Genomic DNA, 283,365 nt, shown 5'->3' with positions numbered 1-283,365 from the left:
TACTTTACTGGGATCCCATCATGGGTAATTCTCCAAAGGTGGAACTTGAACTTGGGGTGCATCTGCAGTTTCCAAATGTAATTCCACCAACCAAATATAGGATGAGGATGGTTTCTGATGTTGGGTTAGGAGTTGGTGAGAAGGAATTTAGATGCCAATTTGGTGGAGAAACCACCTGATGATAATTTACACCACCAAAAATCATCATCATCATCAAAAAGAGGGATTCTCACATATGTATACCCAATGGCAATTCTGTAATTACATTATGCAATCTCCAATTGATGTGAAATCCGAATCAAAATACCCAATTTCATTCGGAATGGATCCATCCAAGTATGCAATAGGCAATAGCAAGAGATAATGGTAGAACTGTAATTTAAGTGAAAACCATATACATGCATAAAGTAAGGTCAAATTTATGGGAGCAGTGGCAATCTGATAATAAATCAGAATTTACAAAGGATCAATTTGATAATTAAAGAGGCAATGGGACATGATAGGAATTACCATTTATTATTTAGGGATGAACTTGAAATGATTTATAAAATAAGGACAAAAGTAGATAAGAGAAGATGATAAGGGTATAATGGAAAACTTAATGAATAAAATAAAATAATTAATAAAAGAATCAAGTCTCTTGAGTCACGCAACTAGAGAAAAATAAGAAACACATTCTTGATAAATCGTGGACCAAAGGATTGGGTGACACATGACATGGGAAACCAACTCATAAAAGAAAAGAATTGATCGCAAAAGTTAAGGAGACCTGACTGTCTTCTACCTAGGGATGTAAATGAATAGTCAAAATCCATTTTCGTATTTGTGTTCGTTTTCGTTTAGCACTATTTGAATTTATCTGAAAGTTAAACGGATGCGGATAGGTATAGCTATATTTACATGTAAACAGATAAAATATCTGATCCATATCCATATCCATATCCATATCCATATCCATATCCGTTTAGCATTATCCGAATTCGTTCGAAAGCTAATCAGATGCGGATGCGGATATAGCACTATCCGAGCCGAATCCAATCCGTTTACATCCCTACTAATTCTCCCTCTTGACGAGTTGACGGTCACGGTTTTGAACCAGCGGAAACAAAGGGGAAACCAATGTAAACCTTCTACTATCCTTCGATCAAGAGGAGAAAAACCGGCGGTAGAAAAACAAGAAAGGAGGGCGGAACTCCAACGATAAACTCACCGTCGCTGCTGGATTCATCGGAGCAGTTATGCATCTCTTCCTTAGCCCTTTTGAAGATGCTCAAACACAGCAGAACTGACAGCCATAGCTATTACGAATCTCAAGAATATACCAGCAATCAACAACTATTGATCGATCAACAACAAATAGCTCGAATCAGCAGAATCGATTAAGCAAATCAATGTAGTATAACAAAAGCAAATCAGAGGCACATGTAGCGAATCAGCAATAATAACTTCGAACCAGAAAACTCAAACGATAGCAGATATTGATACAGATCCGCAGCTATGAGAGAGAACACAAATCCAGGCCAACAAACTTCAACAAGATGGAAGAATTCATCACCTACCTCCAGCGTGAAACTCCACCGTGAACCAGAGACGAAAACCATAATAGAGATAAGGGAGGCGATAACCAAGGTGGAAAAAACTCCAAGAGAACCACAAGTTGAAGACCACCAAAGGGTAGCAGCAAATTAAACGACTACAATAACTCGATTCAGCAAACCCAACAATACCATCTGGGATCTTCTACATTGTTTGAAACCCAAGGTGGTTAGGTTAATCATAGAGTTTAAATTATTTTCTTATAATGTAAAATATTTATGAAAATACCCATTTGTCTAAATCACCTCCTACAACTTTTCTAATTGCAAACTACCCCTTACTTTCAAAACATTGTAGTATTTTAGTCCAGTCCGTTAATTTGGGATGTTAGACGGTAGTTTCAAAGAATCTAATGACCAAAAAGCCCTTGTGACAAAAACCCATCAAAATTAAAGAGTAAAGTGACCAAATTGCCTTCATCTTCCCCACATTGTTTAGGGTTTGAAATTGAATGAAACCCTAAACCATTGGTGACAAAAACCCATCAAAATTAAAGAGTAAAGTGACCAAATTGCCCTCATCTTCTCCAAATCGTTTAGGATTTGAAACTGAATGAAACCCTAAACCATTTGGGGAAGTTGAACCCTAAAATCAAACCTCCAAAATTGAAATTGCAATTTACTAGACCAATAAATAGGATCAGATTCTTGTCTTGTGCATGACCAGTGTGCTCTGATTTCGTGTTTGATTGTTGGAGTTCTAAGAAGTTTTTTCTGCTTCGATTGACCATCGTTTTCAATTTTGATGAAGACTGTGGAGCACCCTTGCGAGTTGCTCAATTTTTTTTTAATTCTTAGGTACTGTTTCTCATATTCTTTGTTTCACATTAGCATTTCGTTTATACTCTGGGAACAATCGGATTCAAAACCCTCATTTGGTTTTCTTTTCTGCTATTGCCACCAATTAGACTGTGTTTATTACTTGCATTGTTCAGTCTATGGTTGAATTTGGTGCTCGAATCAGTTGGTTGTTGTGTGTTCGATCTATTAACTCTTCAAGCTCTTTAAGTCAATCAGGCCTTGTGATTTTGAGGATTTCCCTTTGATAGCTGAAACTGGGTTATGGGCGACTTGGATCACCTAACCTGGTCGAGTTTTGTTGCTAGATTACTTAGTTCATTCGAGGAAGATAGGACATGGGTTTTAACATGTGGATGTGTTGTTTTCTGGTTCCTTTTTCAGTTGTATCCTGGGAATTTTTGTATTGACCAAGGCAATTAAATCGAATTCTTTTTGCAAGTATGAACTTTTATCGTAACCTCCTATGCTTGTGCTTAGTGGATTGACCCCATTGGTTGAAACATGTGAAGAACCCCACAGCTCGTGTTGAACATGAAGCTAGCACTTCCAAAATTGGTGAAGATCAGCTATTCTATTTTCAACAAAGGGGCATTGACCATGAAAGGGCCATGAGACTTATGAGAGCCATGATTTCTGGGATTTGGGGAAAAAAAATTTCACTTTCAAAACCTAAAATCAATGGTTTAGGGTTTATTATTTTTTTGGGGGGGGGGTAAAGATTTAGGGTTTGATTTTCAGTTTCAAACCCTAAACTAAACGATTTGGGGAAGATGAGGGCAATTTGATCATTTTATTCTTTAATTTTTATTTGTTTTTATCATAGGGGCATTTTGATCATTAGGTTCCCTAATACTAATGTTTAACATCCCAAGATAAATTAACAACTGGACCAAAGTGTTACAATGTTTTGAAAATATAAGGGAATTTATAATTTAGAAAAGTTGTAGAGAAGCATTTGGACAAATGGGCATTTTCGGGGGCATTTATCAAAAACCTAATATTTAATTGCTCTAAATCATTTAGTATTAGAATTAATTTTTTTAACTTTGATTGTCTTGATGCACTATTACCACTCCATTGATAGGACGATGTGGGACTTCCAGTGATTCTACAAAGGCTGTGTAAATTATGACCCTCCCATATAATGTCAGGAGCCTCGTGCATTGGGTACACCCTACTTAATAATTGCAGGCTTCCCCTTTCCATGGTGGTACCCACGCACTTTAACGATCAGTCATAGTTGGTAGGTAGGTGTCTGATACTTATCCTCTTGGAATCAAATTGGAGACCAAAGAGAGCTACCAAAGTCTAGTGGTATAGTTAGCCTCACGATTAGCACATTCAAGCAGGATATATCCAGCTATTGTGACTGTGACTCCATGGCGGAACTGACAGAGGCATCATCCTCCTCCTCTGCCTTTTCATCTGGATCTTCCAAGTTCAGTGTATTTCTCAGCTTTAGGGGTGAAGACACTCGCAAAAACTTCACCAGTTTCCTCCATAAAGCTCTCAAAAACAGTGGAATCAATAGCTTTATCGATAGTGAACAATTGTGGATTGGAGAAGCCATAGGCCCAGCTCTCCTTAGAGCGATCGAGAGGTCCAAAATCTCGATCCCTGTCTTCTCTAAAGGCTACGCCTCTAGTAAATGGTGCCTGCTGGAACTTTCTCATATACTTGATTGCCACAAATCCAAAGCTCAAATGGTCCTTCCCATATTCTTAGACGACGTCGGGCCATCACATGTTCGGAATCAAACTGGAAGTTTTGAGGAGCCGTTTCAGGAACATGAGAAGAATTTTGAGCCCCATATCGTAGAGAGTTGGAGGGAAGCTTTGAGAGTAGTAGGAAATCTAAAGGGATGGGTTCTCAAGGAAGACACAAATGGGTAACTCTCTCTCTCTCTCTCTGTCTCATATCTTAAACTGAGGGGATGTATATGTGTTTATATACTTCATTATAACTTGTTAGTTCACAAATTTGGTGACAAGAAGTTAATCACAATAGTTAAGAATATTGTTATTAGTTTGCTGAACACTATTGTTTAGAATGAATTTTGCTAATCAGTATTTGGGGTATTATGATCTTGGGGTCATCGATGATTGTTCTTTTCTATTTCAGAGCTTCATATTGTTTGAAGTCCAACGTGGTTTGGTTAATCAAAGAGATTCAACTTTCCTCTTATGATGTAGAATATTTAATAGCTCCAAGCCACTTGGTATTGGAATAAACTTGTAACTTAGATCGTCTGGATGTTTTGTTGTCATTCGAAAATGTTTTCTGTGGGGGGAGTGTACCCCCAACGATCGGACACATGGGAGGGCAAAATGACCCCCTGTTGAGGCTTCTGCGTATGCTCTTATTGGCCTGAGCCGCACTCCCAGACAGAGAACACATCCCCTGATAATATTTATGTTTATATTAAATGTGCAAATACATAGGACATAAATCGAAAACCACCATACCCCTCGTTTGTATACAAGGATGCATATTTCCAGTTTTCAATCATAATTAATTCTCCTTATTTTTTATTTCTTTTTATCTAATTAGTTCTTATTGTGATTTTACTTTCGATATGAAATGATTGTAGGGATCAAGCAGAGCTAGTTGAATTAGTTGTTAGAAGGGTTTTGGAAGAATTGATTACTAGCACCCACTTGGCTGTATGTAAATACCTTATTGGAATAGATTCCCATGTGAATCATCTATTATCTTTATTAAATATTGGTTCCAATAATGTTCTGTTCGTGGGAATCTGTGGTTACGGCGGCATTGGAAAGACAACTATTGCAAAAGCAGTCTACAATTGCATCCTTTCAACCTTCAATAGGCATAGTTTTCTTTCAGATGTTAGAGAACAAGCAACACAATGGATGGGTCTAGAGACTTTGCAAAAGCAGCTTCTTAAGGATATCATCAAAAGAGACATTGACGTAGGTGATCTTCATAGAGGAAAAATATTGATAGAACACAGTCTTTGTGAAGAAAAAGTTCTTGTTGTTCTTGATGATGTGGACAGTCAAGAACAGGTAGATGCTTTGGCTGGTGCATTCAATTGGTTTGGCCAAGGAAGTAGGGTCATTCTAACAACCAGAGACGAACATATTTTGAATGTGATTAAAATTGATAAAGATAAAATATATAGGCCTCAAGAGCTAAATCATAAACAATCTCTTCAACTATTTAGTTTGCACGCTTTTTCAAGGGACCTACCTCCTGAATATTATATAAAAATTTCACATGATGTGGTATGTTATTCGGGAGGGTTGCCTTTAACTCTAGAGGTGTTGGGGTCTTACCTATCGGACATAAGTGGCAAAGAAGAGTGGGAAAGTACATTACAAAAATTGAAAGAAATTCCTCTTGAAAAAGTCCAAAGAAGGTTGAAGATAAGTTATGATAATCTAGAAGATGATTATCAAAAGGCTATATTTCTTGATGCTGCATGTTTTTTCATTGGATGGCCGAAAAGAACCGTAATTTCCATATGGGAAGCTTGTGGCTATCATCCGAAATCAGCAATACATAGATTAATTAAAAGATCTCTTCTAAAATTTGAAGATTATGGCAAATGTTATCTGAAGATGCATGATCAGATTCGGGACATGGGAAGGAATATTGTCAAAGAAGAAAGCCCAATGGAGCCGGCTAAGCGTAGTAGGTTATGGTCTTATGACGACATCTTGGATGTGTTTCAAGAACACAAGGTATGTATATCTTATGCTAGCCCTAGTAATTTAAAGGCATCATAATAAAAGGTATATTGGAACCAAGCACAATATAAACATCGTGCATTGAGTATTGTTCTACATTTTATAATTCTTGTGGACAATGACTTGGACACTTTACTATCTTTACTATGACACTCAAAATGACTTGGGATGCGCCTTTTATCACTCCCTGTTCCTCTTTGGTTTTTTTCCCCTGTTTTGCTGGGGTTATGGCTGGTGTTCACCAATTTCCTTTACTTGAGTTATTTTCTTTTGTAGGGAACTGACATGATAAAAGGCATGCTCCTTCCCTCTGACTTACCGAGTGTTTACTTAACTAATGAACACTTTGAGATGATGCCCAATCTAAGATTTCTTAGAATTAAATCAGACATGTTCATGGGAGACATTTCGGACCTTCCTTCTGGACTAAGATGGTTCAGATTGAAGAACTGTCCTTGGGAAATTCTACCAACCAATTTTTATCATAAGAGACTAGTTCATCTCGACCTATCATGGAACTTCATGATTGAACAAGCTTGGCATATTGTGCCTCAAGATAAAAATAAGGTATAGTATTTTGCTTTTTCTATTTGTTCATTTGATTTTTAAGTCTTATTGATAGTACTATAATATATATTAATATGTGTCCTCTTCGTTTGACAGCGGTTCCAAAAGTTGAAAGTTCTCAACCTGAGTTATTGTAGACATCTTTCCAAGTCCCCAGATTTTTCATGGTTTCCTTTCTTGGAGAGTTTAAATCTTGGATACTGCAAGTCCTTGGACAAGTTAGACAACTCCATCGGACAGTTGAATAAGCTCAAAAGTCTTATTCTCAAATATTGTTACTCACTCAAGATGTTACCCGATGATGTTGGACTATTAGAGAAACTTGAGGTATTAGATGCTGAGAATTGCGTTGGACTAGTAACACTACCAACAGCAATGGGGAGAATGAAGTCTTTTCATAGCCTCAATCTCTTAGGAACCAGAATTTCCAATATTTCAAAATTACCAGATGATTTTTCAATGCTCTCGAATATAGTGGAGTTGAAGATGTCTAGGGATTGGCCTCAGGTAAGACTCTCTCCTACAGTCCGGAATCTTTTGTTGGAGAATGGGGAATCAGACCAGAACACGGAAAAAAAGAAACTTAAAAGAAGCTAGAAAACAAGACAGGAATTGTGCAGCTGCAGAGCTGAGGAGGAGAGGTGGTTTTGCTTTTGCAGAGGAAATTAGAAAGAGAAATTGATCACCTGAGTCCTGAACTGCTTCTGCTGCTGCTCTACTTTGCTTTTCTTGTCAATCTGAAATTGATCACCTGTGAATTTGAGTCTGAAATTTGACATTTTACTAATCCATTACGTGTACAAATACAACTTATCCAATCGTCAGTTGTCTACATGACTAAAAATGAAGGACCATCCTGATAAGCTTATCAAGACAGTCCTTCCTAATGAACTTTTACCATTTTAATTAGATAAGTAATATGGTTGAGACTTGAGAGATATAGAAAAATATTAAGTGTGCATGCACATCCACCTTTAATACTTAAACAAACAGTAAGATTTGAAATATATTACAACATAAAATTGTATATTTGTGATATCTTTGATCCGAGTCATTGATCCATGAGAATGTGTACATGTTAACATTAAGTTATGATGCAATGATGGAGCAAGAATCCTCAAGACCAGCTTGAGATGACATGCAATGTATCTCAGAGCCACCGGTAAACTGGAAGAAGCCCGAACCAGTCAACCTTCTTCTGATTCTGCAGATTTCAAGTTACGAATTGAAACATGACCAAGATTTAAAAATCATTTTCATTAAGTAGAAGGAACACATACCGTTTATGGCTTCCATGTTACCTTCCTTGTACACTCCAAGGGGCGAGCCATGCACAGATAAAATCATTTCACCATGCTTTGGTAGCCTTCGAGTTTTAGGGGTCATGCCAACAGACAACCTGTGGGTACTCACCTGTGATTACAGACACAGGGTAGGCCACTTAAGACGCATTGAGAGTAACATAATGGAACATTACAGGGAACCCACACAAAAAATAGAACAGGAAATAAGACTATCAGCTCCAAAATATTGAAAACCCCATAAGGGTCAAAAGGCATTCACAAGCTAACTGTATAATGCTATGAAGATATATTGAGGATGAACTTCTTCCTCAAAAATCGAAGTTGGCTTATCAAACATATGCTTACAAGTGCAGAATTTTATTTCCAGGGAATGTCTAGATAATTCTGTATGTAAAGAAATAGAACATTACAAGGACCAGCATATCAGACACATTTAACTTCTCAAAGCAAATAGATACAAAGAAACATGCAAAAGTTGTGTTCAGATGATGAAGCACTGATTTGAATAAAGGATGAAACATGCAGAATAGTCAAGAAGCTACAAACCCCAGGGGTTCGGAAGGCCTCTTGTAAACCAAGCATCTGAGTATCTGATTGCTCCTCCAAAACCTAGAAAACAAACATAAGTTTGAAAGGACAAGAAACTGAAGTTGCTGTAAGTTTTAAGAGTTGCAGCAACAATGGAAACAGAAGAGGTGAGTGGACATACATAGTCTGGAATCTGCAAGTTTGCAGAATCAAAAGGGTTTGTTTTCACTGCAGGCAATCAAATATAACTCCTATGAGGATACAATTGCCATAAGGTGGTCAAAATCTCTATGCACCTACCCTTTTAAGTTAATACATACCGGATTTACTTGAGAACTCGAATCCACCAAAATTTGGGATTACACCAGCAAAATCCGGATGATAAGACATGGACATCCGTTGTAAAATTGATGTGTGTATGTTTCTTTCATCCGTGTGACTCATGAACAAGTTCCCGTCTTCATCCTTCAATTCCACTTCAAATTGTCCATCCTTGTTATTTCTTACCAATGACAGGTTTGGTAAATTTTCCTTGAAGAACTGCAATACAGGGGTTTGCAGCTTTTCCTCACTGAAATTTGAGCGAAGCAATCTCAACCCAGTTAGGAGGCATTCAGTCTCCAAATCACGAATTGCCCTAGTAGCAGCGATTTGACGTTCAACTGTAACACGTGAAAAAGATTAGATAATAAATCTGGACCGTTGAAGAAAAAATAAAAGATACCCAAGAAATTAAATCATGCAAAGTACACTAAATTACAGGATTTCAACTCAGAAAAGGTAGCATTAGAATTCCAGATTGTACATGAAGAGAATATTTAGCTTTTCTGACAGCTTTGCATCTACCAATATCTCATTAAGGAGCTTTTGAGCCTAATTCTAGTTGTTTTCTCCTAAGCAAAGATATCCATGAAGTCTGAATCTTCTTATACAGATATTCACAACCAAACAGGAATCTTAGGAAATCCTATTTCCAGAAGACAAAGGAGGTTTCATAAACCAAGAAAAATAATAGGTGCAGAGATTCAAAAGTTGATGTCACAACACACATATGAACAGTTGAATCATAACCAGTAGGCAAATGCACACATGTACAAATTTCAGGAACACGTAGCTACACTAGAAGAAAGCCAAAACAAAATACAATTGAAACTTGTAAAGCTCTTTGTTAGGCATTTCTCCTCCCAAGGCATGATTGAATCTCAATAGAATAATTTAAGATGACTGTACAACAACACCAACAAGATTCAATCCTGCAAGATTGATTGATTGATAGAGTTTGTAACGTAGTTCAGCCCACAGCCCAGTGTCCAAGTCAAATTGTCGAGGAGAGAACCTTCAGTATAACAGGCAACAAATAACTTTTCCTCTCCACCAAAAGTGAACATACCACAACACTTTCAAACATTTAAAGAAGAGTCTGCACCCTATCTTAAAACAAAACACACAACAAAACCCTTCTCCTCTTCTCCTCTTCTCCAAAAGTCAGCACATCACAAGTGCTCCAAATGCTTACAGAAAAAGTTTCATCACTCAATTCTAGAAGGGGGGAGGGGGGGGGGGGGAATTAAATGGCTTGTATTCTGATATTCTATGCATTCCTGTAAGTGATGATACTTGAGCTATTCACACTTGACAGATTAATCCAGTTGCATATTAGCAACACCTAACAAAAAAGATGCCTCGTAAGTAACAGGGCTCACAATGATTTCTCCTAAAAGAGTCTCAAAGTTCAAAATAGCCCCAACCTGCCTCCTTTTCAAATTTAAATTAACCTCCATTAATAAGCAGGGCAGATCACCATCAGCCAAGTCTAGTAGTAGACTACAATTTATGGAACATTCCATGTAATTATCTCTGATAATAAATTTAACCCTCCACTCAGGGTTTTAAGTATTGGTAGCTATCATATCAGATCAGCCGACACGTATCAGTATTGGTAGGTATCAATATGATACTAACTGATACAATACTTACTTTTCAGAAAAAGTTTTTATTGATCAATATGGGGCCGATACCGTCCAATACAGATAAGATACACTTGATACGCCTCTTTTAAAGCTGCAAAACAGAAACCGTGAGTGAGATATGAAACTGAGAGCAACCGAAGGCCTTGGAAACTTGGTTTTCTCTTCGATATGAGTTGGAGGAGATCATCTAACAATAAAAAAGGGGGGGGGGGAAACTTAATCTTCACCATTTCAACAAATTTTGGGGACTTAGAGTGCTCACGGATCGACAAAGATTTGGGCGAAGAAGTTGTAAAGTTGTATCTTTTTTTATTATTTTATTTTGTAATGCATCACTAGCTTAGGTAAAAATGACTCAAATTATTATTTTATTTTGTAATGCATCACTAGATTGGGTAAAAACTACTCAAATCCTTGCATCATGCTGATATATATATTTAAATAGTGTATAAGAAGATGTTTTATGCTTCAAAACTGTATTTTATATGTACCACAAACACATTCATGCATTTCTTGACCATTTCCAAGCTTATCTTGCGTCTCTCCGATATGATACAATACGTCTTTTAAAATCACCCCTCTGATACTATACCCAATAGCGATACTTAAATCCTTGCCTCTACTCATAAAAACCCATGACCTGTATCCCTTTCCTTCTTATGAAACCTTTCGTAATTAGTGACAGCAGATGAGAGAACGCCAGAGTTTTCCTTAACAGATGTTAAATGAAATATTTTAGATTAAAAAAGGAAGGCGCTTGGGGTCATACTTCAAGGCAGCTTGAACAATGAAGAACCTCGCCAATGGGGCATCTCTTGTTAACTTTTCTTTTTTATTATCATATATACCTTTAGGTGTGGCAGATTCTTTGCATTAACCTTGAAACTTAACTGTCAGAACAAAAATAAAATTGCAACAGGTGGAAAAATTGCTTAAAAAGGTCACTATGTGTGATACATTGAGATCATAATGACCCTAATGCCCAAAAGCCTGATTGCTCACAGTTTGCTCGAAAAAATAATTTTGCACATGCCAGGCTTGATGATTGAATTCTACCATCACAAAAAAAGAAATAAAAAAAAGTGGAAGGAACTATGGCAAAATTGGAAATATCCATGTCGCTAATCCTAACAGCCCTCAATTTCAACCATCAAGGATGTTGATTGTATGATGCCCAAATGGAGAAGAACAAATGAAAATTGAAGAAAAGAAAGCACAATAAGGGTACAAAATGGAAGCTTACCTTCATGATCCCTTAATGCATCTTCTGGCATCTCAGCTTTAGGCTGTTCATGTGCATCATTTAAATTGCTGGCAAGTGTTGTAGATGCTTTTGGTACATTTTTCTTAGCTCTTCGCTTTGCCATTGCATAAACAATAATATCTTATGAAAACCAGATTTGGGTTTTCTACAATGTCTTGAATGTCACAGAGGTATAATTACCTGCAGTAAAATACACATTTAAAAGAAAAATTGGTATACTTGTACTTGTTGGGCAATTCTATTTGCAAACTATCCTTAGAAAAGAAAAAAAAAACAGAATCAATTCATTACATGTTATATCAAATTCCAATCGGCACATAACAGCTTTTAATCAGTGTTGTCACAGTGTTACTTTGAAAGCCTAAAAGGAAAAAAAGCAGCAGACCACAAAAAAAATTAGAGGATATTTGAAAAAATAAGAGTATGTGTGTGTTTTTTGTTTCTTTTCCCTTTTTTTTTCATTTGGGGGGGGGGGGGGGAGGGGGGAGGTAAAACTAAGTCACAGACCTATACCATTCATATGAACAGAGAAAAATTAAATTTAATACACAATATATAATTCATGGTGCAACAACATTCACACAGAAGTAGTTAATTTTCTTTTCCCATAAATAGGAGATAATCAAATATAATACACACAATAAAGTTTCTGCTGTGTTTTGGTTCACTGCTATTCTGTTTCTGTAGGTTTGTTAGTGTTGACCTGTTTCAGCCTACTATCTCATCAACTTCTCTATCATTCATTAATCAGCATACTGCTGAACATGGGATAGCAAGTGATCCTTCCTTATCTATTCTCAAAAGAATAGTTGATTGGCAATTATTTTTAATGGATCACCAATAACCTTTGACAAACAACATCAAGCATTGCCAAACCAATACAATCATCTTTCCATATCCTCACCTTCTCTCCATTGCCCACCTCCCTAGTTCCAAGGTTCAAGGTTTTGGTTTCGAGCCTAGTTTCAACTAGGCTCAAAACCGAAATATTTCATGAAACCGCAAAATTTCAGTCATTGTTGGTTTCGATTGATGGTTTCAAGGGCCAAATGACCAAATTAATTCCTAAAACTTCTAAGAAACCCTATTTTAGGTCCTTTAAACATAGTGGAACCATTAGATTGTAAAACACACCCACACACACACACAAACAAAATGGTAATTTGGCTTTGGACCCTAGGTTGGTAGTGTATGCAGCACAATATACAATGTTGTATACACAAAATTTAGTACTAAAACATACATAATTCAATTAAAACTAAAACACGCTTTAAAAGTGAATAAACATAAAGTTAGAAACCATTTCATAATTATCAAATATTAATCATGGTTCATTACAAAGATGTGGGAGTGATTTGGCCAAAATTCACAAAAAAAACTGGTTTTCTATGAAGTTTTCTCCCTTTGTAGTCAAAACTAGCGAAACAATACTGAAACTCGAAACATGATCGAAATTGCAAAATATTGATCAAAACCATACATTTTATAGAAAGGATTGGACTCAAACGAACCAAAATCCTAAAACATGGTCGAAATTTTGGTCGAAACGTTGTAATTATTCACAGGCTGTTTCGTTGAGACAACTTGCGAAACCGAAATATTTCGGTTGGTTTCACAAAATTTCGTCAAAATCTGGTACCATGCCGAGTTCTCCCAAGGTTTCATCTTGGATATTCATAACACTCGTCCTTACACAAGTCCTACACAAGGTATCAACCCTTCTTGCATCCCAACCTCTAACACATACTATAATTCTCACCAATTAGTTCTCTGCTATAGCTTTTTGTTAATTATTGAATCTGAAAACCATTTTCCTAGAAGAGCCTCATCAATTACTTTTACATTCCATATGCCAAGGCTCCAAACTTTCTAGGAAAGCATATCTTTTTGTACTTGCTCCATTATAGGATTCAAATACTTATAAATCAAGCCCCAAGGGTAGCAGAGATAAGCAACTGATACCTCCCCTTTTTCACAGCACAGGGCCTGCATCTATTAAAGAACCATTCTTCCAAAGCTACTACTCCCACAAAGGTGTTCTTTCCTAGATTTACATGAAGGATTGACTTTGGTAGAAAACTCTAAGAATGCTCCCTACATGCTCCATTTGGCTCGTTATAAGAACCAAGAAGATATTGACAACATCTGCATATTACACGTCTCAACTATTCCTTTAGGAAGAAGCATTCAATACATCCAAGATCTTGAATGTAGTGTTTGCTAAGGAGTGGTTGGATACAATCATTTGTTTTTTTTTTCCTGGGTTAAAGTTTCTGTTTTGAACAAAATAGCATCCAAACAGTTGTCTTAAAAAAAAAAGACTTCTGAAAAAGTAAATTTTTTTTCCTTCATAAGATTGCACATTTCATACAACAAAGCCAAGTATTTTAAAGAAGTCCAGTTTTATAAAGCTAATCCCAAACATCTATAGGTCATCAATGTTAACCCGTCAACATTTACAGTTTTTTGTAACTGAACCTAAATTACCAGAAATCATTAATTTAACAGCAAGAAATTTGGATTTTTTTCGACTCCCACTAAACTGAAATTCCATTTCAAGTCAAACCTACTGCACTGGAATCCCATAACCATAGGATCCAGTAGAGTTAAATCCATACAACACAAGGTTACACCTCTAACACATGCACTCGATCCACAATGGTAGCCACAACAACTATTAAAAAATCTATAAAAAAAAAGCTCACGGTTCCTTCACAGAAAGTTAGGAAGGGACCAAACACTCTTAAAGAAAGGGGATTATAATGTTAAGACATCTCCAAAAATTAGGAAACATGAGGGAGAAGAATAAAGTGAAGAAGACAAGTAGACATAAGAAGGGAAGAAATAATGGCGGAGAAGAATACCTGAAACTCCAAGCCTTAGTTCTCCTTCACATCTTTCAATCACGAGAGAGCAATCAGAATCGTAGGAGATCACTTAAGAGTTAGAGCCCTTAAATCTCCCTAACTAAGAATCAACCATTGGCTCAACACTCCATTTAGGTCTCATTTGGCCCCAGCATATGCCCCTTGATTAGTGCATTACCATTTCCCCCACCACTTCTTGCGGCCCAAAAGTCTGATGTTTGGTACTCTTTAGGTACTCAACATGAGAGTATGAGACTTATAGGCCTATAGAGGTAACATTTCTCCAACATTCCCATTCTATTGAACTCCTCAACCTCATCCAGTTTGTTAATGCAAACACCAAGAAACACGAAGTAACAAAACAGATTCAAGTAAGGATGACACAGAGATTTAACGTGGTTCACACACCAATTTGGTGTGCTACATCCACAAGTGAAGCGGAAGATGATTCCATAGTTATCAAGGCGACGCCATGGCGTCCAGGCTCCTTGGTCGCCTTGGGTGCCTAGGTGGGCGCCTTGCCTCCATGGCGGTGTCACCTTGATTTTTGACCCTCTTAAACCCCATGGTCGCCTTCCCGCCTTGATAACTATGGATGATTCACTATGTAATGGAAGAAAAATACAGTGGAGAAATCTCAAGAACACTATAAGTCGCAGTAAGAACTCGCCCCAGAAAACCCTAACATGAAAAATGACAAATCACACACTTCTCTCTCTTGCTTACACAACAAAACAATAAGACAAAGTAATACTCCTCCAAGTCGAGTCGATCCACTGGGCTCTTGAGCCTATCGGTCCAAGCCCTTTGCTACCATCACAGACCTCACAAATTTTGGGTCGCCACCAAAAAATATCGGAGCGAGCAAACTTCAAAACGGGTACAAGAATTCAAGACACACATAACAAAGTCGTCTTTTAACTCATCAAACACTTATGTGGATGCCCATTGTAAATATGTCTAGATCCATTGCCACAGCCAATTTGACAGCTTGATGGCATAGAAAACTCCACAACAACCTCATCTAGTCTACCAAATAGAAACCTTGAGAAAACAGACTAATAATACATCCACAAAGATAACAGATTTTTATATTAGGATTCCATGTCCTTTCTCTATTCTACAAGTCAACCCTATATGCATCCTAAAGAGACGAAGCAAGTTGGTGTCGCAACACCAATGCATTAGTTTCTAAAATTATTTATTTCCATCGATTTGAGTTAGGTTAAATGAAATAATTGTACATTTGTCCGGCTCCAAGGGTCTCTATGTCTTTCAACATTAAAAAAGCAGAGAAAGGAACGTTGAGAAAAAAAAAACAAATCAACTTTTCAATGAATCAGAACATCATACGCTGCATATATGCAGGACACATTCCAATAATGCTAATAACACTAAGAAAATACATGAATACAGAAAGTCAAAGTGTTATAGATTTTGAACAGATTGATATAAGACAAAGGCAACATTTAGCCATAATGTGTAAACTTTAAAACATCCTTACAAATTCGAATCCCTACCCCACCCCCGCCAAAAAAAAAAAAAAAAAAAAGAGAGAAGATTAAAAATGACACTCCATCACGGTGTCCCTCCCAAAAATCTAGGCTATCTGGATTGTTGACGCCAATTCACCAAGCCCACCGAATCGATGTTTCTTTGAGAAACTTTGCTTCCGTGGTAATGCCTCCCCTAGAAGAAATTTTAATCTTGGGTTGAGCTCGTCTATTATTGTCGATTCTTCTTTTGTGTTTTCCATTCCTCTCCCACTTTCTTCAGAAATTTCTGCTGTCAGATTTTTTTGTCTATCTTCTGATCAATTTAGGGGATGTTCATTTAAAAAAAAATGCATCACTATATCTTGATGATAAAAGAGTACCAATTCAGAACTTTTAAATTGAAGAAACAGGAGAAATGAACACCATAAAGCATAGATCTTTAGATGCAATTGTCTTAATTTGTCTGCTCAAATGAAAGAAGAAAAGAGACAGCTATGTTTACCAATAACCCTAGGTGAAAATTGGAAAAGCAGAGTGAGTATTCAAACAGAAGAGACATCAAAGAGCAGTGGAAACGCTACACGCTAGGAATCAAAGTATGAGAAAGTGAGAGAACTGACCTGGTTCCTGTAATAGCCGAAGTTATCACCGTCCCAACCATTCTGAATGACCTGCTGCTATGGTTTGCAATCGATTTCTCTGGGTCGAAGTTCGAAGTCGCGTACTGTGTCTGTGACTGCGAGCGTCTGAGCGAGGAGAGTAAAGAGTTGAAGGAAATATTTTGAAAATAAAAATGGTACGCCCGCCTAGTAGCGGCAATGGCGGGATTTGAAGTACGTTAGTGGGACCGGTCGCATTGGTGCCATACTTGCTAGGTTTCTCTAGCCTGCGTGTAAAGTTTGGCCCTATCAATCGGAACCCGAACAGGGTTTGGGTTGGATTTTTCACTTCTAAGGGCGGATTAGGGTTGAAATTTTTTGGCTTTGGATCAAGGTTGAGCCCAGCCTGGCCATGTGTTATAGGTTATGTTTTATAATTTATTGTTTATATTTTGCAGTTTTTGTTTAGTATCTAAGTATCTTTTAGTTTACCAAAAAAAAAATTTAATTTATCTATTGAACGAAAATATTTATAATTTTAAGATTAAGCTAATCTTTTTAACCGAAAGAAATGTCTAATAGTCAATTGAGTATGAACAAACCAATACGCAATCACATGTGTCTCATTTTTTTAATGCATAGGACACCATAAATGGCAAAAAAGCAGGGCAAGTCAAGGCCAACCAGGCCCTAGAAAAAACAAGGATTAATTAGGACCAACCCGACCCGATCAAGGCCATTCAGGGCTGGGCTGGACTGGGCTAAGCCTGAACAAGGTTGGGCCTGGGCTGAGATATCTTAGCCTGAGTTGAGCTAAGAGGACTCCGGGTTGGGCTAGGGAAACTTGGCCCAACCCAGCCCTGTTTCACCCCTACTCTAGCCCTAATACGTACCACCATATATGGCAATCGAATCCAACCGTTTAATCAGAATCAATGAACTACAGTAATTGTTTTGATTTTAATTTTTAACTTATATAGTGAAAAAGAATGCTACCTAGCATGGTTTGAGAGGTATTGGAATCGTATCGCCTGATAGTAATCAGTTTGATTTTAATTTTAATAACTTAAAGGGAAAAAGAACCCTACCTTTTATGATTTGAGGTATTGGTATCATATCGCTCATACGGATAGTACGTACTGAATTTGAAAGTAACTGGTCCCGTTACTTTATCCGTGACATGGTACGGCATTGTGGGTTGAACCCAAGCTTGAAATAATTATTAGTCTCTAATTTTCGTCCATCACTTCATTATTGTCTCCACATATTAGTGAAACCTCTCACTTGTATCAATGTTGTTTTAGGGTTCTCTCTTGTTAGGGGTGTAAGTTTGGCCCTATCAACCCGAGCCCGTCCTAAGCCTAAATAGGGCTGGGGCTGGTTTTTTCAACCCTGAGGGAGGGTTAGGGTTGAAGTTTTCAAGCCCTGGGTCAGGGTTGGGTTGGATCAGAGTTAAGGCTTCAGGCTAAGCCCAATCCGACCCGATCTTCTGTTAGTTATGCTTTACAATTTACAATTTTTGTTTAGTATCTAATTATTTGTTGGTTTACAAAAAAAAAAAAGAAGCTAATTACCTATTGAACAGAAATATTTACAATTTTAAGATTAGGTTAAGTTTTTAAACTCTAGAAAAAGTCTATTAGTTAGTTGAATATGAAACAAACTAATATTCAATCACATGTGTCTCATTTTTTTAATGTATAAGACAATGTAAAAAGCAAAAAAAAGGAGAAGGCCAACTAGGCCCTAGCAAAATCAAGGTCAACCCAGCCCTTGGCAAAAATCAGGGTCAATCATGGCCAATCGGCCCAGTCTGGCCTAATCAGGGTCAATCAGGGTTGGGCTGGCTGGACTGAGCCCGACAGGGTTTGGCCGGGGTTGAGATATCTCAACCTAACCTAGGACTGGGTTGGGCTTGGGTTGAGCTAAGAGGACTCAAGGTTGGGCTAGAGACCTCTTAGCCACTCCTGCCAACTAGATTATCCACTCTTCCACGTTTCAAACTTTAATGAGAATTACACAACAAGGCCTTGTATGCTTTTTCCTTCATTATCAATGCTTGTAGCTTTCATACAAGGCATATACAATAACATGAACCGTTACAAATTGCTATTAAGCACACATCAAATAAAAGAATAATGCTTCAATTAAGAGCTTAATTATTCAAGATAGAGAAAGAAAGGAGATCCAAAGTTAAAAAGACAGATCGAGAATAACAATTACTAGAGAGGTCCCAGTCACAGTCACAGTCACAGCTTTGGAGCTCTAGAAAGCTTAATTAAAACTTCACAAAATGTAATACAAGTTCGATCACATAGTTGTCACTATCTCTACTACATTAGACTTGAGTTGATGCCGGCAAGTGGGGCAGGAAGAGTGAGATAGAAGCCAAGTATCGATGCATGCGACGTGAAACCTGTGGTTGCACTTGGGTAGCACTCGCAACCGGTCTCCATCTGAGAAGTCCACCAAGCAAATAGCACAGCAACCAGAAGTGGTGGAGCTTGCAGGCGGCGAGCCGGACCCGGACGTTGCGTAAATTGAAGTAGGGAGTGCCACCATGTCCTTCTTCTTCAGTCCTGAGTTCTGGCGCCGAGAAGTAACCCATTCGACGGGTTGGGTTACTGCGCGATGGGTACCCCTAACCACACACTGGAGCATAGAATTAAGGCCAAGGGCACAGACTAGAGCACATATCAAGGCGGCCATGATGACGACGACATTGAAGTCAAGAGATAGCCCATCTGATTCTATGGAGGATATGCTGGGAGTGGGACTTTGAGTGGGTGGTGTGAGTTTATCCATGGAGACTGGAGGGGATCGAAGAAGGGAAAGAAGGGAAGATAAGAGGATAAAGAGATGGGAATGAGGGGAAGGGGAAGAGAAGGAAGGGCCACATCGTACGTACCATCAAAAGTAACACTTAGCCGTGGGGGGGCCTAACTAATTAAAACCCTCTTCTAGAGAGAGATGGTGCTGAATGCTGATGAAATGAGAGGAAAATGTTGGCATGGGATATGCTTACGTGATAACCCACTGCCTACCTTTTGTTTATGCGCTCAAAAGGAATAGGCATCTTGCTTCGAGGACCTCTCTCTCTCTCTCTCTCTCTCTCTTATTTGATCATTGAGTAAATGGATATGGGAGAGGTACGAGGAGAGAGTTCGCATTGTAACTCTGTTTCTACATTGCTAGTGAAGATATTCTTACTGGACATAAGAATTTTATCGAACCACCTATATCTTTGGGTTGTGATTATTTGTTGTTTCGTTTTTCTTGTTTCGTATTATTAGGGTTTTCAGTTTCAACCCAACCGTCAATGGAAAAAGTTATACGGATCTTTATCTCCTCCAGTTCTCTGTCCAGCCCAGTTTCTCAGTGCCTCTAACAAAGGAGGGGCACAATGAACACACTACATCTGCCCGAACACTCTGCCTGGATAGGATCCACCCCCATTATTAGAGGCACTGGAAAACTGGAACGGTCAGAGAACTGGAGGAGATAATTTGTACTAGTCGGATATGTAAAGGTTACAAAACATAGAGACTTAATTAAGAGGAGTTTAATTGCACCATAACTTCATTTGGATAGAGTTGTCATTAGGGATACATGAACCTTCTTTAACTGGATCTTTAAAAGCTAATGAGGATTTGCATCAGCCACATGGCAATTATGAGGATATGACAAGTGATCAATGGGCAATTTCTCCCTTGGTAACAAAAGGGTCATATATAACTAACTCATTGAGTAATTATGGAAATCATCTCAATTAGTAGAAAACTTGGAGGATATTAAAAGCAACTCAGGCTAATAGAAGTTAGTTCATTCTCTCTCTCTCTCTCTCTCACACACACACACACACAAACACACACAACAAGGACAAGTACTTCTTGGTCTGATGTGACTTGGTGTACTAGTTGTTTCTTTGGTGGACTCTTTGAGTTGAGTAGGGCTTGCTTAATGCTAGTATAATAGGGGTGTTTGGTTATAAGTTGGACTTGCTAGCAGACATTGTCAAGGAATGCTGATCCACTAGATGTCCATAGAGAAGAAAAGTGTGGCTTACCTGACAGTACTTGAGCTAGAGACAATTTAAGAGCAATCGAGATCTTCTACGGCGCGCCTGCGTGTAGCAGCGTGAGCGGTGCAAATCATGTCGTGCGCGCAATGATCGCCTTACTCCCTGCCCAGCGCCTTGCCCGAGCAGGGGTAAGGCGATCATTGTGTGCGTGACATGGTCTGCGCCGCTCTCACCGCTAAAGGGCAGCGTGCCGTAGGAGATCAGGGTCGAGAGCCAGTCACGTACAGCTGGAGTGAAACTACACACCATCAAAGAGTTTTGAGAGATAATAAATAATTCCAGCATATTCTCTTGTCTGAAAGCCACGCGGAAAACCACTAGTTGAGAGTATTTTTCATAAATTGGATTGTCCTATCTTGTGCCCTATAAAGGGGGAGACCCTATTGAGTAGGAAACCTTTATTTTCTAAGGAAAATGATCATACATGAACTCACAATGGCACAAAATTTATTAACTCACATTAATGCAGAAACTTATCTTTGAATCAAAGGGTTGCTTATGATTTACATTGTTTTTCATTTAGGACTCCATCTATAGTTGAACTTAAAGGTGTTCTAAAGTTAAAATCGAATTAAAACAACAACATATGTGATAGAAAATTTTCAGCTAATACTAACCATAATAGACTAACGAAACAAAGGATAAAAAGAGGTATATTGATGTTAGAAATAAAGCTAGGAAGATTGTGGGGATGGCTAGGGCAAAGAAATAGGAGGATCGATATATCAACCTAAATACAAAATGAGGTGTATCAAGAGTGATGATGGAAGAGTGTAGATAAGGGATGAGGACATTGTGAAGAGGTGAGATAAATATAATTTGTGACCTACTAAATGAAGATTACATTAGTCATCAAAACACCACACGTCATAGATATGTAAGAAAGGTTAGCGTGGTAAAAGTTAAATTAGCCTTAAGAAAGATAAAAGTAAGCAAGACACTAGACCCAAATGAGATCCCAATAAAAGTGTGGAAAATTCTAGAAAGTTGTGGGGTGTATTGGTTAACCAATCTTCAACAAGATTATAGACACAAAGAAGATGCCAGATGAATGGAGGAGAAGCATTATAGTCCCAATCTATAAAAATAAATGTGATATCCAAAGCTGAAATAACTATAGAAACATAAAGTTAATGAGTCACTCTATAAAACTTTGGGAAAGGGTTATTGAAGTCCGTTTGAGAAGAAAGACTCATATCTTGGTGAACCAATTTGGCTTTATGTCAAGTAGAGCTACAACAATAATTATTTATTTAGTGATAAAACTGACAGAAAAATATAGAGATAGCAAGAAGGACCTCCCTATGGTCTTTATTGACCTAAAAAAAAGGTTATGATCGAATCCCTAGAGATTTAATCCAGCATGTTCTAGTGAAGAGCGGGTGTCGAGTAAATATGTAGATGTAATTAAAGATAGCTATGAGGGCGTGATGACTAGTGTGAGATTTGTGGAAGATCAAGGCAAGGAATTCCCAATTATGGGGTAGCTTGAACTACTCTACCATCTACGTACATTGCCACTTATATGAATGATTCACATCATAAACAAGATGACGATGATAAAGAAATACTAGAGGTTGTGTTTGGTACGCATTCTATGTCGATTTCGCATTCTTGGGCAATAAAAACAACTATTTTTATCATCCGAGAATGCAAAATCGACTTAGAACGTGTTCCAAGATTGCATACCAAACACTACCTTAATTTGTTATTTCTTATTGCTTGGTTGGTTTCAAAATTTCTGTATATGTATCACCAATATTGCTACTCTTCTTCTTTTTCCTTTTTTTTTTTAATTTAATTCTTTAAATCCGATCTTTAATTTTGCATTATTATATTATTAGCTTAGGATATACACAAGTAAATTGAGAATCCCACCAATATGAAAAAGCAAAGAAAGCTACGTGATTCTCCCTGTGTGGAGGAGACATATCAGTCCAAACACTTTAAAAGTTGTGTTTGATATGCATTCTTGGAATACATTCTAGGTCGATTAATATTCACATTCTTGGATAATAAAAACAATTATTTTTATCATCCGAAATGCGACTTAGAATACATACCAAATGCTGTCAAAAAGAAAACATTTACCAACCATCACCCATTGTTATAAGACACCATGCATGAATTAATCTTGGTCTTAGGTCCTCTAAAAATCTCTAATCTTTAGCCTCAAAGGAAAGAATACATGATAACCTAAGTCCAACTTAAAACTATTGCAACAAGGGTTTTCTCCGACGCCCGTGTACTAATTGGGGCGAATAGGAGGGTCGAGTTACAAATTTTACAATAGAGGGCTTTGGAGAAGAGAGTGTAGGGTCTATTTTTTTTTTTTTTTTTTGTGAGAGAGCATGAAAAAGAATCCACACCATGCTTACAATATTTACCCGATGAAATTCTTCTCTCCTTTCACGGCATCTTGATCAACCACCACTGATACCACCCCATCAACCACCTTTCTACTCTTAACAATCACCACATTATTGGATATATTTGTGATGGCATGGGACATGAAACCCGATTTCCCTCGAGAGTAGAACGTGTACTGGAAATGATTTATCCTGTTCGGAAACACCAACATTGACGAGAAATCGGCCACCCATTCAGACCCCTTTCCGGCGACTGTCAATTTTCCGACTGTCGTCTTCAATCTCATGCCATTTACATTGTTCTGATCAATCACAACTTGATCTATGTCTGTGAATTTCCCATCCAATTTCACAATAGGGACCATATTTTTAGGGTCCCCAGTGAACATGTTATTCAATATATTTAATCCTGATATCTGTCCCTTGATGGACTTTAACACAATATTAGCATCTCCTAAGAAGAATCCATTAGTGACATGGACTTGAACTGGGTCTTCCATAACTATAGCATTGTAGTCTAAGTAACAATTGTCTATCCTAGTTTGGGACAACCCTCCCAATTTCACTAGAATGCCTATACCACCAAAGGCTGTGGCTTTATTGTAACAATGTACCCCGGTGAGAATGTTAGCCTGACCGCGTAAGATAATTCCGGTTGCCGCCGAGAAAATGGCAACATCAGTGACTGCATTATCATTGCTAGCAAGATCAATGGCGGTACCGGAGAAAAATTTCTCGCCTTTGTCGCCACCAACCGTCGAACGCTGACCAAGGAAAGATCTAGAGATGAAGGTCTCATGGCCATTATCTACTCGGATGCCTTGAGTAGTGAAATGGATGAAGAAACAATTGTCGATACGGATGCGAGCTGAATCGTTAATGTAGATTCCACCTCCTCGGAGACTTGAATCCAAGAGGAGGTCCCGGAAGGTGATATCCTCATAGTTGATGATTCCAACATTGTTTGGGTCAGTATTTTTTTCAGAATTGGGTGACCATAATTCAATGAGATGTCTGTTACCCGGAAAGGCCTCAGAAGCTCTTAGTGTCCCCCCTTGTACCTGAAAATTTTCCACCACCACAAATCACAATATATAGTAGCTTAGTAAAGCAATATTACTACTCTCCAACCCTTGGTGAATTGAAGCAATTTTAGAAGTTTGAATGCTTTGTTTCTCTTCTTAGGTTGTTATCAATAAGGGTCGATCATTATTAGGGTTACGGGAAATTCTTTGTACTCAAAGAGAAAGAGAGCTTGTAACCTGGCCTATTCTCCATTACTAGTGAAACTGCTCTTTATCTCACCTAGATACCTTGTCTAACCATGTATATTCTTGAGTTGTGATTTTACGGAAAAATTATGAACGGAATTTTGTTGCTACACCTGTAACTGTAACTGGAATGTTCCTACTACAAGGCTGACAGCCAAGGAAATGGGATTTTAAAGGGTATTTTAGAAAATACAAAACCTAAGAGGATATTTATGAACCCAAAGGGGAAGTTAATTATTCCATTTCCTTGGCTACAAGTGTAGCAGCAAAATTTTTTTCCAAACATTATCTCCTCCAGCTCCCTTCCTGGCCCAGTTCCCCATTCCCTCTAATAAGGGGGCGTGTGGACCCCAACTGGGCAGAGTGTTTGTGTAGGGGTAGGGTGGTTATTTTTTTTTATAACCCGGTAGGGTGGTGGAAAATTATCTCCTCCAGTTCCCTGCCCAGCCCAATTCCCCCAGTGCCTGTAATAAGGGGGGATGGACCCCATCTGGACAGAGTGTTCTGGCAGGGGTAGGGTGGTCATTGCCCCCCTCCCGATTACAGGCACTCGAGGGAACTAGGCCCGGCATAGAACTGGAGGGGACAAAGATCTGTGGGGTGGTCATTGCTTAGGGGGACTGGGGGGATCTTTATCCTCTCAATTACACTGCCCGTTCTTGACCAAGTACATCTAATAGAGGGAGGTGGACCCCACCTCGGGCAGTGTGTTCGGATAGGGGGTAGGATAGTCATTTCTACCTCCTCTGTAAGATGTAATTGACGTCAAGTACGGGCAGTGTAATTGAGAGGATAAAAATTCGGGACTGGGGGACTGGGGAACTGGGCCGGGCAGGTAAGTGGAGGGGTTAAAGATTCCAGAGAGAGAGAGAGAGAGAGAGAGATGTTTGAGTTGTTACCACAACATTGCCAATGCTGGGAGCAGGAAAACGAATGGGTTTGCTAATAGAGTAGTTGCCACCTTGGAAATCAATGACTACACCACCAAGATCACAGACCCCAGGAAGCAACACCGACCCACCCGCCCCAACCTGAAACGCATCCTTCATAGCATCCAAAATGGCATCACTGCTGTCCTTCTCCCCACTCGGGTCTGCTCCATACCCAATCGGATAGAACACCCTCCCATCCTGAGATTTCATCATAAAAAAGCACAACCATTCATCAACAAATTACCCTTAAAGAAATTTAAAAAACCAAAAAATAATTCCATGAGTTTGAAGACAGGAAAGCTCGATCACCACCATCTTCACACTGCTGATGCTTCCCGGAGCGACGCTGTTCACCTCCGCCTTCGACCGAACCGCAATGGTGTTCAAGAACTTGTCGTGTTGTTCTGTGAAAGTCCATTGCGGTGGTGGGATCTTCTTGCATTTAGCTTCTTGTATCAGAAGAAGAAATAGAAACACTAGGAGTAAAAACAGAGCTTTAATGGGTACTTCAGGTTTGGCATTTCTTGTTGAAGGGATCACCATTAGTGGGGGTTTTGTTGCTCCGTTTCAGGTGATTACTACCGGAGGAGAGAGACATGGGAAAAGAGATTCATGAGGACATTAATGATCAAGCGGATCTTGGTTTTTATTAGGAATGAAAGAGAGTGAGTTTCGTTTCAAGTCAACCGTTGTGGCCTATCTTTTGAAAAAAACTGGTAATTAGACTTGGTCTACCTACCTAAAAGTATAAGAGGCCAAAACTGAAAAACAAAAATTGAGATCGAATGTATGGCCTGTCATTTTAACTATAACGACTCACTTATAAGATGCTAATTGAAATTTATATATTAATTATAATTGTTAATTGAAATTTGGGAAAAGATTGCTAAACTAAACTATAGACTCTTTTATACCCTCTTCGCATTGACATTTCTTTCTCCTATTCTAACCATGTGACCCCTATACGGGGCTCCATATGGAAAACATTTTCCAACCCCCCCCCCCATTGGTTGTAATGTGCAAATTCCTTCTTATATTGCCCTTGTAGGAATTCCTCTCCCAATTTAATGTATATATTATTAATATTACATATGTTGCCCGGCCCGTGTATTGGCATCTCTCATATGCCAAGCCAATGGGCGGTTGGGAGGGACTACCTCACAATACATATACAGAGGGGCCCATATGATCAGGGAGGTGAGATTGTGTCAAGAGATTTTGAGAGGGTGTAGACTACCAACAATGTGTACATCAATTTCCTTGTTTTATGTATGATAATTGATAAGAAGAGATCAATACTCATAAACGATAAGAGATTAAAATCGACTGAACCGATAGTTTATCGATTTTCAATTTATGGACCGATAGTTTATCAATTTCGTTTCAACGAATGGTTGATCAAGAGTAGTATTTTTCACAATTTATTCTAATATTTATAAAACATTTTTAGGCAAAAAGATCTCTACTTGGTGGTGTTTCCTACGCCCTCTCACAGAGTATCATGAGATGACGCCTCTGCCCCCTAGGTAGATACCCAAGCGTGCCCATCCATCGGTCCAAACGCTTGTGTAGAGACCATGCGACTAAGTAGAGATCTCTTGCCCATTTTTTTATTTTATAAATTGGATTCATTAATCAATTGGGTCATCCGACAAAGGCATTTGAAAGGCTATAAAGTTTGGTGTAATAGGACCTTTGGCAAGGTGATTATGCAATTTGTCCTCGAGAGAAAGAATTTCATTAAAATCTCCAACTATAATAATAAATTTGTATGAAAGTGTAGTGAGGAAATTAGATAATTTATCCCAACAAGGAATTCGGAGATAGTAATGGGGTGGAGACCGTGGAGCATATAACTGTTCCATTTTCAACCCTAGAGTTATGAAAACAAAAAAAGGGGATCATGATCCTGGAATAGCATCGCTCATATGCTGCCAACTCAAATATAGTCTATAGACATGTGCGTAATGGACAACAAACTTTTTTTCTGGTCTGATCCCTGTATCAAATCCATCCCGGGGCATTTCCTAACTTCTGTGGCTATGCATAATTTTAAGGATGATCTGGTTTGTAATTTTTTTGATGATTCTGGTTTGGTTTCCCCTTCCGTGATAAGGATATGCCTACCAGTTATGCGTTAGCATGTTCTACTATAACTTTCCTCAATACTACTGACTCTTGAAGTTGCTCTATTTCCAAATCAGGTAATTTCACAACTAAGAAGGCTGCTAGTCATATTCTCAGTTCTTCTAGCTCTTTACATTATTCTAATCATGCCTGGTGGAATTTTTTTGGGAAACTCAACGTCCACCCAAAATTTAAATCATTCTTTTGACGTGTATTGAATACAGGCCTCCCTATCAAGAACACTCTTTCTAAATGGACCCAGATCGACTCTCGATGTGTATTTTGTGGGTCTAACCGAGAGTCCATCTAGCATCATTTGGTTTCATGTCCTTGGATTAAGCATATCTGGGTAGCAAGCCCTCTTGGATTACGTACTGAGTACATTATTCATCCTACCTTAATCCAAATGTGCAATGTTCTTTTACAAAACAAGCTCAAAGACAAGCATGGCAAAGTGGTTTTTTTCGGTTTTCATTAGCACATGTTACTTCATCTGGCAGCATAGGAATAGAGTCATTCACCTCTCTATTAAACATTTAAACCCAACCCTCGGTGGATTTTGTCTTTAGTTAACAAGTGGTTACTTGATCAAAAATATTACCCCACCCTCTTTACCCACCACTGCCTCGGGCCCATCCTCTATTCATCATCCCCCACTTTCACTTTGTTTATCTAATATGCCTCGACTTCACTTTCCTATTCTCATTTGTGCAGGAACCACAGGACCTAATTTAAATCGATCTGGCTAGATCTTTACCATTTTGCTGTAGGGTGAATTTAGATTCTTAGCTGCAGGTTTTTTGGGAACTACTGATCTTTTGGAAACAGAAGCGTATGGGGTCAGTCGGGGCTTGGAATATGCTTCACAGCATGGTTATTACATCAAAGAAATCTGGTGCACCAACAGAACCACGGTGGACATACTACAATCCCCTACTGCTACTCCGACTTCTCTGATCTTACTCCCCTCTTCTTGTAAAGGCTCTTTCCATAAACAATGTTTCTTTTCTTTGCACTACAGACAATATGGTCCTTGGTTTTCTTTCTGCTATCACAAAGTATGTAATTAACAACTATGAGCATCTGTTGCTCTCAGACAACATTGTACAAAACCTACTTTTTCAGTTCTAATATATTTTTCTTTTCTCATAAATAAATAAATAAAAAAAACACAAAAGGGAATTTATGCAGGACCTTCCAAGACTGAATAATCACCACTCCTGGGTGATTCAAATGGTGGAAGTCTACTAAACAAAGAATCTCCAAATGGTTCCCCTGCTCACTAAGGGAGGAGGAACAGAAAAACCTGAAATGACTCTCAAAACACTCCTGCTCTGTTACCAACTTAAGTTTTTGAGATTAACAAAGCAATAACACTTTTTCATCAAAAAAAACAAAGCAATAAGACTGATTAAAAGGGGAGGGGGGGGGGGTAGGAAAGAAGATTTCCAGAAGAGAAGTGAAGAGGAATACAAAAGGGGGGAAAGTATGGGGAGTCATACCTATTCAACTACTCTATCTCTTATTTTCAATTGCAAAGGGAAAAGTACAATACTGCCATTCACTGGCATCCACAGATATACAAACTAAACTGTGATTCCAAGATTACCACTACATCATGTATACCATAAGAACCTTTAGCTGTAAAGATGCTGCTGCCGTAGGGACACATGAAATGCACCACTTAGGATGACATGAATGATTCTTTAGTTAATCACATCGTAGAAAAACAAGAACTTACAAGATACAAATGCAAGGAAACAAAATATCATCAAGTTCACAGGTTTACATGGGCAATACCAATTCCCTTTTGAGTTTAACTCAATGTTATTCTAATAATGCAGCATACGAGCAATCATAACCTGAATAAAATAAATGTTCATTCCATCATCACCATTCAAAGAAGACCTCTCCGTCGCTTGTAATCACTCACTGTCAGTGTCAAAGCATGTCTCCTCCCATCGTTTTCTGGTACACGGCATCCGACCGTTGCCTCTATCCTCTGCTTCCTGGCTAGAAATCCTGCATGGGCTCCATGGGGTCCCCCAAACTTCTGAAGTCCTGCCAATGATATTGGCAACTCAAAGTCATGCAGCGAGTTTGATTCTGTCCCTAGATCAACAGGTGCATTTGTATCCACCAACTTTCCTGCATCAGCTGCTGCTTCTAAAGCTGCCACAGTTGCAGCCATTCCAGCTTCTGCCCTGGTTCTCTCTCTTCCATTGTTGTTTCCTCCCAAGACTGTTTCTGCTGAAACTGCATTTCCATTTGCAGATGCAACAGTCTCTTCTCCTCCACCAGGCTTTGAAACATAATAGTTCATTGACCTTGTCCATCTCCTTGAAAACGGATCATAACCTGCTTCCCCAGCTTTCAGACTTGTGTTCACTGGCTTCAATTCTGATGCATTCTTGAAGTTTTCAGCTCTGTTTTTCTTGTTCATCTCTGCCAATCTGACAGCCTTGGAATCTTTCTCCTTCACCTGCCGAGACATAGCCTCCAGCTCCTTCAGCCTCCCCTGTAACCTCTCCAGCTCTACCTCATCCCTCCGGCTTTCTGCCACATCCATCTCCCTCCTCAGCCGTTGCTTCTCAGCAGCGATATTCATTGGCCTTGAGGAGGCAGATTTCTTCTCCTGCAGCATCTGCTTCACAGTAGCTGCAGAGTAGACAAAAGTGTTGGTCATCTTCTGTATGGTCTCCCTCTTCTCCAGCACAACTTGCCGGGTGGGCATCCTTCCCCCACTACGCTCCACCTCACGGACCCACTCATTAAACTCCTCAAGGAGCGGAGAGGCATCTGATACTCTGGCCATCTGCCACCTGGCAGCTGAGCTCTCATTACCCCACACACAGTTGAGGTACTTGTATGTGGTTTTGTTCTCCAGCTTGTATTGGCGGTTTGGGTCTGTAGCATCGACATTACGGACAATACACAACCTATAGATACTCTTCCCAGACCTGGACATCCCAATCCCAACCCTCACAAAGCAACCTACAATCAACTCTTCAAAAAAGGGCTCCATGAGCCATTTGGCTAGTTTGGACCTTCTTATGGTGATGTTCTTGACATCCTCAAATGCTGGCCGGTCCCTCCCATCATCCGCCCTATCATCATCACTATCACCCAAGTCCCCATCCCCAGTTGATCCGTCGTCCCTGCTGTGGCTACCACTTTGACTTTCACTTTGGCTAGAGCTACTTGGACTTGCAGTCAGAATGCCTCTACGCTTGACAGGAGAGGAACCCCGGCCACTTGAACCTCCTCTGGCAGCATCCTTTGATCTCCAATGACCCTCTGGGTCCTGCTGTTTCTTCCGCTTTAATCGTAGCTCATTCAGTGCGTCATCCTTGGCAGCTGCCCTATCAGCGGATCTAGCTGATGAGCGCAAACGAGGGGGAGGTGTAGTCTCTTTTACAGGCTCAGACTTCTTTCCGCTCTGCTTTGCTCTCACTGTCTCTTTCAGTTTTAGATCATCTCTTCTAGTGGCCCGTTCGGAGAGAATATATTCTCGCTCCAATTCGGTCATCTGGGCAAGGTTTTCCCTATCTTCATCACCCTTGTAGAGATCACTACCAACATCAGATTCATCACTGCTGCCACCTCGGTGTTCATCATCTTCATAGTCATCATCTCCCTGGCTATCCCGATCATCATCCTTCTCGATGGGGTCCAACCTCTTCTTCAGAGGAACTTGAGAGCCAGAAGGTTTCCGGCTTTTGTAGCCTAGATCATCATCTGAGTCATCATCCTTTGAATCACTTCCATCATCAGAATACGAACCTTCTCTTCTCCTTCTTGAAGGCAGACGCCGGTTCCCCCCCGGGCCACTAGTTCTTCCTGCGGCCTGCAGAAGCAGGTTTTCCAACTCCGCCATGATCCTGTCACGCTAGACAAATGTGTAACTTGTATTAGTTGACATCAGCCATAATATTATCTGACAGGGATTTAGGAGAAGCATTTTTAAAAGCTGTTAATACTAACTAAATGACATCCTACAAGAGAATTTCATTTACTATCATCACAATATCCAGATATAATGAATCAGAAAGTAGCACAGACCAGCCCCAAATATAGAATTTGTATGAATTGCAGTTTATTTACCCCATCATGCTTCCATATCTTCTTAGAATATTGTCTGAAGGGTGAGACATTTGGCCAAAAATCGAAATTATTCAATAAATTTCAACAGAGTTAAATATATAAATCACCACTAATTGCATTCGTGTTTAATTCCCACCCCTTTTTTTTTTTTTTTGGGGGGGGGGGGGGGGGGGGGGGGGGCCATGGGGGGGAGTTTCACATCATGCTGTTCTAGTGATGACTGCAACTATGCACACAGATGCAGCAATACAAGTCAACCCCATGGCAAAACAAAGCAGATATCAATTCTATTTATTCCATGAATGTTAATCAGTATGTAAATACTTTGCTAAGCGCAGAGACATTGCAAAATTACTCAAAGTTAACAGAGTTATCTATATTCGGAAACCCAGATAAAACCAGAATCGCAGGTAAAGGATGAAACCCAAATTCAAAAGAAAATCAATAACTCAGCAAAGATGTCCACAAAATTCTGGTCGTGTACTGTTTCTAATTGTAGAACAGTTCAGCAGAAAATGAAAGAAATCTGATGGTCAGATTCTCAACAATGAAACAATTTTACTTGGAGTAGGAAAGTTGGGAAACTATAGAATTCCATGGGCAGGTCTATGGAGTTTCAGATCAGAATAGAGAGCATTAAAATGAAAAAACAAAAGCCAGAAAAAAGATATAAGAACCAGGTTTCAGAAATCAGAATTGAAGAATTTTAGTAAGAGAAGGATTTTTTAAATTGGTGGATAACGCAAGTCTAAAAACAGATCAGAAACTAAATTCAGATTCAGCAATAGGAGTAGAACAGCAATCTGAGACTAGATCTAAAGTACCAGTACAGAAAACTGAGATCTAGAAAAAGTATATCAACAGTAGGACCTCTAGTTTCGATTAGAAAATCAGATTTTAACCCAGTAAACAACCTAGAACTTGAAACCAGTGATCAGAATAGGAAAACTGAAAAGAAACAAAGCAGGAATCTAATTAATAGACACACAGATCAGCAAGCAAAACAAACAGAAATAAAAGGAAGAAATTAAGTATGCATAAGAAAGATCTGACCTGTTTAACTGATGGAGAAGAAGATGAATCAAGAATCTCACCTGATCCTCAGAGCTGGAATTCCCACCAAGTCTATCTACTGAATCTCACAGATCCAAAGGCAAAAGCAAATTCTGATTCAATTAAATCGCAGGGAGGGCTATGACCAGTACATCTATATATAATATGTCTTTAGACCATAGTCATTAAGTTCGGGAATGGCAATAATACGGGAACGGATACGAATGGACATTAAACGAACTACATGGCAATAGTACTTTTCAAAATCCGGCGCAATAAAGTGCGTACAGCAATGATACTACATGTTTAATATGTGTTTATTACAGTTGCTCAGTAAAAATTAGGGAGCAAAAATACAGGTTTAATCAGGTATTAAGAATGAACTAAAACTAATTGTTTGCAACTAAATTCTAATCTCCCTGCTTTCATGAACACTTAAATCTTATCCGGCTTTCCAACTAGAAATCATTTCTCATTCTATCATAACAAATGTTGATAGGTGAAATACCAGCCACTGTCTATCATAGCAAATAGTAGCATGTATCTGTCAAAATAATAATAATACTAATAATAGCATGTAGACAATCATTTAACGAATCAAAATATCAGTGACATTAACAATTCACTAGAGTTCTAAGACCACTGCTCCTCGTTCAAGCCGACTAGCCGTCTATTGAATCTCCTTCTACCCTATCCTCCGTGAAAGACTTGCCATTCCCAACACCAGAAAACTCTGGAAACAAGCAAGGGCCCGACCATACACAATGGCTAGCGCTCCAGAACCAACAAGCAACTCCTTCCGTGCACGTTAGGACGCAATTCTCTGTCTTCGTTCCTGAGAGCGAAAGGTATTTGTAGAGGGTGGACTGTGAAACGGCGATTCCCCCTTTTCTATTGAAGTAGGGAGGGCCTCCTTCCCCACACATCAGATTAATGAACAGAGGAATAACTGTATGCATATCAATCCATCAATAAAAGAAGCACTGCAAAATAAAGTTAGGTCAATTTCCTCTTATTTTAGTTTTCTCCACAAACTTCTATGAACATGTTGCCAGAGAACCAAACTAATTGCGCGAGTTATATAAAATCCAAGGCCTGTGATGTCAACTGCTGAAATTGATAAAATACTTGGAAGTTGATAAATTTCCAAGCCATGATGCTGCAATGCTGATAGGGTATATGAAGCCGCATAATAGGGCTCATTAATGGTTTTAATATTGTCAAGTACAAAAATAGGAGATAGTAATGATAAACCCCAAAAGACCCATTCTAATCAATGCACCAAATTACGCTGTCCACAAAATTAATGGTTAATGATCTCTTCGGCATCCTACTTTGACTTCATGAACTAAAAGATAGCAAAAACTCTCAGAATTAAGAATCAAACAGAAAGTGGCCATTGGTGAATAAAACCTGCAACAGATTTCGAACTAGGATTTTTTTTTTTCTTCAAAAATAACAATCTTTTGACAACAAAGTTGCCATCGAATCCAATGATCCCTCAATAGTTCATATTGACAGTGTAAGATCATTAGCAAAGAAACGCTATAAGCTCCTACCATAGTTGAAACAGGATGATAGGTCACCGGAATCCTAAAAAGATAGTAGGCTTTGAGGGAAAACTTACAGGGAAAACAGAGAGAGACTCACTGGCCGAACGGAAACGGAGAAGAAGAAGGGGACACTGGTGTAGGGGATCAACTCAATAGCCTCAGATGGAGATTACCGGAGAAGAGGAGCAGTTATTCGGCCTCCCACCGCTGCAATCGCTTTCAATGGAGTTTTCTGTGATCGATTGTGATTTGGGAAAATAACAGAGAAGAAGAAGAAGGGATCAGGGGGTATTGAGTCAAAAACCTCAGTCGCCGGAAGCCGCTGAACTTGTCCGGGAACGGAAACGCAGAAGGACTAGGGTTCCAACTGCCTAGTGCTGTAGTGCTGCTTGAAGTTCCTGGTTTGGTTGGTATTCGGGAACGAAACGAGTCGCGAGGGTTAGGAATTTGAGGAAAACCAGAAAATTCCAAACCACACGGTCTGGTCTAAACCAAAACATGCTACAAAAGTAAACCAGACCAACCGGATGACCAAAATCAAATATGAAGTTTTTTCAAAAATGTTGTTACCCTTAAAAATTGCTCTTTCTGATATATAAAAACAAAAAAAGGGAAAATAAACCCCCACACCAACCGGGATCAGGATTGTCTCTCGGGAACAGGGAGTTGGGCTGTGTCGCACACATCCCTAAGTGTTCGTCGAGATGTGTGCAACACAGCCCAACCGCTAGAAGCCCCCTGGCAACATCTTGGGCGCACACCTCTTTGGAGACGAGCTAAGTTCCACCAACTTAGTCATACACTCATCCACCCATTCACACTTTCTCTTCTCCCTAATTCACTATCAGGGATCTTTCACCAAAAAAAAACTCACTATCAGGGATCCTATTCTCATACGGAATGAACGAGAATAGGTGTGAGCCGCCCAGATGGCATCCACCATATAGGATCGTATCCTACCCTATCCCGCACGCCCATTGGCTGGGCGTGGGACTCTATCCCAAATGTAACTTGTCTGGTTTTGCCTTCTAAAACAAAAGAGCAATTCTTTTTTTCTTTTTATGTTTAGAGAAAAACAAAAGAGCGATTCACCTATGTTTCCAGTTCAACGAGCAAGAAATCAGAAAATAACATCAAGCAACAAAGAGATTAATCATAAAAAGACTCGTTCTTTTTTTTGGTAAACAAACGAACTAAAGGGGAAAAAAAATTCCTGTACCAGAAGAAACCATAAAACCATTGTATTCCATAACTCCTTGATGCAGATTGAAGACCTACAGCCGTAGGAAGAAGCCCAAGAGAGGCTCATGGCCTTGTTAGCTATATTTCACTTCTGTTTTAACTTATTAGTTCCTTTTAAGTGTCCTTTGGGTTAGTTTCAATGGAATCGATTTTATGTGGTTCAATTTTAATTGCAAGTTTTTTTTTTTTTTTTTTTGGATAAAAACAAAGTCTATTCAAAAAGGCTAGATACACTTCTGCTCTCAGAAAAGCAGGGATCGGATAAAAGTCACAGTGTCCTCCTCTCGCTAAAGACAAGGCTCTCCCAACAAGAGCATCAGTGATAGCATTACTAGCTCTTGAAATAAATTGAAAAATACAAGACCCAAAGCAACTTTGATGATACATGATGTCTTCTATAATTAATAGAGGAGAAGAAGAAGATGTCGACTGCAAGGTTAAGATTACTTCTTGGTTATTGCTCTTCACAATCAAATTATCAATCCCTCTAAAATAGCTTCTAACATACCCTACGTCATAGCTAATGTTTCGTTAAGAAGAACATCACACATAGAGGATGGCTTAGAGACTGCAAATATGCATCAACTTTGGAAATCTCTTATAACAAAACCTATACCTCTTGACCTTAACTGTTTATCTGAACATACCATTAGATCTAATACTTCCAAATGCCAAAGCTTAAGATTCTTGCTAGAATGAGCTTGAAATTCTTGGATTTTGGCTTAAAGCTTTGCCGCAACCTAAGGGTCATAATCTTAGAATGATCATGGATTAAAATTCTATACTTGCAACTCCAGTTACTCTCTTATCTTTTCAAGCTGTTACCAAATTGATTCTATTTGGCTAAACAGTCCAGTCATGAGAAGTAACACAAATTTGTTCTTTAATTTTAGAAGTCATTCGCCAAAATTGAGTTTTTTTTCGATACAATATCGGACATGGGCTTTATGGGTTTCCACTGATGACAAAACTGGTTGAAAAGACTTGGTAGTGCGAACATCCATCACCCATGGAAGGATTGATGACAGCTTTAAAGGTTTCAAAATCAATCCTCCATGGCCTTTCCCTAGGTGACCCAATGATGAAACATGGAGAAATCTCCTACAATGGAAGGGTGGAGATTAGATACAATATCAAGTTAAATATCAACTACCAACTATGAAGTAGGAAGCAGTCCAGGTGAGATCCTCAATTGGGTAAAGTACCACAATCTCATAACAATGGCAGACAAATATACCTTATTGGGACGTTCAATGCCATCAGAGAATAGCTGAAAATTTTACAACATGAAAACCTGTCATAAAACTCCAGAATTATTGCCTGGGTGGGCAGGTGTCTTACCTGAGTATGAGAGGCCAATAAACTGGGAGAAGTTTTGGAACATTATTATGTGAGCCATATAAATTAATTCCTCCTTGGAAATGTGTAACTCTTATAATTAAAAGAAAGAAAATAAGACATAAATTCCCTCGAAGGAAGCTAATACCTCATAATCAAAAAAAGGGGAAATTCCCTTCAATAAATTGTCTCCAAGACAATGCTGCTCTAGGACAGGTTGGCGGTCAATGCTCAGATCCACCACGCGGAGAGATCCTGGATGCTGACCATGTGGAGGGCCTCGAGCCACCACTCGAGTAACGACGGTCATCGCTACGCCACCTATCACTGGATTGGGGTGGACGATCATCCTGTTTGACCCACCGATCAGGTTCCGGAGGTGGAGCAGCTCCAGGGACCTCTTGTCTCTCCCTCATAAACCTGGGAACATATTTCCCAGTAGATGATGCAGCAGCAGGAGCAACAGCTATAGGTTCTGGCTGGCGGGCCCCAGCAGGATGTTCAGCAGGCCTTGTTGGTGGCTCAGCTACCCTTCCTTTCATCAGCCTCTCCTTCTCTTCCAATTCCTTCTCCCTCTTCCTCTGCTTTTCAGCAATTTCATTCAATTTTGCAAGACGTTCAGCTTCTTCCTTCTTTCGCCTCTCAACCTCTGCAAATTCATGAAATTCCAACCAAATACCAATTAGATGTTGTAGAAACAAGCCATTAACTAGTCAACCCATCCCCATGAATCTGCTCCCATATGTGCCAGAAGTGGAGGTGCAGATTGTCCTTAGATATTTCCCTGATTAATTATATTTTTTACCTTCCTAGGTAGGGAAAAAATTTAAGGTATAAAAAAAACGGCAAAATACCTTCACACTTCCGAGCAGCCTCCTCTTCCTCCAACTTTTTCAACCTCTCCTCCTCAGATTTCAAATAGAATATCAACTTCCTCTTAGCCTCCCTCTCCTGTTTCTTGGACTGCAGAAGTTGCCTGATTTGCTCCTCTCTCTCCCTCTTTAATTTATTAAATTCAGCTTCTCGATGATGGACGATCCTCTCCTGGAATATTTTCTGAAATAACAAAAGATTCAGAGAGAATTTATTGGATTGGAGTGGAAAATTTAAAAACAGATTATTCAATAAGTTAAATTTCTCATACTTTGCAAAATTCACTCGTCCATTAAACCCCTAACAGTCAATAAAATATCCGAAGAACAAAACTACACGAGACAGATATCTCCAGTTTGCAGGTTCTTAGCGCACTTACAAAACCACTAGTCTAACAACCCAAGGAGGTTGCTCCATCTTTCAAAAAATCTCCAAGCAAACCAATCCATTCATCTGGGCAGGCTCAGGTCTTAAGAAAGGTTGCCAATGGTAATTAACTAAACAAGAAATATACAATTAAATCTCCATTCTTTCACCGATGGCCAAATTTGACTGGGAAGCAGATTCCTACATTAATTGGATCTTGGCTACAAAAGTAACCTCATGGACCCAAGACTAACTCAACTAAATTTATACAATATGACAAGGAAAATATAATAGACTAACCTTCTGTTCCAAAATGTGAACCAGCCTGTTCTTCTCCTGTAAGTCTCCTGCATGCCGCTGTCTGCTCAGCTCAATCTCTTGCTGCAACACAGAATGGAGATTCCAATTAGTAGATTTAGGAAATAATTAGAGAATCAAAGTCATACTTGAGCACACGTGCGAGTATGCATGTGTGCATGTGGATAGAGGACAAAAATGTGGGGTGAAGGGGGGACCAAACGGCTGAGCTCAACTGATCTCAGTAAGATCTAATTCCTGTATCTCTTTTAGGGGGGGCATATTTACCGCTAAATCCTAATCTTAAGCATGTTAGTCACAAGTTCATATAGCTGTTCTCAAGGACAGCCCATATACCCAAACTCCACATTTTCCAACAAAATTCTCCTTTTGTTTGTATCGTCCACTTTGTAAATACATGTCCATCAATTTTAATCTTCACAAGTTTTCACACTCCATTGTTTTCCGTTTCCACCCTTTATATTTTAGTGTTTACTCCCCCCTCCCCTCCTTTAATATTTTACTCCCCCTCCCCTCGTAAATACATGGCCATATATTTCAGTATCTCCAGTCAAATTTTAGTGTTTACTCCCCTCCCCTCCCCTCCTTTAAGTTTTCACGCTCCATTGTTTTCCGTTTCCATGTTCATATAGGTTACTGTTGGCATTTGATTTAGGTACCAATACATAATAAAAGAACTCCAATTAAAGCTTCCTAGAAGCTTGGGACCGGGACCTGGACCTGAACTGATTATTCCCAAGGTTCTAAATCTCGGTTTCGGCCAGGCCCGAAATCAAGATGTGTAGTGCTGGATCTCGTTTCGAGATTTTGACCCTGGTCCTCCCCAAGTTGAAACCCAGCGAATTTTGATTTTCGACCATGGGTTTCGTTTCGGCCAGGCCCGAAACTGAGACAACAGAGATTTTGGTCAGTTTCGACCGAGATTTAGTTCCATGATTATTCCTGCGTCACAGAGACGCAGACGTATACTGACATACCAACAAAAAAAAAGTAGTTCTGGTTCAACATGGATACTGTTTCAGTCTTATGAAATTGACTGATCTCAGAGGTTTGAGCCTCTATTCTTTTTCTTTCCTTTGTTTCTCTCTCTTCTCAATAACTTAAGCTCAAATCTTTCTGCTTCTCCTTTAATTTCACTAGGCGACAATAGTCTGGGTTGGTAGGCTTGAATGCCTTCCCACATGAAGCTCTATGTATGGAGAGAGAGAGAGAGAGAGAGGTTTAATGACAAGTAAATTCACAACCCTTTTTGCTGATTATTTTTCAAGTTTTAGCTTTGACTTTTTCTTCCCTAGTCTGTTATATTTTCGCACAGGGTCCTCTAGACAAGCACCCCCCTAGATGATTGAGTATTTTTCTCATCAGTATTGATTTTTATTTCATGAAGAGTTGCTAAAAATTTGCATTTGCAACCAACCAACCAAATTTATGAGTTTACAAGAGACCTTTTTTTTTTTGGAGTGTGTGTTAGGAAATACACAGCAATGTTAACCAAACACTTCATGTGCCCATGGAGTACCCATGATGAGATGACATGTCCTCAGCATGGGTGTGGCCATATATGTCCAAGATACACCAAACAGAACACTCATATGGCTGTGAAGAATACAAAGCATAGTTGTCACAGCGTTTATGCAACATAAGGCTTTGGAGGGGGCATGTACGCAAGGTGACACCAACAAAGCGACCAAGTTGACTCCTTGATAACTATGATATGAAGACACATTGAGCCCCTCCACCCTTTTGGAAACATTAACCCCCTTTTCTTTGGCACATTTTAGCCAAGTCCAATACCCGTACTATTTTGGGCACATGTCCCCATCCTAATTGTTGAGGGCGAGGAAGATCTGACTCCTCAACATATTCCCATAATGAATTGTTGTAACCAAACCAAATAAAAATAGTTGCATCATAAAAGTAGGAGGAATTCAGAACATACCTGCTGCTCATGTTCATGAAGTATCTCTTCTTCCACCAATCGATTTTGATATGCAGCTTCTATCAGAGACGCCTCCTCTTCTCTTTTAGCTCTTTCCATATAATCCATTGTTTTGGCAAGTTTCTGTAATTTCTTTTCCATTTCCTGCCTCTCTTTGAGTTGCTCATTCAAAGCCAATTCAATCAATGTCTGTTTGGTCATTTTCTCCTGCAAGGAATACAATTCCCAAAAATGAGTTTGGAAAGAAAAGATTAGGCTGTATCATAGAACAAAGTACAACGAAGAATATATATATACACACACACACAAACAGGAAAACAGCAAATAGAATAAACTCACCCCTTCAATGACTGGCTTCTTTCCCTTCTTTTTACTACGTTTCTCTGCTTCCTGAAGCATAGCTTGAGCTTCTTCAAGTTCTCTCTCTTCGATTTCCCTGCGGATCCTTTGTTCCTCCCTTCGGGTAGACTCTGTTGCAAGTCTCTTTTGTTCAGCCTCTTCAGTAATTTTCTGTAATTTAAGTCTTTTTGACTCTTCCTCGCGTTCCTGAAGAATTAAAAGTACAATGTTTAAACAGAAATGATTTATTTACCTTCAGATCAGAAGGATCCACCAAACTGCAGGTTAACAATTCATACAGAAACGTAAAATGGAATTACCATTTCTAACATTTGTCGTTCTTGCTCTTCTTTGCGTTTCTCAATTATCGATTTCCGAGCAAGAAGCCTCCTGTGTTCTTTATCAACAATCTCTGCTAAACCAGGCAAAGTATCACCTAATTTGGATTCATTCTTCACCGGAGGATAAATCAGGGTCTTCACTTTATTAAGAGATTCAGCAAGAATGGTAAGATGATGTCGAAGCCTGTCTGATTCAAGGTCCTGAACAAAGCCCAATGCCAGTGACAACATGGGGGAAAATAAATGCATTAGCTAGAAGACATTTAAATCCAGGAAGAAGATTATCTGTAGATGTTATGTGTTTGTGCATGACATGATATACTGCAAGTTGAAGGCATTGAAAGGACAAAGAGTCAAAGATAAGATAAAAAAATGACTTAGGTTAAAGTGGCAAGAAAACAGACATTAGTACTTGATCATTAATGGAAGATATGGCCCTAGATAAAGTGGACTGGTGGAACAGGATTCAGGTGGATGACACCATATGCTTGGGGTAAGGCTAGATTGTTGTGAGTTGCATGCAAGTCTTCGATTAAAGTGAGTTTGAGTTGTATGTCATTGTGGATATAGCCAACAATAAAAACAGAGGGGACAGTTTGGAGGACATGAGTTGATATGAAGTTAACACCAGCAAGTTTAACAGTACAAGGTTCAAATTCAATATAGAAACATCTGAAGTCCTGCAAATCATTGGGAAATGCCAAAATTCCATTACAAAAGAAAAATGTTTTGGCAAACATCCAAGCACCCTACGGTCTATAATCCTAGTTGGTAAGGCAGAGAGGGGGGGGGGGGGGGGGAGAGCAGATTCGTATCAGAATAGCCACATAATACATGGTGGAGTCCTGGCAGTACAAACAGACTGCAGAGTTGAGAATGGTACCAATACAAGCAGTATTCTTAAAATCCCAAACCTGGAAGGCTTTGGTACCAATAAAAAAATATTCTTGAAATCCAAAACTTTCTTTTTGCAATCACCAAGTGACCAGAGCTCATGTAGCTGAATCCATTTAGTTGGTACAAGGCTATGTTGTTGTAGTTGTTGTTGTAACTGACAAGAGCTTATCTATTTCTAATTGCCATTAGAATTTTAACAACTGAATAAAAGGTGAAACTGAAGGGAGGGTACGAGAAATATACATTTCACACCCTAAATAGTTGGGAGTGCTTCCTAATGTTGATGCCTTGATGGGGATGATGACAATGACAATTATACTCAAACTTTATCCATTTTAACATGGTATTTTATCTTTCCAATGGTTCTGATGGTGTTCAAACTACAGAAGTCCGTGCAGCACAAGCATTTCGAATTCAAGATAGGAACTGATCTGCACTGATAAATCCCGATCCAGACTGGATCCAGAGGATCATCTGATCCTAAAATAAATAACCTTAAGCAGGGATTAGATCAGCCCTGGCCGATTCCAATCTGATCCAGCTGACTGTTGTATCCATTATCCAATGAATCCTTGAATAAGAAAGTCCAGCATACCAGATTGCAAGGCACATGTACGCAGGATGCTTGTTTGTCTCAAAGAATTTCACCTCATCACATCACAAATCCACATAAAATTTTGATTTTCAATCATCAAGGTGGAGGATCACCAACTAAAACATCAAGTTTTCTCATTAAAGGAACACATAAACTTACCAAATTACCAAATACAACAGCACCCTTCCTATGGTCAACTTTCATGGAGATGAAATTGTATTTAACGGCATCAACAGAAATCTTTTCCACAACAGAACTATCAAAAAAAGGGATCATCCTAGACAGCACCTCAATCTTCATCGTCTGATAAACCTTGGAAACCTGGAAAAGCAGAAAGCAACCTATCAACAAGGTAAATTTCCCTTCCACCAAAAAAATGTAATAATTGTTTGCAAGGAGAGTGAAATAACTAGGTTAATTAATTTAAATAAAGAATAATAACAGAATAGAATAGCTAACATAAACATGCACCTGTTGTAGCAATCTCAAAGTAGCAAGCTTTTCAAGGGCAGGAATATACTGTGATAGCTGTAATTCCGGAATAGAAGAAGCTGAAGCAAGCTTCCCTCCTACTTTGGAAATTTTGGTTAACAGTGGCTGTACTTTAGATGCAAGATCTAAGGGGAGAAACTCATGCTCTAAAAGATGGTAAAGATCTTTTACTTCCTGAGATACACAGGTCATTACGCCTTTTGAAACCTGTCGTTAATATCCAGGTTAACCAATATTCAGAAATAATAAAGTCATTCCACATTGCATGAAATAAAATGATCAGTCAGAAAGGGACAATGACGATAGATTAAATATGGGCATCAACATGGATAAGATTTTTAATTTCAGGAGGCATGGGTGGTAATTTCGCACGCTCCTTGTCTGGGAGCAGAGGCCACACGACCAGGCAGCATTATTTTTCCCTTAAATATAATATGCAGTCCTACTTTTGGCAGCACAGAAAAGCCAATTGGCTCTTCTGAAATTTTTTTTTTTAAAAAAAAAATCCCCTTCAGATCAGAGAGAATTTAGTGGTTTAAATTCAATCGAGACAAGTGACCCTTATTAGAAGAAAATTGGGACCCCATTAGTGAAAGCTGAGCAAGGACAATGAATCTAAACCTAATAGCCAATCGAAGCCTTTGGAAGGTTTCAAACAAAACCAAGCACATCCAGTCAAGACTCAAGATATGACCTGAACAAAATTTATCTGAATTGAGAGTTTTTTCTCAAGTTTCAATGACATTGACAAATTCACTAGCTTTACCACATGGATGCCATTGCCATTATTTTTTTTTTTCTTTCCTCTTTTTTTTTTTAGGGAAGGACAGAGTGGCAGAAATCCAATAAAATATGATGCAAGGAATATAGATTTCCAATCTTACCAGTTCCGCAAGAAGTGAAGACCTTGAGAGCTGGAGAAAAAGAACTCTGTCGGTAAGAAAACTATGCAATAAAAGAGGAAGCAAGAAAAAAATTAAACAGAACCAAAAAATATATATCACATTACCACTTCCCTGCTCTCGCGTTTAGGGTCAAGATTAAACCCTATAAGGCTAGCCATCCTCGAATTTCTATCCTTCTCATTTTCAAGCTCCAAATGAGACGCACCATATGTGTGAGCATAGGGGGTCACAGAAAGTGCAGCTAAAACAACTGAAGATGCTATCAATTGCAAATCCTTCTGGGTTAAATTCTTGTTATAAGATTTCTGAAATGTGAAAAGTTTGAACCATGCATAAGCATGATAAAGGTGGCTGTCTGAAACCCAAAATATCTCCGTTAGTTTAGCATAATAAATGACCATCAAGGATGGCTTGGGGGTTTTCTTAACCATGCACATCAACCCATGAATATCTTCAACTGAACGGAAAGCTTCCTGCAGACATCAGAGCAAACAGTAGTAAGAAACATAAGTAGCTATGACGGAGGAAAATACACTAATGAGTTCATCTACCCATCCTACAATAGGAGGCAAAGTAAGCAAGAGGAGGAGTAGAAACAGATACCTGCCAGAGTTTGAGTTCATTTGCAATCTTGAGCTGCTCGAACCTTGTATCAAGATAAAGCTGCAAGCTTTCTGGAGACGACAAGTCAGGACGGTCCCTCTGGTCTCTGTATTTGTTAAGATTTGCCAGATGATTCCTGATTATTTCACATAGCCTGCGAAACTCAGTTGTTCGTTTATATTGCTTACAGAACTGGAAAGCCCGGTGTGCCGTCATCTACACAAAATAAGTTGGGTTTAGCAATAATTTTTGTGCAACATAATAATCTGAAACTTCACAGGTCATTAAATAGATGGTACTTGTTCACACATGCCGGTATGCCACAACAGATTGCTTGTCATTTAGTTTCTAAGTTGGTTAGCTAAATTTACACAAATTACAATATTAAAAATAAAAGAAATTTACAAAGTCTATTATCAGGCAGACTACAAAATGAAATACAGTTTACATTGGATCAGACAGTGTAAATGGTGAATCATGGGAATTAGTTCTATTATCTTCCCAATTTAATTCCCGTGACCAACAGGGATTCAGACCTCCACGTTAAGTTGAAGCTTGAATTCCAATAAAGTATGGAAATTCCGTAAGGTAGTTTGAAGTCCAATGAGGTGGCTTGTGTTAAACTGATCTCAAACAATTAAGTAGATATCATAAACTGACAAGAGTTTCAACTCCAATCATTGAAAACGAAATTAATCAGTTTTTCCTTGTTAAGTTTTGGGCCTTTGGCCTTGTGGATCTGAAACCTGATTCAATTTTAGATTAAAGCAACCAGTAGATAGAAATGTGGAAAGATTCAAAGTTCTGGACCTCCAAGTTCCAGTCTGCAGTTACACAAACTGAAGAAACAAAACAAAAATCATGACCTGTGAAACAAGACAAAATTAAACTCCAAAAACCAACATTAACTATGAAACTGTAAACAAGACCAGACAACTCACCGCATAAAGTGTTTCCAATTTTGAGTTGTTACGTAAAATCTCAAGCACCGTTCTGTAGGTCTCCCACAAGAATTTGAACCATGGGGTTACAAGTTCACGATCGGACCTATCCTTTCCTTTCTCTCCACTGACATAGCTTAACATTAGGTCTTCTGGTCTTTTATCTGCTTCCAGATCATCAACATCCAGAGCTTCTTCCAGGGCCTGTGCCTGGCTTCGAGCTTGCTCTGCTTTCTCAGTGGACAGATGCATAAAGTGTTTGATCACTTCCTCTAATGAATTGACGTTCACTTGTTGGCATACAATACGATACTGAATCAGGCCATCCTTGGCAAATCTACCCTTTCGCATGTCCACACACAGCTCCACATACTTAAACATTATACGTTCAAGTGTCTTCTGCCATGCTCTGTACCGCTTCGAAGTGATCAGATCATGAAGTGCTTGCAGGGCTGCTTGCTTCTGTCCAACATTGATCAATTCTGTACCCATGCATGAGCAAAAAATTAGTCCTAGTTCCAAAAGATTATGACACTAGTCCATAGTTGTCAAGGCCACTAGGAGACCCAAGGCGGTTGGGGGGGGGGGGGGAATCAAGGTGACAACAAGAAGGCACCTAGGCGACCCCTTGACAACTATGCACCAATCAATTACATAAATGTTCAAAGATGATGGAGATGAGATATGCAAATGTAATAGACAAGAGTTACACCATCAAAGACTATTTCCATGGAAAAATCTTAATCCAGATCATGCAGCTACCTGGAAGCAGCATATAGGCCTGACATCCTAACTGGTGGAGAGTCAAACGTGAAAGGTTATTAATTTATATACAAATATATGATGGTCTCATGTTTCATTCCCACTCCATTAAGCATCACACATACAAGCTTTATTGGTTCTCAAATTTTGCAACATAGCAACATTCACAGCATCATCCATCCAATGTAAATACATTCTCCCACAAGGCAATGTAAAGCTCAAAGAAACAGTTGAAAAGACAACTTTGGCATCTTTGCTTTAAGAGCTACAAAAACAAGAGCAAGAAGTGGCCATATCATAGAGATGGGACCAAGGACTGAAGTATTGATATCGATTATCGAGTATCATATCGGAGGGGTGATTTTAAAGGCGTATTGTATCAGAGAGACGCAAGATACACATGAAAATGGTCAACAAATGCATGGATGTGTTTATGATACATATAAAATACAGTTTTGAAACACAAAAGACCTCATTATGCAACATATATATCAGGCTTCTTATCGCTTTCCCATCAGTGGCAGTTGATATATATATATAGGCAAGAATTTGAGCTATTTTTACCTAATCTAGTGATGCATAACCAAAAATAAGTAATAAAAAAAAGATCTGCAACTTAACCAATTTTTCGCCCAAATCTGTCTCGATCCACAATTTAAGCACTATAAATCCCCAAAACTTGTTAAAATCGTGAAGATCAGGGTCGTTTTTTATGTTAGATGAGATGATTCTCTCCAATTCATATCGAAAATAACAAGAAGTTTCCAAGGCTTTTGGTTGCGCTCAGTTTGTGTATCTCACTCACGGTTTCTGTTTTGCAGGTTTAAAAGAGGTGTATCAAGTGTATCTTACTTGTATCGGATTGTATCGACCCGTATCGGTCAATATATTTTTTCTAAAAAATAAGTACTGTGTCAGTAAATATTGTATTGATACCCACCGATAACTACGATACAATAACAACAACAACTCAGCCTCATCCCAACTAAATGGGGTCGGCTACGTGGATCCTTGCCCTCCAATCAGATCTATTCGAGCTCATATTTGATACAAGGCCTTAGCTATGCATGTCTTTCCTCACCACTTCTCCTAAGGTCATTTTAGATCTGCCCCTGCCTCTTTTAGTTCCTTCAATTTGAATCAAAATCACACCTCCGTACTGGAGCATCCAAACTCCAAAGACCTTCGTTGAACATGGTCATGCCACCTCAAACGACTTTCTCATAGCTTATCATGTATCAGGGCAACTCCCAAACTAGCTCTAATAAGATCATTCCTTACTTTATTCTTCCTAGTTTTTCCACTCATCCATCTCAACATCCTCATCTCCGCTACAGTGAGTTTATCTATATGATGCTTCTTAACTGCCCAGCATTCCGCACCATACATCATAGCCAATCGTACGATTGTCCTATAAATTCCTTTTAAGTTTTAAAGGAATACGCCGATCACACAACACTTTGGACGCACCTCCCCACTCTACCCATCCTATTTTAGTTCTCTGTGAAACACCATCCTCTATATCACCTTCTTTATTTATGATTGAGCAGAGATATCTAAAATAATCACTTTGGGGAATTTCCCACTCATCAAGTTTCACCACCTCATTATCCATCCTAGTGTAACCATAATTACACACCATATACTCCATCTTCTTTCTATTTATCTTACCTTTTGATTCCAAGGTTGATCTTCATAACTCTAATTTGGCATTAATCCCTGCTTTTGTCTAATCCACCAAAAAAATATCATTACCAAAAAGCATACACCAAGGAACCTCATCTTGGATGTCTCTGGTTAAATCATCCATGATAAGCGCAAACAAATAAGGGCTTAAAGCTGATCCTTGATATAACCCAATTGAGAATTCACTACTTTGTCCATCCACAGTTCTTACACTTGTCACTACTCCATCATACATATCTTTAATTATGTCCACATATTTTCTACGATACGATACTCCAAAAAAAAAAAAAACTGGATGGGAAGCCAAACTTGCCATCTGGTTAATCAAGGGGATAGACTACCCTCCGACAGTCTATTTGATATTTGAACTATGTTGATCAAATTGCCAACCATAGCATTGACATGATAGAGAGACTCCCCCATCCCCCCCCCCCCCCAAAAAAAAAAAAAAAAACCAAAGCAAGGAATTACCATCTAGATCATTAGAAAAATAACCACAAATTCATGCCAGCTAGATTTTTTTTTTTTAAAAAAAAACTATTCAATTAGGTAACTGATAGAAAGTTTAGAAAAGAAGAAAGAACTTAAAATGAACTTTTCTAACTGTAAGAAAAACATACAATATGACGACAGACATAATTTGGCAGGATTTAGGCAAGTACTAATGGTAGATATATTGACATAATTGAAAATAAATATAGTGGAGCTAAACTATTGGTATAACTATTGCAGTAGAGATGACCAAGTTCCTAACTACTGGAGGAGAAATGGCTGAGTCCCTAAACACAGCTGATTGCAATGGGTTTAATATTGAACCAGTACATCTTCTCATTAGCCATAGATCATTTATTAGACTATAGACAGTTTAATTACAGGACAAGATAAAATGCAGGACACAAACAGTAAAATTAGGTTTGGACTGGAAAAAACAAAGGTGAAAATGTATATTATAAATGTGAATGCGTCATAAGATTAAAAAAATAGGACAAAATGCAAGAAATAAATAGAAAAATATGAAACAATACAGGGGAAAATGAGGCCAAAGTACGAAAAATAGATGGGTAACATAAAAAATGTATTTCCTTGAATCTTTGGACTTAAAACATACAACAGATTTTTTTCCCTCCAAATATTTATTATACAAATTGAAAGTAAGTTTCCAATCAAATTTGGATGCAAATGGGTAAACACTGAGCTACATCTCTTTGCATTAGTTACAAATCAGTTAACCGACCATACCATAATAGGTTCAAGGATGGGGAAAACACAGAGTGAGGTATGGTAAGTAGGTAAGTTATAATTTAATTTGGACATTGGAAGAGAAAAAAAAAGAACTATACTTATAACTATACCAAAAATATCTAATAACAATAAAACAAAAAAATTAAATAGTAAACAAAAAAGACTACACCAAAAATATCTAATAACATTAAAGCAAAAAAAAGAAAAAGAAATAGTAAACAAAAAAGAATAATATCAGATAGCTAAGGTAAAAAAATACATTTTATTCACAGCCAGGGTTTAAAATATCAGTCTATATCGTATTGGTCCGTATCATAACGATACAAACCGATGCGTTTTTTTTTTAAAGTATATTGAATCGAATTGTATCGGCCGATACAAAGCGATACGATACAATGTATACTTACCGATACCATCGATACGATTGATAAATGGATGTGTGGGTGCGTTAATACGTATCGATATGTATCCACCGATACGGCTTGATACATACCGATACATACCCATACCATCGATATAGTCAATACATTCCATAAAAAAGCCCTTTTGACTCACAGCGTTGTTGACCATTTCCATGCATATCTGTAGTGTTCAAAACGTATCTCCGATACGATATAATGTCTCTTAAAATCACCCAACCGATACGATACACGATACTTTGAACCTTGTACACAGCTTTGAACCCCAACAAAATACAATTTTTTTCCTCAAAATTCATAAGCGCACATTCAACACATGTATTGTACAGAAATTTGCTAATTATAGGGTAGATAGAGATATAGATAGAGTAATCCCATGGTATATACTTTTGTTGATGACAGTTTTGGTTTCCAAGCCAAGAGAAAGGGTGAAAAAAAGTTAGCAATATTGAGGTATGCTGAAGAATCAAAAGGTTTTAAACTAAACAAACTAATGTAGCTCTGAAAGAGAAATTATGATTGTGACAGAGATTGTTTGCTGAGAGAATTTGAGCTGGGCAGATGAAGAGGACAGGATCATCTGGAGTTCTGTGATCAGCACAGTCATAATAAATTATGAAATAAGCATTGTTTTATGGAACTGAATGTTGATAGTAGAAAAAAATAATTAAAAGAAAGGGTACAGCTGAGCTGAGGATGTTGAGATGGATTAGTCAAGAAAATATAGAATCAAGATGAATACACTTGAGGAACTCAGCAACATCACCACCACTTGATGACAACTAATGAGATGAAAGAAGGCGAGTTGAGATTGTTTGGTCAAATGCAACAAATGCACCAGTGATGTAAGGTAATATTGTGCACATTGGAGGTCTTAAAATAACTATGGCCAGACAATTATGGATGCCTTTAACAGTGGAGATAACATGTTCTCATGAGTTAATAACAGCTTGGTTTCGAATAGAATGGAACAGCTGAATATAATTCCTGTAGCAGAACACAAGTAGTTGGTGTACTGGTTAGCGAGTTGAGTAGACATGCTAACTTGTGAACCTTGTAACAACCATAGGGGTTCATATACTAGACCCGGGTTTAAATTTTGAAACTTCCCTCCCCTCAAACAACTGACAACCGTCCTGCTTTCATATCGAAATGGTACACTCACACACACTAATATACCATCTGGAGCCCAATCCTAACTTTAGGCATGATAACTACTTCTGTTTGATAAGAATATGCATCATTGTATACCAGTACTTCCACATACTATTTATCATTTAATTAATTTTATCTGAACTTTTTACGGTTATACAGGTTATCACATGAACAAATTGATTGTCAATAAAACATGAATTATGTTTTACTACTTTTTTTTTTTTTTAAAGGGGGGGGAATAGACGGTCCAATACAATGAACTAAACAATGTCAGAAAGCAAGGCAGGAGAAGAGAAGGTGGGGAGAGAAAATCACTTGAGACTGACTCGTAGCCCAAGAAAACCATCCTTTTGACGACATTAATTAAAAAAAAGGCAGAAACGAATTTGAGTAACTGACCTTCGGCACGCTTCAGAGCATTCTCTGGTTTCGCAAAAGTCGCCATGACTATCGATCAATCAATTATTTCGCCTGCTCAGCACAAGCAGGCTAGGATGACCTAATCCATTAAAACCATATGTATCGTTATCTCAACCCAACAAGAGAAAAAACAGAAGAAAACTGTGTTTTACTAGAGACAAAATAGATCCTAAACTCCATCGATAAAATAACGGCCAAAAGTGCAAACATTAGGTTTTCAACTTCTGAATGCTCTATCCAAATTTCCATACTAAAATACTTACAGAGGTGGAGCTAGATCGGAAGGTATTATTTTGATCCTCGTTTCTTAGAGTCTTAATGCATGAAACGGAGACCACGTACGTCGGAATCTTCGAAGAAAACGAACTAGGGAAGTCGTATCTGAAGGGCTTTAGATCTCTAATCTTCTTGTTTGCGAGTTTTTCTATCACGGAAAGCTGTCGCCGTCGATTCGTCGACGAGACAAACGAAAAGTGAGAGGAGGAAACGAGAAAGATGAAGCAAAGGCGGAAACCGCGAAACCTTCGCTAAGTCAAATAGGGTAGCAACTTCGCGGTTTTTAGTTTGGGTTCCAAAAAACCCGGAACCGACCCATTCAGTTTGGTTCTAAAAAACCCATGACCGACCCATTCACCAACTTATGGCTCATTGCACGCAAAGCAAATAGGTAAAAAAGGGTGGGTAAATTTCATGGACCCCTTGTAGTTCAGTCGAATGACACAGACATCCCAAAAACTATCAAAATATCACAGACACCTTATAGTATGACTTTATTTGTACTTAGTCCACTCTGTTAGGTCAGTGCCACTTAAGTGATCATCGGAGTTGGCGTTGGCGTAGGTGATAGTCGCCCAAGATCGCAATGCCGCAGTTCTCGAACGGTATGAGAGGGAAGAAGATGGAATGAGAGGTTTTTATTTAAATAACTAAGGGGGTTAAAATGGATATTTCAACTTTTAAGCTAACGATGCTTAACGTCAAGAGGAAGGTTGATATTGTAATAAGTTTGTGGGTTGTCTATGCCATTCGACTAACCTATAAAGGGTGTCCATGAAATTTACCCTAAAAGTAAAGGAAGAATTCATTCACTGTGTGTAGGGTGAAGTGAACTGAAGAATGATGGACTCCTGGACCATCATTAAACTCACACCCCTTATTGATAAATATGAAACTACCCTCCTATATAGCCATTTGATGGTACCTATGTCATGGCAAAAGAGGAATTCCGTCACCATGGGATGAACGATTAAGGGAAACATGGTCTAAGGAAATAAGTTGAAAAAATACAAAAGGTTTTGTGCATGACCGTGTATGGTATACAATCTCTCACCTCCATCCAACGTTTGTTGTTTGACACAAAATCTCAATCCACATAAACCAAACCGATAAAAAAAATAAATACCATGGAAAAAGCCGAATGTGAATCGAATTAAAAGGAATAGATTAGACCAAAATTGTAAACCGTATAAGAACCGAATTAGGTTGAATACATGAAAACGAGTAAGAACCAATTTGGTTTTTGTTTTCATTTTTCTAAATCTATTCATTTCGATTTCTACATATTGTATTCTAAATTGAACCGATTAACATGCTTTACCATCAGTCGGGGTAGCATTGTCAATCAGTTCGGTTATTTGATTCTCCGATTTGTTCATCTCAAGATACAATATTTACAGGAAAAGATATCGTTGTCTGGGCCTCTAGAGCCTACAAGCATGCTAATCAATGGGAGCGCACACACAAACATTGCCGTAGACAAGATTTCCACCTTTTTAAGGTTTGGTTTTGTTCAATTTATACGGTTTATATTTTATTTTGTTCGATTCAAATCAACTTTTTTTTTTAATATTAAACTAGATGAATTTACATTTTTCAAAACCAAAACTGAACCGAAGCTTTTTAGTTCAATTTGTTTCGATTTTAATGGCCAAACTCAATTCCACTTCTAAATTGACACCCTTAGTCGGGAATACAAATGAAACTTTACCATGGAGAAGTATTAAAAGTTAACCCAAATCGAATCAGACCAAATGCCTTATCGAGTGGTTTCGAGTTTGGGTTTTTTTCAAAATCGAAACTAACTTGACCAACTTATTAAGACCGACCGAAACTGAAAAACTAACTGAAACCGACCAGACCAACTAAAAAACCAATCAAAAAAGAAAAAGGCAATAAAAAACATGAGTAGAATATTGCTGCCAGGCTGCATGGCCCCATGCACTAGCTCGGAAGCCAATGAGAGTACAAGCAGGGGCATCATCATGAAAAAAAAAAATTATTTCACAAGGCATGACACTAATTTTGCATGCTCCTATCTCCTATGTCTAGACACAAATTCCATAACCTGGCAAATATCTTTTTTCCCAAAAGACTTTTGTTTACATTATTTCCTTTACGGGAAAAAGAACGCTAACCTGATGTATGGTTAGCATGGTTCCTACGTCTAGATGCAAACCGATGCCTTTGTGCATGAAAAGACTGTCCAGCCCCCAGTAAAATAAAAAATGGCATCCAAATAAAATCAACTTTATTTTGGATAATTTTCTAGATAGAAACCCATTTCTGACTTTTTTATTTTAGTTAGATGCCTTTACATTGGGAACCCGGTAAAAGTTAAAACAAGGGAATTAAAGATCAACCGTCTTAGTGGACTCATGAAATGTTTGGGTCAGCTTCAAACCCAATATTAAAATGGAAAACACAAAATAGGACAAAGTTCCCTGATGGTCATCAAGGTATCCTTTCCTTCAAATTTCATTGTTTTCACAAGATCTCCAATTCTTGGATTCTATCATCACCTGTTAAAAGTCACAAACAAGAATCTGAGAATCACTTCAATGGCTGATTCCTCTCGGATTCAGAGTGATTCTCATGCTATATTCCTAAATTTAGCACTCGAATCCACTCAAAAATGGTGCTGATTCCACCATTCTGATTTTGCTCACAATTCAGAATTATAATCCCACCCAAATGTGGCTGTACCTTACCTTTTCTTCCCTGTGCTGGGTTCCTCAAGAGAAGCTCTTAACATCTATGATGTGTTTCCACCTGATGTTAGCTTGCACTCAAATAGTTGATACCCCTCATTTCAATTGCAATCTAGTTTTTAAATATTTTGCCTTCAGTAAATATTTGAACTTGCATGAAGGTTTACAACCAGTCTACAAATAAACATGTGACATATAACCCAAAACCGTAACGCATTAAGAAAATCATCAGAAAGGTAATCACAATCCAAAATTTGTAAGGATGGTTTCAGAATTGAATTGGGTGCCCCTCATAAATCAGCCACCAGTTGACAAATATTACTAGATTTGAACTCACACTTAAAGTTTGAGCTTCATATCCATCTCTGGGAGAAATACTTTGGCACGGTGGTTAAAGACCATGAAGTCTAGGTTGTCTGGTAATGAAACTATCCTGCATTGTAAAATTGCACAAATGCTTTGATTAGATACTAAAAACTCCAATCTGACATTCCGAAAGGACCAAATACTGCCATTAGAAATTCCAGCTACCAAAAACTATACTTGTGATGGATTGAATTCAATAGAAACTTTTTCCATGAAAATCTTTTACAAAATTAACATGCACAAATATTATTAACTAATGAAGACAATTCCTATTAAAGTTTGAAGACAGTTTAGATTCCTAAGGATGGCCTTTGTTGTCTGGACATAAGCCCTTCAGGAGTAATGTAGATGTTGCCTATAAACTGGTTGTTTCATGTCACAGGTATTATGTGCAAGGGATATATTATGCAATGGCTGCAGGCCTTAGTATATCAGCTCCACCTCCAAACCCCTCCCCCTCCCTCTTTCCCTACACTTTCATCCATGAGTCCCAGAACAATGGGGATCTAAAATATAAGAAGAGATGAATGATCAGATTGTAATCTTTTTTGGAATAAAGGCAATAATTCTCCTTTTGTCCCCCTTTTTGGTGCCCACACCCAACTACTTGATACCTCCCCCCCTTTCAGTACATAAACTGACTGATTTATTAAATAAAAGAATGATTGAAGATACATCAATCTGAGAGAGAAACAACGGAGGACTCTCACAGGCTCAAAATGTCGGAAGTTACAAGTTCAAGCGACCAGCTCATGGACTGGCCTATTGTACTCATTACTTGTTCAATTGTAATTGCTGTCTGGAAATCCATAAACCATTCCAAACAAAACTTTTAAAGTATTTCAAAGTGCCGTTAAATCCATTGCAGCCTTGTTTAGTAAAATGGGATCAGCTTCTGCTAGATAGGGTCTGGATGCTCATATCCAAGTAATCTCATTGATGGACACCTCCTTTACTGTATGTGAATTACTGAATTGTATGCCCATGCAACCATACACACTATATTCCAGTTTGCTTTCCTATTAACATTTCTTTTCTGATAAATATCAACCTCTATTGATAATGGATAGACAGTTTGTAAATAGCGAAATCATGGCAGGCCTCAGCCACCCAGGACTTAAACATTTAACAACATCAGAAGTATATGCACATAAGAATACAAATGGACACTAGTGTGGCAGAGGAAATGAGTTCCTAGAAGACCAAGTTTGTCTCCCAACTCCCTGCTTTGCCAGAAAATATGCCATATCATTCACTGTCCTCGGCTTCCACTAGAACAAGCAGTTCCCCCCAGGAAACTCTCCAAGAAGCTTCTTTGTCAGAAGACACCCAGGCAATGATTTTGTTTAATCACCATCCACCATGATATCATAAAATCCCTCTCTCATTCATTGTCTTCAATCCCCCCCCCCCCCTTCAACCATTTATATGACAAGGTGACCAACGAGTTAGATGCAATGGATTCATTTTAAATAGAATTAAAATTAAAAATCAATCAGATGCCACACACTCAAGAGCATCTGTCCAATTTATGTAGTTGGCATATCCTCTGATTCTCCATACGCCCCTGTATGTGTAGTTGGCATATCCTCTGATTCTCCATACACCCCTGTATATGTAGTTGACATATCCTCTGATTCCCCATACATCCCTGTATCCATCTCCTCAACATCCAAGTTTATGAGATATTAACTTCTTCAGATTGAAAGATTTCAATTGAACTAAAAAGACCCCTAGGGACACCAGTAGGACCCTGCATGGGCGTCTCACCTCCAACCATGCAACCCTGAAACTCCAATAAAATTACCCACAGGAGAATATAACTTATTCCTTTGGCCCTTGCTGAACAATGGAAACCAAAGGTAATCACGAGGTGGATTATGCTGTAATTGCAAAGGGGCAAGCTCTAATTACATTTCGAGAGAAGGATAGGAATAAAATCTGACAGCCTCAAATTCCCTTCAAGAAGAAGGCTACCAAAATAAAGTTACCCCAAATGGAGTATGCCAGCATTCATTTGAAGTGGGAAAAAATCCTTTGGCCAACTCTGGAGTGTCACACTTCCTTTTCTTCAAAAGTCTGAAGATTGCGCTTGTACCAAATGCACCAACATGCGGCAGAGGGGACCATCTACCATAAAATCTACATAATACATACAGAGTCTAGCACCCAAATTGACCACCCAAACATATGTTTCTTACAGGTTTGGGGCAAAGTCACTGTATTCCAAACAGGAGCAACACGAATAGCCATATCACTTTCTTAACTGAGGAACTTCTTATAACTAATCCAACTATGCAAGTCTAACCTATCAAAAACTCCCTCCATCTAAGCAAAAAATGCATTACAATAACTCCTAGAACTCCAGACACCTTTCTAGAAAATTATTAATAGAATTTCATAAAATAGTGAAACGGTATTTTTCAAATAATAACATAATATAATCGTAAAGGGGAAAAAAATCCTATATTGGCTGCCAATGCTCTCCCATATAAGTAGGTTAACTCTCTGAACTGGCCATATGCCAAGTTTCATGGCACATCTCAATTAGATGGCTGATCATGTATTAAACTTTCTCCAGTGTAGCTTCAGCCTTCAGGTGTCAGCTGCTCTCAAAGTTATTGACGTCTTCAAACTTTTCTCGAGCATCATGCCGTATGTGGCGATATACAGTTGGGCAAAAACTTAACACAGAAGTTTGGAGACCGTTCAAGAATGGATTATTTGACTGCCAATCGAGGATGCCCACTCCGAATCATAATTCACTACTAAAGAAAAGTGAATACTAAGAGTTGGTAAACTGCTGAAAAATTGACTACATTATCCTAGTCATTGAGCTTTTGATGCAGGACAGCCGGCAAATTGGAAATCCTGCAGGTTGCTAGCCAGGGAAATAAACCCTAGGTAAGTTAGGGTTAATAAATGGGGGCTGGAAGGAAAAAGTTATAAGACCAAGGGATTTTAAATATTATATAGACAAATAAATGATCGGGATGAGAGGGAGAGTTGCCAGAGGGGGAAAATCAAACATACTAGAATTGATGGAGGGAAAAAAAAAAAGAATGATAATTAAACAAGGTCCAAATGGAATGGAACTCAGTGTGGGGGGTGGATGTGGATCCCACAACCATAAAGCAAGGAATACCATGACAAAATGGAATTGCTCTTCACAAATTGCTTTGACGAAGGGTTGCATGGTTGAGGATTGATTTGTCAAAAGATATCAAATCTTGATGTAAAAAAAGATAAGGGAACAGCAAGATAATCAACACAAGATGATAGACATAGTAAACTAATACTAGAAATGAAGATTAATTCAAGAACAGATCTAGAATCAAAGAATTCTGATATAATTTAATAATAAGATCCAAGAATCAGTAATAACCTTAGTCAGTAACCAAGATCTTGAAACTTCAAAGAAATTAATCTCCCCCATCCCCCGAAAAAAATATAAAAATAAAAAGGGTTCAGATTCAGTATTCTTATCAAGGATAGGGAGAAGCTAAGGAAGAACTTGGACAGACTTAGATATCATCATCAAAAGCATGAAAAATCTTAAACAACCAGTACACATAACCAAGACCAATCAGGAATTGCACGAAACAGGCAAAAAACTTTAACAGCAGCCAGCCGAAGATATCCACAAGGAATGCACAATATTTTCACTTAAAATAAGAATGTTATATTTTCTAATACTAGTAGAACTCAAAACAATGAACAAAGCACTGTTAAATAAAGGGCACACTTTAAAACACCATCACTAAAAACTGCTGTTTGCTCTAATTTAATAAGGCTATTCGAAAGAAAGTAATGGGTTCCCAAATGTGGAAGTTATATAACTTCCCTGCAATTACAAAGATTTCATTTTGGCTCTGTAAACTAGGACCTACTACTACACTTGCAACTGTGGGCACTGCACTACTACAAGGGAGGGGCCCTTTTCTGGTGCAAGGTGATCAGGAAACCCAGACCTTGGTTTCCTGGTCCTCAAAACAACTTGCAGAGGATCACATACCAGCTGAACTAAACTAATCTGAGCACCTAAGGATCTGCACACAGCTGAACAATTTTAAATTAAACACCTTAACCTCAATCACTTAAAAATGGGCACACTGTTTCTCTGTAATAGTTGATTAATTCGTAGATGTTGATAAAAAAGTAGCATATAAGATTTGGTGCAGCAATCAAGTGATTAGAGATTTCTGTATACATCAAAATGTATTTGAGTAAACAGACAACATAGTGTCTTTTACCAATCTAAATCATGTATTTCCTTTCCCAAATCTTTCTGTATAAACTTCTAATATATTTGAAAGCACTCATTGAGTGCTGAACACCTAGATGCAGGAAAACTATAGCACAGAATGATATTTGGTGCAACTGGCACATGATCAGGATTGCTATAACCAATAAAAATGTATCTCACCGAAACAATACTAAAATGTCTCCTACCATGCTAAATCATATATTTTCTTCCTTAAGTTATTCCATTTAGATGCCTAAAAATATTTGGAATCGCTCATCTGTATTGTAAATGTATGCAGAGTTGGTACGCTCAGCTTTGTAATTGACGCAGAATTATAGTTGTTCGACTATCTTCTGAATATTTTACCTAATTAAGCCTCAGCATCATATGGGGAAATTGTTTCTCCTAATCTCCTTAGATTATTAATTTCAAGATCACTCTTAACACTCGAGACTAGAGGGTAGTACAATATTGGAGCCACCAACATGTGGAAATAAACATAATTAGACCAAATGGGTTCCACAAAAGAAAAGTCAACTCAAATGGCTCGTGTGAAGTATTGGAGTTTAGCTTACTAAAGAAAACAATAAAGCATGATTTACACATGGGGAAAAAAAATTAGTGTCAAAATTGAATTCATTGATTATGCAATTCCTTGAAAACAGAGATGGACATTCATACATGTTGATGCCCAAAATTGCATTCTTCCTTGAAGAGCTAAATAAAAGAGTACACATATAAATGATTAAGTCGGGTAACTCTCTGTTTCTAAGACAATCATCTATTGCTATCAGTGTTCTCCTTCTTCATGAAGATGATAAAATTAGTAATCAAATAGTATTGCTTAAAAACAATCAGAACCCACTACCACTGGTTTAGCAGCAAGGGTGTCTTTGCTTTTCCCATTCTCAAAAATTTGGCTTTGTATTATTCGCAAAGACTACTGCATTCAATTCGGAGATTGACGACTAAGTCTTCACACCTATTTACTCCAGAACCAGGGCCACGAGTAGCCCAAGAACGGACAGGGTTAGACCTGGATGAAAATCGGGCCGAAGGGCTAGAGCCGTGACTAGCCAGGACACGACCGAGTGAGACGGTCATTACCAGGGTTATAGCACCCTAACCACAGGCTGAGGTAGTTATAAAAGTGGGACCTACCACCACACCGTTATACAATGGAAAGTAGCAACCGTTTTGGGACACATGGCAGATGATTGGCGGCTAAGGGAGAAGTAGCCCTGAGGAAAAGGAGGAGTGTGGAAGTATTGCGCACAGAATCGTTGGGAGAAGGGTCTCTTCTATATAAGACAAAAGCCCAATTGAGAGAGGACACTCATCAACAGTCAAACACCTACAAATCAATTTTTATCTTTTTCTTTGTTTTGTACTTTCATTTCAAGCATGTACGGTTATGTCATTCACCGTGGAGAGGCATAACACATAGTTTGGGGTCCCTGTGTATGGTATGATTGAATGCAATTACCTTTCTTTTTCATTGTTGCTTTATTTTATTACTTTTGTTATTCCTTTGCTCTTCTCCCCATTTCGATCTGCTGCAGGAAGCTTTTTTTTTAGTTTGATCAGTGTTCTTGGCTTAACCCAAGAGACCTTAGAGCCAACTCAGGCAAGAGGGAGACAGACCTCCTGGTTGGAAGTCAGAATAGGCCATTTATAGCCTCGTTTGAGCCTGCGCAAAGGCTTTGGCATGCCCATGCTGTCTTCGCCGAGAAAGTGTGTACTAGTGTGTGAGTGTTGAATTTTTTCCTCCAACAACACCAAAAAGCTAGTTCGCATTTGATATTTACAGAAGATAAATAATGCAAGACCCGTTTATGCCACACAATAGCCTCATCATAAGTCAAGTAATACAGTTTTTCACCTCCTCTCTTTTTGTTTCCTTCTTCCCCCATTAATTGACTAATCAAGTAAAGCAAGGTACGACCAACTACAAAGAAATGAGTTCAAAACCAACCTGTTCTCATCCGAATCAGGAAGTATGGATAGGAATTTCCCCGGCACACTTAACGCTGCAAACATACAGAAAGCTAAACCTATAAGCAGTTCAACCACCACCTGCATTATTACAAAAATTCGAGTTCCATAAATACCACACCAAATAATAAACAAAAAAAGGAGGGAGGTATGATTTACATTCATAGGAGGTCCCGAAAATTCTTCCTCCAGGATCTTCAACAAACTTCTATCTGCAATAAAATCAAATTAATTTCAATCGGCAGAAGCATGTACAGAGACAGAAAGAATAGTCAGAGCAGATAAACAAATTTAATCGATTATGTAATGCTGCGTAAACCTAATTCACTGATTCAAGTCCCGATTGAAGAGGAAGAATCATGAAAGATAAGAATTTACACTGAATGGTAGAGTAAGCCGCGTGACCCAGAATTGCAAGCCCAATCATTCCGATCAGGAAACCAACCCCCATCTTGAGAATTCAAAATGCTCGGTCCTCACCCCAGTCCTCACTTCTTTTTAGTGCTCCACTGTTCTCTTCTCGCTCCTCAACTACTGTTTGGTTGCCAGGAAAATTAAAGGTAGAGGAAGGAAAGTGAAAATTGTCACTCTTAAAAGGAAACCATTTAATCATTACCTAAGATTTAGAATCTTTACCATTTTCAGTAACGATGCATTGATACTACTCGATATTTTTATTGAGAGTGGAATCATTGTCTGGATACGTGGCCCCTGCACCAACAAGACACCAATGAGAGCACGCATGGGGGTATCCGATAGGTGTGTTTTTGGAGAACAAAATTATGTTTAATCACTTGACTGCACTATTCGTATGGTCCACATGGTTTGTAATGCACACCTAATTGTCTCATGATGGGATGACGCGGCAAATCCAAGTATTGAATATTCCCCTTGTATTTTTCAATCTTTCATCCTTATCAAATTTATATTGCATTTATAACGTTTTATTTTACCATGTGGTTAATTCTTCTAATGCTTAAACTTGACATGTGAGTATGAGACCTTGGACCTAACTATTTACAAAATTTCAACCTAATCCAACCTACCACATAGTAGAACGACACATTACATCGAAGAACAAGGATGCCTCTTATGACTTGTTGTCTGAAAAAACATTCTTTTTTTTATTATTATTTTGTTTCTCCTATTTTAGATGGTATTATCCAATCTATAGATAGGCTAGGAGCTGACTATGAGGTTGCCTTAGGCATAGTTCCGAAGCTTCAATGCAAAGAAAACCCTAGTTTTTTTTCCTTTTTGGTTTGCTAGTTTCACGGGACAAAGCAATATAAAAGAAAAAAAAAATTGAAGTAAATCTCTCTTTTTTTTTTTTTATATCAATTTTACATGAAAATTTTCCTTTTATATGATTTTTACTTTTAAACTAACAACTGATATTATATACCATCATTTAGCTATTATGATTCTTTTGCTTATAACGGTTACATGTATATGGCAATTATGACATTGCTCATGACTCTTGAAAATTATTTTGAAGGCTAATAAGGGCCCATTCATAGGCCAAGCTCTGTCCCAATTGATTGAATCATAGGTATATGATTATTTACTTCATGAACAAAGTCTTTAGTGAAAATGCCTCAACTGCATCAGGAAATGAAAAATGGAGCCTTAACTCTTAAGGGATTTTTGTGTGTGTGTGTGTATTCATTTTTCATACATTGAAATGGTATCCTTCTTTTATTAGAAAAAATATTGTACAAAAAAAAAATGAAAGATTGTACAACGTCAATATGCAATTTCCCTCTCACATGAAATTTGTAATCATTTTCTCTCACTTGACTTGAAAATGTGGTTCCATGTGGGAAGTACGTTTTTTTAGAACACCCATTGGTGCGGCGTGCAGATTCCTCCCCACACTGTGAGTTATTGTTCTCAGATAAATATTGAGAAGAGATGATTTGATGATTTCTTCAACCATAATAATAGAAGAGAAATTCTAACATTACGAACTGAATCCCTGTATAAAACTTATGACCATTACAACCACTTAGTCATGATTTCCAAAAAAATTTAATCTTTTTGTTGAAGGTTTTCACTAGTGGTGCTAGCATCCTTCTATTTAAAAGTGTAGATGTATTTCAACATCTAGATTTAAAGAGATCAACAACTTCAATGGACTTACCTTTGCTTCTTATTCGTAAGGTGGCTTCTCAACCACATTGGATTGATTAGTGCTTCATTTACATTGACTAAGTTCAAGCTCAACATAAGAGCTTAGTTGTAAATTTCATCAAGATGAAATCAATTGATTTAGTGATTTTATTTTATTTTTTTGTTTTTCTCACTTTGGCTATTTCAGTCCATTTTGACTATTTATGTCGAAATACATATTAGGATTGAACTTGAAATCTTTTGGATCATATCGGGTTTCTTCAACAAGCCGATAGTGATCTCACTTTCGAAAGAGAGTCTCGACGTGGCGGTGCCAATCTCAATGATTCATTATTTTTTAATCTCAATTTTCTTTGTTATAAATTTGAGATTTGGGACATATTTCAATACTTGTGTTTTGTCCCACTCTCCAAGATCAATATGTATTCTTATTGAACTTGATCATTTAGATGTGATGTGGTATTATAAAAATGTAGTGTGTTAAAATTAAAGTGCTATAATTAAATATATCATCTCTATATTTTCTAAATATATGTAGGGAAAAAGAGCACTACTTGGTCGCAGTGCCCTTTGCACCTTGACAGATGAGTGTGCAATATTACCGCTTTCATCTCCTGTGTAATAAAAAACCCCCATGTAAGTTGATGCCATTATTCTCGTTCTCAGTAGCTCTACGTTGGTGTAGACACTACACGGCTAGACAACGATCTTTTACCTATATATTTATGTTGACCATAAATTTTTCTTAAATTACTGGAATCAAAAGGATAAGACTGCAAACGGCCAAATAAGTTGCCACATGGTAGATATAGTCAAGAGTACAATATCATTTTGATTTGTATCATTGCTCAAAATTCACTTAATTAAAGTTGAAACAAAAGTCCATTGTCATTTTCTTTTTGAGTATTGAAGCTCGGTTTTCAATTGGTTTTGCTTGGTCGGTGTAAGAATTTATTTTCTTGGAATAATTATTCTTAGGTAGAAGTTTTTGTGCACGGCCATACATGGTGCATGGGTGTGCACAAAACCATTAGATGGGGTAAGGGTGGTGTACCGTGTACCTTCATTCCTCAGTCAATGATTCTATGCATGACTGTGGTCCGTGGATGAAACTTTTCCCTTTATTCTTATGTATATTCTCAATTTTTTTTTAAAAAAATCTAGTCAGAATTAGCAACACTTTAAAAAGGGTAAGCATATGCTTTAATTCCCTTCAGATTCTCCCAAAACAAAACAACCAAGAATATGCTCCTATAATACCTTAATGGACCCTTTCTTATTTCTATTGTTGACTCTTGCTTATCTTACATTCTACAACATTTGGGTGGAAACTTAACATGTGGGTAGTGACCGATGGGGCTAAGTGCCCATAAAATTTGAGCCTAAGCTAACATGCCATGTGGTAGATATTCACCATTTAAAGGAAAAGACTAGATAAGCTTCGCATAGTAGATTTATTGGATATTTGTTTTAGAATCAATGTTCCCTATAGGTTCCCAAACCTTTTTCGAGTTACTAGTGCTTAAAACATGTTTTTTAACATGAATGTTTTTATGTGCCTTGTGTAGGTTTCGTTTGATTGGAAGTAAAGAGAAGTGAAGTGAAATGAAATAAATGTTAAAATAAAAGAGAAAGTCTTTGTTATCAAGATTGTGTAATTTACCTAAATTGTAATGTAAAATGAAATTTAATAATCTAATTTGATATGTTCTAGAGTTTTTTATATTATAATGTGTGATACTGATTATAAAATTTTCAATTTTCATATTGATTTTGATTTTACTTCCCTTCCCTTGATTTCCCTTGCAATCAAATGGGGACATAGTGTGATCGGTATTCACACATTGTACACAATTTGTTCATTGCATCTTTTGATCATATGTTTTATTTTAGTCTAGTTCAATGTCATTACATGTTAGGATAATGTTTTTATATTGTTTAATTTGTGCTTGAAGGAAAAATAATGAACTCATTAAATTTGAACCTTGAACTAGTCAATTCATCTGATCAATAAGCAAAATGTTAATTCTTGTGACAAAAAATAACTGTTGGTGAAGCTACAATCACCAATGTGCTTTGTTGATCCAAAAGAAGGTTTTTTTTTCTTACAATTCTGTTTGTTTTGGTGTAAAATTAATAAAATTTTAGATGTAAAATTTTAAATCTTGAAAAATGTTACAATGTTTTGTTTTTTTTTTTAATTTTCTTTTATATGGAAACATACATTAGAAATTTTTTCAACATGTAAAATTTTATATTTATGTATACAATTCACAAAATAGAGAAATTGTTTTTTATTTTTATTTTTGGTAATAATTGAGAAACAGTTTTATTAAAAAGGGAAAGCACTTGAACTCAGAGAGCCGTTCAAAGCCACCCATATAGAGTGAGAATCTCATTTGAACACAAAGCCACCTATCAGCTCCCCTTTCTACCTCTCCCTCTCTCTCTGCCATGAAAAGCTGACTCGAAAGCAGCTGTTGGAAATGGCGTTTCTTCTCTCAAATCTCTCTCCTTCTCTGCTCGTTCAAGCCAAATCCAAAGAAAATCTCATTCACCAAACTTCTCTGACAAAACCCACTCCTTCACCTCCTCTCCTCTCTTCCTCCCCTCTCACCAAACTCGAAACCCCACCCATTCGCCGTGCGCAGGATAAGGATCTCCCTATTGCACAGGATAAGCAGAAGGACGATTTCTACGTTAATCTCGGCCTTGCTGTGAGGACTCTCAGAGAAGACTTGCCTTTAATTTTCTCCAAGGACCTCAATTACGACATCTACAGGTTTTTTTTTTATCATTCCTTTTCTCCAAGGACCTCAATTCTAAGGTTAGGGCTCTTTGCCGATTTCTGAGAGATTGTATTTATTGGATTTTGTTGTTTCAGAGATGATATAACGTTCATGGACCCATTGAACACCTTCACCGGAATCGACAACTACAAATTGATCTTCTGGGCCTTGCGTTTCCATAGCCGAATTCTGTTTCGGGAAATTTCGCTTGAGGTTTATAGGATATGGCAGCCTTCTGAGAACGTTATACTAATCAGATGGAACTTGAGAGGTGTTCCCAGGGTTCCGTGGGAGGCAGAAGGGCAATTTCAGGGGACTTCGAGGTATAAATTGGACAGGAATGGGAAAATTTACGAGCACAAAGTCGACAATTTGGCTTTTAATTTCCCACAGCCATTGAGACCGGCTGCATCGGTATTGGATTTGGTTTCTGCCATCCCGGCTAGCCCCAATCCGACATTCTTATGGGGGCCAACAGAAGCATACTCGTCAGCATGGTTGGAGTTTTATCGGGCAGTGAGGAATACCTTGTGTAGTGAAGGGTATTTGCTTATGCAAGATGGGTTGGTTACGTGTTCATAACAGCAGCGGATTGTTAAGTATACTCGTTATCCTGTATTTTATGTCTGCTTCATACTTCATGTATCATATGCTCTTATACAGCTCATTAGTAGTTAGGAACCAAGCTAATGTACATAGGCAGGGATGTTGGAGCATTCATGTTCTTGTATTGTGGAGAATCTACAAGAAGTGGGTGCATATTTGTTGAGTTTTTACAGTTCGGATGTGCATCTATAGGCATATTTTGTTAGCACTCATTGAAAATCTTTTCTATATCCTCTAGTCATATATGTTGTCAAACTTAAAAATAAGCTTCTTCATGATTTCACACTGCTGCTTTGCTTTCAGTAGGGAGGTGAAAGGGATTCTACTTTATATATTTGAAGATTCAAGATGAATAAGAAAGCATAGATTTTCCAGGTCTACATGATTATCCTTTCGTGGTTATTTTGGAATTTGCAATGTTTATTGATATTGTGGTATCTGTTATGGTAATTAGGCACAAAAATGGCTTTTGACATATAATGTTGTTGAAACATTTCATTTGATTAATTTTCAGGACAGGCTCTGGGATAGATCTGGGACAATAACAAGTCTTTTTTGAGTTTGCAATCAATGTCTTTAATTTGTTTATGTAAAGAGAAGTGGGATATTTGAATTGAGTACATTTTCCATCTCAGAAACTTAGCTTTTGATGGTCTGCAGATCATTTTTCTATCAATCATTGCGCTCCTTGTAGAGATGCACATTTGCCCATGAATGATGTAAAAATAGCCCCTTGTTCATCAACCGAAAACAGGGACTAACTAAATTTTGTAATTAAACTAGGGTAGGATTTGTTGTACAACAGGTGCACATTCTAATTTGACCAAAATTCATAGTTGCTAATCTAGAAATCTAGCCGTTTCTTTCCTTTTGAAATTAGAAGTTGCAGTGAGAGAATTGCCAACAAATTGGATGTTCTATTGTAATCAAACTGGAGAATTGACAAATATGTGGATGTCCATTTTCTTGGGTAGTTGGTGCATTTTATATTTTTTAGATTTCAGAGTTGTCCAAAGGAAATTTAGTTAATACGCATTTTTTTCCTTTTTGTTGTGGTTGATTGGAACATCGCTTACCCTCTTAACCCATTGTTTTTGACATAGGATCATGGAATTTCTGATTTTGTAGCATGTTTCTGGATGTTTTATTATATGGGTGGGATTGTTCTTGGTGGCTTGCTTAGAGTCACTTGTATACTTCAAAATACTTATTACTTAATTTTGAGGGTGTGACTGTTATTTGGTGGGCTTGCTTAGAGTTGCTTGTATACTCCAACATAATTTTTTGTTCTATATCAGACTTGAATCTCCTGCTAATAATTTTAGTGACCTAGCAATATCACAGGATCAACAGAACTCAAAAGATTGATCCTAGTATTTGATAGTTGTTTTTGTTAACCTTCCACTGCAACACCCATTTCCTCTTCAATTGGCATCCAACTGTTAATGGAATAGCCTTCACTTTGTACAAGAAAAATCCAACTTTAGATTGAAGTAGGCTTATATTATTTTATATTTGAGTGGAGTAACTCCTGTTTGTGGAGAGGTTGGACGTAATTGGGAGGGAACTCGTGCAATAGTCTTGCAAACTCATCAACTTAATTGAGCATGTTGAAGACAGAATAATATTTTTCTCATTGATTTATAATTATATATCTCACAATATTATGTGTCAGAAAAAGTGAGTAGACATGGAGCAGGTCTGAAAGTTTGAAATTGCTAAGTGGATTAGGAGAGAGATAAGCTGCTGTTTTGCTGACTGTAGGAGTCCTAGTAGAATATGGTTGGAAAATGATGCAATTTTAGGTTCTGTTTAGGTTCAGATGAGAAGTGGGTTGATGGGTTTAATGGTGCTCATAAATGTTAATGGAGTTCTACAATGCCAACAGAACTCTGTGAATAGCATGCTGATATTAAGGTTGTGGGATGGTCTGATGGAAAAAGTGGCTGGTCAGTAGATGTGTATGCTGTGATTAAAAAAAAAAAGACGCTTTCAACAGAAAACAAAAGGAGAATATAGGAGTAATGACAGTATAAAATCCAAACTACCCCTTATGACTAGAAATAAGGGGTAAATGCCAGGGTTCTAGTCTTGAGAGTGGCCGCTTAGTGAAAAAATAACAGAGGATTAGGACCGTCTCTAAACTCATCCCTCTTAGGACTGGACCCCACATAGGCAGGACCCGCACTGGGTAATGGACCTTTTGATATGCAGCCGTAATTGACTAGTTACAAAAAGCAAAGGAATCTTCTAACTCGCTCCCTGATGACTCATCCACATTTAAAACTGTTTTACACTTTTACCCCCAACCCAAAAAAAAAAAAAAAAAGAAAAAAGAGGAACCCTACAACTTGACATTAAAGTGCCACAAGACGGTTCCAATGTAGGCACATAGACCAAAACATTTATGAAAAAGAAAAAGAAAAAGGAAAGAAAACACAAAACTGCTTGCAAGAAAGTGCAGTTTGGCACTTTATTTCTTCGCTCCATTTATTTGGTTGCTGCTTGCATTCTTCCATCAGGGGTTCTTCTCCAACATCATCTTGTATATTTGAGTCCATGTGTACTATTTCATTTAAGAATTCAAGGTGCAGATGTGATGGTCAGGGCAAAGGATTGAATTGGAATGATGATTGGCTAACACGCAGAAGAATACTTTGCATTGACAGGGAGGGTAGGATGAGAATTGGATGGGCTTGCAAGAAAGAAGAAGAGATGGAATACCTGACATAACTAGCGAAGCATATATGAGCTTAGCTGTTTAGGTATCTAATATAGGCTATTGCTTATGCTTGGGACTGTTCTTTCTGTGGCAATTAGGTAGTTTGGTGGTAGTAATTGACTTGTTCAGAGAGGTAACTGATGACTAATCCATGTATTATGTTTAGGATTTCTAGGTGCAAAGCTAACACTTTTATATTTATTGATGACCTTGTCTATGGTTAGATGATAGATTCCATTAAGTTGTCCTTTTTAGGGCTGTAAGGGAGCCTAGTTTTAAGGGTACATCTAAAACTGTGTTGAACCACCCTACCTTTGCTAGTGAGCTGGAAAATTGAAGTCTAAGATCATTGAGAGCCCTTCATTATTTTCCAACGTATATAATCTTATTGGGTATAAAAAATTTATTCATGTAGGAATTCATTGTCTAGTGGTGATTCACATGCATTAGCTTATTTCTTCTGAATGCTTATGAGAAGCCACCTCTTCCGTGTTCGTTTTTGATAGATATTGGTTTTTGTAAATGAAGTTCTTACCCTTTTCCTGATATTGACTTCTCTATCTCTTACCAATGCAAAACCTACCCGGGCCTCTTTCTGTAAACCATTGTTGTCAAATAAAGTTCTTGCAGTGGCCCATAACCTCCTTGAAGGAATAAATTTGGGTATCCACTTTGATTGAAGTTCCCCTATACTTCAAAATTCTGATTCTCCCACTCTGTGTTTGCAAACCATAATTGTATACATAGGATAACCTCCATGGTGTTTTTTCCTTCCACTAAATATGTTCAGTGGTAATCTGGATCATATCGGAAATATACTTACATATCTGACACTATTAAAGAGCTTCAATTCCAATGTTTTCCCTGATCAAATGCAAGATTGAATAAGAACCTGAAGGGGAATTTATCTTGTTCCCCCAAATCAGATGGATTAGGTTGAACTTTGATGGGTTCCAGGATGGACTAAAAATGCATATTTGTTCATTTATTATCATTTTTGTAATCTCATATGTGGATTTGGGACTATGATTTGTGATGGAGCTCAATTGTTTTTCCCTTTTAATGTGAATGGAGCTCAATTGTTAATCCTTGACTGTTGCAGATTTGAACCTTGTTTAAAGGTTCCAATTTATAATTTTCCTTCCTCCATACAAAAGATACTACTTATATCTCCTTAGCATGGTGTTAGACTGAACCCTATACCCTCCCTACCCAATATGTTTCAATGAGCCAGTTTTGAGCTCAGTTTCCTAGGTAGCCTCTTCTCTGCCGGCTGTGGTCTGTCTGATTATTTTGTATAATGTATGTCCTACTTTACAGAGTGACTATTGATCCAACTGCAGCTTGGTCTTTCAAAAATAGCAGATTTGAATATTGTATGACAGGTATCAGGAGTTTAAAGATGGAACTCTGCTGATTATTTTTCTGCATAGAAGTTTCTGTTCTTGTGTTTGTGATAACAAAAGAAAATTTTTAACTCCTTCCAAGCTGTATCTAGAGGAAGTCCAATGCTCTATCCTTCAGCCCTCTTATTCATGTAAACAGTTGTACCGTTTTTATCATCTCAGAATGTGAAATCGACCAAGAATGCATGCCTAACACAGCCATAATTCGCATTAACATATGCAACTTTATTTTTCCAGTTGAATGTGTTTCTCATGCATCTTTTTATCTCATTGAGTGTGGACTTGGATCTGGTTGACCAAGGCAGCAGTTTGAGAATGGTTTTGGTTTTTAGAAATTGCTGAAGACTAAAATCAACCGGACTACTGTTTGGATCAAAACCGGGTAAACTGATAAAAAAAGAAAATAAAAAACTCTAATAAAACTGATATAATCTGATAGTTTTTGTTACACTTATTATTACTATGAGAAATTGAGACAAGATTGTATAGGTTAGCAAAAATGGGAACGGCCAAAAAAATGAAAATGGATGGTAGGGGTTCTAAACGGTGTAAAACTCCTAATGGTACGGTCAAACAAATAGTACGAGTTTTAAACAATTTCAAAAAAAAATGGGACAAAAAAACAGCAGTATAATCATATAAATTGAGGAATTATTATTGTATCTAATGTTCCAAAACAACTATAACATCCAACATTAATGCATATGTACTTCAAAACCCATTATTAGTTCCAACTTCCAAGAAATATCATCTAGTATCATCAAAAAATAAAATTCCATATTTATATACCATTAAAAAAAAAAAAAAAAGTCCAAAGTCCTATAGAACAATGGGGTTTGGTTATGATGTTATTTATTGTTGTCAACACAACTAACACACTCTCATAATGATGCATGTTCAGATCGAGTTGGGAGTCATCGCTTTAGAAATCCTTTTCATCAGATGTATCGGTTTGTAGCTCACTTTTGGGGTCCATGCATTGCATACGAGTTAAAGGTGATAGTATGAGAAGCATAGCCCTTCAATTTAACATTAAGTTGACGAAAGAAACAGGAAGATCAGAGATTGGTAGAGAGAGATATGGTTAGTTAAGTAACCTATTGTTCAATAAGTCTAAGATCTTATAAACGTCAAAAAAGGAAAACATGTTTAAAACGAAATGTTTGTTGTTTGGAGTTTTTCCGTATGTTTAGAAACAAACGACAAAACACATTAAACACTCCCGCAATGATGCACGCTCGATCGAGTTGGGAGTCATCGCTTTAGAAATCCTTTTCATCAGATGTATCGGTTTGTAGCTCACTTTTGGGGTCCATGCATTGCACACGAGATAAAGGTAATAGTATGAGAAACATAGCCCTTCAATTTAGTGTTAAGTTGACGAAAGAAATAGGAAGATCAGAGATTGGTAGAGAGAGAGATATGGTTAGTTAAGTAACCCATTGTTCAACAAGTCTAAGATCTTATAAAACGTCAAAAAAAGGGAAACATTTTTAAAATGGAAATGCTTGTTGTTTGGAGTTTTTTCCCGTATGTTTAGGAAACAAACGACAAAACACATTTAACACTCTCTGAATGATGCATGTTCAGATTGAGTTGGGAGTCATCGCTTTAGAAATCCTTTTCGTCAGATGTTTCGGTTTGTAGCTCATATGTATAAAACGGAAATGTTTGTTGTTTGGAGTATTTTCCCGTATGTTTAGGAAACAAATGGCAAAATACATTTAAAACAGTAAAAACCGGAGACGTGTTTAAAACACATTTTTGCTAACTATGGTCTAGTTTCAATGACCCGGGATATGCAAAAAACTTGAAAATTGACTCAAACCGATCGTTTAACACCCCTATTTGATGGTCTTCTTTATGAACACACAGGAGCAAGGTTTTAGTAATTTGTATTGGGATTCGTATCGGTCTCGAGCTGATACGGATCTAGATAGGCATGTATCAGACAATTTTACCCTTAAATTTCAATAAAAATCGTTTTTGGGATTGGTATTATTTTATTTTTGTTTTTATCCTTGGCTAGTACCCCTAGATCGATATTGTATCGGTCAAGAATCGATATCAGTCTCTACTGATACCGATACAAATCAGCCTCTACAATCGCCGATTTGACCAATCCGATACTAATTCCTTGAACCATGCACATGATTTATCTCTAATCAAAATTATAATCGGTTGGTTCATCATTTTGTAACTATCAACAAATTCTCAAAGATTTATATTTCCATTACAGCATCCCTCCATTAGGAAAAAGAAATCCTCAATGGAATTGAAATTCATTGGAGATAGAGAACTTGCAAGAGAATGTTGACGTGTTCACAAAAACAAAAAATCTAAAAATCCGACCTGCCGGATTCGAACCAGCGACCTAAGGATAATCTGTTTAGCAACTACAGTCCTCCGCTCTACCAACTGAGCTAAGGTCGGATGTATGATGATGTAGAGATTATAATTGATATAATAGTAAGAAGCAGCGCCACACTACCAGTATGATTCACAAACAGGGGCAGCTCATATGTTAAAGAGGAGAATGTGAGAGGATGTATGACACGATGCGATCATCATTTTCCTCTTACAAGTTAATTGAGGGGGTGAAGCATCTCATCATCTGTGATGGTAGCTATGATTCAGCTTTTGGCACGGCTGGGTGGTGCCAAATTTTTTTTCTTTCTAGTTCGCTGTTTATTATGATAACTATGGATAACTTTGGTGTAGGGTCATCACAAGAAGCCGAGTTGCAAGGAATACTTCAAGGGGGTACGCCGAGCTAAGGAATTTGGATGGAGTGATCTAACAGTATGGACGGACTGCGAACAACCGGCTATTTCACTCTCTTAGGGTACTAAGGAAAATTGGCCTTGGGATAGACTTGATTACTTTGGGATGTTTCTTTTTTGATTAAAGCTTTTTGGGGCTGTTAATTTGATTAAATAAAGTAGAGAGATAATTTTAATAGCTCTTGTTTGTGCAATTAAAGCTCGACTAAGTAAACTGTCCATATCTATAGAAGATAATGTTTGTGAATACCTTTTCAATTAATGAAGTTTTTATTTCATTAAAAGAAACGACCTAGATTGCATACGTAACGTAGCCTTAATTTGCATAGGAAAATTACGTTTATATGCAACTAAAAGTTTTTCTAGTCGAATGTGTTTCTCATGAATCTTTTAATCTCATTGAGTATAGACTGTTGGGTTTGTGAAATAGTTTGATAGTGTTTAGTATGTTCGAGGTGTATGTGTTGGCATTGTTGGTAACAGTACATTGGTAATTATGTTGAGATTAGTTGGAGCATTAGAGATGAGCTGAAAATGTTTTCAGGATGATTTTGCATATGTTTAGTGGTTTTATGGTCCTTGGATATTTCTATAATTTTGTATAACCTTGGTATGGTACACGATGTGCTTTGGTAGTTAGTGATGTGTCTGATAGGCTTTTGGGTTTTCTTCAGCAAGTTTCCTTCATGAATCTATGCACGATGGCATCTTCCCTTTCTTTCATTTGTAAATCTTAGGTTATGTTATTGTATGGAATATACACCTAGTCGATCATTATGAGGATTGAAGATTTCCATTTTACATTGCTATTTTCATTGTAATAGTCTTTTGAGTTGTTGCTTATAAAGTGTTTGTAAAAAATCCTAGTAAACATTAGGTTACTTAAAATTGGAGTTATGAGTGATTGAGGTTGTTGCCCTTCGTCTTTGTACTATTAAAGACCGAAGTCATAACTGTAATTGTAGTGTTGGAGAATATTGTACAAATACGAAACCCAAAATGAGTATTACATCGTGGACTTAAACTTGAACCATATATATTTATCTGTCATGGATTGATTATTTGTATTCTTTGAAGTATTATGGTGTATGCAGAGTGGATGCGTTATTTTAGGTAGGTCTAACCAATCTTGATAGTAGGTAATACACACAAACTTTAACTGGCCAATGGGATACCCCCAACCAATGGTGTTTTGATTAATTCATTTTAGCTCTTGGCAGTATGAGACTATGTGATTGAGTTTGGTGGCCGTCAATAAAATTGTTTTGGGAAGAAATTTGACAACTATTGATTCACCTCTCTCTTAGTCATGAAGCCTAGTACAATTTAGATTTGGATATGGTTGACCAAGGCAACAGTTTTAGAATGGTTATGGGTTTAGAAATTGCTAACAGACCACAATCAACCCGATTGACCCCTACCATTTGGATCGAAACCGAGTAAACTAATAAATATGGGGAAAAAAAAAGCGATAGAATCTGATAGTTTTTGTTACACTTATTATTACTATGAAAAATTTGAGATCAGACCCATAATAGATTCTTAAAAGAAACCAACAACAATGTCCCTATTTTATGAGCCACACAAGAGCCGCCTCGAACCAGGGACCTCCAGGGACTTAACTACTTGGTTTCCAAGTATAGGCCTCCGGTTTACCAACTGACCAAAGGTCGTTCAGTAGAGACAAATATATTTATAACTATTATAAGAGTAAGGGGGAGCGCCACACTACACTCCCAACTTGGAATAGAAATGTTGAACAAATTGGAACAAGGCATGGGTGTGGACACAGCAATCAGCATGGTTTACATACAAGGAAAGCTTATATGCCAAGGAGGAGAGTGAGAGGATGTATGACACTTGACGGTACAACCATTATTTTTCCATGACAATATCTTTGACAAACTTAGTATACCAAGAGGTAATACTAAAAGGTGACGTGCATGTTTTCATGTGTTATTTGATATAAACTGTTTGGGGAATGGATTCATGTGCAACTGTGCATATACACAGCTTGCATTAAATACACCAATTGACTTATTATTATAGGGGACGGGGGTGTTTGCATTAGAGCATAGATCGTGTCCTTGTACAAGTACCATGCAAGGCTCTCCTGCGCCACTCACATGGAATCCACTGTGGAACCCACAGGAGGAGTAAATTCCATGTGAGTGGAATTGGAGGGCCCCCTTTTATTGTAAATCCTTCTTTGATGTTGGCCAAGAGTTTTTCCATGGCTTTCTATATATAAATAAATTTTTCCTTTTGATTAAAAAAAAAATTGGAGGGCCTTGGACGGTACTTGTACATGGACACGATCTAGTCTCCTTCCATTACTTGATTCAGTGTATTTATTGGTGGTTGTGCACATACACGGCCATACACGAAACTTTTGGCCAAACTATTTTATTGAATCATTTGATTCAATTGTAATTAAGAAACAATCTAGTGATGTTGTTAGCCCATCTAGGAGGGCTATGGCAGAAAAAATGAGGCTGATAAACTCTTAAAAGTGTTATGGATGCTATTTTTTTTCTTTCTCTTAATATAAAGGCACCATGAGGTTTTGTTGGAGAGAGAGAGAGAGAGAGAAATCATTGCTTAATTAAAGCCTGATCCATATATTTTTTTTTCTTGGTTTCTCTTCTCCAGGTACTAATAATCTCAAACCATATATTTGATTAATTTTCATGGAAGCCATATTGTGTTTTTTGCTACTCTTTCAATCTTTTAGCAGCATTATCTGTTTATGGATCATTTTTTTTTTTGGTGAAATGTTTATGGATCATATTAGTCTAATACTTGTCCTTGAGACATGTATTCATACTTTAATATCAAGCATTCACTCAATGTTGAGAGAGTGCACTGTATCATTTAGAGTATTAGTACACATGCATGGACATATATGGAATACCAATACAAGGTAGGTATTTGACTGAATTAAACACTAAAATTTAACAAGTGGTTAATCTAGACCATGTCCTTTTTATCCAACGGTCAAAATGTACATATTATCTATCCACATGGCATAATACATGTCTTGTGATGTTTGAAAAAATAATCCTATTAATATTATTATTGTTATTTTGATTATATGATAATGCTTTAGTTTTTTTTTTTTTTTTTTTTTTGTGGGTAGAATGATATAATGCTTTAGTTTGACAAGCTAGAAAAATGAGTCATTACTTGTCAATTAATAAATAGTTTTTTGGGTGGCCAACCTAGAAAGTCCACTTTACTATACTAATGTAATACCTACCATGCCTTTTGTTGGATGGGCCTTAATATTTTCTGGGTGATAGGGTCAAACCCCTCTGCTAATATGTCAAATTTCAGCCTAAATACAATTTACCGTATGATTAATTAATAAAATGCTGTAAGGAAAAGAGGAATGATAATTCTTTGGGTTGGATACTATAAGTATAGATTATTTTCCTTTTTTTTTTTTTTTCAGGGGGATGGGGGAGGGGAGAAGGGTTGGGTTAAATCTGCTCTTCATGCAAGTTAATGATATGAAACTCATTTTCCCAAGAGTCCATCATAGGATCACATAATGCTAATGAATATATTCTCTTTCCATAATGGGAGATGAAAAACTTTCTCTATTCATCTTTGTATATGATCTTTAATTTAAAAAAATCTCCTAACTTTGAAAGAAATAGCTCATGAAATTCCAGTCCTCTCAACCAGTTGGGCAAGGTGGTTTGCAGAGTTGAATTTTGACTTGCCGCTACAAAACCTTTCAAATAGGAGCCATTGGAGTCTTTGTATGTGTTGTCATTTTTGGCAACAGTGCATTGATGATGGTGTTGGGATGAGTTGGAGCGTTAGAAATAAGCTGGGAATGTTTCTGGATGCTTTCGGGATGATTTTGCATACGTTTAGCGGGTTTATAGCTGTTAGTGCTCGTGGCAATGTTGTCATTATTGGAAAGTATATATATTCGCTTAATATGACCGAAAACGCACTTTTTTAGAACCCTAGAGAAGAAGGAAATCGTAGAGAAGTAAAGTTCCATCGTTCTGGCGTGGTTCGAGAGCAAAGGCGCGAAAGAGATCATCTGAGAGCTTCGATCTGATGTTGGCGATGGATTCGAGTGCTTGATTCGTGCTATTGAAGATCTCACAACACTCACTTGTAGTTGGAGGTTTGCCTTTGAGAAGGTAAACGTGATCACAAACTTCTCTGTTCTAGGTTTAGTTCCTGTTCTTGAATGTATTGGGTAGAACCTAGAGTGTAATCTGTTGTGGGTGGGGTTTGTGATTGAATCTGTTTATTTGGGTTGATTGATTGTAAGGCTAAGGCCATTATCTTATTGGGATTGAGGTCCTTGCCCTCACTGAGGTGAGATGTTGAAGCAGGGTAAGGGGTATCTTGGCCGTAGGGGCGGCTTACTGTATTTTTGAGTTGAGTATTGGGCATATACGAAACCCCGAGGGGTATTGCTCTGTGGACGTAGCCTTCACATACTGTGAGGTGAACCACGTAAATCTTGTCTTGTTGTCTGCTGTATTTTTTGTTGGAGACTAATCCTTGTTTTGCAGAGTGGGTTTACAGTCTTGGTAGACCTGGCCACATTCTGGTGATGCGAGGTGAGACTGTAAGCGACCGAGTTGTTTACAAGAAACGAAAAAGGGGAAACTGATTCACCCCCCCTCTTAGTTTGATCCGATACTTACAATAGCCCATGGACGTTTCCTTAATTTTGTATGGCCTTTGTATGGTAGGTGATATGCTCCGGTGGTTATTGATGTGTCTGATACGCTTTTGGGTGAATTTGACATTTGTCCTTCATAAAACCATGCACGGTGGTATCTTTTCTTTCTTTCATTTGTAGATCTTAAGATAGGTAGAAGCATGATGTATATACCTAATTGATCAATGTGGGGATTTCCATTTTACATTGCTATCTTCATTTTAATAGCTTTTTGAGTTGTTGTTCATAAGATGTTTGTAAAAATCATAGTAGAAATTAGGTATTAATAATTGGGTCTGTGAGTGATTGGGGTGCTTGTCTTTCGTCTTTGTACTATCAAGGACCGAAGCCATAACTGTAGTTGTAGTGTTGGAGAGTTTTGTGCAAATACGAAACCTAATATGAGTATTGCACCATGGACTTAGGTTTATTGCCGAACGACATATATTTGTGCGTTATGGATTGGTTATTTGTATTTTTTGAAGTGTTGTGGTGTGTGCAGAGTGGGTATGTCACTTTATGTAGACCTAACTAATCTTGATGGTAAGTAGATGTACATACAAACTATAGCTGGCCAATGGAATGCCCCAACCAGTGGTGTTTTGATTGATTCATTTAAGCTCTTGGCAGTGTGTGTGTGTCTGTATGATTGAGTTTGGTGACCGTCAAGTGCGACTCTTTTGGGGAGAAATTTGACAACTATTGATTCACCCCCGCTCTTAGTAGTGAAACATAGTACAACTTAGACTTGGATTTGGTTGACCAAGGCAGCAGTTTGAGAATGGTTATGGTTTTTAGAAATTGCTAAGAGACCAAAAACAACCAGACTGACCCCCACCATTTGGATCGAAACCGAGTAAACTAATAAAAATTTGAAAAACCCCCAATAAAACCGAAAAAAAAAGAATCTAACAGTTTTTGTTACACTTTATTATTAATATGAAAAATTGAGACCAAACCCATAATAGACCAATAAGACATTCTTAAAAGAAACCAACAACAATGTAATCGATTTTAGTTTGATTTTTGTAGTCCGAATACATTAAAGGTTGGGTTTGAGTGACTCGGAATATGCAAAAATTGACTCAAACTGACCGTTTGACATCCCTATTTTATGAGCCTCACAAGTGGTGTCTATGATCAAAATTATAGTTCATTGGGTCATCATTTTGTAAATTTCAATAAATTCTCAAAGATTTTGCATCCTTCCATTAAAAGAGAAAAAAAAAAATTTCTCAATTGGATTGAAATTTATTGTAGAGAGGTTTTTTTTTTTTTGGGTTTCAGATGGAGGAGTGTCATCATTTGGGTAAGGCCTGGGGACCTGGGGACTCTAGTTTGATTATAAATTAAAAGAAAAAAAAATCCAACCTGCCGGATTCGAACCAGCGACCTAAGGATTCCTGTTTTCACCAAATCTCACTTTCTTTGAGTCAAGATAATCCTACTCCCCAGGATTTATCTACTTGGTTTACCAAGTACAGTCCTCCGCTCTACCAACTGAGCTAAGGTTGGATATATTATAAAATCGAGATAAATATTATTATAACTAATATAAGAGTAAGGGGGAGCGCCACACTCCCAACATGGAATAGAAACGTCGAACGAATTGGGGGCCACGGACAGGTGTGGCCAACAGTTAATAAGTTTGGGTATGACAATAATACGAGAACACATATGGACAGTAAGTAATCGGCCCACATGGTAATGGTTTGTTTTAAAAAATCTGGCAGTGTACGACAATGATATGGTATGTTTTTAATACGTGTTTTAATATGATTGCTCTGAAATAGTACTAGAGCAAAAATATGGGTATCCAAATAAAAAAAAATCTTGAAAGTTTCTTTAAAAACTATGATAATTCATTCTTTTGATACCTATTCATTAAGACTAACACTCAACTGGCCACCAAAACTATTAAACAATTGCACCACATAACCATTTATAATCAATAAACGAAGAAAACATTAGCATAGAATTTTATTACCTTAATAAAATACAAAAATATACCAATTTGGGTATAGATTTAGGAAAATCGAGGGATTAGTTTTCTTACAAGCTTTGTTATCATTGCTCCCTAAACCCTAACTGTAAAACCCTTTTCTTGAGATCCAATGGACTACAGATTTAATTTGTGGAGCCCGTGGAGGGCCACCATGACTTTGATCCCATACGGATCATTATATACCAAGACATTGCTTTATCACAATATAAGTTAAAAAATGAACTCACATCTTTATGGATTCTGACTCTTTGTAACTGTTAAAAAATATATAGAGAGAATCCAGGGCTTTATTTAGAACAATTATGTGCAAACACAAAGAACTCTCTAACAAAGTTGAGCAGCGGAAGCGGTTGAAGACAAATGGAATCCGTGTAAATTCTAGACTAATAAGGTCACAAGCGGTTGATAAGATTTATATAGATCTGCAATTCTTCACAAACTAGGGTTTTTTTTTTAAATTTGTATTAATTGTTTTCGATTCATGGTGCAGGGTAATTCCTTTCTTCTTCTTCTGTGTGTGTGTGTGTGTGTAAGAGAGAGAGAGAGAGAGAGAGAGAGAGATTAAAGATACCTGGAATTGATGGATATGAACTAGAGCCAGAGTACTTGAGAGTAGAAGGGTGTCAATTTGGGACCGGAACTGGGAACCATCCCAATACCATCCCGCTTAAACCCGGTACCAGACCGTCCCATTAGTAAATGGGACGGTACTGGTATCTGATTTTGGTACCGAATGATAAATGGGACAGGACGGTTTTGGGACAGGATTCCCAACGGTACCAGTACCAAAATACCAATTAGGTATCGGATGGTACCGAAACTACTAATACCGTCTAAAAATAAAGAGTATATAAGAACCTTTTTAAAAAAAAAGAAAAGAAAGAGAGGGTATAAGAATTACGACTCATTAGGGTTTCAGTAATTGCCTTTTGAATACGAAGAGGAACAACAGGTCAACAGTCATAGCTTGAAGTCTCTCCTCACATAACCTGCTATAGTGCTACTCCCTCTTCCCTCGATCAACTACATCTACCAGGTTCTTCCTTTTTGCACTTTGTACTTTGTACCATACTTCCATGTGACACGTGCGATAAATAGAGTTTTGTTTGGGATAATCAAAGAGGAAACACAACAGGATACTTCCATTTTGTTGGACTTCTCTAGATTTAAAAAAATGAGAAACTTATTACATGTGATCTTAGGGAGTTTGAAGAAGTAAAACTATGATTTCATAATTTAAGTTGCTTTATAAAAAGCAGTAGATAACTTAGATTTCATGATAGTGAAAAAATTCTACAACACTAATAAACCTGCCTTGTTAGAAACAATTAAACTTCTCTTTTTTTCTACAGTGCCTAGAACCGTTTAAGAACCGGTACCGTCCCGTCCCGCTAGTAATCGGGACTAGGATCTAGGTTTGGTCCTGTTAACTAAATGGGACGGTACTGAGATTGGCACTTTTGATACCGGTACCGATACCGTCCCGTCCCGTCCCAAATACCGGGAACCGTCCCAATTGACACCCTTAGAGTAAATGGTTTGCTAGAAGCCTAGAACGAGTCTTTTTTGTTTTTTTTTTATGCAATAGAATGAGAGTCTACGGGTGTTGGGAGTTTTCTCACCGATTTTTGGGTTTTTAGGTTTTAGATTTTAGTTTTTTTTTTTTTTTTAAAATTAATTTTAACACATAAATATGTATTAATACAACACTTAATATGGCTATTCTTAAGAGTCACGTACAAAATTAAGCTATCTCATAGAATACGGTAGGAGTCGGATTATTGAATTATATGGTCGGATACGACAATTAATACACGTGCTTACTAACTATGATGTGGAACAAGGTTCTAAAACTCGGGTTTCGACCAGCAAGAAATTGAGTTCGTCTCGATTTCGACCATATCTCGGTCGAAACCTGAAACTTTCTCCATGCTAACTCGAACATTGGTTTCGAGGCCCAGAAGTTTTTTTTTGCCCTGATTCTTGTTGTGCTACCTATTTTTGACATTTTAAATCTTATCTATGCATTAGTTTCACATAGAGAACACTAAAAATAATACTTATGGTTTTGATCTAAGTTTGATAATGTATATTGTTCTTGGACATGGTATTGAATAAGGTTTGACCGGAACATAACACCTTCAATATAAATCAGATATAAGCAATCTTGGATTTGTTAGAAAGTTTTGTTTTGATAGCTTTCCAACAAGTCCAAGATTGCTTAAATTTGGTTTATATCGAAGGAGTTACGTACCGGTCAAACTTAATTAGGTGTGCGCAAACGCTGTCAAAATCGTTCTGCATGAAATTTTTTTTTTAGACATCACCTCACTTTTGGGTTTTAAAAATGTTTTACTATATTAATATTTATGAAATTTTTAGATTTGAGAAAAACCCAGCGTTGGAAAGTTGAAAAGTGCACCTACCATCGAAAATCTAGTTTTTGTTCTTGAACTAGGGTTTGATTTTTTTTTTTCTTTTGGAATTTGAATTTTTAACTATTTTTATTGGATTCAAATAAAGGGTATTTGCTTATTTATGAATAATATCTTAAGTAAATGAAATACAAATACAAAACATTTACTTAAGTATCTATACTGGTTTCGAGTCAAGTTTTTCCAAGTTTCGATGGGCATGAGTGTTGAAACTTGCGAAATTACCAACATCTCGATCGAAACTGGTTGAAACCCTGGATTTTTTAAAATTATCCTTCAACTTGTCTCGAAAACCTGCGAAACCGAGTTAACTCGATGGTTTCGACAGGTTTCAACCGAATTCTTCTTCCATGGTGTGAACACAACAATCAACATGGTTCACATACACGGAAAACTTAAATGCCAAGGAGGAGAGTGTGAGAGGATGTATGACACTCGATGGTGCGGCCATTATTTTCCCATAACAATAAGTTTGACAAACTAGTGTACCAAGAGGTAATACTAAGGTGACATGCATGTTTTCATGTGTGGTTTGATATAAATTGTTTGGAGAATGGATTCATGTGCAACTGTGCATATACACGGCTTGCATTAAATACACCCATCGATCGACTTATTACTATAGGGGACGGGGGTGCTTTCATTACTTGTTTCAGTGTATTTAATGGTGGCCGTGCACATACACAGCCATACACGAAACTTTTGGCCAAACTATTTTATTGAACCATTTGGTTCAATTATAATTAAGAAACAATCTAGTGATGTTGTTAGCCTATAGTTTATCTAGGAGGGCTATGGGAACAAAACTGAGGCTGTTAAACTCTTAAAAACGTTATGGATTTTATTTCTTTCTTCTTCTTCTTCCTTTGTTTTTTTTTTTTTTCTCTTTAATTTTATTATTTATTTTCTTTTTCTTAAAAGAAAGCACCATGAGGTTTTGTTGGAGAGAGAGAGAGAGATCATTGCTTAATTAAAGCTTGATCCATATATATTTTTTTTCTTGGTTTCTCTTCACCAAGTACTAATAATATCAAACCATTTGATTAATTTTCATGGAAGCCATATTGTGTTTTTTGCTACTGTTTCAATCTTTTAGCAGCATTATATGTTTATGGATGATATTCGTCTAATACTTGTCCTTGAGACATATATTCATACTTTAATATCAAGCATTCACTCAAAGTTGGGAGAGTGTACAATATCATTTAAAGTATTAATACACTTGCATGGACATACAAGATAGGCATTTGCTATACTATTGTAATACCTACCCCTACCATGCCTTTTGTTGGATGGGGCTTAATATTTTTTGGCAGATAGGATCAAACCCCGCTGCTAATATGCCTTTTGTTATCAATTTCAGTTTGATTTTCGTAGTCCGAATACATTAAAGGTTTGGTTCGAGTGATCCGGGATATGCAAAAACTAACTCAAACTAACAGTTTGACATCCCGATTTAGATCCTCTACTGCTGAGCTGCCCGACAGGATCGTGTTGCTTAGACACGGCAAGACGTGCAATGACCGCCTTACCCAAGTGGAGGTAAGGCGGTTATTGCGTGCCTCGCAATGTCTAGGTAGCACGATCCTGCCGGATAGTTCGGCAGTAGAGAATCCAAATTATATTTTATGAGCCACACAAGAGGTGCCTATGATCAAAATTATAGTCCATTGGGTCATCATTTTGTAAATTTCAACAAAATCTCAAAGATTTACATTTCCATTACCGCATCCCTCCATTAAAAGAGAAAAAAAATAAATTCTCAATTGGATTGAAATTTATTGTAGAGAGTTTTTAGTTTTTTTGGATTTAAGATGGAGGAGTGTCATCATTTGGGTAAGGCCTCGGACCTGCGGAGACTAGTTTGAGTATAAATTAAAAAAAAAAAAATTCTGACCTGCCGGATTCGAACCAGCGACCTAAGGATTCCCGTTTTCACCAAATCTCACTTTCTTGAGTCAAGATAATCCTACCCCCAAGGATTTATCTACTTGGTTTACCAACTACCGTCCTCCGCTCTACCAACTGAGCTAAGGTCCGTTGTATGATAAAATTGAGACAAATATTTTTATAACTAATATAAGACTAAGTGGGGAGCGCCGCACTCCCAACATGGAATAGAAACGTTAAAACGAATTGAAGCACAGGAGGAGACGCAGCATGGTTAGCATGGGGGGAAAGGGAAACTCATATGTCAAGGAGGGGAGGGAGATGATGTATGACACTTGACGGTGCAGCCAGAAGACTTTGAATAACTAGTGTCCCAAAACACAACATTTAAAGAAAATTAAGGTGTGATACATATCTGACCTCCAAAGTTATGAACATATGTGTGGCGGACCCATAAGCTGACACCTAATCATAGCCTCACGCTTGAAGTATGCACAAGGAACTCTACACGTGACCTGTTAATAACACAATCACTGACAACACTGATAAATTCGGATTACGGTTCTCAATCGAATCCCCCGCTTAACTTGAAGAATACGTAACCCTAAGGAAGGAGAAGAGGGGCAATGCCATATAAAGGGAGGCGGAGGAGAGAGGAAGGTAAGATCCTTATACACCGCCTTTTTCTTCTTGTCTTGATCACGAGGCTTTTTGTCCGAAGGTCTTTTCCCTCCGACTTCAGAGCAAAGAAAAGGCATGGGAACTGCCTAGCTCCGGTTGCTCACAAGGCTCTTAACCTTGAGGTCACAGGTTCAAATCCTGTCTCCGCAACATTTTCTTTTGAAAAACCAAATGGAGGTCTGACTAACTATTCTATTGGTTGAGACCCAGAGGCTCTAAAACTAAACTTTCCGTCTCCGACCTTGTTAACTGTTGTATTGCTTTGAGATCTAACATAAGCATCAGAGAATCTTCTCTTGAAATCCATTCCGAGGCTCTCACCCGCTATGTCTTTTGATTCTATTGTGTGCAGAACCGAACCGGACCAAGGAAGGAAGATCTCAACAGCAACAAGGTGACATGCATGACCGTCAGAAAGTTTTCATATATTTGAGAAACTCTCTATTCATCTTTATATCAAATCTTTAATTAAAAAGAATTACTCCAATTTATAGCTAATCACCAAGTGATTGTGATATATATCACAGTCCAATTAAAACAAACACCTTCCAATACTCCAATTTTACAGGGTTTCTGATGCCAGGAAGTACTTGAATAGGACAGTTAGGCAGCTTGAAAGTCATTACTGTCAGGCTACCAAAACCCACCATACTTAGAAATATCCTACCACCAATTGACCAAATGCTTTAAAGACCCCAAGACACTGGGGAACTGCTACCATGTCATGCTGATCCTATCAAGCCAGCTAGTCCTTGTCTTACTAAGCCCCTCTACAGTCACCTTCCTTGTGGAAAACTCCCATGTTAATAGATTCTCTTTCAAATAAGTTGACAGTTCCAATTATTGGCTGTGATCGATTTCACAACCTTTTTATTGGATCCATATAGTCGATCACATTAAGTTGGGATAAGGTTGAGTTTATTGTTATTGTGACTAATTTCGCAATCTGATTAGAACCTGATAACTGTGAATCAAACTCAAATCAGGTTAGACCACTAAGTGAGAAACTGTTTCTTGTTACTTCTTCTTGAACTTTTTTTTTTCTTTCTTGGGTAATGCACTATTATCTCTTCTTGACTTAAAAGCTTAATAAAAGAAGATGCCACAATTCACATAGGATGAAATTATGTATAGTAGGGAGAAACCAAAGACATGGTTGGGAAGATTGTCCTTGTCGCACATTCATACGTCGATATATTCTGAAACCCAATTCTTCTTTATTTTCTTGCTTCATAATGCTTTTTAAACTCAGAATCTATTCCAAGAAATGCATACCAAATAGAACCTAATTATAAACATACTAGAACTTGAGAACGTGTGATGTATTCAAGATTCAACATAAAAACAACCTTTTTCTTCTTTGTATTATAAGCATACAAGTTGCTTTTCTTTGTTTTCCTTTGCATAGACCTTGAGTGTTTTTCTAAACGTTTGAACTTTGAAATACTCATTACTATTGAATCCCACATTTTCAATCGTTTGGGGGGTCAAGATTGGTACCAAGGTCATATTATGTCATTATAGGGGTTTAAAACATGTTTGAAGAATTTAGAGAAGAAAGTTCAATATTTAGAAAAATATACCTATAAAAAAAACCCTTTTAGAGAAATTTAATAAGAAAAATCATATACATAGTAGGTAATATGGTTTAATTAGATAAAAAAAAATAGACACACGCGGTAAAGAGGGTATTTCCCGCGTATCCAATGGTTAGACTATCAATTATCAGTATTGCGACATAAACATAATGCGTTTTAAACCCAGAATCTATTATGAAAATGCATAACTGATCGATAAATATTATGGACATTGGATCTCAATTTGCTCTAACCCTTTACCCAATTTCTCAAGATTTATGGACGCAGATCATTTAATGGAGTCGTGATTTCATTGTGTATATCTTCAATCACCAATACATGCTTCAGTACACCAAAAATTTGAAAAAATTTTCATTTCAAAGTTATACAGTATTTGAGTATTAATTTATTTCAATTTAATTTGAGCTGTGCTAGTATGACTTTGTGGAAAGACATAATTTTCCATCCTTCCTGTGCCTTCATTTCTTCCTTCTTCTGGATTCTCCAAATCAATTCATCCATTACTCATAGGACTTTGATTTACTGTAACAAAAACAGTAGCCTGCACAGTCCTATCTGATTCAACCACAACGCGATTCTCTGACACATTTCGCAAAGCATGGTTAGGGAAATAGCCTGAGACAGGGGTGCTCAAGGTGTAATGAACATGTTTGATGAGATTAGGGAATAGTAAAACATTGTTGAAATCAATAACCCATGAGCTTCCATTCCCTTCAGTCATTTCTCTTGCAACAGTTGCCCTTAATTTCATTTCGTTTACGTTGTTTCGATCGATCACAACTCCATCAATGGTCTTGAAAGGTCCATTTGATTGATCCAATTGGACTATATTCACCCCTGTTCCACTTCCTGAGAACATATTATCAACAATGTTGACACCTCTAATTACTCCTTTAATGGACTTCAATAAAATGAAACCATCACCAAGGAAGAATGTATTAGAGATAAGTAATTGAACTGGGTCTTCTGCAACGATTCCAGTGTAATCCATGTAACAATTCACAATCCGGGTTTGTGTCAAACCAGGTAGCCTGAGATAAATACCTGTTCCACCCCAACCAGTAGCTTTGTTATAGCAATGAACTCCAGTGAGTGTATTAGCCTCACCAGCCACCATTATTCCAATTGCTGCAGAAAAGATGACCACATCTGTGACAGCATTATCATTGCCTATTAGGCTGATTGCCGTGCCGGAGAAGCTCTTCTCTCCGGGGTCACCGCCGGCGGTGATGTGTTGCCCTAGGAAAGAGTTTCTAATGTAGGTCTCATGGCCACCTTGGACTAAGATTCCATTGGTTGTGAAATGAGTAATGTAACAATTGTCTATGGTAGTTCTAAGTGAGTTGATAACTGAAATCCCACCTCCTCTGTAATTAGAGTCTAATAGGAGATCTCTAAGGGTGATATATTCATAGGAGTAGGTTGATGAGGAAGATGCAGATAGCTCTATCAAATACCGATTTCCCGGAAAACTATTAGATGCTTTCAGTGATCCACCATGAATCTGTTCATGGAAATTATTAACACAATTAATAGGGTTCTTCTAATAGATGCTACAGAAGCTACAAATTAATGAAAAGCAAGTAAAATTAAAACAGATTTGTGGGAACCTACCAAAAGATTTCCACCTCCACTGGCTGGCAACCTCAATGGTCTACTTATCATGTAATAGCCTCCTTCAAGGTATACCTGTGCACCACCAAGATTGGTGATCCCCTGCATCAGATCTCCATTATTTGGAGATTCAAAAGCATCAGAAATAGCTTTGAGGAGTGCTTCTGTGCTATCTGTTTTTCCTGTTGGATCAGCACCATAGGCTGTTGCTCGATAAATTCGCGGACTTGATGTTGCTGTCTGCATAATATGCATTTAAATCAGAGAGAACCCATCAAAGAAAAGAAAAAAACAGAACAACCCAGAACCAAGAATTGCTGGGAAAGAGAATTTGCAATGAATTATATGAAGATTTCAGCTGAAGAAAAGACAGAACAGAACCAAGATCATTGATGTTTTTTTCTTTCCTAACACATAAGTTGGAGGTAGGAAACAAGTAGAGACAAGAAAGATTTAAGAGGAAGAAGAGTAAGGTAATCACCGGTGGTGGCGAAGGAGAGATCAAAGAAACCAGATTACGGCGAAGGATTGAAGCTTTAAGTTCCTGCATTTGATTCATTTGGAAATAATGAGGACTGTTTGGCAGCAAACCTACCTTCGGATAATCCCCATAAACATGAATTACAATGAAGCTAGCGAACCCAACAATTGTGAAAAACGCCACAGCTTTTCTTGCTATTGTAGCTTTCATTTCTCACTTATTATCCAATTCAGATAGAAATTAAAGAGAGACTTATCTACCTCAAAGAGAAATTGAAGAGAAAAGCAGAGAAGCTTTGTGTTTTTATATGAGAGAGAGAGAGAGAGAGCTGTGAACATGGAAAGAGAAGGGCTTAACAGATTTACTAAGAAATGGACAAGTTCTTTCTTATATTAGATCATGCACATATCACATCACAATTCTAAATACCTTCCAAGCAATGAAATCTCTTGTTAAGCAACAACCTCCAAGAAAATTCCTCTTCAATATTTTCTCTTTCTCTCTCTCTCTCTCTCTCATGGGTTTTCTACACGTGGCCAAACCCATTCACTTCTTTCCAACATGGGCACATTCTTTTCATCTGGTAACAACCTCTCCTATGACTCTTACGATGTGAGGTCATAGTCCTCTATGAATTTCTTCAGCTCTACCGAAACTTGCGGAAAGCACTTCTATTGGCTGAGCTTACATTTTTTTTCTTTATTTCAAAATTCCCAAAATGTCAATTGTCAATTATGAAGACTGTATTGACCTTGTGGCGGCACTGTCGAGGTTCCATAGGTTAACATTCCCCTCATGTGTTGTCCCTATGTGCATGTGTGACCCTTCTTTGAGTGATGTACATGGATATATCATTACTGATAGACATGATGCTCTGTTATCGATTCAAAGTATCTAATTCATAAACTGTTGTGTGTCTAATGAGGATCGATCTATTGTATGGGTAATATTAGATTGGGCAAGTCTAGAATGAGATAGGTGAAATGGTTGATTTAACGTGTTCCATCAGTTCTGAAGATTTTGGTGTATTGGTCAAATATCTAATATTTAGTATCAGAGCTAGACATCACGTTATGGTTTGAGTCACAGAAAGGGTTACCTGGAATAAAGTGAAATGATCAAGAAAAGATTACCTGCTGTCAAATAAAAACCATGGAGCAGAATGGAGCCGCTTGGAGATAGCCCGAGGATGACGGTTGCGAAAACATGGTGATCTGTTATGTATCTAATGGGGTTCGATCTAATGTATGAGCGCTAAGTTGGGTCAGCTTAATATGGGATAGGTTGAAGGATTTGATTTAACGGGTTCCATCAGCTTTGAACTTTTGGTGTGTCGATCATGTACCTAACATAAATGTAAGTTATTAAGTGGAAAAACCCAACTAGTATATGAAGACATAAGATCGCAACGTTAAATCGTAGGTTTATTAATCTCAACATAGATAATAAGAGATCTCATCAATAAGGTAATATTTTGCATAGAAAACCTAAGGAGCTGCCTCTTGATTTAATGGTTTGTTCAACATAAGTAATTTCTTGTTTTCCAAACTCCAAGTTTCTCTAACGTACAGTAGTCTTTCCTTTGACTTTGATGATTAGGAAAGACGAGAAATTACCATGAACTTTTCTTTGAATGCATTCCATGTGATGGAATTTAAAAGCCTTGGTCTAAGAGCCCTCATAGCCTCCATTCAACAATTATGCAACTGTTTAGCTATCATTATTCTTCAAAATCTTGCTAATTAAAGCATTTAATGTAAAAATTTTCAAGTTAAACATGAGTAATATTTGTTTTCTATGAGGCAAAGTGGTGGGACTCGGGTAGAACTCATTAAGAGAGGGCGTCTAATTGCTTAATTATAAGTTTTTACATTGAATTACTCACATTCAAAGTGAGATCGTTTTTTTCGTCTAAAATCCCAACAAAAAGAACTGTAGGGAAATGGAAAAATTTTTGGATTGATCGGACAAAGTCAAAAAGGAAAACGTGATAATTAAAACCAATGGTAAGGCCACATTTGTTTTCCAGTTAAATTCTGTCTAAAGAAAGCAAACATGGCTTAAAGAGTAGGACATTCTTCTTATTCTGTGACAGAAAAGTAAGCAGTTACCCACTTCTTACATTAAGAACCCCAGCATCACCAAGTTTGACATAATGTAAAAGGTACTTTCCCTCTTTTAGTATATTTTATTTTATTTTTTCTCATCCTTTGATAAAAAGATTCATTCTCTTCATAAAAAATATGAGATAGAACCAATATAGATTTCTTTTTCGAGATTCATTCTTGGAGTAGAATACCTCATTCAAAATATTTTTTTGATCCAATAGGCAAAGATCCATGGCCCACTTAATAATTTCTTTGTATATATTTCACAAAATTATGGATTGTCATTGAGGACTGCTTCAATTGGTATGTCTTGTGTGATAAATGAGACCATTTTGGAGCATAACTTGTTAATAATGAAAGATGGTAGAGTGGAGTAAATGATGGGATGAGGCTGTAATAAGAAGAGAAAGGAATATATGCCTTTGGAACTTAGATGGTTTTCTGTTGCTTCTACTGGTGCTACTCCTCCATGTTGAAGTAAGGAAAGAACACTCCTTGGAGCACAACTTGTTATAAATTTTTAAAATTTTTTTGGGGAAAGTTTTCATACACGGCTTACACGTGTAAGCCGTGTATGTGAGAGGGTGGGAGTTTCAAGACATTAATTAATGGATGGGGGTTTATAATTTTTCCAACTCTTTGTGAGAGGGGACATGCCCGTGCATGCTTACACGGCTGTGTATGAAAACTTCCCCCAATTTTTTTTTTTACCCATAAAATAGTTGATACAATGGTCAATCCCAAAAAATGGCTCAGACCGGCTATATTGGACTGGTACAGATCGATTCAACCATTACCTTAAATCAGGGTTGCTCAAGCATCGACCCAAATTGTGTATGTTTAGTATTCTGAATTTAGAAGTCTATGTTTTGTGCTAGAGCAAATAATTTAGGACCAAGTTTTCCTTAAGCCATGGTGAATAGGAATCCATTAACCACAAGACTTAAGATGCAGAGGGTATCAAGAGGGTATTTTGGGAAAAATACTAAAACCCTGTAGAGATTTGTGAACCTTCACCGAAATAACTAGGTTGGACTATTTTAGGGGCATGCACACTACATCGGTACATATTATATATTCCTCAAGTCCCTTCCATCAAAGAAGAAATAGATTGAGAAACGTCACTGCATCACAGATGACTGGTTTTATCACACACAGTTGTAGAAACCAGCCCAGATTGCTCCATTTACCCTCCTCAGGTTTAACTAATGGTTCATATAAAAACTTGAAATCAACCCGGAAAGTGTAACTGTGTGGTTTACTCTTGTTAAATCCATTTTGACCAGTTGGTCTGGTTCGATTTATAAAACTATATATGGTTCTGCCTCACAATAACCATATTGTTGCAGTAGTCTTGTTCTATTAGTACTTCCATCACATTACTTTCTATGGAACTGGACAGAAAAGTGTTCTTGGGTCGATTCTACACTAACTCTCTTGAGACTTGACTATTGCTCACATATACAATGCATCAGGGCGTCTTCAGAACTTTCTTCGCTGTGTAATTAATTAGTCATTGCTTGGCCTTGTGAGATCCGTGGCCGAATCTTGGCGGAGGTTTCCTTGCTGACATCATGCGTTGCCCGACACATGACATCAGTGTGACATCAAGACATGAAACATGTGTCTGGGTCAACTCACGATTTTCATGCAGTTTACTACTAAGATATTAAAACTCGGGTCTCAGTACCAATTCGATTCTTGGAAAAACCGAGACGAGTCGAGATCTCACCGAGTTGGTGCATTTTTTTTTTTCAACTCAAAGCCTCAACTTTGGCTCAACCCGAGATCTGGACCCGAGATCAGAGATCTCGCCAAGATATGTCGAGTTTTATCCAATTAGGTAAGGTATTTAAGTGGTAGGTGGATTAAAATAATGCGACGAAACCAAGATCCAAGATCTCGCCAAGATATTGCACTTTTGAGACTCGTAGGTAGTCTCGTCTCAATTTTTCCAAAAACCGAGAAACTTGACGAGATCTTGCGAGTTCTCGAACTATGCTTACTGCTCAACTTCAAGAAAACATGAGTTATGTATAGCTGAAGCATTGTTAACAATTGAAAGTGTGGAGCAAATACTAACTAAAGATGTTCCCAACTTGACCTTCAATGGCACAAACTTCTGGGAAGATCATAGTTCAACCTATCAATCTTGTTCTGAAATTTCTATATCCAAAAGAATAGGATTATCCCAGGGGTAGGTAATCAACTCCAAAACCTATAAATGGAACTAATAGAATAGTATATCTCAGCATACAGGATACACAATATTTATGATACTCAGGCCATAACTGTCGTTAACATGCAAAGAGCATTGGAATCAACTTCCCCTCAGTAACAGTAACAGAATATTATTCTAAGCTAAAAACATCAACTTATCCTGAGTCTTCAAATAGCTTAAAAAATTCTTCTGGCATTCAGGAATGGCCTATATTCTGCTCAAGGAATAATAATTCGAACAACCAACTTCCCCTTTTGGCCATGAATCACTTGCCAAGTGACAGACAGATCATCTAATATTTCAGGAATCGCTGGACAACGTCGAAAATAAGAGGGCTGAAACCATAAGCTTCAAAATTTTGGTTGATTTGGATTGTTAAATCCATGGATTGACGGAGTCCCCAGAGGATTTCTTAGATACTGAGACTCAATCATGCCCAATCAAAAACATTGTGTAGATGTATTGCCTGGAATAAAGGATTGAAGCTTTTCCTTTTCTGAAAACCACGCTCATATCAAAAAACCCCATATGAGTTGCAGAGCTTCAATCAATTCAGAATTACAGAGAAGTGAAGCATCGCCCAGTGAGAAAACATTAGCTGCCATCCATGCTCTTTTGTGTGGAAAGTGAAACAAAAGCACACATTCCTTGGTTGTTCACTTGTTTAGGTCTTTTTCCAACCACCTAGGGCCAATGTATTTGGTTAACACTCATCTCTTCAAGCTGCAAATTGGCTCTCATCCATTACAAAACACCAGTCCCTTCTACAGTTTTACTGGAAAAAAAAATTCAGAGTACCAAATCAGTTCATAGATATTAGAATTTAGGTTTCTTGAAAAAAGTTCGAAACAATTTTGTGCTTGGACTTTAAATACCTTAATTAATCATGGGTTCAGTTTATTTAATTCAAGCAATGTAAAGTTTTACTTGTTTAACTTTAGAGTTTCTGATTTACAGGTAAAAGATGTCTCCCCATTGCAGCTAGTAGCCAACAACCAAAAGGTAAGAACAAAACCTTTCACACAAAAAAGAAAGTTGCATCTCTTTGTCCTTCTGTTCTACCTCTTTCTTCTAGATCTAGGTTGGGGGGGGGGGGGGGTGAGGACTCTTTAATTGGGAATTGGGAATTGGGAATTGGTGACCTCTGTTCCAATGAAAAGCTCATCCAGGTCGCAATATATTCCAGCCAAAAGATTTCCATTGCAAGGCTTCAACATAGCCTTTCTTTTACTTATGAACAAACTCTCCCTAGTTTTGATATGAATTTTAGGGTTGGAAGAACTCAGAACTTCAACCCATCCAACCCACAGTCAGGCCAAGAGAAGCCTGGAATATGACTGATGCCTGCTGATTAGACTGTACTATGACTTTGTAGGAATTTTATTCACATTATTTAGCTGTTACTTGCAGTAGTATTGTTAACTTCTTGTGAATTTTTCTGTTTAGATTCTTTCTTCTTTTCTTTTTTTTTGGGGGGGGGAGGGGGGGGTTAGAATTCTCAATAATGCTTTTAGTTTCAGGTCTGGTAAGTATCTGCATCTACAGATGGGCAGGTTTTACAAGACTACTGCATTGACTGTATTTTGATGGGCCACTTCCTTGAAAAAACAGGAGCCAACCATCAACTAAACTCCAACCCACCCTTTTCTTAGAGTAGGCAACCATTGACTGAACTGAAAATGTAGAAAATGCTAGTCGTGATTATGTCTAATTGGGAGACATGTTCTCAACATCAAACACATCATTGCTAACCTACAGAATGGAAAGGGTCTTCCAAGCTTAGGTTGACTTTTTTCCTGATCCCAGTTGACAGATTCCAATCATCAGTTAATCTAAATAAAGATGCATAAGAGACACATCACATGCCTAGCAGCATAGATTGTAATTTCTATGCTGCCAAACCAGAAACCATTTTTATGGTCCATGAATAATGCTACCATGAGTGTGGGTAAATGATCATAGTGATCCAGCACAAGATCATTCTTTTTTCATGACGGGGCATAAAAAGGACAGTAACAGGCCATAAAATATGAAATCTGTTTTTTTTTCCTTCTTATTGACAGTTCTCAGGTAACTATTGGACTGACACATTTTTGCAAATGATTAGCACTAGCATCAACATCAGCATCAGCATCAGATGAGTTCATCGGTTCACGGTAAGGTTACTCCATTGCGACCTAGTGGTTGCGGGTTGGAGTGGGGGAACAGCCTCTCCGCGAAATGGGGTAAGACTACGTACATTATGACCCTCCCCAGACCCCACAGTGGTGGGAGCCTCGTGCACTGGGTACGCCCTTTTTTTATCAGCATCAGAATCAGATGGGTTCATCTCTAGCTTTACATCTATCCTTCTTGTTTTCTTCAAGATAAAGTATGGGATGACCGATGAACCCTGGTTCTGGGTGTTTTATCTTTTTTTCTAAATAATAACTAATTAAAAAGGAGTGGACAAGATTAATTTTTAATGAAAGAAGAAGTTATCATCTCAAATTAGATAGTAATTAACCCATCTTTGTGAAGAGATGGCTTCTCTTAATTTTCTAAAGTGTTTGGCTTTCCATTGCACCACTTGGTTGAACTCTGTTTTGTCAAGATGCTCCGTCTCTGATTGTAGGATTTATAGTTCATAATTTTTGTGAGCTTTCATGAATCTGACGCACAGAGTTATGCTTGGCACGATGTTTCTCCTTTCTAGACAGTGGTGACGTGAGTCATTCAGTTGATAAACATAGATACACTATCAGCATTTTCCTTTTATGGTGTTGGAACAATTTCTGGGTATAGATTATATGTAATTTCTGAAGCAACTGTTTCACACTATATTGGCAAGTAAGCAATGAATCAATCCCTAACCACATAAGTATATTCTGCTTTTTTTGTTGCTAGTATTTGCCTAGAATTCTATTGGAAAAGCAGTTCAAAATCACAGGGTAGAGAGGGTGAGCAAGGAGATCAAAGACATCATTGTGTCCAGAGTATTAGTAAGGAGTTCTGCTTGGTGGAAAGAATATTATTGACAATAGGTGGTTGGTATATAAAGCAAAGGTGACAAAAAAGAGAGCCCATGAAAAGGAATTGACCTTCAGAAGTGGTTATTAAAAATAGTCTTTGTAACAGAATCCAGGTAGCAAACATCCAGGAGCTAATAAGAAATAGTTTAATATTCTCTTCCCCCCTCCATCCCCCCACATTGCTTAAGGTAACTTGGCTGTGGTTGGTTATCCAGACAGTGTGAAGAGTGTGTGAGAAGTTTACCTTTTGAGTTTTCATCACTCTCCCACACCTTCTTGCTGTTTGATTGTATGAGAATGTGAACCATGGGAGTAATGCTTTTTCCACCCACTTTCTCATTCTCCGAAATAAAGATGTGGCAAATCTGACTAATCAGTTGATTGTTTATAAAAATGGGTGGGGATCCAACTCATTTTCTTGCACTTTCTTTCCACAACCAAGCATCAATATGGGAAAATATGTTATTTTCTTATACTTTACGGCATTTCCACTGTTACACATTCTCCTTGTCTACAGTTCCAATTTTAGATGTTCTCTCGCATTCTCTTTACAACCAAACCCAATTTAGGGAAGAGTAAGACCACTTATAGATAGAATTCATTTCGGATTTTCTTGGGAGGGGACCAGTTTCTTCAATTGCTCATGTAACGAGATGGTAAAACCAAAAATAATGAAATCAATGTAGAGCTCATAAGATCATATTTCAATAGCCTCCGAATTTCATTACATTAGTAAGCATATGGGATGAGAACAAGCATCCATGCACTGTGACAAACCTAGAAAGAATAGTATGGCATATGAAAAAAAGAAGCAAAAGTAAAAAGGCAAATCTGTAGGTATAGGGCAGCACAAACTCACCATCCCTGGATGAAAAAGGATCAATTAAACAGAATCAGAAGCAACCCACTTCCAAAAATGCCTTTTCACAAAGACTGCCTTATCAGCCACCATCTCTGCTTCGCTGCAATCCCTGTACTCCCCAACCTCTTCTGTACAAAATTCTCCTCCAGGCAACCCATCCACCCAAGCATCCACTGAATGCAACACATAAAAAGCAGGCAAACCTGGATAGGAAGCCGATACCCTCTCTTCTTCCTTCATCAGATACGAACCAGGCACAATCCTCACAAGCCCATCATCTGAACTTTTTTGAATTATCGATCCAAGCTCTTCCCTAACAGCCCTTTTCACAGCATCTTCAACACTCTCTCCAGGTTTCATCTTTTCCGACAAAGGCCTACATCGTTCTCGAAGGCTGCCGTCGGATAGCTCCTGGTGCGACTCAATAAGAACACTTCCATGGCCATCGATGACTCTGACGGTGACGACATGAACAGTACGGAGAGGAGGGCTCGAGTCGACAAGCGAGGTCTCACCTTCAGCGATTTCAAGCCAGAGGTTGTGTACGTTCTTGGTGCCTGGCTTGACACCCCAAGAGGCAAAAGAATCGGAAGGCAATCGAGGTTTGAGCCAATCTGAGAGGGATTGCGGGGTGGAGAAATGATTAGGGATGGTACGTTTGTATTGGGACATAATTGGGTTCTTGAGAAAGAGACGACGAGGGTTCGAAGGGAAAGAGAAAGGAGGGATTTTAGGGAAGAGAAGATGGTGTTGAGGTTTTGAGGACGAGAAGAGGAAGAGAAGGGAGAGAGCTGTGAAGAAGAAATCAGGGAGTGATGTGGGCTTCTGGAAATGATGAAGATGATGAGGTTTGTTTGGGTTGTTGTTGTTGTTGTTGTTGTTGTTGTTTGTGATTGGAGGAGACATCGATCAATGCTGATTCTGGTGTTCGCCTCGAATGGAAAATTCGATCTTCTGGGTTGATTCCATCAGAGATAGTCTCTCTCTGTCTGTCCGAGTCTTGAGTCCCAAAGGGAGCAGAAGCAGTGTGGTAAGTGGGTATTGGGTAATGGTGGTTTAGGTCCACAAATTAACGTGTGGAGTCTGGTGTTATGAGTTATTAGAGTGGAATTGGAATTTGGAACATTATTAAGCTGAGAATGATAAATACTCTGATGGGAGTGATGGGTCCTACTAATCCAAAGTTGCAAATCACTCATGGCCATGCCTTTAGAATCATTCCAATTCGGATTCTTTGATACCCGGATTAGTGGACGCCACACTACCAACAGCTTCATTGGACCTTTGTAGGGAGGTAAATGAATAGTTGAAATTCGTTTCCGTATCCGTGTCCGTATCTGTTTAGCACTATCTGAATCCGTCCGAAAGCTAAACGGATGCGGATACGGATAGGCTATAGCTATCCGAAAAGCTATATTTACATGTAAACGGATAAAATATCCAATCCATATCCGTGTCCGTATCCGTTTATTATTATCCGAATCCGTCGGATAGCTAATCGGATGCGGATGCAGATATAGCACTATCCGAACCGAATCTGATCCGTTTACAGCCCTAGACCTTTGTAACCGAAGAGGCTTTCTGACTTAAAACATCCAGACATCTTTACATCAAAGATGTGAAACGAAACACAAAATTTTATCACTCCATTGCTAGGTCCAATCTTAAAAAGAGAAAAATTCTCTCCATTTTGGATGACTAGGGGTCCTTAACTTCTAATATTAAAGAAATTGTCAATGTCTTCATTCACCATATGACTTCCATCTTTACATCCTCCAATCCTTTCGATTCTACTTTTGTTGAATGTCTATTTGATCCTACCTTTGCTCGACCTAGCTTGTGTTCTGCCCCTTCCCTGGATGATATCCATCAAGCCGTCTTTGCTATGGATCCCTACAAAACCCTAAGCATTGATGGTTTTCAAGCCTATTTTTTATCAAAAAATTTGGGACCTCATCTCCAACTCTTTCTTTATTTCTCATTCTCTCCCTCCTGATTGCAATCGTACTCTTCTTTGTTTCATCCCCAAGAAGAATAATGTCTTGAAATTTCTGATTTTCGATCGATTAGTCCCTACAATATTTCATATAAAATCATTGTCAAAATTTGCACCCTTCTTGGTACTGGGGGCTTGGGTTTGCGAAAAGTTGCTACCCATAACAAGGCTCTAATACTGAAACTTGGGTGGAGGCTCTTAACTGACAACAACACCTCTATTTGGGTTAAGGTCTTGAAAGCTAGGTATTTCCCTCAATCATCACTTTTTAATTCAAAAATTCTCAAAAAAAAGAGGGTCATGGGCTTGGAACAACATTGCTAAGAGATTCTCCCAACCCTTAAACAAATCGTTCAAGTACATGTTGGCAATGGATCTTTAATTTTCGTTTGAGATGATCCTTGGATCCCTTCTTTACCAAATATTCCCTTGTCTTCTCCTTATCCCAAAATTTCTCCCTTTTTTTGTGTGAGTGACTTGATTGTTAATAATTGTTGGAATCTTGATTAAATTCAATCTGCCATCCCTTTTAAACCTCTCCTAAAAAAATTACTGAAAGTAGAAGAGCTAATCTTAGCCAGCAAAGGTAAGATATCAGATCGAAGATTGAGACATCTCTAATCAAGTTGATGAGAAAACCCAAACTCTTGAGAGAATGGGTGACAAATAGGAAATTAGTGTTCCGGTACAAGTTCCACCATACAAAGAGGCATTAAAAGGCATTCAAACAGGTTCTTTAATCTGCAAATAGAAATCCATTGACCCATGATAAACAAGAACTTGGAAATGAACAGATTCATGAGTTGACCACTGATCATGACAATACACACAAATTTCGTCTGTTATTTTTTAGGGAGAGGGTTGGGTATGCCACCAGCTTTCGGTAAGCTAGCAGCATAGACCAATCACTGGTCTGGACACAGGAGGGCAAGAGGGTATTTTCCAAAGGGGCAGGAGACAGGAAGACACATGCTGCCTTTTTCCTATTTTTTACGACAGACAAGCTGCGACTAAGGCAAGCCTTGATAAAAATACATTGAACATTTGTTTATATATTAAAAAGGAAAAGAAAAGACTCCTATTGTATCAAAACACATAAAAAAAGAATCTTTTCTTTTCTATAGTCTGACTAAAAAAAATGGGTTGCCCAAAAAAGAAGAAGCTGAACATCATTGTTTGAGAACCCAAATAGCTTATCTAGCATTCATAAGAAGAGCATCCATTATGTACATAGCTATGGGTCAATAAGTAACACCTCACTAAAACAAGCTGGATGGTGAATATGTATCATTTGCGACCATGAAAGAAGCGATGTTTTCTCCTCCGAGTGTGTTTTCGATATACCCTTGACATGATAAAGGAAATAAAGTGTACCTACGTAAAAGCCAGCTGTATTTAATATAGAAGCATAAATGCACTCATCTTATCTATCTAGGTAAACTGTCCATAATGTCTTGAAGGAAGCCGTTCCATGAAACCCCCCCCCCTTTTTTTTTCCTATAGCTATTTGGTTATAAATGAACAAAAGAACTAAACAATGCAAAAGGATAGCAATTACCTGAGAGTTATTGCGTATGCCAAAATCCTGAAGTAGAGCATTATCATCAATGAGCTTCTCATTATTGTGGGAAAGACAGTAGTTAGCCCAAATATGCCTCCTGCAAAGCACAAACCATAAATAACTAGATACACCTTTCAATCAAATAAATACAAAATCTCACACGCAATTTACATCTGACTACAAAATACAGGTTTTGTAAAACTCAAAAGGAGTTACTTTAAGGTCGACTCTGAAATGTGCAAGTCCAACCCAAATGGAGCTGCATATGAGGTGTAATTTTTCCCCAGTTTAAAGTAAAGTTCACTTTGCATTAAAAAATTGAGATGTACAATAGACACAAAAAACGTATGAGCTATACATGTATACACTTATTTTTGGGGTAAAATATACATGTATACACGTGGCATATAGCATATACCAAAAAAAAATTTAATCACAGGATCTATGTTGAATCCTTGCCCATAAATACCTAAGGAGATTCAGTCAATAGATTCCATATATGTTGTCCCCTTTATCAATCAGTATGAGAAAGCCAGCCAATGGCCTAAGGTGTTACCTTCCACAGGATTCTCCATTTTCTCCAAATGGAACAAGGCCATATTGTTGAGAACTCCTTAATAGAGTTTGGGGGACAAAAATAAACTCCAAAATAGCTTTAAAAATAGGCTCATATGTCTATCATAAGGAAAGTGTTTTGCTATCCCGACATTGGCTTCACAATGGTGGCTAGATGGTTTGCTCTCTCTTTGAGCTTATCAATGGTGAGTACCTTGTCCCTCCCCCCCACCCCCCCCCCCCCCCCCAAAAAAAAAAAAAAAAAAAAACATTGCAGCTTCCACCCTCAGAGAGATCAGCTCACCCCATTTTTTCAGTTTGGGGAATAGTTTTTTCTCTCAACACAATTGTTTGATATAAACACTTCACCAAGCAAAACCCCTTTCTGCTCTATCATCCATATATTTCTATCAGCACCATAGGGGATCGTTAAAGGATATAAGCTGCTATTATTGATTGAAACGAGTCTTAGAAATAAGTTTTTGATTTTCTATATTTGCAATCATACAACATGCTTCCTGAGCAGCAAAATAGCTTCTAGCTCACAATTCCCCGTATTCTGTGAATTAGAGAAACAGAAACAACCAGTGATTTTTTAATCTCAAATCCCAACCAGTGATATTTTACCTCAAATCCTAAAAATTGTAAAGCACCATCAAAGAGCCCTCAAGGTCATGGAAACATAACCACAAGGGGTAGCTCAGTTGGCAAGAACCATGCCTCAGGAAGCAGAGGTCCTGGGTTCAACTATTCTTCACCCCTTGGGGTCATCCACATGAGGTCTCAAGGTTCTAATTGGCCTCAGTCCTTCATAGTCCATATGAGTTGTGGTGTCTACATGGGGCCAGGATTTGCCCAGTGCACCCAAAGAACGCACCATGGGTTCATCGCTACCCAAAAAAAAGGGTCATGGAAACATGGACTCTCAAGGTACCACGATAATGGGGGGCAAAAAGAAGAGAGATTTCAAGACCATTCCAATCAACAGGATACAATGAAAAGTTCATCTGTTGTATTAGCCATTTTTTCGTGTCAGGAATTCATAAATGCTTTCCTTCCTTTTCCTTAATCTAAAAAAAAAAAAAGCTAACAAGAAACAAAAAGGCGAAGGGGAATAGATATCCCCTTTCCGCCACAGGACCAAAAAAACCAGCAAGATAAAACTAATAATGAAAGAGAATCAATTCAATGAAGTTTGCTCCATGGAATTAGAAACGAAACTCATTGATTAACCAAAAGTGAGATTCTTAAATCTCAGTATGGATAGGTTAAGAAAGTGTACCATGAAATGTGACGATGTCCCAACTGAGACTGTTCCATATCATTTGTTTTCATTTTGATTGCCAATTTCAAATCCTTAACAGTTGCCGAATTCAACACTGCAACATCTTCATTGACAAAGACCAAATCAGCCACTAGCATAACCAAACAATTCCACAAGGAGTAACGATATCAAAGTGAAAGCTATATTGTTTGGGAAGAAGAAGTACCGAATGTAGTATTATCCATTTTAACAATGGAAATTCTCATAGCACTGCCTAATTCCAAGTTCATCAAGGTGTCCACATCAGCGAGGGTGGGTTTCTTTGGAACATCAGCCAGTGTGGGGTCATTGAGGAGGGCCGAAAGCATCGACTGTAATCGTGCCTTCTTTACATTACTGCTATTGTATCCTACTACTGATTCCTCACCCTTCACATTTGGCTCCATCTCTTCCTTTGAATTGCTATTCTCTTCCACTGATTGGTCGTTGAAGTTCACCCTCTGCGGCAAAAGCCAAAGATTGCCTTAAACATGTAATTCCAAAACGTTTAAGTTTTAACCAGTGAAATATGTCCAATTATGGAATCCTCTCACAAAGCACCTCAAAAAATAGCATAAAAATGATATCTTCCTGCGTATAGAACTCAGGTTCAAAGCATAGTTGTCAAGGCGGCACCTAAGCCATATGTTGGTGTCGCTTTGGTCTTCCCCCCCCCCTCCCCCTCCCCCTCCAACGCCTAGGGTCCCCTAGACGCCATGGCAACCATGGTTTAAAGTAGATAATAAGAAAACAATTGAGCTTCAACAAATTGCAAATAAGAATGAAGTTTTCCTGAAGCTACTTGAGATATATCAATAGTATTGTAATACCATTGACAGAGAACTTGGGTAACGGTTAGAACAGAGACATATAGGAGAGTTCTCTTGATGGAAGATGTATCACAAATGATTTGTGTGGGTCACCAAGCAAACAAGGGCAGGGTCTAATCCCCATGAACCCTAACCCAAAACCAAGCAAAACCCAAATTACCACTGTAAGCCTTTGATCCCCCTCCCCTCCCCCCAAAAAAAACCCAACCCACAAGGCTGAATGATATAAATGTAATGTCTCAGATTCTTCAAATTTTCTTTAATAGGCTTCCACATAACCTTTGCTCTTATTGACTAAGCTCAGCTCAAAGCGAAATGCTAAAAGGAAGCAGCTGAAGGATGTATGAGAACTGGCAGTTCGTAACAGAAACAGGAGGAGAGAAAAAGGAAAATGAAATACAACATTACAATGCCCCTAATCTCCAATAGATCTCCCTAGACCAGGCAAAGGAAATAGCATTCATGTCCGGTTTAATTGGACCATAAGTTATCCAGATGCACTGTATATATTCCCAAAAAATCTAAAGAAGGAAAGCCTGGAAGCTGATCAATGATACTCTCAACTTCAAGAAACATGAGAATCTATAGCCTAAGCAACATAGATTGCAAGCAGTGCCAGTAAATAGGGAGGGGGGGGGATGTGCATGGCAAATGCTAGCAGTGTGTTCCCAACTTCACCTCTAATGGAACAAACTTAAGGGGTGATTGTATTGTTACTTCTACCTGTCAATATTATTTTAAATTTTCACGTCCAAAAGAATGCGACAATCACAGAGCCATAATCACTTGAACAAGGGTTAGTACTCAATTCCAATACTATAAACGATACTAATTGAATATGATTATCCCTGCATAGACAGTACATAACACCTATAACACTTGGGATATAAATCTTCTTAACAAGTGAAGATCTAATTATGTTCATATTTGTCTCAGTAACAGAATTAGAGTGTCACGACCATTCATTTTAGAAGACGTTTAGTGTAGAATTTAATCAAATGACTTTTTTCAAATTCCAGAATAAAGCTAAACAGAGAGCAACTAAGGCCGTATTTGGCATCATTTTGGTTTGCAGGTGTCTCAGTACTACGAGCAATTCTGAGTGTTTCTTCATAAAATGTGTCGGGAAGGCTCTTTAATAGAAGCAGTACTACAACATCCAACTTTAATATTGTAGGGTACATGGGGTATCTAAATAGGAGTTTTTTCATGGCATTATAAAATACTGTCCCATTTTTATTCTTATCTACCTTGTAAACATTCCCACACTTCAGGAATTTAGCCTTGGGCGTACCATCGCAAATTAGCATTTGTTAACCATTACTATCCAACAATAGAGTTAAGAGTGCTTCATATACACATCAGCATATACAATCCCAAATCAGTTAGCATCTATTAGATCTTCATTTCCAAATAGACAATGCATTCACCCATATACTACTCAAAGAAATCACACACACACAATTCCTTACCAGAGAGAGAGGTGGGGAGGGGCCTTACCTAAACTCCTAATTCCTGAAGGTCGAATGGCTGATTCAGGAAGGAGGCCATCAGGCAACAGATGGCTCATTCGAAAACTCATAAATAGCAAACAGATCCCTAAAATTCAAAAACCCCAAAATAACATTAAGGGGCAGCGACTGGCATTCGAGAATCAAGCATCCAAAAAAACATAAACAATTGCAGGAAGAGTGAGAGGATTGGGGCATTAACATCGGAAGCAGAAAGAATAACCACAAGGGGCGTTTAACAGGGCAGAGACTTGCAAAGACAGAAAGAGGGGGGAAAAAAACTTACACAAACAGCAGAGTAGCAGAGAAGAGGGACGGTAAACAGGGGCACGCAGAAGAGAGAGAGAGAGGGGCGGTGACTGGAGCGGTGACTGGAGTACGGAAAGAGCAGATGATGATATTCAGACTCAGAGATGGGTACCCTAGGAGGAGAGATGGCGATGGAGATAGTACCTGTAATCTGCTTCGCGCGAGGGAGAAAAGCTGAACTGTTGAGTTATCCGCCAAGTGCTGTGGAACCTAAATAGTTTGTCTGTTTTACATGGAATTTAATGCTGGCTAGATGTCCTCAACAAGTCACATTAAAAAAGATATGATTCTAATTCATAGAGAATTCATAATATTCATAAAAACACTGAATACTATTATACTTATATATTTTCAATGAATCAATCTAATTATTTTATTACAAATTTCACATATATATTTCTATCAATCCATGTGTTGATTTTCATCGTTTTCTAATTAAACGGTAATCTATTGTTTGAAGCCACTAATGGTTAATTAGCGCCATTACATATTAATAATATTTATTTTCGATTTAAACAATTTGGTTCGACTCGATTTAAACCGTTGAACTAAATGATCCCAATTTTAAAACAAAAAAACAAACCATTTATTAAATGGTTTCACAATTTTGGTAAATGATTTCAGTTTGATTTTGATACCCTTACGTGGAATGTGCCAAACACATTTTAGTGTGGATCATCCACATGTTAATTGCAAAGCCTAACTCAATCAAATATCCCTTACAATGAATTCACATGCATCACATCTATATCCATGCATGCCTATTGGTACTCCGATCTCTATTCGATTCCTTCTAATTTATCAATGTTTTGTTTTGCCACTCAGCAAATTTTGTTTGCGTTGAAACTTGACATGTGAACAGAAAACCTAGGAGTCTACCTGCCCACAATAGTTGAACCCTATCCAAGTTACCAAGTGGCAAATATAAGCATGCAAACTAAGAATTTGTTTCTAACCCACCAGTCCACGAGCCGTACATCCCAAAAAATGGGAAATATCAATGTAGAAGGCTAATGTCACGTTTGTCGAAATTTTCAGTTTTATTCCTAGGAATGAAAATAGAGTAAGGGTTTACTATTCTTCTTCTTTCTTTGTTTTTTGGTAATAGGTTTACTATTCTTCTTGAACCATATAAACTTACTTCGTATGCTCACATTTGTTTTTTGGTAATAGGTTTACTATTCTTCTTGAACCATATAAACTTACTTCGTATGCTCACATTCACAACACTATGGTATGTTAAATGAAGCTGAAGTTTTATTGACAAATTAACCCCAAATCTCTAACTCACATGCCATATTTCAGCTCAAACTGAGTATTGTCAAATTTCAAAATAACGCACTAAAGATTTTTGAACTACCAAGATGGAGCTTTTAAAACTTATTAGAATGGCATGAATTGATGAGCTTATTAATGTGACCCAAATATTTTTCACATGGCAGATCCGATGGTGGCTTGTGGAAAGGTAGACCACAAGGTCCCTTCTCCTATGTAAAATTTTAACCTAAATAGAGTTTATCAAGTGGCAAAATTGAGGATAGAAAATCATATGAGAGTTGAGAGAGACACAGTTGTAGTTAGAGTACTTAAATGATGGTGGCTTGTGGAAAGTTAGACCACAAAGTCCCTTCTCTTGTGTAAAATTTTAACCTAAACAGAGTTTGTCAAGAAGCAAAATTGACGATAGAAAACATAATTATGGGAGTTGTGAGAGGCACAGTCGTGGTTAGAGTACTTAAATGTTTGTGGACATATATGGGAATGCATGCCAATACACAAAAAGTAATTTTAGTGCTTACACACTCCAATAGTCATAATATCCGTAGTCTTACCCTTGTTTTTACAAAGAGGCTGTTTTCAGACTGAAACTAAGTGGTCACAATGGAACAACCTTTACCGTTGCACCAATGCCCTCATAATTTGAATTTGAGTCTAATATGATCAATCCAATTTATTCTTTAGATTTCTATGGTCAAAATTATCAATCATCCTTCCACATGGCACAAAGAAATTTTGTTATCAAGAGATTTTCCTTGTATCTATCCCTCTCCTCCCCAAACAAAAGGCAGAGATGTCTTTCTATAGAGGAGGAAAGAGAGAGAGAGAGAGAGAGAGAGGGAGACAAATGGGAGCACTGGCGTATGGACAGAGTTCTTGCTCCATTGAAAATATGGGGAAAAGAGAACTGTTCGGTCATGTGGATCTTGTGCAAAGATGCAAGAACACACGAAATTACCGTTCTACCCTATGAAATAAAAAATCTCATTCAGGCAATGCCCTTGTGTGTTCTCTCATTGGCCCCCGTGCTGATATAGGGGCTAAAATCTTGTGGGCTGGGAGAACCCAACTCTCCTGCAGCCATGTTAAGATTCAGCTCTCATAGAATCAATAATATAGCAAAAAGAAATATTGAAAAATGCAGGACTTCTAAGAATGTGCACAGAAATATTCCCCCACCCCACCCCACCCCACCCAACACCCCCCCCCCCCAAAAAAAAAAAATAGTTCACTAATCATCTGTGAAGTTCTAAAACTAAACCTGCCCATCCATGAAAGAAACATTTTCCCTAATCAGTATAAGCAATTTTCATGTCTTCGGAAACATGTCACAAAATGACACAGAACCCCAAATCCATCATCCAGCCTTGTGGAAATCAATCCTTGGATGGTCTACATGATGTGTTTGAGAACATCAGGCAACAACACACCCATACCATTAGATACCTCTTGCAAGTCCTCCACTACCCTGTTGTCAAGTCCTCAAACCAAAACAAATTTGTTATAGAACCCCAACTCACCATCTCCTTCACATTCAACATCCTCTCTTTCATCAATACCTCCCACCCTTCTGAGGCTCCATTACCATCATCCCCCTCCATTATGTGGATGTTGCTTTTTCTCTTCCAGCAGCTACTTCCTTGACTTGTGCAGTTTGAACAACTGCTGCAGCTGCTCAACCAGAACAGTACACATAAACCTCAGCTGCATGATGTAAAACATGTCACTATCAGTTCCGGACTCTGTTCGTGGGCTTTCATTGGTAACACTTCTTGGATCAGAAAAGAGACTCAGAACAGACTGGAGGATCAAATATTCAAATAGCATTGCATTTTCCAGAGACCACAAATGTAAAGTAGGATGGGATCTTCTGCATCTTCATGTTCTCCAGCCACATCAGGCATGGAAAATTAAGAGAATGAAGGAAGTGACTTCCAGCATTTGAATTCTTGGAAGGAAGAAGATGGAAGGGAGAGGGAGCTTGTGGATTTCTTTTGGTGGATGGTGGTTGGGGAGAATGTGGCACAATTCTATTGGCAACACCAAAAAGAGAGTAATACGATCCAACTGCATAGAATTTTATAAATAAGCCAAGTATCGGATGTAATAGCATCAACCAGACAACCACATACCTCGATCATGCTCAAAATAATTTACAGCCCTCCATACTACTGTACAACACCTGATACTGCAAACTCAAACTCAGCATCAGGGTCCTCTGATTCTTCTCTGTCCTCTTCCAATTCTTTGACCATGGACGTGTTGGCTTCACCATCTTATTCCTGTCAATAAAAAACAAGAGTCGACATCAGAATACAGTACTCTAGAGTAACTCTTTGAGGTCAGATTTTAACTAAAGACACACATTGGCAGCACCAAAAGTGTAACATCTCAACTATCTTTTATGACTGTTGACTTTTAGGGTGCTTTCTGAATTAACAAGAAAACTCCATATTTGGAAATCTGCATTGGACATAATGGTGAATCCATATATTAAGCATGAACTGTAACATTTCATTCTAGATAAACCTTAGTTATAATGTATCACTGCTCTCCATTAGTGATGTACCAATTATAACATGCTATCAGCTTCTTCAAGCACATTCATGGGTAATATTTTTTTTTCCAAATAAATAACTCATGCAATGCAAATTCAATTATAAAGATATGCCCAATTAATGAGCTGGATGATAGCAACGCTGCATTAGACATGGTACTTGATGATGGCTGTGATTTATTCCAGACCCGCTCATAAACTAGAGCAATGCTCAAGTCAGGAGAGATTATATCGCCAACAACCAGCTGCTACATGCCATGGTCATCCTTGAGAGGACCTAAGAGATCCAACTGATGGCAAATTTTGCTTTTAACAGCACACAGCAGAGAACCAATTTCAGCTCCGGAATAAGGATTCTTAGCCATTGATTCCTTGATAAACTCTTACTGTGTATGTGCTTTGTTCGGGAACCAAGAGATACGACAGAAAAAGACTTATTGCACAGTTGTTCCAAAATAAACTGCCTAAGTGTACATGGTTAGGAAGGACAGTAGAACCAAGTCCCACAAATTTTTACTAATGCATCTTAGTTTTCGAAAATTGACAACCCTTGACTTCAGGAAAAGGACCTGAAAAAAAGAGAGGGTAATAACACCTTATTCTAACCTATAAATACCTATAAATACCAACTAATAATGTTTGCAGATGCAATAAGTTTCAAAACAAAGGATAATATCATTGGAGATGCCAGGAAACAACTCCTAACACTTAAAGAGAAAAGACGAGCAGAAGGATCAAAACCTCTATTCCACTCCCAAAATAATCAAGAACCTCAACCAAGGATTCAGAACTTAGTGTCATAGTATGGTCCATGCTGGAATCCTGGACAATATCGATCCAGATTGGATTGTGCTGGACAGGACGATCCAGACAGAAAAAAAAATAATTCAGAAATAAAGATCGCTGATACTGTGCTGTCCTAGTTTGGATTGTCAAGAATGCCCAATCAATATCAAAAGAAGATGACCCTATACAGAGTTTTAAAACTGACAGCAAATTTAATTAATAACCCAGCGTACCAGAGCTCATCCTATTGTATCCGCTCCATTGATTTGCAAACCATATGAAGGACGTGGATCAGCAGCTGTTTGCTTTCATTGTTCTCAAGTAGGCAACCGTACAAAACATCTTTAAAAGTTGATTCAGATTATTCATTAACTTCATATTCTGAACTATCAGGCCATCAATGACAATTAGAGCATTGAGAACTTCCAGACAGCAACTCCTTTCTCCTGAATCTACCATTAACATCAGAAAGTCAGCAGATGGAAGAGAGCAGAAAAGAGCTCAAAAATTTTTTCACACAAAATCAAGATGTAGTTGTGTCCATAGTTAGCAAAAGCAAGAATGGCAAAAAAATGGAAACAGATGGTATGGGTTATAAACGACATAAAACACCAAACAGTACAGTAAAAAAAACCAGAGAACGGCAAAAAACTGGAAAAGGAAGGTACAAGTTTTAAACATGTAGATTTTTTTAAAATTAAAAAAAAAAAGAGGACTAAAAAAAAAGGGCAGTATATTACCTGAATAACTGCATCTAATGTTCAAAACAATTATAACATCCAATATTAATGCATAAATGTTCCACAACCCATTATATCCAAAATACATCATCCAACATCAATTCCAAATTTATACAAAAAAAAAGAGCATCCTAGTGCACAAGGCTCCCACTAACTACAAGATCTGGGAGGGGCAAATATAGGCAGCCTTACCCCCGCTTTGCGGAGAGGTTGTTTCCATGTTTCCATGTCCAAAGTCTTGTCGAGCAATGTGGCTTGGCTATGGTATTGTTCATTATTGTCAATAAAGCCAACACACTCCCAAAGTGATGCATGTTCAGTTGGAATTGGGAGTCATCGCTTTAGAAATCATTTTCAGTAGATGCATCAGTTTGTTGCTCAATTTCAGGGTCCATACATAGAACCTGAGTTGAAGGTGATATCATGAGAAATATATCCCTTCGAATCAACTTTATATCGACGAAAGTATTAGATTTGTAAGACAACCCCCAGCACCGGAATCCTATTCGAGGAGATATTAAGCTTTGGAAATTCATTCAAACAGGGAAAAAATTCTGAATAATGAGAAGGCAAACAAAAAGATAGAATCACATTACCATCCGGAGTATAAAAGTTAAATTTGATTGATTATGGACATGAAAGAAGTCACTAAAGGGAAACAGAGCGTCTATAGAGTATTTCATCATCACTCTCATCTTCTTCCTCATCTGATACGATCTCACTCCGAGGTAGCTCTAATCTCCCACCCATATAAAATGATGGCCCCTTAGTTTCTGTCTCAATATAATCAGCCTGTAGTCTCTCTTCAAAACACTGGTCACTGCAGTTAAGGAACCATGACAGACTACACTTGATCCCCTTGCTCGATAACCTCTGGTACCTGGGCTTGATCCTTGATTCCAAACTGTAAGTGAAGTATTCTGGGAACTCCAGGAGCTCTTGTGTTGGCCGTTTAATTTCACTCTTGAAAAAGTAATAACTATTCTTCATTAGCTCAACCCGAAGAGCAACCAGTTGTGGACATTTCACAACTATCTTTGCTACATCATCAGCTGCTATGCCCCGGCCACGGAGGAACTCAATGGATTTCAAAATCAAATTTTGATTAAGACTAACAATTTGTGGCATCTTCTCTATGACACCAGCAAAACCTTCAGGATCAATCTTCAGTTTCAAATGAAAGAAATACTGCTGGGAAGACAACTTAGCCTTCAAAGGGAGCCCAAGTATCTGTGGATACTGTGCTATAACAGAACCTAAAGCTTCCCTTCTAACTCCAAAACTGATTAAACAGTCCACATTCGGTTTCATCGTCTCTTCGAGGTCATATCCAAGGATATAAGGCCTTTTTTCAAACATCCGGGCTAAGATCTTCTTGGGAAGCCCTAGAGAGACCAAGTAATCAACTATAGGCTTGATCTTTGTGCCTACTCTTATTCCCAGAAGGTAAGGGTACTGAGTGATCATTGGCCCAATATCTCTTGGGCAGACTCCAATGCTCACTAGGTAAGCAACGGAAGTGCTCATGGTACCTTCAAGCTTAAAACCCAGAAGCTCTGGGTACGTCTGCAACACATATCCAATATCCTGCTTCTCGACATCAAGACCCCGAAGGAACTTCACAACCGGAACAAGCTCAACCACCACACTCGCATTAAGAACTTGAGGGTAATTCTTCACAAATTCTCCGAATTTTGCCCTTGGAATACCCATCTTCTCCAAGTAACCCAAAACAGGGATCATATTCTTCCGAACGCTACACCCTAGCATCAATGGGTACTCATTGATGTCATCGATGGTTAACCCCAGCTTCTGGAGGAACTCAATTCTCTCTTTCATCACTTCAATTGTTGACGGTAGCTCCAAATGCTCTAATTCATCCGGAACTATTCCGGAACTCTTCAAATAATCGCAGATGATAACACGAGACACCAGCTTCTCCTTTCGGCCTTGAATCATTCCCCAAGTGACCGTGGGCATCTCGTATTCTGGGAATTTGCTGGACTGGGTCGAGAAAAAGCAGGTTGAAACTATAGGGTTCAAAGTTTTGGGCTTCCTGGAATGTTGAATCCATTGATTAACAGTGTTCACAGAGGAATTCTTGATTGGTGAGACTGAAGCATGCGCTGCATGCCCAATGTAAAATGCTTTGCAAATGTTTCGTTGGGGAAAAAGGAATGAAGCTTTCACTTTTCTCGTCAAAACCATGCTCATCTCAAAAACAAAAGCACCCAGATGAATCAAAAGCTTCAATTCTCAAAAACAAAAGCACCCAAATGAATCAAAAGCTTCAATCGATCTGAAAAAAAATAAAAAATAAAAAACGAAGTTCAAGGTTCAAGACTTCCAAAGAAGTGAAGCATGGCCTAACAAGGAGTTAGCCGCTTAGATCCTTCTCTGTTTAGGTCTTTCTTCAAACGGCGATATTGGGTTGGGCGTTTGGACAGAAACGGGAGATAAAAGCAGAGACGAGCAGAGGTGCAGACGATGAGACGATTCCGATCGTCCAGGGTAAAAATTAGATTCGGAAATGGATTTGAACCTGACGTGAATCGAACACGCAACCTTCTGATCTGGAGTCAGACGCGCTACCATTGCGCCACAGATCCGATGGTAGATACTTATGGTATTTTGTTTTAACGCAGCATCGTTAAAGTATCGCACCATCTCATCTCATCTCGGCAGATACATCGCAAGATATCGCTATGATACAATGAGATACGTCTCTGTTTTTTTTGTTTTTTTGAAAAAATAAATGGTTTTAATCAATATCTCTTTATATTGGTCAATAAGGTCTGATACGATACAATATAATAGATATGTATTGATAATTGATACGATTGATTTAGGGGTTGAAAAAGAAATTTAAATTATCAATACATATCGCATTGTATTGGTCAGTATGATGGTGATGCTATATAATGAATGCGATACATTGCAATACATACACGTAACTTCAGAATCGTGATTCCATACGCCTGAAAGCATCAATAGCACCTGGATTGACAATTTTTCACCAAAAACGTCAATTTTAACAAAATGTAATATTGCCCACCAATATGAAACACGATAATTTTACCCAAAAAAAAGGTATATTACTTGTCATCCCTGGTTTTCAAACAAAACTCAAATCCCCTCTTAGTTACTGAAAATACTGAAATCAATCCCTTGTATTAAATCCCAATATAACAAATTAATTTCTATCGTTAATTTTATGCTATTAAGTGATGATGTCAACCAGTTAAATAAATTTAAATCTCCAAACTACTCTTAACATCCAAATATAGATTTCGAAGTGTAATATTGTAAATTTTATTTTAATATTTTAATAAAACAATAAAATAATCCTTTCACATCAATAACTAACCGGGAGATGATGTATAATTTACCCCCAAAAAATACAGCATACACGATAACGATACTTTATAATCTTTACCAATTAAAAACAAAAAACGTTACTTTAAAATTGAAAAAACAGTCATTATTTTTTTGAGATTTGAACCCGACGTGAATCGAACACGCAACCTTCTGATCTGGAGTCAGACGCGCTACCATTGCGCCACGGATCCTTGTGCAATTAATGTGTGGCGTTTAATTTTTACACGGAAACAAAAAAAGTTAGCACCAAAAGGTCAATAAAATTAGTAATTAATATGTCAGGGTTTTAGTAACGAGAATCAGATCGGTATCGACGGATAGTGATCTGATATAGACTCGGATCGCCATAAATGGGGTTGGATCAGTGTTAGGCCTGTAAATGGATTGGATTTGGCTTGGATACGAATCGGATGTAATCGGATTCGGATATTTTCTGGTCGAATACGGATACCTCTAAACGAATTCGGATGGATTTAGATGCGGATCGAATTCGGATTTTCGATCATCCGTTTACACTTCTACCTTGTGTAACCCGAACCTTCCTCCCCCCTAGTGGATACATTTCAAGATCGTTATTTACTTAATTTTTTATAATTAAGTATTCGGATTCGAATTTTTTTCCAAATATCTCTAATCGAATAAGGATGCCCCTAAACGGATACAGATGCAGATCGAATTTGAATTTTCGATTATCCATTTACAGCCCTAATCAGAGTGAATTACCCCTACTTTTTAATAAATATTAATCTTTATTATATTTTTACCATTGGCCCGTATCCAATGGATTGGTATTAGATTGATCAAGAATCAGGATCACCAACGTAACAAAGGTCTATCATTTATCCAAACATAACAAGACACCATCTACCATCTTTTAAAAATAAAGGTACGGACAATGTTGAAATTAAATCTACGAATAAAAATGAGTGAATCACATTCATTCTTCCAAGGAAAGAGAATCGAATGATGGAATTGAAAGATAATCAGGTTTGAATCAGAGCCTCCTGTTAAATTTTCTGATTGCTCCATCGCTTTTGTTTACAGCTCCTCCTAGTTTAACCCCTGCTACTTACTTGATTTACTTGGGTACTTCTTTATTGGTCAGGAAATTAATAAGTGAAGAATTTATGTTCAACCCATCTGGTATTTCTGTTTCTATGTCCTATGTATTCATATTTACTGGTCTAATTCTAGAAGTCAGATGTTTATTTCCTTTGTTGTTTTAAGTTTGCAGGCCATGAAGGGGGCAGCGGAGGTTGAGATTGAAAATAAAGTGCAGGTCTGGTTTTTGGCTTTAAAAATCAAATGCTTAATTCTCTTCTTGTTTTAAGTTCACAAGCCATGAGAAGGTGGAGTTTGAGACAACAAACAGTAGGGTTCTGATAACGTTTTTGCTGCATAATCAGGGTTTTCTTTTTGGTTTTTTTGAACTTTCATGGTTTAGTAACGGTTTTTAGTGAATCAAATTTAGCACATAATATACGCATCGACCCTCAATCGTCGGCCAGAAAAGAGAGAGAGAGAAAGTTGGGGTTAAAGCATGAAATATGATGAAATGACAGAAATACCATTTTAAATGTCAATTTATGAGATTTTAATAAAAAAAGTTGAAATGTTAAGTTTACCCGCATCTAATTGACCCTTCAACCAGGGATGTAAATGGGTCGGATTCGGATCAGATACGGATAAGATGTGATCAGAGTATTCGGATTTTTTTCCGGATATCTTTAAACGAATACGGATATCCCTAAACGGATGCAGATTCATATTCGGATTTCGGTTATCCATTTATATCCCAGCCTTCAATACCTCATTACTCATGCATATTGGTCAATTCACCATTTTGTTATTTTTCCAAACATAATCCACCCTTGTTACGTGAATAACAACCTCTTTCTTTTTTCTCAACTAAATTTGAGAATAATGGTTGGATAAGACCAGGCCCAAGCCCATGCCCAGGCCAATGCCTTCAATGTCGATGTATGTGTTAAAAATTTACAATTTGGTAATTAATGCATCATTAAAGTTTCATAAAACATGTTCTGATCATTTTATCCTAACAAATTATAATTTAATTGGGTTTGGCATGATATCCATCATAAATTTTTTTTTGGGAATGACATCCCCATCATAAATAGAGTAAATTATCAAACCAAAATATCCATCTAAGCTTATCAGATAGTTGAGTTTGGTTTCTTGAATTCTATCCATATTGCATATAGTATTACAATCACTTTACCTTGTGTAGCTTTATATAAGGCTCTATTAGGTTGCAGGAGAAATGCAAATATTTCTTTCGGAAGTGGAATATATATTACAAGAAAAGTCATTTTTGGTTTTTGGTTGTACGACTGACTATGATGTATAGGTCAAACTGTTGGGCAGTTAAGAAGCGCCATATTGAGAAACTATGTGTAGCAAAGATGAGGATACTAAGTTGGATGTGCAGAAAAACTAGAAAAGATAAAAGTAAGGAATGAACGTTTTAAAGTTGACTTGGGATTTGCCCCAATCAATGATAAGCTCCGAGAGAGTCGTTTGAGGTGGTACAATCATGTTCAACGGAGACCTAGGGAAGCCTCAGTAAAGAGGAGTGATATATGATCCCAATTGAAAGAGTTAAAAGAGTTAGGGCCAAACCTAAAATGATTATAGGAGAAATTGTGAGGAAGGACATGCATTGTCTAGGTCTTGTACCAAGTATGACCTCAGATAGAGTTTATTAGAGGGTGTGGATCCATGTACCAGACCCCATTTAGCTGAGATTCTCCTTCCTTTCTGGACTATGCCACTTCCTCTTACTTTAATCTTTCATTTCTCTTTTTATTCTCCTTTCTTTTGTCAATTCCCATTTTTCTTTTATCATCTATTTTCTCATTCTTTTTTTCCCCATCTTAGTAGTTGACCCCATTAAGTTGGGATAAGGCTGAGTTTGTTGTTGTTGTTGTTTGTTGTTGGTTGTAAGGGAAACACATATACTTCTTTAGGAAGTGAAATATATTTCACAAAAAAGGTAAATATTTTTCTTCATTTCCCTTGCAACCAAACGCCGGGGGGGGGGGGATTTTGGAATTGTGGGTTATGGAATTTTTGAGACATCGCTAAGGAGAGCCAAATTTTGTTTAACTCTCACCAGTTCCAATTTTGTGTAACAAAAAATCTAGAAAGAAAATTACAAACTTGTTTGAGTTTCACTCTTTATAATAAGAGCATCCTCTGATCGATGGCTGAGTTAAAATGCTTACAAGCAGAATTGTGTTGAGTGATGAGGATGAGAGCCAACTCAACTTTTATACCCTGTGTTCTTGCTCTAGTTATTATTTTGAACAAATGATGAAGGGACAAGCTATGTATAAAAACCTTTATGTGCATTTCAATAGTTAAAATCTACAACCAAAGAAGACTGAAAGGAGAATGTACTTGTAAAATCTCTGGTCAGTTCAAAGGTCAATTCTGCACTTTGTGAACTCTCAAATATAAAGACTATATCAGCCTGTGGCCACCGAGACATGCTTAAGCATATCTTGTATTCATATCATATAATATATATACCCAATACAACAGTTTAATGCTCTTACATGAGTTTCTTAATCAACTTTGTTTATGAATTCCTTCAACAAAAATTTAGGAATTCATGATTAGCTACTAAATGTTGTAAGATGTAAGAATCCTCCACTGCTTTAATTCACCCCTTTCTGTCCCCTTTCTCTTCTTCAACAGAGCAGGTCATCCAGTACTTACGGGACTTTGATCCACCATAACATAGATACTAGCAGTTACTGACGCATCTGATTCAACCACAACATGGTTCCCAGACACATTCCGCAAGGAGTGGTTAGGGAACGAATCGCTTGTGCTTAATGTGTATAATACACTCTTTATGAGGTTAGGAAATAGTAGAACCTGATTGAAATCAATGTCCCATGAGCTTCCATTCCCCTGTTTCAATCCTCTTGCAACAGTTGCCCTTAATGTCATCCCATTTACATTGTTCCGGTCAATCACAACTTGATCGATGGTTGTGAAAGGCCCATTCGATTGATCTAACTGAACAATGTCCACCCCGGTACCGCTTCCTGAGAACATGTTATCAACAATATTTACACCTCTCACCACACCCTTTATGGATTTGAAAAGAACAAAAGCATCTCCAAGGAAGAATGAGTTTGAGACATGTAATTGCACTGGATCCTCTGCGACAATACCGGTGTAATCCATGTAAGAATTTACGATTCGGGTTTGTGTCAAGCCGGGTAGTTGTAGATAAATGCCAGTTCCACCAAAACCAGTAGCCTTGTTGTAGCAATGTATCCCGGAGAGAGTATTAGCCTGACCAGATACTAATATTCCAGTGGCAGCAGAAAAGATGACAACATCTGTGACAGCATTGTCATTTCCCATTAGGCTGATTGCAGTGCCGGAGAAGTTCCTCTCGCCGGGGTCACCACCGGCGGTTATGTGTTGGCCGAGGAACGAATTTCTAATGTAGGTCTCATGGCCACCTTTAACCAAGACCCCATTGGATGTGAAATGAGTGATGTAGCAGTTATCTATTGTAGTTCTAAGTGAGTTGATGACTGAAATGCCACCTCCTCTGTAGTTGGAGTCAAATAATAGATCTTTGAGAGTTATATATTCATAACTATAGGTTGATGAGGAAAGCTTCTCTTCCATGGAATTGTGTTTTTCATGTTTCTCTTCAGCAGCTGAAGATGTAGATAGCTCTATCAAATACCGGTCTACCAGAAAATCATTGGAGGCTTGCAATGATCCCCCATGAATCTGTTCAGCAAACCAAGTCAAATAAACATAAAAGGGTTCTAAAATTGCTGTAAAAGAAACTAATACAAATGAGACACCATAGCAGATTAAAAGCTTAAACTTACAAAGGGAAGAACTAAGCTCTAAACTCTATGCAAAAATAAGCAAAAAAAAATCACAAAAACAAAGGAGCCTACCAAGAGGTTTCCGCCACCAGTGGATGGCAGTTGCAAAGGCCTACTTATCATGTAAGAGCCTCCTTCAAAGAACACTTCTGCACCACCAAGATCACTGATCCCCTGCATCAGTATTCGGTCACTTGGAGGTTGAAAAGCATCAGAAATTGCCTTGAGGAGTGCATCTGTGCTATCTGATTTTCCACTAGGATCTGCACCATAGTCAGTTACACGATAAATTCGTGATTTTGATAACATCTGCATCATCATCAAATGGTATTGATTCAGAAAAAATTCCAAGATTGTCAAAGAAAAATAACCAAATCAAAGAATTAATGACAACCCAGATTCTGTGAGGCATTCACATGAACACATCATCATCACCAGAAATTCTACCAAGAATACCTACTAAAGAAAGAAAAGAAGAACCCGACAGAGTTGAAGGAAATAAAAAAGAAGAAAAAGTTAACGGTTTGTTGATAAACAAACAAAAGAATGAACACGCATGAATTTATGAGTCATGACCTAACATTATCATCATCATTCCGTGACCCGTAAGATTTAAGTGAAGATTAATTACAGAATGTTAAACTAAATTCAAGATTTCGAAATCCTTCTTGATAATGCAGTAGAAAGCATGAATTTTCCATGATCACCACCTTCACGAACACTCAATGAAACAGATTTGCAGAAAACGAGAACAGTGTACCTAAAGAACATAAAACCCACAAAGCAGAAGTAAAGAAAAATAGCTAAAAATGATCTGAAAGGAACAAAAGCAAGAAAGAAAAAAAAACTACCGTGGGGTTATAGCTTGGTGAGGGCGAAACGGAAATTGGTGAAATAGAAAGCAAATCACGGCGGAAAAGTGAAACCTTGAGCCCTTGCATTTGTTTAATCTTGTCACAGTAAGGACTCTGTGTCACTGGAAAGCTACCCATCTTTGCAGTCTCACCATAAGCATGAAATACAATCAAACTAGCGAGCCATACAACCTTGATGAAGATTACCACAGCTTTTCTTGCCATTGTTGCTTTCATGTGGTTCATTTTACCTCTAAAAATTGACTGAGAAACAGCAGAAAAGCAATTGCAGTTCTATATTAGAAGAAGAGAAGAAGAAGAAGACAGAGAAGTGATAAAGAAGAGATCTGTAAAAATGAAAACAGATGGACCTACCACTCTACCAGATGTCTTAAAGAAAAGGAGACGCTCTTGGCAGTAATTTCATATTTAGATTTCCCTCCAAAGTCCAAACCTCTTGAATTCTTCGTCTTTCTTCTCCAAATCCGAAGTCAGTAAGTTGGCAGTTACGGACTCATCCACTTTACCTTTTAAGGACCCCAACAGGTTTCACATTATTTAAAAGTTTTCGTACATCATCCTCAATCCATTGGTTTTGATCCCAGAAAATAGTTAAGGGAAGACCGGGAGAGGGTTTCTTATAAGGGTAGTGTAAGCAGGAACTGCACACTACAACCCACTGAGGAGTTGAAAATTAGTATCATTCATATGGGTGTACATGGTTAGAATAGAAGAAAGAAATGTCATTGTTTGTACAAGGTCAGTGTAGTAATCTTTTTCTCAAAAAATATTAACTAGTTGATCTCGTGGCCCCTATGCCCAGATATAGGAGCACACAAAATTACCGTCCATACCTATGAAATAAAAAATCTCATGCATGTGATGGTTCTACTTACACTTTCGTTGACTCATGCACTGATGTAGGGCCATGCGACCAGGTAGCGATCTCTTGCCCTTAAAAAAATATCACACTCTTGAAGATGGATTTAAGAGCCTTGCCATAGAGAACCCACCAAATGAACAATCCAATAGAGATGGCTCGGTGGTTATTGAGAATAATGGAGCCTACTGCATCATATACTCGTCCACATTCATGAGTATTCATAATAAAAGTCAAGACACCGAAAATAAGTTTTACCAGAAAAATGCGAAGCTGACAACTACCTCTGGGGTCATAGTGTTGCGCACCTCTCTCTCTCTCTCTTTTAATGACACTTCTCAATTCTCACATTCGTGGAGAAGAAAAAACTATTTCTTGTAAAACTAGAGAGATAATTAGTTAAGAAGAAATTCATGTTAAGGTAAGATGAGATGAGGGATCATAGTCAGGGAATTTTAGTACTTCAGAGTCGCCTACAATGGAACCATAATCAGCAATCCATGTCTCTCTCTCTCGGGATATGATTTACGCAAACATAAGTCGATACCACCAACCCATGTTGTCTATGAACCACTACAAAACAATTGGTGGGCTTAAATAAACGAAGCATTAATTGCTGTTACTGCTCACCCTTTTGCTGGTTCTTATCGGATTAGTAACTTTCACCCAAATTACACCAATGAGAGCAATAACCAAAAGCAGCTTTAACTAGCAATCCAATCCGTGTCGCTCTCTGCAATCAAAATTCACAACTCGATAGCACCGACCCATGTTCTCTGTATAAAGTATAAACCACTACCAAACAAAACCTGGAACTTAAATAAATGATAGCATTAACTGTTCACTATTTTGTTGTTTATTACTGGGGTAAGTAAAATTCTCTAAAAATTACACAAAAGAGCAATTAAAGCAGGCATTAACTAGGGGTTGAAGTTACTGATACTAGACATATAAAATTCTACTGAACTTACCTGATATCCTAACCGTTCAATTATTGCTTATTTCTGTCTTAAAGGGGTAATAACAGAAGTTAATCAAACTTGAAATTAGTTTATAAAGTTTGAAGTTTGCTTCAACCCAAGTCAGGAATGAGATATTGCAATAAAAGAAGTTGGAAATTTGAGGATGTAGGAAAGAACAAATATGAATGGCTTTGGGTAGACTATGTAGCTGTCCCCATTTAATTTGGAAAAGCTCTTTGTTTTCCTAAAAGCAGTGGCACTGTTGTAATACATCACAATCATGGATTTAAAATAAGGTATTAGATCAGGTGTGTCAGCCGTGCTTGATAACGATACACGCCCAATATTGTATTGGTAGAATAGTTCTAATTAGAGGTAAATCTCTCCAATAAATAATTTTTTTGGGAAAGAGAACGCTACCTGGAAACCTAAAAAACAGATGAACCAAAAATGTTTATAGAAAGGTTGAACACATGATACACTAACAATTACCGTTTTGATCATATACTGAGCTTGAAGCAAGAAACATAAAAGGATTAGGAACAAAATCTTGTATTCATCACAACGTTTTAGTAGTAATTCCCTTTCCAAAACAAACATAAGCTGGTGGCATACCCAACCCTGTCTCTGCATTTATACATTGAGATCCAAACACACATTTATAACCCGTCTCTTCACGACAATATTCTAGGAGCTCAAATCCTGATCACAAATTGTTCTTAAAGCTGATGATGATCATCTATGTTACAGACAAATTGACTTCGTAATTAACTATGGGTTTTATATTGACAAAAAAAACTCGGTTCACTCGGTATCCAAAAGAGATAACTGACTTCTTCTCAGATGCAACTGGAGCATGCTTCTTGATACATGCTACACGTAGAATGGCAGGGCAATTTGTACCTGTTGTGGAGGTATCTGTCTTCAAGGATTCAATGCACTCAAAAAACCAGCATCTGAAGCCTACTCTCCACCACTGAATAACTTCCGGTCATATTTACATACAAAAAACATTTTACATCATAAGAGGAAGCCTGTCCATGGCTTTTATAGCTGCAACACAACTACGATCATTTTGCATATATTTATCATGTGTAACTCTTAATGGTCCTCTACCAGAAGTTTTTTGGAATCCTAAGATCATATCAGCACAGTCCCTGCAGATAAAAACCAACATGTCAATACAAGAGTATAACCTGATCCTCAACATCAACAAACAGACGCAGACAATGTTAAAAGCCTAGAAATATGCCTCAGATCAGATTCTTCATAGTGCGTATGTTTTCTTAGCAGTTTGGTCCAAGCTGGGCTGATTTGCAGAGTAAAACGTGCAAGATAGATCGCTGATGCACATAACAGTGATGGTTTGAACTTCAAAGCTTCATATTCAACCAGCGACAACTCAATTAAGTAGAATGCTAAATGCTCAAGCTGGTGCAAATCCACAGAGCATAGTACATACATGTTAGGAAATTTATTAGCAGTTCAGTAGGATTCTCAGAATGCTAGAAGATTAAAAAAAATGAATAACTAAAAAAAGAAATGAAAAACTTCAAAAAAGAACACTTGTTTACAAGTATTAACACGAACCTTAGTATCTGATTTAGCAGCCTTGAGAAATCTTAACATAAACACATATAGAGTTGGTGCATTCAAACGGAACATCAACTTTTTAAGGATAAGCTTCTCCTAAAAACGCAAATAAATAAATGAGTTCAATTATATCCTTGCTGAGGCAGAAAAAGACAATTAAGAAAATAATAGAAGTTTCAAACACCATTCCAAGCATTTGATCTCTTGTGTATGAGTCTGCCGTGATGCTAATTAAGTCTTTGACCTGAAACAATTTATAGACTCACCCACTTTAGAAGAAAATTTAAACAGTGATTCATTATAAGTTATGAAACTTGGACATATATATCCACCTTAGGATGCCAAAAGTCCTCATATTTGGATGCTAATAAGAGTGCTGTAAGACCAACCAACTGCAATTCCTTCTTTTCAATTATAACCTTAGAAAGGAATCTGTCCAGCAATGCTACCATGAGAAACAATGTCTCTTGCATCAATTCAAATTTGAGGTGTACCTGAAACCAAGATAAGAATCTACCACTCAAATCTCAATTGAGTAGATAACAACTCAGAAGAGGAAACATGCAAATAAAGAATTAAGCAAAAGTTGTTGGGTAATCAGAAACCAAAAGAATGAATCAAAGGGTAGATTTTATACTTCAATTAACCAGTTGATCAGTATTCCACGCAATGCTGGAGTTATCTCTTTCTGTATCATCATGTAATTTTCCAGGGATGGATTTTCGGTCTGCAGAAACAAGTGGCTTAGTTAAGGGACTTCAATCAAAACAAAAATTCCAGAAGTCATCCAAGCAATTACACACAGCAACTAATATTAAAAAGTAAATAAACAACGAGAAGATTCCAAGTTACAAAAAGCAGCAGATTGGTCGTTGGAACAGGAAGAAATGTCGCAGGAAAAAGTAGAAATTTTCTACACTACGACCAGTATGGTTCAAGTTTTGGAATACAAAAGCTGGAATCATACACCTAGAGAACACTAAACAGTCAAGCAAGTGTAACACATCATGAAGGTGTCAAGGGTAGTTTACAAGTGTATTTTGGTAAATGTGTATGGATACTGTATCCCAAGTGCATTTCCTGAAACACACATGTCAGGAACTTTATTCCTGAGGTTGATGATGCATCAGACATCAGTTGGTAATGAAGACTATCTGACCCAGTGTGTACTGGACTAGGTCTGCACTCTAAGAGGAAAGGATAGATGATATATGACAGGTTAAGCTCCATTAATCAAGGTTCCTAAGGAATACACTTACCTTCCACAGTTTAGCTAGAAAAGCATATCATTCCGATTTGAGGACTGTTTCATGGGTATAACCAAAACAATTATTTTCCACTGTCTGGTAATCCTGCTATTTAGTCGAAACAATTATGTTTATCAAGTCATGTCATGAAAAAAATATGTAGCTCAAATCTTTAAAACAGAGATCTGTGTGGGGTTAGCACACAAACAATTCAAAAAATACCACTATGCAACTAAGAGTGAAACAACAAATAGTTACTGGAAAGGATGAGTCCACTTGTTCGTTTTTCCGTTTTACGGAATATACCACCTGGACACTTCAAATTGCTTTTCACCGTACATATATAAACCATCATTTCCAGAATACCAAAATTTCAGAACAGCCTATCCTCCAAACCTTGAGAATGGTACAGGATTTACCACTAAAGATTAACAGACTCGGTACACAATGTGTTCTCAGCAGCTGTATCTAACAAAAAACTTGACCTACATTTGGGCAGCAAAAGTTGCCTCGGCTACACAGAAGCAGATTCCTAGCTCTAGTTCTCATAACCATTATTTGATAATAAAGATTTTTTTTAACCAATGTCCTATTCAAATTTGATTTCAAATTTGCTAGATAATATGTTTTACCTAGACTTGGATGGTACAAAGCTGCCTCTGCCACACATAAACAGAGTTGTAGTTCTAGTTCTCACATCTATTATTGATAACAGGGATATTTTTTAACAATATGTCCTATTCAAATTTGATTTCAGATTTGCTTGATACTATGCGCACGTTCTACAATAGAGCAAGAGTCATTTTCTCCTCAAAGTTCAGTTGAAATTTTGGAGTTTCTTGCAAATTGATGGTATACATATTGTGACTAGGGAAGCGAACATGGAACAGGAATGTGATCTCATCATCTGACTAGTAATTAACTTACTCTGACTTGTATTCATATGGATGAACTTGTCAATACAATAATTTAAAGTTTAACATTGTCGATTCAATTACGTAAGTATACTCATCAATAGAAGAGATAAGGGTTCCCCCCCCCCCTACCTTTTGGTTTCTCCTAAATTCCTTTTTCCTTTGTCTTCTCTCCTGGCTCAGCTGGACGCCATTGCCCAAAAGTTCAAGAAATATAGTAATATAGAAATGAGCACAATGCAGAAAGCTTACATCATTTACTGCAACATCTTAATGGAACAACAAACAATAATCTGTCTTAGCCCAGTGGAGACCATGGCAAATAGCTTGTTGTGTAATAGATAAGTAAAATCTAGTGATACATCCTTCTATCATATCTATCAATGACAACTATGTATATCCTTTAAAGCTAACACCATTAGTTTGTGCCTTTCCATTATAGGATATCCTCTTGGGGTCCGTTTCTTGGATTTGGTCCAGCTTCCTCAACTTCTCTTTCCTCTATACCCTTTTTTGTACAACTAAACTTCTTTATGTAATCACTTGGGTCAAATCATTTTTCCAATATGTGTTTGAGTTTTATCTGTCTTATCATAAGTGAGAAATTGAAACATTGTATGACAATCTTTTATAAAATATGTATATATAAATAGGAGCTAGAAATTACTGCCCTCCAAAATTCAATCGATACTGGAGAGGGCATTTCAAATGTTTCAACAATCAATTTCCTAAATTAAATCCAACATTGGACATGGAATTTCAAATATTTCATGAATCAAATTTCCTTTCACTGGAAGGATTCATATGGTTGACAACTTATCAGTGGCTCACTGCCACACCATTTAAGAAAATATTTTATAAAAAACGATAAAAAGACTCTTATGCAAAAAATCTTTGTTTAATTTGTTTATCAATCAAACCCATAGAGAACCAGAAACTCTCACACCTGCTTAAATCCTTTTTTGAATGGTGAAGTGTTCATGGTTTCCAAGTTATCACTAAAAAAACCTTCAAATACATTTTTATGGATATTTTTGTTACTTATTTGCTTCAAGCAGCCATTGGAATGGTTTAATAGACAGGTTTTTATCTTCAAGGGGTTTGAAAGATACAAAAAGTGGTTTGATAGATATAAAAATCAAAAATAGGTTTTTAGGTTATTTTCTATTGGTATATAGATATTTTCCTGAAAATAAGGTGCCGTAGAAATCAGAAGATTTTCGATTACTTTACATTAGAACAAATATAGTTGATTTAATCATAAAACAAATAGATTTTATATCAAAAAATTTACCGCGTGTTACCAATGAATGTACAGCAACTTATTCCCCCCCCCCTTTCTTGTCAAGGAAAAAAGGACCAAGGAAAGAGGAAAAAGAAAAAAGAAATCCCCAAACCCCAAAAGTAAACAGCCATACTCTCCTCAGCAGAAAGGCAGTCCCCACCACTCATACAAACATGAGGAAAACCTCAACTGCCAACTGCAACCTTACTTTTGAACCTGACACACCCTAAAAGCATTGGCTAAGCAACACCCCCCTACAACTTCAAGTAAAGCACAAAAGGAAGGTCAATCAGAAGGTATAATAAGACAACCCTTAACCTGCCTGTACCCCCCTCCCTACCTAAACATCTGCCTCAATCTCACACTACATTCCGTAAAGATGTCAGAAAGCATATCAAATATTTACCATCATCTACACTCTGACTCAACTGGTTCTAGAAAGCATCTATTTGAACAAACCACTGGTCTCCAATGCATAGATGCATAGCTGTTGCGATATTCAGCAAACTTAATGCCAAACAGAATTCAAAGATTGGTACAAATTACGAAAAGAATTTTCAGAGAAAAATGGTGGGGATCTAACCTCCATAAGCCAATAATACTGATAGATCTCATCAACGTATTCTGCTACTTCAAGATCATTAGTGTTATCATCAATACTCGGTAGCTCTTCCTGTTTGACACCTTCAGCAAGCTCACCTAATACCTGTCATAATAATGCCAATTGCCATTAAGAAGTCATGAACAGAGGAGAATGAAGCACTAATAGATTTCAGTAGGTCCCAACCTTTGATCTAGCCCCCACTAGCAAAGATGTAAATGATCTTCGACGACTAGCTCTGCTTCTAGAAGTCACCCCAGCAGCATTCTCAGGAGCAGAAGCCTTTATTACTTCCTCTTCTTTGTCCTTGGTTATATTTGCAACAGCAGATGAAGAAGAATAATTTGATTTGTAGTTGAAAGTTGAGGTCTTCTGGGAATTGGAGGATGTGTGTGTGGTTCTATTAGCTGTCTGTAACATGGAATTTAGAAAAAATAAAAGAGAGATTTCAAACTGCTTAGTCAGCATCTATCAAAGAAAAGCTTAATTAGCAAACACACAAGCATATCCATCCAAAATTAAATTTTCTTTTATGCCTGAACAACAGATGTAAGAGAGATTTAACAACCATAACTGTAACTTGTTGGTTATGAGAACATAAGATAATTCATACAACCAGCATTATTAGAATTGGTGGTGTTATTGTAATTATTTACAGTGCAAGAGTTTACATCCACAATAGAGAGGGCCACTAGTATGCTCTTGAATAATAAATTGGAGGTTGCTTTGGAGTTTAGCTATAGTGATCAAGAATTATAACATATTTTACAGGGGATAAAAGCCTCATTAGGTAGTCTGCAGCCCTATGGGCTTCTCAAGAACTCAGATAAAGCTGTAATTCGGTCAGGTGAGGTTGTGTGATCAGTCGCTATCAAGTCCATATTGGGTCAAGACGAGATCAATAAATTAAGCAATCAGTCTTAGGGTGGTCAAATTGAATAAGTTTATTTATCGGTCAGTTAGTCAATCAGGCTTTGTCCACTATGAGGACTGATTGACCAACCAATTAACCCATCTATAGTCCATATTTTGGAACTAGAATAGATTAATTGGTCCTTAATCGGTCAGGTTTGGATATTTCTAATTGGTTGGTCCTGTCAGTCGAGTCAGGTTAGACTAAGATTGAACCTACTAATTTATCGACCTTTAGCCCTCAAATTAAGACCAAACCACTTACTAAGTGTTAATTCGCTCCCAATCAGGTTAAGTGATTTTGTTGGGAACATCCCACATCAAATAACTCTGGACCTTAGATGATGTCATATACGACTTGGGTCCTTAAGCTTTTAGGTTGGATATTTCAACGTGATATCAGAGCCTCCAGGCTCACAATAATACATCCATGTACGGCCATCCAAATGGGGGCAACATGTGAGGTAGAGTGTTGGAAATAATCCCACATTGACTAACTCTAGGACCTTGGATAACTTCCTAAACCATTAAGCCCCTCCCCCTAAGTATGATCTTGGGTTGGATATTTCAACAGATTCAAAGGCTTGGATTCAACACCCTTAAACTCCAATAACTTATATATAGAAATTGTGATTTCATAATTTCCATCTAATAAAGAAAAAGTTGGCTGTATGGATAGCTCTCCCTTTTGCTTATGCAATTGATGTTTGATTAAGAGTTGGGCAAGATCCACAAAGGCAAATCAGAACATGAGCAGTTGCTTCCTTTCATTATCTTTCTTAGTTATCCATGTTTCCAAATACATCCTATTATAAACCTGGTAACTACAACAGAGGAGATCAATAAGCCAGTAGAAACAAAACTTACTACATTACAATTTACAGAATACAAGCAAAGAAAAACTATGAAAATAAACTATTCCAGTATATGTTTATTTAGCTACTGAAGGAAAAAAGTGACGCAACAAAAATGGAATCACATTATATAGGGGGAAACAAGAATGCAACAAATCATATAGAAACTGAGACACACCTTGATTGGTTTTCTTGACAATGCACTTGTACGCAAGGTACTTCGACCCACAGGAACCCTAGAATATGTAAGTCACGAAAAATAGAAAGAACTTGTGAAATCAAAACATAGATATTAAGAATTAAAAAACAAATGGAAAAAGTAGCAATAGTAAAACACTATGGCACATCAATGTTTCCAGTTTTAAGTCTTCCAAGTTCCAAAAGAATATCAATCACTTTTTAAATTCTTTGGGTTAAAGAGGACATATTATCACTTTTTTTTTCAATCACAATATCCTCTAGTTTATCTAAGCAACTTGACATGATAAATAAGTTCACATAAACACTCCTTTTTTCACTTTTATCCTTCCTGCACCAGAACATATATTAACATTTAGCTGCCTAGGATGATTTTGCAAAGGAATGCTGTTAGAAAAGCACAATGACTATAAAAATAATAAGCAATGATTTCCTGGACAGCCCCTAAGGAAGGCCTTCTTGTAAAGCCTAAATACCTTCCACGTACAGGTTGGATGGACCCCAAATTTTGTTGACAGGCAGACCTCATGGTCCCTTCCTCACATGTCAAGTTACAAAAAAAGGCGTACCCAGTGCATGAGGCTCCCACCACTGCAGGGTCCGGGGAGGGTCATAATGTATGCAGCCTTACCCCTGTTTCCTGGAAACAGCCTCAAACCAGTAACCACTTGGTCACAATGGAACAACCTTACCATTGTGCCAAGGCTTGCCCCCTTCACATGTCAAGTAACAGGTAAATGGAATTGGTCAAGGCCAAAATAAAGCTTTGAAAATTCAGGACTATCAAAAGGGTTCATAACAATACATGGAGTACAAAGAGGGCATATTCCAATACTGGGAGGGTATGATTGAATTTGGCTTCTGCTTTAAAATTTGACAAGTGGCTAATGCAAACCATGTACCATCTACCAATGGTTGGAATTGTAACAACATCCTTCCATGGGGCAAAAAGTAGGTGTGCGGTGTGCCATATAGGATGGCCCTCCTATGTGACTGTCCAAAAGCCCTTTAATTCAATAATTAACCATTGTTTCAGCATCTGTTGTTACTCACATTGAGACAAAACCATCACTCACTCGGCTCCGCAAAAGATGATTTTTTGCACCTCTTACATTGGGCACCACCTTCCCTCCAACCATAGTTGTAACTGAATCCAATGAATAGTATTAAAGGGATTCTGGTATATTTGCCTGTGGCACAACTTAAATTCTGGAATGTTGCATCTTACCCGAGAAATTACAAGTTCTTGTACCTTTTTTTGAATTTTCACCTTTATCCTATAAATAGATGAAGACAAGTATTGATAGATATCCAGAAAAAAAGCAGAGGAACATGAATACCAGCAGAGAGTAATGAAACCCAACAATTACATGAGTTGAATGGGTCTTGTTCATCATCCTTGTGACTGGCAATGACTTCCTTCAAATCAAAAAGGACCAAAAGAATATTAGAAACATTTGCAAAATGTATTCAGGTTTAACAAGTGAACTTGAAGACAACTCTGCAATCTCACATACCTTGTCAACGTTAGAGGCTTTCTAGCACTTTTCCTGTCATAAATTTGGAGAACATTCAAGAATTTTTATTCAGAGGGGAACTTCCACAGCTTATAAGAGAATAAGAAACTAAGAAATTTTGAATTACAAGTACCTGCCATCTGTACCAATTTCTTGTTTCAGGGCCTTAAGCTTGTCAGAATAAATCTTAGAGTCTCTGATACCACCTGTTTTAGAAACGATTATACACAAATGAGCAGATTGGTCATAGAAAATAGAAGAAATTTTGAAAAGAGTGACTTACTATTCTTCCGGAGGTGAGTTTCAACACTTCGGTTTGCTGTACCTTTTCCCTAATTTGGAACAAACACAAAATTTAACATGTAACAAATGAATTTTTGGTTGGAAAGAAATCAAGAAATAAGTTGCAGAGATATTGCATATACCTGACTAAACTAAACCATTTTTATTTTCAAATTTACTTCTGTCACTTATTAATAGGGTTTGTCTGAGAATGATGGGAAGAGAAAGGGAAGAGTTTACAGTTGAAAAAATTAAAGGCATATGTTAATACTGCAACCTGTTTCAGCCTATGAAAATCTTGATAATTATCAAAACCAACTCCCCCCCCCCCCCCCCGGCGGCACTTTATGCAATTGTGAATTGACATTTATAGGTAACTGAAACACCATACACAACTCAATTCCATATGGGCTTCCATTTTAGAGGGGGTCAGGTTGAGACTTCTGCACACCATTTGTACGTCATTTCTTTATCAATTTATGATGGATATTTTATACTGAGCCAAAAATAATAGAGCTTATTGCCCATGTATATACTATAGGGCCTCCAGCTATAACTCGACCATACATCAATATTAATCCGGCTTTTATTATCAAAAAGAGGAAAGAGATAACTTTAATAGCGCTCATCACTTTAACTGGCCTTGCAAGCACCAGCACTATTAATCCACTACCCACAGCATTTGGATTACTAGATTTAACAACACTTCTTGGTTCCTTACATACATGGAGGATAGCAGCCTGCTGGTTCATATGGAGTCGTAAGCAACATTTAACTAGTTCAGAAACGAACTCTAAGACAGTCATAGCACCATGTTGATTCAAATGTTCCTATCCAAACCCCCTATTGAAAACTGTTATAGTGTGTTAATATACATTGTCGTTGCCCTCATTAAATAGCTCGAGCTTTTGGGATAAGCGGTTGTAACAAGGTATCAGAGCCAGGAGGTCGGGTGTTTGATCCCTGGTAAGTGAGGGGTTTGTGTTACATGTTGTTCTGCCCCTACGTGTTGTGCCCCCTTGGTGACAACTGATGGTGTCATCTGCAGAGCCGTGTGTGTGGGCCTGGACGTGCAAGGGATGTTGTTGTGTGTTGATATACATTGTTGAGGCCCTTACTTAACAGCACGAGCTTTTGGGATAAGTGGTTGTAACAAAAACAACATAATTCCATCAATTTAACAATTGAACTGTAAAATAAAGGGGTAAGAATCCTGATGTTCAAATTTGACCATAATTACAATTTATATAATTATACATTGTGTTTATTCTTTGAAAAGATGGGTATCCACCTCTGTTGAAAAAGTTACGACTGCAGTTCCTTGCAAGCTTCCAAAAGAAGACGAAAACCAATAAACAAACAAGAAATTGACACATTCTTAGAATGGGAATATACGGAAAGGTGGTGGCATACCACCCATTATCCTAGGCCTAGCACAATGGGCAGTTCACTGCCATATGGTAACATGGTGGTGTGCCCCACCCTCCTCTACTAATCTGTCAAAGGCAAACAGAGTGCTGCACATAAAAATAGTTAAAAAAGTCACATTCAAGGCAAAATGGTTTAATGGTTGAAAAGATAAGGAGAAAAGTCCAATACAAAACTTTCTTCCAGTCTTTTGTAGAACTTTATAACAAGAACTTTGTATCTTAGTTGTCAAACTTATACTCCACAATATTTAGTTCTTTAAATAATGGCCCTTTCCCTTCACATTATCCAAAGGCCACTTTTACTATGTCTTTTATAGTGGTAACTATTATACACCGCACAGCATTTGTATATACTTTCCTTCTGTTTTCAATTTGTCTCAAGATCTAAATAATACTATTTTTTTTCTTCCTTTAGGTCTCATCATCAGTTGTTGGGGCAACTGATTTTTCAAGTTGTTCTCTTCCATCTCTTAATATCAACATTTAAAACCACCAACCTATGCTATGGGATTAGGCTCACTAGCAGGATAATCTTTCACTTTTCTTTCAGCTTTTAAATGTTGAGCGTTCTAGTCCTATAAGAAAAAACCTACCTGACATTTTATCCGTAAGAAGAACCCAAATGTTCTTTCTTTGAATTTATTTGGTCGATTAGTATATAATTTACACTTTATACTCCTAAAGTTGTACAGGATCCAGTTTTAAGAAACAGATAACCTTCAGGCATCCTCTATGGGAAAGCTAGAGAAGTTTAATATAAGGATCTCAGCGAACATCGAATCAAACCTTGAAATATCGAAGAAAAGACATGAAAGATAGCTCAAAAATTGAAAGGTACAGATTGCTTGTATAGGACCAGAGGGGGAAATTAAAAGACTGCATGTAGCAACTAGCGAAACACCTGGTAAGTACTCTTTTCCGCAGGCAGTGGCTTGGTGCACAGACAACTAAGGCTTGCTACCTAAAGAGGTGAAGGATTTGTGTAAAGTATTAAGTTTTAAGGTGGTTCAGAGGATTATGTAAAATTATATGTTTGAGGGAGTTTTATGTGTGAAATACTAAGTTTTGGGGGAGGATTTTTATGTAAAATTAAAAATATTTTCCCTTTTTATAAATTTAAACTATGGAATTTCATAACCCTCTTTCTGTCTTGTTTTCTTCTTCTTCTTCCTTTTTCCCAAACTTTTCCCTCAGGTTTCCCCTTTTTTGGCCATTCTGTCACTGTTTTTTCATTTAAAATGCGTTGACAAAAAAGCTGCCAATCGCCTTGACCCTCACAAACCGTCTGGACGCCCAGGTGGTGCCTATGTGACACCTTGACAACTATGTCCCAACTGATTCCAACTATTTAAACTACTAAGCATTAAGGGTTTCGTCCCTCTTATTCATTATGGGCTTTTATCATCCAGTCCACATTGGACTATATCCTGTCTCAAACATACAGGTGAATGATGAATAAAATCTTTCTGTGAGTCACAATAATCTAAAGCTTATACGATAGACAATAGTCCAAAATAAAATGAAGTAAAAGATGCAGCTGCAAGTAGGTTTTGGAAATTGGAACACAAAGGCCACCTAAATGCCTTATTGCATGGATAAACTAGATCCACTAGTAGAGCCTTCATTACTAGTACCATTCTTTACCCTCCTACTTCAAGACCCAGAAATAAAAGTATTCAGTCACAAAAAACATAAAAATTACATGAAAGTTCAACTCAATTTGACTAAAATTTCAAAGAAAGAAAAAGTTCACAAGACAATTTTTATTAAGACATACTTATAGCTGAATAAGGTTTAAACTAACCGCAATAGCTCCTTTTTATGGACCCAAATTTATCTTTAGAAATTAAAATATTACCATATGTGATTATACCTCTACTATAACTCAAGGTTATGGTAATTGGTAATCACTGGTATCAGTCGCCACTAATACCTATACCGATACGTATCTGCCTGTATCGATCTGATACATGCTGTCAGAGCCATTTTTGGAATCGACCATGGTATCAGTTACTGTATCAACAGAATAATGATAAATAAAAAATCCACAAAATTATAAAAATAACCAATATGTATCGGGCATTTCGTCTGATACAATACCAATACTATAAACACCGTGTTGCTCGATACCTTGACCGATATATTTGTAACAGCTGATCTGACCGATACGATCAACCGCTACAGTAACACTCAGGTATCGGTATTTGGTACCAGCGATACCTAAATCCATGAGTGTTCTTACGTACTAAAATTTCAAAAATGCATATCTGGATTATTCAGTTACCTTGTCAAAAAGAGTAAACAGTTACATTGAGATAGAATTAAGTAAACCATTTTGAGTAAATTAGAAAGACCACATTAATGGAAGAAAATATGTAATTACTTTCAGCTAAAATGAGATTTAGTACTGGTTTACATACCATTACAGGTTTTCTTGATATTGCAGTTGCAAAGTCAGTACTCTGACCCACTGAAACCCTAGAAACATGAGTTGAAAAAATATTTGTAATTAAAACACCTGTGACTGAAACTTCAAAAAAAAAAAAAAACAATTAAAAATACAAATTTCAAAATTGAGAACGGAAGAGGAAAAAGCCCATACCTTGACCCATATAAAGCTTTCCCTCCTTGAATCTTGCTGCAAAAGATTTTTAAGAAGCAATATAATTATACAAGTAGGAAAAGTAGGAGGTTCATTTGGATGCATCACAAAATATAATTGGCAATAATCACTTAATTTGAGCCAAATACATAATGGTACCAGTAGGCTTGACCTAAAATGTTTGTGGCTTACACTTCCTTTTTAACCAAATGAGAGAACCACAATCTAATGCTGATTCTTCCTCTTATTTCCATCACCTAACTTTGGGGCTACTTTTGGAAAGTCAAAATTTGTCCGTTTGGCATGGTATAGTTGAGAGCTTTTTCAAAACAAAGATGATTATGTGCTGGTCTTAGAAAATTATGGCCAATTTGTTGAGAGACTGTCAAGCGTTGACAGGATAAATATTTTTTTGAATTTGAGTAAATAGGGAGTTTTGGCTTAGTTCTTCTTTCTTTACTTGGGAAGCACTCATTGTAGTTGGTAAAATTGTTCTTGGAGTCAAAATAACCCCATAGTAGTTCAAAAAATAGTCTTAGAGTCTAGGTTTTGGCAAGTTAGAGAATTTAATGGTTAGAAGGTTCTTAGTTTGTCAAATTGGGAGTCAGCATGAGATTTTCAAATTAGTGATTCAACATTTTTCTATTTCCATTGCCTATACAAAAGATCAAGAACTCCAATGCACCACGCCCAGTACACAGCTTCTTCAATTAACACAAGGGCGGACAAGGGGCCTGGCAAATCCAATTAGTTGGACTACTTTTTTGCTTTATTAAACGGAAGTTGAGTCGCTGCTTTATTTTGCTGCTGGTGTGGTTGGTGCCATTGAATTATAGTGTTAGTTGTAGCTTACACTAAACCACAGAGGCACAGATAATTTGTCACTTATCTGGTAATCTCTCCCCTTCTATTCTTTGTTATCTTTTACTGACTATTTAGCATTTGAGAGTGCTACTTGTGGCAAATTTCTTTGGTTTCGTACAACAGGGTCTAACCAATTTAATATATCGAACACTGCATATATCCAATTGAGACCCACAAGGCCACAAGTCAATACAGAAAAAGGAGATTATGAAATAGATCTCAGTCCACATACTGCTGTATTGAGAAACTTCCCCCACTTTTGTCATTCCTGCATAACCCATCATTCTCAATTTTGGAACAACATTCTTTGACGAAGAATTCTTAGTTACAAAAATATAAGAAAAAGGGCATATAGAGCTGCATGCACATCACAATTTAAAGGGTCTTGTGTATCAAAAAAAAAAAAAATCCAAAAATCAATATATCTCAGAACTCTTAGTGCTCAAACCCCTAAGTCTTCATCCAAACAGAAAAAGAATTTCTCTTTTACTCACTGTGGTTTGGAGCCATCACTTGCTCGACTCCTTACGATGTAATTCCTTACGGTGCTGACATCAGCCAATACTTTTCTCCCATCCTTTATCTTGACTGGGGAAAAATATAATTAAAAAAAAAAAAAAAGATTCTCAAAAGCTACATAAGCAAGTTTGTGCATCAGAATAGGACAATAACAACATGTCTCACCAGAACTACCAGATTTGGGCTTACTTTTCTTTGAACTATCAGCAGTATCCTATAGATGAAATGAAAAGCAAGAAGCATAAAAGAAAACATGATTGAAGTAACCCACATAATTAGAGTTTTAAGGGGGGGGGGGGGGGAATAAACGCGTCAAACATTGAAATTATTAAATTCAATTTAACCTTCTGATGATTCAAATCAGTCTGATCAACACCTTCTGTTGGCGACAATGATTTCCTGCAGCCAAAACAAAGCAGAAAGTAGGGAAATTCAAAGTGGTTCAGGAAAATAACAAGAACCCTCCATCTAAGCAGGAAAAGAATATCTCTTCTACTCACAGTGGTTTGGAGCCATCGCTTGCTCGACTCCTTCGGATGTAATTCCTTACAGTGGTGACATCAGCCAATACTTTCCTCCCATTTATCTTGACTGGGGAAAAATATAAATAAAAAAAAAAAGATTCTCAAAAGCTACATAAGCAAGTATGTACATCAAAATAGGTCAATAACACCATGTCTCACCAGAACTACCAGATTTGAGCTTACTTTTCTTTGAACTATCAGCAGTACCCTACAGATGAAATGAAAAGCAAGAAGAAGCATAAAGGAAAAAATGAATAAAGTAACCCAAATAAGTGGAGTTATAAGGGAGGAAGGGGGGGGGGGGGAATATAAACACGTTAAACATACAACAACAACTCAGCCTTATCCCAATTAAATGGGGTCAGCTACATGGATCCTTACTAGGACACACACACAAAAAAAAATATATTACAATAAGAATAAACGAAAGGGAACATAACAACTACAGCTACGTTAAACATTGAAATTATTAAATTCAATTTAACCTTCTGATGATACAAATCAGTCTGATCAACACCTTCTGTCGGAGACAATGATTTCCTGCAGCCAAAACAAAGCAGAAAATAGGGAACTCAAAGCAGTTCCGGAAAACAACTTGAACTGTTTTGCCTGTACTTCATGTACACCCAGAATGATATGGTATCATCATGGTTTTACCATAAAATCTTCCCCAACACTGTACCCAATTCCATCCATGACCAAAATATAACAAATAGTAGAGACAGTTCAATCTCATAGAAACCTAAAAAAAGGACTTATTTCAACTTTTTATGGAGAAATAAATTTGAATCAGAATAAGTCAGTCTTTTTTTTGGATACAAATGTCAATGGAACTTAACATGAAATGAGCCTCATGCAGCGTAAGACATTAACATTCTTCAAAGTTCACAGAAATTGAAATACCTTGTTGTCGTCAATGATTTTCTTTCGGTTTTCCTGGAAAGAGAATAAAAAATTAAGAAAAAACAACTCCAAAACTCCGAGAGAAGAAAGTACTGATTGAAATCAACTTACATGGCATCAGAAGCAAAATAAGTTGGGGTTGTTAAACTTGTGATTGGAGTCAAAATAACAAGTTGGGGTCATGAGTTACAGAATAAGAAAGTAGTTTTAGAGTCTAGGGCGCTCTTTGGTTGGATTTTGATTTCGATTTCCGGTGGTGATTTCAATTTATGAGAATGTTCGGTATGATTTGTCCACCCATTTATGGGAAATAGAAAGCATAGAAGTCAAAATTCCGAAATAGTTGGGGAGCTATTTCGATTTCATTTCTCTCTCTCTCCCCCAGGCCCCAACCCCCTTCTTTGCAACCCCTCACCCTCTTCCCTATGCAACCCTCTCTCCCCCGCCCCCACCCTGCTCGCAATCCTCCACCCCTGCCCAGCTCTCTCCCCTGCCCCCACCCCTTCTCGCAACCCCCACCCCTGCTCCCAGTGCAACCAACTATCCGTGAGTCCTCCCACCTCCCTTCATCTCCCATCCCATCCCAGCAACCAAAATGGATTTCTTATGCAACCAAACAATTTCAATTTCTTGACCCAAAACCTATTTGCTAACTTATTTTTAGAAACCAATCAGAAATCATAATCGAAATCCAACCAAAGAGAGTCTAGGTTTTTGGCAAGTTGGAGAGTTTTATGGTTTAAAAGGATCTCATTTTGTCAAATTGAGAGTCAGCATATTTTCAAATTAGTAATTCAACATTTTTCTATTTTTCATAGCCTATACAAAAAGCAAGGGGCATGGTGAAGCAAATTAGTTGAACTACTTTTATGCTTTATAAAACGGAAATTGAGCAGCTGCTCTATTTTGCTGCTGTTGTGCTTGGTGTCCTGGAATTTTACTGCTAGTTATAGCTTGCACTAAAACCTAGATAATTTTGGCTTATCTAGTAACCTCTCTTCTTCTTTTTATTCTTTTTTATCTTTTACTGACTATTTATCATTTGGGCCTGCTACTTGTGGAACATTTCTTTGGTGTCGTACACCAGGATCTAAACTCTAAAACCACTTTAAAATATCGAAAACTGTATATGTCCAATTGAGACCTACAAGTCCATATAGAAAAAAAGAGATTAAGAAATAGGATCTTGGTCCACATACTGTTGTATTGAGAAACTTCTCTCACTTTTTCCGTTCCTGCATAACCCATCATTCTCGATTTTAGTACATTCTTTGAGACAAAGAATACCAAATAATTTTTAGATACAATAATTATGAGAAATATACCATATGGAGCAGCTTGCACATCACAATTTAAAGGGTCTAGTGATTAAAAAATCCAAAAACAAAATATCTCAGAACTCTTAGAGCTCAAAGCCTCAAATCCCCAAGAACACATTTCAAACAGATCAGCTCAAAAACTTAGTTGGTGCTCAACCCTGTGCCAAAATCTTTAAAAAAAACACCAGCAAAATAAAGTCTTCATCCACACAAGAAAAAAATCTCTCTTTTACTCACAGTGGTTTGGAGCCATCGGTTGCTCGACTCCTTAGGATGTAACTCTTTACATTGCTGACATCAGCCAATACTTTTCTCCTAACCTTAATCTTGACTGGGGAAACAATATTAAAAAAAATGATTCTCAAACGCTACATAAGAAAGTATGTGCATCAAAATGGGTCAATGACACCATGTCTCACCAGAACTGCCAGACTTGGGCATACTTGTCTTTGAACAATCAGCAGTACCCTATAGATGAAATGAAAAGTAAGAAGCATAATGAAAAACATTATTAAAATAACCCACATACTTGGGAGTTTTAAGGAAAAAAGATAAAACACATTAAGCAGTGAAATTAAAAAATAATAATAATAATAATAAAATGACCTTTGGATTATTCAAATCAGTCTGATTATCACCTTCTGTCGGAGACAATGATTTTCTACATCCAAAACAAAGCATAAAGTAGGAAAATTCAAAGCAGTTCAGGAAAATAAGTTGAATCGTCTTGGCTATGGTTTCATCCTGGTTTTTACCAGTCCATTTGATCTTCCCCAAAACTGCACTCATTTCCAACCATGACCAAAATATCAACAAATAACAAAGACTGTTTAATCTCATATAAACCTAAAAATGGCCTTATTTCCAACTTTTTACTGAGAAATAAGTTTGAATCAGGATAAGACCATCTTTGAAGCATTATTTTTTTTTTTTTGGATACAAATGTCAATGGAACTTAGTATGAAATGAAACTCATGCAGCCGAAGACATTAACATTCTTCAAAGAAATTGAACATACCTTGTCATCGCCAATAGTTTTCTTCCAGTTTTCCTGGAAAAAGGAATAAAGAAATTTAAGAAAAAACAACTACAAAACTCAGAGAAGCAGAGACAAGAGAGAAGAAAGTGCTGATAAAAATCGACTTACATGACATCAGAACCAACCGCCTCATTTCCACGAACTTTTATCCTTTCAGTATCTGAATAAAACTTAAAACCTCTCGTACCGGCTGTACAAAAAGCAGCGACAAACATAAAAAGCCATTCCCTCACAATAAATTAGTAAAGACAGGAAAGAAAAACATAGAAAACGTACCGTTCTTGACAATGCGTTGGTTTTCTGCAACTCGACCACTAATCAACTTAACCTGGTTTACAGAGGATCAGGTTTCGCAGCGATCCATGATCGCATTCAAAAAAAAAAAAATTTAACCAAAAAGAGAGTATAATTTATGAGAAATAGTGTTAGGGTTTACTTCAGTACCTTAGATGAAACCATCGTGCTATGCTCTCTTTTTGGTTCCGCGAAACTCTTTTCCCCTTTCGTTCGTTCTAGCCGACTGTCCTCGGTAAGAATTAAGAAAGAAACCGTTGGTTTTGTCTGGGAAAGTGGTTTTGTCTAGTAATGCACTTCAAAATTTAACATTGGATGAAGCTCAGACTCGGAGACCGCCTTCCATGCGAATTTGAAATGACTGACTCAATTTACAAGAATGTCCCCGTATGTGTCAGTTTAATGTTTTTGCCCTTTAAAGATGAAAGCAACGCTAACGATTCAGGGATGTCAATTCCAGGCCCGGCCCGGATGAACCAACCGAGCCTGCCCGACTAAAATCCAGGACACGTTTAGTAATTGGGCGGTCCTGATGTCGGGTCCTAGCCCGTTAGGCGCCCGACCTACCTGATCCTTTAATTTTATTTTTTTTTCCACTCATTCTCAAAGGTCAATGAACCCAACCATCAAGTTTGGAAAGGTAAACATTGCTTATTCCAACATGATCATCCCATGGGATCCTATTTCCGATTCTCATCATACCATTGAAGAAAACCCATCCATTGTTTTAATCAATTTACCAATCGTTCATGAATCAATATCAACCAAACATAAAAAACTCGTGGAACATCCATCTTTTGGTTCTTATATATGCCAAAATTGTTGGTAGTCAGTCATTCAAACATAGATCTAACTTCTATGACACTTCTTTCAATTCATTTTTTCACTCATTTCTATTTTTGTATTTTTTGGGGTTTTTTTTTCACTCATAGTTATTAAGCTTGCACGGTTTAAATTTAAACAAGCACATAGCCTGGTTTTGCACCGTTTAAGGTTCGATTAAGATTCAATTACACTAGTCCGATGTCCGACTGTGAGGAGAAATGACTGCATGGTGGGGGATCACCACATGTCCTCTACCTCATCCCTTTTTGGGGAGAAGAGAGAGGTGAATTGAATGTTAGAGTCGCCACCTAAAATGTAAATATAATGACCCTCATGTTATGTCCTTTTGGGGACTGATTGGTCCATTGGTCTAAGTACAAGTCAAGTTACGGTCCGAGAAAAATATTAGGCACCCCAGTCCACCCGAACTTGCCGGTCTTCTATTGCTAGGCATTATGGAATAAATAACATGATTTAATAGTATGCAAATACAAGTAAAAAATGCAAGAAAGTTATAAAGGAACAAGGGTATTTTGATCATCTTCCCCAAAACGGTTTTGGGTTTGATTTTCAGTTTCAAACCCTAAACGATTTAGAGAAGATGAGGGCAATTTGATCATTTTACCCTTTAATTTTAGTGGATTTTTATCACAAGGGTATTTTGATCATTAGATTTCCTGAAACTAAGATCTAACATCTCAAACTAACAGACTGGACTAAAGTGTTACAATATTTTGAAAGTAAAGGGCACATGTAAATTGTAAAGTTGTAAAGATGCATTTAGACAAATTGGCATTATGAGGGGGACATTTTATCAAAAAACCTAAAGTTTACTATGTCCACATCCATAATTACGGGTTTGGAGTTTGGACTGGATCTGGATCAATAAATTGATTCTGGCCTGGTCACCCGGGTAACAGGTAAGTGGCCCTGCGCCTGCAACACTGTTATTTCCCCATCTTTTTGTTCATTAAAAAAAAAAAAAAAAATTAGAAATCTGTTTTCCAGAATTTAGACGGAGAAATAGTGCTCTCCGAGACTCGTGTCTCAGATCTCCACGAAACTCTAGCGCCGTCTTCTCCAGCAAAGTTCATCGGGGTAAGCTCTCTCTCCGTCTCTCCCCTCTATACCTTTTTCTGATCTTTCTTCTCTCTGTAATTTCGCCTTGCGACGCTTGACTGTTCGCAGAAGTAGAGGTATACGTTTTTGTATCTCCATCTTCTACTTTGTTTCCTAGGAAAAACATTGTTTCGTACTAGCATAATGGAGACGAAGATGATGTTTTGAATTTTAACTCTTAATCATTATTTCTTCTGTCCTTCACAAAGAGAAAGGGCTCACTGTCTTTAGTTTCTTTAAATCGAGTCAGTCTCGCTAAACTGGATAACATATTTATTAGGAGGTTTCAAAGGAAAAGGCAAAAAAATCTTGCTTTTCTGTACAATCCTATAACTGTCACTGATTTCCATCAACGGATTTGTCTCTGTTTTTTTTTTTTTTTTAAAGTTCCATCTTTTGTTTTGTTTGCTATTCGTTTGATCTGAATTGATAGAGAAAAATTTTAATTGTTGCTGAAAAATAGAAATTACTACGCGTTATCAAACTCAATTTTTTGTCCACCTAGATTACTACAGATTCTGTTCCTTTTCTCACCTAGATTAAACTGTTATTTTGGTTCTAATTCTCTTTTTAATTTAACTAATTTTATTTCTTCAAATGAAAGATTCTTTAACACTTCCTTCGGATTATGATTATGGCATTTTTATTTTCCTCTTCTTGGGTTGGGTTGTTATGTTCTTATATGATCTGTGTTCCACGTATTGTAACTCTATGTTAGACTTCTCTAGGTCATAGAAGTTGGTAATTAAGGTAAAAAAATGGGCGTTGAGATTGACTTCAGGCTCTTGGTAATGGGGTTGTTCACGTTTAAAATTGGATCAGCTATCCCCTTGTCAGAGGGTACAAAGGTGGTGTGATGGGTCATAGTAGCATGTCCATGAAGGTCGTTAATGATAATTCTGCGATAGAAATACTAGCCACTTGTATTTGGATCTGAGTTTAAAAGTTAAAAATATTGTGCCAGTAACTGAAAAAAGAGGAAGCATTATCATGAGTGTGTACGGATGACTCATAGAAAGACCCAATGATTTGGGTGGTGAGTTGAAGATGCATGCAGAATGGTTGTCACACTGGTATTTTAGGGTAGTAAGAGTTTTAAGTTCATTATGTGACTTGAACTCTGTAATTTTGGAGGCTTTTTCTTTTTTTTATTATTATCATTTTTTCTGGGGAGGAGGGTAGTATGGCTTTTATATCTACACACACTGTCATTCCTGATGTGGTGATTTCTTTTTTTTCATTTTTTTTTAACAGTCGTACTATTCATCTCTAAATGGCAAACAAAGGTCAGATCTCTACGAGGAACTCAGCCCTTATTGCCATGATTGCTGATGAGGTATGGATATTTTGGATGCAGCATTAGCTTTAATTCTTTAACTATTTTCCAGAACTCATTTTTTATCTGGCAATTTATATTTGTTTTGAGAACTTGAAGGTGGGGTTTGCCTTTCTTATACATTTATAATAATCTGCCAATCACTGGGGTTCATCATTTAAGTTTAAGTCCCTACTGTTAAAATGTTCTGATTATCAATCTCATAAATGAGTTTGATTATGGAAAATTGGAAATTGATGTATGCTTTCATCCAATTAGCTCATTGGTAAGCTTTGTGGCACTCTACCTAAATTGCTACCATCTCCCTAACTTAGATTCAGTCAGCTTCTCTTTTTGTTTTTATTAATCATCAAATGATTCAAGAATTTGAGTAATCTATCCTGGTTTGCAGTTTTGCACTCCTTTTTCTCTGAATTTTACCCATTATTCTTATGCCTTCTGTTGGAGTAATCAGACCTTGGGTGTACCATTTCACTTCCATAGCCACTGTGAATGTTATCCAAAAAGCCCCATTATGTTGATGCTCAATTGCCGTCTTCCTCTCCATCAAGGCTGTACCCCTGGAAATCGTCTCATTGTCAGACATTGTGTCACTACTCGAAATTGGTACTAAACATTTTATGGTCAATTCTTAGGTATTGTTGACAAAATAAAAATGAAAACTTTTGTGTTCTTTGCAACCTCTAACAATACTTACAGCTATATAAGCAAGAAGAAAAGAAGAAGAAGAAACTCTGCAATACAGAAAAGAGCAGACACGGGTGTGTCTCTTGCTGACTGACTGGCGACTGATCATATATAAACAATCTAGAACAGCCAGAATCCTAGAGACAAAAGGTAACCAACTTAGACATGAAATAGGAAACAAAACTAACAGTTTGAGAACACACTAGTAGCCGGCAGCTGCTAAATACCAGAAAACAGGGACTATCAAACCAGATTTGGGTGATTTTGTCCAGCAACAAACCAGCAGGGCAATATGCCCTGAAAACAGGATTGAAGGAGCCTCTATGGTGGGGATTTGTCAGAGGTATTCGAAGTTGATTGTGATGCTTCTCACGTAGGCATTGGATCGGTGCTTAGCCAAGAAGGTAGACTTGCTCACAGCTTGCAGACAGATGAAGGGTGAAGGAAAAATAAGAAGCAAGTCTTGAGGGAATAGAGAGCCACCGTTAGGTGGTTCTGAGCCAAGTGCAATCGATTGTCCTTCCTTTATAGATTGAACTACCGTAACTCCACTCAATCAATAAAGTCAATTCCATACTCAAAGTTGAGTTAGACCCAACACCAGCAGAGCCATTGCTAGGTTGAGCTCGATTGCCCTCCCCAACTTCCTTCACTACTGACCCCATATGCCTAACACACTGAGGTTACCCCCTGCTGCGAAATTAGCACAAAATTCCAAGTTGGAGCTTCGGATCAATGCCCACAGAAGGAGTATGCCCTCGTAGAAAACCTAAGCCCAAAATATGATCCTGATCACATGGATAGATCAGGAGATATCCACAATATAGTAGGTAAAAAAATTGACCCAAAAACAGAGTATCCGCAGTGGGTAAAGGAGATTTTTGAATACAGAAAATCAGAACAATAACAAGGGCTCAAATATGGATCGAGTTCACATTATGAAGTCTTCAATCACTCTCCAAAAAATTAGAATATCAAGTGGTTGCATGGATAGAATCATCAGATCTTCATAGCTTGAGAGAAAATTGCAGAACTGAAGCCACACCAATACAGAGGATTCGAGAGAGGAACGATAAAACCATAATGCTCCAGCCAGAACCATGTATCAGCCATAGCACTCTACATTGGATTTAAAATCTTATCTACCCACTGAGTGGATCGAGACCAAAGTCTACAGGACACCACATCGAACGTAACTCGCACTGTGCTAGTGCCTAAAGGCTGCGGCTCGCTCCGAGTCCGTACGAGATCATAACTCCGAAACATAAGACCATCGGAAAGCAATTAAAGCAATCTCTTTGAAGACCCTTCCAGGACTGGATGGCATCCCTGCTCAGGTGTTTACCACAGGATGGTACCAGGGATCAGGCTCGCCCTTTTAAATGGGTGAAGCTGCAACTGGTATATTCATGGAACTTGATGTCTTCAATAAATAATCTTCATATGCAGCAGTAGATAGTTAACAAACAGCCCTAGTTTTATCCTTGAATCATCATAAACTAAGGGCAGCAATAATAGTAGATAAGGCAGCATTGCCTGCTGCAGGCTGGAAATCGAGAGGAACTTGAAGAAGAACCACTCAACCCAGAATTTTAAGGAGATCAATTAGTAGCTTATTATCGCTCTGATACCATGTAACAATATGGAGATTAATAAACCACCAATATAGAAGAGAAGATGAAGAAACTCTGAATACAGAAAAGAGCAGAGTCGGGTGTGTCTCTTGCTCACCCACTGATCATATATATATACACTAACAGATTACAATCTAGAACAGTCAAAATCCTAGATACATAGGTAACCAACTTAGACATGAAATAGGAAATAAAACTAATCTAGGAAACTAACAAGAAGTGGATCCGCAAATTCAAACTTACCATATGCCACCAGCCATACTTAAGTGTGTTCATGACACATATGTACCCCCATGATACATATGGATCATGCCCCTTACAACATATTTTGGTAGATTTTAACAGTGGTGATGAATTTTGCAGAGGGATTACTCAGTAATAGATATGATTTTAAGCATGGAATTTAATGGATTAGATGAAGCAGTGTTGAGGCAATTCTCTTTCCTTCTTTTAGCATATTCATTTGGGCATGTTTATGTTGTATCTTCTTGGGGGAAATGGTTCATAGCGACCTTGTTCCTAGGATGGATTTGATGTCTATGATATCTAAATCTGAGGTCTTTTATGTGTTGAGTTAGCCTAAATGCCAATTTTGAATTATGATATATGTGTTTCACATTGTACTAGTCTATGTATCACATCTTCTAATGAATAACTTATTCAATATAGGACACTATAACTGGATTCTTGCTGGCTGGAGTGGGTAATGTTGACATACGGAGGAAGACAAACTACCTTATTGTTGATTCAAGTATGCTTATGAGTTTTGCTGAATTTTTTATTTCATATCTTCGACATATGGCTTCTTATCTTATACTCATATTATTAACTTATCTGTAATCTTCGTTTTTTATTCTAAATCTTCATTATGCATCAAGTTTGTGTTTGATTTACTCATTCTTCTTTTTTAATTATTGGTTGAATTTCTTATGTGGTCTATTCAGTAGCTTTTTCTCTTCACGGATAAACAGCTTTAATCACGTAATCTCCTAGTTCTTTCCATGTTCTCTTTTACATTGTTGCTGTCAAAGTATTGAATAGGTGACTTCTTTGCCTGGCTGGGTGATGCAGAATTCCAGCAAGAAGAGAAGACGGGCATGTTGTTTTGTGCTTTGTTTAGTTTATTGGGTCCTACTGAACCGATGGTTTAAGTTTTGTTTAAGTCAGGCTTAATTTGAGTGCCTAATGGGTTGCATGGGCCAGTTTAGAATTTTTGGGTTTACTATTGTAGTGGGCAAATCCATAAGCCCAAATATTAGGGATTACGTAGTTAGCTTCTATTTTGGTGTTTATTGTTTGTTTTAGAAGATTTGGAGGAGATTTGCATGGAGGATATTCTAGAAGATTGAATGAAGATTTGCGTTGGCCCATGTGATTTGTGTAGAGAGGAGATTATCTAGACGATTACTGGAATATTCTGTTAGATCTACTACGATAGTTTCAATTTCTCTGTTTTGTTCTTTTATTAAAGCATTGTACTGATGTAATGGAGGAGAGGGGATGGAATGAATGAGTTAATTGTTGTCAAGGCATCACCTAGGTGACGGCCTTGGCATCCAGGCGCCTTGCATCCAGGCCCCAGGCCCCCTCCAACGCCTTGGGTCGCCTAGATGCTGTGACAACTATGAATGAGTTATTGGCTTATGCCTTTGAATGTTCTGTGGTGATTCAGAACTTTTTGATGTAGTGATGCAGAGACACTCTTTTTGTCGTGAATCAACAGGTTGGGATTGGTGGTGATTCCAAAGTCTTATCCTTTTTATTTCTTCTTTCATATGTTAAAAAATATGTTAGAAATTCTCTTATCATTACTGTTTCGTCCCTATTGCAATCGTATTGTGATTGATCTCCCATTGGTTCTGGTTCGAGGTCGATTCTGCATTACTGGGATCCTAGTGCCTTAATGAGTATCTTTTGGCGTTGCGTGGGAGACAAGGTTTTAGGTCTCGGTTTTGCCACTGGTTTTGCCAGGCCAAAAAAACCGAGATATACCGAGATCTTGCATTTTTTTTTCTGGTTCAACTTGATGGTTGGTTTTGGTGTCCACATGGCCAAGATAAGTGCTGAAACTTGACATCCACCCTATTTTAGGCCTCTAAACACAGTGGGATCATTAGGTTTTACAAATTCAAACCCAAAATGGTACTTTGACTTTGGACCCTAGGTTGATAGTCTACGGCGTATGTGAGGTCTACCCTAGGCTAAGCCACACAATATTTAGAACTCATATAATTAAAGTAGGGGTGTAAAACAACTTAAATAAGCATTATGAATTAAAAATGATCAAACTATAAACCATTTAAGCATTAGGCATCATATTCATAATCATACATGGTGATGGTTTGACGATTTGTTAATAATTGTTAGAAACTTGGAAAGACGCATAGATTAAACAAATACAAGTGTACTTAAAACTGTTCTTGAGATGCAATGCAACTCCCTCTCCTGATGTTGAAGCTTCAATCTTGAATCTCCAAGCTTTAATCTTCAGTTGAGGTGCGATTTGCCAAAAAAAGCACCAAAACTCTCACCTCCAAGTGTTCTTCCTTCACAGCAAAGCAAGAGAGGCGAGATTTCGAATTGAGGTCGAAATCTCACCGAGAGGGTGCCTTTTTATAGCTTGGTTTGGTCTCGAGTCAAATCGAGACCGAGATAAGTGCTGAGATCTCGGCAAGATATCGAGATCTTGACCAAGATAATGTCATTTTCCTGTATCGCCACTGGTCTCGTCTCGAGACCTGGCGAAACCGAGATAATTTCGAGATCTCGTCGAGATCTTGTACCATGATGGGAGAACAGTTGGTGTACTATTTAACATGAAAAAAAAAATCTAGAATAAAAATTTTATGACATAGTGATGATGCATTTATCTCTGTTTCTTTCCCAATGTAATTTTTTTTTATCTATGACTATACATGTTAAGTTTATTTTCTGAGGTTCTAGTTTATTTTGAATATCTAACCTTTAGAAATTTGATAGTTTTTTTTTTGGATCATCAAGTACAGCATTTAGCCATCATTTATGTGCCTTGAATACACTCGTTGAAACTAAACCACAGATCAGAAAGCCAGTTTTGTTTCCATGTTTTACAGATCTATGTTTCAATTTTCAAGAATGGAGATAGAGGAATCTAAAATCTTCTGTGGGGAAAAAATGAGCTCTCTTGATGCAGGACAGGTTAGGTGTTCCAAGGATATGGCCCTAAAGATTAGGAAATTTAAGGTTTTAATTAAGGGTCTTAGGAATTCAAGAGGAAGGTTAAGATTCTTTAAAATCAAGAATCGATTTTAAGGTTCCGACTTCGAGATCATGTATTGTATTGGACTAGTGGTCTTGCAATGTACTTTTTATGAGCATTCTTGAACTCCAATCATATTAATTGAAGACAAGTGGAAATAAGCTTATCTAGAATAAGCATCAACCATCAAATCACTAGATACTTAAAGATACACCCACCCCACTACCCCAGATGGTCCTGGATTTCCAAGGTAGCAGCCATGCTTTGTTGAGAAGTCAAAGCAATTGAATTATGTGTGACTACTTCACATGCAACTACTTGGCTTTATGGTTTTATATGTGAAGAACTTTCTCAAATGGCGTTAAGCCATTTTGTCCAGGTGTAAAAGAATCTGTTTCATGCCTTCATGGTATGACTTGGCTGATGCTGATAAAAATCAAGCTGGTTCTGAGTCACAAGAGAATCTTTATATGGCCCGTTTTTCTAACATCTATTTAGAAAAGTTCATTGGTTAATTTATTATCAGAAGGAAGGAAAAGTGGGTAAGGAGCTGACCCAAATGGTACATTTCCTCACTACACAACAGTACATAATCAAACCCACAAGGGATCACATATCAGCTTCTCATGATGATCCCAATTGGACCTATAGTACACCCACTTGATGTCTTTACACTCATTAGAATACAAACACCAAAAAAAAGGTTTTAAAGATTTCATCACCATCTCATCAATTGGCACTTTATACCCTTGAAAGATCTTGGGCTTCTTCGGAGCCAAATATTCCAACACATCACAGCAGGATAAAAACTTATCTGTCTCCTTTGTTTGGACCCTAGACTGAAATATCTTTTATTGTAATACTGAGAAAGGAATACATTTAGGGCATGGCTGTTGTTGGTCAGACCTCTGAAGCAGTTGACCTTAAATCTCCAATGACACAAGGCATCCTAAAATATGGATAAATGTCTCCTTAGCTCCCCATCCCTCTTTCAAAGAGATATGTGGAGATTTACAACCCCCTACTTCTCACTAGTCCAGGCATCCCTATGTGGTTTGATATGACTTGGGAGATTGCAAAATTGATTTTGTCTGATATACCTTCATGCTTGCAACCTAGTGTTCAAACATTTATAATCTTCACTTTCCTTTCTGAATGAAGTTTACATCATTGATATTGCACTCTCAATGCTAGAGTAGTTACACTTAAACTCTATTACTTCATTCAGAGTGGAATATTTATGGTTGATTACAAGGGCCAGCTAATTTTATTGTAATTCCTATAATTAGTCTCTGAAGTTAGTTTTGCCACTACTTATTTATTGACTTCCCAATCTTCACTTTGCTCTAGAAACTACTGTTAAAGCGATTGAAGATGCATTCAAAGAGTTCACCACAAAGGAGGACATTGCCATTGTGTTGATTAGCCAATATGTAAGTTGAATTGATACCTGATATCATGTTCTATTAATTTGTATCTTGTTGTCTCTCATAAGTGATCATGCTGTTAGTAAATCTTTGTTTTAGAAAAATGTTAGATTTGAATGGTTGACTTCTCAATCTAGAAACAGACATAAGTAGGATCTGTGTAGGTGAGGATGTTGGGCTGAATAACAACTAACAAGACTACGTAGGATTTGTTTGAGGGAACCAATTGTTAGCACCAGTTGGTGAATAAAATGAAGGGTTGATTGAGATGTTTCCCTCTTATACATGAAGACAATTAGAGCAATGAAAAGAAGTTGTTTGGTGCAAATTAGGGTTCTGAAAGCACAAGGCTGACTAGGCAGAGTGGTTCTCGAGATGCTGCAAGAGTTTTTGAGTTTTGAAGCACCCTAGATAGACTGCAATTGTGAATAGGATTCATATATAGCCAAGTAGTATCTGACCCCATTTAGTTCGAATAAGGCTGGGCTGGGTTGAGTTGAGTTGAGTTTTCTTATAGCCAAGTATGGCTCATATGATGATGATGATGAACTGCTTGATATTGAAGTCATTGGGGGAAATTGAGGAATATTTCTGGAGTCCACTTTTTAACCATAGGCTGTTTTTGGATGCCAAAAAAGGAAAAGAATTTCTTTTTTAAACATTTGATTGCCAAAAAAAGAGAGGTTTTTTTAACAGTTCACTGGACAGAAAGGAGATAGATTCGGGTAAAGCATAGTTAAAAACTCCTGCACTGTATTCCAGAAAATTAAGCATTGGAAAATCATGTTCTTGATGCAGGTGCACTACCTTGGACCGACCCAAACCCATTTGGGTATCCGTGTGAAGATGAGTGGGGTCCATGAGTTTTTTAGGTCCAGTAGGATATTTAATTTCTTAGGGTTTTTTATTAGTTGAGATTTTATCTTGTTGTCTTTTATTTTAAATGGGCTACTTGGTGTTAGTGGTATAGTCCTTTCCCTACTTTAGTTTTAATAGGTTAATTAATAGTAGATTTGATTTTATGTACTCTTGTAAGTCTTTTATTTTTCAGGTTAGAATGAATAAAACTTGAATTCGTTGGTTGTTGCCAAGAATTGGTGAGCGTGTGCTCCCTTCCCTCTCTTGATTAATTCTTCTTCTTCTTCTTCTTCATTATTCCTTTATCTTTTAACCCAACACTGCTACTCTGTTTTCCGGGTAACCCCGACAGCCCCACAAAGCTGAATTGATCTCCCTTGATCTTTCTTCTTTTCACCTTAGATTTTGGGGGTTGAGGCCTTACCTTAGGGCGATCCAAACCCTGGGTGCTGGTTCCCAAAACCCCTCCCCAGGTGTGAGAATCGTAGCTTGCCATTAGGCTGGTTCTAAGCCTACCGCCACTTGCAGTTTCAGGAAGCTTTCTTTGAGTGATCGAGTGCTGTTTTGAGTTGTGATTGGATGATTTCAAGAGGTCTAAGTATTACAATGCCTTGCTTGGAATTTCAGGTTGTAAGGATCACTATCGATTGAGACTTTCCACTCGAACCAGGTCTGGTTCCATGGTGTTCCTCTGCCTCTGTTTGCCAGGTTGAAGAAGACTCCCTCAGCCCACGATTTTGGTTTTACTTCTTTTATTTGCTGAGTTTCCTAAACTACCCCTTCCTTTATTATTTATTCCCTCATGTCCCATCTATTTGCCTTGATTCCAAGATTGCCTCTTCACTTATAACTCCTCTCCACTCACGTACAATGTTTTGCTTTTATTAGTTGATTCCCTTTAATAACAATTCTGCCATCCCTTTTATGATTTCAATTTATTTACAGCATTGCCACTCTCCTTGTAAACATTAATTTATTTACTATTCCACCACTAGAATTTGGATTTGAGTGTTTCTTTGCTTGGATGGGTCTGCAAGCAACCCAATAAGGGTTATTCGAACTCGGGTCTGCGTTAGTTCTCTAATCCTACTCGGTGAAAACCGAATAGATTGCATATATCCCTAATAAATCCTCAAAAATCCTTACTGAAAACTTAACCATCTCGAATAAGTAGAACTCCTTAACTCAATAATGCGGAAATCCAAGTTGAGAGTGGGAAAAGTCTAAGTTGAGTCGTAGTCTAAGTTAGTCATTGTTATTTAGTTTAGTTAGTCTTTGGTTGTAATTAAAATAAAAAGGTTTTAGGATAAGTAGAACAAAAACATAGTATATGATGTGTTACTTTAGTAACAATAGGACTGAGAGTGAGGTGGTAAAAATTGATGATAGGGAGTTACCACAAAGTGATACCTTTAGATACCTAGGTTCAATCATGAATAAAGGAGGAGAAATAGAGAATGATATTATACCAAGTATTAGAATAGGGTGGATCCAATGGAGGAGTGCATCAGGAGTGTTGGGTGATCGATGTATCACTTTAGGAAATTTTTATTGAACAAATATATGACCAGCAATGACGTATGGGGCTGAATGTTGGGCAGTAGAGAAAAAACAGTTAAACAAATTTAATGTGGCTGAAATGAGGATGTTGCAGTGGATGAGTGGTAAAACTAGAAGAGATCAAATAAAGAATGAACAACTTAGTGCAAACCTGGGAGTTGCCCCTATCTATGATAGGTTGTGTGAAACTTGTTTGAGGTGGCATGGACATGTGCATTGAAGACCCTTGAATGCTCTCCGGTATGGAGGAGTGATTTATTTCAAATTGAAGGTACTAAAAGAGCTAGAGGTAGACCTAAATTAATCATAGGTGAAGTGAGGAAAGACATGTATAGCTTAGGACTTGAATCTTGTGTGGCTTTGTATAGAGCTGATTGGAGAAATAGGATCCATGTAGCCGACCCCATTTAGCTGGGATAAGGCAGAGTTGAGTTGAGTCTTTGGTTTAATTAGATCTTAGTAGGTTTCCTACTAAGAGTTGGTTAATTGATTTATATAAGGAAGAGGCTGTCCATGATAGAGGCATTCCATTATATTCTTATTGTGGTTACCCTCTCTCCTCTTCTCCATCTCCATTCTTCTCTTCATAGATTCTGGTTGTTGAGGTTTTGTCACAGAGACGAAGGATTCCTGGTGGAGGACCAGTGAGGGAAGAAGAGGAAAGCTGAGAGGGGTCCATAGTTGTCAAGGCGTCCAGGCACCTTGGTTGAATTTTTGACCCTTTCCAACGCCTTGGGTCGCCTAGACGCCGTGACAACTATGGAGGGGTTTCACTGTTGCAAGGGAGGAGAGGAAATTGCATAAGAAAGAGAGGGGGGGGGGAGGAGAAACTCTCACACACGCACAGGCTCTCAAACACAATCAACTCAAATCATCTTTTCAATCTATTCAACGATGGGGAATTACACGATGTATAAAGAGAAATATAAGGCTCCTAAAAATAAAGACCAACTCTCTAACTAGGAAACTTATTCAAATAAGGAAACTAAGAACACTTGGGAAACCAAATACTCTATGTAGCTAACTTCTAAAATAAACAGAATAAAATAAGCTAAAAGATACTATTTCCCCAAATAACATAAATTCCAGAAATCCTACTTGATTCAAAAACTCAAACTTGACCCAGTTAATCTCCATCTGGATACCCAAATGGGTTTGAGTCGGTCCTAGGTAGTGCACTTGCATCAATTCCCTCGCAAATGGGTATGGGTGGCTGGTAAATCTCTCAGTGATGTGGTTGGGAAGCTTGCCTTTGGTGCCACTATCAACCATATATGGATGGAGCGTAATCTCAGGAAATGGTCCTCCAGCATCAGATCCTTCCAGCCGATTTGGGACTCCATCTCTTTTGATGTCAGATGCAAGTTATCTATGACACCTCCTGTTGTGGTGATTCCCCAAGGAACAGGCATTTTGTTGTGTCATGGGGATTGCCTCTCTCTTCTGCAGCCCTTTGTCTCTTCTCCTTGAGGATTGGGTTTTGCTTTGTTTGTATTGTTTTTCTCCTTCCTCTTTTATAGGGGCTTGTATGTAATGGATTTTTTATTCACCCAAAAAAGTATGGGCCTATTGGTCCTATATATTTTCTGCACCTGATGCTAATATCTCAACAGAATTCTGACTAATGTAATATTTGATACACCTGAAAGATCACTTCAGGATTTGCAGAAGTTGTTTTTGGCATTTTCTCATCATTGCCTTTAATCTTGACAAGAAACTACATACCTCTCTAATCTTTTCCTTCTCTGGCAAAAAGATTCCTGGTTGGGTCTACCATGATTCCTTCCTAGTCGGCTCACCCATTTGTCCTATGTAGAAGGATGATGTAGCATTCCCGACCATTGAATGTTAAGGGAATGGTCTGGATTGACCACGTCAAATTCTAAGCCCCAAATTCAATCATTTACCCTCCCATATTAATCTATTCGTCGCCTTGGCAACCGCTGCATCCTTTTGGAAGTCCAGAATTTTTCAGTGCTTTGTTCTGCCATGTGGCAAACTCCACTTGGGCTGAAACTTGCCATGTTAGCAGGGGACCTTGGGTTCTACCTATCCACCAAATTTCAGCACCCTGCGACTTACCATGTAGCAGAATAGATCTGCCAACCAGGGATTCCGTCCTGGTTGGGCCAACCTTTTTTTTTCTATTTTGCTCATCCTTATATTATGAATTATAAATTATGCAGGTTATATTTCTATGTATTTGCTTAACTTTTTCATATCTTTTGTCCCTTTTTTTTTTTGAAAAAAATCTTTTAGCTTTATTGAAAATTTTAATTGAAATTTCAGTCCTGAATTACTGAACTGTCACAAGCTTCATTCTGTGGCAACACGGAAGTCACCTCCAGAATGAATTCTGCAACTGAGATTTATTGAAGTTTAAACTATATAAGAGGAATAACCAGTAGAATAAATGCTGTCTAGTCAACCTTACTGTATTATTCAGACAAATGTGGGTGAACTAGTTCTGGTTCTCTTGATGCCTTTCTGGATTACTTTTGACTAATGATTAAATGCAATCTGTGTCATCAGATTTCAATATGATGCCTACATATATAATTTTTGGGGGTGTTAAGAAATCCATGTGATGCCTACATTTGAGTGACTGGAATATGGTACATTTATTTATGGAAAATGATCACCTCATCCATGGGTGATTCATCTGATCAATTTCATGAGCACAAATAGGTATCTAGTAATTGTACTTATCCCATAATTACATAAATACTTGCTATTTTCCATCATGATATTTGATTGGGTGAGCTCACCTTGCCTCACACGTGTGATATATATCACTGCCCTCTGTTTATCCTTTGTCCCGCCTTATTCATCAATAGTAGTGCCTATTAATGTAAGGGCTTCAATTTTGGTTCAGGTTGCAAACATGATCAGGTTTCTTGTTGATAGCTACAGAAAGCCAGTTCCTGCAATTTTGGAGATTCCATCCAAGGACCACCCATATGATCCAGCCCATGACTCGGTTCTTTCACGAGTGAAGAACCTCTTTTCTGCTGAATCAGTGGCTAGGCGTTAAGTGCAGGAATTTATGCTACATTATATGATGGTCCAAATTATTATTTCATTTTGGTAAATTGTATTCTATGTATGTGGTTATTGTTTATTGTTTTCCTTTTGTTCTTAGAAGTATCAATGCAGATTTGTTACTAGGCTTATAATAATTTTAATAAATTACTGGGGAAAAGACAATAAGAAGTGTAGCATTTGGGATTTTCTTTTCTTTTATGGGGGAGAGAAAAAGGAGGGGGGGGGGGGGGGAAGTGAAAAATCATACCAAATACATGTCCTCAAGGGGATCTAGGCTGGGTGAGTTGTTTGAGTATATGGCGATCCGGAGAAAAGTTGACATCTGCTTGTATGTGCAACATAATATTGGTTGAAAATTCAACTTTGGCATCTTTGCGGCAACCTTCTTTTCTTGTCGGGTTTTAACAGTTTTGATTTTCTATATCTTATCGATTCTTCCCAGCTTTTTTTGATAGGGTAGGAGGACCCATGAAGAGTTGAACTACGGAGTTGGTCTTTTCCAACTGAACTAACTAACCCCTTGAGGTATTCCCGGTTTCAATCTATTTTTTCGATTTCAGATGATCTTAGTGGCTGGTCCGATTGGCTTTGGTTTTGTATTTGTTTTGAAAACCCAAAACCAAAAAAAAATAAATTAGAAATTGAGGAGAGGGAAAGACATAAATCAGTTATTTTTCATCATGATTTTTGTTTTATTATATTTTTCTGTTTGCCCTTTTAATCGGATCGATCTCAAATCCCAAAATTTCAAATCCTAACATAGGGAATAAAGGATCTAATTATATCTTCTTGTTAATAAGAGTTATGAATAGCATCTTTCAATCTTTCCTTCCAGTTCGTAATGCGTTGTTGCATGGTTTAACTTTAAATTCATATTTATTTTATTATTATCTGGATCAATTAGATCCTGTAGAATTGACTTGTACAACTGGAAACAGAAATGTTAAATGGTAGGTTTAATTTTGTGCGGTCTTATTAAGTTTTTAACATATATTATTCCAGATCAAATTGGACCAATAACTAATCAATCTTTAAAATCCAAATTGAAATCGAAAGCTATTGGGGCAGTATTGTTCTACTGATTTTTGAGAGTGGATAACACCACAACAGTAAGATTGCTCCATTGAGACATAGTGATCTCGGATTTGAGTCGGGAAATAATCTCTCTGCAAAGTGGGGGGGGGGGGGTAAGAATGGCCAATTTAAATGGATCGATATCGGCCTAAAACCCTGGGTATGATACACCGATTTGTTTGCTGGTCCCATTAAGAGGTATTTGTTCTTGCCCCGATTTGTGAGCCTGATGAGTAATGATATTTGAATTGAATGACACAGGAAATGTCATCACTGGGTGTGTCTACCATAATTTAATTCCATTTATGTACCAATAAACTCATACAGTACCCTAGGTCACCTGGGTGAGCCATTACTAAAGTTTCTGAGCTGATAGATCAGCGAGAGGAACCGAGTCTGGAAACTCCATCTTCTTGAACAGCTTTTCAATCCCTCTGACAGGAAAGAAATCTTGAAGATTAACCTGACAGTAAGGCTGATTTGGGGGACCTGGCTCCTATCCAGTCGTGGGCGCTCAGAAACCACCCTAAAAACTGAGAGGGATGGGGGATGGGGGGTGGGGGGGGGGGGGAAGATCGTTATCCTCTCCTGTTACTGCACGATGCAGTACTGCATCGTGCAGTGGCTGCAGAGGCCATGTGCACCATGTGGGGCCTGTTGTGCTACATGGCCTCTGTAGCGCTGCACAATACAGTACTGCACCGTACTGTAACAGGAGAGGATAAAAATTTGTGGGGGAGGGGTTGATCATTTCATATGTGGGGGCCTAGGTGAGACCCACCTATGAAATGATCATCCCACCCCTGTTTTTGTTGTCGTTTAGCGGGGCTGGATGCACCAACTCTCGCCACGGCTAGACAGAATCTTTTTCCGATTTGGGGCGGCTAAAAAAATGGGATCATCTCGGTTAAGTCAGTCTATCATATTCTAATCAATCACAAAAATTGCTTACTAGCAACAATAAACATCAAACTCTCACATAAAAGAACGGATGACCATTCCAATAGTAGTTTGGAAGAAAAATTGGAATTGCAAGGCCTGGCCAAAGATCAAGTCGTTCTTAATGTGGAGAGCCTGTGCTGAAGGCCTTCCGTAGGGCCAAGGCCTTTCTGTCCACCAAGTGCCGATCGATTTGGTCTGCGCCAGATGTGAATGTCATATGGAAACCAGTGATAATATCTTCCTAGAATGTCCCTTTGCTAAAGCAACCTGGTTTGGGACTCTTTTTTTTTTTTTTAATTTTTTTTGTGCCTGTACAGGAAAGCCCCAAATTCCAGTTTAGCTTAAAACTTGGCATCGTATTCCTTCTGTGGATAAGAGGAGTGAGAGAAATTGGCGGAACACACAGCCCGGTCGTTCCACTCCTTGGCTTCATCTTCTTTGTGTAAATGTTGTCTCTCACTCATCAATAAACATCTTTTTAATCCCTCCTCCCCCTCCCAATTGTCATTTTACAATTTACATAGAAATTGTATTTACTGTTGCATTAAATCACTTTCAATTTTTTAAAAACTTTTTTTTTGCCCCTTTTTGAAAATAAAATAATAGGTAAACTAGTAAAACTACAAGTGTCAACAAGAAAATCCCTATAAAATTATTTTTTATTTTTTTCCTTTTTAGTCTTTAGACTATATTTATGTAAAAAAAGTTTATTTTATTTTTTTTGAAAAAAGGGTCATTTTTTTTGTGAGAACCCCCTCCCTCGCCCTTAAAAGGAGAGAAGGGTTTGTATTTATTGAGACCATTATTGACAAAAACTGCTCTACAATATGGATAAGATCCTCTAGGAAGGAAGAGTCCTAAATCCCTACCTAGGGTAGATGATTATCCATTTAGAAATAAAATCGCAATCACATACCGAGATTTTTACTCGGGTGAGTCATTTGAGTCTAGTATAAAAAAACATGAAACATAGTTAGGAGTCATAAAGACTCACCCAAGTTTAAGAAATGACACATCCGGTCCGAGTTTCATTGACTTGGTGTTTTGCCAGAGTCATGTGGAATTCATCGACTGTAGGATTTTTTTATAGGGCCATTTACTATTCATCAACCGTAAGTTCGGTCTACAACTAAACAAAACCCTAGATTTTTTTTTTGTTCGTTGTTTTTAATATTAGCTCCTTTTTTTTTCTTCTCAAATGTGAAACAACTATTGTTAAAAAAAAAATAAAATCTGTGAAACAACTACAGCCTCAGTCCTTCCTCACTTGGAGTAGGAAGAGGAGGAAGATATTAAAAAAATAAGAAAAAAACATGACTACCAACTTTTGAAAAAGACAAGTCGAGTTGAAAAACTTGATTTTCCAACTTTGATTGTAACCAGTTTTTCTACCGATTGTAACCAAGGTTGGTGAAAAAGAAAATCGTACTTTTACTTTGTTTTTTGGAGACAAGAGGGGTATCCGACTTTAGGCCGACAAAATCCCCCCTGGGCTCGTACATGACCCCCGCACCACGCACGAATCGGGATCTTCTGAGCCCTAGTGAGCCTCAGGCGGGTGGCCCCAAGAAATTATGCAGCGGCGAAGGTTTGATCACGAGACCGCGCTTCCTGAGGCGGAGTCTCATGTCCCCTCCAAGCCAACTGCGCTAACCCCTTGGGGTTATCGTACTTTTACTTTGGCAAAAGGTATGTGCACGGTCATGCATCAAACCATTGGATGGGGTGAGGACGATCATGCCCATCCAATGGTTGAAAGCACGATCGTGCACCATACACGGTTGTGCACATAACTTCTCCTCTTTTACTTTTTTGCCCTTTTAGTAAAACATTTTTTTTTCAACGTGGATAAATTGTCATTTTATATAAATACTACATTAATTACTGCATTAAATAAATTTCAACTTAGAAAAAATGGGGGAGAAACGTTGTTTGGTTGTGTGGCTCCAACACCAGTATAGGGGCCAATATGAGAGCACGCCTAGGCATCCAACATGGGGGTCGAGGTCATTTCACCACCCCCTGTGTCTAGGGAGTGCGACTAAACAACGTTCTTTTTCCCAAAAAAATTTACCCTTACATTAAACAATATCTACAGGGAGAGGGTTCCCTACACTGCCCGACTGCATTTTTAGGCAAATGAGGAAATCCCTTTGGAATTTAACAATAGGGGAAGGGCATTTATGACATATCATCCCTCATATGAACAGTAAATAACTTTTAAGAATAAAACAAAACCACATTAGATAAGTTTTAACAACGTCTTGATTCACCACTTTTGGTGACCACTATTGATCATGGTTTGCTTTGTCAAAAAAAAAGTAAAAAATGATCATGGTTTGAGGTATCGGATCGGACCGGCTGATATTGGTTGGATTGGATCGGTATCGATCGAAGCTGATTCCAAGATTTGACCAATACAACAAGGTTTGACTGGATCATTGATTGGATTGCCCAACTTGGTTGGATCTTCCAATCCAATCCGATCCTTGATCGATCCAACTAAATATTTTTTTTAATTTTTTCAAAATTTTTAAGTTTTTTATAGTATCTTGACCGATACCAATCGATTTTGACTGATCTGATCCAGACAATATCGACCGATCCGATCCCGAGATCACAACACCCACCAACTTTAGCCGATTTGGACCGACCTGATCCCAATCCGAAAAAGGTTTTGGCCATGACCGATCCCGAGTCCGATACCTGGATTTTGAACTTTGCTACTAATAGAAGTCTTCTCTTTTGAATAAGAATCTTTTGTAGTACCGCCAGGTGTGCGGTGCACATCGTGCGGCACAACAGAGGCCATGTGTGCCATGTGACAGTTCCCAACATTGGTTTACCAGCATATGAGTAGGAGAGAAAATCCGGACACTCACACCCATGAACTTTTCCCGAGTCCCGCCCTACTTCACTCCATGAAGAAGAAGAGTATCATTATGTTCCTCTGTTTTCTGTGTGTACTCTTGTCTCCCAACTTTGTTTCTGCTAAATGTAACTGTGTTGAAGATGAAGATGGAGAAGGAGACCATAAAATGAGCTTGGCTCTTAAATATAAACTGGCAGCCCTGGCTTCAATTCTTGTCGCTGGTGCCATTGGGGTATCTTTGCCAATCATAGGGAAGATGGTTCCAGCTCTGCAACCTGAAAAAGATATCTTCTTCATCATAAAATCTTTCGCAGCAGGTGTGATTTTAGCAACTGGGTTCATTCATTTGTTACCAGATACATTCCAGTGTTTAACCAACCCAAGCCTCAAAGGTAAGGCATGGGATTTTCCATTTATGGGTTTTATTTCAATGATGGCGACGATTGGGACTTTGTTAGTGGATAGTTTGGCCACTGGGTACTACACCAGGTCGAACTTCAAAAGCTCGCAACCATTGATAAGAGATGAGGAAGGAGGAGGTGAACATGCAGGTGATGTTCCTTTTCATACGCATGCTACTCATGGCCATACTCATGGGTCTGGCTTTGCATCTGAAGGTTCAGTCTCGTTCAACCTTATTCGGCATCGCGTAATTTCGCAGGTAAACCGTTTGATCATTAGTTTCTTCTTCTTTGTATTTTATATTTTAATTGATTTCTTCCTTCCTTCCACAATGAGCGTTTCCTTCTAACAATGTATGCTTCTCTGTTCCCCCCCCCCCTCTTCCTTTTAACCCCTTTTTATCTTTTTTTGTTTTGGAGATGGGTCCTCAATTCCTTGATTATGGACTCATGGGTTCCTTCCCCCTCTCTCTTCTTTTTCCTTTATCAAATATATTTGGGTAGACAACTTATGCTGCAATTGTCCAAGTTCTATCTCCTTCTGTTTGTCTTTAGTACATTTTTCATGTTTTCCCTAGATGGGTTCTTGGTTCCCTTGGTTTTATCTAACCCCCCACCTTTTTCCCTGTTTGTGTTTTTGTGTGGGGTGAGGATTGGTCCTCCACTTTAGCAATTCCTGCCACATTCATGGAGAGAATTTGATTTTTTTTACTTAATTATTTATTTCAGGGGGTTTAATTTCTGATGAATGTGGTAGGTTTTGGAGCTAGGTATTGTGGTACACTCTGTCATTATTGGGATTTCGTTGGGTGCTTCTCAAAGACCCAATACTATAAAGCCTCTGGTTGCAGCCTTGACTTTTCACCAGTTCTTTGAGGGAATGGGACTTGGTGGATGCATCTCCCAGGTATCTATCTTGCCACTACAATTCTTTTGTTCAATTCCTTTAAACTAGTTGGTTGTAATACTTAAAAATTGAATAATTATTGCCACTCAGGTTTTCCAAGTTCATGGGCCATCAGAAGCAACACTAATTGTTATGAGTCCTTCTAAGATGATTCCAGTCATATTTTGTTTTCTCATGTGCAGTAGGATCATTTACCTTGATGACCAAAACAGATTATTTAAATTGTCTCTTTGGTCAAAACATGTGTTGCAGAGCACATTCATTAACTGAAACTTTCTTAATAGTGTCTTTTGGAGGATGTCTTTCATTCTGAAGAAATGTGTACCTACATTGTGTTATTCATTTTGGTGGTCTGTCTTGCTTCAATTCATAACCTGGTGTGAGACTTTTTGGCCTAATATGTATTCCTCTTTGTCTGATCTGTTTAAGGATAAACCAGCAAAAGCTAATGAACTTTTATGTATTGTCTCGTTATATGCTAAACATGGTTTCATGGTCTTGATAGGCAAAATTCAAGTCAATGGCTGTTACTATAATGGCAATCTTTTTCTCTCTCACTACACCAGTTGGGATTGTGTTGGGCATAGGAATAACAAATGTTTATGACGAGAACAGCCCAACAGCACTAATTGTTGAAGGTGTTTTCAACTCTGCTTCAGCTGGGATTTTGATCTACATGGCCCTTGTTGATCTACTCGCAGCTGATTTCATGAGCCCCAGGATGCAAAGCAATGGAAAGCTTCAGCTAGGGGCCAATGTCCCACTTCTTATAGGAGCAGGTTGTATGTCCCTCTTGGCTATATGGGCTTAAGTCGTTGGTTAGCAGTAGAGAAATCTTTTTTACTTTTCTTTAATCCCTCCTTCACCCTCGCTTTACTTTTTGAAAGAATTGAAAATATAAATGAGAAAATTTTCTTCTTCGCCAAAGTAAGCCTTACTGTGGTATGTGGAAACAAAGCAGCATATGCAGCCATATAGAAGAGTATATGATTTCCACCATTTCTGCTGTTTCATTGCGTTCTCTACTGTTTGGTTTATGTGGGTGAATGGTTCTGACTCTTAGGAATCCTCCTTTCCCATTGTCTGACTGCCTTGTTAAGGAGAAGTGACTTCCACTACTGATGTACTATTGTTATGTATGTGTAGAACAGTAGTTACCTGTCACCATCAGGGTGGCTCTAGAAACTTCTTGGCTGATCCTTGTATTATATATGATGATGATTGAACATTAATAAAGCGTGGAAAAACATTTAACATCAACATGCCTTGTATCACTAATATTATTCTTCACAGAGGTTGGCATCTTCCAGTTAAGCTATCCATGAACACCAAATAATCACCTTGTTGCCAGAGATGACTTTAGCTCGTAGCTCAATAACCATTTAAACCACCTCTCTAACTGCTCTGTTTCCCAATTTCTTTCCTCGAGTAATGTACTTTTGATTCGAAGCAGCTATGAGGTATGAGGGCCTTAACCAATAATGCTTCCCATCTTTTCAGAAGCGATACCACTAATTCCAGCCCCTACCCCTTTGGAGCCTCAAATCTATTTTAAAGTGGTATCAAGTTTGTTTTCCATTTGACCTGTAATAGGTGGCTAATATGTCTATAATTGATACTTGATTGGTGTATGTACTCTTAGAGAATTGTACATTTTAATGAATTGTGCCAGTTTCTTAGTTGCCTCAAGGTTGACAAAGAGTAGAGAAATGTTATTTCCTTGTAAACTGGGAATACCCCCACTAGAAATGTAAATTGTAGCTGAATGTACATCAATCTTTCCTCCATAGTCTTGTACTGGATTTTCTTAAACAATTTGTTTCTCTCAAAGAAACACAGGATTATCTAATCAAAAGAATACATTGTATGTAAAGATGTTTAGTAGAAATTTCTTATGCATATTTTCATTTTGTGTTCCACTCTTCACAAGGCAGTTGATGAAGGAATCTGAATATGCCACTGCTACATATGCTGATATAATAATAATGGTTAGATGTGTTCAAGTTTTTTCTCCGACCGCTTAACCTAGATCTCAGCTCTAATGGGGTTGAATAAACATATATAAGGTGAAAGGTGAAACAGTTACCATCACTGGATATTCGAGTTAGTGGAGGGCAAGGATACTTTTAAATTTACTGGCTTCTTATTAGAAGGTATATAAATCATAGCTTAAGTAGCAGATCTTACTGCAAATGTATAGCTTCTCAGAAATGAACAGCAACTAAAAACACCTCTTATGACAATTTGTAGGGGATTGTTACAATTGTATATACACAGATGTCTACTTCATTTCACAAAACCATATAGGTTGGAAGTGTCAAAAAAATTATCTTTTTCCTCAGAATAAGTGCTCATCAAATCGAAAGAAGCAGCACTTGTAAAGGTAGCTCAGCATCACTCTCATTTCAAGACTAAATTGGGTTGCTGTGTTGTTTCATGTTCAATTGCATTAGCGGACTACTTTGGCAGAGAGATTTTCATTCAAGTTACTCAATTGATGTTCTTAATAACAGAGTCCACAAGGATCTTTTGCTTTGCTCAAATAGTCTAAAGCAGAGGAAGAGGCCATATACTCCGTCGAGGCCATTGCCAGCTCCCATTCTAAAAGAGTGAAGATAAACATTATAGGATGACATCAAAGAGGTGACTGAGGTTATCATGAAACATACTATTATTAACTATTGTAGTTTGATGTATTTGCACAACGGCGATAGGGAAGTTCTGTAGTGCATGACAAGAAACAAAGCAGGATCAGAGAAAGATTCTCAACACACTTGCAGAAGAATCATGTGTGGATGTTAAAGCATCCCAATACAAAGCAGGGTGATTCTCATAGTAAGCAGTAGCTATAGTTGGCTATCTCTAAGCCTGCCAAAGTAAAGCAGAGTTTGCTGTTACTATCAATGAGACAGAGCTGTTGACTTAGGAGAGAGTCATTCAGTGTTCTTATGGTCGAGATGGAACAGATGAAATTGGAGAAACTATTAGCAGTCGTGATTTCTTGTCAAAGTCCTCAAGACAATGATAATCATTAACCTGGGGAATTCAAAAGCTTCTACTTTGTTAGAAGTGAGAAATCTGTGACAATCTCATCTTCCATTGTCTCTCTTAATCAAATGGTCAAAGCTGGAAATTTGGAGCTCTAATGGCTGAAACTGTTTGCTAGTTTATATTCCACAATTCTGACTTTCAAACATACAACTCAACTCAGTTTTAACCCAACTAAACGGGGTTAGCCATATGGACCCTTTTTCTCCAATCAGCTTTATCTAAAGTTATACTTGTTACAAGTCCAAAGCTATACATTTCTTTTCCTATCACTTCTCTTAAAGTTATTTTAGGCTGGCCCCTTGTTCTTTTAACTCCTTCGATCCGAATAAAATCACCCTACTGTCTCTGAGCATCCAAAGTCATTAATTGTACATTTTCATGCCAGCTTAAATGACTTTCTCATAAATTATCATATATTTGAGGTATTCCTAAATTAATTCTAATTTGTTCATTCCTTATTTTCATATTTTCTAGTTTTATCATTCATTCATCTAATTATTCTCATTTTAGCTACGCTAAGTTTATTTATATGTTTCTTCTTCACTACCCAATATTCAATTTCATACATCATTGTTGGTCATATAGTTGTCTTATAAAATTTCTTTGAGTTTTAAAGGAATACATCAATCATACAACACTGCAGACACATCCTCTACTTTATCAATCCTATTCTAGTTCTTTATGCAACATCATCACTTGTTTCTCCTCCTTTATAGATGATTAAACTTAGGTACCTAAATTTTTTACTTTGTAGTATCTCCCTAACCAATTTTCACCACCTCACTTTCAATCTTATTGTTATAAAAGTTGCACATCATATACTTTGTTTCGTTCTACTTATATTAAAACCTCTTGATTCCAAAATTGATCTTCATAATTCCACCTTTTACATTTATTTTTTCTACCAAAATAATATCTTCAACATAATACATACACCAAGGGTTATTAACTTGAATATCTCTGGTCAGCTCATCTATGATTAGTGCAAACAAATAATAGCTTAACAATTGAAATAATATGATTACATTGAGAGTACATTACCCTCCCTCCCATATTTCTTACACTAGTCACTATGAATTATACATATCTTCAATTGTTTCCATACATTTACTCGAAACACTTTTCTTCTCTAAAACTTGCAAAATTAACTCTCTAGGGACTCTATCATAAGTTTTTTCTAAGACAATAAAAAACTATATAAAGATCTTTCTTATATTTTCTAATTCTTTCCATTAATCTCTTAAGCAAATAAATAACCTCTATGGTTGAATTTTTCTGGCATGTGTCATATTGGTTATCTGATTTTTTTTGGGGGGCAGGGGTCTTACAAAGGTTTCAGTTACTCTACTCAACTCAACGTAGCCTTATCCCAACTAAATGGGTTGCTACATAGATTCTTACCCTCCCATCAGTTTTGTTCAAAGCCATACTTTTTACACAAAGCCTAAGCTGTGCATGTCTTTCCTCACCATTTCTCCGAGGGTCATTTTAGGTATATCTCTAACTTTTTCTTTTCCATAATTACATGATATATGACTCATGAATTTTATTTCTCTATGGTTGTTACAATTTTGAATGTCACCTTTATTTTTATACTTCGGAACTACAATGTTTTTTCTCCATTCATTGCACTTTTTTTGTGCTCACATTCTTATAATTGGGAACTACAATGCTTTTTCTTCATTCATTTGCATTTTTTTTGCTCATATTCTTATTAAACCACTCACTTAGCCAAGTTATTCCACTAATTCTGAAGCTCTTCCACACCTCTACTAGAATACCATATGGATCTATTGTTTTACCTATTTTCATATTCTTTGAAGGTTCCTTTACTTCACTTCAGACATCTAATATTTCATATGTATCTAAGATTTGTGGCTTCTTGATGGTTATTACAATATTTTAAAACACTATTTTTTTTTAGAGGGGTGGGGGGAAGATAGAAACGTGCAAAAGTACCGTTTTGCCCCCAGGGAGAGGTGGAAATCCCACCCAGGACGATGTCTTCATATGTGCTCCCATTGGACAGTGTGCGAGTGCAGGCTCTAGAGGCCCAGACAAGATGTCTTCCCCATTTTTTTTTCATCGAATTGTAGAAATAGTTGTTCCCATTTTCTTTAATCTCATCTCATTACTTAATAATATATCATCATATTCACCTTTTATCCATCTGATAGGGTTGAAATCTCTTCTCTTCTTTTCCTCATTTTAGTTAAATTATAGATATCTTGTTTTCTCTCCTTTAAACCTAAATTGGTACAAGAGCCTCATAATTCGTGAACCTTTCTTTCCCTACCATCTTTTTAGCTTAATTTTGAGTTTTTTTTTTCAAAATCCTACTTATCCTGACATGTTAGGTGACCCTTGCTCATTATCCATTCCAATTGAGTCACAGTACAACACATCCCCTTTGAATGACACCTAGCATAAGGTAAAAACATAAAGTTTTAGGATCCATTCAAAAGGATTTGGCTAAAGTTTTTTACTATTATGTCGCACCAACCCTTTTTCTTTATTGGGATTGAGACTCGGCAGCATAAAACACTGATGAAGTTGACTTTCAAGCATGACTAACCAAATATGTAGCTTTCAATTTCATCCATAGTTTCAAGGTAGTTTAACAAGTAAATAGTATCTGAAATATAAGTGCGTGCCTTACCAGAAATGCCTAAGGTCTACAAACTAGTGGCACCCATTACTCAGAACCTTTTACTGGTACATGGAGTCCAAAATAGTATATAAACTTTGGATCTATTCCATCAGTAAGGCACAAGGAACATGGACAAGCAACAAGGGAAGCTCCACTAGATTCCACCCCCCCCCTAAATTTTCCCTTCTCTAATAAAAAAAGAAAGGGTGTATCTAGTGCACGAGACTTTTGCTACTGTAGGATTTGGGGAGGGTCATAATGTAAGCAGTCTTAACCCTGCTCACTGAGAGACTATTTCTAAAAATCGAACTGGTGACCACTTGATCACAATGGAACAACCTTACGATTGAACCAAGATCCACCCTCCACTTAAGGCTCTATCAAGGACCCAAAACAAATGAATCATCATTAAGGCAGGGCCAGAGACAGGATCTTTCCTATGGGTGGAGGGGGGCAAAGATGATCAAGGAGCAATAGCACTTACACATCACCATACTCATCACATCAGTCCAGTCAAATGAGATTCTCTTTTCTATTAATTAATCAAATTATGATATAAGGATAAGGCTTAGTAAGTAGAGTAGATCTTAGGTTTCATTAGTTAATAGTAACCATGAATTTAAAACCAAAAATGAATTTGTCCTTGTTTAGTGGGTTTATGTACTATGGTTAATTCCTACTTAAAAGGTAAAAGTTATGTCATTAAGGTATATTCTATTTTGTTTGCTTACATTACATACAAATCTGATTAGAATTAGATCTCACAAGAACCCTGAACAAGATTGTTTAGTGGTCAACCTATCTTAACTAATCAAGTCTGGAAAGATATCTCTCAAAGATAGAGTAAAGTAGAGGACACCAGGAAGAATAAAGGACAATTCATACATTATATGAAAAGGAGAGGAGAAGATAAAAGCCATAAAGGAAGAGTGCAATGAGTGGAGATCCCATAATGTGTTCAGCCATTCTTTTTTGGCCAAAGAAGAAGACAACAATCAAAGAAGGAATGGAATGAATCTCAAAATGCCATTGAAGAAGTCTTCTAAGAGGGCTAAGCCTTAAAACTAAGTAATGAAAGCATGAAGACAGAATTCGGTGCCACTTAGAATTTTTGGTATCCAATCCTTCAAGATTTTTATGAACCGAACAAAATGGCATGTTCAATGGTGGACAGCCTTAGTAGTACATTAATTGGTGCTCTCTGCGGATTTTCCCCTCATTGAGTCTTAAGGATTTCAGTTTACTAGGTCAACCACTCCACTCCAGTACATCATTTGGCTGATTTAACCTCAACCCGGGTACCATTTTAGTATGACTCAACTGATTCTTTGGCTTTTCCCAACTGTAACTCATTGGGAAAATGATGGTCATGTTGCCGGTATCATATGCGTCTTTTATACTTTGTCTCTCTCTCTCCTCCCACAGATATGGGTCCGTCTATATACAAATCATGCGGTGCATGCAGACCCGGATCCTCTGTGGCACGGCAGGACATGTGGTGCACATCGAACGGTTAGAAGCACCCGGGCTTGCAGCCCAACACATGGGCGCTGGATGGGGCTGCGTGCCCTTGTGCTCCTGCCTGCCCCAACCCTCCACCCCATACCCTGCGCCATCTTTCCTACCAGCTTGCCCCTAACTCCCTCTTCATCTCCAGTCCACTCCACCACCCCCATTGCAACTCCCCTCCCATGCCCATTCCATATCCCCACCCCTCTTCATCTCCCCTCTTGTCAACATGCCCCCACCCGCATCCCTGCCCTTTTCCTTGCCCAATTTTCCTTGCCCTGCCCCGATACAACCCTCCAACTACCCACCCCTGCCCCTACAACTCCCCACCCCCCGTCTCCCAACCTGCCCGCCCCATCCCTTGCCCTGCCCTTCCTGTTAGCTCTCCCCACCTCTCTTCATTTCCCCCTCCACCCCCCCACTGCAACACACCGCACCCCTACTCCTCCATCTCTCCCTCCCCCTTCTTTCCCAACCCAGCCCCCCCCCCCCTCTCTCTCTCTCTCTCTCTTTCTTCCTTTGAAGTTCAACCCTCACTCTGTTAATCCTTCCTCAGTAATCCCAACCCCACCTCCTTCTTCCCCTCACAATTTGACCTCATGTAACTCCGATCCCCCCATTTTACAACCTAACCAAACCTAGCCTCACCCACCCAAGCTACCTCCCCTATCCCCACCCCCGTTGTCCGCCCCGCTCCATAGAATCACCAACCACCTCCCCACCCTTCCACATAGCCTCCCCCATCCCCAACCTTGTTGCCCGCCCCACCCCATAAACTACCCAACCACCTCCCCATCCCTCCCCGTAGCCTCCCCCATCCCCAACCCTGACATCAACGAACCACTATAAATACTACTAAAAGGAGGAAAAGCTCGTAGAAGAAACGAACAACTCGATGGGTTTTTCGACCTTTTAGTGGTGAAAAAAGTGGTGGTGCCCCAACCTGGATGGATTGAAGAAGCAACAAGAGGTGGAGGGCGAGGGCGTCAAAGGAGAAGAAGTAGGATACAGAGAGTGGGAAGGTGAAAAAACAATAACCTTTTTTAAAATCAAAGACTAAATAGGCATTTCGCGGGGCAGTAATATGTTACCACAGCTAATTATTAGCATTTAGCAGCGGTGTATTTTTACCATTGTTGAATGTATAAAATATTTATCTTTCTTGCAGCAGTTTATTGTACCGTTGCTAAATGTTTAGCTTTTTATCATTAATGACAGATTGAATACATCACTGAACTGATATATGCTACTTTTTAGTTGGGGTTGGGGGTGGGGTTGGGGGGATAATCACCGGTAAATGTTTATGTTTTTTAATAGAGGCAATAAAAATTCTACTTCAAAAGTTATACATTTCGTGGCGGTAATCCACAAATCACCACAAAAAGTATACTTTTAGTGACGGTAATTTTTTGCCACCTAAATGTTCTTCTTAAGCAACAGAAATTTTTTACCACGACCATAATAAGTAATCAGAGCCTATTTAATTGCAGTAATATTTTATCACAATTGAAACTTCACGGATTAAAATCCTTTCCAATTTCCTAATTAGCGAGTGCAGGGCAGTTCAGTGTCTGGAGCTCGACACATGGAAGATGCTTCATCCAACGGTGCGAGTTCAATTGACCCAGTTTTTTTTTCTTCTCGAGCTTGACACCGTTGGATGTCGCATTTTCCGTGTACGTGTCAAACTCCAGACCCCGAACTCAACCGCACTTGAAAATTAAAGAATGGAAGAGGATTTTTTTTCCTAACTTTTGCGGCAATTTCTAATTATCACTACTAAATATTCCACCTCTTGTGTAGTGATTTTGATCAGTTAAACTCATGATAAATCTGTTAAATAAACTAGTACTTTGTGTTGCAATGAAGGTCAAGCTTTTAGTGAGTTACTCAAATGAGTATAAACGATTCATTACTCTTCCAATGTTCTTGTATGATTTAATTTGGAATCAATTGATCAGGTTTTTTTGTTTTTTTAAAACTACCCACTTGCCAAACATGTGTGGTCTCAGGTTCAAGAGAACTATCCTATCCCTAGAACCAACACGGCTACCATTAAGAGTGCTTCCCTTGCACAAATAGGCATAAAATAGTATTTCCTTTTGATCAGAAATTCTGAAATATTTACCAAAAAAGAAGGGTTCAGGTTGTGGAACCTTTTGGCTTTGGCTAAACGTTAATGACAAGATCTCCTAAGATTGTTTCTAGAGCAGCCATGCAACTCACGGCATTCATTAATGATGCTTAATTGTTTCTTCATCATGGTTTCACTATTCTTAATACCCCATTAGTGAAAGCACATCGACTTTGACCATGGGTTCCTGTGATTATGAAATTAAAATTAAGGAGAAATGTTCCTTGTATGGGACGCAAGGGTCACATCCAAACACATTGGGGGCAGAAATGATCACCCCCCCCACCCCCATGAATGGCGGAATTTTCTCCCCCAATGTGTTGATGTGTGTGTTCTCATTGGCTGCCATGCGCATGTGGTCCCTACGCTTCCATGCAGAGAATTGTTCCTTTCAATTCAATTCACGTCTAACTCCATCAGAAATAGTGTTGCAATGTTTTTTAAAAGTTTTTCACTCTCTAGTCTCTTTCGGGTAAAGAAAAGGAGAGGAGAAGAATAAGAAACTTTTTATTTTTAGGAATAGATCCCACACATCGAGAGGTAGGAATAGATATCGGGAGGGTATTTTGGAACATACCAAACCCAAGGAGGGGTTTGTGAACCCTAGGATGATAGGAAACTTTATCCTTCTTTTTATATTTTTTTTTGTAATCAACCACAAAAGCAATTTAAAGAAGTGTTCGAAATATCCTCCTGTCTTGTGATTTTTTCTCACTTCAACACCTTGGTGACAACAAAGTACACCCTTTATATTTTATACCTAATTGGAACATTCCTTACTCTGTCTAACTCTTGTCCACATATGCTAAATGAGTACAAGACATTAAATAAAAATAAAGTTAAGGAATTATTCCTCTCACCAACCACAACTTTTTCTGGAGTTGGATGGAAGAAAAATCACGAGACTGAGGATATTTCGAACATTTTGAACTAAAAGAAGTAACGATCCATATACTAACAGGTGTCTTGCTCTAAACAACCGATTCCCTCAATTGCTTGTGAACTTGTGATCAATGTTATAATAAAATCACATTAAAAAAAATAACATTCTCGTGTTTATCTCTTTCTTCTTCATATGAAATGACCTCATTGGTGCATTCTTTTATATGCTTGTTTAAAGAACATTCCCCCTATATTTATTATTATGGGGAGGGGATATGGTCTTTTCTTCTCTTCTCAAAATTTTTTTTTTTTTTTTTTAATATGTAAAGAAAGAATCAATGCATTGTTAAACTTGTACTCAATCCTCCAACATTTGAAAAAGATTTTACCACTTGACCTACATAATCAATTGAAAAAGCTATACCACTCGAGAATATATCTTAATTCTTACGTCACTTGCTTTTCACAAACTAGCGACATGCACCAATGGGGAGCCCAAGATGAGCTGAGTAGAGGCGTCATTTCACAAAGGATGGGGAGAGAGACAGATACATGGTTAGGCAAAGGTTTCCTAAACTGTCCATTAAGATGTTTTTTTACCTAGACAACAGGGTAGGACAAGCTGAATACTCAGCTGGGTAAAGGTGTAAATTTTCACCCCGGCCCCACAATAAACCGGCATGAATGGCCCAGTATCATCTCCCAAGGATTTCAGATCACGGTTTCAAATATCAATATCAAATCCGCAGATGTCCATATGGATAATTGATGGATATTGTATCAATAAGGTGTCGCAAAACAGTTTCGTACCTAGAAGAATAGGGAAAACGATCTTATGTAGCCATGGCGGGAGCTACACCTGTGCAGCACCGCTAAACGACAGCAAAAACAGGGGTACGGTGGTCATTTCACAGGTGGGTCCCACCTGGGCCCCACATGTGAAATGACCACCTCCCCCTTGTATTTGGGGTGGTTTTTCAAGCTGCACAGTGCAGCTCCCGCCACAGCTGCACAAGATCCAAGTCCGAAGAATAGCAAGGCCATTCCATGAGAGAGAGAGAGAGAGAGAGAGAGTGCTATCATACTCTCCCCTAACGGCTCAGAGAACATTTTCCCCATAAATCGGACTGTCGCCACCTGAACCGTAGAAACTATGTATGAATCGTGTACTCCATAGCAATAGAAATTGTGATCAGGCATAGTCAATGCTGATTCAAATCAGTCGATTCATTTCGCGGGATCCGATTCTTTTGTTTTTTATATATCTATGATGGGAATACAAGGGCAGGCCCGGCATTGAAACCATGTTGATTGATGGAATTTTACTCCTTATTTATTAATATCTTTGCGGTTACAGGTACGTAGCCTGTGCAAGGGGCCCATAGAATAAAACCTTCACATAAGCGTTATAATTAGAGTAAATTACTCCCCCCTCCCCTCGATTATGCTCTAATGACAAACCCCTCCCCTGGGTTATGGGTAATGACTCTCCCCTCCCCTGCATTCCTTAGATTCTATCAACTGTACCCATTCCGTTAAAAAGGGCTGTTAAGTGTTATAGAAAGACTATATTACCCTCTGACCCCCTTCTTCTTCTTCCTCCTGCAACTCTGTCTGCAACTTTGCCCCCAATCGGTTGATTCAAAAATAGAAGATATAAAATCAATTTTCATTATAAATTGATCATCCCTACCCATTTAAAAGGAACACTACCGATCCATAACTCATCGTCTCTCCTCTTCCTACTTTCAGATGTCCATTGAGGATTTTATGTTATCAGTCTCTGTTTCTTGTCAAATCTTTACTAATCTCAACAAATCCTATCTAATTCGAACAAACCCAGATTAGATTCTTTATAGGGTCTTTTTTTTCTTTCTTATTTATTCCTCAATTGCAGATCACTCTGTAGTCTTTATAGATGGAATTCTCTTTCATAGGGCAGCATAGAAGAATTCCAGAACCACAGGGTTAGGAATTAGAACCAGATTAGAGAAAGTTGATAGTCGGAACAAATCTGGTTGGGGCTGAACCTGGTCGATACGGTCTAATTAACAGGGATAATATGAGAGTAAAATTTGATTACAATGCAGTGGCTGATTTGAGACATATTGAGGTTTCCTGTTGGAGTTAGGAAACTTGAAAACCCAGATGGAAAACAGAAATTGGTAGCAGTGATTTAAGGGCTCAAAAGAATGATCTAGTGATTAAACAATAATATGTGCAATTAAAGCAATGACTGAAACCAGATTCAGAAAAATCAGAATTGAAGAAGTAGCCTTGAAGTAGACTTGTGGAATATCAAACAGAAACCTGAAGATTATACAGAAACGGAATCCTTAATTAAAGAGGCAATTCAATAGCTGGTTGCGAAGGAAGAGAGAGAGAGAGTTATGATATTGGAGTAACATAAAGTAGGGCTTAGCTTCCAGTTGTGATTGGAGTGACTTAAACTATCTTCCTCACTTCACCTCATCACCGTGACCCACTCCCTTTCCAAGACTCCCAAAAATGAAACCCATCTTCCTCACTTCATTTCACCTCCACTCAGACGATCTTAATCCTTTCTTCTTTCTTATCTTTTCTGGGTCTCTTCTGTTTGTCCAAATTCACCATAATTCTTCTTCGTTGGGAACACCCAGATCAAGAATGTGGTGGTTTATTTCTCCGGTGACCTTTCCGAGGAGATACGTCAGATTCGGGAAGCCATTGAAGGTCTGGATGTTGGCATTCTCATTAACAACGTCGACGTTTCCTAACCCTATGCAAGGTTCTTTCATGGTGGCGGCGGTGGCTACGGAAGTGAAAGTGGTGGTGGATACAGCCGTGGTGGCGGCGGCGTTTCCTAGAGATGTTTTTAGGGTTTTGATATGGTTAGAGGGAATTATTGGAATATCACAAATATATGGGCATTTTGGGGTTTTATTGAATATATTTAAGATGATGTCATCACTTAACAGTCCTTTTTAACGGAATGGGTACGGTTGATAGAATCTTGGGAATGCAGGGGAGGGGAGAGTCATTACTCAAAACCCAGGGGAGGGGTTTGTCATTAGAGCATAATCGAGGGGAGGGGGGAGTAATTTACTCTTATAATTAAGAAGAACAGTATATTAATTATTAGATTTAAAGAGAAAAGAACACAAAAAGAAATGTCGACATTTTTAGAGTTTTGAGTCATTTAAGTGCCGTACATACCTAAAACTAAAAGTAGTAACGTGGTAACCCACTTTTTAAAAGTTACAAAGTTTAATGAACAAATGACAACATTGTGTCAACACCCTCGTCTCATTAAGATGTAAAGTTATTCTCTAATTCCAAATTTAATCACTCCCATAGACCCATTACCAAGTTAATTACTAATATACCCATGGTTCTAAGTATTGGTATCGTCCATATCGGATGATACGTATCGGTTTTGCTAGTCATCGATACTGATACCGTGCCAATATCGTATCGATAGCACGGTACGGACAAGGGGTAAAATAGTTAGAAAATTCATTTTTTAAAGAAATTCAAGGGTATTTTTGTTTGATATGATGGATTCAGGCCAATACCGTATCGATATCGTATCGATTTTGTGGATCGCCGATACCCGTTCCGGTACCGTGTACTAAAACCATGAATATACCCAAACCCCATTTAAACATAACCCTGAAATCTACATATAAAAAACATACCCTTTTAGTAATTTTTACATTTTTACTTACACTTTCCAAGTGGATGGATGAGAATGATAATGAGGCCATGCAAGGTGCAAACAACAATTACTTTCCAATCTTTTTCTCTCTCTCTCTCTCTCTCTCTATATATATATGTATATGATACCATCACCTCCTTACATTTACAGCAACTCTTTCTTTCTGTTCTTCCTAGCTTGATTTCTTCTTTCAAGTTTCAGTCATGGAAAAGCTAATCTTCTTCTTCTCTCTTCTCCTCCTTATACTTTCCCCTGTTTTAGTATCAGGTGATTGTACATGTGATACTGAAGAAAACAAGGGTGTTAACAGCAAACATGAAGCACTTATGTACAAGATAGGTGCTATAGCTTCAATTCTTTTGGGAGGTGCAGTTGGTGTTTGTATTCCTGTTTTAGGGAAGAGATTTCCGGCGTTACGACCGGAAAACGACATTTTCTTTATGGTGAAGGCTTTCGCCGCCGGAGTGATCCTTTCGACGGGGTTCATACATATATTACCTGATGCATTTGAGCAATTAACATCTCCTTGTCTCAATCAAAGCTTATGGGGGGATTTTCCTTTTGCGGGTTTTGTTGCAATGGTTTCTGCAATTGGGACTTTAATGATAGACACTTTTGCTACTAGTTACTTTAGAAGATCATACTTTAATAAGGCTAAACCAGTTAACTCAGATGAAGAGAACGGTGAAGTTCATGTTCATACACATGCCACACATGGTCATTCACATGGGTCGTCGGCTATTGTCGCCGGCGGCGGTGAATCAGAAGTTATCCGGCATCGTGTCATATCTCAGGTATATTAATTATGAGTTGATGTTCTCTGTGCCACAACGCAGCCTGCGCTCAGACAAATGGACCTGCCATTTAGGGGAGCAGGGTGGTCATTTCACCCACCCCATGTGTCTGGGCGCAGCCCGTGCCACCAGCACAGAAAACATTCTCCCATTAATTATAATTCCCTTTCATGGTTTCCCTCTTTCAGGAACTTCTCTTACTTTCTTCTTCTTCTTTGTAAGTTTCTTTCTTTTGATGCAAGTGATGAATGAATACATTGCAGGTTTTGGAGTTGGGGATTGTGGTTCACTCTATAATCATAGGGATTTCATTAGGTGCTTCTGTAAGTCCTAATGTGATAAAGCCTCTGTTTACAGCCCTTACTTTCCACCAGTTCTTTGAAGGCATGGGACTAGGTGGATGCATCACACAGGTAACTTCTAGATCAAACTGGGCCCAAGTTGGGTTTCAACTGGAACAAGCCCAACCCACTAACAACCCTTTTTCTTCCTCTTAGTTCATTTTTTTTGTGTTTCAAGGCTCAGTACTGGCTGAGAGCTAACCATATATATAAACTTCCTCTGTTATCTTAATAGGCAAGATTCAAGAGCAGAGCTGTTGTAGTTATGGCACTTTTCTTCTCCCTTACTACTCCAGTTGGGATTGCAATAGGGATTGGGATAACGAATGTTTACGATGAAAATAGTCCGACCGCTCTCATCGTCGAAGGGGTTCTTGATTCTGCTGCGGCCGGTATTTTGATTTATATGTCACTTGTGGATCTACTTGCAGCTGATTTCATGACTCCCAGGATACAAGGCAATCTAAGGCTTCAGATAGGGGCACATATATCTCTTCTCTTGGGGGCTGGTTGTATGTCTGTTTTGGCAAAATGGGCTTGAGCTGTTAATATGTGGGCTTTCTGTGGGATGCCTTTTTTTTTTTTATTATTAACTTTGAAGGTTTTGTTTTCCGTCAACCCTTATGAAATTTACATTTTTTTTTTTAAAATTTTTGTTAATCAAGATAGATGATGGTATAGTTTTATATGTAAATATTTATATCCATTTTTTTTTAAATTTCGGAATATGGATAGATGATGGTATAGTTTTTTATATGTAAATATTTATATCCAAATGGTATGTAGTTTTATAGTTTTCTACTGCTTGCTTTTTGAAGTCATTCTATTCTATCCATTTTAATGTAAAATTATTCCAAAGCTATAAATTATTAATACCAGATTGATAACTTCGGCTAGTTGTTGGCATGGATGGAAAACCCTAATCTCACGAGAAATTGGAGGTCCTAAGTGTTAAGAGTGTCAATCAACTGTCGGAAATATAGGGCCTGCATGATAACACTTCTGTTTCTGAGCCATGTTTCTATTATAGAAGTAATTTTTTCTATTTCTATTACTGATCCAAATTTCTTGACAAAAAAACGTGTTTGGTAACACATTGTAAATTCTATTTCTCGGCTAGAAAAGAAACAAAACACGTTTGTTATGTGTAGGAATTTTTGTTTCTAGTACTTCAATAAATTTTCAAAAATGCCATTGCATACCTGAAACTTTGATGAAGGTAGTGGTGGTGGTGGCAGCGATGGTGGAGGTGGTGGTGGTGGTGTGATGGTGGTAGCGGTGGTGGTGGCAATAGTGGCGGCGGTAGTGGTAGAGGAGCGATGGTGGCGTTGGTGGAAATGGTGGGGTGCGGTGGCCAGCGGTGGTGGAGGTGGAGGTGGTGATGATGGTGGAAATGGTGAAGGTGCGGTGGCGGTGGTGGCAATGTGGCGGCAATGGTGGAGGAGTTAGTGGCGATAGAGGTGGTGGTGGTGGTGGTGGTGATGGCGGTGGCGGTAGAGGTGGTGGTGGTGGTGGAGGAGGTGGCAATGGTGGAAATGGTGAAGGTGCGGTGGCGATGGTGAAGATGGTGGTGGTGGCGATGACAGCCACGGTGGACCTTGAGGTCCACACTTTCAACAGAATTCCAACAAAGACAACAATTTTAAATTTTAAACTTTGGAACTCAAATTTGTGTTCATAAATCAAAAGGAGGGCTGAGTATCAGGAGCACTGAACTACAAAACAAGGCTTTATTAGTCAGATTAGGATGGAGAATTGAACTTGCGAGAAACTGCTTAAAGCAAATTTCTTACTCTAATACCCCTCCTCTGTTTCTTGGACCTATAAGAGTCATTGCAGAATTGAAAAAACCGAGGCTGTGTTTGATATGCATTCTATAATAGATTTTGAGTCTATAACGCATTCTGAAACCCAATTCTTCTCTATGTTTTCAATTTAAAATATTTTCTAGGCCCATAATCTATTCTGAGAATGCTTATCAAACATAACCTTAGCAATGTGAAAATTGTCGCAAGGAGATCATCTTGACATAAGCTAATTATAGTGCTCTAGGAAGTAATTGAACAACTAAAGGTTGAGGTTGCCATTGCAACTTCTGGATTGACTATTGCTAAACTTAATCATATATCATAGATCTACATGTTGACTAAAATTGACTTCTAAATTACTCATATGGTTTAAAACTTAGATTAGATTGGAATCAACAGAATTAGCTGATTGAATTGATGAAAAAAAATTGCAATTGCGATTAATTAGTCTCCATGGAGACCAACCCATACCCAATTCCAAGTTTTTAAACTTTACTAAAAAGGGTAGTAGCCCTTTAAAAGGAATACAAAAAAGGGAGTTCCACATTCTTTATTGGGTATCCAGACCAATGGTTCAAACCACAAAGTGCTGTTACAGCATAGTGTTAGAGCAAAACACCAACCAAAACACGAAAAGAAACAAAAACAGAGCAAGGTGACACAGAGATTTAATGTGGTTCACACACCAGTATGGTGTGCTACATCCACGGGTGAAGGCGAAGCTATTTCACTATGTAAATCAGAGAAAGTTACAATGGAGAACTCTTAAGAACACCCAAAACGGCGCTGCTGCTCTCTCCCTAAAACCCTAAAACGAAAACCCCCAAATCTCACACGTTATAGCAAAGCGGGTAAAGAAAATAAATACTCCTCCATCGGATCCAGGTCGGACCCTTCGCTACCATCACAAAATCTCAGAAAAAGTTCCATTCGGGTCGCCACCAAAAATGTCAGAGCGGTTCATTCTTCGAAACGAGTCCAAGAATTCGAGACATACATAACACATAGTCTTGAATTCACTCAAGACCCTCATTTGGATTTGGGCTACTTGCTGTTGGATCCTCTGAAGGGTCCAGTCATGACTCATGAGCCATCCCCAAGATAAATTCATCAAGCTCATGACAGGAGAACTGGTCATTTGTTTACACAGCAGTCATCATCTGCAAATGCTTTAAACAACTTAAGTTTTCATTTAAAATACTACTACTTCATGTTCATGAATTTATCTAGGACCAGCTTTTTTTGCATATTTATATGAGGAGATGGAAGGCCTTAGGAGTAACAGATGTGGCACTATCTCCCAACAATAAAAATAGGACCACCAGGCAAAGTTTGGCTACTTGAACCACTCATAGAAACTGAGTTCTTGAGTAAGGAAAAAAGAATAATTGATTGACCAAGAAAGCCAGTTAAACTCTTTGCTTGTTATAGTAAACTCAAGGATGGAAAAAACTACATATAATTCACTTTTAGAAAGTGAAAAGTATAGATAGGTAATTGAAAGCATCATATGCATAATAGTAGTAAAGGAAAAGTGTTTTTTACTAGTTGCATATGTTAAGTATCATTATTTTTTAGCAACCCAAGGTAGAAGATTCAATTTTTTTTTTTCTTCAAGAGATATGGGAATTTACTATCTGTGGTTCTGCTTAGGCAAGCAGAGAGTTAGTTATATGACTTTGATGATCAAAAAGTTTCCTGTTTCCATACTAAACATGTCCCTCATAACCAATTTCTGTTCACCCAACTCAACTTGAGCTTCAAAGGTATCACTCCTTGTCTATATAACACAGCAGAGTTTCTCACAAGTCACAAACACCTACAAACTTCTTTCTTCTTGATCTTTTCCTTCACTTCCATGGTCTCCAACATGACAAAGCTTCAACTTTATTCACTTAATGCTTTAACAATCTTGTCCCTTCTTCTACTCCTCCCTGTTTTAGTCTCTTGTGACTGTAAATGTGATGCTGCAGAAGACAAGAGACACAATAAGGCTGAGGCTCTTAAATATAAGATTGGAGCCATTGCTTCTATTCTGATTGCCAGTGGGATTGGGGTTTGTATTCCCATCCTTGCAAATAAATTTCAGGTTTTTCGGCCAGAGAATGATGTTTTCTTCATAATCAAAGCTTTTGCAGCGGGTGTGATCCTATCAACCGGTTTCGTACATATATTACCTGATGGATTTGATAAGTTAAGGTCTCCATGCCTTAATCAGAATGTGTGGAAATTCCCATTCACAGGTTTCATTGCAATGATGTCGGCAATTGGGACTTTGATGGTAGACACTTTTGCAACTATTTTCTATAAGAGATTGCACTTTAACAAGGCTCAACCTGTGACAGAAGATGAAGAGAAGGCTGGAGAACATTCAGATCACCTTCATGTTCATACACATGCCATAAATGGCCATTCACATGGCTCAACCTCGGTTAGTGAAGGTTCAGTTAGATCAGAACTTATTCGCCATCGCATAGTATCACAGGTAAGTAGTTTTGCTGAAAGATGATTGTTTCTTCTGTCTCAGAAAAACCAGAGTGGGTTCTTTTTCATTGGTTTAAGCTTGTTTTATCTCTCTTCCCCTCCCCCCCTCCCTTCCAAAACAAAAGTTTATGATTATGGTGTGAGGACTTGACAGCTTTATGTTCTCCTTTCTTTGAACAAATGGGTTCTCAAATTTGTTGTTTTCGGATTAAACATTTTTCTTCTTCTGCTCTTTCTCACTTTAAGCTACTTTCTGCACATACAGTATTCAGTCATTCTTCCTTTTTGCCTTGTGTTTCCCTCTTTCTATCTGATATAAAAATTACAACATTTGGACAAAATTTTTCCATTTAATCATCAGAAATATTGAATAAATTGCAGGTTTTGGAACTCGGAATTGTGGTTCACTCTCTAATCATAGGGGTTTCACTTGGTGCTTCCAGAAATCCACAGACAATAAAACCTCTGTTTGTAGCCTTGACATTCCACCAGTTCTTTGAAGGCATGGGACTTGGTGGGTGCATCTCTCAGGTAATAAAGCAATACCCACATGTTTTCATTTACAAACTTCCAGTGCATAGCCCATGAATTTCACTTTTCTTCAGTTCAGATATCAAGATTTTACTCTAAAAATGTTTTCTGTTGTCTTGATAAAATCAGGCAAGATTCGGAAGTCGACCTGTGGCAGCAATGGCACTCTTTTTCTCCCTTACTACCCCAGTTGGAATTATCTTGGGGATTGGAATAACAAATACTTACAATGAGAACAGCCTAAAAGCTCTTGTCATTGAAGGTGTTCTTGATTCTGCTGCAGCTGGGATTTTGATTTATATGGCGCTCGTAGATCTATTAGCAGCTGATTTTATGAACTCTAGGATGCAAAACAATTGGAGGCTTCAGTTTGGAGCAAATATCTCACTTCTTCTTGGGACTGGTTGTATGTCCATCTTGGCCAAATGGGCTTAAAATTGCCATTATAGGTTTTGTGTGAATTCTTCCTACTAGAAGAAGTAATACTTTTCCCTTACTATGCCTTCTAGTATTTTGTATCCTGGAGTTCATAGAATCAGTTGCTAGTTGATGAACAAGCAATGGATGGATGTGAACAAGGACTCTGGATCTCTTGAAACAGCACCAGACTGTTTATGCTGGTAGCTCTCTGTAAGGAAGGCCTTGTTTGGCCTTTTAGATGCCTTGAGGAACTACAGATTAGCTTAGTTTTCAGTTTAGAGAGAAACTTATTGTATCACAAGATCGTAAGGAAAGTTGAGAGTTTACTCAGCATTTCAAGAAAGAAAGAAAAGGGGGGGGGGGGGGGAAAGGATATAGAATATTTATCTCTCTATTTTCTTTTGCAGTGATGTCCAATTCCCCCCCCCCCCTTTTGCCAATATGGGAAATGGGAATATTTAATTGGAATTTTAGATTTGTTAAACTTAAAATGGAAAACCTCTTGTTGGGGCACTCTCATGAAATAGGACCCTTTTGTTCAATGGAATTTACATAGAGGCATTACCCCCAATTAATCAAATGAACACTTCTAATTTTATTTAAGGGAGAATTTTCTCTGTGCCTGCGCCCAGGCACATGGGCAGCCTGTACAGGGGGTAGGGTGGTTATTGCGCCCACTCCCATGTGCCTGGGCACAGCCTGCGCTGCGGGACAGAGAACATCTCCACTTTATTTAATTTTTCTTTTTGTGGGTTCGAGGAGAAATGCATCGAACCAGGAATGTGGGAAGTGTTCACTCCTCTTTTCTAGAAAGCAGATAACTAACTCTTAGTTAATCTTATTTAGTTTGCTTTCCTTGTTGTGTTTGGATCCACATAGCCGACCCCATTATTGGGATAAGGCTGAGTTTATTGTTGTTGTTGTTGAATTCTTCCAAAAAAAAAATTCCTATTTAGTTGGGCAAATGTTTAATTTTGATTTTTAAGTTGAATTAAGTTTATTAAATTTGTTGGGGATTTTTGTCACATGGCTTACCGTTAAAGATCCATGTTTATTTATGGCAAAAGAACACTGTTTGGTTGCACCCCCTACACCCAAACATGGTGTGGCGAAATGACCACTGCACCTCCATGTTGGATGTCTGAGTGTGCGCTCCCATTGACCCCTGCACTAGCATAGGGGCCACGCTATCAAGCATTGTTCTCTCTCCCTTTATTTATTTAGGGTTGGTTGATACTTAATAATTATAATTTATACAAGTGTTATGTCTCAAAGTAACAGTTATATTTGAGTGTGACACTAAGGAATTATAATCGAGTTATGTCGTAACTAAAAAGAAACACTTATATTTGAGTGTTTGAGACTATTAGTGCCTGAAACTGTCAAGGAATTGGAGCCAAATAGTCTTACTAAATGAGATTGGATTCTAGTTTTGGGACCATTTAATATTCGGGATGGTTATAGGATTGGCTCCTTTCGTATCAAAACCGGTAAAGAACTGCCCCAATTATCTAAAACCGTCTCATATGACACCCTTAGCTTACCATATATTAAACTTTTTCCATTGCATATTTTAGTCAACAAACCAAATTGTCTGAACTTTGCTACCATCTCTCAAAATTTTATATTGCTATGTGATAAATCAGTTTGGGTTGATGCCTCAACCGAGCGGATTTATATCGTCTGCTGTCCGTTGACCGAACAGCAGGGTGCTGTCTGCTCACATGGGGACGAAATGACCATTTAATCTCCCTACCCAAACACACTGCCCGAGGGAAGGTTATATGGTCATTTCGCCCCCATGTGAGGGGACAGCACCTTGCTGTCCGGTCGGCGGACAGCAGAGGATAAAAATTCCAACCGAGCCATCCCTTATCAGGCCGCGTTCAGTTATTTCGATTTTCTTTTATTGGGGTTTTATCGATTGATGTCAGGTTTGGTCTGGTTCGATTTCGATTTACCATGTATATATAAAGACACTTATGAGAAAACCATGGTTTTTTTTGGGTTCTACTGGTTTTTTTATCAGTCTCAGTCCAGTTTTTCTTTTTGATTGGTCTAGTGTGGTCTTGTTTTCAATTGGTTTCATAATACCTCAAACAGAAACCAGCCTAATGAGGAATTGGTTTGGTTTGAATTTGTTCGATTGGGTCGATTGGGTTCAGCCAGTTCGACCAGCTCAATTTTGTTATTGACACCCCCATGCCACATGGACATTATTCTCTCATGACTAACCAGCCGATAGTTGGGTAACCTTTCCCTTGGTATTTTCAGCCTTGAAACAACAGTGTTTGTGAACAACTGCTTGCTCAGTTGATCGGTGTCTTGCCAGTAGAGTGCATCCTCTTAGGAGGTCACGAGATCGACTCTTCTGTTTCACACTTGTGGCATAAAGCACCTCTCCCTCCCCTCTGACCCATGTGGACGAGAATGTCTTTATAAGCTATGATGAAAGTCCCCTTCACAAAATTTTTTAAATAATGTTGAGATGTTGAGAGTTAGAGGTACAGCTATACCCCCTGTGGGTTTGCTCGGATGTTTTAGGACGATGTGCTTTGGTCAAGGGTCCCAGGTTCAAGTCTCCCTGAATGAGAAGTTACACAGGGTGGGGGGAGGCTTCTTGTAACCAGAGTTTTTCCTAGGGCCTGAAATGTAAACCCGGACAGGTTCAAGGATTTCCTCGTTAGGAAAAAAAAAAGAAGAAAGAGGTATTAGTATACATCAATTATTAAAATCTTAAATGTGACTTAATATATTCTTGAATGATCTCTATCTAGTGATATTTCTTGGGTTTCTCACTTTGTTTAACAGTTATAGATCTCTCTCACAGTCTCACCCAAATAGACTTTCCATTCGAACTTATCCTTTTTCTAGCCTCTGGTTAGAATTGAAGTTGAAAGAACTTGTGTCTCTGTATGTGTATGTGTGTTGTCCAACCAATGTGGGTTGTGGGAGAAGTATAGGGACCTATGAAAGCTGCCTATAGCTAGTGAATGGTTGCATCCAACATCTAATCAATCAGATAAGATAAGAAAAAGTGGACAGGTGCAGGAACCTTCACTGTATATTATTTTTGATTGTTTTCTCTTCTTCTCTCTATCATGGCAGTATTTAGTGGTTCAGGTTTGATACTATGAAAGTCATCTACTAGTACTGTGACCTTTCTACTTAATTGATATCTTTTATGCATAAATGTCCATTTTCGTGGACCTAAACTATTTGCATTAAGACATCAAAACCTCTCTCTCTCTCTCTCTTTGATGTGGATAAGGAATAAGGATTCTAGGCCAAGTTGCATTATGTCTATGGTGCTAGATGTCATTTCCATGAGGCAGTGTTTCATAACATGTGGTGCTGTTCCAACTTTAAAACATGCAATTTGTCTTATAGTACTTGGGAATAATCGTGATATGGTCGGTACAGGTTTCATTGACATTTGATGGGGGGTGGGGGTGGGGGTAGGGAAGTTTTATGGATGATCACACTCATATATAATCTATGAACAAATATCTAATTCTACCAATAGTTCGAAAACTAGGTTTTCACTTGGGCAAGTCACTTATGTCGAGTAAAAGAAAAAATGAAACTTGGTCAAGAATCATGAAAACTCGTATAAGTTTAAGAAATGATCAGACTCGGTTAGAGTTAAGTCGAGTTTTTATTGACTTGGTGTTGTTATTCGAGTCATGTGAAACGCTGAAACACACCTAGTCTGGTTTTTTTTTTACTCTTCAATTGGGGCATATACTATTCATAGACCATACATTTGGTTTACAACTAAACAAAACCTAATAAATTTTGTTTGTTGTCTTCAACATTAGTACTTTTTTTGTTCTTCTCACTTTGAAGCAACCATGGGTGGTGAGCATCCATCCCCGCCATCGGAATGTCACCTCAGCCATGTGTCGAGCTCGGCACACCCCCACACTGCAGAGGAGCTTGATCCGTTTATATATCTCTTATTCTCATGTGAAATGACCTTGCTATCTCTTATTGTACGATACATTTTGTCACACATCATTGGTGCATTCTCCCTATGCCACTTGCTCAGAGAATCCTCTCCCTAATTTTAAAATCATGCTTGATATGCTGACAACCATTGGATTGGTACCACAAGGGATCATTCAAGGAGCGGATGGATGTCGATGAGAGATCCAATCAAATCTTGGACATCGGAATCAAAATCCCAGCAGTTTTAGTCCTTGGACATGCATGGATCCTATGGCTGATGCGTCTAAACTTGCTGAGTTTAGAGGAAAAGGTTCTGATATCAGCCATCATAGATGTGTTGGCTGATCTCAATAAGGACTGGTGGAGACACTTGATCTGATCCCAACACCTAATATTAAAAATCATGTTTGAAATGAGACCTCAACACCACGGCTGCACATTGGGCCCGGCCAGTCTGAACCTGACTTCGCTGCCCGGCCCGTTTATGATGTTTCAGGAGGCAGGGCTGGAAAAAACATCCACAATTAGAAACCTAAACACTAATGGGCTAGGTGGGGTGACACTGGCCCATTTTGAATATATGGGCTTTAGCTGAAGATCGTTGGGTTCTTTACTTTTGGATAAATTACTCCTACACCCCTAAGGTTTATTTGTTTTGGGAAGGGCATTCAGGTAAGGGTGTCAATCAATGGCCCTGATTGGGTCCAGTTGGGCCGAACTTACCCCATAAGACACATCTAGGATTCTAGGCCAAACCAAATCCAGCCGATTATATAATTGATCTCAATTCCTAGACCAAGACTGATTAAAATATGTTTGGTTGGTTTTGGTCTACAAACGGTTCAGGCTATTTGGGTTCGAACCAGTCTATAAACCAATGGACATTATTTAATCAAATGTAAGAATAAAAGCCCAATTGGCCCAGCTCATGTGGAGGGATTGGACCAGCATAATATATAGTCTGGTTTGGTCCGTTTGGATCAGAATCTGTTGGCACTGATCCTGATTTCAGCCGATCCGGAATGGTACAGATGCCGATTTTAGTGTTTTTGTAGCGGATTCAACCCAATTCTTGAAGCCTCTCTACAAAAGTGTGGGTGTGCTCAATCATAAACCCTAATCCCTTTTTCGAATGCTAAAACTCAATCAATGGGGGTCACAAGAGGAAATTTTACACGAAAGATAAAAATATGTGATAGTGAAATTAAAGCCCACCTATGAAAATAGAGGGTTTTGGCTATCCAGGCATAATTTGGAGGTTCCCAATCCTTTTTTTCCATAGAGAAATCATTGGGTGATAATATTCAATTTGGATCCTCTACTGTTGAACTGCTCAACAGCACCATGCTGCCAAGACACAGTGAGACGTGCAATGGCCGCCTTACCCCCACTTGGGCAAAACGCTCGGGCAGGGGTAAGGTGGTTATAGCGTGTCTCGTCATGTCTTGGCAGCACGGTCCTCCCTAGCAGCTCGATAGTAGAGGATTTGCTGTGACTCCTATACAATAATTGATAACTCATAACTACTAACCCATGACTTCTATTAATAAAGTAACCTCATGTAACTTACATAATTAACATAACTTTTTTGTTTTTTGTTTTTTTGTAAACAAAGCTTTACTCATAAGAATGTATAATACACATGGATTCTGAATTACAAGTTTTTAGAAGCCATAGAGTGGAATATCGCCAATCAATCCTACACGTCAAGGACCGGACCCTTTGGGCTAGGGAGTAAGTCAAACTATTTTTCTCCGATAACCATATCATAATCACATGACTTACATTAGCACATCATAACCATATACAACCTACAAAACTACACCATTCTTACATAATCCAATATGTAACAACCCTTCCCTCTTAGCTAGAGAGTGCAGATCAGGTTTTTCTGAGAACCATTCTCGTACGGCCCTAGCCGCACTGATGGAATCCTAGATAGCGAGGTTGAAAATAGAAGAAGAAAAATTAGTTGTACAATGGACTCGGACAGGGCGATCTGCGTGGCTCAGAGAGTCGCTTCCCTTCGTGGTCATAGTAAAGAACACCGGAGAACTCAAGAGGCTGACATTTCTTGCCCATCAATATGGCTTTCTGCCACAACCCTCCATCTCCAAACCCACAATCCTCTTTCCCTCTTCTTCCCCTTCTTCTCTTAAGCTTCAAGGTGACAGCCTTGTTCCTCATCTTAATCAGCAACCGCATCGGCGGATCTATTAATGGATCTATTAATGGCGAATAACGACCCAACATCCTTTCCTCCCTCCTCGTCCTTGACTTCCTTGAGAGAATACCGTTGGCCGACTTCACACAACGACTTAGAAGAGCCATTAGAGAGGCCACCATCTGGTTCCTCGGGTCTGCATGGAATCCCATCTCTTCCTTTCTCATCTTCGATCACTCTTTCTGAATGTCTTCTTTGATCGTCTCTCCAAGTGTTTGTGTTTATGTGTCAATGGTGTGCTCCTGCCTACTTATTCGGGAGAGGGGGAATCTTTCTCGTGGTGGACAAAAGGAACGAGAGAATATCAAATTTAGTATGTGTTGATGGTTGGGTTTGGTGATCAGCCATGACGAAGAACGCTGCAAAGCTTTATTCTGGCGGTTTGGTCGTTTCTACTCATTTCCCGGCTGAAATCTTAATCAAGTTATGTTATTGCGTGTAACCCCTCAGTACTCTACATCCATGGAGCTAACATTATTGGGTGGTTTCACTAATCCACAATTTTTTGGTAAACTACCCTGATTGTATAAGATGGGTTCTTAACTTACATATACACAAATGAAGTGAAAAACTATCTTAATTCCACAACCCACGATTGATACTTTGTTTTAGGGGAAAATTTTTTAGTCTCTTAAAAAAGAAAAAGACGTACCCAGAAGCTTCCACCATTGGGTGGACTAAGGAGGGTCATAATGCATACAGTCTTAACTTTGCTTCTCAGAGAGATTGTTTTCAAATTCAAACCCGCAACCGTTAAGTTGCAATGGAGCAACTTTACTACTGCGCCAAGTCCCTCTTTAACGTAACCTGTATTTCTCCAAATACTTTTTATGGAATATTTCTTTTATGATTTTCCCAATAAATTATACTTTTGTCTCACCTTCTCAGTCCTCCCATTACCAAAAAAGATTTTAAATCCAAAATCAGGGGTCAATTCGGTCCTTGCTGATTTCAATTCCAATCCATTGAAATCAGTCCCAAAAACCCAAGAACTGGCGATCCTTAGGATATGTCTATTCATTCAATTTTTGTATTGGGAGAAAGAATGCTAATCGATGTTGTGCCTCAGCGTGTACTTGCTCCCAAACATAGCCTGGTGCGAAAGACTAGTGCTGCCCTTGGTCTTTTCTGTTTTTCTAGAGAGCACCAACGGTCTTTTTTGCTCCAGATTGTGTCTGAGCATTGGTACACGCTGAGGCACAACACCGGCTAGCATTCCTTTTCCCTTTTCTATTATATATATATTCTCTCCTTAAAAAGTGAAAAAAAAAAAAAAAACACATGTAGACTAGGGCCACAACAGGGTCGGGTTGGGCCGGCCTTATAAAACCCTAGCCCAACCTTGAGTCCGCTTAGCTGGGACTAGGCCCAACCCGACCTTGACTTAGGGCCTGAAAAATCCAACCTTGACCCGCCTTCAAGGTCAGGCCGGGCTGATCGTAATTGGCCCTGATCATGTGGGGGGGGGGGAGGACGAAGGATGCATGGGCTGACGAAAAAAGTATCAATTTTACATAAAATAATACCATAATAAAATGTTTATACTTTATAGCACTTATTATCTACATATATCATATATTATATAACAAAATGTGGATAATATTTAAAGTTTATAATATATATGTGTATTATATCAATATATATTTTATAGTAAAACTTAAAATAGGGTCGGGCCGGGTTGGGCTAGACTCAGTCCGAAGGCCTCAACCCTGGCTCGACCTGACCTTAACTTAGGATTAAAAATTTCAAGTCCTAACCTACCCTCAAGGCGGGTTTGGACCGACAAGACCAAACTTGAACCCGAGTGTAGACGTTTCCTACACCTCATGTTCTCTTTCTAATGGATTGCACTTTCTATCCAAAAAAAAGAAAATGTAACATATAATTAGATCATCTTAGAATTTTTTATTTTGGGGGGGGGGGGTGTTAAAGATCATCTTAAAATCTTAATATGAAATTGGTAAATAGAAAAGAAAAAAAAATCCAAGGCTGTTTGGTTGAAATAAAATGAAGGGGCGGGGGAATTCAGATTTGGGTTTTGTAGCGTGATAGGGTTTATAGCCCACCATCCGATGGCTTACAGTGTTCGGGCACGCAGCCCTACACAGGTAGAGTGTTGGGTTGCTTGTCCGAGTACTGTAAGCCGTTGGATATGCGCTACATTCCCTGTCGCGCTACAAAGGAGCCCAACGCGGGAAATTCTGGGCAAGGAAACCGACAGAATATTCTCTTTGTTTTCTCACTGTTTCCATCTGCATCGGATCTTTCCTTCCTCCATCTAAAACGTTACAGAAGAATCTAACAAGCCCTCTTCCTACTTCTAGTCTAAGTCTAACAGATCAAAAAGTTGCTAAACACCTTTCGCAGAGAGGGAGAGATTTAGAAAAGTTATCTCGAGAGGCCGGGTTTCTAATCTCAGCGACTACGTGTTCCTATTTTTTTGAATCGAGAGTGAGACATAAACCCTAACCCTAATTGAAGCTCGTCGTAAGAGAAAAACCTAAGTTTTCCTTTGTTTCCGAGGAGGGGAGAGGAAGTAAGACAGACTCCTATTTCGGAGAAGGAGATTAAGAAAGGGAGATGGGCAAGAAGAAGAAGAGGCCTTCGAAAGTTTGGTGTTACTATTGCGATCGGGAATTCGACGATGAGAAGATCCTTGTTCAGCATCAGAAAGCTAGGCATTTTAAATGCCATGTCTGTCATAAGAAGCTTTCCACTGCGGGAGGAATGGCCATACATGTTCTTCAGGTTCACAAGGAGAACGTCACCAAGTACTCCTCTAAACCCTAACGTAGAACAAAATAAAAAAACGTTGTACCTGAAGTGATTCGTTTTTTTGTTCTCTTGAAATTGTATCTTGGTACTTTTGCGACAGATATTTAATCCCATTACTTTGCTTGAAAGATTTTCTGGTTGATTACCGTTGCATTATGGTAGACATATGATTGTTTTGGAGGGTTCTTTGTATCCTCTAGAATTGGTTACATACCAACGACTAAAATTGTGATTGTTGGAACTGCGATTGTACTGCCTCTGCATCATGATTTTATCTCTTTTTGCCTCTACTTACTCTCCCTCATACCTTGTACGTGAAAGCAGATGAACTGTATTGCTGCGAAGGCAACAGGTCATCGGACTGCAGATATGCAGTACAAAAGCCATGAAGATGTGTCCACAAGAAGAAGCCGCCATAAGCCTAAATGCTTTCACTTTTATACCAGTTACTATGGTTTTACATACCCTTATGATGGTTGTTCAGTATTGCCCTGTGTTTTGGTAGTTTATCCATCTGTTCTTTCCTACACAATGGGCATAGGATACTCAATTTTTTAAGGATGCTATCTAGGAAATTCTGGTCTGTCTAGTATAACTGGAATTATTAGAGATTGGGAGGGCGTAGTCAACGAAAGATACTGTCCCGGTGTTGGAGGGTTATTTGATGACGGTGGGATTATGGCCAGGTTTCGCTGCTGATACAGATGGCAGAGAGCAACCCACAGTGATTTTTTATCTTATCAGAAAGGCTAGGTTTTTGGTTTCAAATTGACTTGTTTCTATTTAAAAGGAAGTCTAGGTATGCTAATGAGTGGGAAGATCTTAGCAGAACAGGAAATTTTCTCAGTTGGGTTATGTTTTGGGACATCTTTGCTGTTGTAGTCTAGCTTCTACTGAGATCAGGTTATTAAGCTCATTTGTAGTTATACCTTCTGAGTTTAGTGTACTCAAATGAAACCAAATTCACACTCACGATAATTTTGACCTTCCAAAAATAGCCCCCAAGAAAAGGTAATGTAGTCCTAGGTAGGAGTAGTCCCACTAGGAACCAGGGTAATAGGATCACCAAACAAGGCTGCTGGTTTGGCTAGGCAGTTTGGGGCTGTTTAGGGCTAATCTAGGGTTTAGGCTAGGGTTAGGGATGAATGTGATACATGGTAATGATCAGCAGGTCTAGGGGATTAATTTGATATTAAAAAAAATAGGATTTGATTAGGTTTTATAATTCTGCAGATTTAGGGTTAGGGTTTCGGGTTTTAAAAATTAGGAAAAATTACCAAAACTAGGTTTGAAAGTGAGAATTATGACCAGGGCTTGAGGTCGAGTGTGAGGGACAAGGGAATGGAAGTTCGGCTGTGATTTGAAGGGATTCTGACGGCTGAATAAGTCTAGACAGAAATTAGGGTTTTTTGAGTTTTAATGGAGAAGAGGGATTTAGGGTTTTGACTGTTGATTATGGGCAGCAGCTAGGGTCGAGTATAGACAATGGTGAGGGGAGGCTATGGCTTAAGTTTGAGTGATTTCTGATGGAGAAACAGATCTGGACAAGTTGTAGATGAATTAGGGTTTATGAAAAAAAAAAAAAAAAAAAAACTTAAACTCACCACTAGAATCCACCGGCAGCAGCTTGAATGATGAAGGATGAAACCACCTTCATAGAGAGATCCTCCCAACCGTCATGGCTTAAGGAGTCGCAGGAATCCACCCACCCTTTCCACCTTGAAATCCATAAGGATGCACACTCAAAAGAGCATAACAGCAGCAGCAGTCGGCCAACAGCAGGAAACAGTTTTTTAAATTCAAATTTCAATGTGGGGGAGCCCGCCACGATTTACTATATTAATAAGATGGCTTTATGCCAAGTCCTAGTACAAATTAAAGTCTTTTCCTTCAAAAATCGTGGAAGGAAGAGATTTAATCTAACTTAACTAATTTAAAACAGTAAAAGACCTATTTAACCCTACTAACTTAAGTTAAAAGATATCTAACTTAAAATAACTAATTTAAAAGAAGATTTCATATTAGCCAATAGGATATAAGGACCTATTAACTAATAGGAACACTTCACTTAAATTAGACCAATTGAACCAATTGGGTGCAACAAATTCTAAACCGGTTCAATCTAAAAACAGGAAAATAAATTAAGTATTGGGCTAATCCCGTATGCAACCTATATACCCCTAGTTTAGGCTCATTAAAGTGGCCTAATACATAAAAAACCCTTGGGAACAAAGACCCAACATGTATATAACCCAACCCTAGGCCTATTTCTAAAGAAATAGGCCCTATTTGGTGATCATTCTGCATCAACTCTCCCCAACTTGAAAAAATTCGTCCTCGAATTTTGTAGTGATGAAGGGGAATCAACATGTGACCAACAACTTTGACCATCCCCAAACAGAATTCCGATGAAGTAGGAACATTGGGGATAAAATCTCCAAGGCGTGGAGCTTTCTCTTCGAAGAACCATGGTGGCATAACAAACTCTATGTGTTCGCTTTCTGAATCAGCAGCAACTGTGAATGTCCTGTCCATAGAGTCTTCAGTGTTAGCAACCTTCTTATTGAACACTTGAGACACAAGCTTCACCTTTTCAAGAACAGCATCTTGAAGGTCATTGCCTTTCTGTGGAGTGTTTTCAACCACCTCTTCATCTTCTGCTGTTTCCGCTTTGTCTTCTTTGATTTCTTCGACATTGACCACTTCAGTAGGGTCTTCTACATGTCGACTTTCCATCTTTGAAGCTATAGGGGTTGTCTCTTTCTTTTCATCACAATTCACTGCCACTTCAGTTTTATCTTCAACTTGTGCTCTCTCAATTTCCTTTGGCAATGTAAATTTATATTCTCTATACATGTCTTCTTTGTAATCCTTGTGCCTATCCCTGTCTTCCCTATGCCTTCTGTGAGGTTGGTGAACTTGGGATTGGACCTGATATCTGTCCTCATCTAGGGGAATGTTGATGTCCCTATGAGGAGTAACCTGTCGTTGCTCAATCAGGTGCAACCTTTCAGTGATAGTCCTTTGTTTAGCTCTGATCTCTTCAAATATAGCCTTTTGCTCAGCAGTGAACTTCTGAAACATCTTGAACATTGCTGCCATAGGATTGAGTGGTTGTGGCAGCACCGGATTGCCATGTTCAGCCATGTCTCTGATACCAAAATAATGTAGTCCTAGGTAGGGTAGTCCCACTAGGAACCAAGGTAATAGGATCACCAAACAAGGCTGCTGGTTTGGCTAGGCAGTTTGGGGCTGTTTAGGGCTAATCTAGGGTTTAGGCTAGGGTTAGGGATGAATGTGATACATGGTAATGATCAGTAGGTCTAGGGGATTAATTTGATATAAAAAAAATAGGATTTGATTAGGTTTTATAATTCTGCAGATTTAGGGTTAGGGTTTCGGGTTTTAGAAATTAGGAAAAATTACCAAAACTAGGTTTTAAAGTGAGATTTATGACCAGGGCTCGAGGTCGAGTGTGAGGGACAAGGGAATGGAAGTTCGGTTGTGATTTGAAGGGATTCTGACAGCTGAATAAGTCTAGACAGAAATTAGGGTTTTTTGGGTTTTAATGGAGAAGAGGGATTTAGGGTTTTGACTGTTGATTATGGGCAGCAGCTAGGGTCGAGTATAGACAATGGTGAGGGGAGGCTATGGCTTAAGTTTGAGTGATTTCTGATGGAGAAACAGATCTGGATAGGTTCTAGATGAATGAGGGTTTATGAAAAAAAAAAAACAGAAATTAAACTTAAACTCACCACTGGAATCCACCGGCTGCAGCTTGAATGATGAAGGATGAAACCACCTTCAGAGAGAGATCCTCCCAGTCGTCGCGGCGTAAGGAGTCGCAGGAATCCACCCACCCTTTCTACCTTGAAATCCACAAGGATGCACACTCAAAAGAGCAGAACAGCAGCAGCAGTCGGCCTGCAGCAGGATTTTTTAAATTCAAATTTCAATGTGAGGGAGCTCTCCACGATTTACTATATTAATAAGATGGCTTTATACCAAGTCCTAGTACAATTTAAAGTCTTTTCCTTCAAAAATCGTGGAAGGAAGAGATTTAATCTAACTTAACTAATTTAAAACAGTAAAAGACCTATTTAACACTACTAACTTAAGTTAAAAGATATCTAACTTAAAATAACTAATTTAAAAGAAGATTTCATATTAACCAATAGGATATAAGGACCTATTAACCAATAGGAACACTTCACTTAAATTAAACCAATTGAACCAATTGGGTGCAACCAATTCTAAACCGGTTCAATCTAAAAACAGGAAAATAAACTAAGTATTGGGCTAATCCCGTATGCAACCTATATACCCCTAGTTTAGGCTCATTAAAATGGCCTAATACATAAAAAACCCTTGGGAACAAAGGCCCAACATGTATATAACCCAACCCTAGGCCTATTTCTAAAGAAATAAGCCCTATTGGGTGATCATTCTGCATCAAAAGGTGATGGAGAAAACCTTATAGTGACTTAGAAGTCATAACATTGGCCATGTTCCAGATATGCATAATGTCAATCGAGTTCATAGTTCTAAAACTTGCTGAGATCTCGGAAAACTCTAGAATCTCGAGCTTCTCGAGATGAGTTTACATACGGGACACAAAATATGCACAAACTCGAATATCTCGACTGAAATTTCGGTAGTTTATGCTGTCACGTTGAAATTTCGGAAAACTGCTGCAGTCCACATTATAAAAAAGCACCAACTCGAGAACACAATTCAAAATTTCGAAGTAACAAGATAGAAAAGGGGGAAAACCTTGTTTCTTGACTTTTTGGCTACATCATCACTCAATACAACTGGGATACACTACTGGGGGTTGCCACATCACTACAAAGAGATCGATTGTATTGTTGAGAGTTGGGACATGGAAGACTAGTGAAGTAGGGTGTCTATGACTAATGTATTGTTCACTGTTGGGTGTCTATGTAGTATGCATTGTGAACACTTCACGTGGAGGAGTTTGTAGTAGAAACGTTAAGTCTTTAACTATTTTTAAATACTTATTCAATATTATGTGTCTTCATTCATTATTGCATAATTTACTTGTTTTACTTGCCAATTATGTCTCATAGTACTCAAATAATGTGTAGAATAGGCAATTTTACATTAAGGGTTCGCCGTTTACTGCCAACCAAGGATGTGAATCTAAAATACCAAATTGGTTTTTTTATTTTTATTTTTTTAATTTATACCAATTTGAAGATTGAAATATGTTTATTAAGCCTAAAACAAGCTTCCCTTAAAGTTTCGGAGCCAACTGAAGCCATTTGTCCACCGAAACATCATCCCGAAACCCAAAAAAAATGCATAAACTCGCCGAGATCTCGGTCGTGTTTTCGAACTATGATCGAGTTAAATATTGACTTTTTGAAGAAGAAACATCGTGATTTGGAGCTTGAGATGCTTTCTCATCAGACCACCCTGATTGGAAAAGTCAACCATGAGCCTTGTGGTAATCTAGCACCAGATGATCATCACAAATCTTCCTTTGCTCAATGTCATCAAATTCCCAAAGAATTGAGCAAGGGTGAGATAGGTTGATTTGGAAGGATGAATTCGATTATAGGCTCTTCTTCTTCAATAGAGATCTTCACTTGGTGCAGGTCTTTCTAAGTTGACAGCTATATGATATTCGGGGAATCAAATGTTTGGTTTTGGACACTAATTCAATATCTCAGGAAATGGAAATATATTGTGGAAAAATGTTGACATTTTTGTGTAGACATTATAAAATCACCAAAGTGATGGATATACTTCATAAATGCTTGAAATTTAAAGAAAACTTCTGGAGATAATAGAGTAAGAGTTCATAAACATACCTAGAAATGATGCGGATCCGGGGTTCCAAAACCTGACTCAGATCACTTATGGGCCCACTCGAATAATAGATAGCTCAAATCTAAGATGCAGTGGCAATTTCGTGATATACCAAGATTTTTCAAAGGGTTGCAAGGTAAGTAAAGAGGAGAGGATATGATAGGTATTGGTATTTATTGTTGGACTAACTTTGAAGGGTATGTAAACTGTGGACAAAGTAGAATAAAGGAAGATATGAGGGGTATTAATGGAAACTACCAAAGACAAGAGTTGAATGCGACTGGAAGGAGAAGTCTTCTTCTTCCTTCGTGAAACCAGAACACAACACTAATAACTCTTAGTTTCGGTGGATGAAACTCAAGCTATAACAACCAAGCTAAACCTTGGACATTATATAAGTAATTCAAATCCCTTCTAGATGCAAGCAATAATCAGGCCAGAAAGTCCGATATTAGACTATGGAAAATTTTTTGCAACTGAACCTGGCAGTAGCCTCAGATCTGGTTTTAGTTGGAGGTCCGAAACTTGGCTGCATGCTCAATATAAAAAGGGTTTTTGGATCTGGGTCTTGGAGGATTGAATTGCATGTGATGGATGATCTAAACCCCAAATCTCGAAGTGAAATAAAGGAAATCTCATTAGCTACTGAGCTTAGAAATAAAAATAGAAAACTGATAGAGGAAAGAGAAAAGGAACGAATAACAACAGTGTAGGAGGAATAAAAGAAGAAGAATGGAAGAAGGGGGAGAAATGAGGAGAGAGAAGGTCACACAACCTGTGTGGCACCATCTAGGTATCAGAAACAACTCAAATAAAATTCATTCTCAAATCTGAGTAAAATGACTGTTACAAACTTGTATTTAAAGAGGAAATAAAGACTCCTATTTGGAATCTGAAACTGAAATTAAAGTTGATTCTAGCCTGGATTTTAAAACTTAGATAAAACTTGTACTCAAACACTATCGCTACTTAGCCTAAACTAAGAAAAGATTACAAGATAAATCCAATTAATAAATCTAAAGTAAATAATTAAATATCCTACTAAACCCAGAAACCCAATTGGACCTGGTTCGTCTTCATATGAGTCTCCCAACGGGTTTTAGCCCTTTCCAAGAAATTGCTTCTGCATCAAGAAACCATCACATGCACAAAGGAAGCATTTATGATGTTTGGGAAGACCAATACATATTTTCTGGTGTATGTTCTTCATGTTTGGAATAGTAAAGTTCATTCTGCACAAAGGATGAATTTTCTTCTGGATTATCGAGTCCTGTTCCCTGTGATTGTAAGGAAATTACACAATTAATAGAGTATGTAAAATGGAAACTCAATAATCAAATGAACTTTCTTCCTGGACAGAACATTTTTTGTTATTGACAAACTACTGAATAGTGGTGACTAATTGGCTGTAGAAACTGTGTATTTATTGATGGGAGAAAGAACGCTCCCAGGCTGTGTAGTGTACGCTAGCGCCTTCCTTCGTCTGTCTCTCTCCTCCCTCCTATGAAATGACATATCTGCCCCCTACTGTGGGAGGAGAGAGATAGACACAGGAGACGCTAGCATCATACGCTACGCAGCTGGACAGCGGTCTTTCTCCCTTATTTTTATTTTAAGACATGGAAAATGTTCTTCTGTGGATTTTCTTCTATTTGGCCATTAAATTTCTTTGGGTTCGTCTAATAATTTTACAATGGGACTTGGTGTATCCTTAATGTCATTTATTTTGTCATTTTGCTGAATTTCCTTAATCTTGAACAATACAGGGTTCCTAATGCTAAACCTGAAAGAGAATCAACGGAAATTGAGATTTTCGGAATGCAAGGGATCCCACCTGATATTTTAACGGCACACTATGGAGAGCAAGGTAATTTTCCATGAATGTTCATGGAGCAGATGTAAGAAGTTGGGATCTGCATCTTGTGTTGTGTGAGAGTTTTTATTTTTGATGATTTGCTATAGCTTTCTATTCTATATTTGTTTGCAGTCCATGAGGTATCTATGGATGGACATACCTAGTTGTGCCACGTGGAATGGTGATGTGGAAATTCCAACCATTGGATATCTAGGGAATCATGTGTCAAATTTCTGGTTCAAATTCAATCATATACCTTCCCATGTATTGGCATGCAGCCATGCACTTTCGCAGTAGTGGTGGATTTTCAGTGTTTTATTTTGCCACTTGGCCAACTTGGTTTAGGCTGAAACTTTAACATGTGAGCATGGGAACTTGGGGTCCACCTGTCCACAAAATTTAGTCCCATCCATAGATACCTTGTGGAGTTGGTCATCTGTAAACCTGTTCCTTTGTCGAAAGTATCTGGTGTGCTTAAGTATTGCCTTCATTTTTCCATCTATGATTCATATTATTTTATCAAGGAGGATGGTTGATATGTAATGGTTCTTGGTCTGGAGTTAAGCTTTTAATTTACTAAACCTTCTGATGAGTATGAAAAAATTCCTTCCAGATGAAGATGCCCCATCAAAGATGATCAAACTGGAGATTCCAACCCCAAAGCTTGGCAGTATGGTCCCAGGAGCAGTAGGTGTTGGGTTTCCTCCACAGTCCACTCTAGGTGCAATGCAACCAATGTATGCATTTCTTCTTGGATTAAGCATTTCTATTGCTGATTTGAGATGCCACATATGTTTTTTAATTATACCATGTATTTTATTCTTTTAAAGCTGATTCTTGGGATAATATGGCGAGTGTGAACTCTTTTGTTTTCTGGTATGATATCAAATTTTGGTTGAATTAAATGGAAGACATTAAAAATTGCAGTAATAGGTTGAAATGGCTGAAACTGAAGTGGAAATCACAAATATTGAGTTTTGGCCATGACTGAAATCAGAAGCAGAATCAGATTTCAAAATTTGATTCTGCATTTCCTCTAGTATGTATTTAGTTGCTGCATTAGAAATTAGCTGATTAAATTATTGTCCACTATCTTGCGGATATGTATACAAAATGGAATTATTTTTTCTTTAAATTATACTATGTGACCACTTTAATTAACCACTTCTTTTGTTTATTTATCTTTGGCTACAGATACAATTCTGCATTAGCAGTGCCTCCTTCAGGTTGGCCGGTTCCTCCTCGCCCGCAACCTTGGTTTCCACAGCATCCAGCACTTTCAATACCTCCTGTTGCACCTGTGGGATTGGCACAGCAGCCTTTATTTCCTATACAGACTGGGCAGCTTCCTCTTTCGTCCACCACATCTCCACATCAACCACCATTTCCAATCACTCCACCTGGATTACCCTCATCCACCCTGCTTGTTCCTGCTGTATCTCAACCTTTATTTCCAATTAGTGTGAGTGCTACTGCCCCAACTCATAGCTCACCGTTTTCAGCCCCTGTTCTTTCAACGACAACTCCCCCAAGTGCTTCAGCAGAGCTTAAAAGCTTGCTTGACACATATTCAAGTGTGAACACTTCTACAGAAAATATCTATCATGTACCAACTCTTCAAGGTTTTAATTCTCTTCTCGCTTAAGTTCCATATTGTATTTTGTTTAATTTACTTGAATTGCAAGTTGGGATAAGGCTGAGTTTGTTGTTGTTGTTTTTACTTGAATTGCATATTAATACCTCAGGGGACTCTACTTTTTCAATATTTTTTGGTTACACAAATGTTTACACATCCTGAAAATGTTTAGTTCCACATGTTTGTACACTTTTTTATGCGAGTTACTTATTGTGTAGATTTTGATATGTATCACTTTTCATCTTCAAATGCATATATTTCTCCTCACAAGGGTATGGATAAGCTTTGATGCAGATCAATCAAGATGGATCTGCAGGTTTCTCATATCTAATGGCCAGAATTTAAGAAGATAATTTCCAGATTTCAATAATTAGCTTCCAATTAAAAAAATTTCAGAAATACAAATAACTTAAATATTAAATCGATGAGAGAGGGTGATTGATGGTTGTCGTGGATGAGATGAAGTAGGGAAAGTTATATGCTAAAATTTAGGTTCTAAAATTAACATTCGATGGAAGGATGGAGGAGGAAAGAGAGGAGACAAAACTGTTGTGCTGTTCCAATAAGGACGAGAAAAATTAGGAGGAAAAGAAGGGGGAGAGAGTAATGAGAGAAAGAGAGAATCTTCCTACTAAAATTGAGAGAAAAGCCAGCCTGTTCAGTGTTGTACAGGTACTGATAGGTACACTCAGGTACTGATAGGTGGCCACTTTATTTCTTATATAGTGTGGTACAGTGTTTATTTGGACCTTCTGTTGCATCAGCAGTTGTAAACTCGACGTTAGGGCAACATGTGTTTGATTTTCCTCAAACACGGTCCTATCGTCCAGTTTGCTTTGTCGCTGGTCAACCTCTTGGGCCTCTTCGCACTATCACACCATATTTTGGTGTGGTATTGTGCTGAATTGGTTCATCCCGGAGAGCGTTTTACCAATTATGCAGTTCTCGAGAGAAATATTGCCCTTGATTCAATAGCTTAGTTTTGAGTCATTCGAAGGGAAAAGGTCCAGGTGGGCCTGGCCAGTGGTAAAAGATGTAGCGCGTGAGCAAGTTCTGAATGACCCCCTCCCCCCTTGATTGATAAAGCTATCCTTTTCCCCTTATGGGATATATGCTTCATTAAATCCCTCCTCTTACTAGTATTCAATCCCCGCCCTCTTCTCAACCCGCCCGGGGGGGGGGGGGTTACATCTATTTATAGGAAAAATCCAAAGGAAAATCTAGAACTCTTGACAACAACTATTACATTAACTTTACTAACTAGTCAAGACTTCAGTTTTCTAGATTGACATTAACAACTTATAGCCCATGTGGTGTAGGACAGGTTTGGGAAGCCTAGAAAATTATCCTAACTGAAAAGTAGGAACTAGGAATGCTGGGAAGGGTATTCAACTCGTATATCTCAGCATACATGTAAACATTCTCAACATGTGCAATCATAAATAAACAAACAAATCATATGCGCAGAATTTCTTGCCAAGTATGCAAAGGAAATTTTAATAAAAGAAACATAATAGATCAATACCTGCCTTCGCTGTTCCACGGGTTCAAATATTGTGAATAAGTGCAATCACTACCTAACTCCACATAATGTGTCCTCAAGGCCTCCTTCTTGTTGGTAGAAGAATATCCAAGGTATTTGGGGGCTGACATTGAGACAAAAAATGGAAAATTTGGGATTGATATAAGAACTGGTAAGAAATTTAGCAATAATCAGGTCTAGGCAAGAAGGGGAAATTGGGTTTCTTGGAGATTTAGTTAAGGGGCGCAAGGGAATTGGGAATTGGGATTCCATATCTTTCATCGCAATCAGTCCTATTCCAACCAACAGGTATGATTTATTAGAGTTTCTGGAACAAATGGAACGCTCTTAAGAAATGAAAATGGAGGTTGAGAGAAATATGATGGAACAAACAACAATGGATTTGGGGGATCGATCAGGGATGGTTTGCTGTAGATATAGAGTTCAAAACGGAGGAGTGGATAGAAGAAGAAGATAGATTTGTATCTTGGCTTCACACCATCTTGGATTCACTCCAATAATTGCAGTCACTCATGCTGCAGAAAAAGAGAATAATCTCACCAGTTCCAAATTCTTTCATTGTCTTCCAATAATGAGTACAAAGGGCCTCTTAACATCACACAACAAAAAACATTTATTTGCTAAGATAACTATCTTTTTTTTTTGGTAATACCTAAGATAACTACCTATTAAACCTCTAAACAGTTATTTCCTAAAATAACTACCCATATAACTACTCTCACCACTTAACACCACCATAATAGATAATACCAACACTACAACATAATAAGATAATAGTCTGGCCCCAAATAGAAGTACAAAAAAACAATAAAAAACTATACATAATACTAGTCATGATGTGAATCCAGGGCTTCAATAATCCTTATCGGATCACTTGTGGGCCCACTCAAACAAATAAAATCCAAATGCAAAAGAGGCGGCAATTCTGTAAAAAAACTCAAGTTTTTCAAGATGGATGGCACTTTTGTAAAAAAGCGGAATCTTAAAGGCTCAATTAAGCAGACAAGAAAGGATGGACAAGACATGGATTACCAATTAAAGAGTAAGGGTAATATTGATATTAACACAAATTAAGGAGAGACACAAGAGTTAAGAGGAAAGATGGGGGTAATAATGGAAAGACAGAATTAAGGTTTTAAAAAAAGACAAAGATCATCTTTTTCCTTTCGATAAACATCAAACCAGCGGTGAGTGAGTTAGGTTGCAGGTGTGAGAACTCATGCACAAAGAATCGAATCGAGCTGAAACTTCAGAAGATTAATCCCATCTGTCAACCCTCTTAGTTCCGACTAGCTATCACCCAAAGATGCAGTTATGGAGTGAATATGGCAACCCTGAAATCAGATCTGGCGAGAGAACACCCCTGTAAGCCAATAACCAACTGTTGACACATACATGGGACCAACCAAACATATCCTATGACCAGCTTATCTCCCCCTTCACATAGGTAAATTAAAATTACATACATACCCTTGATTACATTATTTATCCTCACATACATAAGTGAAGATCTTGTCCCTCCAATGGGTATCCCAATGCTCCCACTTCAAGCTGCTTTTGTTTGTCAATGCCACTTGATTATAAAATGATGACATCTATTGCAGCAATTTTTTTTAATGTAAGCAAAATTACAGCATGTTTCTGTAGAAGATGTTCTGCCAGTTAATACAACAATAACAACTCCTCAGCATTATCCCAACTAAATGGGGTTGGCTACATGGATCCTTGCCCTCCAATCAGCTCTATTCGAGGTCATACTTGATACAAGGCCTAAGCTATGCATGTCTTTCCTCACCACTTCTCCTAGGGTCATTTTAGGTCTGCCTCTGGCTCTTCCAATTCCTTCAATCTGAATCAAATTGTTCCTCCATACTGGAGCATCCAAAGGCTTCCATTGAACATGGCCATGCCACCTCAAACGATTTTCTCGTAGTTTAAGAAGGTTGCTAAAGATGTTAGAATTGTTTTGTTTTCAATTCAAAGTGAGATGATTATGAGAATGCACTTTTAGGGAGATGGTGTCCAAATTTGAATCTGATTATATCTGATTAAATTTTTTTAATAATACATAATTGTTCCTACTTTATGAAAACATAAATAAATATAAAATATGTATCACATATTAGGGATGAATTTTGAGATAATTATGAGAATGCGCTTTTAGGGAAATTTGCTGTCAAATATGCTTCTTTCTTCTCCCCATTTTATTTTCAATTTATTGTTATGCCAAGTCTTTTCTTCCTGCTGTATGGTGTTTGATATTTTTTATTGGTGTTGCTTTTGCTGTAGGTGGTTCATTTGTCAATTCACATACATACGCTTCAGGTCCAAATACTGGTGGTCCTTCAATAGGGCCGCCTCCTGTGATAGCTAATAAAGCTCCAGCAGGCCAACCAGGAGCTAATGAGGTTTATTTAGTTTGGGATGATGAGGCCATGTCCATGGTTAGTAGTTTCTACTTATTCTGCTTGTTATATTCAATGAATTTATTGATTGAGTAGATGTGATCCAGGTCCCACTCAGTTATGAAAATTTCTGCTGATTACATGTGTTTATTTTATTACCAGGAGGAAAGAAGAATGTCCTTACCAAAGTATCAGGTGCATGATGAGACTAGCCAGGTAAGTTGTTACTGTATCTCCCCTCTTATTCATTCAAATGGATATGCGAGTTGCTTTGCACATCCGAATGGATGGTAAGGCTTTATCTTTGCTGCTTTCAGATTCAATTATTCAGACATTCTTATATATGTTAGAGGTACTTTCAAATGAATACTGGGCCTGAATTTTTTCCATGTTAAATAAGATCAAACTTTGAAAAGATCCTATGGGCCCTTTAATCAAATATCATTCTAGTTCTAACTATGTTGGCCGAGGGGGCATGGTGCTATATTTAACTGCCACTCTGCGGCTTGCAAGCAATTCCCTGGATTTTGTGGGCATCAAAAGATTCAAGTAGGTATTCACATTATCTTTACTGGTAGTTAGTATTTACAAATCTGACAAGCATGCTGTGATCAGCTGGAGGGTTCTTCAACCTAGCATCGGTCCACGCGAAAAAAAATAGTGTATGTATTTGCTTTGTTGAAAATTTTAATCTGTTGGTTGGTATTCATTCTCCCTATGCTTGATTACAAAATGTGGGGGTTTGGGAGGAGTGAGAATATTGCCAACTGGCTTTTTCCCATTCATAGCATTTCTTGTTATCTTTTTGATCGTACAGTGCATTCAGACTTGGCCCAGGTCAGCTTCTGTCACAAGTTTGGTATCTCTTGCATAGAAGTAAACCTTAATATCTAAATTGTCTCTGGAGAATGACTGGTGGTGATAATTTCTATCTGATTTTCAGTAGTATGGTTGTATTTTTCAGATGAACTCGATTGATGCTGCCATTGACAGAAGGATATCTGAAAGCAGGCTTGCTGGTCGAATGGCCTTTTAGTTGCACCATGCCCTGTGGTGGATGAGCTATATAGAACTTCTCCAGAGGGCAAGCATTCTCCTAGAACCATAGACCAGAATCCCAAGAGTAAATCCAGTCTTATTTTGTGTTCTTTTGGGACGACACCACTGGTCACCAAAACTAACTCTCTTGTATTCTTTCAAACGAAGAAGAGTATAGATAGCCATTTTTTTTTCAAAATGTGGGGGTGTCAACTCTGAGAGATGTAATAACGTTTGATAAGTGTTATTGTTCATTGCTTGGCTTTCATTTTTAACTATCCTTTTTTGTTGTAGTGTTTATTAGAATTTTAAGAGTCCTTTTCAACATAATGTATCGTCAGATATGTTTCCTTGAATTGTTCACTCTTTAATCTCAGTCCATTGGGTGTTTTGCAATTTTCTTTTTATGTTCTATTATTGCAGCTGAAGATGAATGGGTGGTTTAAAAAATTTATGATCCCAAAATGGGGCAAATCTGCTGGATTTTCAGGTGGCACTGATTTCTTAGATATTCGAAGTTCTGTTTCTATTTTATAATTGTTGCTGGTGGCTGGTTACGAAGGTGCATGTAGACAAGAGGTACCAAAGACGAGTGCTCAACTCTGTAGGCAGAGTCAAAAAGGGTTGATATGAACAGAATCAAGAATAGCATTTTTCTGGTGTCCAGAATGGGCATTTGCTTCTGGTTATTGTTTCATATCATAATCTGAAAGATGTTTACTGACCTAAACCATGGATGGCCTTAGGAAGTGAGATGTTATCTGCCATACCTGGTGAGTTAACTTGGGGTTGGCTGGGCCCAGTCCGATCCCTGAATCCTTGCTTCAAAATGCAATTCATAGCAGGGTTTAAAAACCTGGAATCGGGATCTGGATGTGTCTTGGCTGATTTCAATCTGGTTCGGGATATATTGCAGGCATCAAAATAATTTCTTCTGCAGCATATTTTAAAGCCTGCATAAGCCTAGAAGAAGCTTATTGAAACGTCCACTTAATTTTACCCAAAATAAAAAAACGTCCATTTAATATAACAATAAGTAGCAAATCTGCAAATAATTTGATAAAAGTTTGGTTCGGTGAAAAATCAGATCTAAAATTATTAGTGATTCACAAAATTTTCAGTTAGATTTTATTCAACACTTTAGTAATCCATTCTTTGCTTTCAATTTCAAGCCACCAATCGATTCAATCGTTGTTATGCCTCTCAGGTTAAGCTCAATGAAAAACTGGTCCTTTGGAACCACATGTTATTGGCAAAAGAACGCTCCTTGTATCATTAATAAACAGCTAGTGGTCCTTCAACTTGCAAGGACACGACACTTATGATGAAAGTTTTACATGGGCTGAAATGCTCGTTGCAGTGCTAAAACAGAAAAAAAGGCCGTACCCAGTGCACAAGGCTCTCTAGCGTTTAGCAGGGTATGGTGAGGGTCAAATGTACGCAGCTTTATCCCTGTTTCCAAAAAGGCTGTTTCCAGGATTTGAACCCGTGACTAAGCATTCAGCAAGTGAGCACTTGACCAACGCGCCAAGCTCGACCTTCTTGCACTGCTAAAACAGAATGCCATGGAATTGATTGATAGAAGCATACCTTCCAATTGTTGGTTGCCAAATGCCACAAATTCGCAAAGATTCGCAAGCACTGTGCTACCAGCATGAACATAATTACTATATCAAGCTTCCATTTCATTTGTTTTTATCTGATCCAGGCAATCTACTCCAGACCAAGCTTGGGCACCTTGGAATTGTCCTCTGTAACATGCAAGCATCAGGGACATTTGGTTCCAAAAAAATTGATTTCTGAGTACTAAATGAAGGTGAATGAAAAATTACACTAATGCCTGGACATAAAATTGTTTCTGAGTCTTACATTCTACATCTGCAACAACACAACAAACCCCTTGGCACAGTTGGGGGGGGGGGGGGGGGGGGAAGAAGAATTGCATCATCAAGTGGGCAAAATTGGCACCTTGTACTACATAAACCAAAAGGCCCAAAGTTTTTGTACAAACACCAAACCAGTTTTCTGTACACTGCAATGTCTTCCTCTTGTGTAAATTAACCTAATAAATCAAGAGAGAGTGCAGTGCAAAGCATGGCCATGAAGGACTTGACAAGCTCTCAGGAATCAGTGATTGCAACTACACGCCAACTTCGCAAGACAAACCATGGTTCCCATTGTCTCTTCAGCATTATGTAAAATGCCTTGGTTAATAAATCTCATCTTGCTTTCTGCTAGTAAAATTTCCCAAGAACAAGAGGAAGCCCTGAACATTGTGCCACAACAGTCAAGAGTGAAGATATATCCTCTCTAATGCTGTAGTTAATATAGTCGAGCACACCCAAGGTTGAGAAGTGATTCTGACATTGACTCCATCCCTGCAAGATATAAAATCAACAATCAACTTTAAGAAGGGGAAAAGAGACATGAAAAGCTATGATCAGCAGGAACAACTAATAGGTAAACTGAAGATATTAAACATTGTTCCTGCAAAGTCACAACAAAATCAACATGAAACGATGCCTTTGGGTTGCAGTACTGAAAGAACATGATGATCAACTCCAGAATTACAAACTTTGGCCACCTATAAAATTCCTCAAAATGTTGCCTTTGGCATGTATGTACAGATAGCCTTGAGCAAAATAAGGCTAAAAATTGACAAAGCCACTGACATATCAGAGTCAAGATGCAGAAGCAGTTCTCTGTTACTCTGCTTCATGATGGTCCTTCTACAACCCGAATTAGAATAGTATATTAAAATAATATCTCAACGGTTTGTACAGCCTATCTTCAAAATGGAAACTGAAGATCAACATTTTCTCAATGGTAACATCGGCAACTTTGCAGGTCTGGATGGTATTCTTGTTTTGGTCAACAAATAGATGCAAACATCATTACATTAATAAACACTCGGTAACAGATTTTTTTTTCAGGGCTATCATCTTTCCTCTTACTTTCATCTTTCATTTTACATTTTTCATTTTCCATTTCTCACTTTTCTTATCTCATTTCTTCATTTTTATCTTCATCCCTCTTACTTTCCTTTCCCTTTGTGAGGACTTCAATTTTCCCTACTTTGTCTTGAAAGGATCTATGTAGCTGACCCTATTTAGTTGGGATAAGGCTGAGTTATTGATGTTGTTGTTTGTAAATTGGATAAGAAATTCGACAACAAAAAAAACCCTCAAATTACCTGCAACAGAACAGAGAGATGGCAATAATTATTCAATGCCATTCTTCTTCCAATATGTGTATTGCTTCTTTGAAATTGGGTTTTGTTACAAAGGTAATTGATGCATTTGAAAATGCCAAGGAACTTCAATCAGAGTCTTGCAGAGTTTAATCCAAGTACTTTTTGGCCTTCCCAGCTTGTATTCCCTTTAGCATCAACTAACCTCGTCAAGAGAATAGCCCTTAGTTGTGGCACAATGAAGTAGACCATAAGTATCATCGAGCTTATTTTCCTTGCAGAGATTGTAAATAACAATAACAAGGGTAATAATATTCATCTTAAAACCTTTCGAAGCCATCTCATCCATCAACTTGAGTGCCTCCTCCGTGTTCCCTGATTCACAGCACCCATTAACAGCTTTTTTAACCCTGTTTCAGGTGGCATGGACATGTGTAGCGGAGACCTGCGAATGCTCCAGTATAGAATGGATAACTTGATTCAAATTGAAGAGCTAAAAGAACCATGGGTAGGCCTAAAATGACCAGGAGAAGTGGTGAGGATTGATTTTTCATATCTAAGGACTGTTACAAGCATGGTTTTAAATAGAAATGACAGGAGAAAAAGGATCCATGTAACTGACCCCATTTAGTTGGGATAAGGCTGAGTTGAATTGAATGTGGCCAAAAGTATTTGATTGCCCTGCACTTGAGGTAAAGTTCATCCTTGGTTGTGGTGTTGCTCTTTGTCATTTCATGGTTAAAATGGCAAGCATGACGCACAGTCTACTTGAATTATGTCAGACTATAACTTAATGCAACTTATAATTTGTAAAGGAGATGAGGTTCCCTGGTACATCTCGCAAATTAAATGAAAATACTTCAACTTGCGGAGCAGGAAAAACACATCATAAATAAGTATACGCTTATTGAAAATAATATACACTAGTGGTTCAAAATAATAAATAAATAAACCTGTTTGTTGACTCCTAATCTGTCTCTATCCAGGTAACAGATCTTCAAATTGAATAATTACACTTGCATGTCCAGTATATGAGCGAAAAGTAAAGAAAAACAGATGTTAGAAAATCTAATCTAGTAAGTTGCAAATCTTCCATGAGAAATATCTTAGCATACATTAGTGTCACAAAGGTTTAGACCATACTTACCAACACATTGATATAGTTTCAAGAGCGAATGCACAATATTATTTGGAAATTTTAAAGAGAATGTATAATTCAATGAGGTACCTGTGGTAGGCTGCGTATTTGGTCTGTCTTCTGATTCTATTCTATATTCAAGTACTCCAATGCCAATATATACCTCTTAGTAATCTTTCAAGAGAGAAAAACGAGACTGACAGTGTACTTCAGTCCAGTATAAATATAAAGACAATAATGATAATCATTAAAAAAAAAATAAAACTGAGAAGCCAATATATCATTCGAATTGAAGAAAAAACATGTTCAGTATCATAACGTTTGGAACACCAGCCGGATCCAAATCTTTGCACCTGCTAAAAGAAGTAGGCATCATTGACACTCACTATGAAGTAAGTCAATAGATAAATGAAAACCCCAAAAACAGCAAATTGTAACTTCTTCTGATAAGACCAGGTAATCAGACTCCCGAGACTTAATTTCTCTGTTCTTAAGAAAAAAACAAAGAGTCAATCACAGAAAAGTGAAACATTACTGTCAAGCACACAAGCCTAAGAAAACACAGACTAATAGCATAAATAGAATATGATGGATCTGAAAACCATCAACTGCAAAGTGAAAATTGAGGAATGGAAACACAAAAAATAAAAGAACAGCTTCTTTCATTTCTATTTTCTTCAGTACAAAGCATATAATAAAATATCTTGACTACTGTTATTTGTTACATGGCTTTCCCCATAACTAGCGGTTTAGGCGGAGATAGCGATCTAATTTCCGGTGCTGAACTTGGAAAGAGAGTGTTAAGCTTGTGCATGAGAATATCAGCCCTAGAAGGAATTTCATTTAGAAGAAATTGTTGAACAATCGGCTTCTTAAACCACTCTAAGACAGAATCCCCTGGGCATCTCAAAACAACCTTACTGACCTCAAACGGTGATTGTACTGAATCTAGAAGCTGTGCTATCACAATCTTCAGGGTGGGTCCTGTAACTAATTTGATTCGTCTTGGGACAACCCCATAATACAACATCCGCTTCCTGAACCTATGAAGAGTGTGCACAATAGCAATGAGAGCAGCCCCCACAGATAAGTTTCTGACATCCAGTGACCAGGCAATATGCTGATCAAAGACTATCGCCTTGGGAAAGAGCTTATTCTCATAGGCAACCTTCCAGACACACCGAGCTCGGTTTATTTGTCCCATGAGCACAAGATAGTTAAGGAGAACATTAACAAAGTACCTGGCAGCACCCTCTTCCAGCTCATAATCAATGCCCTGGAAAAATTCCCTCACAAACGATAAAACTGGTTGCTTTCTCTGTTCTGGGCCTGTAAAGAGCCCACACATGAAAGAGTGCCCCTTGTGTTTTGTAGCACTCAAGATCGACATCAAATGCCTCTCATTCTGTTCATCTTGGCACCTTACGAGATGGGCCAGGATTGATGTATACAAAATGAGATCAACCTTTGCAGCAGAATTTACATAAGTCTCAAGAAGAGGTTTAGCTGATTCATACAAACCATTTTTCATACATGATTCAAAGAGCTGCCTGATGATAAAATTATTAGTTCGAATGCCAGATGCACCCATGAAACGCAGCCACCTCAAAGCAAGATCAACTGACCCATCCTTAATGTAGATCATCAGAACGTCACTGGCACTCACATCAACAGAAAACCCCATGGCTTTCATCTCAAGTAAAATCTTGGCAGCCACATCCACAAGCTTCTTATTTGCTAGGACTGTCAAAAGGGAAGTATATGTGCCTAGACCAGGTCTCAAACCTGCATTGGTCATAGAGTTATAGAGCTTCATGGCTGAGTCCACTTGTCCAGATGCAGCATGCATTTCTAAGAGACAAGAATATGTGGACGGTGTAGGTAGAAACCCTGCTTTATCCATATCTGAGAAAACTGACATTGCGATATCAAGCTTTCCAGACTTTGCATGAGACTCAACAATCATCGTGTAGAGCCCATAATTGGGCCTAAACCCAGCTTTCTTCATCTCATCCCATATCCTCAGACCCGTATCTAGTTTACCAGCCTTAACAAATGACTCGATCAGAGACACATACATTGTTGCTGATGGCCTAATGCCAAAACCCTGCATTTCCATGTACACTTTCATTGACGTGTCCAACCTCCCAGCTTTCCCCATTGAATCAACTAGAGATGCAAAGATGGGATAGTTGGGTCGAAATCCATTTTCTTTCATCTCTTGGAAGAGCTTGAAAGCAGCATCCAGACGTCCAGATTTTGCCAGGCTCGGTATCATCAGTTCATAGGTTGACCCATCCAATGAGCAACCAGCTACTTCCATAGCCTCATATATCTCGAATGCCTTATAAGGCAGACCCTTGTTCAGAAACAGTGTTATAAGTGAGTTGTAAGTCTGGGTATTAATTTTACATCCCGAGTCTTGAAGTTTCTTGAAACAACAGAAGGAAACCTCCAGTTTCTCAGCCCTAGCTAGATGCTGAATCACCTGATTATATGCCATGAATGACGAAATTCCTGTGTCACCACATTCTTTAATCATCTCATCGAACAACGACTGAATTCCTTCAAAATCTCTAATCTGATTCAATCGTTCAAACAGAAGAAGATAACTCTCATCAGTCGGGCAATACCAAGATTGCCTCCTTGCCCATCGGAATAAGCTCAATGAGGCCTCCGATTCTCCGATCTCTTTCAACGCCTGATTTAGATGACCCATGTTCGGAACAAAATGGAGCTTATCCAATTGGGTCTCCATTTCAGGTCCCCATTTCCATCTCTTCACAATCTCCACAATTTTGGCAACAGCCGAAACATTCAAAAACGGTTTTTTTAATCCACCAACCATGACATGACCATCCAGCCCAGGCTCCACCGAACGGATTCCCTTCCCAGAGAAAATCACCTCACCCGATTCATCCAAATAAACCAGGTCTTCCGTCCACTCACTGGAATCATCACTGCTCTTTCCTGAACATAAATTCCTGCAGAAACTACGGTTTTGAATAGAAATTTTTGAGGTAATCCAACTGGAATACTCCTTAGGTGCTGAAAGTCTAAATTTTCCGCAATAATAGATATGGGTTTTGCAGCGGGAATCGGAATTCTTAGTATCCATGATTCCACCAAAGGGAAGAAACGGAAATCCATAGTTAGAGTTTTCCCTAAGCAAGTGGAGATTGTTCAATCCATTGGTTGCCCGTTTGAGATTTCGATGGCAAATAATACTCCGATAAATCATTGCTATAGTCTTAATTACAGAAACGAAGACCTCTCCATAGTAAGATATTAGCAGGAAAAGAAGAATGAATACCAGGGATTTTACTCAAATGCTTACCTTCGTTGCACCACCACAATTCTCTTCTTCTCTGAGGAGAGAGCCTGAGCGCAACCAGTTCTGTACCAGCAAAAAGAGGCGCTAAAAATTTAGGGTGGGATAGGGTCGTCGGTCACAGGACTCGAGCTCAAAAGGTTCACCACTCGGTACTCACAGGGTCACACAGCTAACTATAAGCTTCGTTTTTTTTTACCAGGTAAACAAGCCGATTCGAATCGGACTGACCTTGTACGGCAACTTAGGGTTTAGGTGGGGTTTTGCCGATTTCCTTGGATTTTTGGCCGATTTCGATCCAATCCCCCGATTCCATACTTTTGTTTTTTAAAACCCTGAATCCAAATTGTAACATTCTAATAAGTTTCTAACTGTTTACCAAAAAAAAAGTTTCTAACTCGGCAAAGAATCACAAGACTCAAAACAACTCGGTCAGAATTACCCCTGATTTCATGTGGTGATTTCTATTTCAGAAATTGTTTGGTTTGATTTTTACACTTTATTTCAGTGATATAGAAATTAAATGGAATATAATTTCTAAAATAGATCACCATTTCAATGTTGAAATTGAAATTGATTTTGCTCTTGCTTTTTAATGACCACATGGTTAATTTGATGGGCAAAACAGTAATTTTATATTAAAAATAAAATACCACCCTTATTCTTCTCTTGATGGCACCACCACCACCTAATCCGAAAGAAATATAGAGAAATTTTTTTTTCAGGAATTGAACTACCAATTAAATTTCTTATTCTTGAAATATTTCAGATTAATACAATCAAACAATTTCAGTTTCTTGACAAAAAATCTATTTGTTAATTATTTCATGAAATCAATCATAAAATTGAAATAGAAATCATAACAAATCTAGCTTAAGAAGAAAGCAAAGAAGGATAGACATTTCAATTACCAATACCAGGTATTTTGCTTGGTTGCAAGAGAAATAGAAGGGGAAAAAAATCAAATCAATACAAAGATGAAATTTATTGTAATAATTACTTTGCATGATTGGTGTAAGTAACTCCAAGTAGACCAAAATTAGTCATTAAACTTCACTTTATTTTGCAATCAAATTTGTTTTATTTGAAAAAATACATTTTCCAAATATAGTAGGAGTTTTGGATAGGTTATACAATCACAATTACAAAATTTCTTTTTTTCTTTTCAAAAGTAATCTCACTTTTTAATTTTGGCTTTTAGGGGGCTGGGGGAGTTGGGGGGGGGGGGGGGTGAGGACCAAGAGGCTAATAAGTAATTCACTTTCCTTTACTTGCCATCAAGTAGTTTTCCTTTATTATGTAATTTTTTTTTAAAACAAATAGAACTAGAAAATGTAATAAAGAGGAAAATAAACCCTAATTGAAAAGATGATGTATTTAATTTTTGGGAAAATGAATGCTAATTGGTTGTTGGGCTCGTGTGTACCTGCGTTCAGATATAGCCCAACACAAAAAGACCGAAGCACCCCCTAGAAAAACAGAAAGGACCAAGGTTGTGCCGTTCTTTTCACTTTGGGCTGTGTTTGGCACAAGTACACACCGTGCCCAGCCACCGGTTAGCATTCATTCTCCCTTAATTTTTTTGGAGCATAAAATAAATTTATTTTGAATACATTAACAAATAAATATTCTAATAAGCACCGAATCCCAAATGCCTGACAAATACCCTTTCTATTGCTGTCCAACCTTCTATTTTTTTTTTTTTTGGGTAAAGTACACATACCCCTTAGAATGCACCCAATATTCCTCGTACCCTCCTAAGCAGCTCAATATTCCATGTACCACCCCTCAATATTCCACGTACCACCCCTGTTTTACACCCCAGATGCCATTTAAGTCTACAGCAGGTATTAAATGCTATAAAATGACCAAACTACCCTTTCTTCTATATTTTTTAAAATTTGAAAAGACCTAATTGCCCTGACCTATTTGCTAAAATTTGAAAAGACTAAAATGCCCTCATCTTCTCCAAATCATCATCTTCTTTTACCTACGCACCACCACCACCACCACCAGTAACACCATCACCATCCCACCATGAAGCCCCACCTCACTGTCTCTCCTCCCCTCCTCTACTTCCTGCTATAAAATGACCAAACTACCCTTCTTCTATCGCTTCTACCTCCACCTCCTGTTTTCAATTACTCTACACCCCATTGCTCCCCCCTCGGCCGCCGCCGCTTCGTGCATCACTTCAAAACCAGGAATTAGTGGCGCACGCTGCCTCTGGTACTCAAACGATTTTGCCCAATCAGAACGATAACGAGGAGCAAAACCAAAACCTAAAGGCGGCTTCTTCGCCATAGATGTCGTCATCTCTTGTCTAAACGAGTTCCCAATTTCGATTTCTGGGTTCACAAAAATAAAAAACATCAGCCGAAAATTCAAGAGGTAGGATTTTGTTTTGGGGCTGTAACTACAACTGCTGTTCACGTAGGAACTGTTGCTGTTGACCGGTGGAACTACCCAAAATTTGATCCGTTTGAGTAGGCAATCGTGCGAAAGGGTCATTCTCTACATCCCACATCGATGCTGTGGAGTCGTCGGATTTCTGCACACAGAACATCGGGGTCGCCTGAAACGTGGGGAGCGAAGAGAAACCAGGGTCGCCGGCGACGAGACGATGGTTGTCTCTATGTTATCTCCGTGAGCGGTGGTGTCTCTTTCACCACTCGTGTCTTGTAAGAATGGGTTGTGGGCTGCTGGAATGAGACGTCTAAGTCTAAGTCTCCTTCAACAGAAACCAGTGTCGCCGGCGACTGGTTGGGTTTTTTTGACACCCCTAGTACTGGTTGAACTGTTACTTTGTATGGTGTTGAGCCCTCCTCCATCCCCATTACATCTCAAAACTCAGGCAAAAAGGAAAGTACAATGCAATATTTCAGAACTATTTGCTCACCTTATATACAATGGTTTACACCTTAAGATTGAGAGAAAGAAAGAGAATCTAATTCCATGTCTCCTCTGTTGACTCCACCATCCTCTAACTCTACTGATACAAGAATAGAAGAACATAAGAGATAAGCTCTGAGATGGGTTTTTTTTTTTTCCGTTTCCCCTGTTTTTAAGACTTACACCTATAAAGCAGCAACTACATGAGACCTCTGTGTGGAATTAATGGTTAAAGATCTAAACAAACTGCTGGAATCATCCGACGACTCCACAGCATCGTCCAATTGGGATTGTTTCTCAAATTGGTCTTGATCTGTAAAGATGGATGGGCTCGTGCCCACACTGACCGGATCCTCTTCCTCGTCTAATGGCACTGAAGTCTCGAGTTGCTGCTTCTCATAAGGTTCAAGCCTTCCAGAATTCGATGCCGATGATTCACCCGGCGGTGGCGGTGCAGGGAGAAGCAGGGGAGGGGGCTGGAGCGTTGATTTTGGATTCCCAGCAGGGAAATGATTTTGCTGCTTGATCTTTGAGGAACTCTCGCAACGCGACTATAAGCTCATCGGCGATCTTTTGAACACTCGGGTACTCCGCTGTACGCCCAACCCCCATATTCTTGCACGAGGTATAGAATTCGAAAAGCTCTTCGAATTGCTTGGAGACCTTAATCCAGGTCAGGAAGGCATCAACGCAGGACTGGTACTGCAAGTGAAAGAAGCTATCGAGGAGAAGCGTGAGGCCATCGGAGATATCGCGGTAGACATCGAAGCTCTCCTGAACGATGGAGTAAAGAGAGATGTGCACTAAACGGCTAGACTTGGCAGCGCTGGTAAAGGTGGAGGAGTTGAAGGTGGTGCTGGAGGTGGGGCTTCACGGTGGTGATGGTGTTAATGGTAGGTGGCTGTGGTGGTGGTGGTAGATGATTTGGGGAAGATAAGGGTATTTTGGTTTTTTCAAAATTTAACAAATAGGTCAGGGTAATTAGGTCTTTTTAAATTTTAGAAGGGATAGAAGAAGGGTAGTTTGATCATTTTTTAGCATTTTGCACCTGGTGTAGACTTAAATGGCATTTGGGGTGTAAAGCAGGGGTGGTATGTAGAATATTGAGGGATGCTAAGTGAAATATTGAGCCGCTTAGGGGTACAAGGAATTTGGGTGCATTCTAGGGGTTACGTGTACTTTGCCCTTCTTTTTTTGGGGGTTCCAAACCTTCCAAATTGACAAAACTATAAAGACTAGAATTAATAAGTAATCTGCAACCCAAAACAAAGAGTTCTTACCACCAAATGGAATGGACAATCAAAGAAATAACAAATTGAAGTAAATTGACTTTATGAGATAAAAAAAAATGACAACATATTTAGTTAAGAGAGAGGAATTACATACTACTGTAATAAGATTTCAGCTCAAATTTTGATCAATAAACTGAACGGCAAAGGCTAAAGTTCTGCATTTTGTAAGTAGTTTGTCAAAATAATTAAAGATCCTGTAGACCATTACGAGTCTTTATGGGGTCTGATTATTGAAAAGACAATTTAGATTTAAAAACTTGATAATTTAATGCCAAGAATGGAATTAATTGATGTTGAAATGAATCCAGGAATTTGCCTTCACGAGCCAAAACAGAAACTATTTGAACCAAGCCTGAACACAATCCCTATGATTAAAACTACAAACACTTGCATTAACGTAATCTGCCAGGCCAAATAGAAGTCCTAACACTGAACAGAATGAACAATCAAAGAAAGAATAAGTTGAAGTGTATGGGCTTAAAAATGACATCTTGAGAGTACAACATCATTCTATTGAGAGTTCAGCTCAAATTTTGAACTATAAACAGATCACAGTACAGAATGGTGAATACTACAGATTTCCATTTCTTAAGTAATTTGACAGCTTTATCTCTGTAGAAGAGTCCTTCTGCTTCTTGAAACGTTTGGAGGCAGCTCTCAGCACCTTAGCCCATCCCTGCAAAATAAACAGAAGGAGGTTGGTTATTTACAGAAATAGAAACGGAAGATTTGTTTCTTTTAAGGGCTTCTCATACTTGAAAGCTGAAAGCCCTGAAACAGTCCAATAAGGTAATCTCTGTTTCAATAATCTAAAATGTGCCAGTGATTTCTAGATGAAATCTTCAAGTATTTCCCAAAGAAAAGCAAGAACTTCGTTTGAGAAGCTAACTAGAAAGTTACCTTTCTTGGTGTAGAACCCTTGAAGGGAGTAGCAGAAAAATCAGAGCAGCCCTTCTTCATCGCAGTTGTGACCTTTTTCTTAATCTTAGAACTCACTTTCTTGATCTTTTCGTGAGCTATTTTCTCAAACCCATCTGAGAGTTTCCTTCGAATTTCCACAGAAGAACCAGAAACCAGACATTGACCCCGAGGAACCAACGGAGACCAGATCCCGCTCTGTGTATAGTCAAAATCGAAAGCAGAGTTGTCTGGGAATTTGCGGAGTAACGCCTCTGTCATTGTTGGCCCGAGATACTCAACAGTCACAATGCGTTCGATGATCATCTCTTCAAGGGTTTCCGATAGAGACAATGTGGTTTCTTGTTTCTCTTTTGTTATTGTGGAAGAGAGGTTTTGGAGAGACAGAGTAGTTGTGAAATAGAAGTTAACGGTATATAGTTCTTTCTTCTTCTTGCTTTCTTTGTTTCACAAAAGTTACCGTTGCAAATTTGGGGCTCTGAGAGACTTGTTTGGCAGAACCGGGCATCAACCATAAAGGTGCGTGAAATGGGCTGGGCTGGGCTGGGCCGGTTTAGTAACGACCCTAGCCCCATCCCAAGGCAAGATACCTGACCCGACTAATCCCCCCAATCCAGAGTCCCGGACTAACCTCTGGCTGAGTGGCTATAATTCATACATAACCTAGCCCATACCCATCCAAACTGGACTACTTAGGCCTGCGAAGATGACCCGACCCGATTTTAATGAGCAGATCAGGCTACATTTGCACTATTCCCAAATTTTATTTTTAAACTACAAAATCAGAATTGCAAATATGTAGCAGTGATTGCAACCCGATTTTAATAGGATTATATTTTTTATGGGCTTTAGATAAGGATGCACCTTTTGTGTGCTGGGTCTAAGTTTTTAACTTCAGCCCAGCCCAGCCCAGCCTCAGCATAGACTCGGAAATTCCAACTGAAGCCCAGCCTGTCTTGTCCAACTTCAGCCCAACCTGGCCTGAAGATATAAACACAAGATGCTTGTCTCAAAGGAATGTTGATGAAGTATTTGAAAACTACCATAAGAGATGGGCTTCACCATCACGGCACACCAATGCCTTGCCTGCATCAATAGTACGTGTTAAAATGTATCTTGGGCATATATTGGGCCGGATGAGGCTAAGCCCGATGTCGTAACCATAATCCATTGCAGCCCAACCTTGGCCAAGGTTTTCTCAATCCTTGCCCGGTCCATACACTGAAAATCCTAGCCCAAGCCCATAAAAAATCAGGTGGGCCTTGTGCATGTGTTTATCAATTTTCAGATGGCCCCAAATCCATGAGGGGCAAAACTTTTGAAGAGCCAATGGATTGGTGTAGTCTCTCTAACTCAGTACCAAGTTTTACCACGTGGGAGGGTGATGTGGTAATTTTGACCATATAGATATCTATGTAATGATCTACATTAGTCGTATGCTAAATTATCGATTCAAATTCAATCATACACCCTTCCATGTGACATATTCCCTTTTCTTTTCAGCCATTCGTAAAAAAACTTCATTTTTTTCCCCACAAGATTTTTTAAGTTTAAATTCACCTATTTTGATTGAAACTCAGACATGTGATGTACGGGCCTTTGGAGTCTAGTACGTACCTATCCATACAAATTCAGCTTTATCCAATTCACCACGTGAGAAATATTGAATGTCAAACTAAATAGAAACTCTCAAATCTTGCCAAAATTGAAAGCAACATTTACATGTCTTATGTGATAACACAATTAGAAGGTGAATTTGAATTCTAGTGATGACCACAAGCATGATGGGAGCTGATAACAGAAGGCGTTAGGGTAGGAAGAAAATGCTATTTGGGAAATGGGAGACTGTTCTCTGTGCTGCAGCGTAGGCTGTGAGTAGGCACAGGGGCAGTCTGTACTGAGTTTGTACTGTGGTTTCTCTTGTAGCTTTCAACCCTTTTGAGGGCTCTCTCTCGATCTATCGGTCTGTACGTAACTTCTAGATGGTCAGTCCAATTGGGTGCCCAACGGACTAGAACCCCACACCAGGACCGTTCGATTAGTAACTGAAAGCCAGACACGTTTAATAATTTGATCGGGTTTGCCGGGCCGGAATGAAATTGACACCCCTACGACGTTACTTATAGGACATCACCATTCTTCACTTAGAGGACAATTTTATTCATGCCAGACATTTTCATGTGATACACAATTAATTACAAGGTGTATTTGAATTCTAGTGGTGACGACAAAAATGATGGGAGCTGATTAGAACTGGAGTTACGGAAGAGACAATGCCATTTTAGCTCCAACAAAGGAGGCGGGGGTTGGACAAAATACTTTCTTCCTGAATTGTTGCGGAGAAGAAGAAGGGTAGCCAAAACTCATCAAAAGGGAATGGTAGACATACATTTCCCTTGATATCATTGTTCTTCTTTTGTACGTTGTTCATTTTATAATGGGAGACAACAGTGATTACAGTATCCAAAATAAAAAATTTCCACTTTCATCAGATCTACATCTGATCATATTTGTCATAAATTATTGCCGCTTTCGTGATTAGGCAATAATTTTGGGATTTTTTTCGTTTTCATTTATCTGCCCCTCCATTTTCTTTATTACATCTTATTAAGGGGAGGGGGATGACCACCCTATCCTTTGACGGAACATACTGCCTAGGTGGGGTCCACTCCCCCCACCCCCACCCATTAGATGTAATGTGAGGAGTAGGAGACTGGTAGCTATGGTGAATGTCTTATGGACTTCACAGAGCCACTGGTGCCATTTGTTTTCAAAAACTCGATCAATGATCACTTGCATTATTGATGGTCCTAGCTAGCTAGGACTATAAGATTTCAAGGACACTCTCCATTATATTCTTTCTTATAAAGAGTGTCTCCATTTCTCTAGGCAGCCTTATCCATCTCGGTATATGCTTATAGCAATTAAGGAATATTAAATGATCACTAAGCTATGGCTTTAGTGATATGATGCAAGGAACTACAAAGATCTGTGATTGTAATTAGTGACCAAGATTTGCTAACTCATCAAGTTCACTCATTAACAGCTATAAGGGTGGCAATGCCTAACTTGATTCATATATGCACCATTATGACACACTACTTATGGGAATGTTTGAATGGGGGTTTGTTAGGAATTAACAACGTTACGTAGTAAAAAAATGATAAGAAATCAAACATATAGAATACAATGATTTACATTGTTCACCCAAAATGGGCTACGTTAACGATAAGTCAGAGCTTCCATTATTCTGATGAAGAAATTACAAATCTTCACACGCCCATCTCTAGCAGAGCAGTCATTGAGTATTTTCTGCTAATGTAAGTTATACACGCTCCTGGATATTAAACATTTTCGCTTTAAATATTTAGTGATTTGACTGAAAAATAGGTAAACAAATCCTCTAAAAATGTATTTATGATTATGCCACTAAATAGAAAATGAAATATTTTAAGAAAAGCCAGTGAAACACATTAAAAAAAAAACAAAAAAAAATTAAGATCATTTACAAGTACTAAGATTCAATGAGAAGAACTAAACGTAAAATTTGATCAAAATGTGAGACCATTTCGTTGAATTTGATCAATAATTTCTCTAAGTGAATTGTGTCGATCTGTCAATTCCTTGTTGTACGAAACATTAATAGAAAATAAGGAAAATATTTTCTATTTGGGAGCACGACCTATGCTAGTGCTCCCATGTTTCTATCTCTCTTCCTCCCTCCTATGAAATAATATCGAGTATAGGCCTCACTCCCAAACAAAGAATACTTCCCCTAAAAAGTAATATGAATCCTCTAAAGCCCAAAATATGGCCAAGAGCCTAATCTTGACCGAATTTTTCTCCTCTCAGGTTCCTTGTCCGGTCAGGTTCGTAGGTTCCTCTCATAGGGAGGGTAGAAATGACAACCTTACCCCACTCGATCAGCGTGTTCGGGCAGGGGGTGAGGTCGTCATTTCCAGCCCCTTATGAGAGGAACCTACGAACCTGACCGGACAGGGAACCTGAGAGGAGTTAAGTCCATCTTGACCACCCAATCATTGCACAGTGTGATCTTAAAGGGTATTTTAGAAAATACTAAAACCTAGGAGGGTAATTAAGAACCCAAAGGAGAAGTGAATTATTCCATTTCCTTGGATGCCAACAGGGTATCTCGAATATTCCTGCTACAAACAAGTATAGCAGCAACACTTTTTCCTAGTGTTCGATGAAGTCAAAATGAGGTGTCTACAAATGTATTTATGATTATGCCACTAAATAGAAAATGGAATATTTTGAGAAAAGCTAGTGAAACACCCAAAAAAAATAAAAATTCAGATCATTTACAAGTACTAAGATTTAATGAGAAGAACTAAATGTAAAATTTGATCAAAATGTGAGATGATTTCGTTGAATTTGATCAATAATTTCTCTACGTGATTGTGTCGATCTGTCAATTCCTTATTGTACAAAACATTAATAGAAAATAGGGAAAATATTTTCTATTTGGGAGCATGACCTATGCTAATGCTCCCATGTTTCTATCTCTGTTCCTTCCCTATGAAATGATATATTTGCCACTTATGTGTGAGAGAGAGAGGGAGAGAGAGAGATGGAATGTGGTCCTATGGTCCCTAGTGCCTCTAATAAGAGAGGGGTGGATCCCACCCGGGCAGAGCGTTCTATCAGGGGGTGGAATGGTTATTTCGCCCCCCTTGTTAGGGAACTGTAGGAACCGTATAAGATAGGAAACCATAGGCGATAAAGATCCGTATCTTGAACATTCCTGCTACCAGCAACACTTTTTTCCTAGTGTTCCATGATGACAAAATGAAAAAATCACAGGGGGTAAATGCGGAATAAATTAATAGGCCCCTTAGTTTGACATATGCTTTTCTAATAAATTCCATCAACCCAACACTTAATTAGAACAATCAAATTATCCAGCCTCTAATAGAAATAGGTTATGAGTGAGGGATATGATTAAGTCTGGTTTAAGTTAGCCTTATTCCCTCTTAATTGGGCATTTATGACATAATTTTACCGAATATTGGGCCATGAAATATTGACAATAAGAGAGTGACAATGTCTAGTACTGAGCCATGTAAAGACAACGTACGATCAAATGATAGGAGTAAGGGATGTAAACGGATCGGATTCGGATCGGATATGGATCGGATGTGATCGGAGCCGGATATTCCCTGGCCAAATACGGATACCTCTAAACGGATTCGGATGCGGATCGGATTCGGATTTTCGACCATCCGTTTACATATCTGCCTTGTGTAACCCGGACCTTCCTCCCCCTAGCGGATACAATTCTCTCTCAATCCATATCTCTTAGATCATGATTCTCTTTTCATCATATTCTAGAACTTGTTTAATCTTAAAAAACCCTAAAAATCATTATTTACTTAATTTTTTATTATTAAGTATTCGGATTTTTTTTCGGACGGATTTTAATCGGAGTATTCGGATTATTTTCCGGATATCTCTAAACGAATACGGATGCCCCTAAACGAATACGGATGCGAATTCGGATTCGGATTTCGGTTATCCATTTACATCCCTAGATAGGACCAAACACATGCAAATTAAGCAATTCTACAAATGAAATTTTTTTGTTTTTTTTGTTTTTTAATTTACAAAAGTTTACGATCGATAATGATTGTTTACCTATTTAGGGAAGACAATATTCACATGGATGATTCTTTTGTTGGTACCTAAATATGATTCTCCATAAATCTGTACCCAAATAATTTAAAAAAAAAAAAAAAAAAACAAGTTATGGTTCAAATTTTTTCTTTCTCCTTGTGTAGGCCTTCCTTGGGTGACCGGTGACCATGTGATTATGGAGTTGAGTTTGTGTGTACGTACATGTTAGGTGTCAAAACTTGTCTTGTTTGTTGTCATTTAAAGAATGAAGAGGGGTATTTATGAAATAAAAAGGAACAGGTGTTGTTTTATATGTTTAATGGGGTTCGATTTAGTGTATGAATGTTAGATTGGACCAGTCTAGTATGACATAGGTTAAATGACTTGATTTAACGTGTACCATCATCTCTGGAGCTTGTGGCATATCGTTCAAATATTTATCATTTGGTATTAGACCTTGGCATCACCTAAGAAAGGACTACTTGGAGTAGAGTGAAAGCCATCAAGAAATGGCTACTTGTTGCCAAGCAAAAACCCTGAAAAGAATGAAGTTCCTAAAAAGGGCTGACTCATATTTTTTCTTTCTCCTTGTTTTGGCCTTTCTTAATTGAGAATTTGATTGTGTATAGAGTTCGCTTGCACGAATGTGTTAGGTGCCAACACCTGTCTAACTAGTTGGCATTTAAAGTGTTAAAAGAGATATTTATGGAAGCAAAAGGAACATATATGTGTTGACACCTAACATGTGTGTGTAGGTGAATGAACGTGCAGAGGAACTGAACTCTTGATTGTGTATGTGGAAGGATAAATAAAGTAAAAGTTGGTAGGAGAGAGAGAGAGAGAGAGAGAGAGAGATGACATATCCCTATATATGAGAAAATACAACGAACGATGAAGGCACTGGGGGGAGGGATTCCATGTTGATCATGCCTGCCTCAGCAATTGTAAAAAGAAAATGATGTGAAAGTGGGTAGTGATGGGCATGCACTAATTAATTAAGGACCACCAAACACACCCCACAATTCCATGTCCATGTCTTGAAGCAATTCATCAACCCCTACAAACAAGTCATCCTCCTCCTCTACCACAACATTATCCTTTTTCTTATCATCAGCTCTTAAATTTGTTGAGTTTGTCTCCATCTCTTCTCCCATTACTAACAATTTCTTCCAAAAGGATGATATTGTTTCGTCCTCTCCTTCTTCCTCTTCCTCTTCCTCTTCTTCTTCTTCTTCTTCTTCTCTTTGGGGTTGTTGATCACCAGAAGAAGACTTCGATGTCCCCCTCAACCACCCAGAATTCATGGTAGGGTTGTGGGTTTTTTCATGAAACTTGTTTGTAAAAGTTGATGTTATGTTGTGCTCTGACCTAAGCTTCTTGCTCAAGTGAGAGTTCCAGTAGTTCTTAACATCATTGGCTGTTCTTCCAGGAATTCTTCCTGCAATTAGAGTCCACCTAACCACACACACAAACACATACAAAGACAATATTGTTACAATATTTAGGCATTTTATAAAGAATATGCTTTGCTTTATCAACACAGATCTTCTACGGCGCTGCCCGGCCTGTCCTGCCTGTGCTGCGTAGACACAGGGTCGCATGCAATGACCGTCTTACCCTCACTCGGTTAAGGCGCTCAGGAAAGGGTAAGACGATCAATACACGCCACCTTGTGTCTACACAGCACGGCAGGACGGGCAACCCGCACCGTAGAAGATCTGGATCCTTGCTTTATTGACAGAATTGGGCTGTCATGATGAATTCATGATCTAGTTTAAAATAACCAAAAGAAAAATAATTTTTTAATGACTTTGATCCCCATAATGATTGAAAATTTTATCATTTTCCTTTTTCAAAGATTGGAAAGATTATTTATAACAATCTACAGTTTTATTTATTCCTTCCGTACTTCCAAAAGGACCATAGGACCACATTCCATACTGAGAGAGAGAGAGAGAGAGAGAGAGAGAGAGAGAGAGAGAGAGATAATGCATCTGAATGATTGAGGGAAGATAATAAACGTTATCATGTCCAGACTCCAGAGTGGAGGGAAGAAAGAGAAAGTGGGGGAGGGGGGCAAAAGTGAAAAGTTTCATTCGTTTGCTTTTGTTATTGGAGAAAGTTTTCTTCTCTTTCTGCATGCCAACTGAGCAGACAGATAGGTACCAAGGTGTCCAAAAATTTGTAAAAATGGATTTGATGAGAAAGGTGAGTACCAATTAAGTCTATGGCACCTTTTATGTTTGGATTTGAATCATCAGAGGAAGAGAGTTGAAGGAAATGAAGCATGCATGAAGATTAATTTTGAAAATAACTACTTTGAAAAGAAAGAAAAAAAAGCTTAAATAATTGAGTTGAGTTGATGTGTACTCCTTTTATTATAAATCAAAAAAGAAGTTTGGATTCCACACGTGAATGGAGATTTTGTCAATATTGCATATATGTTGTAAGGCAGGGCAGCTTTCAGATTTCTTAATCATATATTAATTTTAAGAAATCAATTCAACAAGTTGACAAATGATCACTAGGAAATTAATAATAGTGGACTAATAATTTGTTTGTTTCTACTCAAATAAAACATTTTAAAGGATTAATTCACATATTATAATATTTTTTTTATTACAAAAAGGTGTACCCAATGCACGAGGCACCCGCTATTGCAGGGTCTGGGGAGGGTCATGATGTATATAGCCTTATCCTTGCTTACAAAGAGACAACTCGAACCACTTGGTCACAATGGAACAACCTTACAATTGAGATTTATTTTCTTTAGTATAAGGGCTTCTTGGGTTGGAGAAAGTTTTAATAACGCCCTCCCATATGAATGTTTTGAAGTGCCTTGGCATTGCGAATGAAGAGATTCACATCAAGGATGAAGGAAAAATCAATTCTATTGGGTTTAGGTCAAGGCTCCCTTCCCCTAAATTAAGTTTGAATTCTCTTTTAATTCATCTATTCTCAAGGTATTAAATATTATAGGTTGACAGTTTATTATTATTATAATTATGATATAGAAAGGTGTTTCCTACCCATTAGCCATGGCTATGTGGGCTAATGAAAACCCCTACTGATTCAATCATTAGGGGGTAGAGATGTCATTTCATGGATGAGAGGAAAGGAGAGAGAAACTGAGAAAGAGAGACGGGTCCCCTAGCACCCTGTATAGGAAACATTCTACCTTATAACAATAAGAAAAAAAATATTCTTACCTAGTTGTGTGGGTCTTGCGCTCAGACACAAGAGTGCATACATTTACTGTCCAACCTTTTGTGATCTCAAAATTCTCATCCATGATGATGCTCTTTTACGTATTCTCATTACCACCGCACTAGTGTAGGAGTTACAAGACCAGACAACAATCTCTTGCCCTAATAATAATTTTTATTAATATTTATTTCATCACACTCCAAAAGCATTGATATATTCATCTTTCAAGTACTTTCATAGTTTTTTTTTTTGTTTTTTTGGGGTGGGTGGGGGGGGGGGGGTTAAAGCAGTATTTTCATAGTTAGTTCACATATTATACTCATACAACAAAAAATCATATAATTAACTTCATTAATTTGGGACAGAATTTAGCTTAGTTGAGTTGAACACTAGCTTACAGAGTCTCAAAGTCTCGACCGACAAGGCAACTTGTCCTTTTTTCTTCAAATTTGTCCATTAGTTTTTTTTTCAAATTTGTCCATTAGTTTTATGATTCTACAAGGCAAAGAACAGGAGAGAGAGAGAGAGAGAGACATGCCATAGGTTGGTTCCTGCAAATGAATGAAACTAATGTATGCAGAAATAAAAAGGAAAAAACAAAGAGAGTGGGCATCATCATTATTCTATTGAATATATGGAAAATTAAATTTCCATAGAAAAGGAAAGGAAATAGACATATAAGTGTCGTATATAAATAGAGGGAGAGAGAGAATACTATATAAATTTTGATTTCAAAGGTTAGTTGGGAAATTATTTTTCTTTACACTCATAGGCCCCACTCGTTTGGAATTTATTTTGGGTTTAGTCATTTGTGTAGCGGAGAGTATTAAAATCCTCTGCAGTACCGGTGGGGTGGTGGTGCACATCCGGTGGCATAGCAGAGGCCATGTGTGCCATGTGTGCCACCTGGCCTTTGCTGTATCGTCGGATGTGCACCGCCGCCCTACCGGTACTGCAGAGGGTCCTGGTTCGGGCGGAGAAATCCATACCATGTATGATACTTAGATAGGGTTGTTAGGGAAAAGTAGCAAAACCCAATTTATTGATTAGGTGAAAAGTAAAATTTGAAGAAAGATAGAAAGAGCTTAACTTGTCAATGGGGTCTGTTTAATTAATCGAAGAGGGTTTCCTAAGCAAGTGGTATAAATGGGTGCACCAATTAGGTGCGATAAACCAATATCATACAATGGAGGACAACAAGGCCATTTAATGTGAGGAGGAGAGAAATAGAAACAAATGTACTAATGTACGTACTCTACTCTCCCCCGATAGCTTAGAAAACCTTTTTCTTTAATTAATTATGAAAATCTTCCCTCCCCCTTCCCTCAACCAAAAAGGAAAGATGTTGATCTATACAAGCTGAAGTTTCGCATGATAAACCCCAGGATTGGGAGAGGGCGGGAGTAGGTATTGGCAGGATATTTTGAAACATACTAAAACCCTAGGAAGGGTTTGTAAATCCTAAAATGGTGGGTGAAGGACAATTTTCTCACTAGCTTACAAGATTCAAATATTTCAAACATTCTAAAGGCAAAATTAATATTAAAAAACTAAAAAGTCTAGCTAAGACTGTTTTCACTTTCTTTATGTGTAGTGGTCTTTGAAAATATATAGATTTTTTTGTCCCTCATAGACTCCCGACCCTAAAAATGAATAGAACTCCAATACTAAATACTTGAAAAGCCTCAGCAACGATTGAGAATATGGTGAGGGACAGAGGAATTAAATAACTTCACATGAATCTACCATTCCTCTCTCACCCCAACTCTTCATTTTACATTTAACAATCACTGCTCTGGGCCCTGCAATTACTCCTCCATGGCTACCCATCTCTGAATTGCCCAGTCTTCCCAACAACTTATATTACTCCAAATTACTAATTTCAAACACAGAGGAGAGAGAGAGAGAGAGGAACTTGCCGGTTGCCCAATAGCCTATGGAGCCTCATAATGAGGTCAACTTCATCAAGTGCAAAGTCACCTCTCTTGATATTTGGGCGGAGATAGTTCAACCATCTTAGCCTGCAACTCTTTCGACATCGATTGAGGCCTGCAAATCAAACCCATAATTAAGAAACACAGTTTCATCTCCTCTTTGATCTCTTCCCCTTTTCTACAATTCCATTATAGAAGCAAAGAAAATATGAATCAGAAAAGAAAATAAAGAAAGAAGGAATGAAAGAATAAAATGTAGGAGGAGAGGAGAGGAGAATTATAAAAGAGTAGTTCTTGCCTGCCCTTGAAGGGATATGCCTCCAGTTACCTTCTCCATACATCTCTACACATCTTCTCAGCAACTTATCTTCTTCTTCTGTCCATGAACCCTTTCTAAAACTACTTACTCGACCCATCTCATCTCTCCTCAGCTCCCCCCGCAGCCTTTATCTCTCTCTCTCTCTCACTTACACTTGGAGTTGATCTCTACATTCACTCTATCTCTGTATATATCACCTCATTTTAGTCTACCCACGTGCCTATCTAGCTAAGTCAACAAAAATGAGAAGGTTTTTCAATTTCTTTACAAGCTTTTCTGGTGCAAATTAAGACTCTAATCTATATAGTTTCACAAATTTAGTTCATGGGTTCATTATCATATTAACAATATTTTTCAAACCATCTACCAGTCCAGTTCTCTCTCTCTCTCTCTCTCTTCTCTTATGTTTGATTATGATTGGTATCTAATAAACTAATTAATTTTCTTCATACACGGATCTTATATTTTAAAAAAATAGAATGAAAAAAGAAACATAGATTTTAGAGCCAGCTTGATAACCTTACGAGAAACAATTTCTGGTGTTTTTTCGTTCTGAGAAACGGAAAAACACCTAAAAATCGTTTGATAACGACGTGTTTTTTGTGACTGTTTTTGGAAACATAAATCAAAATTTATGCTCCCTGGAAGACTTTTGACGGAACATGTTGGACATGTTCTGTCGTTTCTTGGCTGAAAATTGGAAAAGTGAGCCCGATAAAAACTCCTATATTCGTTCACTATGCTCTTTTGTAAAATTGGAAAAGTGTGTCAAACATATCCTTTAGTTAATTTTTATTTTTTTTAAAAAAAATGGGGTTTTGCTTGTTTCCAAGAACAGGTTTATCAAGCGGGTCAAAAACGGTTTCTCAACACAGAAAATGAAAAAACTGTTTTGCTGTTTCTCTCTCCATCCATTCTATTATTTCAAGTGTAGTTAATATTGGTTTAGTTTTCTAATAACTTATTACTCTTTAATTTGAATTAACAACTCACTTCATGACCATGGTCCCTAGTCCTTAGCTTTTGTGGTCTCTAGAACTCAAGTGGATGTTTTATCTTCCTCAAAGGCATCATTGGTTAACTCATAATTCATTATTGAACTTTATTGGCTACTACACTCAAGGTTATAGACATAATTTTAATTATGATCCACATAAAAAAACCATGAGAATTTTTTTTTTGTGTGTAGACTGTAGACATCCCAACAACCCTAGATTAGGATCGTTTCCAGGGAGCCCAGCGCCCAGGGTGCTGTTAGGGGGCATCCAACGGCTGAGCTGTGCCACATACATCTCGGCACATGCCTAGGGATGTGTGCGGCACAACCAAACAGCTGGCAGCATCCTGGGCTTGCTGGGCTCCCTGGAGACGAGCTAAATTCAACAACCCTACATTGAGGGGATGAGGAAATTTATTCATATGTGTGGAGTGCACATAGAGCAGAAAGACACACCTCTCAAATCCATGGATCGCAATTGAGTCAAACTATCCTACTTGCTAAAGACAGTGCCCACATCCCTGTGTACTTGAGTAAAAAATTTTATTCGATGATCACTTAAACATTTCGAATTACATGTGAAGCATGAAATTTTTATCCTCTCAATTACATTGCCCGTACTTGACGTCAAGTACATCTAACAGAGGATAAAAATTCCATGCATCTTTATCCTCTCGATTACACTGTCCGTACTTGACATCAAGTACATCTAATAGAGGGAGGTGGTCCCCACGTGAACCCCACCTCGGATAGTGTGTTCGGGCAGGGAGTAGGATAGTCATTTCTGCCTCCTTTGTTAGATGTACTGTTAGATGTACTAGATGCCGTGGGTTGAAGATCTAGAGATTATAATTGGAGTCATCAACAAATGTTGTTAAAGAGTGAAACGAACTTTGCAGGAAAAAGTGAAGTACTCATGTAAGGTCAGAGAGCAACAACACCAACACGGCCGCTTAATCATTCATACCCGGCAAATTGACAATTGTTGTTGCGATATCAATGCGTTAGCAATAGGTAGGGTATGGATTTCAGTTGATAATCAGAATGATCAATCCTGGCTCTTATGACATTGGGCACAAACCATGGTTCTAAGTATCGGTATCGTATTGTTCCTATGTATACCAGTTTTGCTAGCCATTGATATCAATACCGTGTCGATACGTATCGGTAGCACAGTACGGACAAGGGGTAAAATGATTAAAAAACTCATTTTTTTAAAGAGATTCAAGAGTAATTTTGTTCGACCCAAGCCGATACCATGCATATCGGTATCATATTGGTTTTGCAAGTTATCGATACCTGCTCTGATACCGTGCACTAAAACCATGCATGACACAAACTGATTTCTAATTCAAAACAAGTCTTTTTTGTTTTTTTTGGTAAGATTTCAAAACATGTCTTGAGGAGATGAAGAATCCCACAAGCCCTAGTAAGAGTGGCCTCTAGGGTGTCTAATAATGCAACCATATCCAGCCAGGTCCTCACGAATAGACCCTTCACAATTGAGAATCATCCAATAGGGAGGACGGGAAGAAGGGGGCAGCCAACGGTGGAGAGTTAGGCTCTTGACCTTGAAGGTCGACTCAATTCCCCAAGATAAGAAGAAGGGGTTCTCCAAGATCCTTGTCAATGGATGATCGATCTAGAATTCCCCTTCACTCTCTTGTCTACCCTCATTTAGTATCTTGTTTGATAGAATTCCCCATCATTCTCAATCTATCTGGCTTGAGGGTAGACAAGAGAGTGATGAGGAATTCTATCAAACAAGAGAGTAAATGGATGGTCTAGAATTCTCCATCACTATCTTCTCTACCCTCAAGCTAGCTTAGATTGAGAATATCTATAAAATAAAATCCATCAATAGAGTATAGACACCTTTATTTCTCAAAATTAATTCTCTTCTTTAATCATCATGCATGGTTACACCATTTTGTTGAGGGAGGTAATTTATTGAAAGAAAAGAGAACGTCACTCGGTTGTGCAACACACGTCGTTCCTGTGCCCCGACATCAAGACATACAAATTGACCACTGCTCTAGGTCACATCATTTTGTTGAGGGAGGTAATTTATTTTAAGCCAAACAGAATGCCATCCGGTCATGCAGCACAGGGGCGGCGTGTCTAGTGAGACTGGGTGGCATTGTTTCTCCTTTTATTTAATATTTCTTATGCAGCCATGATTTTTTAATCCTTTTCGACTGCAATAATCTTCATTCTATTAAGAAAAAGAATTCTTTTTTTATACTTACCATCCTTCACCAACGATTCTCACTAGGGCAATTGGGCAACGTACTAGTTGGGTGATTTTACACCACTTTTTTTTAGCAGGCCATCAAAAGTAAAAATTTTCTATTCTTTTTTTAAAATTTCACTGTGATGCATCATGTCACTTTTGCTATTACAAGTCTATGATTGTTCATGAAAGCATAACAGTATATACTAAACCCATAATGCCCTAAGTTTGTTCAAGTCATGAATTCATAAGAAGTTCATGACAAAAACCACAATTTTTTTTGAGGGGAGTGGTTTGGAGGTTACTTCAATCATAGTTCTTTACAAGCATATATCATATCAACAAATTAAAAAGATAAAAGGGGTAAGGAAGTTACTTGAACCATAGTTCTTTACAAGCATATATCATATCAAGAAATTAAAAAGATAAAGCATAGATCCCTTTTCTAGTTGGCAATCTTTAAAGTTTTCTGAAACTGTATATAATTGTGAAAACTAACAATTGTCCAAATCCATCATCCTCTTCCTCGATCTTCTTCTTTTTTGGGCCACATGATTGTTATTAGAATTATACAAAAGAACTCTTCCCATATGAGTCATCTAGGGATATATACCATTGCTCTTATAAAACAAAGAAACAATAGATTAGTAGTTAAATTAAAGCCTAACCAAAAGGGAAAAAAAGAAAAGGCAATGATCAACAAACAATCATAATACACTTTGAGTCAAATATTCTAATATATAGTGACCGAGCGAGCTCTATTTTACAAGTTTACTTTAGTTGTGTTTGGTATGCATTCTTTGAATGTATTCTAAGTCGATTTCGCATTCTCGGATGATACATTCTAGGTTGATTTTGCATTCTCAAACGATATTTTATCTTCTAAGAATGCGAAATCAACCTAGAATGCATATCAAACACAACCTTTGTATTTATAATAATGTCATCAACTTGATGTGGTGTACAAGTGAAAACATATTGTGTTTTCTTTTATTCAAATTAATGAATGAACTTGTTGAGGGACTGGTTCAAAATGTGGAAATGAACTCATACAATACTAATACAACTCATGGTTATGTATTAGAAATGGAAATGGGTGAAATCCGATTGATATGTATACATAAAATGAAGCAATCAACTCCATGATTGGAGTAACTATCTTAGGAAAGGATTTGAAAAATGAAACTAATATGGAAGATACAATAATCAATACAGATATGCACATTGGATTTGAAATTTGAATGAAAATTTGCCAACTCATTCAATCAAGCCAGTTAATATTATGTACTATGTGATGAGATAAACAATTAGTTAGAGAAGGATAGATTTGTTAATATTCTTTTTGGAAAAAGCAAGAATATGCTCTTGTCTTATAGATTGTCCATTCTAGTACGTTATTAAAGGTTACAATAATTAAGAAGAAGTTGATGGCACATGATGGAATATGAAAATCGGTTAAAAATATAATAATTGAAGCTTCAAAAGTACTTTAAGGTCACTCAATCATTTGTCATTTTTCAAAAGAAGAGAAGATTCATGAAGGATTAAAGAAATATATCAAAATGCCAATATGCATAATACTAGGATAAAGATGCCCACTTCGGAAATGAAATTGTGAGATCATGTGTTCTTTACAAGGAGCGTTTTCTCTTAAAGATCTATATAAAGCTTTCTGTCAACTTGACCTCTTTTGGGATCAATTGCAGTATATTTTGAGAATTGAAGACCTCCTAGTAATGGTGATCTGGTGGTTTGGAATCCCACTTTCAATAAGAGATTTTCTTTGCCTCTGCTTTGGAGTACATTAGGTATAAAGGAGCAAAGTTCCTTGATGGAAATTATGTGGTTTGATTCAAACATCATATCCCAAGACATAGTTTCATCACCTGGTACGTCCCTTACACAAGAATTTCTCAGGAACAAGAATCTTAATATCTCCAATTGTGGTTTGTGTTGGAATGCAATTGAAAATATAGATCATCTCTTCTTTGGCTATCCTTTCTCCAAAACTATTTGGAAAGGTGTGATCAATAAGTGCTGCCCTTCACACTCCCCCAAGTGTCTTTCGAAAGGGATTGGAGATGGATCAAGTGGGTTTTCAAAAGCAAGTCGATTTGTAACTTAGCTGTTAAGCTGATATTTTGTGCCACTATCTATCACATATGGTGAGAAAGAAATAAGCGTAGATGGTCTTCCACTTCTCACTCGTTCAACCAAATCTTGAGTGTTATTGGGTTCGAGGTCAAGACCAAGGTTAATCATTTACATGTTACGGATTTAGATAGTAATGTGAACAGGTTCATAGTTTCCTCTTGGGGTTTGCATATTAACCTTGTGTAGTCCTTTGTGGACTTGGCCTTTTTGATTTCTTGTTTGGAGCTGGGTTTCCTATCCCCTTGTCTTTGCATATTCTCTCCTTCTTTTTAATATATATAGTTTATTCATCAAAATAAGAAGAAAAAAAAAAAAAATCTATACATGCAAGTCTCAACTCTCGATCAACTGGTTATGACCACGATGGGATGTGTGTAATAATTGGAGAAGGGTATTTCGGATATTCATTCTATAAGTAAAAGAGAGTAATAATGACGGTTGATTTATAGTTATTTCCTTTACCAATGGAGAAGGAAAACTTTCTCCAATCAACTCTCAGAGTAAGGGCGTCAAATTCCACCCTGAACTGGTCGGACAGAAGAAAGCCGACCAGAAAACCAGCTGAAAGCGAAAACCAATGGGAACCTTAAAAAACCGATAAACACCCAAAATCAGAATAAGAGAACATTAAACCAACTCGATAATGGATTTATAAGAAAATGTTAAAGACAACCCAATAAATAATCTTAAACCAAACTGAACCTAAATGAAAATAACCGACTAAAACCGAATGTCACCTTAATGGTTCGGCCACGGCATGGGCCAGTACATCCAAAAAATTAATTCAAACTTACCAAAATTGGACAAAACCGACCGGTTTACACCATATCTTCAGGAAAAGATCATAGATTCCTCGTATGTGGATACGCCCCCTTTGTCATCCTTTAAAATAACGAAGAATGAAATGACAAGAGGAAACTCTCTTGTTTCAATTTTTGAGGTGAATATGAACCTTTTTGTTAAATATTGAGGATACTAGATAAATTATATAAGGGCAAGAGATCGTTGTCTATTCGCATCGTCTCTACATTAGTATGAGAGCCAATGACAGTGTATGTAAGGGCATCAACATAGATAAGATTTTAGTCATATGACAAACATAGTTCTTTTTCCCATTAACTAATTAAGGTACTCTTACTAAATTATAAAAAAATAATAATAATTGAGTTAGTCACTAAGAATAGTTAATGGATTTTATTTGCTAGTGTAATACGGTCATTTTCCTCTGAAATTGTCACTATGACGATATGGGATCCAGATCCAGCTGTTCTCCAGCGTACATTATGCGGTTGGGGAGCTCCGATCCACACAACAGTACACTTCCCAACGTGTTGGCGTGTGGATTGAGACCTATCCAACCGCATGATGTGCGCTGCACATTGTGCTGCGGAATTTTTATCCTCTCAATTTGCCTGCTTGTACTTGACGTCAAGTACATCTAATATAGAGGGAGGTGGACCTCATGTGGACCCCACCTCGGGCAGTGTGTTCGGGCAGGGGGTAGGATAGTCATTTTTCGTCCCCTTTGTTAGATGTACTTGACGTCAAGTACGGGTAGGCAAATTGAGAGGATAAAGATCCTTGTGCTGTGTGGGAGAGGGGATCTTATCCTCTCAATTACATTGCCCGTACTTGACATCAAGTACATCTAACAGAGGAGGTAGAAATGACTATCCTACCCCTTGACCGAACACACTGCCCGAGATGAGATCCACCTCCCTCTCATAGATGTAATTGACGTCAAGTACGGGCAGTGTAATTGAGAGGATAAAAATCCGTGGGAGAGGAGCCCAATCCGACCATATGGCCTGCCTACTTATTTAAATTAGACAAGGGGTATTTCTGATAAAGAAATCTTCTCATAATGATTTTTGGTCTGCAACAGTTTCTTTCTTTTTTTGGTTTCCACTCAACTTGATGACCACTGCAAGTAGGTCTCTTAGGGATACACTGTAACTGGTCCCATCACATCCAAAATTTTTATTTTTACGTGGTTTACAAATGGACCCTTCATATAAATGTTATGGAATAGTTTTTTTCTTGGGATTCAGATCCTCTACTGCCGCTGCCCGTCCTGTGCCATGCTACGCAGACATAGCAAGGCGCGTAATTACTTCCTTACCCCTACTCAAGCAAGGGTAAGGTGGTAATTGCACATCTTATTGTGTCTACGCAGCACAACGCAGGATGGGCAGGTGGTAGTAGAGGATCCAAATTGTTTTTCTTGTTAAGTGTTTTGAGAGGTCTAGCTAGGCTCCTCAGTATCTTGCATGCAGGTGGTGGTCATTGTATGTATGAATCTTGTAAATAATATTCCAAACGACCAACCATGAACCTGAATGTTGTGGCTAATATTATTAATTCCTAATTACCATTCACTTGAAGGACAGGTAGCATGTGGTCGTTGTATTTTTATCATTGAGAGAGATGGATGGATGGAAAGGCAGATAAGGTTCTCGTACAAGAATGGTTCTTGTACGTCTAAGGACCTGGACAGATGGAATCCAAGAGAATGAATGAATTCTATGTATGCACCCTTATGTGTATTTAATCCAACCTCGATAGATTGAAATTACTTTGCATGAACATGACATTTTATGTGAAGTGAAGTGACCTCACCGACAATATCACCAATAGTGAAAAACTCACCTTTAGCATATCTTGCCAAACAAACAATAAAGCAGAATCTCCCTATATACACACTTAGTGGTACTCCAACTATTGTATACTCTCTCATAGCCTAATTTTTCAAAGTTCTATTGTGTTCACGTTACATGAAATTTGACATGTGAAAAGGATGGTGAGTGTACCTTTCTATCCATAAAATTCCAGCACCTTCTAAACTATCACGTGTTAAAGGGAAAGGTATTGGTACACGGTAGATTCCGTGCATCAATGCATCCAAAAGGGAGGGGAGCTTTATGGTTATTTCGGATGAGCATTTATGCTCATCTAGCAGTACTTCATACAGGCTGTGTACATGCGGAAAATTATGTTCTCCAATTCCCTATAGCTCAGCAGTGCAACAATGCTAGTATGGATGTCCAACACGTGGCAGCTTCGACATCCAACGGTTCGAACTCATTGATTATGTTGAGCTTAGACCGTTAGATGTCTGCACTACCATGTATCGAACATCCACACTAGCACTGTCGCACTGCCGAGCTATAGGGAATTGAAGAGAATAATAATCCCCTGCAGTAGGGGCCTGATTGAAATAATGTACGAGTGCCACTGCTTCGCTTGTTCGGGAAAGAAGATGAAAAAAAGACACATGAGTATTGAAGGGTTATTAGTGATTTCCTCATACTACATTGGTAGGCCACCATATGGATGAGTTGTATTATTCCAAACTAGTACATTATAGAAACTACTATGACAGCTTAATTGTGGATTTTTATTGAAGTGGGTCTTGTGATAATGAGTGCTCAACAAGATAATATCATATATGGGTAGAGAGGTACACTAGCCATCTGGTCACGCAGCCCATGTTATTTCTGTGTTTTAACAAAAAAACAACAAAGCATGTCACCTCTGTGTCCTAACATAGGGACATGCGAAATGACCGGTGCATCTTCCTGAAACCCAAGAAATGATCAAGGGTGAGGTGCTCATTTCACATACCCATGTGATAGGGTACAGTGGCAACATGTCTAGCACGATTAAGTGGTGTTCTTTTTTCCTAATTAATAACCTTCAAATAAGAAACTTTTTTGGTTCATAGACGGGGTAATGTGTTACCCCTTTATCATTATATACACACACCACAGTTGATTAGTTGATTGAAAACAGGAATTTACTTAATACGTACGGGGTTTACATCTAATTAATTTCTAGTTGGTGAGGCAATAACTTACCAAGCCATGCATCACTAGTTGATCGAAAAGGATTATCAGTCACATTGAGATCTGTTGCCTAGAAAACTTTTGGCAATGGGCAAGAGCTTAACATAGAAATACCATGTGATGGTGAAAAACCGCATGTTGTAAAATTTCTTTTTTCTACAGAAGAAGCAACTACATAACAATTCCTCTTTCTTATCAGAACAAAATTCCGGCCTCTTTTTATCATTAAGCACTTCAAGAGGGATCTGCCTCCTCTCCAGCACACATCGTGCAGCTGGGGAGCTCTGATCCACACGTCAACACACATCTCGACGTGCTGACGTGTGAATCAAGGCCTTCCAGCGACATGATGTGCGTTGCACACCATGCTGCGCAGGAGAGGAGCCCAATCCCTCCAAGAGAGGCATGTTGATTGAACTAGCCATTTCTAAAAACTTTAGAAATCACAGATGTTGATTTGGCAGCTAAGGTGTTGGTGTGTAGATCGGAACTCCCCAGCCGCACAATGTGTGCTGGAGACCGTGCTGCACGGGAGAGGAACCCAATCCCTCTGAGAGAGGCAGGTTGATTGAACTAGTCATTTCTAAAAACTTTAGAAATCACAGATGTTGATCTGGCTTAGTTAAAAGTAAAAGTCCCCCTAAAGTGAGAGACTCAAAATGGGATATCTGAAACGTAGGGGACCTTAATCATAGATACCATTAGCACTATTGTGAGGACCCTAGGTTTAATTCATTGAAAATAAAAAGGTTGAATATTGATCATGGATATATAGTCGATTCTGATCAATATTTATATGTTAAATAATATCCAAGAGTCCTTATAGAATCATAAAACATCCAAAGAAGCAAATAGTGACAATGAGACATCTTGGTACACAAGTTGCGTTTAGTGAAGCGTTATACTTCACTATACATAGTGACGGAGAAGAAAACCCTATCGTAAATCCATAGAATGGCATAAAATTTCCTAGAATTCTTAGTAAAATAGTTTCCATATTGGAAGGACTACATCCCTATACAATAATATATATATATATATATATATATATATATATATTTTTTTTTTTTTTTCTTTCAAAATACAGAGAGAGGATAATAGGTAGTTGGTGAGTCACATCTGCAGCAGAAGCTTCGTCGAAGATTAATTCATTTGAAAATATCCCTAAAAGGAGTCCCCAACTATAGACCACAATTAGTTTGGGAGGCAGGTTCTGTTCCAATTCCAAGTTGATCTAAAAAAGACAATATATAAGAAAAAGACAAGTAAATTAAGCTTTTCTTGTTGTTGTTTTGTGAGTTATCTAGCTAAGGTAGTAGGCGGTTTATGATGATTAGAGCTTTTCTTAATTAATTGGCTTCTGAAGAGAAAATCAGTGAATCGAGATGCTAAATTCTAATGAATCAGAAATTAAAGGAAAAAGAATTCTGTCCGAGAGTATGAATCAGATCCTTTAAGGCGGATGCTGATTTCTGTATCTATTATCAGTTGTAACTTTTTTGTTTTTGGCACTTTGGTTGATACGGGGCCTCCCATTTCCCTCTTTAAATATTTTAAAGAGGTTCTAGGTGGTTTCCTGTTTTTTTGTATATTTATTTTTTTCTTTTTCTTTTCTTAATATAATTTACTTATCCAAAAAAAAAAGATCCTTTAATTAATGTAATTAAACTACTGGTCGTAGCTAGGCAACTTGTAAGAAGGGGAGGTATTGTTGGAGGTTTTCAACATAATGACGTTGAGAATAGTCATACATCGGAAACGTAACGGTGAATACTTGGGTATATTTAATAAAGTTGTATCTATTGTTTAAGTTAATAAACAAGGTGGATGTTACGGTGTATGTGCGAGGACTTTCGTCCGAGCGTGCACGAGTGGCGTGGGCAGTAGAGGCGTTAGTGGCGCATGCACTTAGCATGCTTCGAGCAAAATCTGATATGTACCGTTCCTTTTGATCTAGTGGTCCGATTTGAATCTGGATAATTTGGACGGTTAGATCGTACAATTACGATCTAACCGGTCCAAATTCAAAATTGATGAACAGTTATGGCTGTATCCTGGGAGACAATTCGTCTGCAACCTATTTGCATTAGATTGTAGGGACGAATTTCGTCTTAAGGAAGGGACGAATTTCGTCTTAAGGAAAGCGACTCTGTAACGCACCTTGAAGTTTCAAGCTTAGCTCTTGTTTCAACAGGTATGAGTATGACAAACCAGCTATATATAATGGCTCAACTAACCCAATTAAGCTGAAGTCAAATTAATATGAAATTAAATATAGACATTTTTCCACCTCTCTCTACATATATAGAGAGACATGTCTGTTGGAACTTAAAGGTCAGTCCCCGCACTGATGGCAATGCTGAAGGTGGGGGCTCTGGATCTTTCTTTTTGATCTTCTTCTGGGGCTGTTCAGTATGAGGCTATTTTGTATATTCTTCTCATTTTCATTAATACAATCTGATCTTTAGAGATTAAAACAAGAGACATGTCAATTAGAAGAAGACCTAATAATCAGAGAAGTTATTATTAATGCATGTGGACGACCTGATCAAGCAGTACTTTATCACCACCACCACCCCATTAATATTACAGTCCTCTTGATAAATTTCATAACTACTAGGTTTTTTTCTTTTTTTTTTTTGATAATAAGCTTTATTAACACTGGAACAATGTTCCAGACCAGCCAAAAAACAAAGGAAGAGAGATACATTCGGGAGGAGAAGAAAACCAAGAGAAATCCTGCTGAGCTAAGGAACCACAGGATGCTAAGCAATCGCGACAGAATTCGCTTCACGTAGAGTGTGCTGAATATAGACGCTTTGAAAGGAATGGGCTATGGTGCGACAATCCTCGACGATAGATGTTATTCGCCAAGGAGGGTCCTTCGTGAGGTTGTTAAGCAAGTTCACAACAAGCAGGTTGTCACTCTCAATGATGATCTTGTTGTAGCCCATAGAGACAGCCATAAGCCGAGCTGTACGAACCACTAAAGCCTCAGCTACTAGGGCATAATTCCACCCAATACCCTACGTGAAGCCACAGAGAAAACTGGAGTTGTGATTTCTACAGATCCCACAAATGCCAGCATTACCCGGGTTTCCTCTACTGCTTGCTCCATCCACGTTAAATTTGACGAAATCCTCAGGGGGAACAATCCATCGTACAAACCTTGTTGGAGAGGTATGAGGCGTTGAACAACATTGGATCTGATCCTTAGCGTGGGAGATGGCTCTCAACATAATAGAATTAGGGTTGAAAGGTTCACTTCTAAAAATCAATCGGTGGTGGAAAGATTCAGAAAATTTGTCTTTTGAGAATAGCTCGTTGTCCCATGTTGGTGACATTTGATTTTTATAATCATGTATATTTTTTTGTAATTTGTGAGAGTTTAGATGATGGAGTTAAATATTTTGTGGCTAATTAGAATGGAAGGTTCTTTGCTCACATGTCAAGTTTTAACCGGTAAGCATTACATGAAAAGAAAATGATTGAATTTTAGAAGATATTTAATAGTTGAATTTGTCACATCAATCTTCAACATGGCGGAACTACGTGATCATAATTACAACACATTTGTCATGTCTAACCATGCGTAAAGACAATGAGCTTATACTTGCAAACCATCTAATTAAGAAGGATCACAACTACCCCCTCTCCACCAAATTTTTTTTTTTTTTTTTTTGAATAAATCCGCCTTGGGTAGAGTCTAAAACTAACTTAAGGTCTTTTTAGTATCATTTTTGAAACTTGTCTTTATTTAAGAAGGAAAATTTCACATACCTCTCCTTATGTTTGCCTTAATTATATTTTCACTCGTAAGATTTGAAAATTTTTCACACACTTCCCTTGAGGTTTGTCTTAATTAACAAAAAAACCTAATCCGTTAACTAATGATTGAAAACGTTAAAATTGTGTTTTAATTGACCAAAATACCCTCGTCTTTCCAAATCGTTTGGAGTTTTTAAAAACCCAATTCATCTTCCCCACATCAATAAGGTTCCTAAAAAAAACCTGCTCTCACTTTCATAAACAAGAAACTCCGAGTTCTCACTTGAGATACAGAACAACAACTTCGCTTCAAATTCCTTCTCATGCTTCGTTAAAGGATTGGGTTATTTTTTTGTTAATTAAAGCAAAACTCAGGGGAAGAATGGGAAATTTTTTTCGGCCTATCAAAAACCAGTGGTAGAGAAGCAAACTTGTCGGGCAAAGTAGATGAAAAAATAGCAGAAGCTGGAACTGGTTCATTGTTTACACCGTCTCCAGATTTCGAATTGGAAATTGGTTTCGGTACTTCTTTGCTTTAACCATTTGAGCCTTCAAGTTTTTTCACAATCAAGGATTAGAAACTCAGAATCTGGTCGGGTCCCTCTCCATCTTTGTGGATTCCTAATTTAATTCGGATCTGATTTCTTAAATACTGCCCACATCCAACTTCAAATACATGATTCTATTTCCAATTTATTTATCCATACCAAGGTTTACCAACATAAATCACCAATGACCAACCCAAAGGAAGATGGGTGGAGGGGGAATATTTTCATCCATCCGTTAAATATATATATATATATATATATGGGCTTTGGGCCCATTTCTTTAATTTCAATGCTAATTTCATTGGTTGGGTCCATTTCTGTAAAAATTATTTACATTTAGGTGTTTATCAAACAATTTCTCATTCCATTCTCTATTATGTCTATTAGCTACCAAACAGTTTTTATTTTAATTTTTTTATAAAAAATGATTTTTATTAATGACTTTTTTCTAAATAGACATAAATAAAATGAAAAATGATACCAAAAAGACCTTAGAATCCAAGTGGTATTATCTTTAGGACATGGTCCTAGAGAGAGAGAGAGAGAGAGATTTCTACTTTTTCTATTCAAAATCATTACAATGGATGGATGCACACATGCATCAATACTTGATTATAAATTTCAAATGTTTTTTTAAGATGAATGAAGAATATATATAAACGAAACAACGAGAATCTCCCCCCCCCAAAAAAAAAAAAAAGAAGAAGGGAAATAACTCATAAGGATATAAGGAGAAAGCTCCACAATAAAACAACGGACTAACCTATAATCTAATCAAGCTGAAGAGAGACCACGCAAATAGGAACAAAGGACACATCAGACCCAAATAATCGATCATCTGTATGTATAAAGTTGACCTTCTTTATATTAGAATTATAGGAAGAAAAGAGAGAAATGTGAGGAATCACCTAGTGATTCTTAAAAGCTAAGGAAATACTCTCCAAATCCAAAAACACAACACCATTAAAACCAAATACTCCCCTACCATATTATTGTCAAAGCACTATCATCCGCTAGTGATGTGCACTAAGGGACATGACGGAGGAACTGAGGAAGGAAAGGGGTCATGCCCAGTGACGTGCCCCCAGCCCTGTCCCTAAAGATAATTATGACTTATGAGTGCACCCCGCTTGCACTTGGAATTGTGGGATTGTCACTTGGAATTATGGGATTGTTAGGTGAATTTGGGGCACTAAGAAGTTGATAAGAGAGAGAGAGAGAGAGAGAGAGAGAGAGCTTTGACTTGCAAGGTGCAATGGGGATTGGGTTAAATCATAGTGAAGGTGACCCTTCAAGAGAGAGAGCTTTGACTTGCAAGTTGCCATGGAGAAGGGTTAAATCATAAGAAGGTGACCCTTGAAGAAGAGGATCTGTTTGAGTTGCCGTAATATGCCAAGGGCATCTATATATCCTTTTCTATATGATCCAGCCAGAATTTGGGGGTATCATCCCAATACAGATCTTCTACGGTGCGCTATCCGGCCTGTGCAGTCAGACACATCGCCACATGCAATAGCCACCTTACCCCTACTCAAACAAATGCGCACAATAACGGACATTACGCACGGCAATATGTTTGGGCTACACAGACCGCTACGAACAGCACGCCATAGAAGATCACGGCTTTTCCTATCCACAAAATTTGGCTTTCATCTTCAATTAACTCTATCTTAATTTGCGGCTATTTAAGAACTTTATTAACTACATATTTCTGAAGTTTTTTTTTTAGGGGTGCAACCGTGGGTTTCTTAAAACCCTAGGTCAACCCTGCGCTCTTAGATCAGCCCAAGCCCGGCCTGGCCCAAAGGTCTGGCTGGAATATCTCAGACCTGGCCCAACCCATCCCTCAAAGCCCGAGGCTGGGCCAGGTTGGCCTTGATTGACCCTGGCTAGCCCGATTTGATGATTATTACGAGTCTCTCTACTACAACTCATCTTAAAAAATAGAAGTAGTTCCTTTATCAGTTTATCTCTATTTGGTCAGCTCCCACCCCCAAACACCTCGAGCATTAAGAGAGAGAGATTCATTTCTTAGAGTTTCAAAGCATAACAAGTTTGTCATGTATGTCCATGTACACTTACAGTACTACTTTGTATTCTCTCGTAGTTTTGATTTTCAAATCATTATTTTTTCACTTGGCAAACTCAGTTTGGGCTGAAATTTTACAAGTGAGCAGAGCCTCGGCTTTTCCTATCCACAAAATTTGGACCCCATTGGATGTGCCACATGGCAAATATTTTTGCTTCTTATATAGGCGTGCCGTTGTGATATGTTTTGCTGAAATTCTTTAATTCTTTTTTATTTATTTTATTTTAGGTAAGTATAGAGTAATATTAGCTGTAAAATTATTCTAATGTAATTGAGTATATTATAATATAGTGAGAGATTATTATTATAAGGGAAAGCGTATTATTTGTACACTAGAGATTCTCCCATCAATGTCATCAAATAATGGTGGCAAGGGCTTTTATGTCATTTTATATTGAAATTTTTGCCGATCTGATGGTATTTAATACAGGTTGTGCACATGCATGGCTGTGTATGAAAACTTCTCTGTCTTATTATAATAAATTATTATTACTTTGAAATACATGTTGCATGCTATACATATGCATATCGGTGTATAGAATATACATAAAAGGATAAGCTTTTCTTTGGTTTTTGAAGGGATTTGTGAAGGTTTTGGGTTACCCAAAACACTTCAATGCTGGCCCAGTCCAACCCAACTTGTGTCTTATATTTTTTGGTCTTAGGTCAAAATTTGAGACCCCAAAAATCTAACCCAACCTCTTTCTTTCCCCCCCCCCCCACCTTTTGGGTTGGGCTCTGATTTGCATAGGATGCATAAGATGGGTCTTCTTCTTCCATATGGAAGGTAGTTATATTGATGGGTTTCTTGTAATATACTAATATCAAAATAAGTGTTCTATCCCTTTTAATTACATATGATATCATGTGTAATTTGCATAATTATTTCCAAGAGAAGTGATTTGATTCAAATTGAAAGAACTAAAAAAAGTCGAGGATAAACCTAAAATGACCTTAAGAGAAGTGGTGAGGAAAGACATTTATAGCTTAGGCCTTGTATCAAATATAACCTTGAATAGAACTGATTGAAGGACAATCAGTGATCGATGTAGCTGACCCCATTTTATTGGGATAAGGCCTAATTAATTGTTTTTGTTACTGTTGCTGTTAAGTCTAATGAAGTCCATGACCCATAGAGAAGTCAACAAAACTACTAGTCTGATCCATAATTTGAATTTTGTATTATGGTTCACAGTCAATGGTGGTTTTAATTATTCTTAGTGCTTTTAATCTGTTTTGTTCTTTAGTTTTGTTAACCGAATCTGGGCAATACCCGGTTCGGGTTTGGTGCCCACCCATGGGGCAGTCAATTGAACCAGTTGGATTGGACACTTAAGGAGGTGGCCTTCCCCCTTTGGGCCTCTTCCCTCTTTGTGTTTCCTATTTAGACTGGAACATTGTGAGGAGGTGGGGATTGATTACATATATATACATAATCAAGTCACCCATAACTTCAATGTTATTATTGAAATTATAGTATAAATTATTTGACACCTCACATTATTTTATCCTAATTGGATAAAAATTGTTAGGTTAAAAGGGTCCAAAAGTTAGATTTCTCAAATTATTTTATACATTAATGGGTGTCAATAAGAAAATCTCATACTACAGGTACAAAGACAACAATTCAACTCCTCTAATTTCGCTTGCCCCTACTACCGTATGCGTCTCACATACAATCAAGGCGGAATGTACCGCCTTACCCTTGCCCGAGCGAGATAATGCGGTACTTTCCACCATGCTTGTGTGTGGGGGCGTACGACAGTACCGGCTAGGGGAAGTAGAGGAATCGGATCCCAAAGACAAATATTGGGTGACCTTATGTTTTTATTGGTAAACTAAAGTACAAAAAATTACGATTGATGGGGAGTCTCTTTCACCAACGGGCATCACCTGAGAAAGGATTTTGAGAACAATGAAGGCCAAAAGGGTGGATATGGATGCTTGGACAACTAAACGAGTTCAAAATGATTTAGTGATATGAAAACCTTAAAGTATTAAAGAAGGGAAGTAGTTTTTGCCAGAATGTGGCTTACAATGGCACTCCCATTTGTCTATCTCTCTCCTCCTCAAAACAAGGAGGCATAGGTGTATTTTCATATGGGGAGGAGAGAGATAGACTCAGGAGATTTATCAAAAAAAAAAAAAGATAGACTTATGAGAGTGCTCGTGTAGGCTACACTCTCAAATAAAGTTCTTTTTTCCCGTTAAAGAGTTAAGGATTGTCAAAAGGATTTCATCAATATTTGAACATGTATGAGAGGATAAATAATTGAATTTAAGGTTGGAATTTTGTCGATGGCCAATTTAGACCATTCCTCATATATTCGATATCCAAAATAGCTGAATAATCCTTTCACATGGCTCAATTAGATATATGAAAATGCTCATCCACCTATTTTTATTGACACTTCCATCAAGAGAAATTTTATATGGGAGAATGTTCTCTGTGCCGCAGCGTAGGGTGCGCCCATGTGCCTGCCACTCAGGGGGTGCAAGATGGTCATTATGCCCACTCCCATGTGCCTAGGCACAGCCTGCACTGCGGCCAAGAGAACAATGCCCCAATATATATTTAGGGACACTTTGTAATAAAATTTAAAAAAAATGCTGCCAGGCTGCGTAGGGTGAGCTAGCAAGAATGACCACATAGAAAAATGACGTGGCACAGATGTCTATCCCTTGTAGGCTAACACGTGTGAAAATTGTGAGGCGAGGCACGGCAAGGTAAAGAGGCAAGAATGGTACAAAAGGTTTCTCCAGTCATTCCCGCGCATAATAACAACTAACAGCGTTCTTGGGAGGGAAAGAGGGAGAAAGGGAAGAAGCAGAGAAGAGAAAGAGGAGGGAGAATCTCAAGGATGCCTGTTGCTCGACCAGAGCTCTCTGATGCTCGAGTCATCGCTCATGTCGACATGGATTGCTTCTACGTTCAAGGTCATCTTCCTTCTCTCCCGTCTTTCTATCGACATGGATTGCTTCTACCCCATGGGGGTGGGGGAAGTGCTTTTATAGTTGATTTGAGACGCATTTGAGACAAATTTTCACTAGCCCATTAGATTTTCTCTATTTGATATCATAAATTGGTTGTTGATTTCCCTTTTTACCACACTGCTTTCGGTGGGTTTTTCGAAAACTTGACCCTTTTAACAAAGAACGATGAGAGTTCTTACTATACATTCTAGCAACTGTAAGACTTTGATCTCCATTTGATTTTCTCACTGACATTGTGTTATATAGTGTCTGATTCTTTTATTCTCTGAGAATCAATATCGTGTCTGAAGAAAAGCAAGAATTTTGGCTTCCTAATACGTCAGAGAAGAGTTCCTGATTCAAATTGTGCCGTATAGTAGACACTCTTCTTCTCACTCGCACTCGCCTTTTCATGTCGATATGGGGGGTGGGGGTTGGAATAAGTTCCCATTTCTCCTCACTCCCTCACTCCCTTGACACACAAATTTACAAAAAATGAAGCACTAGTACTGATAAGAATGTTAAATTTTGTACATTTTGTCTGTGAATTTGAGTTGAATGATTTGGGGGCAGTTGATTACTATGTCATCTTAGTTAAGGCTATTGGTGGCAGATTGGCAGTGCCGGACATTACCCTGAAAAAGAAAATTGTTGTGATTCGTGCGTTCCAATTTAAGATCTCATTGGCTTTCTTTATAAGCAGCATACGGCATTGTGGATATCTAATATAGGTTTCTCAATTTGAAACAGTTGGTTTCACCAATTATCGGTCTTTTCCTCTCTTCATGTGAACTCGCTTATTTATGTAGAAGACTTGTTGCCTATAAGCATACCCGTTTACATTTTTAGCCCTCGACTCTGTTTCTGATTATCAGTGAGTAAGCACAAAAGACTAAATGATTTATTTAAGTGGTCCGATCATTTTAGACCGCATCTTGTCTGATATATCCGTTAAAGATGAAACCAAACATTCTTAACAACACCCCCCCCCCCCCAAAAAAAATGTGCACATTATTTATTTTTTATTGCCTTTTCACCTAGAAAAATTTCAGAGATTGGAAACCTATCCTGGCATACCAATAACTTCATTTGATTATCAACCCTGCAATTGGATTTGCACAAGGGCATGCCTTGTCATTCCAACATTATCGGTTGTTAACAAACATGCTACCAATCCATTCCCCCCCCCCCCCCCCCTTTTCTTGACCTACTTGAGGCTCTACAAATGCCCTTAACTCACAAGGGGAGGAAGCAAATTGAAGATTGACAGCCTATATGCCAGATTGCAGACTCTACCACTGCTTAGATGCATCCCAAGGATCTTGAGTGTGAGACCAGTCCTTAAAATGCATCATGGCTATCAAAACAAGATGGTCATTTAGCATGATTAATAAATGGGTTTATTATTTTTAGATCATTGTTATATGGTGATAATACTTTTTATTCTACAGACCGTAGATAATAGGAAAATAACTCTTAGCCCCTTCTCATATCAAATCTTGCCAAATGACTAAAATATTCTTCAATGAATATCTTAAGTGTCACAAATACCCCTCCAAAAGCCTATATTTTACCTCATCATACATCTATCCTATATTTTCCCCCTTTGTTTTTCTTTTAGTTGAACTTTAAATTCAGTCATTTTAAGCTTGAATTCAAGTGATACTTGTATGTCTGACCTGACCTACCGTATTAGCAATAAGCATGCCTAATTTTCAATTGTCTTCAGCGTTGTAGTGCGTTTAAAATGATAAAATTGTCAGGTCAATACCAGTCTTATAGAATGATATAATCATTGTTCATTATATTTTAAAACTTAAGGATCCTTAACCATATTTGATGTTCCTCTCCCCATCCTTGCTGAATTGTATGTCTAGATTATAACATTTGAAAGATTTACAGTACTCCAATAGCAGCTAACTATGGGCATGGTTTTTCAGCTTTGCATATATAATTTCTAGCCAGAGTTAGGTAATTTGAACCCTCTTAAATCTAATGAAGTCAATGACCCATAGAGAAGTCAACAGAACAAGACTACTAGTCTGATCCATAATTTGAATTTTGTGTTATGGTTCACACTCAATGGTGGCTTTAAACACTGAAGAAATTATTGCTGGTACCATTAATCTATTCATGCATTAGTTTCATTCTCCATAAGATTCTTTACTTTTATTTCACGGGGCAAATGGAAATTTATTTAGAGAACTGGAATGTGAGGAGATGTTGTTAGATGAGGAAATTTTTAGTAGGGTCTGACAGATTATCAGCCATATAACATAAAGAAAACTATCATTTTTCTAGAAAATTTTTTTTCTTACATTTTCTGCATCTCATGTGGTATTTTTTGTAACCTCCCAATAAGCATTATTAAACCGGCAGGTTTTGTGCTTCTTTTTTGTAGTTGAACAAAGAAAACAACCAGAGTTAAGGGGCTTGCCAACTGCTGTGGTACAATACAACTCCTGGAAAGGAGGGGGTCTCATTGCTGTCAGCTATGAAGCTCGCAAATATGGAGTGAAGCGGTCAGTTGAATTTTGTCAAAATTTTCGGGTACCTGGATTTTTTTAATAGCTGGAATCTGTAAGGACTGGTATAGGATCGTTATATGTGTACATTATTTTCAGTTCAATGCGAGGAGATGAGGCCAAGGAAGTTTGCCCACAAATTCATCTGGTTCAGGTCCCAGTTGCACGTGGTAAAGCTGACTTGAACTTATACCGCAATGCAGGTTCTGAGGTTTGTGGAGCCTAAATGACATGCTTTTGTAGCTTTAAACTTGTCTGATTTGGCTGTTCATGTTCAACATGTTGTTTATGGTGCATAGTGATTTAAACTGCAGGTAGTATCCATTCTTGCTAGGAAGGGAAGGTGTGAACGTGCATCAATTGATGAAGTGTATCTTGACCTTACTGATGCAGCCAAAACAATGCTATCAGAAAATCCTCCAGAAATGTTGGAAGCAGTAGATGATGAGGTTCTTAAATCACATGTTTTGGGCCCTGATGAGGTAAGAGACAATTATAAATTATCACAGATCTCTCTCTCTCTCTCTCTCTCTCTCTTAGTCTTCACCAATGCGTTTTAGTACTCTATACTCTATAATAATACCCTAGGAATACCCACAAGATTTAAATTCTCTTCATGAGAATTTCAACTTGAAATCCTGGATTTTGTGCTATATATGTTATGATATCCTCATTGTGCTTTCACTACACGAAGTATTATACAGTTGGTTTGGTGTTCAGGATGAAAGAAAAGAAGTTGAAAATGTAAGAGAGTGGTTCTGTAGGAGCAGTGCTGAACATCGGGATAAGTTGTTAGCTTGTGGAGCCATTATTGTGGCAGATCTTCGTATGCAAGTTTTGAAGGAAACCCAGTTTACATGTTCTGCAGGCATTGCTCACAACAAGGTACCAATGATGATTCAATTTCTGTTCATTTCCTCCCAGAACACTAATATTGTGGATTAGAAGGGGAAAAGAGGGCATTAACTTGATAGCTGTGTTGAACTCATCAGCATATGGATATTGTGATTTACAGATGCTGGCGAAACTAGCAAGTGGCATGAATAAACCTGCACAACAAACTGTTGTTCCCTTCTCATCCGTGGAAGGATTGCTAGCTTCCTTGCCTATAAAGAAAATGTAAGATTTTACAAAGTACCTCTTTTTGTTTTTCCTTTTTTCTTTGCTTAGTGAAACACACCAATATCCTTTTTCCTCTTTCAGTGGATGAAACTGATCTCAAGTGTCCTTCTATGATGCACGTATTGTTTCTTATACTTCAAAGTCAAATGGATTTGCAGGAAACAACTTGGAGGAAAACTTGGGAACTCCTTACAAAGTGACCTTGGTGTGAACACTGTCGGTGATCTATTGCAATTTCCAGTGGAAAAGTTACAAGAGCGATATGGCATAAATACAGGGTCTTGAATTTATTTCCTTCATTTCGCTATGACTGTATTTAAGTGGATTTGGAAGATTATAACCATTAATTTTCATAAGGCCTTTATGAGGATTTGATATTTAAGTTCAATAGATTAAAATTTATGATCTTTAATAACCAGTAAAACTAGTGACCCAAAGGAATGAAACATCCACAATATATTTGCAGTTTCCTGCAATCACATGTTTGACTGATACTTTTGATTTCCTCTTCAGGACTTGGTTATGGAATATTGCCAGAGGCATCAGCGGGGATGAAGTTGAGGGTCGTATTCTTCCCAAGAGTCACGGTTGTGGGAAGAATTTTCCTGGTCCACAGGCTTTGAGGAAAATTACTTCTGTAAGCATGCTCTTTCCTAATAGATGGGCAGCTCTTATGACATTTTAATTTATAAGTCCATCTAACTTTCAGTGTGTACACAGTAGGGGGGGGGGGGGGAGAGTAGGCTGCAACTGTAAAGAATGCTCAGAAATCTGAAGAAAATAAATACTTTACTCTATAAATCTGGGAGTGAAAGGGTCCTTGACATGGAGCAGCGAGAAATAGTAGGCTGCAACCATAAAGAGTGCTCGGAAATCTGAAGAAAAAAAAAGTGCATTATCAATCTGGGAGTAAAAAGGGTCCTTGACATGGAGCAGCGAGAAATAGATATGCTAATAGGAGCAGAAAAACTTCTGACAACAAGAATGCAATAGCAAGAAGAAATCAGTTGGCCTGTTCTTGTTGAAAAAGAAGAAAGTGATCCCACCAGCTAAAAGATCAGTACTGAGAAACTAACCCCAATTTTCACTCCAATATTACCTAATTTTCATGTGAAAGTACTGGAGTCCATGGTGAAAGGATTAAGAAATTATATTAAAATTTCACCTTGTGATCCAGAAATGGGTATATAGGTTGAAAAAAAATGTGGAGGCTTGGGTGTTCAAATTATTTATTCTGACATTGTAAGTTTGCTTCTATAACTTGGAAGTATTTTGTGAGAAAGTTTGCTGTTGTAATGAGATGCTTCTCTATTAAAGATATTCTTTACTGATTGGCTGGTGTAGATCCCATATTATGATTATTAAATTAGAGCCCTCAGCCCTAGTCACACTAGAAGACTGACTAGGTGTTCTGGTGATACTAGGGAAAGATTTGAAAGTCCCCCAGTTGAAATAACGGAAGTATAGAAGAGTCCTAGTGCAATTAGGAATGTAGGATTGCAATGTTAAAGGGAGTCTGAAATCCCACTCAACAAGGATAACAGAATTGTGTTTGAACAAGGACTAAGTCAAACATATTATAGTGAAGAACAGGTTCAATAAGCAACTGGTAATCAGAACTAGTATAATTAACTAGTGACAAATGAAACTCAATTCAACTAAGCCTGTTCCGACTAAATGTGCTCAGATCCTGTTTGTTGTTTCAACTCTATGTAAAGTCAGTACCTGCAACTAAGAGAGATGAAGCAATGAGATGACCTGCATAAAAGTATAAGAAGAAGAGATTATTTGGCTGCTGGCCGGGCTATAAACTAGAAACCAATAATGGCTTGGGTTGACAGTTACAGTAGTTATGGATTGAGCTTCTGTTGCTGGTCTTGTTGCTCTTAAACTCCTAAAGCTCAGATCTGAAACAGAAGAAACAAAGAAGTAACAAGAAAAAACAGATCTGCAGAAGAGAGAGAAGACACAAGTGTTGGACCATAAAAGACAAAACGTGGAAGGTGATGGGAAGAAGAAGATATACTTAAAAATAATAATAAAACTAGTGGAAGAGATGAAAGGAAGATGAAGAGATAAAAAATAGAGAAGAAATCTTGTTAAGGAGAAAAGAAAAAAGGGATATGAAGGGGTGAGAGAGCAGGATAACATGTGACTATGTGAGCACACCTCACGAGAGAAAACTCACTGTTTAAGGCAAAGTAATGTAAACTAATATGGCTTATTTAAACCATAAAAAACCCTTAACTGGGGCACTTGATTACACTTACTTTAATTTGAAACGACTAAGCATTAACCCCCAATCTAACGAGGCCTTTTAAATTGGAATTGAACTGAATCTCTGTCGGCTGACCTTTGGGCTAGATCATTGGCCTAGATTAGATTTGAATTTAATAGTATTGGTTTTATGGAAATTTATTTCCTTCAGTATTATGTGGGGTTTGTGGAAGGAAAGAAATAGACAGATCTTTGATGATAAATCTAGGAGTTGGCCAAGAATCATTGCTGTTATTGGCTCATATATCATGTGATGGGGTAGGAATCAAAGGAGTTTAAATCTTGAGGGACTTTCCAAGTGGTGATCATCATTTATGACCTTCCAGCTGAATGATAAGTTGTTCTTTTGGTCTTGCTAGGTACTTTACAACTCTTGGGTGTGTTTATAATAATCCTTAATTGATTGACGCACTATTGCATTTTGTTCTAAAGGAAGGAGAATTTGGAAACTTACCCTGCAGTTGCCCTTTGGTCCATTTGGATGGAATGGAATCAACAATCCATTATGGCAATAGTGAGCTTTTGCATAGGGTGGTCTTGTCTATCTAGCGGCAGGGAGAAGCAGAAAATATGTTTGGCTGTAGCCTTGCCCAATGGTCTTTTGTACAGAGTACTTGGCTGTACAGTATGGTTTGCCACTTTGTCTGTTCTTTTGTACAGCGTCAGGGAGAAGCGAAAAAAGTTCCTAATTTTCAATGTGCATGTCACAGAAAAAAAAAATGGAAAAGAAAAAAGAGGTCAGGGCTGTAAAATCCACATTTTGGACTTAGCATTCTGTCCTCTATGTAAATTCTTTATCTAAAAACTTTTGGTAGAATTGATGACCAATTTGTTCGATTCTTTTTTTTCATTTAGTTCATTTGAGAAATAATGTACGTTTGAATTGTGTTGAGAAGTTGACGTTAGTCATGGTGTTCATTCAACCACCTAGTCTATATGCTCTTCATTCAGGTTCAACGCTGGCTAAATGATCTTTGTGAAGAACTAAGCGAACGGCTTCAATCTGACTTGGATCAAAACAAGCGGGTTGCACACACTCTTACCTTGCATGCTCGGGCATACAAGGTATCTATATTGGATATCTCTCTTTCATGAACTTCTGGCTTGCATTCTATGTTCATGCTAACTATATATTAACCTGCAGTCCAATGACTCAGATTCGCAGAGGAAATTTCCTTCCAAATCATGCCCTTTAAGGTATGGCACTGCAAAAATCCAAGAAGATGCCCTTAAGCTATTCAACTCTGCACTATGTGATTTTTTGGGTTCACACAGAGGTGAAACCCAAGGAAATCCAAACAGCGGATGGGGTGTAACAGCTCTTTCTGTATCTGCAAGCAAAATATTAGCTGCACCACCTGTAAGTTCCTAGCTACTTACCATTTTATATATTTTTTCCTCTATTCCACCCTTTATCTGCTAATTCTCATTTGTCGCATTAAAGTATCGCGTCATTTATTGATGGGCTTATTTGTAATGAGTGTACTTTGCCCAAGTAGAGCTGAAAAGCAGAGTTCTAGGTCATGCTTTCTGGTCGAATGTTAAAAAAAGTACATGCTCTCATAACTTTGAGAGTATATCTTTCTTCTCTGTTCCTTTTTTAATGTCTGTCCACATAAAATTCTTTTTCGTTTTTTCTGTATTCAATTACCTATGTGAGACTGTTATTTGTGTTTACTCTTCATTCTAATTCATGCTAATATATAAAAGGGACAAGGCTGAGTATGCTAGTGGTATACAGTATGCTAGCACCCTATGTATCTATCTCTCTCTTCCTCCCTTTGAGGGGTAAGGGAGTCATTTCAAAGGGTGGAAGAGAAAGATAGACACATAGGGTGCTAGTATACGGTATACCATTAGCATACCTATTCCTCTCCCTATAGAAAATTAGTTTTCTTCTGTTCTCTCTCTCTCTCTCATATTAAGAAAAATATAAAAATAAAAGTGCATTGTCAAGCAGTGTCTATACATGTGGCATACTCTGGCACATGTGGACACTGCTGAAAAGGACAAATAGTAGTATGCTTGTTTGATAGGATTCTCCTAATTGACTAGCTCTTCAACAAGGTCTTGAGGGCTAGAAACTACTAGTCGTGTTAGATACATGATATACAAGAGGACTGTCAAAGTTTCACAGACTCTTGGAGGACAAAACTCACGAACAGTATATGAATTGTGAAAGATGCGGAGTAGATGAACAACATTCTCAGAAGAAAGTAAAAATATAACTGTTTGGCTTTATATAGTGAAGTCAGCAACCAACGGTAATACTTCCCCCCCCCCCCTCCCAATAATATTGAAAGTAGAGGAGGAAAAAAAATCCCCCTTTGGTGTTTGTGGACTAGGGAAAAGCTTTAAAGTTCAACAATAAAATCCTAGTGCGTTAAGGTGATTTCCTGTGAAATCCTTTGGAGGGAATCCAGAATCAGAGAAATTTTGGAGTTGGTCATAGAAAATTAAACAATAAAAAAGAAAAAGCAAGTGAAGGTACATTTGGTTTTGGCAATTGGGGAACAGATAGCGTTTATCAGATTCATCTTTGTCAGCATCTGTATACTTGCTCTTTGTTTATTAAATGCAACAATTTTTTGAGATGGAATAGAGCACATCAAAGGTTTATTTATTTATTTGTTTATTTTTTTTATTTTTGAGGGGGGTGGGGAGGTTGGACATTTGTAGAAGTTTGGGAGAAAAGATAGATCCATAAATTGAGAATAAATGTTTAAGCCAAATTATGGATGCTCAATATTTCAAAATAAAGGAAAAAAAGACAAGCCATTCCTTGAAATGGTTGTGGAGTTCCTGTAGCTGTTGGAATGATCTGCATATTGCATCCCTTTTACCACATCTGATTAGGAAGCCATCATCCGGCTTAAGAAGAACCAGCCCTTTGATAGCGTATCATATTGGTTTGTTAATAATATTAAAAAATTGGTCTGAATACCATAATATATTATATGACGTCAATATCTTGAGGAAAGATAAATGTTTTCTGTTCACCTAATCTAAGATCTGGTAGCGACTAGTAAACGCTTCTCTTTTCCCAGAAGAAATTTTTCCTAGTTTTATAAAAAATATAAAAATGGCAAAAGCAACATAATGAAATGCATACTGACTATAAATGAGGGGAAATGGAAAATGTTAAAAATATTTCCATAGATTTTACCTTATAAATACTGCATAATATTGTCATTGGCGTTTATTATTTAAGTTGCATGATTATATTGAGAATATGTATATGAAATCCCTTCCAATTTTGTTGATTAACTATTTTCTTCTTTCATAAACAAGTGACAAATACATAAATACTGCACAAAAAATTCATTTCTATGCACAAATTTAGATGTATGGTTCACTAACATATTGAAGGAGAGGGAACATAGGTAGATGTCATGTTCAGATGCATACAAATATATATCAACATAACATAAGCAGATCTAAACAATACTATTCGAAGCTTAAATTTATACAAATTAATTCGTAATTATTCTTTGTCGATAATTTATTAAGCCCTATGAAAATTTAAGAAAAATTGCAAATGTTAACATAGATGCATCTTACATTATGATTTTACATATAATAATATGGAGACTATCGATGTGCTGTCTGTATTTCTTTTGAGTGGAAGAACAAGAAGGGATTTGTCTTTCCTAATGTTGAGTAAAAACCCTTAAAAGTCAATCTTTTCAAATTCTTCTAAACCTTCCCTTAATGATGTAGATTGGTTATATCTAATGGAAATGAGATTTCTCAAAGTTTTTTCCCCTTTTATTTTTTTAATGAGTTATTTTTCACAAAAATATTTGGCCATAGCAGATTTTTGTTTAAATTTTGAAGTTTGGGCCTTCTGTTCAAAGTCCACTTTTTCATCAAAATCTATCAAATATGGTGGACAAAAAACATATTAATAGTTTCATTTCTGTCCTTTTGATGAAAATGGGTGAAACGACCCAGATCTTAGTGAAACATTTTGTTGATTTCAACCAATCTGGTAAAATAATCAATTCTATGGATTTTGCCTTTGCCTTCTAGGGAATAAACACATTTCACTAAATTTCGACATTTTCAGTTCAACCATTAAACAATTTCATCTGGGCAGGGGGAGAATAAATATGTATACATATATTTACAGGTCATGGAGCACTTTCTTCTTAAGATATTGGTGTTTTTTTTTTTTTTAAATTAACTTCAACATTTGAGAATGGGATTTGTTTATTTTGGTTAAGCACTGTCTTAAGATTTTTAGAGGGTGGACCTTGGTGCAACGGTAAGGTTGCTCCATTGTGACCAAGTGGTTACAGGTTCGAGTCTCTGGAAACAGCCTCTCTCCTCGAAGCGGGGGTAAGGCTGCGTACATTATGACCCTCCCCAGGCCTCGTGCACTGGGTACGCCCTTTTTTATTGTCTTAAGATTTTTGTTGCTTGATTTTAGTAGTAATTAAATTTGAGGGTTGTCATACAATGTTCTTGCCAAATAATTGGTAGGGAACAGCTTCAATATTGAGGTTCTTTCACAGTTGTGAACCATCTTCGTCTTCATCAGAGCAGAATTTCAGTGAGATCATCCCAGATTCTGTACCATTGTCCCCCTCAGGTATTCTTTAGTTATACGTTTCTAAAATCTCTATTAATTCCCTGTGTTTCTTTCTTTCAGTCTTTCTTTTTTCCTTTCTCCTTGCCCTCCTTTTTTTTTTCCTCACCAATTTCTGTTCCCTTCCTGAGTTATCAAGGTTTGGTTTTGTTCAGGAAGTTTAAGCTGTTCAGAACTTAATCAAGCAGGGCCACAGAAAAGGTCTTCAGCGGAAGAAACCCAGATCAACTGTGGAAGCTCTACTTTGAATCGAGATGATCAGAAAAGGAAAAGTTCTAACTATAAGGTTGATTAAAAATGACATGCTTTGTGATTAGTTATATTGCTGTCTGGTGTGACGTTAATTCATCATGCTCTGTTTATTATACACCAGCCTTCATTCTTATCATGTCTATTTGGCTATTATTACAAGCTTTATCATGTTAAGATAATTCTTCATTATGTACTGCAACTTTGGAGGAGAATGCAACATCATTTACCATTGTTCAATTATATCAACTGTCTATGAACGAATGGTATGTGAGCAAAACTAATCTAGCAAATAATAACTTGTCTCTTTTGTTTCATAAATACTTGTAAACTAGGTTTCTGTTGTTGTTTATCTATGCATTTTCTCCTTAGATGTTTTTAGGTGCTATAATTCCCATCCAGATGATATAAGCATGTAAGCTCTATAAACTAGTATCTACCTTTAAACTATTTTCATTGCTAAACATCACCTCAACTGCTTTGGTTGAAACACGAATCATTTCTTCACGAATTATTATGTGTAAATCCAATCATAGTGAAACCTCTGATGATGTTTATAAAGTAGATTTCTCATAGCTTTTCTGCTAACTCTTTTGGTAGGGAGGATGTTCAATTTTAGGATACTTACAGGGCTCCAAACCTTCTTGCTCTTCATCAAAATATGAGGGTGCTGAGATAGCCCAAGAAGCTCTTCCTGTTCCACCGTCAGGTAATATCATAGTGGCATTTCTCTTTTCTTCCTGGGCTTCCTTTCTCTGTTGGATTAGCAGTTGTAATTTCATTCAGGAATTGAATATTGTACAGAGCACAATCCAGGTCGGCCATTAAAAAGATCTCCTGAGGAAGAAAACAGGGTCAGCCAACCTAGTTTGGATCACAACCTACAAAGAAGGGAGATGTGGACTTACAAAGTTGATGAGATTGATCCCTCTGTGATTGATGAGTTGCCCCCAGAAATCCAGGAAGAAGTCCGAGGCTGGCTTCGCCCTCCTAAGCGAGCTAATCCTGTTAAACGAGGTTCTAGTATCACTAATTACTATTTACCTTCCAGAAAGATGTAAAAAGATTAATTGTTCAGAATATCCTCACTTTGTTTCATTGAAAAAGGAAATTATATCTTCCAAAACCTGAGAGCCATTGTTGATTCTGGTTAATGACCTGGATGGTTATCTATGTAGCAACTAGTGCAGGTTCTAGCAACTATGATTTCTTTGAAACAAAATCTGTATTCTATGTATTGGTACCTATCACACAAGAAGGAATTGCTTCATCAACACTTCCAGCTACGGAGAAGAAATGCTTGACTGTCAGTGTTGCTGTAGGGGATTCATACAGTTGTAATGTAAGCAGTTATGTGGTGAAACATATGCTGTAAGATGTTTTTTAAATGTTTATTTTATGAGAGTGGTACATTCATCATAACCATTACTGAACTTCTGTTAATTGCTGAAGTTGGAGAAACTAATAAACTTATGGTTGGTGCCATAAAGATTCTTTTAATGCTCTCTTTGGATATTGACAGTCTGAACTGCCAAGATTGGTCCAATTTTATGTTTAATCAATTAATATGGATAAACAGGGGAAGTGCCTCTTGGCGTGGTGGTGTCTGCCAGTGCAGTAGAACGCTAGCCTAAGTCCAGGAAGATGTCGCATGTTCAACTCTCCCCCCCCCCTCTCCCATCGGATGTGTACATCCTATTTCCCCCCTTCCCCTCCCCTCTCCCAACACCTCCTGGCCGCCCTCGATTGGAGATGACCAAAAAAATAAATGGATAAACGTCCTGGGAATTCTAGGGTTTATCTCCACATCCAACTCAAATGATTGAAGGAATGCAACTCTCCACCAAATTGGTGGAGATTTTCATCTCCTGGAACATGTAACTCTCTTGTCTTTGATGGAATCTGACATGTCAATAGAAATAAAACTCCTCAACTTTAGGAGAGTGGGAAATAAAGCACAAAGATGGAGAATGCAATTCCCATGCCAAGTGCCTAAAGCTAGAGCGAAATGGGAGCTCAAGTGACAAATTAAGAAATAGAAGAAAGATCCCTCGCCCAGACACGAATGGGGTTGAAATGGTGGCCCTGACCTGTGAAATACAAAAATCCTACCCCTATTGATTCTCCGATGCGTACTCTCATTGGCCCGCATTGGTGTAGGGGCCACATAGCCTGGCAACGATCCCCAACCCGAAAGAAAAATTTTAAATTCAAGAACACCTCCAAAACTAATATTATGGAGAGGGTTCCCCACACCACACTAGGAGTGTGGGGAACCGGTTCATCAATAGGAGATAGGGGAGACGAGGGAATCCCATGATGTTGTGGGGGAAAAAGGACGATAGTTTTCATGCATGGCCATGCACATGCACGACTTGCATTGAGTACAAATGACCAAAGACCCTACCGCCCCCATAAGACAGGCTCGATGGGGGGGGGGGGGAAGCAAAGTCCTGTTCCAAAAAAAAAATGTACACATAGCAGGTAGTACACACCCCCTCTTAACCAAAAAAAAAAAAAACGTACACACCCTCTCATACTCTTTCTCTTCCCTAACACTTTCTGACACTCACTCTCCTCCCTGATCATGTGCCACCTGTATATGAATCATTAGGCACGCCCAAATGAGTCCATTAGTATGGCGTGAGAGATTCCTTCCCCACAGGCCACAGGTGACATGAGGACCCTGTCCTTTCTTTTAAGGGTTTAGATTTCTACACGCCGCATGCATATGTATCAAATGATATAATAATAATGGAAAATTGGAGAGGTAAGAGTGCTCTATCTGAGGTAATCGCATGAACTAGGGTAGGAGTGCAAGAGCTCTGCAGGTTAGCGAAACTAGAAAATGGAGGAACTCGGTTCAATCCAATCGATAAGTTTGGTAAAAGAACAGTTTTTTTTATTTTTTTGGAGAGAGAACAATACTTGGTTTCGTGGTCCCTATATCAGTGCGGAGACCAATGGGAACGCACACTCAAGCTTCCAATATGGGGGTGAGATGGTCATTTTACCACCCATGTGTCGGGCGTAAGGAAGGCGACCAAACAGCCTTCTTTTTCGTTTTTGTTTTTTTAATGAATTGATAAAAATCAATTTAAAACAAACGAAAGTTACAAAATTCCCAAAAACAGTTACCAAATGAGAAAGGGAAGGAGTATTATTAAAAGAAGGTAACAGGTAATGTGCACGACCGCTATCATTTCAACTATCAGATAGATATAAAGAGTGACCTTGTGTAATGCTAATACCATTTCTGCCTCTTATCAAATGAAGGATGGGGAGTGCCCACAGTAACTCTACCCCTAAAATATTACTTTTAACTACAAAAATAAATTCCTTTTCAAAAAAAAAAAAAAAAACTCCAAAAATAAATTGTAAGAAACTATTTATTTCTGCTATTTATCATTTCATAGCTTCTCCTATGTAAGCAACAAAAAAAAACTCTCATTAGGTAATACAACTTCATTTAGAATCTGTAGATTATGAGAGTCTACAGAGGCAGGAATTGCGACAATTTATGGATCTTTATCTCCTACAGTTCCCTGCCCGGTACAGTTCCTGCAATTCCTCTTATATGGGGCTGAAATGACCACATTACCCCTGCTCAAACACATTGCCCGGGTGAGGTCCACCTCATTCTTATTAGAGGCACTAGGGAACTGTACCGGACAGGGAATCACATGAGATAATTTTTCGACAATTTATATATGATGGGTATCCAATCTTGTTTCAAACAACAAAAAGGTTAATTTCTTTTAATAATACTAGTAAGATCTTAATTGTTAACCCTTAAGATTTCTTCTGGCTTGCAGGAGAACTCTAGAAGACTTCTTAAAAAAACAAAAGAAGTAAAGGGAGTACAAGGCTTGTTCCAGCAAGAGGCATAATCACACAGGAAATGATCCATAATGGAAGCAAGAAGATAACCATTTGAGGTAGAAAGGGGAGCCCTCTTTGAGTAGAAAGCAAGCAAAACAAAAGAGCCAAGAAAACAACACTTTATAGATTTTCTCCCTTGCCAAGAAAGCATATATGCCAAACAAAAATATTACAAAAACTCTTAACTCTCTCTCTCTCTCTCTCTCAACACACTTCCTTACATCTTTCCCCATTTTTGGTTCTTCCTTAACTCATGTGTCTTTGTGAAAGTGAAAAAAAGGTGAGAGAGTGTGGATTAAGACTCATCTGAGATGCCAAATTATATTTAAGATAAAGCCCACTTTATAGCCGACCCTCTTTGTTTTTCTTTTTCTTTCCATGCATTTCCGGCCCACAAAGCTTCCCTATATGTATTTCTCATCACAACTCTCAAGTGTTAGTTTGTGTTCTTGAGATAATACACATTTGCTTAAAGGGTCTGTATAAAGAGAGGGGCTGAGTAGAAGCAACTGAGTTGAATTGGGTATCACAGCTTTCATTGAGACTTATTGGTTTCCATTCAATGGATCATAGAAGAGATTGTAAGAAATTTTGTATTCTGCTTCTCTATTTCTTTATTGCAGCTACCCTCTTCACTCACTGTGGTAAGCAAATTCCCCTCTCTCTTCTTCAGCCTTTTGATTCATTGAAAGCAGTTAACTCCTGCAGATTATTAATCCAGTTCAATTCACTGGTTCATTGTTTATTTGGGTTGGAATGGATATGGGGAAGACTGGGTACTTGTTCTGAAGTATTAAATTGAGTATTCTTATTGTATGTTCTCTTCTGGGGCAGATGGAAGGAGATCAAAGCAATTGTTCAAGTTTAAAGGTGGTCCCACACTTCAAAGAAGTTCAAATATCAAATCCATAAAGAAGTTAAGATTATCAAACCACTTAAATGTAGATCCATCTTTAGATTCCACCAATACCCAACCATATGGTGAAAGTTCACCTTTCACTTTGGCACCTTTTGAGTCCTTAGGCCCAATTCCATTGCCTGAAGCTAACCCTCCTAATTGTGTATATCCCCCTCCTACAAGCAGTACTCCAACCCCTGAGGTCTATGCACAACCACCTCCACCAACCACTTCAGGCTTCACACCCATTTTTCCCAACCCAAGCCCACCTTCAGGCCCAACTATTACTGTACCTAACCCACCCGAATGTTACCCGACTCCAATTCCACCGGAATCTGGGCTTAGCCCGCCAGAAATAGTGGTACCGAGTCCACCAGAATCCGTGCCTAGCCCATCCGAATATTACCCGACTCCAATTCCACCAGAATCTGGATTTAGCCCGCCAGAAATAGTGGTACCGAGTCCACCAGAATATGAGCCCAGTCCCCCAGGTTTTGTTCCTAGCCCACCCAAGTACGTACCAAGTCCCGGAGAATTTGTTCCGAGTCCGACAATAGTGTTTCTACCACCAGTCGTGTACCCTCTACCAAATGTGCCACCCCCTCCTTATACAGCCCCGGTGAAACGTGTGTGGTGCGTTGCTAAGCCAACGGTTCCTGATCCGATTATTCAAGAAGCCATGGATTATGCTTGTGGGACTGGAGCTGATTGTGGTTCAATTCAGACTGATGGACCCTGTTTCCAACCTGATACATTGTATGCGCATGCTTCCTACGCTTTCAACAGTTACTGGCAAAGTTCGAAAGTCGCCGGAGGCACTTGCGACTTCGGAGGAACAGCCATTCTGGTCACTATGGATCCAAGTAAGTTAAATGGGCCACTTCCATCTTAGCCCACATGGATATGCAAACTTTCATCTTTCAAACACAGAACAAAGAACCTTAATTAGCAAGTAAAGTCATTTTGGCATAATTTAGAAAAAGTGATTCTTTTGGGTTTTAAAATTTTCTAATAGATCTCATTGGCAATAAGAAAAGATTGTGTTTATACACATGAAGTGGATTATATTGTAATTTACTAAACTCTTTATTGCTTTATATTATCAACAGGTTATGATGGGTGCCATTTCATTTACTACTGACTATGCATCTCTCTGGAAGCAGTTAAGTAAATTACAGCTTATTTTGAAGATTAAATAAGGCCATGAAAAGGAATTAATTATCAGTATTTAAAAAAAAAAAAAAACAAATCTTTTATAGAGACTTTAAACTTAAATTTTGTAATCAGAGATGATAAACAAATTATTTTGTTAGAGAGGACCTCATAAGGATTCAATTGCCTAGGGTTTTGGCTTAGGGATTGAGATTCAAATTCTACTTTTGTATATCTTGACCTACTACTGCCTCTCTTCCATCAGATGTATAAACTGCATTGCAGTATCTCAATGTATTACATACATACAAAGTAATAAAGTCAAGTAGAATGCAACTCTCTCTCTCTCTCTCTCTTGTGTGTGTGTGCATGCGTGCGTGCGTGCATGTGTGTGTGTGATAGTGGTTCATGAAATGTTACATGGCGATATGTGAATGGTTCAAGGAGGATCCATGTGATGGAGGATCACACATCCATCTTATTGGTAGATTTTAAGCCTCAAAGAGTGAGAAAAGTAGTTCAAAATTTACTAAAATGGTAATATTGTAACATTTGGAAACTTTGGGTTGGATTGTGAACCCTGTTCTCTAATTCGGTTGAGACTGAAATTTGAGGAGTGTAAATTCTAGTATGTATCTTCTCACACTCTCTCTTATTCTGACCCATGTGGATCCAATTTTTATGATATCATTTCTGCACTGCTATTAGCGTCGTGGCATGTAGATTCCTCCCCCCCCCCCCCCCACACACATTAACTTGATGGAAATATTTTTTTTTTTTTTTCTTTTCAAATCAATTGAACTATTTGAGAGGAAGTCTAAGGCTGTAATATATATATATATATATATATATTTGGATAAATCTAGGCTGTAGTACTCAAAAAGCTACAAAGAGAGCATTCATCCAAAAACAAAAAAAAGCTACAAAGAGAGCCAAAATAGGTGGACATCTGGCTAGGGTTGCTATTAATGGAACAAGCCAAAGAAAGGTCAGGCAGCATCACAGATCCTGAAGGATTGAGCTCCTCTCCCACGTGGGACAATCGTCCGGTTGGGGAGGCCTCGATCCACACGTTACTGCATTGGGATGCATGTGGTGGTGTGGATCGAAGCCCCCCAACCGCACGATGTGCGTTGGACACCGTCCAGTGCACAAGTGCGCTGGAGAGGAGCCGAATCCGATCCTGAATGTCCTGATGCCCCTTTCAAATTCTATTAAATATATAAAATAGTGATTGGGGTCACCTAGCTAGGGATCAGGATCGTCTACTCCTCCTGCCCGTAGCAGCCATAGCAACGCACTAATGAGGCGCAGCGCTATGACTGCCTTACCCCTGCTCCGGCAAGGCGCTTGGGCAGAGGTAAGGCGGTCATTGCACCGTGCCTCATTAGGGCACTGCTATGACTGCTACGGTCAGGCAGGCTGTGGACGATCCAAATTCCCTAGCTAGCTAGGTTAACTCATACAATACATAAGAGGAAAAAGTCATTACCCAAAAAAAAAAAAAAAAAGAGGAAAAAGTATAAGGGCCTTTATGACTATACATAGGAATAAATATGCATTATTATCAGGCATGATCAAGGTATATATATATATATGGACTATTGGTATTGTATCGGTCAATATAGACCAATACGTATCGTGATATTGCCATTACACGATACCGATATAAATCGGAAGTATTGGTAAAAAGGTAGTTTTTTTCTGAATTTACACTTGATATGGGTGGATATGACCCCATCCATATCGTATCTATATCGGTATTGGTGGTGACTAATATAAGGAGTATTCAATTATTGTCAAAAAAAAATAGTAAGATGTGGAGAAAAGAATCACTTCAAATGACTTCTCTTGACTTGATCAAATGACCTAAAGCATCTAAAGCCCAAGCTTTCTATGAATAAGAAAGGTATAATCAACAAGATTAGACTCTTGTCTTCAAAGGTCTTCACAGGCAGCATAGATAGGATCATGGATTGTTAATGGACCAGGTCCTAACCAGGCCATGACCAGGCCAAGTTGTGCAATAGACAGTGCCGCGACTGCCATTTGTCGATGTCGGTGTGTAGATGCATTGGACAAATGTATCACTGATATCACACTGTTGAAGTATTTTTGGTAACAAAGCTAGGTTACAAAATTAGGAAGGAAAGGAATATTGAGATACACAACCAGACATTTTACTGGTTACTATCAAGCTTTCTTAATTTGAATCCAGCCTATTGCAATTTGCAAACCCTAAAGATAAGGCTATTAGCCCTCCTTATGTTTCCATCAGTATCTCATGTTATGTCTCTGATTAGATATTTCTCCATCTATAGGATGAAAATGACTACTCTCTTTGGTCCCCTCTTTACAAGAGGTTAATTAATCCAATGGCTAAATAAGGAGTAATTTCCTGATCTCTAATTAAGTTAAATCAAGCACTAATTAAACTTGTTATTAGTTTTTGGTCATGGAAACAATATCTTTCTTAGCTTGGACCTAAACTTGTCGGCAAAATGCTTAAAAGTCAATCAGGTGATTAGAATATCCCATTAAAGACATGAGTTATGTTAAGAATGTGAGGAATTAAGAAGGTAGAGGGGCCCAACTAATATATGAAGACACCCAAGCTAGATCCTAATATGGAATAATTTTCTCAATACTCCTCATATGTAGCCGGAATTAGGGGATGTCTTTCCAAATGTATGCTCATTTCGGCTACATATGAAAGGTTAGGGAGTATTGAGAATAATCTCACGCTAATTAAGTTTGGGAATGTCATGTGTTTAGTGGGGTCCATTCTAGTGTATCAGTGTTAGATTGGACAGCCTAATATGGGATAGGTTAAATGGCTTGATTTAACATATTTCATCAGCTCTGAAGCTTTTGACGTATAGGTCAAGTACCTAACGGGAAACTTGATGTTTTCATATTTCCTTCCATTTAACAGTTCGAGCTTTTGGGTTAGAATCTAACACCTGGAAGGCCAGTAGAAGGTTAAACAACAACAACAAACACTGAGATCATTGAAGCCCTAATTAGTCTTTGATGGTCACTCTTAAATCTATTCTAACAAGAAAAATTCCACTTTTTGAGCTATGAAATATAGAACATCAAACATTTAAATTATAATACCACCATGTTTAGTGGGAGTAATCAACACTAGGAAAGGAAACAATTCAAACACACAAGAAGCTAGCATATACCAAACATTCAAAAGAGGACATGGATATGCTACAATAGTCTTACTATCAATATATGCAAATATGACACAACCCTTAGAGTTTTCATTGAAAAGGAATAAGCCTTGTCAGGAAGTAATCTGGTATACCAACTGACAAGGAAACCTATAGTGTGCCCCAGCTCCATGAAAAGAGACAATCATGATATAAAATGTAGGGATCCAGTTCAAACTTGTAAGTACAGTCAATACCTCCAAGATGATAAGATGCAGATAAGAGTGATTGAAATCCATTCACCAATTCTAGAAAGAAAGAACAAAAAAAACCCACAAAGTTTACTCAATTGGAAGGGAACTTCCACAAATGCAACCTAGCTCATTCAAAACCATTGGATTGGAATTAAACTAGTTCCTCTATTGAGTCCATATATTGTACAAGGAGTACTATATCATATCTCAGTCCCCGCAAATCAAGAAATAGAAGATTGGATCTAGACTCTAGAGTGAAAGAATCTGTTTTAGGGTTTCGTCCTTTTGAATGGTAAAAAAAGTGATGATGAGCTAGAGAGAGTCACATGTCCCTAAGGACATATTCATGGGCTCACTCACTCACGGGCTCAATAGTGTCACTACATGTTAAAAAACACTTAAAGTGAGAAAAACACTTTCTTTTGATTTACATGATATGTGACTCTTCAGAACACTGTTCTCTAGTCTAGAGTGGCACAAGTCAAATGAGCCATGCCAAACTTGTCCATTTTACTACAATGGATCCCTCTCACTTTTGTCTTTTTTTCTTTCTTTCTTTCTTTCTCTATAAAAAGACTATATGTTACAATGGTTTCTCTCATTCATTACAACTCATCTTTCTCTCCATTTTTCTCACTCTTTTCTCCTTTTTAATTATTTGGGTTCTCCTCTTCATAATGGGTAAGTTTGTAGTGGCTAATCTCTTGATCTTGCTCTTGAACTTGGGAGCTATACTCTCATCTCTTGCTTGTCCCTACTGCCCACACCCTAAACCTCCTCCTAAACCAAAACTTTGCCCTCCACCCAAACCTCCGAAGGTCAAGCCACCATCAGTGCCCAAACCTCCGGTTAGCCCACCCCATGTGCCTAAGCCACCATCACCCCCTAAACCTCCTGTAAAGCCACCACATCATAAGCCACCACCTTATTCTCCAAAGCCTCCAGTAAAGCCACCACATAAGCCTCCTACTGTAAAACCACCACCTTCTGTTCCAAAACCTCCATTGAAGCCACCACCTTATTCTCCAAAGCCACCAGTTGTCAGCCCTCCTTATGTGCCTAAGCCACCACCTTATTCTCCAAAGCCACCAGTTGTCAGCCCACCTTATGTGCCTAAGCCACCACCTTATTCTCCAAAGCCTCCACCTTATGTGCCTAAGCCACCACCTTATTCTCCAAAGCCACCAGTTGTCAGCCCTCCTTATGTGCCTAAGCCACCACCTTATTCTCCAAAGCCACCAGTTGTCAGCCCACCTTATGTGCCTAAGCCACCACCTTATTCTCCAAAGCCTCCACCTTATGTGCCTAAGCCACCACCTTATTCTCCAAAGCCACCAGTTGTCAGCCCTCCTTATGTGCCTAAGCCACCACCTTATTCTCCAAAGCCTCCACCTTATGTGCCTAAGCCACCACCTTATTCTCCAAAGCCACCAGTTGTCAGCCCTCCTTATGTGCCTAAGCCACCACCTTATTCTCCAAAGCCCCCTGTTGTCAGCCCACCTTATGTGCCTAAGCCACCACCTTATGCTCCAAAGCCTCCTGTTGTGAGCCCACCTTATGTGCCTAAGCCACCACCTTATTCTCCAAAGCCTCCTGTTGTGAGCCCACCTTATGTGCCACAACCACCTCCCTATGTAACACCACCATCTCCACCAACAGTGCCTCAGCCACCTCCATATGTAACACCACCATCTCCACCAACAGTGCCACAGCCACCTCCCTATGTAACACCACCCTCTCCACCAACAGTGCCTACGCCGGTACCAATGCCGCCACCCTCAGGAACTCCATGCCCACCACCACCACCACCACCAGCACAACAAACATGCCCCATTGACACACTCAAGCTAGGGGCATGTGTGGATTTATTGGGTGGTCTAATTCATATTGGGATCGGCCCCAGTACTAAGGATACTTGTTGTCCAGTGCTTCAAGGACTTGTTGACCTAGATGCTGCTGTGTGTCTTTGTACAACAATCAAGATCAAGCTTCTCAACATTAATATCATCTTACCCATTGCTCTTGAGGTCCTCATTGATTGTGGCAAAACTCCACCTCCAGGATTCCAGTGTTCTGCATGAGCTAGCTAGTTTCACTCCAATTAATCTCAGGTGATCCAATCTTAGTGACCCATTCATGTAGAGGAAAATGTGTGTGCTTTTTGAAGAAAAGAGGGGAAAAAATGATGGAATAAAGTGAATATATATGCTTGCTTCCTGCTTTTGTTTTATGTATCCTCTGGTAAATCAAATCGATATACCACAGGGATTAGGGTTTGATAAAAGAGTGATTAGTTTTGTGTTTTGTTTTTATTTTGGGGTGGAGGGAGGGGTTGGTCAGCAGAAAGAAGAGTACAAGGGCAATGCCTGCAGATTGTTGTAGTAGAGCTGCTTTAATTTCTATATAAAAAATTGTTGCCGAACTTGTTGACTAATTAATTGGGAGTTGTAGAAGTATTGAAATGGATGTGTGTTGATGTATATCTTTCGATCATTTCACCTAATGTTTTAAGGTTTTGAATTAAACACCAAATAATATACTTCATGGGTTTTCCCTTTTTGTTTGGCAGAGATCCTCGACTGTCGAGCTGCTCGGCAGGACCGTAATGTCATGACACGTTGAGGCGTGCAATGATCACCTTACTTCTATTCCGGCAAAACGCTTGGGCAGGGGTAAGACGGTCATTGCATTTCTCACCGTGTCTTGACAGCACGGGTCCTTCCTAACAGCTTAGCAGTAGAGGATCTGGGAATTAGGATTTTCTGGGATTTGGATCCTCTGTGACCTAGGGTTGAACAGCCATCATGCTGTGCTCGACTCACAAGTTGCCACGTGGATCGTGGGAGACGAATCCCGATTCTTTTTTGTTTTTTAACCCCTGGTTTTCAATTTTCTAAACCAGCAGTCAGCCCATGCATGGGCTAGTTAACACCAACTCGGCAACTCAACTCTGCTGCAGGCTCACAACTTGCTGTCACTTCCATGCAATGCCACAGAATTTATCTGATTTTTAAATACATTTCATAAACTTCAGCCAAATTTTGGTAAATTTCCAATTATTTAATACTCAAATTTCAATCAACTTCAACCGGAATTTTATATTTAGTATTGAATTCCATTGGAAGTTAGGATAAGCTTCGATTACTTAACCTAAATTTATATTCCTATAGACCCATGCATGATAAAAAATAAAAAATAAAAAAACAGAGAGGGTTCTTTGAGCAAGCGGCATAATAGCACATCAATGAGGTGCGTCAGAACAGTTTGTGGCAGCGATATCATTTCATATAAGGAGAGAGATAGAGACGAGATAGAGACTAGCATACCTAGGGATGTCAAATGGTCAATTCGATCCGGTTTGGCTAAGTTTATTTAGGTTTTCTCTTATCTAGGTTTTATCAATTTGATATCGGACTTGGTCCAGTTTAGATTCAATTTACCATGCATATTATACATACATAATTATGAGGATGATTTTTTATGGTTTTCTAGATGGTATCGGTTTTATATTAGTTTTGGTCCAATTTTCGGATTTGGTTCGACTTTTGGTGGGTATGGTGATCCGATTTTCAGCCTGTTCCATAACACCCCAAACCGAAACGGTTCCAATACGGAATCAGTTGGAGTAGGGTTTTTTGGCCAGGTTTGGTTGGTTTGACCAGTTTGGTATAAAGTTAGACACCCCTAATAAGCATACCAGTAACTCAAAGAACCTTTTCCATCAAATAAAAAAAACACTCGGTTGAAAATTTAAAAGGAAAAATCTTTTGTGTAAAATTGGTGAATTATAAATTATAACATTACATTTTATATTTTTTAAAGGGAAAGAGAACGCTACCTAGACATGTGCGGTGCTTTACTCCTGTGCCTAGACATAGGGGCATGCAAAATGACCACCGAATGTCTGGGTGCAAGGGTAGTGCACCACACACGCCCAGTAACATACTTTCCCCCTTTTTAAAATGTACTTTTGGGGAAAAGGCTGGGCACGTTGACGTTGAATCCAATATGAGTCTGTCTCTCCCACCCCCCTAGGAAAATGACCCCTACCCTTCCCATCCCACCCTCTTTATTGGTCACAACCACTGATTTCAAGAAAGCTAGTGGCATGCCCAATCCTCTCTCATACTTTTTGTAAGAAAGATAAAACTCTGTTATTTCACACGTGTTTGAAAAAATGTGCAAGAATAACAACCATGGAGAATGACACAATTTAAAATTTAGATTTTTATTAAATTAAAAAATATATATTAAAAATAAAACAAAGGATAAGCAAAAGAAGATCTTCATAATTCACCAACCTTGATTACAGCAAGATCCACCCAACTTTAAAACAGCTAAATTGTCCATACCATATCAAAAGAAAAGAAGATAAATATAAAAAAAGGTGGAAGGATCCACTAGAAATAATTGTGCATGTAAAGCTTTGCCAGTACCAGACAACATTTTGTGTTCGAACAAAAAAAAAAAAAAAAACCACCCTGAAAGAAAACAAAAGTTGGCTCGAACATCTACAATATGATGATGAAATTTTTAATTGACCTGCAGGTTCATGTTCTTGCAAAAAAGTGTATATTGATGTAACAGATACATGAATGGAGACAAGCATCCCAAGGCTTTACCAGCAGAGATAGTTGTCACCTTCTGTTATATTATGAAACTTCTTGTTCACCTTTTATCAATCACATGGGCTTAGACTGAGAAGTTTGTCCCTTTAGAGCTATAGTCACAAAGGGATATATGATTATAAGAAATGGCATTGCCATCACTTGATAGCCGGTTTTTGGGGAATACAGATGTGAAGCCAATGGTTTCATTCAATTTCCGCTCAACACAAGACAGCAGATAGCGGTTAGAACAAGAGGACGAAAAAGGGGGGAAAGGGGGATCCAGTTCCTGCCCGGCCCATTTCCCCAGTGCCTCTAATAAAGGGGGTACAATGATCACCCTACCCCTGCCCAAACACTCTGCCCTGGTGATTCCAACCCCCTTATTATAGGCATTCAGGGAACTGGAGGAGAAATTATTTTTTTTCTTTTGTGGGGGCAGGCGTGGGGGATGTTGCAAGTTGGAATATAAAATACCAGTGGAAAAAATAACTTGCTGAGAAAGGAAATGTTAAGAGATACAGTGAAAAGCAAGGGAAAAAGTACATGGAGAAAGTTGTTTCACCCTTGACCGTCAAAATGATGTGATCTTATGATTGGACTCTTGGACAATTTAGTTTCTATCACTAAACTCCTACCATTTATTGTACTTGATCGTAACTATCCTTTCTTAATCCAATCCAATCCAAGGATCAGATGTAATGGTTTGAGAGGTCTTTACTTCACCGTCGGCAAAGGAAAACTTGGTCCAAAAGTATTTTGTAGGAAGTATCAGTAATTATAGGTGTATCTTATGAGGGAAGACTGAAATATTCCCTTAAAAAAGAGAAAGAGACACTGCCGGGGTCCATTGGCTACAAAAATGGACCAAATTGGGTGACATTGTGATAGTACAATGAAAGATCAAAATGGGGGTCTCCTCAGAGATTCTGTCGGTGTAGGAAGAGTTTGAGAAGTCAAAATAAATTAGTGGGGCTTATTAGTCTCCCAAAATTTACCAAAAATATCCTAATAATTTAAAATATTGGTGTATTGTGGACTACTAGATGCACAACAGTAAGTCTTAAAGCTAGGTTGTGTTTATGAATTACCTTTGGAGGTTTGCCTGAGTCCTACATCAGAAGGTCCATAGATTGAGTGCATTCACAAGTTTAGTTTGGAGGATTATGACCTAACATTAAACCAATAGCTCCTCAAAGATCAATAATCAAGTATCAGAATCAGCTAGGATAGACTGACACCAGAGTTAGCTTAGATGAGTCCCAACTGATTCCCCGAGGGCAATCCAATAAATATTGTATCTATAGACAGCAGTAATCATAACATTAAATTGATTTTGCCCTAAATGATCTTTAGCTACTATCTTTGAGTTTCTGGGTTTCTTGTAAGAAGTTCAAGCAGTAATATATATCAGATAGCACATTGGACAGGCTGCTGACATTTTCAAAGATACTCGAAACAGTATTCACATCGCATGAATCAATCCAAGAATCAGAGTTCTTTTATTACATTGAACAGCAGCGGAAATCACAAGCCTCAGATGCCACACAAAGGTAAATTCTTGTAGGTGTTAGTTGGCTAATCAATGCTATTTTAGAATTAGAGGTTCATCAGATGGTGGGTTGTTCCACTATTGAGGCATACTCAGATTCTATCAAGGAATGTGATTCTACGTGAGTGGAACTATTGTCCTTGACAGTAGGCCTGGAACTGGTGGCAATAAAGGACAGAGACAGGTAGTAGTCTAGGAGGAGTCTGCAAATACCATTCCCTCATTAACCAGATGAGGAAACTTGTAAGCCATTTAACATATTTCATCTCAGTATGGCTTGCCGTAATAGCATAATAGCCCCACAATCGAAAGTCAGATTGCTGATGATCAAGAGCATGGAGTTATGCGGCCTCAGACCTGTTTTAGGGATAGTATTCTATAAGAAACATGGTTCATGATGTAATTTTGCGATTCTTGTTTCGGATTTTTGTTAATGTTGTCTTCTGAGTTGTGCACTTTATCATTCCGCCCTTTGGAGATTGTATTTGTTCATCATTCATCAATAAATTTGTTATTTGTGCAGAATCATTTTGCACAAGAGCTTAGCAAGTAGAATCAAGCAAAAGCGTGCTACTTCTGCAAAGATGTCCAAATCCCATAGAATACAGGATGTTTCTTGTTTAATAAAACGATACCTTTCTGACACATATTGCAGAAATCTGGAGTGATAATGATTCAGCAGTTAGAATTATGCTCTAATAATGACTTCACTATGCACAAATTTTCCACAACATTTCCCAATATTTAATGGAATGAAATTACAAAAGACCGCAAAATAATTTCTCAAAATACCATATCCTAGAAAAAGACGAAGAAAAGTATCCTCACTATAACAAATATACAAATAAGCCATCCTTGAACTCATTCTTCTCTATTCAATCCATGTATTGTTCATATCAGGTTACAAACCCTAGTATAGTTGATGATGACCTGAACTTCAATTAAGAATAATAAAGACAAAGAAAAGGGGGAGGGGAACACTATTACCACTACGACTTCAACAGCATGCACACCAAAGGAAAAGAAACAGTATTGTGAAATTAGAAAGAAAAAATTTATCGGATAGAGTGGGATCATTCAACTCTCAGCAGGATATCAACTGACCCACGAGACCTTCAAGCAATTGTTTGAACAGCTCTGTCAAAGCTCTCTTCAGCGGACACCATACGTTTGACAAGCAAGTGGTCAGGATGTGAGAGTTTCAATTGGCTGCATAAATAAATTATTGCAATTAATTATAAACAACCCAAGGTGGCCCTTTAACAGCAACATAAGTTTCATTTGTTCTCAACATACAAATCCATTTAGCACCGGGATAACAGAACTATGAGGATAATCGATTTGAGGATTTAACATGATTGAATAAGAATATTTCAAGCCCAACATAACAATATGTCCTGATACTTAGCAGGTGCAGTTGCATTAAAAGGAACAATTCAGCTAAGATCAGCTAGGGAAGTGTTAGTAGACCATACCCCTCCACATAACGAAAGTTTCCCATTCTGTTGCAGATGACAGAAAAATGAAGCCAAAAGATACTTGTTCAAAGTCATGGTCGGAAAACTAGTCAAGAGTCAAGTAGACTCGCCAAGGCTTAGAAAATATAAAAGAATCAATCTGAGTGAACCCAATTTTCGCTTGACTCGGAGGTTTTTGTCAAATGAATAGGAAACCTGATCAAGAGACACATAGACTCTACTAGGCTTAGAAAATGTAATAACTCAACCGCAGTTGCCCTAATTTTCACTTGACTTGGAGATTTCCCAAGTAACTCCAAATCAAGCAAAAATTCCCGAGTCTTGTAAATTATTTTGTTCGACCCCTTCCCTCCTAACCAAACGATCCTAATCCCTAAAACTTAACTCTATCCCTTTCTCGCCCCCCCCCCCCCTCCTTAAATCTCTCCCTCTTCCACAGGCCGACACAGAACACTAACATCGACGGATATAGAAGCAGTAGCTCAATTGATTTTGCCTGGGAAAGCTCAGCAAGCATGCCATCACCAAGGGCACCAAAGCTGCCTCCAATGACCTCTCCATTGGCCATTCCTCACTGACCTGCAATACTCCATCATACATTGTAACCCAAAGTCCAAAAACGAAGATTTCTTTCATTGAGAGGGCTACAAAAGGAATTTCCCAAAATTTTGACCTCTCCTGTTACAGTCACTTGAGTTTTGTCTTAGGATGTGGTCTTCTTTTTTATTTTTGGGTGGAGACATTTTCTCTTACCTGTTTGTGCTTAAGGCCGGTGGAATAGCTAAGGTAGAGATGAAAGGTAGACCCCCATATGTTGATAATTTGAAGCAGTATGAGGACTATGATATTGCAGGCACAGATCTAATGAGATTCCTTGCAAGGGATGCATCGATTGGAATTGCACAATAGGTGCCTGACAGAATGATTGAGAAAGACTTGGTCTCTTGGAACTCTGGTTCCAAGCTACTCCAGGTGGTATTGCACAAAAAGGTACTTTCTGGATTAGGATTTGGGTTATTTATTTATTTAATTTTTTTGGGGGGGGAGGCTTGGAAAATGGCATTTTGTTTATTTGATTTTCACTTATTTTCTTCATATTTCCATAATACTATCCATGATTTATATGTATCAAATATATTATATATATAAAAGATTCACCCTGTGATGCAGCAAAGTCACCTAAAGGATTTATTTTATTGGAATAAGCCTTGGGTTAAGCCTTTGATCCCATGGGTTTTCTTTGTAATGGACCACTTTTATGGGCCAAAAATATGAGTGGAAAGTAGGAAAACGGAATTTGATTTATTAGTTTAGTTAAGGTCCTGTTTTGATTCAGTTTCTTTCATTATTTTAGTTTCCTAGTCAGGTTTTGTTACCTTATTAGTTAAGGATTGGGTCAAGCCTTTCTTTTTTAGTGTTTGGGTCTGTTTTTGAGTCTTCTATATAAGTTTGTAAGGGACTGCAGCCTTGTACATGAATTTGAGTAATGAGATTGACAGGAAAAAAAACATAGCTTTGTGCTTTGCTCTATGAGAGAGTATGGTGAGATGCCATTGGTGAGAGGCCGTTGGTGAGAGGCCCAAGTCTGAGAGAGACTACCCTATCTTCTTCTTCCCTTCATAGATTTTTTTTATATATTTTATTGCTCTGAAATTTCCTGCAAATCTGAGAACCAATTGAAGTATTTACTGTTGTTGGACCTGAAGTTTACAATCCTCTTGTGGACTGGTTATCATTTGTGACTGGTCTACATTACCCTGACTCACCAGTGACTCTTCTGTGCCACCAGTCGTGGGAGAGGACGAGTCGGGTCAAAAAATACGGTTTCCAGCCATGGTTCAGACAAATAAAAAAAACAGACAAGAAATTTTCTGCCTGATCATTACCTATAAAATTAAAGAGTACCACACCGAGAAGGGCAAGCATATACAAGACAAGAATTGTGAATTGCTTGTGTTATTCCTTTTTTGTCCTTTTCCCAAAACCTTGTGAACTTCACCCGCTAAGAAAGATTCTCATTGATTAACTACGCTCAACACTAATAGTTTCACAGGCAAGAGCTAGTTTAAAAGTTAGAGTGGAGGAGTTGGAATATGTAGATAGCTTACCTCAGAAAACGAGATGATTGCTTGCCAAGGTGAAGACAGCATACATAAAGGTTGGCCAGAGTTTCAGCATCCTTTGCATCCTGGACAAATATTAATCACTGATTAATTTTACATTTTAAAAAGTAAATTTGTGATTTCTGTAGCTTCCACATAAAAAATAATACCTTGTTTAGTGCTTCTAGCAATAGGGTTTCAGCTTCATCAAAGTGTCCCATGTGCATGCAACAGACAGCCTTGCCATTCAGGACCAACGTGGTCATTGGAAACTTCTCAGAGAAATCTTGGAAGATCAGGTATGCTTCTTGTATCTTGGAACCACCCTGGAATAAAAGAACAATATACAAAGGTCATAAACAGGAAACATATCTCATTTTCAAATATACCAATGCTAAAACTTGCATTTACCACTGCCAAATTTAGCCATGCATTTGCCAGTTGGGTTAGAGTGTGGTCCTCATCAATTTGTTGCATAATCTTTAGCTGCTTCTCTGCATGATCTGATCTATGCATCTTAAGAAAAATTTGAACATTCAGTGCATGCCTGCAAAAGATGAAGAGGCTCGTCAGTATCACAGACTGTTGCATTTATTTCACTTAATGGAAGAGAAAAAGAATGGCAACTGAATCCAATAAACAAACCAAGGCTCCGACAATGACTTCAGAGAAAACTACAGGAGTACTGATGATGTGATCACGGGGTTAAAATACCCTATTTGGGTTATGGACCCATCCATATAATACAAGACTCAAAACAAGGATTAGGGTCTGTTATCGTATTTTGGATACTGTTCACGTGAACAGTAACTTGTGAGCTTTGTTTTGGTTTTGTTGGACTATTCTGCCCCTATGTAATGTGTTGCCCTATTATTATATACATTGAGCCTGGAGTTATTATTATTATTATTGAGAACTCCTCTGTTCTCTTTCTCTCATAGTTTTCTTGTTCTCTAATTTACATGGTATCAGAGCAAAATCTCTTGGGACTGCTGCACACTTAGGAAATATATCTTTTTCTTTTTCTTCTTTCTCATTGGTGATTGCGATCAACAAGTTTCAAAGGTTAATGCGATATTGAAAGAGGGGGTGTTTTCACCCCCTTCGGCTCTTCTCCAAGGGATTCCCAGACCCCAGACATACACACTCACATACTCGTAGGTAGCTATATATTGGCCCTGTAAACTATAATTAGCAATTAGCTCAGTCCTGCAGTTGGTCATGCTATCTTTTTTTTTTTTTTCTGGACAAGTATTATTAACACTGATGGTTGAAGGTCCTATAATAATCAAGCAATGCTTATCCAACAGTTTAACTACTACCTACATTCCATATAACATCTACATTATCTATCATAATAAGAAAGGTATCACAAACAGGATATCTCATCTTACTCTATTTATTTATACCATTTCTTGCCAACAGGCATCTGTAATTGGCTCTAACTTCTATGAAGATTCATTTATAGAATACATAAATACTGTTACTAGGAGTTTAATAATTGTCAATTGAAGGAGATATGAAACAACAATTTAATCTGCTAATTCCCACAAAAGAAGTTTAATCATTGTCAATTGAAACTTCTTGCCTTGTTCTGCACCATAATTCTCAATTTCTCATAAAGTGCCAAGGAAAAAAAAATAAGAGCAGCTAATGATGTTTATGGACAAAAGCAGCTAATAATATTACTCAACTCAGCCTTATCCCAATTAAATGGGGTCAGCTTCATGGATCCTATTTCTCCAATCAGCTTTATTCAAAGCTATACAAGATTCCAGTCCTAGGTTATACAATACATGTCTTTCCTCGCCGCTTCTCCAATGGTAATTTTAAGCTTACCTATACCTCTTTTAGCTACTTCAATTTGAAATAAATCACTTCTCCGTACTGGAGAATCTAAAGGCCTCCGTTGCACATGTCCATGCCACTTTAGACGAGTTTCTCGCAACTTATCATGAATTGGGGCAACGCCCAGGTTCATTTAATTTTTTCATTCTGTATTTTATCTTTTCTAGTTTTACCATGCATCCACCGCAACATCCTCATTTCATCCACATTAAGTTTGTTTAAATGTGTTCGCTTTACTTCCCAACATTCAGCCTCATACGTCATTGCTTGTCATATATAACTGCTGTATAAATTTTCATGTGTAATATCAGCCAATGATATTAAGCATGAAAATTATTTAATTATATCAGAAATTTTAAGATTAAAAGGCAATATAAGACTAACAGTTCCATAGTTCCACCAGCGTTGGTAAGCTTAAGAGCCTCATTGTAATCCTGCTCATGCATGTAAATGATCCCTGCAATCAGCCGTAAAACAGGGTTGCTTCCAACGGCTGGATCCTGTAACCACTCTTGGAGACCCGAAATTGAAGATTCCTGCACAATTACAAAACCAACAATCATCATTCACATCTTAATATAAACTAACCCAATCTCGGTGCCCGAGTCGCAAATCACACAATATGAGACGCCAATCAAGATTGCAACCACAAGCTATATAAATTCAAAAACAACAAAACCTTAAATAAAAGGGGAACAGAACATCCCAGAAAAGGAAAACTTCAATATTCATTAGTAAAGGAGTGCGGCACATTTGTGAGGGTTCGATAAATTACTTATGAAGTTAAAATTCAGGTAAGATCCAGTTATTATAACTAGAATAAACGTTGATCCCCAGATCTTAAACATTAGAAGGATCGGGAGAAAGAAAAACCAACCTTATTTTCTGGACCAGATAGATAAAGGGCAAGCAATTTGACAGCCTGGAGAGGCGTGGGAGCCGAAGAATCGATTTCGTTAACCACAAGCTGCAAACATGAATGAGAAAGAAATAATAAAAAGAAGAAGAAAGGGAGTGGGAGGATTAGAAAGAAATCAGATCTTTGTTTCATTGTTGGTTAATTAAAATGAAGTGAGGTATTGAGAGAGGCAAGAACCTGATAGCTTCCGAGGGCAATGTAAGATCTATAAACAAGGCAGTCTCTCTCGACAGCATCTTCTGGAGAGAGATTGGGAACGTCGCTATTATTAATGGCGGCCTGGTAAGCCCCCAAGTAAAAGTTGTTGCGAAGGCTGAACAGACGATCTGGAGACGCCATGGCTACTGCTCCGCTAAGCTCTGTTGTGCGTTAGATCTCCCTCTCTCTCCCTCTCTGAGAAACAAATAACTAGGCAACTTTTTATTTTTTTTGGTAGAAAAATAACTAGGCAACAGAGGATGGGAAGGGGGGTTTTGCGAAATTATTTTCCGAGTGTGCAGAGCAGTATATGAGACGGTACGACCATGGACTTCAGTATCGATCTATCAACAGGGCCCGAGCCCACTCTGGCTTGTCCTGAAACCGAACAAGGTCTGGGTTGAGATACCTTGGGCCCAGGACTAGGAATTTCTGATCTTGAATTAAAACCGGTTTTGACCATGCCAGACATTTCGAAACTGTTCAAAATCATATCAAGACAGACGATTTGACTCATACTTTTAAAACCGTAACGTGAACAATTGAGGACTTGGATCCTCTCCAATGCCGAAGGAATTCCAGCACACATCCAACGGATGAGTTAGCACGATCCACATTGGGATGTGTGCTAACGTGTGGATCGTCCCAGCACATCCGTGGTATAGCAATGGGATGACAGTGGGAAAAATCCGCACCCAATCCATCAGGAAATTTTAGTGCAAGCCATAGCAGAGTTTGTGTCAAAAACCTATTTTGTTCTCATTTTGTATTTTGGACCTTCTGCCACGAAAAAAAAATCCTCTGCAGTGTGGGCCTGAGAGCTCGACATGCGGAAGATGGGGCATCACATCCAATGGTGCCGAGCTCGAGAAGAAAGAAAAGAAGAAAAAAAAAAATCTCTTGCATTGAGCTTGCACCGTTGGATGAATCTTCTTCCATGTGTCAAGCTCTCAAGGCTGCACTGCAGTGCACTGCCAGATGCCCACACTACAGAAGATTTTAATCCATCTTCAATAGGACGTGGGAGTAGGGATTTAGTAATCGGCATTGGGATCGATATCGGTCCTGGTTGATCTCAATCCGGATCGGCCGTATTGATTTGGAATATTAGACAGATTCACTCCTTTTTTCTTAAAAAATGGATTTTAATTTTTTTGTTTTGTTTTTTTGGCAGTTTTACACCCTTTTGAATGTTCAAAAAAAGATTTTGATTTTTTGTTTTGCAGTTTTACACTTTTACCCTTCATCTGTACCAATTCACCAATAAGACAAATCGGTTGATTCCTCAAATCATCGTGGTAAAAACTCTGCCTCAGAGTTTAACAAAAATATCTATTTTATTTTATCAAACTATTAAAAAAAAAAACTGTCAGGGCTTCAATTAAAACATGCAGATATATATGGAGCATTGATCAGATTCATTCCATTCTTTCTTCAACATGGGTATACATATATGTCTAAATTATAGATGAAAGTATGAAAAGGGAAATCATGGTCTGAGAACTCTTCTTAACACTTTTAAGAATTAGTAGTAGTCATCAAGGAAATCATAGTCTGAGAAATTAGAATCAAACTCATCAGAAGCATGAGGATAATCTTCTTCCTCATTGAAGCCATAGCAATCATCCCAAGAATCATCAGAAAAACCGAGACCAGACAGACCTCCCATGTGGTCAACTATGGAACGTCCATATCCTCCATTATCATGTATTCTGTTTTCTTCTTCATCATCTTCGGATTCATCAGTAGAAGGTTCATCTTCTTCAACTCCATCATTGTACACACAATCCTCCTCCTCCTCCTCCTCCTCCTCGTTACCTTCAACGTCACTGTCATCATCATCATCATTGCTATTGCACTCAAACTCGTCGTTGTATGAAAAATCATCATCATCATATTCATACCCTTCTTCAAATCCTTGAGAAGAATCATCATTATCAATATTTTCATAGTCATCACTGTAGTTTGAAGAAGCTTCTTCTGGTTCGGAGTTCTCATAGTCATCACTGTAGTTCGAATAAGATTCATCTGAGGAGTACTCATAGTCACTAGTGTAGTTCAAAGAAGATTCTTCTGACGAGTGCTCACAGTCATCACTGTAGTTCGAAGAAGCTTCTTCTGATTCAGCCATTAGAGGTTAAGCAAAGATCCTGGCCGAAAGTAGATGATCTGATTGTTAGATTTTAAATACCTTGGGATGAAACCCTAATCGTATATCCTTGTTACTCTTCTTTGTCGGAGGAGGAAGAGAGAAATACTAAATATAGGCTAGAGAGGACCAAAGATCGACCATAGTATTTATAATATATAGTCTCCCAATCCTAGTTCACTTCTACAATGAAATAGATTGCCTATCTCTATGAGTGACAACGGTCCAAACCACTATATATGTTAACTCACACCAAACTACTATCTCTATAATTAAACTCTTAATTGAAAACTCAAAGACTGAAAGACTATAACCTTATAAGAGTCTGTTAAGGATGAAGTGAGGTACTGAGACGGTCAATGAGTTCAGACTGTTGGATGTCTGAGCTGTCACATGTCGACATCTTCACCTAGCACTGCCTAGATTTAGGGAATTAGAAAGGATTATTTTCCGTCGGTTGAGGGCT

General features: G+C 38.1%; 27 protein-coding genes, 1 long non-coding RNA gene and 5 other non-coding genes across 47 annotated transcripts; 10 read left to right on the top strand and 23 right to left on the bottom strand.

Moving 5' to 3' along the window:
- The first annotated feature begins 3,775 nt into the window (after window positions 1-3,775).
- Window positions 3,776-7,273, top strand: LOC122639227 (disease resistance protein RUN1-like). The gene is made up of 4 exons (XM_043832050.1): window positions 3,776-4,284; window positions 4,987-6,103; window positions 6,386-6,676; window positions 6,773-7,273. The coding sequence occupies exons 1-4, from the start codon at window positions 3,776-3,778 to the stop codon at window positions 7,271-7,273; spliced, it is 2,418 nt and encodes an 805-aa protein (XP_043687985.1).
- Window positions 7,274-7,618: 345 nt separating this feature from the next.
- On the bottom strand, window positions 7,619-16,815 carry LOC122639450. The gene is made up of 6 exons (XM_043832311.1): window positions 16,726-16,815; window positions 11,722-11,922; window positions 8,829-9,170; window positions 8,690-8,736; window positions 8,527-8,589; window positions 7,619-8,089 (listed from the first exon to the last, which is right to left on the bottom strand). The coding sequence occupies exons 2-6, from the start codon at window positions 11,843-11,845 to the stop codon at window positions 7,895-7,897; spliced, it is 771 nt and encodes a 256-aa protein (XP_043688246.1). The 5' UTR covers window positions 11,846-11,922; window positions 16,726-16,815; the 3' UTR covers window positions 7,619-7,894.
- A 6,285-nt stretch (window positions 16,816-23,100) lies between these two features.
- Window positions 23,101-25,900, bottom strand: LOC122639226 (polygalacturonase QRT3). Its single transcript, XM_043832049.1, has 3 exons — window positions 25,667-25,900; window positions 25,325-25,555; window positions 23,101-24,215 (listed from the first exon to the last, which is right to left on the bottom strand). Exons 1-3 carry the CDS (start codon window positions 25,898-25,900, stop codon window positions 23,169-23,171), a joined length of 1,512 nt encoding a protein of 503 aa, XP_043687984.1. The 3' UTR covers window positions 23,101-23,168.
- Window positions 25,901-28,747: 2,847 nt separating this feature from the next.
- Window positions 28,748-31,386, bottom strand: LOC122640176 (protein RTF1 homolog). The gene is made up of 2 exons (XM_043833331.1): window positions 29,365-31,386; window positions 28,748-28,860 (listed from the first exon to the last, which is right to left on the bottom strand). The coding sequence occupies exon 1, from the start codon at window positions 31,359-31,361 to the stop codon at window positions 29,382-29,384; it is 1,980 nt and encodes a 659-aa protein (XP_043689266.1). The 5' UTR covers window positions 31,362-31,386; the 3' UTR covers window positions 28,748-28,860; window positions 29,365-29,381.
- A 5,597-nt stretch (window positions 31,387-36,983) lies between these two features.
- On the bottom strand, window positions 36,984-51,596 carry LOC122640242 (eukaryotic translation initiation factor 3 subunit A-like). The gene is made up of 14 exons (XM_043833390.1): window positions 51,331-51,596; window positions 51,047-51,146; window positions 45,384-45,865; window positions 44,443-44,658; window positions 43,944-44,312; window positions 43,819-43,848; window positions 42,914-43,141; window positions 42,602-42,763; window positions 40,930-41,151; window positions 40,610-40,816; window positions 40,271-40,477; window positions 38,314-38,394; window positions 37,629-37,830; window positions 36,984-37,423 (listed from the first exon to the last, which is right to left on the bottom strand). Exons 2-14 carry the CDS (start codon window positions 51,090-51,092, stop codon window positions 36,999-37,001), a joined length of 2,877 nt encoding a protein of 958 aa, XP_043689325.1. The 5' UTR covers window positions 51,093-51,146; window positions 51,331-51,596; the 3' UTR covers window positions 36,984-36,998.
- A 2,512-nt stretch (window positions 51,597-54,108) lies between these two features.
- Window positions 54,109-61,159, bottom strand: LOC122639373 (membrane magnesium transporter-like). The gene is made up of 4 exons (XM_043832208.1): window positions 61,040-61,159; window positions 60,821-60,873; window positions 60,642-60,742; window positions 54,109-54,487 (listed from the first exon to the last, which is right to left on the bottom strand). Exons 1-4 carry the CDS (start codon window positions 61,110-61,112, stop codon window positions 54,394-54,396), a joined length of 321 nt encoding a protein of 106 aa, XP_043688143.1. The 5' UTR covers window positions 61,113-61,159; the 3' UTR covers window positions 54,109-54,393.
- Window positions 61,160-65,184: 4,025 nt separating this feature from the next.
- Window positions 65,185-80,566, top strand: LOC122641151. 2 transcript variants are annotated; one of them, XM_043834486.1, is made up of 3 exons: window positions 65,185-65,576; window positions 65,679-66,177; window positions 80,551-80,566. In XM_043834486.1, exons 1-2 carry the CDS (start codon window positions 65,281-65,283, stop codon window positions 66,163-66,165), a joined length of 783 nt encoding a protein of 260 aa, XP_043690421.1. In that variant the 5' UTR covers window positions 65,185-65,280; the 3' UTR covers window positions 66,166-66,177; window positions 80,551-80,566. The 2 variants fall into 2 exon arrangements, with proteins under 2 accessions (XP_043690421.1, XP_043690420.1); XM_043834485.1 differs by lacking the exon at window positions 80,551-80,566 and having other exon boundaries at window positions 65,679-66,569.
- On the bottom strand, window positions 72,664-72,750 carry TRNAY-GUA. Its single transcript is given in 2 exon segments — window positions 72,664-72,699; window positions 72,714-72,750. It is a non-coding gene; the product is annotated as a tRNA-Tyr (tRNA).
- On the bottom strand, window positions 79,162-79,311 carry TRNAY-GUA. Its single transcript has 2 exons — window positions 79,275-79,311; window positions 79,162-79,197 (listed from the first exon to the last, which is right to left on the bottom strand). It is a non-coding gene; the product is annotated as a tRNA-Tyr (tRNA).
- Window positions 80,567-84,127: 3,561 nt separating the features above from the next.
- On the bottom strand, window positions 84,128-84,276 carry TRNAY-GUA. The gene is made up of 2 exons: window positions 84,240-84,276; window positions 84,128-84,163 (listed from the first exon to the last, which is right to left on the bottom strand). It is a non-coding gene; the product is annotated as a tRNA-Tyr (tRNA).
- Window positions 84,277-86,676: 2,400 nt separating this feature from the next.
- Window positions 86,677-88,919, bottom strand: LOC122639423 (polygalacturonase QRT3). 3 transcript variants are annotated; one of them, XM_043832277.1, is made up of 4 exons: window positions 88,752-88,919; window positions 88,501-88,719; window positions 88,020-88,259; window positions 86,677-87,909 (listed from the first exon to the last, which is right to left on the bottom strand). In XM_043832277.1, the coding sequence occupies exons 2-4, from the start codon at window positions 88,708-88,710 to the stop codon at window positions 86,899-86,901; spliced, it is 1,461 nt and encodes a 486-aa protein (XP_043688212.1). In that variant the 5' UTR covers window positions 88,711-88,719; window positions 88,752-88,919; the 3' UTR covers window positions 86,677-86,898. The 3 variants fall into 3 exon arrangements, with proteins under 3 accessions (XP_043688212.1, XP_043688214.1, XP_043688211.1); XM_043832279.1 differs by having other exon boundaries at window positions 88,615-88,719; XM_043832276.1 differs by lacking the exon at window positions 88,752-88,919 and having other exon boundaries at window positions 88,501-88,745.
- Window positions 88,920-96,543: 7,624 nt separating this feature from the next.
- Window positions 96,544-120,453, bottom strand: LOC122639567. The gene is made up of 2 exons (XM_043832431.1): window positions 120,435-120,453; window positions 96,544-97,691 (listed from the first exon to the last, which is right to left on the bottom strand). The coding sequence occupies exon 2, from the start codon at window positions 97,606-97,608 to the stop codon at window positions 96,724-96,726; it is 885 nt and encodes a 294-aa protein (XP_043688366.1). The 5' UTR covers window positions 97,609-97,691; window positions 120,435-120,453; the 3' UTR covers window positions 96,544-96,723.
- On the bottom strand, window positions 99,900-104,950 carry LOC122639568 (U11/U12 small nuclear ribonucleoprotein 25 kDa protein-like). 2 transcript variants are annotated; one of them, XM_043832432.1, is made up of 5 exons: window positions 104,912-104,950; window positions 102,305-102,578; window positions 102,097-102,202; window positions 100,257-100,356; window positions 99,900-100,072 (listed from the first exon to the last, which is right to left on the bottom strand). In XM_043832432.1, the coding sequence occupies exons 2-5, from the start codon at window positions 102,522-102,524 to the stop codon at window positions 99,986-99,988; spliced, it is 513 nt and encodes a 170-aa protein (XP_043688367.1). In that variant the 5' UTR covers window positions 102,525-102,578; window positions 104,912-104,950; the 3' UTR covers window positions 99,900-99,985. The 2 variants fall into 2 exon arrangements, with proteins under 2 accessions (XP_043688367.1, XP_043688368.1); XM_043832433.1 differs by lacking the exon at window positions 104,912-104,950 and having other exon boundaries at window positions 100,058-100,087; window positions 102,305-102,622.
- LOC122639225 (transcription termination factor MTERF4, chloroplastic-like) lies at window positions 110,691-112,336 on the bottom strand. Its single transcript, XM_043832048.1, has one exon. The coding sequence runs from the start codon at window positions 112,334-112,336 to the stop codon at window positions 110,777-110,779; it is 1,560 nt and encodes a 519-aa protein (XP_043687983.1). The 3' UTR covers window positions 110,691-110,776.
- Window positions 112,666-112,737, bottom strand: TRNAW-CCA. The gene has a single exon. It is a non-coding gene; the product is annotated as a tRNA-Trp (tRNA).
- TRNAW-CCA lies at window positions 113,626-113,697 on the bottom strand. Its single transcript has one exon. It is a non-coding gene; the product is annotated as a tRNA-Trp (tRNA).
- Window positions 117,125-119,527, bottom strand: LOC122639566 (polygalacturonase QRT3-like). The gene is made up of 3 exons (XM_043832430.1): window positions 119,244-119,527; window positions 118,465-118,701; window positions 117,125-118,288 (listed from the first exon to the last, which is right to left on the bottom strand). The coding sequence occupies exons 1-3, from the start codon at window positions 119,490-119,492 to the stop codon at window positions 117,233-117,235; spliced, it is 1,542 nt and encodes a 513-aa protein (XP_043688365.1). The 5' UTR covers window positions 119,493-119,527; the 3' UTR covers window positions 117,125-117,232.
- A 1,278-nt stretch (window positions 120,454-121,731) lies between the features above and the next one.
- On the bottom strand, window positions 121,732-140,257 carry LOC122639224 (cyclin-A1-1). Its single transcript, XM_043832047.1, has 31 exons — window positions 140,136-140,257; window positions 139,968-140,019; window positions 139,800-139,881; window positions 139,671-139,703; window positions 139,259-139,313; window positions 139,072-139,120; window positions 138,890-138,983; window positions 136,916-136,970; window positions 136,590-136,638; window positions 136,407-136,497; window positions 136,251-136,305; window positions 136,072-136,120; window positions 135,882-135,975; window positions 135,620-135,655; window positions 134,524-134,559; window positions 134,342-134,399; window positions 130,493-130,541; window positions 130,343-130,415; window positions 130,210-130,242; window positions 130,063-130,111; window positions 129,921-129,969; window positions 129,746-129,839; window positions 128,673-128,730; window positions 126,915-127,139; window positions 126,711-126,833; window positions 123,319-123,408; window positions 123,014-123,175; window positions 122,866-122,925; window positions 122,679-122,777; window positions 122,341-122,519; window positions 121,732-122,245 (listed from the first exon to the last, which is right to left on the bottom strand). Exons 1-31 carry the CDS (start codon window positions 140,148-140,150, stop codon window positions 122,104-122,106), a joined length of 2,388 nt encoding a protein of 795 aa, XP_043687982.1. The 5' UTR covers window positions 140,151-140,257; the 3' UTR covers window positions 121,732-122,103.
- A 2,868-nt stretch (window positions 140,258-143,125) lies between these two features.
- Window positions 143,126-177,705, top strand: LOC122640983 (V-type proton ATPase subunit F). Of its 2 annotated transcripts, XM_043834290.1 has the most exons (7): window positions 143,126-143,265; window positions 146,256-146,337; window positions 150,175-150,257; window positions 155,545-155,725; window positions 159,421-159,430; window positions 163,117-163,126; window positions 177,670-177,705. In XM_043834290.1, the coding sequence occupies exons 1-4, from the start codon at window positions 143,203-143,205 to the stop codon at window positions 155,701-155,703; spliced, it is 387 nt and encodes a 128-aa protein (XP_043690225.1). In that variant the 5' UTR covers window positions 143,126-143,202; the 3' UTR covers window positions 155,704-155,725; window positions 159,421-159,430; window positions 163,117-163,126; window positions 177,670-177,705. The 2 variants fall into 2 exon arrangements, with proteins under 2 accessions (XP_043690225.1, XP_043690224.1); XM_043834289.1 differs by lacking the exons at window positions 159,421-159,430; window positions 163,117-163,126; window positions 177,670-177,705 and having other exon boundaries at window positions 155,545-155,731.
- On the top strand, window positions 160,583-162,751 carry LOC122639223 (zinc transporter 5-like). Its single transcript, XM_043832046.1, has 3 exons — window positions 160,583-161,263; window positions 161,761-161,910; window positions 162,416-162,751. Exons 1-3 carry the CDS (start codon window positions 160,583-160,585, stop codon window positions 162,719-162,721), a joined length of 1,137 nt encoding a protein of 378 aa, XP_043687981.1. The 3' UTR covers window positions 162,722-162,751.
- LOC122640982 (zinc transporter 8-like) lies at window positions 176,034-177,618 on the top strand. Its single transcript, XM_043834288.1, has 3 exons — window positions 176,034-176,627; window positions 176,891-177,040; window positions 177,204-177,618. The coding sequence occupies exons 1-3, from the start codon at window positions 176,037-176,039 to the stop codon at window positions 177,507-177,509; spliced, it is 1,047 nt and encodes a 348-aa protein (XP_043690223.1). The 5' UTR covers window positions 176,034-176,036; the 3' UTR covers window positions 177,510-177,618.
- A 2,878-nt stretch (window positions 177,706-180,583) lies between the features above and the next one.
- LOC122640981 (zinc transporter 1-like) lies at window positions 180,584-182,247 on the top strand. Of its 2 annotated transcripts, XM_043834286.1 has the most exons (3): window positions 180,584-181,261; window positions 181,642-181,791; window positions 181,921-182,247. In XM_043834286.1, the coding sequence occupies exons 1-3, from the start codon at window positions 180,635-180,637 to the stop codon at window positions 182,224-182,226; spliced, it is 1,083 nt and encodes a 360-aa protein (XP_043690221.1). In that variant the 5' UTR covers window positions 180,584-180,634; the 3' UTR covers window positions 182,227-182,247. The 2 variants fall into 2 exon arrangements, with proteins under 2 accessions (XP_043690221.1, XP_043690222.1); XM_043834287.1 differs by lacking the exon at window positions 181,642-181,791.
- A 5,883-nt stretch (window positions 182,248-188,130) lies between these two features.
- On the bottom strand, window positions 188,131-188,553 carry LOC122639222. Its single transcript, XM_043832045.1, has one exon. The coding sequence runs from the start codon at window positions 188,551-188,553 to the stop codon at window positions 188,131-188,133; it is 423 nt and encodes a 140-aa protein (XP_043687980.1).
- Window positions 188,554-190,787: 2,234 nt separating this feature from the next.
- LOC122640980 (protein SUPPRESSOR OF FRI 4-like) lies at window positions 190,788-205,748 on the top strand. Its single transcript, XM_043834285.1, has 7 exons — window positions 190,788-191,157; window positions 198,763-198,863; window positions 199,465-199,588; window positions 200,046-200,473; window positions 204,320-204,474; window positions 204,598-204,651; window positions 205,400-205,748. The coding sequence occupies exons 1-7, from the start codon at window positions 190,967-190,969 to the stop codon at window positions 205,469-205,471; spliced, it is 1,125 nt and encodes a 374-aa protein (XP_043690220.1). The 5' UTR covers window positions 190,788-190,966; the 3' UTR covers window positions 205,472-205,748.
- Window positions 205,749-210,183: 4,435 nt separating this feature from the next.
- Window positions 210,184-213,190, bottom strand: LOC122640524 (pentatricopeptide repeat-containing protein At1g79490, mitochondrial). 2 transcript variants are annotated; one of them, XM_043833739.1, is made up of 2 exons: window positions 212,949-213,190; window positions 210,184-212,888 (listed from the first exon to the last, which is right to left on the bottom strand). In XM_043833739.1, the coding sequence occupies exons 1-2, from the start codon at window positions 213,040-213,042 to the stop codon at window positions 210,523-210,525; spliced, it is 2,460 nt and encodes an 819-aa protein (XP_043689674.1). In that variant the 5' UTR covers window positions 213,043-213,190; the 3' UTR covers window positions 210,184-210,522. The 2 variants fall into 2 exon arrangements, with proteins under 2 accessions (XP_043689674.1, XP_043689673.1); XM_043833738.1 differs by having other exon boundaries at window positions 210,184-213,190.
- A 4,623-nt stretch (window positions 213,191-217,813) lies between these two features.
- On the bottom strand, window positions 217,814-218,612 carry LOC122640663. The gene is made up of 2 exons (XM_043833890.1): window positions 218,217-218,612; window positions 217,814-217,992 (listed from the first exon to the last, which is right to left on the bottom strand). The coding sequence occupies exons 1-2, from the start codon at window positions 218,538-218,540 to the stop codon at window positions 217,888-217,890; spliced, it is 429 nt and encodes a 142-aa protein (XP_043689825.1). The 5' UTR covers window positions 218,541-218,612; the 3' UTR covers window positions 217,814-217,887.
- Window positions 218,613-224,863: 6,251 nt separating this feature from the next.
- On the bottom strand, window positions 224,864-250,991 carry LOC122639221 (transcription factor MYB1-like). Its single transcript, XM_043832043.1, has 4 exons — window positions 250,961-250,991; window positions 229,308-229,433; window positions 228,995-229,124; window positions 224,864-225,323 (listed from the first exon to the last, which is right to left on the bottom strand). The coding sequence occupies exons 2-4, from the start codon at window positions 229,423-229,425 to the stop codon at window positions 224,864-224,866; spliced, it is 708 nt and encodes a 235-aa protein (XP_043687978.1). The 5' UTR covers window positions 229,426-229,433; window positions 250,961-250,991.
- Window positions 247,714-260,121, top strand: LOC122639895 (DNA polymerase eta). 7 transcript variants are annotated; one of them, XM_043832924.1, is made up of 15 exons: window positions 247,714-247,899; window positions 250,337-250,457; window positions 250,560-250,671; window positions 250,775-250,942; window positions 251,181-251,345; window positions 251,476-251,579; window positions 251,741-251,860; window positions 252,096-252,219; window positions 254,811-254,924; window positions 255,004-255,056; window positions 255,135-255,219; window positions 258,345-258,453; window positions 258,606-258,736; window positions 259,300-259,408; window positions 259,486-260,121. In XM_043832924.1, the coding sequence occupies exons 1-15, from the start codon at window positions 247,824-247,826 to the stop codon at window positions 259,758-259,760; spliced, it is 1,866 nt and encodes a 621-aa protein (XP_043688859.1). In that variant the 5' UTR covers window positions 247,714-247,823; the 3' UTR covers window positions 259,761-260,121. The 7 variants fall into 7 exon arrangements, with proteins under 7 accessions (XP_043688859.1, XP_043688857.1, XP_043688856.1 ...); XM_043832922.1 differs by having other exon boundaries at window positions 255,004-255,219; window positions 259,516-260,121; XM_043832921.1 differs by having other exon boundaries at window positions 255,004-255,219; window positions 259,504-260,121.
- LOC122639898 lies at window positions 252,205-268,808 on the bottom strand. The gene is made up of 3 exons (XR_006329593.1): window positions 268,656-268,808; window positions 261,195-261,199; window positions 252,205-252,217 (listed from the first exon to the last, which is right to left on the bottom strand). It is a non-coding gene; the product is annotated as an uncharacterized LOC122639898 (long non-coding RNA).
- On the top strand, window positions 263,020-264,709 carry LOC122639897 (leucine-rich repeat extensin-like protein 2). 2 transcript variants are annotated; one of them, XM_043832930.1, is made up of 4 exons: window positions 263,021-263,225; window positions 263,416-263,970; window positions 264,037-264,342; window positions 264,589-264,709. In XM_043832930.1, the coding sequence occupies exons 1-4, from the start codon at window positions 263,144-263,146 to the stop codon at window positions 264,618-264,620; spliced, it is 975 nt and encodes a 324-aa protein (XP_043688865.1). In that variant the 5' UTR covers window positions 263,021-263,143; the 3' UTR covers window positions 264,621-264,709. The 2 variants fall into 2 exon arrangements, with proteins under 2 accessions (XP_043688864.1, XP_043688865.1); XM_043832929.1 differs by having other exon boundaries at window positions 263,020-263,225; window positions 263,416-264,342.
- LOC122639896 (36.4 kDa proline-rich protein-like) lies at window positions 268,724-270,163 on the top strand. Its single transcript, XM_043832928.1, has 5 exons — window positions 268,724-268,941; window positions 268,993-269,013; window positions 269,140-269,455; window positions 269,489-269,515; window positions 269,651-270,163. The coding sequence occupies exons 1-5, from the start codon at window positions 268,724-268,726 to the stop codon at window positions 270,125-270,127; spliced, it is 1,059 nt and encodes a 352-aa protein (XP_043688863.1). The 3' UTR covers window positions 270,128-270,163.
- A 4,892-nt stretch (window positions 270,164-275,055) lies between these two features.
- Window positions 275,056-280,963, bottom strand: LOC122640885 (coatomer subunit epsilon-1-like). The gene is made up of 7 exons (XM_043834161.1): window positions 280,730-280,963; window positions 280,511-280,600; window positions 280,018-280,169; window positions 278,197-278,332; window positions 277,956-278,111; window positions 277,792-277,871; window positions 275,056-275,414 (listed from the first exon to the last, which is right to left on the bottom strand). The coding sequence occupies exons 1-7, from the start codon at window positions 280,889-280,891 to the stop codon at window positions 275,321-275,323; spliced, it is 870 nt and encodes a 289-aa protein (XP_043690096.1). The 5' UTR covers window positions 280,892-280,963; the 3' UTR covers window positions 275,056-275,320.
- Window positions 280,964-282,275: 1,312 nt separating this feature from the next.
- LOC122639220 (phosphopantothenoylcysteine decarboxylase subunit VHS3-like) lies at window positions 282,276-282,881 on the bottom strand. The gene has a single exon (XM_043832042.1). The coding sequence runs from the start codon at window positions 282,879-282,881 to the stop codon at window positions 282,276-282,278; it is 606 nt and encodes a 201-aa protein (XP_043687977.1).
- Window positions 282,882-283,365: the final 484 nt, after the last annotated feature.

Source organism: Telopea speciosissima, chromosome 9 (assembly GCF_018873765.1).
Source record: "Telopea speciosissima isolate NSW1024214 ecotype Mountain lineage chromosome 9, Tspe_v1, whole genome shotgun sequence".
NCBI lineage: Eukaryota > Viridiplantae > Streptophyta > Magnoliopsida > Proteales > Proteaceae > Telopea > Telopea speciosissima.
Note: the sequence above shows the minus strand (reverse complement) of the source record. Positions and strands in the feature narration are given on the sequence as shown.

Excerpts from the sequence above, each read along its gene's own strand:
- LOC122640980 (XM_043834285.1), top strand. The coding sequence starts at position 190,967 with ATGGGCAAGAAGAAGAAGAGGCCTTCGAAAGTTTGGTGTTACTATTGC. Across the intron at positions 191,158-198,762 it reads CACAAGGAGAACGTCACCAA|GGTTCCTAATGCTAAACCTG; the intron begins GTACTCCTCTAA and ends TGAACAATACAG. Across the intron at positions 204,652-205,399 it reads TGCATGATGAGACTAGCCAG|ATGAACTCGATTGATGCTGC; the intron begins GTAAGTTGTTAC and ends TGTATTTTTCAG.
- LOC122640982 (XM_043834288.1), top strand. The coding sequence starts at position 176,037 with ATGGAAAAGCTAATCTTCTTCTTCTCTCTTCTCCTCCTTATACTTTCC. Across the intron at positions 176,628-176,890 it reads GGCATCGTGTCATATCTCAG|GTTTTGGAGTTGGGGATTGT; the intron begins GTATATTAATTA and ends AATACATTGCAG. Across the intron at positions 177,041-177,203 it reads TAGGTGGATGCATCACACAG|GCAAGATTCAAGAGCAGAGC; the intron begins GTAACTTCTAGA and ends TTATCTTAATAG.
- LOC122640663 (XM_043833890.1), bottom strand. The coding sequence starts at position 218,540 with ATGATCATCGAACGCATTGTGACTGTTGAGTATCTCGGGCCAACAATG. Across the intron at positions 217,993-218,216 it reads AGGGTTCTACACCAAGAAAG|GGATGGGCTAAGGTGCTGAG; the intron begins GTAACTTTCTAG and ends TTTATTTTGCAG.
- LOC122640524 (XM_043833738.1), bottom strand. The coding sequence starts at position 213,042 with ATGATTTATCGGAGTATTATTTGCCATCGAAATCTCAAACGGGCAACC.
- LOC122639567 (XM_043832431.1), bottom strand. The coding sequence starts at position 97,608 with ATGTCTCCTCCAATCACAAACAACAACAACAACAACAACAACAACAAC.
- LOC122639225 (XM_043832048.1), bottom strand. The coding sequence starts at position 112,336 with ATGGTTTTGACGAGAAAAGTGAAAGCTTCATTCCTTTTTCCCCAACGA.
- LOC122639223 (XM_043832046.1), top strand. The coding sequence starts at position 160,583 with ATGAGTAGGAGAGAAAATCCGGACACTCACACCCATGAACTTTTCCCG. Across the intron at positions 161,264-161,760 it reads GGCATCGCGTAATTTCGCAG|GTTTTGGAGCTAGGTATTGT; the intron begins GTAAACCGTTTG and ends TGAATGTGGTAG. Across the intron at positions 161,911-162,415 it reads TTGGTGGATGCATCTCCCAG|GCAAAATTCAAGTCAATGGC; the intron begins GTATCTATCTTG and ends TGGTCTTGATAG.
- LOC122640242 (XM_043833390.1), bottom strand. The coding sequence starts at position 51,092 with ATGGCGACTTTTGCGAAACCAGAGAATGCTCTGAAGCGTGCCGAAG. Across the intron at positions 42,764-42,913 it reads CTTTGAGATTGCTACAACAG|GTTTCCAAGGTTTATCAGAC; the intron begins GTGCATGTTTAT and ends CTGCTTTTCCAG. Across the intron at positions 40,478-40,609 it reads AGAAGCCAGTCATTGAAGGG|GAGAAAATGACCAAACAGAC; the intron begins GTGAGTTTATTC and ends TATTCCTTGCAG.
- LOC122640981 (XM_043834286.1), top strand. The coding sequence starts at position 180,635 with ATGGTCTCCAACATGACAAAGCTTCAACTTTATTCACTTAATGCTTTA. Across the intron at positions 181,262-181,641 it reads GCCATCGCATAGTATCACAG|GTTTTGGAACTCGGAATTGT; the intron begins GTAAGTAGTTTT and ends AATAAATTGCAG. Across the intron at positions 181,792-181,920 it reads TTGGTGGGTGCATCTCTCAG|GCAAGATTCGGAAGTCGACC; the intron begins GTAATAAAGCAA and ends TGATAAAATCAG.
- LOC122640176 (XM_043833331.1), bottom strand. The coding sequence starts at position 31,361 with ATGGCGGAGTTGGAAAACCTGCTTCTGCAGGCCGCAGGAAGAACTAGT.
- LOC122641151 (XM_043834486.1), top strand. The coding sequence starts at position 65,281 with ATGGCGTTTCTTCTCTCAAATCTCTCTCCTTCTCTGCTCGTTCAAGCC. Across the intron at positions 65,577-65,678 it reads CTCAATTACGACATCTACAG|AGATGATATAACGTTCATGG; the intron begins GTTTTTTTTTTA and ends TTGTTGTTTCAG.
- LOC122639423 (XM_043832277.1), bottom strand. The coding sequence starts at position 88,710 with ATGAAAGCTACAATAGCAAGAAAAGCTGTGGCGTTTTTCACAATTGTT. Across the intron at positions 88,260-88,500 it reads TCTCTCCTTCGCCACCACCG|ACAGCAACATCAAGTCCGCG; the intron begins GTGATTACCTTA and ends CATATTATGCAG. Across the intron at positions 87,910-88,019 it reads GTGGAGGTGGAAATCTTTTG|ATTCATGGTGGATCACTGAA; the intron begins GTAGGTTCCCAC and ends TTCCATGAACAG.
- LOC122639227 (XM_043832050.1), top strand. The coding sequence starts at position 3,776 with ATGGCGGAACTGACAGAGGCATCATCCTCCTCCTCTGCCTTTTCATCT. Across the intron at positions 4,285-4,986 it reads CTCAAGGAAGACACAAATGG|GGATCAAGCAGAGCTAGTTG; the intron begins GTAACTCTCTCT and ends AAATGATTGTAG. Across the intron at positions 6,677-6,772 it reads TGCCTCAAGATAAAAATAAG|CGGTTCCAAAAGTTGAAAGT; the intron begins GTATAGTATTTT and ends TTCGTTTGACAG.
- LOC122639568 (XM_043832432.1), bottom strand. The coding sequence starts at position 102,524 with ATGGAGCCAAATGTGAAGGGTGAGGAATCAGTAGTAGGATACAATAGC. Across the intron at positions 100,357-102,096 it reads GGACATCGTCACATTTCATG|GAGGCATATTTGGGCTAACT; the intron begins GTACACTTTCTT and ends TGTGCTTTGCAG. Across the intron at positions 100,073-100,256 it reads GCATACGCAATAACTCTCAG|GTACACTTTATTTCCTTTAT; the intron begins GTAATTGCTATC and ends GCTTTTACGTAG.
- LOC122639221 (XM_043832043.1), bottom strand. The coding sequence starts at position 229,425 with ATGGGTCGAGTAAGTAGTTTTAGAAAGGGTTCATGGACAGAAGAAGAA. Across the intron at positions 229,125-229,307 it reads GCATATCCCTTCAAGGGCAG|GCCTCAATCGATGTCGAAAG; the intron begins GCAAGAACTACT and ends TTTGATTTGCAG. Across the intron at positions 225,324-228,994 it reads CATAGGCTATTGGGCAACCG|GTGGACTCTAATTGCAGGAA; the intron begins GCAAGTTCCTCT and ends GTGTGTGGTTAG.
- LOC122639896 (XM_043832928.1), top strand. The coding sequence starts at position 268,724 with ATGGGTAAGTTTGTAGTGGCTAATCTCTTGATCTTGCTCTTGAACTTG. Across the intron at positions 269,014-269,139 it reads AAGCCACCACATAAGCCTCC|TGTCAGCCCACCTTATGTGC; the intron begins TACTGTAAAACC and ends AAAGCCACCAGT. Across the intron at positions 269,456-269,488 it reads CACCTTATGTGCCTAAGCCA|CCTCCTTATGTGCCTAAGCC; the intron begins CCACCTTATTCT and ends CCAGTTGTCAGC.
- LOC122640983 (XM_043834290.1), top strand. The coding sequence starts at position 143,203 with ATGGCAAACAAAGGTCAGATCTCTACGAGGAACTCAGCCCTTATTGCC. Across the intron at positions 143,266-146,255 it reads TTGCCATGATTGCTGATGAG|GACACTATAACTGGATTCTT; the intron begins GTATGGATATTT and ends TATTCAATATAG. Across the intron at positions 146,338-150,174 it reads CTACCTTATTGTTGATTCAA|AAACTACTGTTAAAGCGATT; the intron begins GTATGCTTATGA and ends ACTTTGCTCTAG.
- LOC122639897 (XM_043832929.1), top strand. The coding sequence starts at position 263,144 with ATGGATCATAGAAGAGATTGTAAGAAATTTTGTATTCTGCTTCTCTAT. Across the intron at positions 263,226-263,415 it reads TACCCTCTTCACTCACTGTG|ATGGAAGGAGATCAAAGCAA; the intron begins GTAAGCAAATTC and ends CTTCTGGGGCAG. Across the intron at positions 264,343-264,588 it reads TCTGGTCACTATGGATCCAA|GTTATGATGGGTGCCATTTC; the intron begins GTAAGTTAAATG and ends TATTATCAACAG.
- LOC122639220 (XM_043832042.1), bottom strand. The coding sequence starts at position 282,881 with ATGGCTGAATCAGAAGAAGCTTCTTCGAACTACAGTGATGACTGTGAG.
- LOC122639226 (XM_043832049.1), bottom strand. The coding sequence starts at position 25,900 with ATGGTGATCCCTTCAACAAGAAATGCCAAACCTGAAGTACCCATTAAA. Across the intron at positions 25,556-25,666 it reads TCAGCAGTGTGAAGATGGTG|GATGGGAGGGTGTTCTATCC; the intron begins GTGATCGAGCTT and ends ATGAAATCTCAG. Across the intron at positions 24,216-25,324 it reads CCAGCATTGGCAATGTTGTG|GTACAAGGGGGGACACTAAG; the intron begins GTAACAACTCAA and ends GAAAATTTTCAG.
- LOC122639222 (XM_043832045.1), bottom strand. The coding sequence starts at position 188,553 with ATGAGAAAGGAAGAGATGGGATTCCATGCAGACCCGAGGAACCAGATG.
- LOC122639224 (XM_043832047.1), bottom strand. Across the intron at positions 138,984-139,071 it reads GCCCAAGTCTGGCAGTTCTG|TCAAGATTAAGGTTAGGAGA; the intron begins GTGAGACATGGT and ends TTGTTTCCCCAG. Across the intron at positions 129,840-129,920 it reads AAGAACTTGTAATTTCTCGG|TTACAACTATGGTTGGAGGG; the intron begins GTAAGATGCAAC and ends CATTGGATTCAG.
- LOC122639566 (XM_043832430.1), bottom strand. The coding sequence starts at position 119,492 with ATGAACCACATGAAAGCAACAATGGCAAGAAAAGCTGTGGTAATCTTC. Across the intron at positions 118,702-119,243 it reads CACCAAGCTATAACCCCACG|ATGTTATCAAAATCACGAAT; the intron begins GTAGTTTTTTTT and ends ATGATGATGCAG. Across the intron at positions 118,289-118,464 it reads CTGGTGGCGGAAACCTCTTG|ATTCATGGGGGATCATTGCA; the intron begins GTAGGCTCCTTT and ends TTTGCTGAACAG.
- LOC122639895 (XM_043832920.1), top strand. The coding sequence starts at position 247,824 with ATGCCTGTTGCTCGACCAGAGCTCTCTGATGCTCGAGTCATCGCTCAT. Across the intron at positions 247,900-250,336 it reads GGATTGCTTCTACGTTCAAG|TTGAACAAAGAAAACAACCA; the intron begins GTCATCTTCCTT and ends TCTTTTTTGTAG. Across the intron at positions 251,580-251,740 it reads TCCTTGCCTATAAAGAAAAT|GAAACAACTTGGAGGAAAAC; the intron begins GTAAGATTTTAC and ends ATGGATTTGCAG.
- LOC122639373 (XM_043832208.1), bottom strand. The coding sequence starts at position 61,112 with ATGGGGGTTGGTTTCCTGATCGGAATGATTGGGCTTGCAATTCTGGGT. Across the intron at positions 60,874-61,039 it reads GGCTTACTCTACCATTCAGT|ATAGAAGTTTGTTGAAGATC; the intron begins GTAAATTCTTAT and ends ATTTTATTGCAG. Across the intron at positions 54,488-60,641 it reads CCTGATTCGGATGAGAACAG|GATAGTTTCATTACCAGACA; the intron begins GTTGGTTTTGAA and ends TTTACAATGCAG.
- LOC122639450 (XM_043832311.1), bottom strand. The coding sequence starts at position 11,845 with ATGGCAAAGCGAAGAGCTAAGAAAAATGTACCAAAAGCATCTACAACA. Across the intron at positions 9,171-11,721 it reads TGCATTAAGGGATCATGAAG|TTGAACGTCAAATCGCTGCT; the intron begins GTAAGCTTCCAT and ends CACGTGTTACAG. Across the intron at positions 8,590-8,689 it reads ACTTGCAGATTCCAGACTAT|GTTTTGGAGGAGCAATCAGA; the intron begins GTATGTCCACTC and ends TTTGTTTTCTAG.
- LOC122640885 (XM_043834161.1), bottom strand. The coding sequence starts at position 280,891 with ATGGCGTCTCCAGATCGTCTGTTCAGCCTTCGCAACAACTTTTACTTG. Across the intron at positions 280,601-280,729 it reads TTGCCCTCGGAAGCTATCAG|CTTGTGGTTAACGAAATCGA; the intron begins GTTCTTGCCTCT and ends TCATGTTTGCAG. Across the intron at positions 280,170-280,510 it reads TATCTGGTCCAGAAAATAAG|GAATCTTCAATTTCGGGTCT; the intron begins GTTGGTTTTTCT and ends GTAATTGTGCAG.